Below are 288,358 nucleotides of genomic sequence, written 5' to 3'. Positions count from 1 at the left end.
GGTGGAACATGAATCTTGTGTTAAACTCTAACTGTAATGTAACATTTTAATGTAAACTAAACCGTCAGACATTAGACAGCAGGAATGTCTTTACAGATGCAGATGTTTTCAGCCATATTTATCGAGGATATCAGACCAAACTGGGCCAGAAATGTTTTTAACTTTTACATGAACAAAGCATTTTTATGACCTTTTTATTAAACTCATCTGCTGTCTGTACCATTGGTCAGAGTCACCTTTACTATTTTGTCCCTGTTTACGTTCCACCAGTGTGACAGATCAAGTCATTTGAGGTTAAGCAGACACATTTTGGTGGAGTTCACACTTCTGCAGGCTGTTGGTGTAGAACATGCGTCATTTGCCTTTCCTCCAATATTTACCATATCAACGTGTCTGCCAGGAGTGGAGTGACATTCGTTTTCAGAGCTACTGTATTGACCCGTGCATACTGACGCCTCTGCACAGAAACATGCATTCACTCAATCACACAGCAGTGTCAACATGTCTGAAGTTTCATGTTTCATGACTAAAATATGTGTAAAAAAAAATTTTCAGGCTCTGGATCAGCGATGAGAGTGTCTGACTGATTTAGATACAGAAAGAGAGGGACACATATTTAACAGAGACTCACGTCTCTGCACTCCAGCATGTTGACATCCACACATTCATTTTAAAATAAGCCTGTGTCCTAGCCCCAAACACCAAAACTTTAATGTGTTAATGTGAGTCTTAGTGGCTTTTATTTTGAAAAAAAGTGAAATTTACATGAAAAAAAGGCTAAATTATTATTATTATTTTTTTAAAACAACAGATTATTGTGAAAAAAGACACTTTCATGAAAAAAAACAAGCAAGCTTACAAGAAAAAAATCATCATGGCTTCTTTTTTTGGGAATAAATGCACAAATTTAAAATTCTGGGGTGAAAACTCATACCCCATCCTCTCATATCCACTAACACCTCTGGACTGTTTGCAGGGAGCGTCTACAAAGTGCAGCACTGAATGTTCAGCTGTCCCTGTGACTGTTTTCTTACAGCAGGCCCTGGTTTGTGTCGTTTGTATTTCAGCTTCTGCTCCTGGTTTCAGTCTGGTTTGTGGCTTTTTTCCCGCCTCCCTCATTTCTGTCTTTTCAGTCTTCACCTTTGTCTTTTTGTCTTTTTGTGTTCCGTTGTGTCTCTTCCTGTTTTATTTTGGTAAGCGTTTCTTCTTGTGTTTGTAGCTGTTTTCCCCACCTGTTCCCACGTCCCTCATTATCTTTGGGATATATGGTCTCCCGTTGTTGACTTGTCCTACTAAGCTTTAGTGGCTTCACAGTATTAAAGCTGTTTCTCAGTTGACACCCGTCTGTGTGTGCTCATAGTATGAAGGTAAATGAAACATTTAAAGCTGTATATGAAAATCAGCTGATTCTGGGGAGCTCAGGCTAATTTTTCATGGAGTGACACTTTTGCTTATTGACTATTCTTTATTTGGTTTTGCATGCTTTGCTTTTTTTCTATACATTCGACATTATTTTTAACTGCCCGTTTAAAATAGAAGATTAGGTCCACATTAAGGGAAAATGAAGGAATTCTTCTAAAAAAAATAACAAAGATGAAATGCTGGGAATGAGGGAGAGGTCCTTTTTTTCACATCTAAAGAAAACGTTTCAGAGAAAAGTCAAAGAGACTAAAATTGAAGTCGTTTCCTCCTCATGTGTTCTCCTTAATGTGGCCCCAACACCGTCGTAACGTTTAGTCCCACTGCAATTACTCAGATTCACTTTAATCTGTGAAAGATTTTCTGAGTGCAGTTTGACTCTAAACCTTTGATCCTCTGGAAACGCACTGAAAAAACACAGCTGAGCCTGTGTGTGTGTGTGTGTGTGTGTGTGTGTGTGTGTGTGTGTTCATCCACAGAATGAGCTCAGTGTCTCAGGCTTGTCTCAGTCATTTGTTGTTTAGTAGCAACAATACACACACTCGATGTAATGTGTGTGTGTGTGTGTGTGTGTGATCATACTCCATCACCATGTCCAGTGTAAGCAGTGTAAACCATACATATGTTTGGTTTACACTGTTAACCTATGAATTTATCGGAGTAGATGAGCAGATGAATGAATAAAATTGGTTTGTAAATTACTTCAGTGAATCTCGTGCTGCAGCCGTGGGTTAAACTGTCGTGTTATGAAAGACTCATCGGCGTGATCTCTGGGACAGCTCCGAGTTCATAGGTTCAGTTCCTCGCTGTTGCCTCCAGATCGGTGAGTAGTGAAAGGAAACCCGTTGCCACAAACACACTGGCCAAAACCGGCCTGCAGGTGCAGGGATGGAGCGAGGCTGCAGGGCCTCCAACTGTCCTCAGCTGACCCCACCCGAAACCTGTCAACGCATCTGTCAACAAGCTCACTCCGGCTCTCTCTCTCCTCACACAGGTGACAGGAAATCCAGGGTCGGGAGAAGGACAGGAGCTGGGAGGAGGGGTGTCAGTCTAACTTGTATATCTCTCTCACACACACCCTCACACAGTGTTTGCTCGGTCAAACACAGGGACAAGCTTCGAGGCCGCCCTGACCGGTTGACATCGAGTCCACGTTTCTCCTCTGGAGCTCTGCCGCTGGGTGCACTGATGCTTCAGTGTGTTTGAGTTCCTGAGGTATTCATCTGTGAACTCTCATGAGACACAGCGATCAGAGTGATACCAGCATTCCTGCCATCAGCCTTGTCTTTCAATCTCCTGGAGGTTTTTTTCACTGTGGAAATCAGTGTGTGGGTGTGTGTGAACTCCTTACACACACCCACACACACACACACACACAGAGGAAAAGCTTTCAGCGACCCTGACGTGTGTCTCAGGTTTCCATTGCCTCCCCCACTCTCTCATGTTGTGAAACAGTAACCCCCCCCCCCGGACCCTGCACCCCCGTTTGTTCCCACCTTGCTGGGCTGCCTGATGAGGCTCACACATGCTCACAGCATTTGTTAGAAATCTCAGTGTTAAACATGAAACTTGACTTTTAGATCAGAGTGTGTTTGCCTTTACTGGTGAGCTTAACCAGAACATCACCAGCACCATCAGCTTTTTACCAGCAGTCAGCTGTTCCGCCAGAGGAAACAGAGCAAACGCTGCTAATGCATACACCCCACCACCACCGTCCCCCTCCCCCGAGCAGATCTGATGATAATCTACTCCCACTGACACTGAAGTATTTACCTCTTGTTAAATGACAGCCTTTATCCAGATGAGGCTGAGGCCCACATGGGGAGGACATGTGGTAACAGTTCGATTGTATCACACATCAAATCCTGTGAACACAACATTGCACCAGCCGTGGGAATGTGTCCTGCTTTGAGAACAGTAAAATCGGATTGTAAGGCTACGTTCACACTGCAGGTCTTAATGCTCAATTCCGATTTTTTGATCAAATCCGATTTTTTTGTCTGCTTGTTCACACTACAAATAAAATGTGACAGCAAACGTGCTCTAGTGTGAACGCTCAAAGCGGCCCGCATGCGCCAAAGATGTCACACACAACGTGCTCTGTTTAGACCCAGACCAAACAATATTATTTGACTGATGGCCCTTAATATAAAGACTTCGGACTTTACGTTTAAGTTATTTTGTTATTTACATAATAATGTAGATAACCTAATAATTATCATTATTGCTGTTTTAGAGAGGAGTGGTGCTTCAAAGGATAGTTGCAGATTTCTGTCAGAATCTGCAGATTATACAGTACAAATAAAATGTTCACATTTCTCCAACGTTGTCTTCCCAACAGTTTCACTAACATCTACACTGGATGACCAGGAAGCGTTCGCGATGTCTTCTCAGGCACTTCTCCGGCGCTGATAATTGGCGCCTGTCTTGTATCAGTGACGTAAAAGACGGATTTAATGCGACAAAATGAAGAATGTCTTCAGGTCTGGAGATGGGAACAACCTGAGGAGCACAGCTTAAGGATGAAGGTGAAGGACTGCAAGGACTGCAAGAACTGGTACAGGAGGCAGCGGGCAGCCTGGAGAGGGTTGGAGATCAAAGGGGCTGAATGATTTCAACAGGTTTAGTTCACAGACCTCTGCTGCCTCCACACTTTCACTGGTTTTTGTCCTCCCATGTGAACTCTGTGGATCACACCCCTGCTTGGCTGTGGGCAGGCAACAGCTGGAGAAACTACACCAGAGCAGGGCAGGAGGTCCTAACGGCATCAGCCCCAGGTTCTGAGGACCTGTGCTGCGTGTCGAGGAGGTTACTGAACAAACTGTTCTCCATCATAGATCATCCTATGATCTGAAACCTTAGCTGGTTTAAGACCTCAGAAAGGTCCTTTTCTGTCACCATTGGGTACCTACGCCTCCTCCATTGCCCCTGTTACCTCTGGTGTCCTCCAGGGGTCTATGCTGGGTCCCATGCTGTTCTCTTTATACTTGTTACCCTTGGGTCGAATCTTTGATAAATACAACTTTTCTTTTCACTTTTATGCGGATGACATTCAAATCTATTTTGAACTAGCTGAGGATGTCACATCGTCATTGCAACACTTCTTTGATTGTATGGATGGAAGTTAAAAACTGGCTACTGAGCAATTCTCTCATTCTAAATGATAAGAAGACTGAAATTGTAATCTTTGATACTCCCTTCTCTCGGGCTGAACTAATTGGTATTTTTGGGCCCTTTGCTGACTCTCTTTCTGACACTGTGAGGAACCTGGGTGTTGTCTTGGACAGTTCCTTCAAGTTGGACAAACATGTGTCCTCCGTAGTTAAATCGAGTTTCAATCAACTACGTCTAATCTCTAAGGCCAAGCCCTACATACCACGTAAGGACCTGGAGAAACTTATCCATGCCTTTGTTACATCAAGGTTAGATTATTGTAATTCCCTTTATAGTGGTCTCCATTCTGCCCTTGTTCACAAACTGCAGCTCGTTCAAAATGCGGCTGCGTGTCTCTTACCTGGAACTGGCAGGTTTGAGTCTATTACTTCAGTTCTTTCCGACCTGCACTGGCTCCCTATTAAATTTCGTATTGATTTCAAAATCTTATTGCTCACTTTTAAAATCATAAATAACACCATGCCCAGCTGTCTTACGGATCTCCTCAGCTTTTATATCCCTGGGAGAGCGCTTAGATCAGCAGGCCAAATGCTCCTGGTGCGACCTAGATCTCGGCTAAAGACCAGAGGTGACCGCGCATTCGCCGCTGTCGCACCCTACCTCTGGAATAACCTCCCCCTAGCTATTTGGGCGTCTGATTCAATTCAATCTTTTAAATGTCGATTAAAAACTTATTTGTTTAGCCTTGCTTTCCCCGCCTCCCAGAGCCCACATTTTTAGTGTACTGGAACTTATCTTTATCACTTTGTTAAGGTTTATAATGTTTTAACCTTCAGCATTTTGTGTGGACTTCACTGGTGCCTACTATGCCTGGTGTATTATTGGTTAGTTATGTCACCCGCCTGTTAGTATATTTCATTTGTATTTTATATTTGTATTTATTACTGCTCTTAACTCATTCTGTGAAGCACTTTGGCATACCTGTGGTTTTTTAAATGTGCTATATAAATAAAATTGTATTGTATTGTATCCTGACCGCCCTCTGAGCCGCTCACTGCACAGACAGAGAGACTAGAGCTCCTTCTCCAACAGACTGATACATGAGGTCTGCATGTTATCCCGCTCTATAATAATAGTATAATATTTGTTTGCAAAGAAGCATCTAAAAGAATATTATTTGTGTTTCTCATTCATAATTTGATCTTTCTTTGGTCTTACCGATGTCAATTTTGTCGTATAAAAGTAGCAACATCTGCAGCCTCCAGGGCTCAAACACGAATCATTAAAACCTGCAGTTCTTCTAATATTCAGCAGAGGCAGCAGTGATGCAGTCCCTATAGACTCCCATGGTAAAACTTTACAGCAGCCTCTGTAAGTATTTTCCACCTTCATCACAACTGCAAATGTTTTTATAACTCACCTGTTTTCTTTTTTTCTTTTTTCTTTTGCCTGTCCCGTTTGGCTCTTTTGCCATCAGAATTGTTGTCTAAAGGCAAAGAAAGATGCCCAACGGATTTACTTTACCAAACTGACCATCCCAGCCTTGCCGTAATGGTCCATTTGATTCACCTTTTATTGTTTATTTTATTTTCACTTGCTGAATACGGGACAGACTTGACTGGGGGAAAGAGGGGGAGAAAGAAAGAGGGAAAGAGAAACAGCTGAGAAGAGGGACGGGGGAGAAGGGCAAAAGACAAAAACCAACAGAATGAGCAGAAAAAAAAATGCATATATCGATCACCTGGATCACCTGCTGAGAAAGAAAAAAGAAAACAAGCAGAAGAGAACAAGAGTAATAGAATAAACAACATCACAATGATATATGGGAATATGACAGTAAATACTAAATATTAAACATTATTGTGCAGCACATAAGATCAACAGAACACAGTGTGCTTTGAGGTAGGAGCCAAAAAGGGTGTAGTTTGTGGGTGTGATCACCCGTGTGTACACCTGTGAGCATGGACGCGCTTGTTTTTTTTGGTTTTTTTTTAAAAGGTTCCTTCATGTAATGATCTGCTAGAGGGTGTGGGGGGGCCACAGCCCCGTCCTCCAGGGCATGAAGCAGGTATGGAGGAGATCAAAACTCCAGACATCCAGAGGCCCCCAGAACACAAGAGACCAAGGAAGACCAACAGAGGGGCAGCCGCGCCACTGTCCCAGAAAGAGCTGAGGAGAGTCCCAGATGAGGGCTCACTCAGCAGCCGCGGAGCAGAAGCCAGGGGGGGTTGCAGTGACGCGCCCGTGAGCTCCGCCGGCAGCCAGCCGTGCCTGAGTGACCGAGCCCCAGGCCGAGAGGCCGGGGGCACCCCACCTCCGAAGTGGCCCGAGCGAGCCCCAGGCTCCAGGCCCCGATAAGCGGCCACCAAGGAGATAATAATGAAAACTCACCTGTTTTCATTATTAGGGGCGTGGCCTCTTTGACATGTGGATGGCGGCACAGGAGTACAGACATCTTTTATATTCAGTCTGATAATCTAATCAGAAGTGATAATAGCAAATTTTCAGTGATTAATGATCTCTCCAAGTGCAGCTCAGCCAGTACAGCAGACTAATCTTACTGTCAGCAGTTTGACTTTTTTGTTTCTTTTTAATAATCGTTTCTACTTTTGGTCTTTCAGATGGATCCTTGACTCATCGCGTCATCGAGTCCTTAGCTTGTAAAGCTTCATGTTTGTTAGCTCGTAACGGAGAGATAACCAAATAAGCATAAGGTCAAAGATTTCAACTGCCTGTGTCATCTCACTGCCTGCACAGATGTCAGAGGATTTTCCCACATTAGGAACATCTCTTTTTCATTCCAATAACACAGAGTTTGGAAAAAAATCCTCTTCTCCTTCAGCGAGCCCTTTCTCCTCTGCTCTCTCCATCTTTTGGTTCTTCCCTCTTTCCAAGCATAACTCGCTTGCTGAGAGACTGAGGGAATAACTCAAGGAATAAGTGGAAGCCAATGAGCAGATGGAGAGAAATAAAAACCACCCCTTGAGTATAGAGGAGAAATTTTACAGATCAAATAGGAAGCAAATCATTTATTCAGCTGTGAAATCACAGTTTTCTCCCTACTAATATTAGCATACATATGGGCATGCTGTTTATTTGTGGAGTTTGTGGACGTGTTGTTGTGAACACGGCATCTCTCTGGGTGTTTGTGTTGTGCAGGGAGGCAGCGCACTGTGTCTCTGAGGTTGTTAAACATGTCACTGTGGTGTATAATCATCGGCACCATGCTAGGATGTTATGCGAACAACAACGCCGACAGCAGCCAGAACCATAAACATCAATATTTATACCTGCCATCATCTCAAGGATTTGGCACAGGGAAATATGAGATTCATTCAAACTAAAGGTAATCTGATGGAGGAACGTACTTAATATTCATACGATTGACCCCATGCCTCCTGAGTGACACTTAACAACCATGAGTGAAATGGGAAAAGTTGAAAAACAAACCGTTAAAACGTGAAAATGCACGAGAACAAGTTCTCATCTTAAAATCATAAATAAATAACGAGAGAAGGAAATGAAAAGCAAAAGGTAGGAGACAGAGAGGACAAAGTTGAGCTAAAACCTGGCTTGCTTTGTGGAGTATTTTTAAACCTCTGCTTCTGATTGGTTGAGCACTGTTGTGTGTTTCAGAGAATAACGTTGCACGTGCCCAGCGGCTCCTCACCATGCGTTCTGTTTACGGTGTGCACGCTGCCACATACAGCAGTTGATTTTACACTCATGATAATCTCACTATTACTAATATGTCTGACACCTCATTACAGATCGAATAAGGTGAAGGTATTTATCGCTAGAATGACGCCTGCACAAGCACAGGCATCGTACTACAGGGAGTGCAGAATTATTAGGCAAATGAGTATTTTGTCCACATCATCCTCTTCATGCATGTTGTCTTACTCCAAGCTATATAGGCTCGAAAGCCTACTACCAATTAAGCATATTAGGTGATGTGCATCTCTGTAATGAGAAGGGGTGTGGTCTAATGACACACAAGCTGAAACGTCAAGACTGGGCCAAGAAATATCTCAAGACTGATTTTTCTAAGGTTTTATGGACTGATGAAATGAGAGTGAGTCTTGATGGGCCAGATGGATGGGCCCGTGGCTGGATTGGTAAAGGGCAGAGAGCTCCAGTCCGACTCAGACGCCAGCAAGGTGGAGGTGGAGTACTGGTTTGGGCTGGTATCATCAAAGATGAGCTTGTGGGGCCTTTTCGGGTTGAGGATGGAGTCAAGCTCAACTCCCAGTCCTACTGCCAGTTTCTGGAAGACACCTTCTTCAAGCAGTGGTACAGGAAGAAGTCTGCATCCTTCAAGAAAAACATGATTTTCATGCAGGACAATGCTCCATCACACGCGTCCAAGTACTCCACAGCGTGGCTGGCAAGAAAGGGTATAAAAGAAGAAAAACTAATGACATGGCCACCTTGTTCACCTGATCTGAACCCCATTGAGAACCTGTGGTCCATCATCAAATGTGAGATTTACAAGGAGGGAAAACAGTACACCTCTCTGAACAGTGTCTGGGAGGCTGTGGTTGCTGCTGCACGCAATGTTGATGGTGAACAGATCAAAACACTGACAGAATCCATGGATGGCAGGCTTTTGAGTGTCCTTGCAAAGAAAGGTGGCTATATTGGTCGCTGATTTGTTTTTGTTTTGTTTTTGAATGTCAGAAATGTGTATTTGTGAATGTGGAGATGTTATATTGGTTTCACTGGTAAAAATAAATAATTGAAATGGGTATATATTTGTTTTTTGTTAAGTTGCCTAATAATTATGCACAGTAATAGTCACCTGCACACACAGATATCCCCCTAAAATAGCTAAAACTAAAAACTACTTCCAAAAACATTCAGCTTTGATATTAATGAGTATTTTGGGTTCATTGAGAACATGGTTGTTGTTCAATAATAAACTTGTTCCTCAAAAATATAACTTGCCTAATAATTCTGCACTCCCTGTAGATGACCTCCAGGATGCTGCACACTGATGGAGAAAAAGTAGCAGTGATGATGCTGTGAGATCATCATGGGGGAGACGATTCAGGGAAATGATGTCGCCGCAGGATTTCAAGCTGTGCTCAGAAAAGTCATTGTGGATTTATCAAGTGTAAGATTTTGTACCCTCCACTAACTATCCCAGCTGCGGTGAGTGCTCTGCAGGGTATAGACACATCCTTCATGTTCTTTTCCTTTTTCCTCTTTTTTGATTGTTCTACTTCTTGAATATCGAGTCTTTAATAAAGATGCCTTGATTCTCCACAGGGCTCAACTCCAGGACTTGTTTTCTGTTTTTATAAATGCCTCATGGAGGGCGTTCCAGGGAAAATACTCTTCAACGCTGATGATGTTGTCATTATCACACACATTGTTATACACATGCTCTGTAGACCTGGCAGTGCTTCAGATTGAACACTCATTACAAACAACTCCCCTAACTTAAAAATTTAATTGTGCCTCTTCCAAAGGAGCGGATGATTGTTTTACATCAGCGCCACAACACACTTGTGTTATGAACACAAGTGTCTTCTTCTTCACAAACAAACAGACGTTTCACTGCACAGGTAACAGCAGCACTTAGTGTTGGTGTGTAGACACAGGAGATGAGACAGTGAATAAAATAAAAGTTGTTCCACTCATTACCAACGGCTGGAGGGCAGAATTCGATTGTTTTTACCTGCCCTTGGTTGAAACAAGTGACGAGCTTTGTCTTTTCTGTTTACTAGTCTTTGATATTTATATATTTTGATGTTTAAAGTAAGGAAATCCTGAGACTATATCTGCCCTCACTGCGCTCACATCACACATTTGGAAGCTGTTTTTGAGAAACAGATAACGATGCCAGCTAATTATTAGGCTCAGTTAGGCCTGCATAGTTTTTAGTTTCATCATAATTATAAAAGTATACTGTTAAAAAGTTACAGGAACACTGAAACAGATCAGATCTCAATGAGAAACAACTCCTGCTGAATATCTGTACCGAGGAACCAAAGGAGCCACATCGACTGATGGAGCGCAGAGAGAATAGTGAAGGAGGACGGTGGTGATGACGGGACACTGGTGATACTTCAGTCTCTCTTTTGATCTCAGTGGAAAAATAAAGTTAAATTAATAAATAATAATAGATAAAAGGTATAAAAGGTTCCCAATAAGCACATTCTTGTGTCTGGCTGTAACTGTGATCAGTGTTGTAAAAATGTGCATTTTAACCAAAACCATTTTCTTTGGTTCCACACAAAAACTGGCTGGTTAGAACTGAGTAAGCAGTGAGTCTACCCGAAATGCAAAAACGTTCCAGGATGAGATGTGAAATCCAGCCTTCTGGTCAAATGTCAGGGGTACTGTTGCACTCTTTCCCCTGACCTTATGCATAACGAGGAAACTTTTATGTATGTCAGACATGGATGTCTGACAGCCTCCAAACTAAGACACAAACCAATAAAAGTGAATATACAGCCTCCTTAGCAGAGCCAGCAGCACAAAATGAAAATCTTACTAAAAACACAGTTGTGTGTGTGTGTGTGTGTGTGTGTGTGTGTGTGTGTGTGTGTGTGTGTGTGTGTGTGTGTGTGCGCCTGCTCCTGACAGCTTAAAGCTTTCAAGGTTTCAGCACACAAAAGTCTTGTTTCTCTGTAGGTTCATCACTTTGATACTCCGCTCCACTATCAGACAAAGACGCTCTTTCAGGAGTTATCATGTCCTCGCCCGGGCCCCTCTGTAACATAAGAAATACTGCCGTGCTTCTGCTTATCACCTGCCCACGCTCCAGCTGCCTGGACAAACACAGTTAACTTTCAGTGAATACACAATGTTCTCCACTGGTTACAAAGCATGCAAACTGTGCAAACTGTGCAAACTTAAAGGACTGAATCTCACCATCTTAACAGCATTTTTCATATAGTTGTCGTTCACTGAAGCAGGTTTCAGGCAGTCGTCAAACAACACCAAATGGCACCAGGTTTCATCATCGTTTGCATAAATCAGATTTTGACTGATATGAAAGAAGAAGCCTGAGGCACACTGAACAAAACACTGCTGCCAGCAGGGGGTCCGACATTAATGTGAAGCATCGCACAGCCCCACAGTTTAGGCCTTTGTACTCTGTGCCGTGCCTCGGTGATGGTTTGTACTCTCGATTAGACACAAGTTTCTACATTCAGCCTGCTGGACCAAACTCTGCAGCACAGCTTCCAAAACTTAAAGTCTGACAGCATGAGATATGAAGAGAAGCATTCAGAACAACGCATCTCCTGTGGCTTGAGATAGCAGAGCGTCTCACATTTCCACCTCGTGATAAAAAGGGAACAAATTTAAACAAAGTGCATGCCATTTGATCCTCTCCTCTCTCTGCTGCTTTACTGTCACCATGCTGGCTCTGTGCTGATTAAATTAGCTGCACTCGTCGTTTGAAAAGCTCACACAACAAACATCAGACTGTTTTTCTTCCTTTTCTCCATGCATGACCACAATCAACATACTCTAGGCTGTGTGTGCACTTAGACCCAGATGTATTCACTTTATGCTGCTCACTGCTGAATAACAGCTCTAAATTTGTGCTTCTGAACTCTGCAAGTCCAGCAGGACCCAGAACGGGAACCTTAACAACAGAGCAACAGTCGGGAAATAAGGCAGGCGGGGTTTATTCTGAAACAAACCCAGGTAGCAACAAGACGACCTTCGTGTTGGATAAGCAATAAATGCTTTAAAGATCATCACTTCAAACTATCAACAAAGTTACGCAAATGTGTGCCTGCTGTGCTGAGGTCTGGAAGAAGATCCTTACTGTCATTCTGCTGTTTCACGATAACCCAGGAACCACCAAGGCTCTAACCTGACATGAGCTGGAAACTGCTGAAACACCAGGATCACTATCCACAGTGTAGCTGTCACAGTCCAGGTGAGCTGCTAGAAAATTCCAACAAGTCCACGTTCTCCTGTGCACGGACCTGAACCCTGAACAATTAACCAAATATGTAAGTGTGTATGCTTTGTGTGGACCAGAGAAAATTCAGCATAAAACCAAACTTATAAAACCAATTCTTCTTTTTTAATGTAATTAAAGATGTCTGCTGTTTCAATCATTCCACTCTGGGAAAAGAACAGTTCAAAGATGACCCTGACATTCATGACCCTGATGACTGCATCAATACTTCTTAACACAACTTTGTTTTTACTTTAAATATCCACATATTTAAGGTAACAATAGTAATATTGGCTGTAATTCTACTGCAGACACATTGATCTTTATTTCACTGCTGTTTCATCAGAGTTCAGCTCTGATTCAGCCGACAGCAGAAAGTTGATTTAATGTGATTTCACATCATTTCAGTTATTTCATGTTTTTGATCATCATTAACGCTGCGCGCACACACACACACACAGAAGACAGACGGACAGTGTGTTGTACATGTTAGAGGAGCAGATTAGCTGGGAGTGTGCTTCTTGTTTCCTGGGCCCTGCTGTGCCCAAACACACACACACATGCGTTGTGGGCAGGGTCTTGTACCTCCTGCTTCAGCACCATCTGCCTCTTTGATATATTGGCACATTTGGTGCACACACACACACACACACACACACACACACACACACACACACGCACGCACGCACGCACACACACACACACACACACACACACACAGCATGCCTCTGAGGCCTGACCAGGCATCAGCTGTTCACAGTCGGATCAAAGGATTTAGAGATGACGTAATGATGGTGAAGCGTGACCTCGTCACACACACACACCTGCAGCACAGGTAGAACACCTCCTGACAGTTTTATTGGGATCTTTGTCTCTTGGATGAGGGCATTAGCTCGTATTTTTTCCCGCCTGCTAAATCCCCAGTGGCGTGTCGGCGAGCAGAAATGGGCTCTTCCATGCAAACAAGGCTTTTATGAGACTCCTGAACCTTTTATGTCGTTTACTGAAGCTTTACATCCCTGTTTACTGCAGAACTTCACAACACTGAACCCATGAAGATCTTTCAGAACTTTCTAACACTGCACAGTTCCAGTGAGAAATAAATTCAGCTAAGAAAACCCTTTAGCTCGCAGGTTGGTACGTAGCGTGAGCTCAAACTTCCTGCTGAGAGACGTGGCAATGTCTTGGCTTCTCAATTAGCCGCGGTGTGGAGCGAGCACTATGTCCGCTGGCAGCACAATAAAGTTTATTCAAACAAGACGACTCTGTCTTCAATAACCATAGACTGCTGCTGATTTTTGGACCAAGAAGTGATGATACGTGACACTTTATGGGAGCATCACACAGACACAAATAAAAGTGCTCAGTAACATCCAATTACAAATGAAAGGATTTTAGAATAGAATAGAATAGAATTCAACTTTATTGTCATTGCACATGCACAGGTACAGGACAACGAAATGCAGTTTGCATCCATCCAGAAGTGCTTTATTGATATAGATATATTACAATATATATTAGCAATAATATAGATATGTAAGTATATTACAGAAATGGGTCTATTATGGTATGTTATAATGTACACGGTATGAAGTATGTTGTGAATATTCTATAACTATAAATATGTACAGGCTGTATTGAGTACAAGCTATGTACAGGCAATGAACAGGATATAAATATGAAATAAAAAAACTATACAGAATCTGAGATATACAGTTATACAGAAATGTGAACTATGCAAGTTAGAAACAGTTGTAGGATTAAAAATTATCGTATGTACAGAATGATTATTTACACAGAACTATACAGTAGTGCAGTTAAGAGGCTATATAAAGTGCTAGTGGTTGTGAGTGGTGGTTCAGTCCATGTTATTATTGTGTGTTTGAGGGTACAGTTTTCCATTGTCTGTGTGTGTATGTTCAGTCCATGTGTTAATGTGGGTCAGATGTCAGGTGGCAGAGTTCAGGAGTCTGACAGCTGTGGGGAAGAAGCTGTTCCGGTACCTGGTGGTCTTAGTCCAGAGGCTCCTGTAGCGCCTCCCAGAGGGCAGGAGGGTGAAGAGTCCATGTGATGGGTGACTGGGGTCTTTGATGATTTTCCCAGCCCTTTTCAGACACCGCTTCCTGTAGATGTCTTTTATGGCAGGAAGTGGTGCTCCGGCGATGCGCTGGGCAGTTTTCACAACCCTCTGTAACGCCTTCCGGTCCGAGGCAGAGCAGTTCCCGTACCAGACTGTTATACAGTTGGTCAGGATGCTCTCGATGGTGAAGCGATAGAAGTCCACCAGGATGTCTGAGGACAGGTGGTTCTTCCTCAGAGTCCTCAAGAAGAAGAGGCGCTGGTGAGCCTTCTTGACCAGCTTGGAGCAGTTGGTCATCCAGATGAGATCCTTGGAGATGTGGACTCCCAGGAACTTGAAGCTGCTCACACGCTCCACAGCCGTCCCCTTAATGTGGATGGGTGGATGTGGGTCAGCATTCCTCCTGTAGTCCACAATGAGCTCCTTGGTCTTCTTGGTGTTACAGTTTTTTCTGAATGCTTAAACCCTAACTGTGATTCCTGTAGCACAATCTCTAAAACTATTCAGACTTATAGCAAAACCACTCACTGAGTTTGCAAAACTAAAAGCACAAAAACTGCTTTGCACTCAGTTTGCAATTTTGTAACACACACTTTGCAAAACTGTAGGCACAATTCACTGCACAACACTCAATTATCAAATTTCCAACACACTCCTAGCAAAAGTATACACATGTATGGCTATCATTAACACTAATTTGCCAACTGTCTGGCACACTGTCACATGTGAAAACTTTTTTAGATAATTAGTTCACTTTGCAATCAGCCTAAGCACTATAATACAGGTAAGCTGTGTGTGCGGAGTACAATGGAGGGAGCAGAAAGAGTGAGAAGTAGAGGAGGCCGAGGAAGAGGACGTGGAGGTGAAGAAGTAGGATGAAGAGGACGACAAGGACAAGGAGGAGCAAGAGGAGGACGAGGAGGGGGGAGAGGAAGATGAGGAGGGGGGAGAGGAAGGGTAGGAAGAGTAAGAAATAGAATTGCTGATGACATCAGAGCTACAATAGTGGACCATGTAATCAACCGTGGAATGACCCTGAGGGAAGCTGGCCAACGGGTCCAGCCTAACTCGAGCCACTACACTGTAGCAAGTACCATAAGGACATCTTGAAATGAGAATCGGTTAGTACAGTCACTTCGCACAAAGATTTGTAGCACTGCCATATGCCAATGAGAAACACACCAATACCATTGATGTAAAAATACTGAAATTGTTACTTTACAGAATTGCTAGATGACCAGATGCTGGGGGCAGAGGAAGCATGTTCACTGCAGACCAAGTAACCCATATAGTCATTATGGCGATTGCAAATTATCCTATACTTGGAAATAAACACTTGTGTTTGTTTTGATGTGTGTGAATAAACACCAGTGCTTGAAGTTTGGATCCCTCTATGCTTATGGATCTATGACAGAAGTATGAGCTCAAACTGACATAGCCTACCTTGTGCAAAAAATGTGCTTAAGCAATCAGAAAAAACTGTAAGTCTTGAGCTCTTTTATTTTGATGTACTAGAATAAATTATTTAGTGCACACACACCAAACAAGGAGAGAAGTTTTCACATATCTGTGTTATAAACAAAGGCTGATTGCCTTCCGACTCTCCAGCATGCAGCTCCAGCTGTAACAAGAACTACAAAGACCAATTTGTACCAAACGTCATATGGTCGATTGTGTGTGGCGCTCAGATAATGCAGCAGAGATAAAATTTGAAACTTCTGCTTTGACGTCAACAGAAATTAGTGGAATGACCAAACACGTGTGCTGCAGATGGGACTTTCACAGAGTCGACACACTGACGTGTTTTTGTAAAAGTCCACTTCCAGGAAATTTTTCTGACCCACTCTGCTCCATCAAAGGCTGTCTTCCTATTTTCCTGCCTTTATTAAGCTCCTGCATTAAAGAAGAAATGTGGCTCTGTTGGAAGCAAAGGAGTCACTTCTTAAAAGCACTCTTAGTCGTCTGAATAACACCCACCTCAGCCACATTTGCTTTTGTGCTCAGAGTTGCTGTCATTAAGCCAGCCAAAAGAAAACTCATTTCCATCTCTCTTATTGCCTTTCATATGACTTTCATCAAATCCAGCAGTCGAGATTTCTTTGTCAACAAGGAGCTAAAACGCCCGAGCACTGACAGAAAAATTATTCAGTCATTACACGAGCCAAGCTGAGACATGCCAGGAGAAGAAAAGCCCATGAAATGGTATTATCTGCTTCAAAATGACTGTTTTATTGGTTTCACAATTAATTTTCCTGCCTGTTTATTTTTCGAGTCGTGTGTTTTTAAATTGCTTTGCTTTTCATATTTGACCTGTCTTGTCATCGTCCTGTCGCCCTTTTGTGGAGCACTCTGAAGTCTCCCAACTCTGATTGAGAAATAATAAAACAACATTAAAGTGATGAATAAAAGATTGTAATAAGGAGGCATCCCATACCAGATGAGAGACCTCACCAAGGACGTGTCCAGGGGGCTCGCTGTGATGTGAAGGAGCTGTGGCTCTGCTCTTCAGCCTCTCTGGAGCTGCGTCCGCTCTGAAAGCGACATGGTGACCAGATGGCGACATTCTGCGTCTTCACGCTAGTCACAAAAAATAGTTGGGACCAGAGACAAACTTTTCTCAACTCCCAGAGAAGAGACTGAAGCAACTACCAATGTAAAGAATAACATATTTGCCACACTAACATGCGTCTCAGATCATCAAACACATTTTAATATTAGACAAATGTAACCTGAATAATAAGTTCAGTTTTTAAAGTGAAGCAGGCTAAAAGACTTCAAAGCAGCACGATCTAAAGGAAGAGCTGCGAAACAAACAGTCTGAAAGGTTACAGAGACGTGTAAGGCTGTGAGACTGCAGTGAGAGCCACACATGGAGGAAACCTGGAACAGTGCTGAAGATTCCCGGGAGCGACTGAGCAGTCTACCAAAATTACTCCAAGAGTCCATCGACAACTCATTCATGAGGTCAAAGAAGAATGCAGAACAACACCTAAAGACCTGCAGGCCTCACTCAGCTCAGTTAAGGTCAGAGGTCATGATTCAACCATAAGAAAGAGGCGGGGCAAAAATGACCTCCATGAGAGAGTCCCAGGAGAACACAAATGCTGGTCTCACATCTGCCAACAAACATCTGGATAATACTCAGAGACAGAAGCAGAACTTTCTGGAAGGTCTTCCATCAAACATGATGGAATATCACAGCAGTCAAACATGGCGTTGGCGCGATGGTCTGGGACTCATTTCCTCATGAGCCATCGTGCAAAATCTTATGTGGGATGAAAGAACTCGGCTAGTTGATCCAAAGTCATGAAGCTGAAACTTTAAAAAGACTGGACTCACATCAGTCTGGGTGTTTCTATCAGCAGTCTACGAAGACATGGGGAACAAAAGGATCTGAGTGCAAAGTGATTATTGAGAATCATACCTGCAGGAACACCATTAAACTCCTTTATACAAGAAAGACTTTGAAGGTAAGCTCCTACCCTGTGCTTCCATTCTGCCTATTTCACTGTACAGTGGCCATTATCTCTGTGATTGCTTAATGTTAGTTGAGTAGTATGAACAGAGTACTCGGTAATTACCAGCAGAGAACGTCTCGTCTCTAATTTCCCTGCTCCATTTGATTCATTAAAGTCTTGCAGTTATGTTTTGTAAGGAGAACATGAAGAGTTTAACTCTGAGAGCGAAAAAAAGCAGGCAGGGTGAGTGTTAGACAAGAATTTCACAATAAAAGCACAGCTTTAACCCTTGAACAGCTTTTACAGCTTCTCAGAACAATTCAGCACATTTCACCTCAGCCAGCATATTTTTCCTGAATCCCTAATTACAGCCTTTCATCAAACATGAAGAATCAGCGTTTCTGACTGAAACAAGGCTCATTGTTCTTTGTTGCCGCTTTGCAGAAAAGAGTTTAGACGTCGACATGTCGGTTCTGATCCTCGCAGCTCGCAGACAATATCACCGGGCGGTATTTTGGCAGCTTTTCCTTTTCCAGGCGTGACGGGTTTTGTCCAAACCTGCAAGGCCATGGGAGCTGACTGCCTAACACAATGAAAGAAGAAAGTAATTTAACAAGTGGTCCCTTGATCTCTTCTCAGTCTGCTTCCTCGTGTTTCTATTTGTTCATATCCAAACTGATCCCTCCTGTTGCTGTTTTCTTTGGCTGCCTCATTTTAATCTTTCTGCATCTCCTCTCTCTGATCCATTGTACACTGCAGCTGTACCACAATTACCTCAACAGAAAAGGAAAAATCCACATAGAAACTCACAGCTTTATGCTTCTTAATCCATTTCTGATATTTCCGTAGAAACAATTGGACATAATTCTGTAAGCATCTGTTTTAAAGGTATTAAAAAAAGGTACAGCTAGTTGTTATATCGGGTACGCTCTTTTAAAAAACACTGCGTCCTTGATACCGTGACTGATATTGTAGACTTTACAATCAGCTCTCAGCCTGACATGAACAAACTCACTGCCAAAGGAGAAAAAAACAGATAGTTGTTTTGAACAGGATCGTCAGTTCTCCCTGCTCCTATTCAGAACACACATATTTCATTTTTAGGATCTCTGTGGTGCTGATGACCCAGTTTGATCCAAGCTTTGGCCGTGGGACAGATGGCCTCTCTGTGCTGACAGCTGGTTTATATGGAGTATGAGCGTTTGCATTGATATACCAAGTCTGATTTTCACCAAATGTGTAAAAATCATGGTGAAAATCCCCACCACCAACCTGTGGGCTGCACGGTGTGCTCATTTAGGTTTTATACTTCCTGTGTTCGTAAGGCCATCAGAGTCCCAGCCACGTAAATTTGGTCAATGGACAGTGAGCGAGAACGTCTTTTTACATTTACATTACAATGCACCGATGATCTGCCCAGGCAGTGGACTTCAAAGAGTCTCTAGCTGTTTGTGTCCATCCAAAGAATAATCCATACTTGTTAATTTATAAAAAGAGGATTCACCCCCCCCCCCCCCCCTCCCCCGGGTCGCTACTAAAAAAGAAGCCTACATGTTGGACTTGGTTTCACTTTCATCTGAAGAAGCTCCCAGTTGTTGATGATCAGTATGTTTCAAAAAAATGACACCAATAACTATCAACTATAGTTTCAGGACTTATCTGAAATCCAAGGTAGGACTTGAATCAGTTCTTCAGGCAATTCCCATAATCCGTTCTCATGGCTGGCCGCACAATTTCACCATCATTCAGGTTCTTATTTGGCCTGGGCTTGCCGTCACTGGTTCCTCCAGGATCCTTTGTAGCAGTTGAAAAAACAGTCTACACAAACAGTGCAGGACAATGAATTTCTATTCTATACTGGGTTCTTAACATGAGCCCATTAACTTCTTTTCCTCCAAAATGGATCTTAACAAATATTATACATCATGTATAACCAAATACTTAAGAGTGTACTTTGATTACCAATGTATTAATAACAAATATTTCTCTTAGCTTTTCCAAGTTGCCACAGTTACAGTAACTTGTTTTTAGCTGTAACAAATTATTTTATCACAATTATGTCAAAATAAAGAATATAAGCAACTTAAACAGTAACAATCACTGTTTACAATGAAAGTGACGTTTATCATTCTTACCTCTTAATTACTTAATTTACAGTACAAATACTTTTAAACCTGAGATGCGCTGTTTCTATTAAGACTGAAACATTTTAATATAAACACAGCAAGTACTTATATTTGAATGATATGGCTTGTGGTGTGGTTGGCTAACCGCACATAGCAGCTAGCATCACACCTAGCATCGGCAGTAACATATGTAGCTTAGAACACTCAACACTTACACCACACCGTAAGGAACAACAAGATAATGTGTGGCTCTGGCTCATGTGTGCCCAGCCCAGTTTTACTCTTTAAGTGTGTGTGTGTGGGTGTGTGGGTGTGTGTGTATGTATCCATGAACGTTTATGTTAATGAGAGTGTGGGGAGTGAGTTGGAGGGCGGGGTGGGCTGCTTTTAACCATGTAAAGCACTTTGTGCTACATCTTTATATGAAAAGTGCTTTATAAATAAAGATTGATTGATTGAAGTACAACAACACACTACATTCTCATAGCTCCCGATTGTTTTGTTTTTTTAATTGTTTCTGAGCTAAATCGGCTAGTAAAAGACATTATCTAAACTTAACAGTTAGCTAACGAAAACATGTGACTGACCGGGATTTTCCAACACAATGGCTGAATAGATGTTATTCCCTTTGTGGCCAGAGTTCATGGCCTAATAAATTAGCAGCTTATTAGCATTGCTATGTAAAAACTATTTGGTCTCATTAACTGGTTTGCAGGACTGCATGTCGAGATACTTTGTGCCGTGCTCCGACTGTGTTGCCCTTAAGGCATTTCTCTGAATAAATAGGTTCATAAGTTTGAAATAAATAATTCTAAAAAGATTTGCCATTAAAAAATTTATATGTGTTGTTAAAATGAATAATTCATGCTTTACATACATTTTAGTTAAAAGGAAAATATCACTAAAATGTATTTCCTGTTCTGGCGGGGCACTTCCGGTTCCGGTCAAGCACTTCCGGTTTTGGTCAAGCACTCGGTTTTGCTGAGAAATTGGTCGTGTCCAAATTCATGGGCTGCATCCTCCTGAGGCCGCATTTGTAGACCGATTACGTCACAGCGACGCGCCGAAGGCTGTCCAAATTCGTAGACTCCTCCGAATGTAGCCGACAAATGCGTCCTCCTTTTCCCTGAATTTGAAGGATGGGTCGGGTGTGTCCTTCGTGGCCTACCATATCCCAGAATTCATAGCGCGGCCCAGCCAAACTCCAGTTTCCAACAATGACGGCCGCTACTAAGCTTTAAAATTACTCATACTAATTTTTCTGGGTCACAAAATAAACTTTTAACATATTTTCAGGCGAGAAAGTAGCTGTGTAAACATCAAATATCTGCTCGGTTTATCAAGATATTGCATATTTGCAAAAGTGCTTCGACGTTTTCGGAGGCGTCTGCTACCCACCAGCTCGATAGCTAGCCGGGAGCTCGAGGGTTACTGATGCGGCCGAGAACGGCACAACTCCCGGCACATCATTTTCAGATCACCGCAGACTTTCGCTGCTCGGGTTAAACGTAATATATATAAGTCACTTAGACAACCTAAAAATGTTATTGTTGGGCTTTTTTCACTGTTTTGTTTGTTCATGATTAAATCGGTTTGGCTGAGATTAAAGTTATTAGATTAGATTAGATAAAATAAAACTTTATTAATTCCCCGGGTGGGTTCCTCCTTGGTTTTTACACAGCTGACTAAACGTCAAACAGAAAACTGATTAAACAGAAGTATGAGACAGTCGAGAATTTACGCCAGTGTCCCGTTATATTTTAGATAGCAAAGAGCAGACGGCTGAGTTTATTAAACTCCACCGAGACAGCGGTGACCCTAATCAGAAGGCTAGACCGTCCAATTTCATGGCCGTTTACTTCCGGCCTACCCGACCTTCTGAGGACCTGGCCCACGTAGACCGCGAAGGCCGGGTCCTCAGGAGGATGCAGCCCATGAATTTGGACACGACCACAGGCTCCTCATGCTAAAGGCAGTATGGAGATGTAATCAAATGCCATCAAATGCCATGAAAAAAAATCCTCTCCAGTGGTCACGCTGAGGTGGCCCCCCCACTGGAAAAGGGAGAAGAGTGTTGGTATCTTCCAACATTTGGAGTCTACCACCCACAAAAACCCAATCAGATCAGGGTTGTCTTCGATTCTAGCGCCCAGTACTTGGGTGTCTTACTTAACAATGTCCTCCTTACTGGCCTTATTTAAACAACACACTTGTCGGAGTTCTTCTCCGCTTCCGGACAGAAAGTGTTGCAATCATGGCAGATATACAGCAAATGTTTCACTGTTTTATGGTACGCGAAGACCACCGCAACTTCCTCCGTTTTCTGTGGCATAGGGACAACGACCTAAACAAAGAAGTTGTTGAGTACCGGATGAAAGTCCACGTGTTTGGCAACTCAACATCCCCCACTGTTGCCATTTATGGACTACGCAAGGCCATCAGAGCAGGTTCGAAAGACTATGGTGCAGATACAGTAAAGTTCGTGGAGAGGCACTTTTACGTAGATGACGGCTTGATCTCTGTCCCCTCTCCTGCTGAGGCTATAGACTTGCTTCAAAGAACACAAGCCTCACTCGCTGAATCCAACCTATGCCTGCATAAGTTCGTTTCCAACTCTCAGGAAGTTATGCAGGCCTTCTGCCCAGAAGATTGTGCTCCTGTCATTAAAAACTTAGATTTAAGTGGTGAAGAGACACAATCCCAGCGAAGCCTTGGACTCATTTGGGAAATAACAAGAGACACATTCACTTACTCAGTGGCCACCTCAAGCAAGCCATTCACTCGCCGTGGCGTATTGTCCTCTGTCAATAGCGTCTTCGATCCCCTGGGCCTATTGGCACCCGTTACAATCCAAGGAAGGGCCCTACTCAGAGAGCTTACTTCAGAATGTTCAGATTGGGACGTACCCCTTCCAGAGGACAAACAAAGCAGATGGGAAATGTGGAGAAATTCCCTTCAGGATTTAAGAGAACTACATGTTCCCAGAACCTACACATCCACCTCACTAAGTCGAGCAAAGCGAAAGGAACTGTGTTTATTCTCAGATGCATCTACTAAGGCCATAGGAGCTGTAGCCTACTTAAAGGCAGTTCACACAGATGGGAAGGTCGAGGTTGGGTTCATAATGGGCAAAGCAAAACTAGCCCCCCTGTCAGAACCTACAATACCAAGACTTGAACTATGTGCAGCCGTCTTGGCAGCAGAAATGGCTGACCTCATTCAAGATGAGTTGGACTTAGACTTTGATGCAGTGCACTTCTATATGGACAGTAAGGTAGTGCTTGGCTACATCTGTAATGAGTCAAAAAGGTTTTACACATACGTTCACAACAGAGTACAGCGCATTCGCCAGTCATCAAAGCCAGAACAGTGGCATTATGTGCGCACAGAGGAAAATCCAGCAGACCATGCGTCTAGGTCACTGTCGGCATTCCAACTAAAAAAGTCCACCTGGTTCACCGGACCACCCTTCATCCACCGTCCTGCCGCAGAGACAACACAACTGAGTGGAATGTTTGACCTGATTGAACCAGATAAGGACTCAGAAATTAGACCAGAAGTAAAAACCTACGTCATTCACCTCCAAGTACTCATCTGTAAGCGTTTTGAGCACTTTTCTACCTTTCAGTCTCTAGTCAGAGCCATAGCAAATCTTATCCACATTGCAAAGTCCTTCAATGGGACTAATCCAAACAAAAAATGCAAAGGCTGGCACAAATGTCATCTGCCTCAAACTCCAGAGGAGATTGCTCAAGCAAAAACTGTCATCTTCAAAGAGACACAGAAGGCATACTTTGAGAAGGAACTTTCTGCCCTTGATGCTGGGAAGTCAATCTCAAAACAGAGCCCCCTCAAGAAGCTCAGCCCAATGTTACAGGACAGTCTCATTTCTGTTGGAGGCCGACTCAAACATGCAGAAATTGAGAGTGTTGAAAAAAGCCCAGTAATTCTTCCAAAAAACAGTCACATCTCCCTTCTGCTCACTCGCCATTACCATGAGCTAACAAGGCATCAAGGTCGGAGCAATCAGAGCTGCTGGGCTGTGGCTTTTAGGCAGCAAAAAACTAGTCAATTCAGTAATCCACAAATGTTTAACCTGCCGCAAACTACGTGGAAAACAAGAACAACAACTCATGGCGGACCTACCACCTGAACGCCTAAAAACGTGTCCTCCTTTCACCTACGTCGGCCTTGATGTCTTCGGACCGTGGTCCATAACAACCAGGCGTACCAGGGGCGGAGTAGCTGAAAGTAAGCGGTGGGCCATCATGTTTACCTGCATGAGTTCGAGAGCTGTGCATATTGAGGTAATCGAATCTCTGGACACATCCAGCTGCATAAACGCCCTCCGCCGCTTCTTCGCTCTGAGAGGCCCCGCCAAACAGCTGCTATCTGACCGTGGCACAAATTTTATTAGCACTTCAAAGGAACTTGGAATGGATAAATCACTCCAACAGTACCTAACTATCCAAGGCTGCAGTTGGGAGTTTAATCCACCACATGCATCCCACATGGGAGGCTCTTGGGAGCGCATGATCGGAGTCGCCCGCAGAATCCTGGACTCCATGCTACTACAAAATAAGGTTCAACTGACTCACGACGTGTTATGCACACTCATGGCTGAGGTTACAGCCATAATAAATGCAAGGCCGCTCGTCCCAGTGTCCTCTGATCCAGAGAACCCTTTCGTCCTATCCCCTTCAATGCTCCTTACGCAGAAATCTTACCTCCTATCCCCACCTGGAGACTTTTCGGATAAAGACCTCTACAACAAACAATGGAGACGGGTCCAAGTCCTTTCCAACCAGTTCTGGACACGCTGGAGGCGAGAGTATCTACCCACATTGCAGCAAAGGCAGAAATGGACCGGATCGCGCAGAAACCTCCAAGTTGGCGACCTGGTTCTGCTCAAGGACAAGCAGGTTGCACGAAACAGCTGGCCCATGGCCAGGGTCACTGCCACATTCCCAAGCAAGGACGACCGAGTAAGGAAAATTGAAGTAAAGACATGCAATCAAGGGTGCATAAAGACATTTATGCGACCAGTTACAGAAGTTATCCTCCTCATGCCAAAGAACTGAATGCATAATGTTTGTTTAGCATAGTGGCCTCCCGAGGCCAGGCAGGGAGTGTGTTGCCCTTAAGGCATTTCTCTGAATAAATAGGTTCATAAGTTTGAAATAAATAATTCTAAAAAGATTTGCCATTAAAAAATTAATATGTGTTGTTAAAATTAATAATTCATGCTTTACATACGTTTAAGTTAAAAGGAAAATATCACTAAAATGTATTTCCTGTTCTGGCGGGGCACTTCCGGTTCCGGTCAAGCACTTCCGGTTTTGGTCAAGCACTCGGTTTTGCTGAGAAACAGGCTCCTCATGCTAAAGGCAGTATGGAGATGTAATCAAATGCCATCTACTCCGAATTATCAGGCTGGAACGCCGTAACTTACTTTATATGATAGTTCATACAGATAGCTTTGGATATTAATGTATATTTTGTTAACATGAATGTTTTAGTAAGAGTAATGCACTTTATTGATGTAAACATGCTTCTGCCTGTTGAGATGGAGTTTATTTTCTGTCATTTCAGTTTTCACCACATGTTCATGGAGACAATTAAACAAGCTGCAACTAAACTCCAGGGTCTTCATTTGTGGTTTAACTCGGTGTCACCAACATCCTCGTTGAAAACACTACACCGACACACACTTGACGGCCATTAGAGGGAGGATCTCACAGGTAGAGACAGACAATGCTTCCCTTGCACGAGATGCAAGGTCAGTGTAGCTACCTCAAAGCACCCCCATGTGACAATAATAGGCAATAGCCCTCGATGACAAAAGGGGATTTATTAGCCCTGTATTTCGCATGGGTTACATATTAAAGCTATAAATCATCTTTCTTTCCAGCTGCCTTCAAATATACAGAAAGTCGAGCTAATATAAATTAAGAAAACCCAGATTAGTCGGTAATAATAAACTAAATGTTATTAAAGTAATAAAAGTAGTCATCCGCCGCTATTAGTGCTTCATTTAGACCTTTGGTGACAGCCTCATATTGTATTGACAGAATTAGTAGATTGGTAGATTTGCACTTTGTGGGTTTGATTATCCTCCTGCTACCTGCTGACGTATCAGCCGTTTCCAGTAGTGGTGTGTGACATTGCATATTTTGGTATCGATCCGATACCAAGTAAATACGGGCCAGTATCGCCGACACCAATACCGATACCGATACTTTTCAATAAATAAGGTGGATGCCTCATTGAATTGCTAAATCGGAATTAATTTTCATGACCTTAAGTGTTTTTTGTGATTTTTCCTTTTGTATTATTAATTACTTAAAACCCAGGACATAATTAGGAGAAATAATTTATTTATAATTAAATAAAAAATGCTTTATTATTGTGGCGGGCCGTGGTCTGCGATGCTGCTGCAGATGAGATGGACTCACAATCATGCCTCACTGGCTTAAAACCTGTGCGCTGCTTGTGCTGTTGTTGTTTTTGGTGTTGATGTGTACATCTGGCAGCAGGAGGGCTGCAGCCGTTGAATGTAGGCTACTGTTACAGCAACCGAGTTGTCGTGCCAAACTAGGTATCCCCGACAGAATTTGTTTCCCCTGCGTCGGGAGCACACGCTGGACTGTCCAAATCACGGACAAACAGTATCCCACATTGTTGATTTTTAGTTCACAAACACTTCTTATAATGACTAACTACTCCTGACATTTTTGAGATGTTAGCTCTTTATACAACGAAGTTATAGCGGGATAATATCAGGTTGATCCTGCCACAATTTGTTCCCCCTGTGTAAATCACTGACAAACAGTATACCACATTGCTGACAGTGTTGGGAAGGTTACTTTTAAAATGTATTCCGTTACAGAATACAGAATACATGCCCCAAAATGTATTCTGTAACGTATTCCGTTACGTTACTCAATGACAGTAACGTATTCTGAATACTTTGGATTACTTAATATATTATCGTGCTTTTTACAACAACGTGAATGTACTATTGCTGTGTGATTTATTACTATTACTGAAGGTCCGCGACTCCGAACTGTAGTAAAGGGACCTCTGACTAATACGGCGGGGTCCCTGTCGGCTCATAGCCGAAAAATAGCTTTACTTTGTTGTGTGGGTCAATTTTTCTTGCGAGAGACAGAGAGAGGCGTTGAAAGACTGCTCCAACGGAACTTATTGTTTTCGGAGGAAAACACGAACACGGTGTACAGTCGAGTCTTAATAGCTTACTTACAACTGGGCTCGTCAGGCACTCTTCTTGGCTGCAGTGGTTATTATTATATTTACATGCTTCCATCTCCCGTTTTTCCTCGACGACAACTCGTACCTTTCCACTCTCCTTTTTCTCCCTCCTCGCGCTCACAGACACATAACGTGTATGGCAGTGCATTCTCCCTGCAGCACGGACTACACTGGCCATGATGCTACATTCTTTAGAGCTATGCTTGTAGCATTCTGCCTGTTAGCTTAGCACAACAACAACAACGAAAAGGCGCTCTCTCACTGTAATAGGGCAGCCCCTAGCGGCTGGAAACACAGTGAGACAGACCAAGGCAAGTGTAGTGGAACAAAGTATTTATTTGCTATATGGCTCTCCTTAAAACAATTAACTTGTCGAGCTTCTTCACAGCACAAAAATCCCCTAATGACAACTGGCAGCCTTAAATATGTTCAGCTGTCACAGACTTAACCATTATTCCACTCTCAGGTAAATTCTTAAATCCCAACCTTCCACCACAGTATACAATATATCAATAAGAATAAATAAATACATAAATACATCTTCACATTTACATATTAATAAATATTTCACACTTTAATGTTACACAAAACCCAATATTATAAAAACCCAGAAACCCAAGCACAAAAAGATTCACCACACTCTTTACCCATGGTCTCTCCCGGAACCTTTAAATGGTGTCTGGACCCCCGGGGAAACATTTGCCCAAACACCTTGAAGAGGACACAGGCAAGAAAGGTGAGTAATCATTAACTTACAAACACTTATTTGCACCACTTTTATCCCTAGATTTCACACACACATTTGCCTTAGTTTTCCTTATTGGTAAACCTTAATCACAATCTCAATCACCATTCTTCTCTCCTGACAGACAACCACCACATTCCTTGATGAGGAGCAGCTGTGCAGGATCTGAAACAAGGCCACCAACTGATTTTAAAATTCCCAATAAATAGTCAATAAATATTTAAACTTCTTGTGTGCAAATCCATGCTTAAAGTGCAATGCTACATAAAGTGCTTGATAAGGTGCTTTTAATAAAGTGAAAGGTGTGCTCTAAAGTGCTATACAGACAATACAATATAAATAAATGCAGTAAGGGAGTCCTCTTCCTTACACTCACCCAGGAAACACACAGTCGCAGAAAGAGAGAGAGAGCGTCGCCCTGTAACCATGGCAACCGTAACGCTGCCGCCTGGAACGACAGAACGTAGCTGTCAAACAAAACCCAAACAGTCCTGACCCGCGACAAAATGAAAAAGGAAAGTACCGCAGTGTAATCCATTTATTTCAACAAAGTAACTGTATTCTGAATACCACCTTTTTAAACGGTAACTGTAACGGAATACAGTTACTCATATTTTGTATTCTAAATACGTAACGGCGGTACATGTATTCCGTTACTCCCCAACACTGATTGCTGATTTTTAGTTCACAAACACTTCTTATTATGACGCATTACTGCTGAAACTTTGGAGGATTTAGCTCTTTATATAGTAAAGTTACAGGAGAATAAAAATACAGTGGGGCAAAAAAGTATTTAGTCAGCCACCGATTGTGCAAGTTCCCCCACCTAAAATGATGACAGAGGTCAGTAATTTGCACCAGAGGTACACTTCAACTGTGAGAGACAGAATGTGAAAAAAAAATCCATGAATCCACATGGTAGGATTTGTAAAGAATTTATTTGTAAATTAGGGTGGAAAATAAGTATTTGGTCAATAACAAAAATACAACTCAATACTTTGTAACATAACCTTTGTTGGCAATAACAGAGGTCAAACGTTTACTATAGGTCTTTACCAGGTTTGCGCACACAGTAGCTGGTATTTTGGCCCATTCCTCCATGCAGATCTTCTCGAGAGCAGTGATGTTTTGGGGCTGTCGCCGAGCAACATGGACTTTCAACTCCCGCCACAGATTTTCTATGGGGTTGAGGTCTGGAGACTGGCTAGGCCACTCCAGGACTTTCAAATGCTTCTTACGGAGCCACTCCTTTGTTGCCCGGGCGGTGTGTTTTGGATCATTGTCATGTTGGAAGACCCAGCCTCGTTTCATCTTCAAAGTTCTCACTGATGGAAGCAGGTTTTGGCTCAAAATCTCACGATACATGGCCCCATTCATTCTGTCCTTAACACGGATCAGTCGTCCTGTTCCCTTGGCAGAAAAACAGCCCCATAGCATGATGTTTCCACCCCCATGCTTCACAGTAGGTATGGTGTTCTTGGGATGCAACTCAGTATTCTTCTTCCTCCAAACACGACGAGTTGAGTTTATACCAAAAAGTTCTACTTTGGTTTCATCTGACCACATGACATTCTCCCAATCCTCTGCTGTATCATCCATGTGCTCTCTGGCAAACTTCAGACGGGCCTGGACATGCACTGGCTTCAGCAGCGGAACACGTCTGGCACTGCGGGATTTGATTCCCTGCCGTTGTAGTGTGTTACTGATGGTGACCTTTGTTACTTTGGTCCCAGCTCTCTGCAGGTCATTCACCAGGTCCCCCCGTGTGGTTCTGGGATCTTTGCTCACCGTTCTCATGATCATTTTGACCCCACGGGATGAAATCTTGCGTGGAGCCCCAGATCGAGGGAGATTATCAGTGGTCTTGTATGTCTTCCATTTTCTGATGATTGCTCCCACAGTTGATTTTTTCACACCAAGCTGCTTGCCTATTGTAGATTCACTCTTCCCAGTCTGGTGCAGGTCTACCATACTTTTCCTGGTGTCCTTCGAAAGCTCTTTGGTCTTGGCCATGGCGGAGTTTGGAGTCTGACTGTTTGAGGCTGTGGACAGGTGTCTTTTATACAGATGATGAGTTCAAACAGGTGCCATTCATACAGGTAACGAGTGGGGGACAGAAAAGCTTCTTACAGAAGACGTTACAGGTCTGTGAGAGCCAGAGATTTTCCTTGTTTGAGGTGACCAAATACTTATTTTCCACCCTAATTTACGAATAAATTCTTTACAAATCCTACCATGTGAATTCATGGATTTTTTTTTCACATTCTGTCTCTCACAGTTGAAGTGTACCTCTGGTGCAAATTACTGACCTCTGTCATCATTTTAAGTGGGGGAACTTGCACAATCGGTGGCTGACTAAATACTTTTTTGCCCCACTGTAGTTATCAGCTAAAATGTTAATGGTTTGTTAAAATAATCCCATCTGATACCCCGTGAGCAATGAATATATAATTTTCTGTTGTAACCCTCAAACTGAATGGTAATGTAACGATACAAATTTTTCACTTTTTCACAAAATGAAAACATCAGTACTTCCTGCGTGCTCCCAGCACAGGGGAAACAAATTCTGTCGGGGATACCTACTTTGGCACGACACCGGGCCGATTCCAGTCTGAACGTCTCCTGCGTTGGGCGACACTTTCTTCTTTTTAATGTGACATTAACTGTGTCAGGGCTTTTTCACAGCGAGTAATGCTGTGGATGTTCTCTCAGCTGAAATTCACTTTCAGTGTCTTCATTCCGGCATGCCGTTTGTCTCTGCCCATTGGCGACTGTTGGGTCTGTGTTTCCACAAGCCCCGCTAGTTCTAGAGACTTATTCATCATGAAGAAAACAAGACAGTCGATCGATCAATCACTTGCGCAAGGGAGGCTTGTGCAGTTCCCCCCTCCAGGGGCGGGGGCACCTAGACCCGGTTTGTAGAGTACGCTTAGGTAGTGTGATCGTGTGTACAACGTCTCTTTATGTCTGTCTCCACGTTGGTTGAGTGTGGAGTAAGTGCATATGAGAGCATGAGGGTGGGAATGGATGTTTGTATCTGTGTGTGCCTGTATTTCTGTGTCTATATGTCAGGTTGGGTGTCAGGCGCCACCTCTCTGGGGACATCTCAGGCCCTCCAAGGTTTGGAGGCCTATCTCCCCCTACCACCACTTCCCCTGCCAGTGGCGGACTCCCTCAGACATCGGTGCGTTGGTGGTTCTTTGTGTCCGGGGATGGGCGTCCAGGTACACACCGGCTCACTCCTTGGCGGCCGCTTATCGGGGCCTGGAGCCTGGGGCTCGCTCGGGCCACTTCGGAGGTGGGGTGCCCCCGGCCTCTCGGCCTGGGGCTCGGTCACTCAGGCGCAGCAGGCTGCCGGCGGAGCTCACGGGCGCGTCACTGCAACTCCCCCTGGCTTCTGCTCCGCGGCTGCTGAGTGAGCCCTCATCTGGGACTCTCCTCAGCTCTTTCTGGGACAGTGGCGCAGCTGCCCCTCTGTTGGTCTTCCTTGGTCTCTTGTGTTCTGGGGGCCTCTGGATGTCTGGAGTTTTGATCTCCTCCACACCTGCTTCATGCCCTGGAGGATGGGGCTGTGGCCCCCCCACACCCTCTAGCAGATTATTACATGAAGGAACCTTTTAAAAAACAAAAAACAAGCGCGTCCATGCTCACAGGTGTACACACGGGTGATCACACCCACAAACTACACCCTTTTTGGCTCCTACCTCAAAGCACACTGTGTTCTGTTGATCTTATGTGCTGCACAATAATGTTTAACATTTAGTATTTACTGTCATATTCCCATATATCATTGTGATGTTGTTTATTCTATTACTCTTGTTCTCTTCTGCTTGCTTTCTTTTTTCTTTCTCAGCAGGTGACCCAGGTGATTGATATATGCATTTTTTTTCTCTGCCCGTTCTGTTGGTTTTTGTCTTTTGCCCTTCTCCCCCGTCCCTCTTCTCAGCTGTTTCTCTTTCCCTCTTTCTTTCTCCCCTTCTTTCCCCCAGTCAAGTCTGTCCCGTATTCAGTAAGTGAAAATAAAATAAACAATAAAAGGTGAATCAAATGGACCATTACGGCAAGGCTGGGATGGTCAGTTTGGTAAAGTAAATCCGTTGGGCATCTTTCTTTGCCTTTAGACAACAATTCTGAGGGCAAAAGAGCCAAACGGGACAGGCAAAAAAGACAAAAAAAAAAAAAAAAAAAAAAAAAAAGGAAAAGCCTCCATGCTGCGGTTTGAGACCCTGCTAGTAAAGAATGTTCTGATGTCTGCGATGTTTTCAGCAGCTCCCACTATGTTCTGTCTGGAAATAAAAGGCAGCAAAAACCAATTTCAGTCCTCTGTGTCGTATGTTTACGGCAGGTTTTTGTTTGCTGAAAGTGGAAGATGTGTCTCGCCTTTTCTGTTTCACCAAATGAGCGCAACAGTCATCCTCTGGAGGAGAGCTTTAGAGATATGAGAAATGTCAAAGGGAGGAAGAGGGGTTTTTGATGGTTCCTCGTAACAATAGAGCCATTGTTAAGTCCCAAAAAGTCATATTTGTACAAAACTATGAAAGCAAACTATTACAGCTACATATTACATTCATTCTCTGTTCAACACATTCACACACTTCATCTGCCCCCTCATTTTAGACCTTTTCTTATTGTTCTCCTCCTTTAAAGGTACACACACACTCTCACTTTGGGCTGTAATTAGAGGATCACGCTCTCATTTAGCAATTCCTCCTCTCTCCTCTCTCTGTATCAAAGCTTTTTGTCTCCAACTCTGTGAAAATCAGACGAACCCGGACGGAAGAAAGCATCCACTCGCTACATGTAGGCGTTACACTGATTGGCTCAAATCAACCATTTGCATTGAAATGTATCTTTCATCTTTAATTACACTGTATTTCAGTGCTTGTTATGCATGCATTGTGGGATTGGTCTCTTTTCTGCAAACCTCGCCAGGCAGAGGTTTTTATTTTATACTATACTATCAGGCTGGTGATGCATTCAGGTGACTAAATCACAGCATGAGTCAGTACAGTACTGGAAAAGCTCAGAATGGAAATAAATTACGAGTACTTTGGTTCGAATGTCAGTATCTAGACACTTTGTGATGATCGGCCTTTTACTGTTGAGTTTTATCACAGGCCAAATATTCAAGGTGACAGAAATGAAGAGCTGACAGACTATTTCACTGACTTATTTCTTTATTTCCTGGCACAGAATAAATAAAACTGGTGGGACAATAATAACGTATTATCATCACATCCTCCACAACAACACAACTCAGAATAAACATGTACAAATTTAGAAGTATGGAGAAATATACAGCAGACAAAAGTTTTGAGGATTTATGAAATGTGGAGCTCAAGAAGCGTTTCTTGTTAAAGCACTGATTAGCGCTCGAAACAGGAAACAGTCGTAGAGCGTTTTCCAGTAAAGACCAATCAGCTCATTCACTCTGTCCAAGGAGCATGTCAGCAGTCACCGCTCTTCCACCGAATCCCTCGATCCAGCCGAGAGAGGATCTGATAAGTGATCCCAGCCAGGACGAGGCTATCTCTCTCTCACTGCCTATCCTGGATAATCGGCTTTTCGGACGCTTTACAGCATGAACATCACATTCGATCTGGTCTGACCTGAAACCAATGGCTGAGACCTTTAGACTAATCAGGAAAGTGTTTGCTGAGGTCAAAGGGAAGAGATTTTCCACATACCTTCATAAACCTGCTGAGTCAGCACACTGGTTTTTCCGTGTTGATTTCACTGTTACTGCCCATGGTTCAAGGAGAGCAGGAGACACTTAAACCCACAAATACAGTCAAAACGTCAGAACTTTATCCCAGTCTAAACTCTGTCGAACTTCTTCAGTCATTCCATAAAACAAAACGTTTTGCTGTAATTTGTTTTGTTTTGAGTAAAATTAAATTTTGAACATGTTCTAATTCTGTTTGTTGCAACTTTAAATGGTTTAACTTGTTTTAACTGGTCTTCTTGCCGTTGCTCTTTGATTAGAAATGTCTGTGATGGTCTTCATGCAGGTTCCAGATGTGCTCTGAAAGCTGATGGATCGAGACAATAAGAACTTCATCTCAGTCATTCATCTCAGTTTGAACTGAACACTTCGTTTTCCTTTCTGATTAATTTCCAATGACAACAGTCTGAATGAGCAACTACATACCTGTCTACCTCCCTTCATACAAATCCCTCCATCTTAACATTAATCTGCCACAGTATTGTATTATGTACTCAGGGAGGAGCTTTACTTAAAATGATGGCTTATCCAGTTCTGCAGTTCTTACGAAACAAGCACTCTCACACTGGCAGCTATTTAATCGCCTGTCAGAGAAACCTAACTTTTCTGTTCTTCAGAAATGGTTTTATTTACCATAAAAGTGAACTTTCACTGGTACTGGGACACTCAGAGTAAGATCTAAGCATTTCAAAGCAAACAGATCCTGGCAAAAATAAAAGCTACACTTAGTGTCAGGGCACTAAAATCTGTTAGCAAGTTAAACCTGTGTGTCTCCTGATTTAACTGGCGTTGATAAAGAAGAAGATCAATACACAAAATGTTTATGAGCTGCCTTTAATGCTTCGTTCAGGCAACAAACCCATAGAGTTCGGCCAAAACCTTCAGTTTTCCTTAAGCTTTTCCAGACACTTCCCGTATCACTGACCCAGAACATGAAATGTTTCATATTAATGGACCTGACTGTCCTAAAATAGCTCAGATTCTTGGAACTCCTCTGGCCCGACGATGACAGCACGGGAAATATCCTGCAACCTGCTGCAGTTTCTTTGGTCGATCTGCAGCATCCATCCTGAGTTTGACAAACACAGCCGCACAATTGGAAGCTTTCTAAGTCACTGACAATCACAGCAAAAGCTCAGATTATTTGTTACCAGACAATCAGCTGGGGCAATCGTGGCTCAAGAGTTGGGAGTTTGCCTTGTAATTGGAAGGTTGCTGGTTCGAGCCCCGGCTTGGACAGTCACGGTCGTTGTTCTCCTTGGACAAGACACTTCACCTGTTGCCACCTACTGGTGGTGGTCAGAGGGCCCAGTGCCGCCAGTGTCCGGCAGCCTCGCCTCTGTCAGTGCGCCCCAGGGTGGCTGTGGCTACAATGTAGCTTGCCATCACCAGTGTGTGGATGACTGGATGTGTAAAGCGCTATGCAAATACAGGCCATTTATCATTTACAGTACCACACCGATGAGGAATACTGGCTCTGCATGGGTGAAATCTCAGACAGGGTGCTGCAAAAAAAAGCTTCTTGTGATTACGCTGACTGCTACGATTATGCCATAGTTTGCGTGGCAGACCATTTGCTCCCTGAAATGTAGTGAAACCTGGTAATGAGCTGTGCTCGACTGCAACCAACAATTTTCAAAAGGAATCACGCTTCTCACTGTTTCACTACCACTCGCCAAGCAGTTTATATTTGCAGACAAGTTGGGGTTGTCAACGCAAACTGCAGGTAACCACAGCAACCTGAGACATGGCACGCTGTGGAGGTCTCCCCCCAACATGACTGCAGAGGGAGCATGCTCTGCACAGCTATACGGCAACGAGTCACGAGTACACAGACTGAAGGTTGAACTCAGAGTTGAAGCAACACTGTCGTCATTCTCTGTGCACCTTGGAAGCAGATGAAGAAGAAAGACACATACAGAAAGTGAGCACATGCTTACGTGCACGTTTACTTGATGCTTAAAGTTGGAGCTCTCGCTGGTCTCTATACACATCAGCTGACTTTGAATCATGTCAGCTAGTCCTCCCAGCTGAACTTAGTTCACTCTCATTCTGCTAAAATGACAGAAAACACTGTACAAACCATATTTTCTTGGCTACAGATCTAATAACATGGTTAAAGTTCATTATTTTTCACAATTATCAGATAATTAACATCAGATATTGCTTAATCAACAAAATTATGTGTGGTGGATTTCATGAACAAAGAAGCCTCACATGCAATCACCAGCAGCACGAACACATGAAGAAACCATCCAGCCAGCTTCCCCCTCTCCCCATAAATAACAGTGATAGTAAAAAATTTAATCTGAGAGTCTAAATGTAGATCACCCCCGGCCTTCACCCCTGGGCGGCTCCTGTCAAAGCGACTTCATGGAGAAACAGATAAACTCATTCAGCTTCAGCCGGCCAGCATGAATCACAGCAATAACGCAGCATTATCTGCTATGATTTATGCATCAGGTAACAAGCCCACACAGGAAGTGATGCAGAGCTCCCTTCCCTCCCTCCCTGGAGCTCAGCCCTTTTGTACGGTCTCTTAGCACAGTGACCTCACACCAGCCACGTTATTGGTCAGATGATGTCATTAAAAATGCTCCAACAGCACAAAGACGGTCCAGAGATCCGGTTCAGGGACTCCAATTAGCTGAAGTGCCTGCACACAACCTTGATGAAGGAAAAATGATTGGAGAGTAAAGTTCGATATTTATTGTGAGGATGGAGCAAGTTCATGAAGCTTGAGCTTTATTTAGAAATCTTCTTCATGCAGCAGTCAGGTCATCTTTGATAAAGATGTTCTTCACCTTCACTTAGCAGAAATATTCATTTCACTGTAGCATCAGTATAAAAGCAGAACTGTGCAGTATGAACCATGAATACAATATAAAACAACAGAAAATGGCTAAAGTTAGGGGAGGGCAAAATACAATATCCCACCATCTAACACAGAACATGATGAATATAAAGTTCTTTACCTTTCAAGTAGAGATGGCATGATACCACTTTTTTAATGTCCGATACCGATACCATAAATTTGGATATCTGCCGATACCGATATGAATCCGATATAGTGTGTTTTTTAATAAATAAAAATGTTTTTTTAATATCTTGCTGCTTTTTGTATAAGTTCATACTCAAGTTACAAAAAAACAAACACTAAAGCTATTCTGTTATACCTGTATGCAAAAAATATACTGCACCCAAAATATTTCATAGTTCAGCAACACTGATCAATCTAATAAACTTAAACCTACTCCATCCTCCCTATTCTGGTATTTTAAAGAGTAAGCAACCTAACTAATAGGGTTCTAAAAAAAGGGAACCACCTCATGATGCTTAATCGATGTAATCAACTTTAATTTGATGCAGTGTGGGAAATAAAATGCACAGAACTCAATTATTTTTCAAGAATAATTAAATAGATTCAACATCTTTCTTCAACAGAATTGCAGACTGCACAGATGGAAAAAGTACTATAGCTTACTAGGGTATATTAGACTTAACAGAATCAGAATCAGAATCAGAATACTTTATTGATCCCTGGGGGAAATTATTTTTTGTTACAGTGCTCCATTTTAAACCAACATTAAGACAAGACAGACAATACGCTAACTAAGAATAGTACAACATATACATATATATACATACATACATACATAAGTCACTTATAAATAGTTACTATATACAGTAACGGACTTCTATACATTTTTCATCAGATTAAAACTTTGGGTGTAAGATTCGGATAATTATTTATTAAAAGCTAGACATTTTAAATGAGAATAAGAAAGAAAAGTATGTCTTTGTGCCCCCTTTTCCCTGTTCATGCCCTATCGGCCCCCCTGGCTAAACTTTGCTAGATCCGCCCCTGCACAGTTACCAGCTGTCAGCTATGTAGAAAAGGATCCTGGTGTAAAAAGTAATATTAAATAAATTCTAACAACAGCTTATCAAGCTTAAACGTGCTGCTGTTGTTCAGCCGCTGGTTTCCTCTTTCTGGCGCGAAGTGGGCAATAAACAAACAAGAGAGACGGACTCACGACAGAAAAGCCAATCAGCTGATCATTGATCAGTTTCATGATTGAAGTAGCAGCAGGAGAGAGAGAGAGAGAGAGAGAAGAGGCACTCGCTCCATATATCGGTTCTTAAGCTTAACGTGGGAATGCTTTACAAACATTCAGAGATGGACTTACACACTTGCTTTACTTCCTTCTGAGATCACGTTGTCGGCGATGAAATGCCGGGTTGGTAGCGAAACTCCAAATGCTCAACCAGACCACTGACAGGTCTCACATGCCACAGCCGCTCTATCACGTGACGCATACTGCTCCGAGTGCTAAGGTTATGAGGCGAGTTACCGCGTGTCGCAAGCTTTGTGAGGTGCTTTTTTTGATATTGAACGGATCGGATTACATTTTTTATTTCTCTCCGATATCCGATCCAGTAATTTAGGTCAGTATCGGACCGATACCGATACGTAATATCGGTCCATCTCTACTTTCAAGCATTTCTCAAATACATTACAGGCCTCTCAGTCTCCAATGCCACTGATTCTATGAGTATACTGCACAACAAAGAAAGTTTTGTGAAAATGTGCAGAAAAATAACTTCATTGCTTCTGAAGAAGCTTTTCATGAGGACTCAAGGTTAAAGACAAGTTATTCAACTTCCTCCGTCTTCATCATGAACACTGTGACACCATCAGACTCTGGCACGAAGAGAGGAAAGAGAGCCCAGCCACGGCCCGCTGACACTCAGTCAGTGTGAAACACAGAGCTCACGTGTGGACCTGAGAATCCTGCAAATCCATATCTGAGGTGTGACATTTACACCAAGCACGGAGAAATCTGGCTGGGATTAATGAATCCCGACTCCAACAGCCAACTGTCACACGCCACCTGAAGTGGAGCAGAAGAGAAGCGATCCGATAATCTTTCCACAGAGTCACCTGCACAGACCTGTGAATCTTACTTCCTCTGCACAGAAATTCTTGGAAAAAGACTCTTTGCATCATCGAACTAAACAGCAAGATGGTTTGAGCTTTTAGGGAGGGAACACAACTCAACGGAGTCACGGTAAAAAAGAGCCAAACCTAAAAAAACTGGTTGTGCGAGTGAGTATGGCCTGAGCCACGACCAGCGTGTGTTCTGTGAACTGAGCAGCGGCTGGCTTGCTGGTATCATCCTTGCAAAGATGACAGCACAGATGCTGGCATGCTTTGTGATTCGGCCTTGTTGGAGCTCGTCATGCACATCCTGATTTTTTTAACCAGCAAGTGTCTAAACAGGTTGCTTTGCTTTTCTGTGCTTCCCACTACAGAATAATTTATGTTATACTTTGTTTTTGCTACAGAAGAATATTTATTTTATTAATATTTTACATTTACAATTTTTTTCCTGGGGACCCCATGACACCCTATGTTTGTTTTTAACATAGTTCACGGTGGAGAACAGCTGCTGACATAATGTGGATCCGAAGATCCAGAATTGTCTTACCTGGGGTTGAAAGTCTCGATAAATGCACGGTGTTTCGGCAGGTATATTGGCTTCCGCAAGTGTGACGCTTATTTTGAGTGATCAAAAAAAAAATAAAAAAAATAGAATATAATTTTATATTTCAATATCACAATAATCTTCCAATTTAGAACTACAAGTTAAAAAAGAACTAACATAAATAAAATACACTTCAGCTAATTACTTAAAAAATAATAATTTATTTTCCCAAACCAGCAGAGGACTAAAGGACTAAAGAGCCGCATGCGGCTCCGGAGCCGCAGGTTGCCGACCCCTGTCCTAAACAGTCGATTCAAATGACAGTCAGCATAATTTTTGAGTCATCAACCATTAGAGTATAATTCAAATGTTACTGAACAAAGCTCGAATGAAAACAATGTTTTTCAAAAATAAAATGCCTAAAATGCACTGTTCCAAATTATGAAGCACACAGAGTTTCAAAACATTTTATAGGTTGTAGAGAAATGAAAATGGCCATTTGTTGAATTTGCAGCATTAGTAAAAAACATCTCAACAGGACAAGTTACATATTCACATATTTGATAGCAGTTTCACAATTCTTGCATGAAACGTGAGTTCTTGGAAAGTTTCTGCTTGAATGTCTTTGCAGAAACAGAGCTGCCTTACAGAGCTGCTGTTTGGATGTGAACTGCCTCCCCACCCTCAGAAAAACCTACATACTTTACAGAGGTCATTTTCACACCTTCGGGGACCCTAAAGGGGCCGACCAGCAATGTTCCCTCTAATTTTTCATGCGTGTGAGCGAACACACAAACTCCCTGAGCGGTCCCTTGGACCACTGTGAGCAACAGTAGACGTGTGCACTGTGGTCACGCCAGCATCGAATCCATCCAAGTTACATGGTTTATTAAAATAATCAAATTACAGCATTTACATTTATGTTAGACTACTTTTAACTAACTGCTTTAGCCCACTTGCAATGAAAATGTAAAAAAAAATCTAGTCATTGACCTGTGTAGTATGTTAACACTATTGGAAGTAAAAGTAACTTGAACTCCAATTTTGAAAACACAACTTTCTTTTTTTTTTTTTTTTTTTTTTTTTTTTTTAAATGACATCAGAAACAGCAGTATGCGACATTACGTGATGGCAGAGCTTCAGTTCATCCTTTGTCATTTTTTTTTTTTTTTTTTTTTTTTTTAAATAAATAGGACAGGGGGAATGAATGAGAGAGAGAGGGGGAGAGAAAGAAAGAAAACCAAAGGGGAGAAGAGACGGTGAGAAGGGGGGGAAGAGAGACAAAAAAAAAACAAAAAACTCCTGGGTCACCTGTATGGAGAGAAAAAAAAAAACAAACAAACAAACAAACAAAAACAAACAGAGGAGACAGCAAACAACAAAGAGCAACATAATAATAGAGAAAACAAAGCACCATCACAATAAACTAGCTAGTCATAGATATCAGTATTTACTAAGTAATAAACGATATTGTGCAGCACGCAAGATAGACAGCGCACAGTGTGCTTTGAGGCAGCAGCCAAGAAAGCTTTAGTCCGCGTCTGTGAATACCCATGTGTGCATACCTGTGTGGATCAGCATGCTTGCATTCCAAAGGTTTCTCCATGTAATGATCTGCTAGGGAGTGTGGGGGGGCCACAGCCCCGTCCTCCAGGGTGTGAAGCGGGTATGGAGGAGATCAAAACTCCAGACATCCAGAGGCCCCCAGAACACAAGAGACCATGGAAGACCAACAGAGGGGCAGCCGCGCCACTGTCCCAGTAAGAGCTGAGGAGAGTCCCAGATGAGGGCTCGCCCAGCAGCCGCGGAGCAGAAGTCAGGGGGAGTTGCAGTGACGCGCCCGTGAGCTCCGCCGGCCCCCAGCTGCGCCTGAGTGACCGAGCCCTAGGCCGAGAGGCCGGGGGCACCCCACCTCCAAAGGGGCCCGAGCGAGCCCCAGGCCCCAGGCCCCGACAAGCGGCCGCCAAGGAGTGAGCCGGTGTGTACCCGGACGCCCACCCCCAGACACAAAGAACCACCAACACACCGACACCTGAGGGAGTCCGCCACCGGCAGGGGAAGTGGTGGTGGGTGGAGATAGGCCTCCAAACCTTGGAGGGCCTGAGGTGTCCCCAGAGAGGTGGCGTCTGATACCCAACCTGACATATAGACACAGACATACAGGCACACACAGACACAAACATCCATTCCCACCCTCATGCTCTCATATGCACTCACTCCACACTCAACCAACGTGGAGACAGACATAAAGAGACGCTGTACACACAATCACACTCCCCAAGCGTACTCTACAAACCGGGTCTAGGTACCCTTGCCCCTGGAGGGGGGAATTGCACCCAGACCCAGGTGGTGTTACCCTTTTCCCTGCGGTGGGGAGAGGCAGACCACCCCGACTCCGCAGCAGCAGGGAGGCCCCACACCCCAGACCGCAGTCGGACGGCCAACTCCTCCTACTAGCCCTCCCGCTCCAGCAGGCCGCAGAGAATGGGGGTGGGAGAAGACTCCAAACCTCCCTCCACCCGCTCATTGTAGTGTTGATGCATATGTGTTCTAAGGTGCAATTAAAACCCAGGAGGGCATGGAGCTACCTGCCAAGGAGCAGCAGGTAAGCGCATAGTCCCTCCTGCTAACCCTCAATGACTAAGTGTATTTAAAATTGAGAGGTGGGCAACGACGTCAGGGGTGAGGTATACACCCTGATGGTGATTTGGACTCCGTGATTGTGCCCACCCCCAAGATCCTATATGTATGTGTAATGAGAGTGTGAATAATGTGAATGTCTAAGTTGTGGGATAAAATTGAGGCAGAGGCAGCCAGAAGGGGACAGGGGGGGGGGGGGGGGGGGTAGCCTCCTCTGCACCCTGGTGACATACCCCCACTCCAAGGCCCTGCATGTGTGGGTGGTTGTGGAGGAGCGGGAAGAGGGAGGCAGCTGGAGATGGGGAGGGAAGGAAGGGAGGGGCAGGTAACCCCTCCCTGGGGCCAGCTCCCCCGCTGACCCCAGTAGGCACTCCCACCCTCCGCGACCCGCCAGGGAAGGGGGGCCCAGGCCCATCAGACCGGGGCCCAGTGCAGTAGCGCCCCCCGGCTCCACAGAGCCCTGGACAGTCCACCCAACCCCACCACAGAGAAAACTGCACCCACCCCACCAACCACACATCTTCCAGACTACATAAGACGGTAAACGCCCAGGCTGAGATCTTCCTCCACCTCTCCTGTATCTCCCCCTCCTGCAGAGAGTTCCTGAGAGAAGAAAGCTCCTGCAAGATGTGACCATCCCCCCCACCAGTTGAAGAGCCCCCCAGGCGGCTCGATGCACCGGCGGCACCCTGCTCCAGGGCCGGGCCCCCCATGCACCCACCCGCCCACAACCCCGGCAACACACCAACCTTTCTTTCTTTTTTAAATAAAGTTCTGACTTGTATTATGAGTATGAGTCTGTGGTCTGGGAGAGAGTCCTGTAACTCTCTGTCTGCAAAATATAGTATATAATTAGGGCTGGGTATCGTCACTGATTTCTAGAATCAATTCGATTCTGACTCACAAGGTCCCGAATCGATTCGATCCATGATTCGATTAAATTCGATTCGATTCGATTTGAATATGGGAAATTTTGACAGTCAGAAATATTATAATTCAGATCAGTACATTTACATATTTTTGTATCTATAAAAAGGAAGCTGACACACGCAAGACTTTATCAAAGGTGTGAGCGTCACAGCAGATGCCTTTGTGTCAAAGTAGCTAAAGATAAAACACAGAAAAACATGGTTTTCCTGGCCTGGGATTTTATACAAATATTCTGCAGTACATCAAAAACGAAAAAAAAAAACCCATTAATCAACATATGAACATTACCTCTGATAGGTTTGTAGGTTGAACCCATCCGCTGGAACGTTGAAGGCAATATAATTACACTGCAAAGCAAGACACAAGTAGGCAAAGTTCTTCATGTTACTCGTGCACGGGAGAAAACCGGACAGAGCGCCGTTCCTTCGCTTGACCCCAGTTGCTCTCGTCCGTTCTCCCGTACCACTGTTCTTTTATTGAGGTTACATGAATATGCATAAGTTCATTAACATATGACGTCTACATACACACAAAGAGTACCTTGCCTGTGTGTGTGTGTGTGTGTGTGTGTGTGTGTGTGTGTGTGTGTGTGGACTGCTGATCAAAGGGTCAAACATCCGTGGTCAGGAAGAGGGTAGCCTCCCCCTCACCCTAGATAGATAACACGGTGAGGAAGTCCAGCAGTTCATCTAAACAAAGAGCACTTAGACTAAAACAGACGCAACTACGTTAATCCTACCATAAAACAATAAGACACGGTACGACCTCTCATGCTCCCAAAGTGCTGTCTAATACACACAAAGTTTGCAGACTATCAAGGATCAAAACCTCTACCAATCTACAACTAATTACAAAACTCTAAGCATATATAAGTAAATATTTCTAAGCATAAATGACAATCAACAATACAAATCTAACAACCTCTGACGTTACAGCGGTTTTATTAGAGACACGACTGAGCGTTTTGCATTTAGCATAATTTTAAAAAGTTTAAATTTGTTCAGTATTGAATGGCAGAAATTAGGTTTTCTTTTCAGAAGTATGTAAACGGGAAAAAAACAGCGGCCGACAGCGCTGTAAACAACGGTAGACTTGTGCGTAACAAGCAAGCGAATAATGCAGAAAACAGTACAGAGAGAGAGAGAGAGAGAGAGAGCTGTGCATGAACTGTGATTTTATCATGGTGGAAGCAAAACAGTAAAAGTCAGAGGGAATTCATGACGATGTTTATGTGAAGCGTAGTTTTGATCTTCTTTTGCTGCTGGTTCAGTCAGTTTTATTTTATTTTGTTTGGAGAGAGATAAAACTAACAGCTTTAGGCTACGTCCACACGTACGCGTGTATTTTTGAAAACAGAGATTTTCCGTTTTCATTTTAAAAAATAATCCCGTCCACACGTAAAGGCAGAAATGAAGGAAAACGCTGCTAGGAACATGCCAAAGCAGCAGGTGGCGCTATATTCCTAACCATGTAGAAATGTTGGCCAATCAGAAGTGTAGAAGCCTCGGTGGGAAAAAGTAAATAAAGTTGGGGCATAGAAGCAGAACCGAGTCGTATGTGTGGAGGGACAGTAACTGTGTGTGTATATGTAAGCATTTAAACACTGCAGAGAGTAGAATTAACAGTAACAGTATTGTAGAAATTCATTTCACCGAAACAATAATGTGGCGCACACTGTGACGTCAAAAAAGGCGCACACCTTTGACGCTGTGTTTTCTCCGTTTTTCTCGTCCACACGTAAATGCAAAAACTGAGTTTTAGAAAATATCCACCCTGGCCGGAGTTTTTAAAAATCTCCGTTTTCAGTGACCAAAAACGCTGTTTCCATGTGGACGAAAGGTGCAAACACATAGAAAAATCTGCGTTTTCAAAAATACCCTGGTACGTGTGGACATAGCCTTAGAATCAGCGCAAAAAGGGCGTAAACACAAAGTGTGGACCCGCCGACAGATCAGAATCAGCGAGCTGTCGGCTTTCAGCCCCAACCGTGTCCATGCCGTCGTGTGAGAAAGGCAACATCTCACTGATTCTGATCCGCAGTCCCGCTGTGTGTTTACGTCTTTGTGCAGAATCCGTGTACCTGCTCGCATTTACTGTCTTAGCTGTTTGGTGGTTGTTGAAATTTTGTGAGATTTCACCTGAGATTATGTCATTTCGGTTTTATCGATTTTAATCGATAAATCGATTATAAAAACCCACCCCTATATATAATGACCAATGCTGGGCAATTAATTATATAGTTACTTCTTCAAAAAAGTAACTCAGTTTGGCAAACAACAAAGTTTTTTGCAGCTATTTTTTTTTTTAAATGCAGCCAAGGCAGTTTTTAAATAAACATTTCAAACTGTTTTTAGAACAATCAGCTGTTCTGCATCAAATCTGATGCCACACAAATTATTTGTGCCACTCCAAAAAATAATTTCTGTCCACTATGAGATAAAGGAGAACAACAGCCTGATACCTGCAGGCCTGACAACAGGAGATGTATCACTCCTGTAACACCTGTAACATTCAGCAGTTGCCTCATTGTTCTGACACACAACAAAAACTACACTACACACTAACTACACAAGATTTGCGCTAAACGTCTCAAATCTCTCACATCTCAAAACACCGCCGTCACTCCTAAAACTTCCCCCCGTTTCTTAACAACTAGATGCCATGTTGCCATATCATTTTTTGATTGGTCGACATGGTACTTTTTTGGACGAATAGGACAGGGAGAGGGGGGTGGAATTTTTGCTCACAGGCGGAGAGCGCTTTCGAGCCTTTTTTCTTATGAAACGCCGTCTTTACCGTTTCTTCCCGCAGTAAATGTAAACAACAACAGTATTCAGGAAGAAAACCAAACATTGCATTTTTTTTTTTTTAATCACAACTCTGGTTTTACGTGGCCTATCAACACGATTTAAAAACTGGTATAAAGTCCCCACTTTTTTTTTTTTAATTGTTCCGTCTGTCCTGCTCACATCTCCAATGGTTGTACACGTTGTCATTAATGTGGCTTCACTCCACATCAGCCACGCCGCTTTGCTAGCTAAAACACCGGTGTCGGCACATAAGAATGCTGTCATAGCCTGTCAAACACGTTGATTAGCTGCGTATATACGAATGTGAATCGCATCATTGGCTGGACTATGGGATAAGGTGGCATCGTTCTAATCCCATACAGGAGCAGCCAGTCACTTACTGACTAACACTGTAAAACAGAATTGTTAAAGTATTAACTTTAATTTCAATTCAGGTTAAATTTTTTTTGTGCGCAACACAGATTTTCTGTGCGCAGAGACCGTGCCAGCAGTGCGCAATTGCGCACGCGCGCAGCTTAGAGGGAACATTGGCCACCACCAAACAACTGAGTTATTTTTACACACCGGCCAGCATCTGGCCAATCCAACACCTTTCATTGTTTATACCAATGACTGTATAAAAGATGGATGACGCGACACCGCTTCCTCCCATTGTGCAAAAATGAAGCCAAAATATCCCGCTTGTGGAGGCTGCCATCTTGCAAATTTGGAGCCAGAGTCTGCGCAGTAGTGACTTAAGGTGGAGCGACTGTGTAACGGTCCCGCCCACACACCCGCTGGACGTGACCGCAAACACGCCCCCTACACTTTTTACGTAGCCCGGCTGCTTGAGTTTTTTTGCTGGTTTACGTGACTGATGACTCGTTTAATTAAGGTAAATACAACCAAGTCACTGTTATAAAAAAAAGGCACACAGCTTATCATCTTATAGGCTGTATCCCAATTCAGGGTCTGCAGCCTTAACGGTCCACAAGGGCCGCGTACTCAAAGATCGCTAAGGCCTGAAGTGCGAGACTTCTGAAATGGGATTGTCTAGCCTCCGTTGCACTGCCCAGGTTACCTAGCAACCATGACACTAACAGCTGGAAACATTTCATATAGCATTATTTGACAGAAATGAAGGAGAAAATATTTTGTTCATTTGTTTGTTAGTTTCTACATGAGCTTTGATTTGATAAGTATCTGAGGCTGAGACCACGGGACTGTGGAATCATGATTATTGGGCTTCACTTCTGTACTGAACAGAAGCTAGATTAGCTAGTAAATAACAATTAGCTCATGTTGTTCATGAGACTAAAGTCATCTTACTTTGGTAATGTAAATACAATATGGCCAATATTAAAGTTATCATTTCAATCATTATTAGTTATTACAGCAGTGAATGACTGTTTCAAATACTGAGCTGCAGTAAAGATTCATGCTGCATTTATTTGTATTTCCTGTCACCTTAAATCTTCAATTGTTCTTTTAATATGTTGTCATTACTAAATTTGTCTTACTTTAAATATCCATAAAATCATCAAATTTTCTGTAAGATTAAGGTTGACTATTGAACGGCAGATATTTTAAAGTAAAGGCTTTAAAACCAAGTTAGTACAAATGTCACTAATGTCACTCTGTTTGCTAGATTAGCTGCTAGCATACGCACTGTGTTGGAGGCTTGTTGCTAGCTAGTTAGCGATGCTACACACCTAATACTTTAATAGTCTGTATTATTGAAGGATTCGGCACTTCTTATGTTTGTTTGTTTTTTAATCCATTTTTAGACAGCGATGAGATCATCTGCACACTCCACAGAAGCCCAGAGTTACTGTTAATATCAAAAATATAATGCTGTCCTTTGAGATTTTAACATAAGACTGTGAGTGTAATGGATCTAAAACGGTTTAAATCTTCAGAGCCCTCTACAGCCTGGTAACATGGAAACTTTAAAAAGAGCAGCAGAAGGTTTCAGTAGTGTAGTCTAATTTATTCTTTTCATTTAATAATCCGGTTGTTCAGTGATGACGCAACGAATCCTACTTCCGGGTCTAAAGTTGTCTGCGTTTAATATGGCTTTTGTGTTGTTAACATGTTTAATATTATGTATTTTCTTCTATTTGATCTCAAAAAGCTCCTAAAACAGTCAGTGATCCCTGTTGACCTCCCTCGGCTTTTATTACCACTAATCATTTATTTAAGCTCAGTTTTTAAAACCTTAGGATGTAACTACAGCCCAGCCCATGCAGCAGTATATGAATGACTAACCTCGTATTGTGGATGGATTATCTCAGTTGTTCTCCTGGCTGAAGTTTGGTCCTTTTACAGCATCCTGCCATGCGATTACATTTATTCCTGACCACCGAGAACACTCACATTAACTTTTATTGAGTGGAAAAAAAGTTAGCTTGTTTATATTATGCTAACATAGCTGTGTCGCTAGCGGTCACGTAGCACATCATTATATACCAGCTAGCCCAACTTCAGTAACCCTACAAACGTCACTGCTGTTTAGTTTTCTGTCTTCATTTATGCTGGAAGTGATAACAGAGCTGTACGTTTGAATTTGTTTCCAAAACCCCGCAGTCAGGACATGCTATATTGTATTTAGATAGAAGCTAGCGAGCTAACTCCCTGCTAACTTCTAACTCCGTTAAATGTCATAAATTCCGTTTTCATGGATGCCTGGATGTTAAACTCAATTGTTACACCTGGTAGAGCAGAACGCTGATCATTTTATTAAAGATGAAAGACTTTAGACAGTTTTTCAACTCTCAGTAATGCCATAGTGATCGTTTGATATATGGACCTGCAGCGGAGTTTAGACCCAGACACGGCTAGTGACGTCAGACTGAACAATCGGATAGAGTCCATATTACATCAACAGCTACATTCACCCTGGAGAGAAACTAGCTTTGTGAAACACCAAACTGAGGTCCTGTTAATGCTGATATATAGTGACACAGTTACATGAGTGATTAATCCTTTTGTTTTTTTGTCTTTAACTTTATCAATAAAGCTGCAGCTTTCACTACAGCACATGTGGTACTTTAACCTTTGTACTGTTTTCATCAGTTCATTTTGCAGTTAACATGTTGGATGATCTGTGTGCTGTCATTCAATGGGGCTGAGGTCTGAATCTCAGGGCTACGGTGGCCCCTAGAGAAAAAGCACATACAAACTCCAAAACACTTGCAAACTCCAAAACACTTGCAAACTCCAAAACACTTGCAAACCCCAAAACACATGCAAATTCCAAAACACAACGGAAGTGCTCCAGGACGCTAGGGGCAGTGTTGAGCTTTTGTTACCTAGTAACTACACAAGCCAGGAAGTGGATTTGGGCTGTATCCTAATTCAGGGTCTGCAGGCTTAAAGGCCGCATTTTAAGGCCGATTACGTCACAGCGACACGACGAAGGCTGTTCCAAATCAAAGGCTGCTCAAAATGCGGCCCTCAAATGCGTCCTTAATTTCCCTGAATTTTAAGGATGGGTTGGTGTAGACTTCATAGCTAGGGTTGCCAACTCCCTGAAAAATAAATAAGGGACACCTCGTGGCCAGGGCCGGGCAACCCAGTTGTCTTCACCCTTCCCAGTGTGGTAGCTCTTTTTTTTTGTGTGTGTGAAATTATTTTTTAACCATTTGACTTGAATTTGATTTAAGCAGATGCATATTCTTTGTGATATGACCATATGGGAAACAAATGATCATTTAGCCATTTATTTTTAGGTCAAAATGACAACATTAACACAGTAAAACAGGTCTCTTTCTTACACAGAAGCCTGTAATGCTTAACTTTTGAGAATATAAGTAAATCTTTCTTTAAAAGAACTCCGTCCTGCTTAACTTAAAATTATATAAATTAATAGAAAGCAATAGAACGAAAAATATTCTTGTAACTGTGCACATATAGTGCATTTAGTACAATTGGCTTCAGTTGAGGTATTATTTCAGCTTTTCTAATGCTAATCAGCTGCTCCTGTTTGTAAACCCACTTGTTCCCATGATTACGTATCATAACTCATCATCATTATTCATCTATGTATTACTTTTATGTATTAGTGACCTATTTGTTGTAATCATCTATCCTTGCAGTTGTTTATTACACAAAATAAATTATATTATTACACTTCTGGCCACATAGCGCTGATATTCACCGCACACGCCCATATTAACCTTAACCAGAGGGTTTAAAAAAACAAACCAGTGTTTACATACCATATCTGTTTCTGCCGTGGCCTGGTGGACAAAAAATTGGTTAAGGGTTCCCCGAGCTTTCACGCCCCTCATGTTCTTCTTGTGCCCACCATTAGAAGCATGCCTATGGAAAAAGTGCGCCGGCACACAGTGCAGTGCGCTTTATAGGTGTTATGGTGCACTTTTCCAGCCAGGTGTTTTCCTTTTCCCATTCCTCTCTGTACTTTTGCAGCCTTTTTTTTTCTTTCTCTGAGGGGAACAAACATTGCTGCTCTAATGCTGGGCTTACACTGTGCGATTTTTGGCCCATTTTGAGCCGATTTTTGAGTCGTGCGGCCGATTTGGTGATCGGCCCGATTTTGGCCTTCATCGTGCATCGTGTAGTATACGTGGGGTAACGAGAAGCGATTAACTCCTCACGACCAGCTCCCGATCATCAATCGCTCGTGAGGGTGTCACCACAGCCGCTCACACTGCTCATGCGCAAACACGTAAACATCGGTGAAAAAGACGGAGCAGCACGGCAGTGCAGCGTGTGATCTGGACACAAGCGATGGAGGCACAACTTGTAGAACTTTGGAAAGCTCATCCGAGCCTTTTCGATGTGGCATCACAAAATGATCACGACCACAACAACCGTGAAAATAGTTGGATTTACATTGCTGCTCAATCACAGCTGCCTGATCAATGTTTTTCATTAGCAATTTAGCAAAGTTGATGGTGGTGGTGTGTCTGTGTGAGTGAAAGACAGAGAGGGAGAGCGAGCGACAATTTTCTGTTATAACCTTCATTTTATGGAGGCACAGTGTGAGCACTCAGGTCGCATCAGAGCATCGGGCGGTATAGTGTGAGACCCTGCATCGTGACCTACCAACGTCTAACCCCTGCGAGTCAATCGTGCAGTTTGAGCAGGAGCTGAATAACGTGACTGAAAAAATGGCACAGTGTCTGCCCAGCTTTAGGTGTACTGTCATCCGAGACTTGCACCGCAGTGTCGGCGTTTGTTTCCCTGTTGGCCATGCTTGTTGTTGTGGTCATCTGTTGTCTTCCGGTATTTTCTCTGCAAGCGACCTTTCCTCGACCAATGAGATAATCTGAATTGTCATACTTGAATTGTCATAAGTGTGCTGTCAGCTCATTGGTCACAAAGCAGGAGAAGGGCTGGGAATTATGTTTTCAAACAAAGCGTTAATTCCATTAACATTTATAGACTACTTTTGATTCTCACTGTATTACGGGACAAAGTGCGTCCCTTATTAGCTCAATACGGGACGTGTACTTTTGTTTCTAAATACGGGACGATTCCGTTTTTTAAGGGACGGTTGGCAACCCTATTCATAGCCCAACATATCCCAGATTTCATAGTGCGGCGCTGGTGTGGATAATTTTGCCGAAAAAAACGGCGGAAGCGGAGCCGCCGAAGAGTAAACTTTCAGAAGTAAGTACTGAATATTATGTCACTTATTTATGCGCAAATGTTTTTATAATGAAGAACATTAAAACATTACTGTTGGTCACATGTCGGGAAAGTTATGTGACATTAGCGATGTTTGTACTAACTTGGTTTTAAAGCCTTTACTTAAAAATATACGCCGTTCAATAGTTGACTTTAATCTTACAGAGAATGTGATGATTTTATGGATAATTAAAGTCAGTCATATATCCACAAACATAACAAGCTGAAAGTCAGTGATGCTGCTTGGTTTGCAGTCCTGAATATCACGGCATAAGCAGGATCCACTCCACTGTTAATGTTAGCTATGTTATATTACTGCCTCTGTTCGGTGGTGTCGAGCCAAACAGACTTTAACGTGTGTTTGAACGAGCTGACGGTTCACTCGTTAAGCTGAAAGAAAGATGCTTTAATCACAGCAGTCACACATGTGTCCACTGTACCATCTGGGAACTCTTCTTGTGTCATGGTCCTGGGCCGTGTTGGCCCAGTATTCTTAGTTTCCATGTATTTTTGTATTTCGTTCCTTATTTAGACCATGTTTTCTGAGTTGCCCTGTTGTGGTGTTCCTTATGTGCGTTCCCTTTGTGACTCTCACCCCCTGTGTGCCCCTCTGTGTATCTGTGAGCCTTCGTCTCTCCTTATGTTTTATTCCATGTTTCCCCTGCCCGTTATGTCTAAGTTTTCCCCGTGCTCTCTCTCCCCCCTGTGTGCCCTCTCTGTATTTATGAGCCCTCGTCTCCCTTTGTGGTTGTTCCATGTTTCCCCAGCCCGTTATGTCTGTGTTTTTCCCCGTGCTCTCTCTCCTCCTGTCTGCACCTCTGTACTTCCTGTTTGACTCTGCCCGTCTCCCGTCAGTGTCTCGTTATGGTTATCTGTGTCACCTGTGTTCCCCGTGTGTTCCCACTTTCCTCGTTAACCCTCTGTGTATTTCTGTCTGCGTCTTCCTCTGTTCGGCGTCGCGTTCTCCCTCATGTTGTGTGTAATTCTCCCCGTGGTTCGGTTCCTTGTACAGTTGTTACTTTAGCTTTTCCCAGTTTAGTGTAGTTTTGTATTGCTTTTTGTATCATCATTATTGTTTATCACTTATCAGCAATAAAGCTGCATTTTGAGTTTATCCCCGTGTCCGTGAATCTGCATCTTGGGTCCTTCCCCTGCCTGCCACACAACGTATCATGACAGAAGAACGCGACCACAACATGGACCCAGCAGTTCACAACCCCTCCGCGGACCTCCAGGACGACGCGAACATGTCGGACCCAGCGACACGGAGGAGGGGGATCGTCCGGACAGTGGAGTCTCTCTGCGACAAGTGGCTGCACTGTTCCAGTGAGGAGGAACGAGAGGAGTTCGCCCGCCAAGTAGGGGTGTGCGTATCTGTGTTCCCCTGGTTATGGGAGACGCTGCACCCCCTCGTCAGCGACTTTCTCGTCTCCACCCTCCAACTCCGCCCGCAGGAGCAGCGGCCCGGTGGGCGTGCACCTTCACCAGAGCCGTGCCGTTGCGCCGTTTCCCCGCTGTCTCATGAGCCAGTAGCGGTCAGAGTTGGAACGGTGAGGCTCGCCACAGACACACCTTCCGCCCGCACCCCGCCGGCTTCCGCGTCTTCACCGCGGTCTGGCCGCACGGCGTGGCGCACGGAGACAACGGAAGCCATAGACTTTGGCGAGGAAGAGCGGCAGCAGGTGTTACGGGCTTATCGGGAGGACGAGCTCCGGCGGAAACCCTGGCTCATCCCGGAGGAGGACCTCTCACCTGCTGCACAGCCTACCAGCCGCTCGCCGTCTCCGATCCGCTTAGGCTATTTTTCGCCTGCCTCATTTCTGGCAAGGATGGGGGCGGACGACGGGGAACTCACCACTACGTCACCCTCTGTGTTGGCGCCATCAGCGCCCATCGCGCCAGCTTCCTCTGCTCGAAGGAGGCGGCGCGCCCGCCGCCATAAACCGGACAATGCTAAGACTACAAAACATGAAGTGGACGGCGGGTTCATCTTTGATAGAGCTATTTTTTTTCGACCCTGAGCCTGCCATTTCTCGGACAGTTTTTTCTGAGCCTGCTCCTTTTCCTGCTCGTGTTTCTCCTCCCAGGTCAGTTCAGTTAGCTCCCCCGCAGCCCCTCACAACTCAGTTAGCACCCTCGCAGCCACCCTCAGTTCAGTTAGCTCCCTCGCAGCCACGCTCAGTTCAGTCAGCTACCCTCCTGGAAGCCCCTGCTGCCTGCTATTTTCAGCATCGGCATCTTTTCCCGTCTAGGTTTATCGCTAAATCATTCGATCCTCCCTTAAGAGAGAGACTGCGTCCTCGCTGCCTTCACCCCAGTACACCAGTGTCACCTGGGTCTCCAGTAGCTCAGCTCCCAGTGTCACCTACCCCGCAGCCACTTTCAGCTCAGTTTCCAGAGCCGCCTGTTTCAGTTCAGGCCCCAGTAGCTCCAGTGCCGCCTGTAGCCCAGGCCCCAGTAGCTCCAGTGCCGCCTGTAGCCCAGGCCCCAGTAGCTCCAGTGCCGCCTGTAGCCCAGGCCCCAGTAGCTCCAGTGCCGCCTGTAGCCCAGGCCCCAGTAGCTCCAGTGCCGCCTGTAGCCCAGGCCCCAGTAGCAGTACGGTCCGCTGGTCGGCTTAACATTCAGCCAGGGGTCTCAAATCTCTCTGGCTCTGCATCAGCTCCTGCTGGGAGCTCGGATGAGCTCATCCAGGACTCTGCGGCTCCCACGCCGCCATCTACCTCGTCAGCTGGAGGGTCCGAGGGGCCCGTTCAGCCTCCTGTCTCCGCTGGAGGGTCCGAGGGGCCCGTTCAGCCTCCTGTCTCCGCTGGAGGGTCCGAGGGGCCCGTTCAGCAACCTTCCTCGTCAGCTGGGGGTTCGGGAGAACCGCACCAGCCTCATGCCACGTCAGCTGGAGGGTCCGAGGGGCCCGTTCAGCCTCCTGTCTCCGCTGGAGGGTCCGAGGGGCCCGTTCAGCAACCTTCCTCGTCAGCTGGGGGTTCGGGAGAACCGCACCAGCCTCATGCCACGTCAGCTGGAGGGTCCGAGGGGCCCGTTCAGCCTCCTGTCTCCGCTGGAGGGTCCGAGGGGCCCGTTCAGCACCATGCCACATCAGCTGGAGGGCCCGAGGAGCCCATCCAGCCACCTTCTGCTACGCCTGGTCCAGCCTGTGCTTCGTCAGCTGCAGCCTCCGAGCCTTCGTCAGCTGCAGCCTCCGAGCCTTCGTCAGCTGCAGCAGCCTCCGAGCCTTCGTCAGCTGCAGCAGCCTCAGAGCCTTCGTCAGCTGCAGCAGCCTCAGAGCCTTCGTCAGCTGCAGCAGCCTCAGAGCCTTCGTCAGCTGCAGCAGCCTCAGAGCCTTCAGCCTGTGCTTCGTCTGGTCCTGTGCCCACCGGGCCATGGCCAGCACGCCTGACACTGGAGAGCCGCCGCCGCTGCCTTCCGCGCGGCCGGCCCCCTGAACTGCTCCGTCGTCTCCTTCGCCGCTGCCTTCCGCGCGGCCGGCCTCCGGACCAGCTCTGCCACCTGTGCTACCCGCCTGGTCGGCCCCCCGACCGTGTGACCCGTGAACTCTTGTGCCTGTGGGCTCTGGGTCGGCCCCCTGAACTTTATTTTGACTATGGTCATGTGCTCCTGTGTTTTCTGTTGTTTGTTTTGTTTCCCGTTCTGGTCCCTCCGTCCTGGTCCCCCGCCTCCCGCCCTGGGTGGGTTGTTTTCTGTTTTTGTTTTTGTTTCTCGGGTTTGGGCTGTCGGGAGCCAGCCCTTAAGGGGGGGGTGATGTCATGGTCCTGGGCCGTGTTGGCCCAGTATTCTTAGTTTCCATGTATTTTTGTATTTCGTTCCTTATTTAGACCATGTTTTCTGAGTTGCCCTGTTGTGGTGTTCCTTATGTGCGTTCCCTTTGTGACTCTCACCCCCTGTGTGCCCCTCTGTGTATCTGTGAGCCTTCGTCTCTCCTTATGTTTTATTCCATGTTTCCCCTGCCCGTTATGTCTAAGTTTTCCCCGTGCTCTCTCTCCCCCCTGTGTGCCCTCTCTGTATTTATGAGCCCTCGTCTCCCTTTGTGGTTGTTCCATGTTTCCCCAGCCCGTTATGTCTGTGTTTTTCCCCGTGCTCTCTCTCCTCCTGTCTGCACCTCTGTACTTCCTGTTTGACTCTGCCCGTCTCCCGTCAGTGTCTCGTTATGGTTATCTGTGTCACCTGTGTTCCCCGTGTGTTCCCACTTTCCTCGTTAACCCTCTGTGTATTTCTGTCTGCGTCTTCCTCTGTTCGGCGTCGCGTTCTCCCTCATGTTGTGTGTAATTCTCCCCGTGGTTCGGTTCCTTGTACAGTTGTTACTTTAGCTTTTCCCAGTTTAGTGTAGTTTTGTATTGCTTTTTGTATCATCATTATTGTTTATCACTTATCAGCAATAAAGCTGCATTTTGAGTTTATCCCCGTGTCCGTGAATCTGCATCTTGGGTCCTTCCCCTGCCTGCCACACAACGTATCATGACATCTTGTTTTGTAATAACACAATCTTCCTCCTTTTGTGCTGTTTTGTAGCAGTGTATACAACTGAGACTGTCACCTGTCTGTCTGTCCCGCACTCTCTCTCTTTTTCTTTCTCTCTGATTGTGTAATAAAAGTATGAACATGTGTTTATAAGTCACACTTGTGTTTGAATCCTGCAGCTTATCACACATTTGATTTCCATGTGTGACAACTGCAAGTGTCCAGAGTGAGGACAGACTGAGGGACCCATTGCTGCACATCATCTGTGAGGCTTTGCACCCCTGACGATCCACAGACAGATGGAGAGAATAGACAGACTGTTCCCTGTTTTTGAAGGACTGCTAGAAAAGTTTGGAATAACTAATTGTCTGTCCTGAATCAGTCTTATTAGGCAATGTTCAAATAATGTTATCATTCCAGTGTTTTCAGTGTGGGAGTACTCAGGGCCTTCATGTTAAACACTATGAAAGGCAGCAACAAGTGTAATATTCAGAAACCTAAAGTATGTATCAGCAGCAGAATGGACCTAAAAATAAATGTTTGTTTTAGTTCTATGAAGCTTTGAGTATTTTGGATTAGTAGCACTGCTGTGTTTGTTGCATCATATTGCTGTAATTGTTTATATGCTTTATATATTCTGAGGTAAGTTGATCTATAGTGTTATATCATATTCTATAAGGATGTTATGTGTTTGTATACTTTCTGCCCAGTTTGACCCATTTAGCAGAAGTCAGCCTGTTTAAGGCTCTGATATCTATTCTGTATAACTTAAAGCAGTTATGACATGGTCTGATTTTCTCACCCAATAAAGGAATATTCAATATATCAGTCTACTCTTCATTTGATCAGAAACAGTTATTACAGCAATGAGCCAAATTTAGTAATGCCAACATACTGAAGGAACAACATTTGTCTCTTATATATGATACACTTATATATGCACTGTCAAAGATACTTGTCTTTGAGTGAAGATTTAAGGTGATAAGACATAAATAACTGCAACTTGAATCTGTACTGAGGCTCAGTATTTGACACAGAGTTCATGTTCACTGCTGTAATAGCTAATAATGATTAATATAATAACTATAATATTGGCCATATTATATTTACATTACCAAAGTGATATGACTTTAGTCTCATGAACAACATTAACTAATTGTTATTTACTAATTAATCTTAAATGACTGTTCAGTACAGAAATGAAGCCCAAAAATCATGTTTTACTGTCCTGTGGTCTCAGCCTCAGATACTTATCAAATCACACAAAGCTCTTGTAGAAACAAACAAACAAATGAACAAAATATTTTCTCCTTCATTTCTGTCAAACAAAGTTGTATGACACGTTTCCAGCGGTTAGTATCATGGTTGCTAGGCAACCTGGGAAGCGCAACGGAGACTAGACCGTCCCATACAGCCCATGTGCTTGCAACAAACTTGCCGTTTATTTTGCAAATCCAGCTCAACACTGCCCCTAGCGTCCTGGAGCACTTCCGTTGTGTTTTGGAATTTGCATGTGTTTTGGAGTTTGTACTGCTTTGTCTCTAGGGGCCACCGTACAGGGCAGCTCCTGTAATCACAAAGAGAACAGACCATCAAACTCAAATTTTATCCCTCAAAATTGAAATAAAGCGGATTCTTCTGTCCTCACACACTCCGGATCTGAAGTTCTTCTCTTGCATTTTTTTCAGTATTACAGTACACTACAGTAGCTTAATCCATAGTTCCTGATTAATGAGGAGTTACTGAAGTACAAGCTTTAAAAAAAATGTTACTGTCTTTACAGATGTGGCAAGAGACTGAAAACATGCTGTTGTGTGCACATATTTTATATTCAGCTCTGCACGTGAGCTAAAGCAGGGTGCAGCCTATTTCTTTTACAGTATAATACTTGCAATAAAAGTACAGTAACAGTAATTAGTGACTGAGTAGCCCGGGGCATTTCCCTTGATTTCTTTAGTAAATTCATTCACCTGCACAGATTAGCTAAACGAACCCTGACAGCTCATTTTAGCTAGCTAAGGTCTCAGGACCTAGCTAAGGACGGTAGTTACGGATTAGCTTACAAACACGTTTAACTTACCGAAAAAGTGCACCGGGGCCTTGGGTCCTTCTGTCGGGTAGTCCAGTTTACTGTACTGAAGAACACCTCAGGCTGTCAGGTCAAAACACTCGGTCATGTTTTCGTAGCGTAGGCCCTCCTCTCAGAGCCTACGCTCTATCTGCTATTCCCGAACAGAGATACGCAAGTTTCTCCGTGACTGCAGCTGCCAGTCAAAGCTGTTATGATGACGTTTCACCCCAATTTAACATCAACGCGGTACGAATTAGAATCAAACTTATGGGAAAGGAGACCCCTTGGACATCAATCAGCATGATGAGAACTATTGAAAACAAAAGAAAGAATCTTTGGAAAAAAAATTATCTGAGGAGAATAAATAAATTTTAGTCTGACCCCAGTCCCAACCGCTAACATGGAGGAGGCGGGGTTTATGACCTATACTGCAGCCAGACACCAGGGGGCGATAGAGACGTTTTGGCTTCATTTATGGGGAGCTGTCGCGTCGTCCATGTTTTCTACAGTCATTGGTTTATACCGTTACAAAAAATAAAAAATAAATAAAAATCATCGGCCCACCTATGCCCGAAGGCCAGTCCAGCTATGGCTGTGCCATCAGTTGACCCTAGGGTTGCCGACCAGAGGCGGAGCCAGACATTTGAAACACCCGGGGCTTAGCCCAAAAGGGTAGTATGCATGTGGGATTTTTTTTTTTTTTTTTGGGGGGGGGGGGTTAGAAATGAGTGAAAGATTAATAGGCTCTGTTTTGAGTTTTGTTCAAAAAGAATGTCTTCTTATAGGGAAAAATATATATCACATGTGCAGGACACCTTAAACTAGTTTTTTAATTAAGCAGCAAGGCAGAACAAGGTCAGGGCTGTATCAAGACACGAGGACTAAACCCCAATTCAACCAGACCCAGAACTGATCCAGAATTAAAACAGGACTACAAGAGTTCAAAATCAGGAGTACTTGGGATTTAACCAAGACAGAACCACAATCAGAACTAGATGATAGTAGCACTAAAAATCATCATAGACCTGCACTACACTTGTTTAATTCTACCAAAGTACACTATTTAGATTGAGAAAAGTTTATATAATTATTTAGCCTTGTTGTGCAAACAAGCCTGCAAAACTTAATAAATATAGAATTTGAAAAATAACAAACCTAAAAAGAAACACTAGGTACGAGATACATGAGTACCTATGATACGGTGGTACTTTTGGCAAACGACCATTTGACTAACATGTGTGTCTCACCTGCTCTTGTTCCATCTCTGTTCTGTCCTCATTCTCCATCTCCCTCTCTGTTCCCCTCTTCCTCTCTCTCTCTCTTTGTGCTGACAATCATCAAATATACAGGTGAAACCAGATATTTACAAACTCTTCAGATCAAAACACAAACACTTTTTTAATTGCAACATCAAATCAGACTAAATGTTTATTTTTTTTGATTGATAAATATAAAAAACACATTTGTTAACTTTAAGAGTAAAGAGAGAAACTATCTGTATTTCTTAATTGTAAATGGCACCAAATTGTATTCAAAATTGAGCCACACTTATGGAGGTCCACAGTTCTTTTTCTGGTGTTTTGGTTGATATCGCTTGGTTTTCCCATTTCAAAGAAACAGGCTCTGTGTTTTGCCTTATATGCATCCACAGCTGTGCCACCACTTTACTCACATGGACTCTACTAACCTATCAGAAGCTTCTTCAGCTCAGAATGGAATCGTCTGGAGTTTTCTTATTAATTAACAATAAACTTAGTGTATATGTACTCCTAAATTTGATGAAAGTGATAAAAATAGATCTCTCTCTCTCTTTATTCTGACATTTAACTAATTCAAAATATATTTCAATATTTATCTAAAACAAAAGTTTACTCTAAATTGATGTTGCACAGTAAAAATATTTTATGTTTTCTCCCTAAAGTGTATGTAAATATCTGGTTACAAATGTGAATATCCTGCTGTGTACTGAAACCCCTCTTGTTTTGCATAGAAATATACTGAACAACATACAAAGCATAATATATAAAATAACATTTACCTGAGTTTTTTCTTTGAAAGAACCCTCTAATGTCCATTCTTATATTTCAGTACATAACTGAAACCGATTTAGTCGGGGAGGGTAAGAACTGAAAATATGAAATAAACACACGTAAGCTAAGACTCTCTTAAAAAAATAGCATTTGTTCGGCTTTTCATTTCGCCATTTGTTGATTCACTTGAAGAGCGAGTAACGTAATATTGGTCAAGTGATCAGTTTGATATCAATCTTTCATGATGCACCGTCATATTTACATTATTTGTACAGTAGGAATGATTTGCTTTGGTACCTGGTCAAACTTAAGCTCTCCTTAGTATGGCTGGCTCCGTTTCTCCAACAGCGCACTCACTGCTGGCAGCAGCTGCCCCACCCCCTCTCTCAGTCGCTTAGTGACTGAGCTCGGATCATACCAATATCAGGGGGGATTCACGCACAGTCGTAAATTCCCACAGTGTGCACTATGTGCTTCGAATATTGTGTGTACTTTTTGTTTTATACAGTTGTCAGCCAGGCATCTAACTATGAAAAAATTACACTCCAAAAGACCCCGGGCTTCTGACAAAACAACCCGGGCTTAAGCCCAGTAAGCCACCCCCACGCTCCGCCCCTGGTTGCTGCTCCGTCCACGCGCAGAATCATGTGAGGAAAAGTCGGGAGAAAGCGCCAGAGTCCAATTTGGGATTACTTTGAATATGACTGTGTTTTGGATAAAGCAAGTGTCTTGTAGTGGAAAGAGACAAATTATGAGGGACATTTCTAAAGGGGAAAAAAATCCCACAAACCTTAAAGTGCACTTGAAAAGCTCACACAAGAAGGCTAACCTAGCTTACCTTGAGAAGGTAAGGGAGCGCACTCAAACCTCATCCCCAGAAAACAGAAGCTAACCCCAGGCAAGGCAGCGTGATGCATCCCGAGACAACAGGACGGGGATATCTACATAACTGTGTGAGTCAATTGCCTTCAAAAGGTTTATCAATTCACTTGAACCAAAATTACGAACACCCGGTGCTGCAAGAGTCAATAGTCTCATTGGGGCCAAGATATAAATTTTATAGTTGCCTGGTATCAATGGTTGTTCATCTGCCTTTATTTATTTATTTAAAGAACCCATAGGTGGGAATGTGAGTTGTCTGTCTCTGCGTGTTAGCCCTGCGACAGACAGGCGACCTGTCCAGAGTGCAGGGTATGGTAGCTGGAATAGCAACATACCCAAGGATAAGCAGAAGAGCATGACTGATATGATGAAACTGGGATTTTGTTGCACTTAATTATTGCAAACACAACTAAAACTATAACTGAAACTAATCAAAACTAAACTGAAACTAAGGATTTTTTAAAAAATAAAAACTAAACTAAACTAGCAAACAATTGGTAAAAACTAATTAAAACTGATATAAAATTGAAAATCTGAAGTCAAAACTAAATAAAAATAAAAACTAATGAAAATTGCAAAACTATTAAAACCCTGGTTATCTTGTTGTATTTCTGTTTTGGTCAGTGCTATCCTCTATGTTGTTGCATGCTGGGGCAGCAGGTTGAGGGTCACAGATGCCAACAGACTAAATTAACTGATCCACAAGGCCAGCAATGTTGTGGGGATAGAGCTGGACTCCGTTGGGGTGGTGTCTGAGAGGTAGATGTTGTCCAAGATAAAGACAATGTTGGATAATACCTCCCACCCACTCCATGACATGCTGGCTAGTCACAGAAGCACATTCAGTGAGAGACTGAGATTATCAAAAAGCACCACTGACTGACACAGGAAATCATTCCTGCCTGTGGCCATCTCCCTGTACAACTCCTCCATCTAACACACGGTGAACACTGCAATAGTTTCACCCTTTTTACACACGCTCTTTTCTACTCTGGATTATTCTTGTCAATTTTCTTGATATTTATTTAAGAAAATAATATTTAAGAAAATTGGCGCCCTCCTTGCAAACGGAGGGTGCCCTTACTCCCAGCAAATGGGCGTTAGAAAACCGATCGGTGCCTATGTCATTCCCAATATGCGCTGGCATGATGTCGGGCCAGCATGAGTAAGAGTATATATTTTTTTTTGCCAATGCCTGTGATGCCACCCCCCACCAACATGTCGGGCAACCCGTATCAAAAACCGCTACTTGTCTGCTTGATAATGTGGAACATCCTTCCTTAGTAGTTTGTTCTTTAATTGGGCTCAACTGTCAAATTAATGATCATAGTAAAAACATGCAGCATGCCGTTGTCTGTTTAAGTCACACTAGCTTCTCCTTTTCACAAACACACACACACACACACACACACACACACACGATGAGGTGTACCGTACCTTAACAAGATGAAAGTGACCCACATGTGCGCACCGTTGAACTTGATGCTGAGTGTTGCAATCGCTGGAAAGCAACAGACAGCTGATAGTGTGAGTATGTCTGTGTGACTGTGTGAGTGAGTGAGTGTGTCTGTGCGATTGTGTCTGCCCCAATAGCAAGCAGATCTGGCCCAGATCTGGTATCAAGCCGGCACTGCTGTTTGACTTCTGGCATGATAAGACGTACGTCATCCAGATATGGGCCAGGCCTGGCATAGATGGCACTGTTTATGTGATGCCATGCCATATCTGGCTCGATTGTGGATTGGGTCATGTGGCCCAGGCTCGTAGAAAACAGGTCTGACCCGGATCTGGCATCAAGCTGGCACTTCTGACTGACTGGTGTCATGGCAGAGTGTATTGTCAACCAGATGTGGGCCAGGTCTGGCAATGATGCACTATTTATGCTCCTATTTAACTATTTTAGTTAGAAGACCCAAATGCCATGTTGCAATACTATACTGCTATGGTAGCCAACGTTTCAAATGCAGGTTTGACAGGTTTGTGAGTGTACACTTTATACAATACCTAGTGACGGTTTACTCATCTTTGCCAGTGGGTGGCTGTATCTCAGGCAGCAGAGCAGGTCACCTACTGATTGGAAGGTTAGTGGTTCGATCCCTGGCTCCTCCAGTCTGCAAGAGTGTGAATGTGTGTGAATGTAGTTAGGAAGCACTCAGATTAGAGAAAGTGTGTGAATGTGGCATGTTGTATAGAGCACTTTGAGCACTCTGGGAGAGTAGAAAAGCGCTATTAAAGGAATTAGTCCATTCACTGTCTGAACAGAGTTTCATCATGTTATTTTTGCACTATTATGCACATGTTGTTATTACATGGCTTGATTAAAATACACATTAGGATGACATCTGGGGCCAGAGCTGAAACTGTTCTGGAACAGCACAGAACCACCAGTGTGTCTACAACTGGCCTTGTGCTGGCCCATGTGTGGGCCACGTCTGGCAAACCAGAGCTGGGCCACCAAAGGGCCGTCATTCTTTGCGGTATGTGGGCCATGTGTAAGCACATTGTGTGGGCCAGATCCGATCCATACCAATTTTGCTTTGTGTGTGTGCGTAAATCATGCAGTGCTCAAAGAAACAAAGATGGCCTTTGTCTCTGAATAAGAGCACTCCACTGGCATGAGGTGAGCGGGAGAGCGGCTGTCACACAAACATGAGTGCTGATGGAGGACAAAATAAAACACAAACTAAAAGATAGCAACACCAGACACACATCAGGAGCACCACAGAAGAAGAGAGTGAGAAGTAAAAGACCTGCACTGTGACCTGAACTGTAAATCACATCGAGTCTGTAAATGCTTCACATTCATGGAACTGAGGCAATCTGCAGTTTTCTTTGACAGCGGGCAGATTTATCATTTGTAATGTGAACAGAACAGCTAGTAACAACATGTCCACTAACCCACCCTCCCAAAGCACTCTCATGGGACACAGGACACTCTGGTTAAACATACTTCCACTCTTCTCGCCCCACCAGTGGGCCAACTCTGATGGAAAGCTGTAGAATGAAATTGAAACAGAAATATGAGACTACTCGGAGGTTAAAAACACAGAAATGTTCCAGCTGTCACCATCGTGATGGGTTTCTCCTCAGAATACAGACATTTTCTCACAGCTCCTCAAAACACAAAACATCCTTCCATCAGGACGAAACCAGTCTTGTCTCAATTGATCACTTCTTTTGTTTTTAAAGGATTTTATGATTATGAAGGTGTTCCCCTCAGGGCGGGACGCTCTCCTACATTGACACAGCCAGCCAAAACCTTCAATAAAGTCAAACGTTTCTGGGTTCACCACAGGAGTCAATATCTGGGTGTCAGATAGTTATCGGAGGAAAAATTTACTGCTCAGAAATCTAAAGTTTATGTTTTGTTCTCCATTTCCTTTGACATCCTTCAGCGGTGTTGTTAATGTGACGGATTTATCAGTAAATGACAAGACCTGGAAGCAAATACCTACAACACTCAGCAGGAAACACTCTTCCTTTACAGTGTGGGACACTGACGTGACATGTGTCATTAGAAAGAATCATAATAATGTGAAACTTTAACACCGTGAAGACAGGGCAGACGACTGGTTTCCATCAGAGAACAGATGGATCTTTATTGGGTGCAAATGAAAAAGCCCTCAATGCAGAGCCAGGATTAACACAGAGAGGGCCACAATGAGAAACTCCCATACAGGGCGTGGAGAAGCCATGGAGAACATCATGCTGCCTGTAACAGCATTCGCCGTGACCGGTTTGGTGGTGGGAAGGCGTATTCATGGAGGTCTGACTCGCCTTCAGCTCACTGCTGCTGCAGATGGCCGCCCCTCCCTGAGCCTGGTTCTGCCCAAGGTTTCTGTTAAAAGGGAGTTTTTCCTTCCCGTTGTCGCCAAAGTGATTGCTCATAGGGGGTCATATGATTGTTGGGTTTTTGTCTGTATGTATTATTGTAGGGTCTAACTTACAATATATACTGTAGCACCTTGAGGCGACTGTTGTTGTAATTTGGCGCTGTATAAATCAATCTGAATTGAATAGGTCCTGTGAGTGTATGTTGGATATGTTGTTATGTGTTCGTTTGTTCTATGTTTCCCTGAAGATAGTATTTGCATTTCTTGCTCCTGGCCTTCTGTAGTTTTGGATTTTTTCCTTTTGTGAAGTTTTTTTGAAGTTCTGTTTTCCAGAACTCATTTGGTTCCGCATTCTGTGCTCCACACAGCTGATCTTTTACACTCGTAAAGGATTGAAAGGTGACCTGGAATGACACAGTTATCATAGTGAGTAACATCCAAGACGCTTCGGTTGGTTTCCTATGTTGTTTTTATCCATGTTGATTCTCTGAGTACATGAGCAACTATTCCCATTCCTGCAAACTGTTCTATTTGTGAAAAACACAGTTAAACATATACATTTTTAAAAATGGAGTTCTTCCTCCTCACTATAGCCAATCCTGCTCACATTGATTGGCTGACTTGGCTGATTGATTGACTGTCACATTGTTGAGGTCTTCTCTCCAGTGTTGGAGGGTCTTTACCTATTAACTGTAATCTTAGTCTGATTGTGTGAAACAAGTCTCTGTTGTAAATAAGACATTGTGTCTTAACAGGACTACCTGTATAAATAAATTCAAATCAAATAGATGCAAACATCTGCTGTAGTAAAACTCAGTCAATGTAACACTGTAAGACTTATGTGGCTGTACGCGGTTTATATATCGTGATCGATAGGTTCTGGGCATATTCTGGCACTTTTTGGGAGTTTTCACTCTGAACCTGAGCGAACATGTGACAGCTGAAAGCTGTTAGTATGTAGGAACAAAAAAACCAAAAAAAAAAAAAAACAGCCTTGCTGTTGTTTGACCTTCATCTTTCTGAATCCTGCGTACTCTGTCTGAGTTCTGAAAAGAGGTAAACTGAGCGGAGTGGGCAGAAGGCGGTGAGGAACACAAAGTCCTTCAACTGAAGATCGTCTGAAACGTGCTGTGAGAGATGTTTTTATGCTGCTCAGTTTCACAGAGACAGCGTTGCTCACCAAACCCATAAAAACTGTCAGAGAGGGGAAGAAGGAGCTCTTCTCCTCTCTTCAAGGACAAAAATCGTGAATGGTTTTGTTCCAGAGCAGAAAGCAGTCTAACCGCCTCCTCCGTGGCTGTACTGCTCTCATTTGTCAAATAATATATGTATTTATTCAGATTAACAAAAGGCTTTGGGATTAAAATATGCCAGGCAGGCAGAGGAACCTTAGCTTAGTGTGCAGGACCTGAAGGCCTAATTTGAGGATTTTCCTTTGTTAACAAAGAGAGCTGATCCTGCACTCTAACGCGCACCCTTCTGTTCTGAAAGCAGCGCCACAGGTGGGAAAGCATCATCCCCGAGGCTCTAGCTTGCTCTGTCACTCAGGTGGAAATCACAGCTTCATCTCACTCACTCACACACACACACACACACACACACACACACACACAAACAGAGAGAGAGAGAGAGCAGAAACCTGACAGGTGTGAGCAGGATTATAGAAAAATTCAAATAAATCCGGGGCAAAAAACCAGGCCACACTCTGGCCACCAAGCGTAGAGTTACAGAAAAGGAAGACGTGTTTTTGGACTTTCCTCTGACAGTCCAAAGCAGCCAAAGCAACACAGGAACCCATTTTCCCGTCAGGCTGCTCATTATCAGTGGCTTCATTGGTCAGACTGGACGTCATGTACATGAACTAAAATGATTTAAATAATCAATCCTGATTTGTGGATTAACTGGCTGTTGTTTATATTGTGACCTCTTTATATCAGACATGAGAGGCTCTCCAAGACAAACATTAACACTGTAGCGCCATCTTGTGGTTAAAAAGGTAGAAACTACCTGAACACATACAGATGATAACAGATTTATTACCCCCCTTTCATTTTTTAATATGCTCCCGACGCTAACAGTCAGTGGTGAGGCCTTTTTGCATGATAACTCGGCTGAGTCATCCACGCGTGTCTCTGCAGTTGTTCTGGGTGTTTTAGACCCTCACTAGTTTTCTTTCAGAGTCTTTAATTCTTCTGCCAGGCTTCTTCTGTGCTGTGCGGCTCTCTTTGAATTTCTCGACAATGCTTCTCACTCCAGTTCTTCACACTTGGAGCTGCTGTGATGACTTTGTATATTCACTCCTGCTCTGTGAGCATCAGTGATTCTGTTTCTCAGGTCTGACCTGATGATACTCATTGACGACTTGAACCCTGCTCAAGTTTTTATACTGAGTGCAAACTGGAAGATAACAGTCAGTTTGAACTGGACAGCTTTGAGTGTTACAGAGTTAAAGCACATCATTGCACAGCAGTACTTTGTGCTGTGACTCAATAGAGTAATATAATAATGTAGAGTATTAATAATATTCACCCTGCGCATTCTCTCTGTTATTGTGTCCAAACTGGAATCATTTATTCTTTCTGAAGAAAACTGTTTGTGCTTTAAATCCTTTTCTCAGTTAAAATATATTCTCTTCATGCTTTGAGCTGCTTCTGAAGTTACAGTGAGCTACTTTTACGTGCAAGATCAATCGTGTCACATAGCACAATCAAATCACAGCGCACTGCTATCCAAACTGGAAATACAGATTTTACACTTCCCTTTTCATGGCAGCGAAGATTTTTGAAGATAACACTACGATAGTCCCTCTTTATTTTTACTGTAGCATTGTAAATGATGATGTCATAACATCTTGAGCTGACAGGACAGAAGCAGCTTTTCAAACTAAAACCATCACTGCTGCCGTCTGTTGGAGGGACACATACAAAGATTATGATTATGAGCATTTATTGCAGCTATGTGTGAAAATTACATTTTAATTGAAATATAACATTAGTAAAAAAGCAGTTAAGTGAAGTAATTAAAGTAAAAATACTCGTGAGTATTTAAATAAGTATAAAGATACAGGCTGGGTTCACAGATTTTCTGTTAACAGCTGTCAGGTGCCAAAAACTTCTCATCTTCCTAATAAATGCCTCTAATGCAGTGTCTAAAATGCAAGCATTCTTTGTTAATAACCACCGTCTGCCTCTATAAAAGAAATCTACTTTATGTTTCTCCTAAAGTGAAGCTTCTGCTGTCACAATGAGCCAGTCACTAAAGCCTTACTGTTATCACTTGACCCTGCTTCAGCCCAACACACCAACACTGCAAACAAATGTAGAAGTTGTACACCTGATATGAGAGTCTGATTCTGGTGGTAAACTTAGCATGAGGTAAAATATTAAATTTGTTTGGCTAAATGACCTCCTCAACATGTCTTTAAGTTCTCCAGAGGCCTGGTAATGAACTAAGCATTGATTCAGGTGTGTTGACCCAGGGTGATCTCTAAAACCTGCAGGACACTGGCCCTTGAGGCCTGGAGTTAAAATATGAGTAACTGTATTCCGTTACAGTTACCGTTTAAAAAGGTGGTATTTAGAATACAGTTACTTTGTTGAAATAAATGGATTACACTGCGGTACTCTCCTGTTTCATATTGTGGTGGGTCAGGACTGTTTGGGTTTTGTTTGACAGCTATGTTCTGTTGTTCCAGGCGGCAGCGTTACGGTTGCCATGGTTACAGGGCGACGCTCGCTCTCTCTCTCTGCGACTGTGTGTTTCCTGGGTGAGAGAGCGCCTTTTTGTTGTTGTGCTAAGCTAACAGGCAGAATGCTACAAGCTCTAAAGAATGTAGCCTCATGGGCAGTGTAGTCCGTGTTGCAGGGAGAATGGACCGCCATACACGTTATGCGTCTGTGAGCAAGAGGAGGGAGAAAAAGGAGAGTGGAAAAGTATGAGCAGTCATCCAGCAAAAACGGGAGCTGGAAGCATGTAAATATAATAGTAACCACTGCAGCCAAGAAGAGAGCCTGACGAGCCCAGTTGTAAGTAAGCTATTAAGACTAGACTGTACACTGTGTTCGTGTTTTCCTCCGAAAACAATAAGTTCCGTTGGAGCAGCCTTTCAACGCCTCTCTGTCTCTTGCAAGAAAAGGTGACCCACACAACAAAGTAAACTATTTTTCGGCTACGAGCGGACATGGACCCCGCCATATTAGTTAGGTCCCTTTACTAAGGTTCGGAGCCGCGGACCCTCGGTAATAGTAATAAATCACACAGCAATAGTACATTCACATAGTTGTAAAAAGCATAATATATTAAGTAATCCAAAGTATTCAGAATACGTTACTGTCATTGAGTAACGTAACGGAATACGTTACAGAATACATTTTGGGGCATGTATTCTGTAATGGAATACATTTTAAAAGCAATCTTCCCAACACTGCAAATATCCCTGGAAACTAACCCAAGTTGCTCTGTAGGGCATCCTGCTGGGTAGAACGACATGTCTTAGAAAAGGAACCAGTCCATTTTTCAAAGTCTCTGCTGCCATCTAGTGGTAAAGACTAATTTCTGTGTAACCTGGGCTTCTTTAAATGAAAGCAGAACAGCAAGTAAAAAGCTGGAATAAGAAGAATTCTACAGCACTTGTTAGCTTTTTGTTGTTGGTTCCTTTTAATTTGTTATATAAATACAGCTAAAGGTAAATTTGTTTTTATTAAAAAGCCATAAAAACCTTTTTTTTTTTTAAATATGTTAAATGAACACAGTAAAAAATAATGATGTTGCGACTGTACACAGTCTTTGAAAAAGAAATCTTGCTCCAAGGAAAAGCTTTTTGGATGGCTGTTTTGGTACAGATTGGCAGAGCATCATATGTTATTGATATTATTTTGCACATATCCAAATGTTCTAATGATGAAAACAAATCAGTATATATTTGCATGTATCCTACATATGTGCTCACACCTGAGATTAAAGTTTAAAGCTATGAGTTAAATGAATCGTGAAATCTAAACAGAGATGTTAAATGTTGTACTCGGTCGTTTCCCTGCTTCAGAGGAAACCGAGTTGGTCAGTGCGTGCTTTGCACCGAACAATGACAGTATTGTCTGGTTCTCGCAGATAACCTGGATGGGCGGTGTGTCATTTCAAAAAGCTTTTGAATTGTTTGGGCCACCAGACGACGACAGCTGTGGTCACAAAAAGCCTTCTGGTCCTATGGAAGTGTACGGGACAACAACTCTCTGACCTCTGCTGGGTTTATGGTCTTACGGCCACTCATTTGGGGTCATACTCAATAAAATATTGAGGATTATTGTGGTATATTATGCCATGAGTTGTATGAGCCAATGAGTGTGCAGCTACACAGCCTGTCCCTCCCTACATGTTCACATGTGCCGCACTCCACAGTAATCAATCAAATAATCAGAGTTTTATGCACATAAAGCTCCAGGTGAACGACTCATCAAACGAGCGTCCAGATCCAAACGAAGCTCTGAGCTGGCGGATAAACACCGTGAGGCAGCAATCTGATCTTGCAAACGTCTGAGACATCTCAGTAAACCACAGTGAGACTCCACGCAGCAACACCCTCCTCTACCACACCAACCTTCTGCATGTCCTCCTTCACTACATCGATAAACCATCTGTTTTGCTGTCTTTGTGTCAGTACCACAGTCTCCAAACCATCCATCACAGCATCACCTCAATCTTTAAACGTTCCCTTTCATTATTGCTGTTTACTTCTGTCACAAATCACCCCTAACATTCTCCTCCACCCACTCCACCCTGCTTGCACTCTATTCTTCACCTCTTTAGATGGTTGACCGCAGGTATTTAAGCTCATCCACCTTTGCTCCTTTCATGTTCACCTTTCCACCTGCATGCACATCTGATCACTCTGTCTGTACTCACAGGTGTCCTTGCACCACTCTCACACAACGCCACACTTCCTCTGTTACGACCCATCATCTGCTTTCTATAGCCCAACAAAGACACAGTGAAGCTCCTTCTGACCTTCTCTACACTTGCGCATCATGGGGGGGGGGGGATGGATGGGCACTAAAAATATTGAGGTAGCACAAAAAACAGAACACTGAAGTGGTGCAGTGGAGAGGAGGGGGTGATGATGGGAAATCGTGAGGGAAATACAAAGGGACACAATACGAATGGCAAGAACTGGAAATGCAGGAATAAAAAAAACAAAAAACAAAAAACAAAAAAAAAAAAACAAGTCGATGTCCAGCTGTCAGCTCATTTTATGGTGTCTTCCTCTCTCTTTTGCTCATGTTTATTAAAATTATAACCGACACAGAACAGAAAATGATAAATAAAGAAACTCTGCACTTGTATCGGTGAGATGAGGTTTATGGCTGCAGAAAAAGCCCCTCACTGGATCTTGAGTTTGGATTAGTTTGTTTAACAGTCCTAAAGCAGGCTGCATCCAGCTTCTTCTGATCTGAAAGGAGTGAAGCCCACATCTCGGTCCCACGGCCTCCTTTTATCACATTAAGCCGCTTAAAATGAATTAAAATCCGCATGATTGGATGACTCATTCGCTCCCAGGTTGGACAACAAAAGCCTTTGTCGCCCCCAGGCGGGGGTAAGCAACGGTACACTGCGAGCTAACAACAAAAACGGCAGTCGCCTGTTCACGAAACCATCGTACCGTCAACTGACACTGTGACGTTATTGGCACGCTCCGTGAACCCAGGCAGCGAGGAGACGCTTCCGGATTGGCTGTACGTAAGGGGCCGTTGCAGTCACGTTCAACTATTGGTGAATGAGTCGCGGAGCGTGAATATGATTGAGTAGCCGTCGCGTAGGCGGGCAGAATAGCACGTTCGGTTGTGGAACCGAGGCCGGTACTAAGCATTTCGGCACGTTGTGAAGCCGTTAGCGTTCAGGCAGCCGCTGCTGTGACTCTTAGACACTTCCTGTTTGTAAAGCGCAGTTTTGCCCAAAATAATTCACCAGGCGGTAAGTTACTCTGCTCTGTAATCTAATCCAACATTAGTGTGCGATTAGTTTATACTTGTGTTTTTTTATTAACTGGATCGCTCTTCCAGGCCGCGTCTACAGCCTGGTGTAGAAGGGGAGTTGCTGTTAGCAACCCTAATGACATTGTAACTAGAGTATAATTATATAATCGTGTATTACCTATACATTACAATATTTGAGTATTTTGAAATGCCATCGGATGGTGTAATAACTGTTATTGCGTGAAAAAGTCGAAATGCAGCTACCGGCTTGATTGTTTGGTCTCCAGGATATAGCCATCCCCCACATGTAGCTCTCTTTTAGCCGTGGCTTGGTCGTTACTGCCTCTTTTACCGCTCCGTTTTGTCGTTTAATCCCTACATGTTAATTTAAATAGTTTAAAGATCAATTTCGTGTTTGGTTCACCCTTCGGTCCCGGTTCGGAGCTGCTAGCAGGGCTCTCTCCGGCAGCAGCGGAGGGGTGGCCGGCCGGGACACGTGCTGCGGCCGCCGCTCGCCCTGCCTCGCTTTGGGAGCCGTGTGTTCGCTCAGTTTCCACAGCTTGGCTCCGGAGAGGGCCGTCTAGCGTGCCATGTGAACCCGGTTATCGATGGGGCAGTCCACTGAGGGTCGCGTGTAAGCCGGTGAGCGGCTCCAAGCAGCGGGCACGCCGCGGCCTTTGTGTGCGTGCAAGCGCGGTCCTTCACGCGGAGCCCGGATCGATAAGCTAGAGCCAGCTGGAAGCATTGGGGCACGTTTTTAGGCTAGCTGGGCTAGTCCACCTTAAAGCCTGGTGGACCAGGGAGGGCTGGGCGGTGTGTCACAGCAACAGATGGCTCGTGCTGTGTGTACAGGTGTGCACATTTATCTGCACAGCACTTTTCGGTGGAAGGTAGCGTGAAGGCCAGTGATCCCGTGTACTCCCGGTGTTAGCAGAGGGCTAAATTCTCTCTAACAAGAAGACACCTTCAACAGCAGGCTGAGGGAAGGCGGCCATCTTCCTTGGCTAGCCCAGGGGGTAAGGAGAAGGAAGACAAACTGTAGGAGTGCAGGGGTTAATTAATTAACCCAAAATGGATTTAAAGTTTATCAAATGTCCAAAGACATGAAAATGGGCAGAGAACAGACTTGTGTTACATACATTTGACTCTTTACCTTAACTGTATGTGAATCAGCTATACCTACATCAGCTTGCAGGCCTCAGATTCCTGTTGTAGGCCAATGAAGACCCAGGTAAAGAGCACTTCAGGTTTCACATTTCCAGTAACAGCAGACATGAAACATCCAGGGATGCCTGCAGACGGTATTGTATAAAGACCAGGAAGCATGCTCGAGCAGGATATCCAAGGTATGGTTAAGCTCACCTAAGATAGGTTTAATCTTAAGCATCAAGTTTTATAGGATTAGAAATGAGTCAATCAGAGGGATGGCTCAAAATCGAGGGAGAGTGGATACACTGGGCAAAGGATGAAGATGGAGCTGCTAGGTGGGAGGACAAGAGGAAAATCTCAGAGGAGGTTCCTAGTTGTAATGCATGGGTAGGCAACTCCAGGCCTCAAGGGCCAGTGTCCTGCAGGTTTTAGATCTCACCCTGGGTCAACACACCTGAATCAAATGATTAGTTCATTACCAGGCCTCTGGAGAACTGTTGAGGAGGTCATTTAGCCATTTGAATCAGCTGTGTTGGATCAACAACACATCTAAAACCTGCAGGACACTGGCCCTTGAGGCCTGGAGTTGCCTACCACTGGTGTAGTGAAACAGATGATGATGCTGGGATAGAGATGGAGAAAGATGTTGGGGTGTGGGAGTAGGAGACCATTGTGCCTTCACTGGTTTTGGGAAACAAGCGAGAGATGCATTAAAGAAAATTTCTATCAATTTATTTAAATAAAAGAGATTAAAAGTATATGAGTCACTAGCGCTTCATTACATCTGTCGCTCTGCGATGACCAGCAGCAGTCACCGTCATGCCTGGATTACATTTTCCCTGATATCGGTCTTCGGTCACATTTATGTCTTGATGAAATCTTTCCCTGTGCTTGTTGACAGAAACATGAGTCTTGAATCATCTGATGAGCTGTTTCACACTCACGATTTGTGATTCTCTGCTTTCACTCTGCGTCCACGAGTGTTTTGTGTGCTGCGGATTCAGTATCAGTTCAGTTCAGGGGCAACAAATACACCTCCTTTTATTCTGCCTTCACTTTTCTGGAGAGCAAACTTGTTAAACACTGAAATACCTTACCGTCTTTTTATTTTTATTTATTATTTTTTTGTTTAAGTCAGCTAAAAAAAAAACTAGGCTTGTTTGAAGAAAACATTTTTTAAAATTTGAAATCTGGAATCGAAATTCATGAAAGCACAGCTGAACGAAGCCCAGCAGCAAAATACTCGTTGGCCGGTGTAATCTGCACAACCTTCCAAATGTAATACTTGTAGTACTTTGATTTTTGTTTGATTTTACTCAAGTTGGACAGTCTGCACACTGTGTACAGTTCAAAGCAACAAAGTTCAGATCAACATGAATTGTGATTTAGGATGTTTGTGCTGGCCACCTGTGTCACCACCACCTGTCAGAGGCCACGCCCCTAATAATGCAAACCCTAGTCCAGTTGGAACAGCTTTTATAAAGGTAGAACTCGTCTATAGAGACCACAAACTAGTTTGTTTCAGGCTGTAAACATGTTCATTTTAACTGAGTTGCTGCTGGAGCCCCTGCTGGATGCTATAGGAACTGCAGGTTGTAGTTCTTGGTTCGGTAAGGCTAACTGGGCTTAGAACAGCAGCTGCTCGATACACAGGATATCATAACAGATGTTCATCACCGTTGTTTCAGTTGATGTTGAAATCAGGTTTATTTAATATCATTACTCAGACTTTGTTGATTTATTAAACCTAAAAAAACATTAAATAGATATTGGACAACAGAACACGGATTAAAGCCAAAACTGTTACTGAAATAAACATTAGATGCTAACACATTGTCCGTGTTGCGCTTTCTTTGTCCTATTGTTGGAGTTTTACACTGAGAGAGGTTAGCGGGTAGAGTCGGCGAGTAGCTCATGTAGCAGCCGTGGTTTCTGTCTAAAAATATCCCGACGAGGAGGCCAAGCAGGCTGCCAGCTTCACAGGTGGATACCCTGGAAATGTTTTTAGCAGAGACTCTCAAATAAAAGCCACCAGCTCTTTCTGTCACAGTAAAGTGACCCAGCTGGTTGTTTCCTGTGGTTCATTTCCATTCAGCGTGAAAGAAGGACCTTGGGATTGATTGTTGAGGAATTCACAGCAGAAATGACTTTTTCCAGTCTTCCTTATAGACTCCATTCATGTTGCTACAGTGAGAAAATCTACCAGTAGAGGCACGAAGCAGGCAATCCATCGAGTCTGACGAGCCCTGCAGCTTTCTGTGGAAAAATCCTGAGCGGGTCTCATTTTAAAAACTGCAAATGTTCAAGAAACAGGGAAAGTATGCAGGTCTGTCTGAGCATGCCAGGCGTGTCTGTGGAGCGCAGCAAGCTTCCTGCTTCTGACGCCTGTTTGCATCATAGTTGTCATAGTACAGGAAAGGTAGAACACATCTGAACAAGCCATAGTCTGCAACCATTCCAAAACATAGTCAACGTTTGTGCAGTTTCCCGTGGACGATGTGCTATCTGCCACAGAAGAAACAGTTTTTTAATAAGACTTTCAGCATAAATTAAGGTGTGTCAGAAAGTAGGGCTGTGCGATATGACCAAAATCTCATATCCCAATGTAAGACACTTATCGTCCCGAATTTTTTCTTTTTTTTTTCTTTTTACATTTTCTGCTAATTCTGTGGGTTAGTGTCCACGCCCTGTGAAAATCGTCTCCAGGGCCGTTTTCACATCGGTGCACACAGACGAGGCAGAATGGGTCAGCTCTGCTGAATACAGGCGTCACAAACACGTAGAGGCCGAGGCTGAAACGCGATGAGTCGGTCTGCATGAGCAGCTCATCAGCACCTGAAACAAAGTTCCTCTACCCCACGGGGTCTGCTGCTCTGAATGATCAATGTTTAAGAGACTACTGAGCTCAGAATGACTTCATTGAGCAGATTTCTCAGTCTGTGCAGTCCTCATGTCTCCATGTTTGTGGCACTAAAACGTCCATGATGAATTTGTTCACAGCTGTCGGGATGAGCGGAGCTTTCTTTGTTTGTAGTGATATCATTTGGCCTGTTGCTGATCTCAGCCTGCTCTTTCTCTCTGCAGAGATTTCAAGTTGACCAAAGAAATGGTGATGGAGAAGCCAAGTGCCCAGCTGGTCGGGCGAGAGTTTGTCCGACAGTATTACACACTCCTGAACCAGGCCCCCGACTACCTGCACAGGTACAGCCGGCAGCTGTTTGTCTGTCAAATCAAATCAAATCACTTTTATTGTCACATCACATGTGCAGGTACACTGGTACAGTACATGCGAGTGAAATTCTTGTCAGCATACGAGGGAGTGACTGAAGCGTCACGCGCTCGCCCGCTGTCTTTGTAAATGTCTTCCTGCACACACTAAATCCGTCTCTGCTGTTTGCACTCAGGTTTTATGGAAAGAACTCATCCTACGTGCACGGTGGCCTGGACAGCAACGGCAAACCGGCGGAGGCCGTTTACGGACAATCTGTAAGTAAAGTGGCAGGCTGTAGCTTTAAGGTCAATTCCAAAGAGCTAGAAGGATGTAACTGTACTACAAAGTAATAGGTTATAGTTACAGCTTACATTAAAACACACACACGCAGGCTAATTTCAGACGAGGCTGGCCCATCCTGAATGATAAGCTGAACGAGGTGGCGTCCTCTGATTGACGTCTGACCACAAGCGTGAAGTTGGTTTGAGTTCATAGCTTTTAGGTTTGGGCGCGGGAAGTCTGACTCAGCCTGTCTGTTCTCTTTTCCAGGAGATCCATAAGAGGGTGATGGCTCTGAGCTTCCGAGATTGTCACACCAAGATCAGACACGTGGACGCTCACGCCACCCTGAATGAGGGCGTGGTGGTGCAGGTGATGGGCGAGCTGTCCAACAACATGCAGCCCATGAGGAAATTCATGCAGACCTTCGTGCTGGCGCCCGAGGTCAGTTCTTCCATCGGGCCTTCAGCCTGTTATCATGTGATCTGTGACATGAACCCGCAGTAGAAAGTGTTGATTGATGGGTTTTCCTTTCCTTCAGGGAACCGTTGCAAACAAATTCTACGTCCACAACGACGTGTTCCGTTACCAGGACGAAGTGTTCGGCGACTCCGACTCTGAGCCGCCTGAGGGTGAGAACACATCTAGTTCTGTTTTTGTTGTGATTCATGACTCTTTCAGAGATCAGATTAAGAAATCCTGAACATGTCTGATCGGTTAAATGGGGATGAAAATATTCGGGTAGTGAGTCGAGTGTTTTCAGAGCAGAGGTGGAGGAAGTTTAGCGTTGCTGCTGTTAGTACAGCCGCAGTCTCGCGCAGATATTTAATGTTACGTACGTGTTTTGGTTTTCAGAGTCCGAGGACGAGGTGGAGGAGCTGGAGGAGAGGGTTCCCTCCCCTGACGTGGCTCCCGAGGAGTCGGCTCCTTTCTACGACCCAGCAGCTTGGTATGTGATCGAAGCGCGCTGAAGAGTCTCGCGTTCTTGTCGAGGTTTAAACTTGAATATTTAAACGCACAGAACACAGCTGCACCCGGGTTGTGGAAGAGGAAGATGATGTCACAGTTTTATTTACTGGAGTTCTAAAGCAAACTGCCACAAGTAGCGTTTTCAGTGAAGTGAACTTCTCTCTTCTTTGCTTCCAGTTCAGAGCCAGCCGTTCCTGGTGACGAGGAGGAAGCGGTGGCGGCAAGCCCAGAGCCAGAGCAGGAAGCAGAGAAGGAGGCCGAGGCAGTGGCGGTGGAGCTGAAGCCCGAGACGAAGCCGGACACGCAGACAGACGTGCACACAGGTGACGAGCAGACAGAGAAAAGCCCTGCCACCGCCACACCATCCGCTACAGAAGCTGTCGCTGCACCTGCCGAGCCCGCCCCCGCCGCCCCGGAGGAAAACAGGGTAGGTGGTTGTGTGGCGGCGTTTATGAATTGGGTTAAGTGGCAAACACGAGGATCTGATTTCTTTCCTTTGTCTTGCAGCCGTTCTCCTGGGCGTTGGTCACCAGTAAGAACCTCCCTCCCAGCGGGGCTGTCCCTGTCTCAGGAATCCCTCCCCATGTCGTCAAAGTCACCCCCACAGCACCGGTGAGTCCCTGTTCTCCCTCAGAACCCTGCTCAGGCTTTATGTCGCAGGTGTGGGTTCAGAAGTGCCGTGATGCTCTGAATGAACATTCATGTCAAATATTAGCAAATATGATAAAGTCTCACACAAAGACTTTGATTTCTCAACATTTTTCTGGAAATGGCTGTCCTTTTACTCTTTGGCAGCAGGTGTCACTATTTTAAAAGCAGATTTAATCTCAGTTTATGATGCAATCGCTTCTCTTGGGTAACACTGAGAAGATGATGGCAGAGCTCTGAGAGCTAGCTTCTGCCAGCAGCACGTTTGTGATGATAATCAGAGCCTCGAGTCCAGAAAACAAACTTTTTGTTTTAAAATGCGTTTCGACTCTTATAGCCCAGAGCTGAAGTGAAGTCAGAGTCCCAGACACCAGCACAGAGACCACAGAGAGACCAGAGGTCAAGGGAACAGAGGCCGGGAGGTCCTCCGCCTACTCACAGAGGCCCCAGACCAGGTACGCATAGTCCCGTCAGCAGCAGGCCTTTATTGTAAACCAGAGGTAACATCACGAAGCACCTCGGCTGCAAAGATGTCCCTGGCTGATTTGTGACAGCGGGGTCTCCTCGATGTGTTTGGATTTGTTATTTTTGCTGAACACAGAGAAGCTGTATCTGAAAAGGACTCTTCTTGTTTGTCTCAGCTCGAGAAGGAGAGCAGGGTGAGTCGGAGGGGCGCCGGGTGGTCCGGTATCCCGACGCACACCAACTCTTTGTGGGGAATGTGCCTCACGACGTGGACAAGAACGAACTGAAGGAGTTCTTTGAGCGTGAGTTGGGTTGTGTGAAACTTTTGTTTTTTCTTTTGTTTGTAGGTGTAAAATCTGACTGTTTTTACCGCGTCTTTCAGAGTACGGGACGGTCCTGGAGCTCAGGATCAACAGCGGAGGGAAGCTTCCAAACTTTGGCTTTGTGGTGTTTGACGACTCTGAGCCCGTCCAGAAGATTCTCAGTAACAGGGTGAGCTTTTTGATGCTTTCAGCCGAGGAGCTTCACGCTCAGCTGTTTGTGTCTTGGCCCGTGACAACCGCCTTAATGCCTCTTTTCTCCTTCAGCCCATCAAGTTCCGAGGCGACGTACGCCTGAACGTGGAGGAGAAGAAAACCCGGTCAGCCAGAGAGGGCGACAGGCGGGACGCCAGGCCTCGGGGCCCCGGCGGCCCCGGCGGGCCCAGAGAGCGGGTTGGGGGCAGCGGGGGACCCCGGGGCCCCTCTGCCCGCGGAGGCACGTCACAGAAACCCAGCTTTGGCTCCGGACGGGGCGCCGGACCCAGCGAGGGACGCTACCCTGCCCCCCGCCAGTGAGGCTCCCGGCCTCTGAACCTGAGTTCATTACTGTCATTTACCTGAGCAGGTGTGTGCCTGCCGCAGCAGGAGCTGATTGGACACGGCCAAATTCTCTGCTCCGCTCCTGGGAAGGAAAAGCGAGGAACTCTGTGCGGTCGTGGTTCCTCGTCATTTCCCTCCTGGTGCATGAGCGTCAAAACAGGTTTCAGTAATCAACGCAGGTTTAGTCGAGAGCTCTGCCCGCTCCTTCCTGCTGATTTCAGCAGCATGTGTCTCTCCTGAAGATGGCTGCCTCTTCCTCCTCCCCGGATGCCCTCCACTCCAGCCTTCTCCTCCCCCTCACCTCCTGATTTGAGGACGTCGCACTCATTTCTCCCATCGTCTCCTCCTCCTCTTCTTCTTTGAACTCCACCAACACGTATTATTTGGACTCTTGTTGTTTTTCATGCTGAACTTGAATTTATTAAACAAATCAAAACATGCAAACACATAAAAAAGGGTAAATACTACTTGAATTGGGGATAATGAACCCAGAGGTTAGGTGTTGTTTTTCGCGTTCTCTCCCTGTTTCTTAAAGGAACGTGTACTTTACTGCTTGGGCAATCCTGTGTATTGCTGCCACCATTGTATCTAGCGATGGATCTGTCTTATTTTTTTTCTATCAGGTCAAGAGCTGAACTATAGTGGTTTTATTTGAGTAATAATAATGTTGGCTTGTAATATGTGGATTGACAGACGTGTCTGAATGGAGCATGTTTCCAAACCCGTTGTTAGGCTTCTACCGATGCACTTCATTTGTCATGTTTAAAGCGAGCTCACCGGCCAACGAGAGAACTAAATTAAAGTGAATTACTGTTTTGAACGTTGTTTCAGAGCTTGTTTTCAGTCTGTGGACGGATGCACGGGGAGTTAAATGTGTTTGAGGAAGGCAGCACGTGTCCAGGAACATGGATGCTTTAAGCAGGCGACGCTTTAATACTGATCTTTTTCTTTTTATGCCTTTAATTGATTTTTTAAAAAAAAGTGAGTTTTATCTTCACTTAATCCAGAAACTATAAATTATTCATTTAAACCATAACAAGGCCAAGGTCTATGGACATGTGTGACAATGTTCATTTGACCAGCTGGTTAACACAGCAGCAGCGGCATTCGGCTCCCTCCAATGGTGCGTCTGGAGGAAGACGAACTTCACCCTGATTACCAAAATCCGCCTGTACCACACACTTGTAATTCTTCTCTATGGATCAGAGATCTGGGTCATCCTCAAGCCCGAACTCAACAAGCTCGAGTTCTTCCAAATGTGCCGTTTGCGTCAGATTCTCCGAGCATCCCTCTGTGACCGGCGCAGCAACAGCGCGATACATAGTCAATGTCACCAGCAGCCCTCGATAGAAGAGCTTTTTTGGTTTGGCCGCGTCTGCTGCATGAGCAATCATCGCCCCCAAGAAGACTTGGATCGAGCAAATTGAAGACTATCTTAAACGACAACATCTAACCCTTAAAGCAAGCAAAGGTCAAGGTCTGGAAGTGCATTGTTGACCAAGATGGAAACCCTACGACACCCACAGAGACATATTGGCTTCGTGGATGACCTCCCCTACCGACTGCCAGCTAGGGACAAAAGAAGGAGAGCAGGTTAACGCTGGTTTATGAAAGCAAGGTTTCATCAGTCATGGCGGTAACAGCAATACATGCAGTTCACTGTGAAAGGCCGTGGTCATCGACAGGTAAAACCTCTCCATACATTTCATCACAAGTCCCTCCACAGGTGATCAGGTGATGGTCGCCATCACAACGACAGGAAGTCACAGTGGCAGTGTGAACAGCAGTATCCATTTCTGTACTGACCGGTTTGACCTGGGCTGCTTTAACGAGTCCGCTCTCCTCACACCACCTCTGAACAACACGACGTCATCGTCCAACTTGTTTGTAATAAAGATGTGAATAACAGACGTAAGAAATGTTTTTTTTTTTTCTATTCTCAAACTGCTCTCCCTTAGGAGCTCAGTCTGGGAGGAGTTCTTTTTTTCTCCTCTTTCTTGTATGTATTGTGGATTTCACTGATTTTCATACCTCTGACCTCTTCCCAATGTGATGTTTGTGTAATCTATATATGGTCAGAAGGGGTGCTCATGTTGGCACTGGCTGAAGCTAGCAGCCTTAACCTACCCAATTTCTTTCGGGATCAATGAAGTATAATCAATCAATGTTTCGAATAAATAAGCGGTGCTGGGGCTGTGCTGGTCTGCAGGGTGACCTTAGAATTCAATTCAATTTTATTTATATAGCGCCAAATCACAACAAAAGTCGCCTCAAGGCGCTTCATAGATACAGAGAAAACCCCAACAATCATATGACCCCCTATGAGCAAGCACTTTGGCGACAGTGGGAAGGAAAAACTCCCTTTTAACAGGAAGAAACCTCCGGCAGAACCAGGCTCAGGGAGGGGCGGCCATCTGCTGCGACCGGTTGGGGTGAGAGAAGGAAGACAGAATAAAGACATGCTGTGGAAGAGAGACAGAGGTTAATAACAGATATGATTCAATGCAGAGGTCTGTTAATACATAGTAGAGAGATAATCCCATACAGTTTATGACAAAATTTAATCCGAAGTGATTGATGGCCCTAATCATGACCTTTTGACCTCCCCCCTCCCCCCCGGAAGTGTGTAATGAGCGTGACGAATTGCATCCGGAGAAGGGGGGGTGAACCCCGGAAGCGCGCCATCTGTTGCTAAGCATGTCGAATTGCATCCTGAGAAGGGAGGGGGAAACCTCCGGAAGCGCGCCATCTGTTGGAGGAGAATAAAAAAGCAGAGAGGTGGAGTCCGTCACAATTTCTAAGGCACAGACGCAAGATGGATTTCCTTCTGCAGCCCAGCAGCGTTCCTGTGTCCGATGAGATCTGCTCTCCCAAAGAAGAAGGCTTTGAATATGACATATTCAAATACAGCATATTTACTATGGAAGGCCTCGATCCGGACCTTATGACCCTACCGGAAATACTCCGGAAGTGTCTAGTCATTTTCAGACCTGATGCGTCATGTTCCCTAAGCACAGCGGTGATGCAGCAGCTGATTCTGTGCTGTATAGAGAGACAGAGCGGCAGCTAGTTTTCCGCAAACTCATAGTCTGAATTCTGTTTCAATATTATGACAATTTTCTCTGTTTTTTTACAATAGCGGGTGTAATTTTACTTTCTTAAGCTGCACCGGCGTTTGTAATGGAAATAAAGACTGACTTCCTGTAGAGATTTCAATAGTATTTTATTTTCCTATAATACAGACGCTGTAAAAAACCTTTAAGATACACCATAGCTTGTGATGAAAAGAAGAACTTTCTATCCGCTTGTAACCTACAGGCTGCCTACCCTATATGTGTAAAAAATGAATAAATATCCCTTAGTGAATACTACTTTTCCTTTTGAGAGACTGAAAAACAAACCATAATTACCGTGACAGGCGATCTTGTTTCACACACACACACACACCGCGGGTCAAAGAGGAGTGAGATGACTTCCTGTAGAGAACCGTTTCTTTCAATAGTAATTTTATTTTCCTATATTACAGACGCAGTAAAAAACCTTTAAGATACACCATAGCTTATGATGAAAAGAAGAACTTTCTATCCACTTGTAACCTACAGGCTGCCTACCCCGTATGTGTAAAAAATTGAATGAATATCCCTTAGTGAATACTACTTTTCCTTTTGAGAGTCCTTTTTACAAGAGACTGAAAAAACAAACCATAATTGCTGTGACAGGCGATCTTGTTTCACGCACACACGCACACACCGCGGGTCAAGGAGGAATGAGACAGCGGAAGAGTTTTTTTCTTCATTACTTTTACAATGGGTTTTCTCAATAGACAGAAAATGATGATGCTGAGGAGTCAACAGCCGATATTATCATTGCTTGTAACCCGGTAAATAATTTCGTACATCTCCCAATAAAATAAGTCTTAGTGGAAAAAAGCTCATATTCGAATAAGTTTATTAAAGCACCCCCCTCTGTGGGAAAGAGTTTTTTTTCTCAGAGTCAAGTTTAAACCATGAGGAGAGTTTTGTCAACAGGAGACGGGTTTTGTCCATTTGGTAAAACAAATATCCGCCTCAAAGTCGTATTTTACCGTTGCAGAATGTGGAAAACAGACGGCGTTCGCAAGAAGGCAATCAAAAAAAAAAAAAAAAAAAAAAAGGAAATTGGATACCTCCAACTCTCCCGACTGCACACACACACACACACACACACACACACACACACACACACACACACACACACACACACACGCTTGCATAGATAAACTCTGAATATAGTAGTGGGACTTCAGCTGTTTATGTAACTTACTATCTTAAGACTTTTGTGTCTACAATAATTAGTTTCCTTGGAACCAGATCCCTACCTGTTAATAATTCTCCACTGTACCCATGGTTCAGAAAATTACAGTCAGCCTGCCAGGGACACGTCACTCAGAGATAGCTGTCAATGTGGGATTTTTTTCTCCCCTTTTGTTCAGTTAAAGCTGCCTTTCATTCTTCAACACAGCTTAAACTCTAATAGGTAAGCTTTCTTGTAATTTCTTAGTTCTGCAGGCTTCTTGAAAGACATCCGAGACTCTTCTTTGGATGCTGGCTGCCTTTTGTTTTGTTTTCTGTCAAGATGATCCCACACCGCTTCGATTATCTTGAGGTTCGAACCCTGGAGAGATCAATCCATGACTGATGCGTTGTTTCATCCAGGCATACTTTGACTACATTGGCAGTATGTTTGCGATCATTGTCGTACTGAAAAATGAAGTTGCTGCCAATCAGACACTACGTGGTAATACATGGTCGATCAAAATCTGGTGGAACTTTTCTACATTCATAATTTGATTAATTTGGATAAGAGCTCCAATAACACTGGCTGAAATCCAGCCTCAAAGCACGGTAGAGTATCCACGCTGTGTTAAAGACGGCTATAGACATTCACTGTTGTATCTCTCTTCGGACCTCTTCCGTGCATATTTCAAATTTGGATTCATTACTCCATAAGCCATATTACAGCTGATTTCTTTTTCCAGTCAATTTCTTGTGTAATTTGGCACACCTCAGCCTTATTTTTCTCTGTTCTCCTTCCTTAAGAATGGCTTATTAACAGTCACCCTTCCAACTCAGATAACTTTTGATGAGGTTTCATGAAATGTTTACAGCACTTGAGTTACTCGCCACGGCCATCCTAAATGCTAAGAACACTAAACTTTAATTCTAAATTACGTAATTAACGTTAACCAGAAAAAACAAGCCAAAGTCGAAATGTTGCTGAGCTGACCTGTGGTATGCTATGTCTTCTAAAGCACGTATAATGTAAACAGAACTGGTCTTTGCACAGAAGCCTGTGGAGCTTCATAATTAACCTCAGTGTGTGAAGAGGACTCTCCATTTAATAATAGCTGTAATAAAATGTTATGGCCGACGGTGTTAAACGCTGCACTTGGGTCTAGCAGGGAAGATTTCAACTTTTCAATACGAATGAAGGCTGAAAACTGATTAGATTAATGTCTGATGATCTTTTCTGTGCTTCTTCAAGTTTGTAACACCAAACATATTAAAGGATGATGTAAGGCTCACAGGAAGAGTTTAATTAGACACACATTTACTATTTTTCTTTATACTCTTTCTTTCTTGACATGTTTAATATGCTTACTATCAGAGGAGAAAATAACCCTTGTGTAGTTTAAAAACTTTTTATTTAATCAAACTGTAATGTTGTTGAACTCTGACGGACGTGTCTTTTAATCTTGTCAACAAATCCTTAATCATCTAAATCTGCCATTTATCATCTAGTAAAATGTTCCCTCTGCTTCTGTTGCACATCTCCCCGGACACTCTCTGCTTCACCTGTCCTGTGCAGCTGGTTCAACCCCTGCCTGCCTCCTTAAACTGGGGTGTTTAAATCTCTTTACCTCTGTTGTGAACTTCACACAAAGTTTGTGGTAACAAAATCAAACTGACGAGGATCTCGTTTGAAAAACACACACACACTCACGAGACAAAATAAAAACAGACTGCTCAAAGCAAAAGCAGAGCCCTCACAGCTGGTAGTACAAACACAGTGACAGCATGCGTATTAGATACCCTCAGTGCCAAAAGCATAAATATGAAAAAATGTGATCACCAAGAATATCCTAACAACGGCATTGAGGTGGGTGTTACAGTAAAAAAAAAAAAAAAAAAGCAGCCAAATTTTCATCTGAAAATGTTGAATTTTAGTAAAAACAATGCTCTGTAGTTTGATACTGTCGTTACAGACTAAGCAGATGTTTAAAGCCTTTGGACGCACATTTGAAACGCACTCATTCTCCTTATCAGCTGGAAACATTAAAGCCGTAAAATGACTTTTTCAAACGGATAAAAACTATTGAACAGCAGCAATGTTGAGCCTGTTCCAAAATTTGAATGTACATGTGTTGAAGGTGCGGGTCTTGTTGAATTATTAAACATACATTCTTTAATTTTTCGAGCCACAAAAACAACAACTTTTAATTTTCTTCTGCTTGAGTATCGGCCTCGGGTAGCTCTACTTATCATTGCTCAGTCAGTTGTCTGTTTGTGCTACTTTTTTTCAAGGAGCAGTGGATTATTGGTAAGGGTGACTTTATGTGTTTAGTTACTTAAGTGGAAGTACTGTGGATAGTTTTACCTTACATACATAGATCTACCAATACAGCTTCTGAGGTAACTGTTTACAAAATGTTATAATCTATTCAAAGGTTCTTTGCAATTTTACATTGATAAACATTATCCTTAACACATTTGGCCCACATAAAGTACTATGGCCATCACACGGTCATTTAGAATTGTTTAAATAACTCGTGTCTTAAGTCCTTCCATCAAACAGAAAATTAAAAAAAAAAAAAAAAAAAAAAAAAACATGGTTCACTTTTACATCACAAAATGTTAGAAATATAAGTCGTTCATAACAAACTGAAAGGTTGGGAGTTTAAAAATGCAAACCGATGGAAGAATCAGAATCAGAATACTTTATTGATCCCTGGGGGAAATTATTTTTTGTTACAGTGCTCCATTTTAAACCAACATTAAGACAAGACAGACAATACACTAACTGAGAATAGTACAATATATACATACGTCACTCATAAATAAATAGCTGGAAAGAAACATGTGTAGTTGTAGCAGCAAACAGTGTGTTAATAACACTAGGAAGGCCCAGAGCCCAGCCATTTGGCTTTTCTACCTTTAAAACCCGGAGAGCAGCCAAATGGCTTTTAGCTAAGCTTTAGCTTCAGGCAAGTGGAAGCTAAATTGGCTAGTCATTCATATGTAAATTGGGTTGTTACCTGGGAATTCTGGAGGGAGGGGAGTGGGGGTGTGTGGATGAGGGGGTGGGGGAGCTGCTAAAAGCGGTGAGCTTCCTTTTGTGTTTCATCTTGATGCATTCTCAATCATCCAGGGAAACAAATCTCCAAAAGTCACCAACTTGGAGTGTTTCAGTTTGCCATCTTAGGGAGAAATCAACACACATGGGTGTATGTCCTTTGTTGCTGACATTTATTGATAAAAACAGTACAAAAAATCAACCATTTGTACACATTTTTACAAATAATTATAAAAAGTGAGTGAGTACATTTCAACATTTTCAGCAATCACTCACAATCCTGGCACTGCCATGGTATCTGTAGTCTGCATTTACCACATGTGTATCTGTTGCAGTGAACACATCGCACAGTGGCATGATTGTTCTTGCAATTGTGTTTGACCTGACACATGGCTCTTTTTCCAGGGCTCGGTGTGGAGGGTTGTGTCAAAGGCAACTGTTCTTTTCTTGCCTTCTTCGCAGCTACATGAGAGTGAGCTAACTCCCTTGCAAGCTCCACCAGGAAGTCCACCCGTCTTTCCTTCGTCCCGGAGCATGCTTGATACAGCACATGTGCATTCAGTGCTGCCATGTCAATCATGTTAAAAAACACGGCAACTGGCCAGCGCCGTGTTCCTCTGCGGACAGTGTACTCCCGAACCATCTGGTCCATCACATCCACGCCACACTTTGTTTTGTTGTAAAGGGTGACAGTGTTTGGCTTCCTTTTGGTAGTGTTATCAGTCTGAACCACGCCGTGCATGCTGCTAAGAATATAGACTGTCTTCTTCCGTTTGGCCGCATACGCCGTCAGCGTGGCAGCAGAGGTTGAAAACACCTAAGAAATAAGATAAATTGTTATTTCCATAGCACTTTTACACACAATGAAACACATAAACATAGAACCACAAAAGACCTGCAACATACCTGAGTGGTGAATTCATTGCGATCTGTCTGTCTAGTGGATTGAGGAATTTCCCTGCGACTCTTGTTGACTGTGCCGAGGATGGTGGTTTTCCGTCTAAGAAGTTTTTGCGCAAGTGAAAGCGATGTGAAAAAATTGTCCGTGGTAACATTTCTGCCCTTGTCTAGGAATGGTTCCATCAGCCTCATTACTACATTTTCAGAAAGTCTCTCCCCAGTGGGACGACTGGGGTCCTTGCCAAGATATGGGAAGACATTGCAAATGTACTTGGATTTTAGGTCGCAAGCCACCCAAAACTTGATCCCAAACTTGTCCGGCTTACTTGCAATATACTGCAGGAAACTGCACCGAGTCTTTGATGGGAAAAGCTGCTCATCAACGGTGATATGTAGACCAGGGTTGTAGCACGTGATGCAGTTGGTGACAAATGATCCCCACAAACTGGAAATTGCAGCGAACTTATCAGTCTTTGCTCGATCACTGCGGGTGGACTTGTCATCAAAGCGTAGGTGTTGCATGATTTCTTGGAAGCGGTTTCGTGCCATAGTTCCAATTATCTGTGGGTTTCCCAGGTTTGCTGACCAGCAGTCATTTAGAGATGGAACCCTGGTAACCCCCCGCAAGATGACAATTGCAATAAATGCCATTAGTTCAGGGAGGTCCATGAACCAATGAACATGCTCCGTTTGCTGTGCATGTTGAACAGTCCATTCTTGAATGCTACGAAGCATGTCAAGAGTGATGAAACACAGGAAGCTCCGAAGGCGACTCGTGATATTTCTCCTGGCCTTAGCCGTTGGCTCTCCATCTGCAGCGTACGCTTCTATTGGGGTGAAAGGGAGACAGGTCCCCACCTGTTCTTCACGCCACACTGTGCCATCTTTCGCTGTCTCAGTCCCCAAACAAGCTCTCTTTTTAGGTGCAGAAGCAGTCTCCTCATCTGCAGTGTGAACAAATTCAAATTGTGAGCAATGGGAAGGTCCAGTATCTCCTCCTCTGTATCAGAATAATGTCTGAAGATGCAGACAGTGAAAGTCTGGTTTATTTCATGAACACAATGAAACATTTTACAGTCCACAGAGCAAAGTAGCATACATGATAAATAGATACACATAACACGGACAGTGAGAAGTAAAACTCGTCGTCTTACCACATGTTATATTCTGTAAACTTAAAATAAACCGCAGAAATTAGAGTTTAGTGTTTTAAGTCATCTATTAAAAAACATGAGTCAACATTACTGAAGTGACGCTTTAACGATGCGTCTTATCACCGTGTTTATGATGATAAACCAGACTTTCACTGTCTGCATCTTTTACTGTTTTTCTGCTTTTGTTCACTCCAAGTTTGACAAAACCTACAGATATCCAGAGTTAACTCGCTAACAATGTGGAGCAGTCTCAGTGTATTTAGCTGCTTTTTCCCTAAACACAACCAACTGAGAGAAACGCCTGTGGTCCTCACTTTGGTCATTTCGAACGCTGAAGGAGATTTGTTCCATAGACACCTTATACTAGTGTTTCCTGCACTTAATCCATCACTACTATGTTCTATATAAATCCAGATTCCTTTTATAGTTTGCAGTGAAATTTGTTAAACCGTTGCTTAATGGGACAGAAGTACAAGTCGCTCTTTACTAACACATTTGTAGATGAGTTTATTGCTGAACAACACAGCTAGCAGTCTCACACACTCTTTAGGTTATTCAAGTTTTGTGTGTGTGTAAGGGTTTAGTCTATCAAACCTTACCCTTTTCTCCCCAGTATCACAACAGTATGACTCCCAAAGTACGGCTCAGTAAACAACCGATGATTCTAAAGCCAGAACAGAAAGATACAGTTGGAAGATGAATGATTGAGTTTTTATGATGCGTAGTAAAACGACCCCCTCTTCTTCTTCTCTGTGTTGTTCTTGTGTGTGTGTGTGTGTGTGTGTGTGTGTGTGTGTGTGTGTGTGTGTGTGTGTGTGTGTGTGTGTGTGTGTGCGCCTTAGAAGTCAAATAATACATTAGCCATACTTAAAAAAACATCTGAATTTCATTTAGAACTGAGATTCTAAGTTGTAAGGAGGAATCTTATGCACAGTCAGAAACATGTTTCCCCACTTTCACAATGCTGAGGTGTCAAATCCACAACCCCCAACAAATGGTTTGTTACACGCGGGTGTGAAGGGCAAGCTTTACTTACACAGTAGATTTTTAAAGTTTTTGGGTACAGTGGTTTAGCCACAGATGCAACATCCACTTTTGATAAAGATCCCTCCACCTGTTTATTTCTTAAGAAATTAAGCATCTTTATTAAGCTCTTATTTATACATGTCTACACAATAATAGACACCGTGTGCTCTGAGACGTTATAGTCTTCTACTTCTGCTTCCTATTTTCTATGAGTTTTCTATGAGTCTGTTGTGGCCAGTGCGATCCTCTATGCTGTTGCATGCTGGGGGAGCAGGCTGAGGGTCGCAGATGCCAACAGACTTAATAAACTGATCCGTAAGGCCAGCAATGTTGTGGGGATGGAGCTGGACTCCCTCAAGGTGGTGTCGGAGAGGCGGATGCTGTCCAAGATAAAAACAATGTTGGATAACACCTCCCACCCACTCCATGACATGCTGGTCAGTCACAGGAGCACGTTCAGTGAGAGACTGAGATTACCGAAAAGCACCACTGAACGACGCAGGAAATCATTCCTGCCTGTGGCTCCCTGTACAACGCATCCACTTAACACACTGTTTGCTGCTACAACTACACATGTTTCTTTCCAGCTATTTATTTATGAGTGACGTATGTATATATTGTACTATTCTCAGTTAGTGTATTGTCTGTCTTGTCTTAATGTTGGTTTAAAATGGAGCACTGTAACAAAAAATAATTTCCCCCAGGGATCAATAAAGTATTCTGATTCTGATTCTTCCATCGGTTTGCATTTTTAAACTCCCAACCTTTCAGTTTGTTATGAACGACTTATATTTCTAACATTTTGTGATGTAAAAGTGAACCATGTTTTTTTTTTTTTTTTTTTTTTTTTTAATTTTCTGTTTGATGGAAGGACTTAAGACACGAGTTATTTAAACAATTCTAAATGACCGTGTGATGGCCATAGTACTTTATGTGGGCCAAATGTGTTAAGGATAATGTTTATCAATGTAAAATTGCAAAGAACCTTTGAATAGATTATAACATTTTGTAAACAGTTACCTCAGAAGCTGTATTGGTAGATCTATGTATGTAAGGTAAAACTATCCACTTCCACTTAAGTAACTAAACACATAAAGTCACCCTTACCAATAATCCACTGCTCCTTGAAAAAAAGTAGCACAAACAGACAACTGACTGAGCAATGATAAGTAGAGCTACCCGAGGCCGATACTCAAGCAGAAGAAAATTAAAAGTTGTTGTTTTTGTGGCTCGAAAAATTAAAGAATGTATGTTTAATAATTCAACAAGACCCGCACCTTCAACACATGTACATTCAAATTTTGGAACAGGCTCAACATTGCTGCTGTTCAATAGTTTTTATCCGTTTGAAAAAGTCATTTTACGGCTTTAATGTTTCCAGCTGATAAGGAGAATGAGTGCGTTTCAAATGTGCGTCCAAAGGCTTTAAACATCTGCTTAGTCTGTAACGACAGTATCAAACTACAGAGCATTGTTTTTACTAAAATTCAACATTTTCAGATGAAAATTTGGCTGCTTTTTTTTTTTTTTTTTTTTTACTGTAACACCCACCTCAATGCCGTTGTTAGGATATTCTTGGTGATCACATTTTTTCATATTTATGCTTTTGGCACTGAGGGTATCTAATACGCATGTTGTCACTGTGTTTGTACTACCAGCTGTGAGGGCTCTGCTTTTGCTTTGAGCAGTCTGTTTTTATTTTGTCTCGTGAGTGTGTGTGTGTTTTTCAAACGAGATCCTCGTCAGTTTGATTTTGTTACCACAAACTTTGTGTGAAGTTCACAACAGAGGTAAAGAGATTTAAACACCCCAGTTTAAGGAGGCAGGCAGGGGTTGAACCAGCTGCACAGGACAGGTGAAGCAGAGAGTGTCCGGGGAGATGTGCAACAGAAGCAGAGGGAACATTTTACTAGATGATAAATGGCAGATTTAGATGATTAAGGATTTGTTGACAAGATTAAAAGACACGTCCGTCAGAGTTCAACAACATTACAGTTTGATTAAATAAAAAGTTTTTAAACTACACAAGGGTTATTTTCTCCTCTGATAGTAAGCATATTAAACATGTCAAGAAAGAAAGAGTATAAAGAAAAATAGTAAATGTGTGTCTAATTAAACTCTTCCTGTGAGCCTTACATCATCCTTTAATATGTTTGGTGTTACAAACTTGAAGAAGCACAGAAAAGATCATCAGACATTAATCTAATCAGTTTTCAGCCTTCATTCGTATTGAAAAGTTGAAATCTTCCCTGCTAGACGCCTCTGTCAGTGCGCCCCAGGGTGGCTGTGGCTACAATGTAGCTTGCCATCACCAGTGTGTGAATGTGTGTGTGAATGGGTGGATGACTGGATATGTAAAGCGCTTTGGGGTCCTTAGGGACTAGTAAGGCGCTATATAAATACAGGCCATTTACCATTTACCAAGTGCAGCGTTTAACACCGTCGGCCATAACATTTTATTACAGCTATTATTAAATGGAGAGTCCTCTTCACACACTGAGGTTAATTATGAAGCTCCACAGGCTTCTGTGCAAAGACCAGTTCTGTTTACATTATACGTGCTTTAGAAGACATAGCATACCACAGGTCAGCTCAGCAACATTTCGACTTTGGCTTGTTTTTTCTGGTTAACGTTAATTACGTAATTTAGAATTAAAGTTTAGTGTTCTTAGCATTTAGGATGGCCGTGGCGAGTAACTCAAGTGCTGTAAACATTTCATGAAACCTCATCAAAAGTTATCTGAGTTGGAAGGGTGACTGTTAATAAGCCATTCTTAAGGAAGGAGAACAGAGAAAAATAAGGCTGAGGTGTGCCAAATTACACAAGAAATTGACTGGAAAAAGAAATCAGCTGTAATATGGCTTATGGAGTAATGAATCCAAATTTGAAATATGCACGGAAGAGGTCCGAAGAGAGATACAACAGTGAATGTCTATAGCCGTCTTTAACACAGCGTGGATACTCTACCGTGCTTTGAGGCTGGATTTCAGCCAGTGTTATTGGAGCTCTTATCCAAATTAATCAAATTATGAATGTAGAAAAGTTCCACCAGATTTTGATCGACCATGTATTACCACGTAGTGTCTGATTGGCAGCAACTTCATTTTTCAGTACGACAATGATCGCAAACATACTGCCAATGTAGTCAAAGTATGCCTGGATGAAACAACGCATCAGTCATGGATTGATCTCTCCAGGGTTCGAACCTCAAGATAATCGAAGCGGTGTGGGATCATCTTGACAGAAAACAAAACAAAAGGCAGCCAGCATCCAAAGAAGAGTCTCGGATGTCTTTCAAGAAGCCTGCAGAACTAAGAAATTACAAGAAAGCTTACCTATTAGAGTTTAAGCTGTGTTGAAGAATGAAAGGCAGCTTTAACTGAACAAAAGGGGAGAAAAAAATCCCACATTGACAGCTATCTCTGAGTGACGTGTCCCTGGCAGGCTGACTGTAATTTTCTGAACCATGGGTACAGTGGAGAATTATTAACAGGTAGGGATCTGGTTCCAAGGAAACTAATTATTGTAGACACAAAAGTCTTAAGATAGTAAGTTACATAAACAGTTGAAGTCCCACTACTATATTCAGAGTTTATCTATGCAAGCGTGTGTGTGTGTGTGTGTGTGTGTGTGTGTGTGTGTGTGTGTGTGTGTGTGTGTGTGTGTGTGTGTGTGCAGTCGGGAGAGTTGGAGGTATCCAATTTCCTTTTTTTTTTTTTTTTTTTTTTTGATTGCCTTCTTGCGAACGCCGTCTGTTTTCCACATTCTGCAACGGTAAAATACGACTTTGAGGCGGATATTTGTTTTACCAAATGGACAAAACCCGTCTCCTGTTGACAAAACTCTCCTCATGGTTTAAACTTGACTCTGAGAAAAAAAACTCTTTCCCACAGAGGGGGGTGCTTTAATAAACTTATTCGAATATGAGCTTTTTTCCACTAAGACTTATTTTATTGGGAGATGTACGAAATTATTTACCGGGTTACAAGCAATGATAATATCGGCTGTTGACTCCTCAGCATCATCATTTTCTGTCTATTGAGAAAACCCACTGTAAAAGTAATGAAGAAAAAAACTCTTCCGCTGTCTCATTCCTCCTTGACCCGCGGTGTGTGCGTGTGTGCGTGAAACAAGATCGCCTGTCACGGCAATTATGGTTTGTTTTTTCAGTCTCTTGTAAAAAGGACTCTCAAAAGGAAAAGTAGTATTCACTAAGGGATATTCATTCAATTTTTTACACATACGGGGTAGGCAGCCTGTAGGTTACAAGTGGATAGAAAGTTCTTCTTTTCATCATAAGCTATGGTGTATCTTAAAGGTTTTTTACTGCGTCTGTAATATAGGAAAATAAAATTACTATTGAAAGAAACGGTTCTCTACAGGAAGTCATCTCACTCCTCTTTGACCCGCGGTGTGTGTGTGTGTGTGAAACAAGATCGCCTGTCACGGTAATTATGGTTTGTTTTTCAGTCTCTCAAAAGGAAAAGTAGTATTCACTAAGGGATATTTATTCATTTTTTACACATATAGGGTAGGCAGCCTGTAGGTTACAAGCGGATAGAAAGTTCTTCTTTTCATCACAAGCTATGGTGTATCTTAAAGGTTTTTTACAGCGTCTGTATTATAGGAAAATAAAATACTATTGAAATCTCTACAGGAAGTCAGTCTTTATTTCCATTACAAACGCCGGTGCAGCTTAAGAAAGTAAAATTACACCCGCTATTGTAAAAAAACAGAGAAAATTGTCATAATATTGAAACAGAATTCAGACTATGAGTTTGCGGAAAACTAGCTGCCGCTCTGTCTCTCTATACAGCACAGAATCAGCTGCTGCATCACCGCTGTGCTTAGGGAACATGACGCATCAGGTCTGAAAATGACTAGACACTTCCGGAGTATTTCCGGTAGGGTCATAAGGTCCGGATCGAGGCCTTCCATAGTAAATATGCTGTATTTGAATATGTCATATTCAAAGCCTTCTTCTTTGGGAGAGCAGATCTCATCGGACACAGGAACGCTGCTGGGCTGCAGAAGGAAATCCATCTTGCGTCTGTGCCTTAGAAATTGTGACGGACTCCACCTCTCTGCTTTTTTATTCTCCTCCAACAGATGGCGCGCTTCCGGAGGTTTCCCCCCTCCCTTCTCAGAATGCAATTCGACACGCTTAGCAACAGATGGCGCGCTTCCGGAGGTTTCCCCCTCCCTTCTCAGGATGCAATTCGACATGCTTAGCAACAGATGGCGCGCTTCCGGGGTTCACCCCCCCTTCTCCGGATGCAATTCGTCACGCTCATTACACACTTCCGGGGGGGAGGGGGGAGGTCAAAAGGTCATGATTAGGGCCATCAATCACTTCGGATTAAATTTTGTCATAAGCTGTATGGGATTATCTCTCTCATAGTGAGTGAGAAAGGTGACTGGAAAGGAAAAACTCAATGCATCATGGGAATCCCCTGGCAGCCTACGTCTATTGCAGCACAACTAAGGCCCAACTATATGCTTTAGCAAAGAGGAAAGTTTTAAGCCTAATCTTAAAAGTAGAGATAGTGTCTGTCACCCAAATCCAAACTGGAAGCTGGTTCCACAGAAGAGGGGCCTGAAAACTGAAGGCTCTCCCTCCCATTCTACTTTTAAATACTCTAGGAACAACAAGTAGGCCTGCAGAGCGAGAGCGAAGTGCTCTAATAGGGTGATATGGTACTACAAGGTCATTAAGATAAGATGGGGCCTGATTATTTAAGACCTTGTATGTGAGGAGCAGGATTTTGAATTCAATTCTGGATTTAACAGGAAGCCAATGAAGGGAAGCCAAAACAGGAGAAATATGCTCTCTCTTTCTAGTCCCTGTCAGGACTCTTGCTGCAGCATTTTGGATTAGCTGAAGGCTTTTCAGTGAGTTTTTTGGACATCCTGATAACAATGAATTACAGTAGTCCAGCCTGGAAGTAATAAATGCATAAACTAGTTTTCCAGCGTCACTCTGAGACAGGATATTTCTAACTTTAGAGATGTTGCGCAAATGGAGGAAAGCAGTCTTACATATTTGTTTAATATGTGCGTTGAAGGACATGTCCTGGTCAAAAATGACTCCAAGGTTCCTCACCGCGTTACTGGAGGCCAAGGTAATGCCATCCAGAGTAAGAATCTGGTTAGATACCATATTTCTAAGATTTTCAGGGCCGAGTACAATAACCTCAGTTTTATCTGAATTAAGAAGCAGAAAGTTAGCGGCCATCCAGGTCTTTATGTCTTTAAGACATTCCTGCAGTTTAACTAATTTGTGTGTGTTATCTGGCTTCATAGATAGATAGAGCTGGGTGTCATCTACATAGCAGTGAAAATGTATGCTATGTCTTCTAATGATGCTGCCTGGGGGAAGCATGTATAGTGTAAACAGAATCGGTCCTAGCACTGAACCCTGTGGAACTCCATAATTAACCTTAGTGTGTGAAGAGGACTCTCCATTTACATGCACAAACTGGAGTCTATTAGATAGATATGATACAAACCACTGCAGTGCAGTACCTGTAATACCTACAGCATGTTCTAATCGCTCTAATAGGATATTATGGTCGACAGTATCGAATGCTGCACTAAGGTCTAGCAGGACAAGCACAGAGATGAGTCCACTGTCAGAGGCAATAAGAAGATCATTTGTAACCTTCACTAAAGCTGTTTCTGTGCTGTGATGAGCTCTGAAACCTGACTGAAACTCTTCAAATAAACCATTCCTCTGCATATGATCTGTTAGCTGTTTGACAACTACTCTTTCAAGGATTTTTGATATGAAAGGAAGGTTGGAGATTGGCCTATAATTAGCTAAGACTGCTGGGTCTAGAGATGGCTTTTTGAGTAAAGGTTTAACTACAGCCAACTTGAAGACCTGTGGTACATAGCCGATTATTAGAGATAGGTTGATCATATTTAAGATCGAAGAATTAATTAATGGCAGGACTTCTTTGAGCAGTTTTGTAGGAATGGGGTCTAAAAGACACGTTGATGGTTTGGAGGAAGTAATTATTGAAGTTAACTCAGAAAGATCAACTGGAGAAAAAGAGTCTAACTTAACATCAATGGTACTAAGAGTAGCTGTAGATAATATTACATCTGTGGGATGATTATTGGTAATTTTTTCTCTAATGATAAAAATTTTATTTGTGAAGAAGTTCATGAAGTCATTACTAGTTAACGTTAAAGGGATGGTTGTTTGTAATAAAGATGTGAATAACAGACGTAAGAAATGTTTGTTTTTTTTCTATTCTCAAACTGCTCTCCCCTAGGAGCTCAGTCTGGGAGGAGTTCTTTTTTTCTCCTCCTCTTTCTTGCATGTAGAGCTCTGACTTTTTGTCAGCCTGGCTACAGTGCTGAAGAGAAACCTGGGGTTGTTCTTATTTTCTTCAATCTGTGATGAATAGTAAGATGTTCTGGCTTTGCGGAGGACTTTCTTATAAAGCAACAAACTATTTCTCCAGGCTAAATCATGATCCTCTAAATTTGTGACACGCCATTTCCTCTCCAGCTTACGAGTCATCTGCTTTAAGATACGTGTTTGAGAATTATACCACGGAGTCAGGTACTTCTGATTTGAGATCTTAGTTTTCACAGGAGCTACAGTATCCAGAGTCGTACGTAGTGAGGAGGTGAAATTATTAACAAGATAATCGACCTCTGTTGGAGTAGCGTTCAGATAGCTGCTCTGCTCTGTGTTGGTACAGGGCATCGAAGATGATAAGAAGATGCTTTGGACCAGAAAATGTTTCAGATTTTAGGACCACTTGAATCCAGTGGCTGACTCCCAGCAGTATTCCTGGAAATGCAGTGGGCTAGATGAATCTTTGCCAGGCTGATTCTAGCCCCTGGACCTTATGTTTGACACCCCTGATCTACATGATGTGAGGGAGCGATGCTGACCTATTAAATAAATTTGGTGTCTTTGTCCTCAAGAAATTCCACATAAAACCTACAGAGGACAAATAGACCAGAAAAACAATAAAAAAGCACAAACAGATTCATTTATTCATCCATGTTTATGGGGGAAGCGATTATAGAGACAATCTCCAGCTCTCCTCTGCTGTCGTGTAGGATTAAACTGTGATTATTATTTTATTTTTTATTTTTTTACATGTCTGTCATTTTAGAAATTGATCGTCTACAAAACTCCACAAAGAAAACGTATTAAAAATGAAACGTTGATTTCATTCACTGGGATCTGTTCAAAGAACAAACCTAGAAGATTAAAATTTAGAGCAGGTACTTTATTACCTGCCAGCTCCTCTACCTGACACTTTAATAACCAGAGGGGTGCAGTGTTTTTAAGGTGGTACCAGAAAGCATGTCCAATGTCCAATATTCATCCAGTGACACTAATGGAGCCCAAACTCGGCTCAGTTTGAATAAATCACCTTTAAGTTGGTAAACAAAACCACCAGGAGACAGCTTCCTGTCAGTGTGCTCCTCTCTGCCTCCTGTCAGACCTCTGTCACCTTCACACCTGCTCGTTTGTTTCTGCAGCCGCCCTCCAGCTGACGTGCATTATACATCAGAGACGTGCCCTCTTGCCGCTTATCAAAACTTCCACTTCACGCCCTCCTCGCTCTGAGATCCAGAGCTGAGCAGCTGTGGAGTTGCCGTCCCGCTGCTGACACTGATCTCTGACTTCTCTGTGGAAGCCAGTCTTTAATTTGAGGCGGTCAGAGTGAAGCTGTGCTGCTTTTAGGAGTTGAGCAGATTCACCTTTTATCTAAATGATACATGACACGCATCATGTAAGAAAACAGGAAATCTGAGCGTGTCCAAAACCTGTCTGTTGAAAGAATCTTTCCAAGCACCAATCAACAAGAGCACATATTTCGATTTTACCCAGTAGAGCTGGCGGATCAGTGACTGGCCAGATAAATGAGACCATTAATGAGTGGTTATTTACAAAGGTTTGCATCCCTTGGCACAAAAATTGCAATCATCATCATCACCACCACCACTGATTCCGAGTCATTAAAACCCAGACAGCCTGATGTGCCAGAGCTGCACATTCATGAAACTCTGACAACTTTGTTTTAGTATTAATGTGACCAACACGTCTTTAATGACCCTGCATGAGCTTTAAAGGAATAATGGTGCCATTACTGATACCAGATTAAGTTCATATATTACAGTGTGGTATCATTACAGACCTTGAGTTCAGCTGGTTTGGATCGCGTTGGGTCAGTGTGTGTGTGTGTGTGCAGTCCCTCCATGATGTTTGGGACAAAGACACGTTTGTCTTTGAGGGAGCCCTCTGCTCACAGTGTGGAGGTTTCACTCAAACACACTGAGCAGACACAATTAAAACACACAGTCCTCACTTTAAAGTCAGTCACTCTCATACACAGTCCCCATCAGTCAGGCCATCCCAGTGTTTGGGATTCCTCAGGTGGGCTTTATTCATGCGCGGACTGTCATTGGCTCCCTGAATTTAAATCTGCAGCAGGACAAGAGAAACAAGAGCGTTTCTCCAAGCCAAAACAAGGGGGCTGAAATCAGTTGACTTAAATCCAACTGAGCATGAAACTTCAGTTTAATTCAATTTATTTCATTTATTTAGCATCAATTCACAGCAACAGTAACCTCAAGATGCTTTATATTTAAAGGTAAAGAACCCACAGTGATTCTGGTCACGGCAGATGGCCCCGCCCCTCCCTGAGCCTGGTTCTGCTGGAGGTTTCTTCCTGTTAAAAGGGAGTTTTTCCTTCCCACTGTCGCCAAAGTGCTTGCTCATAGGGTGTCATATGAGTGTTGGGTTTTTGTCTGTATGTATTATTGTAGGGTCTACCTTACAATATAAAGCACCTTGAGGCAACTGTTGTTGTGATTTGGTGCTGTATAAATAAAGTTGAATTGAATTAATCAGGTAGCCCCTATGAGCAGCTTTAACAGAAAACAGACTCTGAATATACAAGCATGTCTGTCAGGGAGTTTTTAATGTTTTATTTGCTTATGCTTCAAAAGTTATGTTATACATATTTCACCAGACAGTTTTCTGTAGAAACAGGAAGCTGACCCTGTGACACTGACAAGAGACCAGCACAGAAATACATATCCGCAGAAGTTGACTTGCATTATATTATTCTTAGAAATTGACCTGCAACACACATACTCTGTGACACACACACACACACACAGCTTGCATGCAGACAGACATCAGGACCTGCGTAACAGGAAATGTGATTATATTTGCATATTGACGATGTAACCTATAAAAATAAACGAATACTTCAGTTCGGTGTGATTTGCTCTGAGCTTTTCACCCGTGCAGCACGTTGACCTACACAAGTGTCTCATTGTTGTTTATTCACCTGACTGTTTGTTAACTGTAAATCTCTGACAATGTCTGTGCCCAGTTTCTGGTCCTGTTAGTAAAACAGTCGTGTTGACGCAGATCCACTCACTGTGATTTAACAGCTCGTACTGCACACACACACACACACACACACACACACACACACACACACACACACACACACACACACACACACACACACACACACACAGACAGCCTAAACCTAACCATAACCTAACTGTAACCCTGACACTAAGCCACATTCTGAGCCTCAAAGATGCCTTCAAACTTGGGCATTTGGTCCCCATAAGGGCTGTTAGTCCCCACAAGTATAGTAAACGTCCAATTTTTGGACACACACACAGAGGATCATTTCTCAGCACCGTGCTGGGCGGAGTCTCGAGACATATAAGAGGTGCTCCCATCGACATGATTAGCATAGATTTCCTGTTGAAACCAGCTCGCCTGACACTTCATGAAGCTGGAGTGTATAGACTTCATCTGTCCCTGTGACTGAGGGATCCTGAGAACAAGCCCCTCCCTCCCTCCCTCCCAGGCACAGTTTCTATAACAGTGTGAAAAGTTGACCTTCAGACGCTCGGCTGTGGGTCTGCCACACTCGGGGTCCTTCATACTCGGCCTGACCTCAAGTCTATGCAGCTCTGCATGCTGCCGGGGGAACATCCTGCTTTCACTCACACTGGAGATCAAGAAGACAGTTTACAGGAAGGTTTTTTTTTTTTTTTTAAATATAAAGATGCTTAAAATGTTCCTTGAACATTTGATTAAAACATTTTATCACAAACATTATAACGATCATTAGAAATTTCTAAACAGTTTCTCCTTTTTAAGGCCTGAACATGATTCACTGAGATACAGAATTCAGTTAAGCTGTGTGATTAGACTCTGATGAGCCATCAAAGCAGAGCCACATCCTCAGGAGTGTAGACAGTTGTTGGAGGCTTGGATGGTTCTCTAGGGACCTGGAGGAGGTGGAGATGGGGAGGAGGTGGGCTGCATGAATAAGAATGACATCAGAGGAGTGAGATTAAAGTGAAAAGGGCAGTTGGTTTGGAGCAAAGAACAGAGCACCAGGCAGATGAGTGATCACATAGCTTCATTACTGAACACATGAGCTTCCGTCTGAGGTCCAGTTTGCCATCACTGTGGGAATGTTTCCTACTGGCTGGGGTGTCGGATACAGAGAGGAAGAACCAAAAGAAACCAAACTCAGTGTCTGACCCACGGGAACGGCTGCAATAAACTTCAGAACCAGGTCAAACTGAAAGTGCAATTCCCACCTGAGTGCAGGCTGCAGGCTGACTAACAGATGAGCAACGAGCCCAACGGCCCTGTGGCTTTAAAGATTTGCATGCAGGTGATTTCTGTCAGGTAAATATCCACTCCTGGAGTCTAGTCTGGAAAGAAACAGTGAACTTGTCAAAGTGCGGGCTCTGCTGCTGTTTAACTTACCAGTCATGTTATTTCTGTGACCACCTGTTGAAAAAGCTCCAGTTTGTTTGAAAATGGGGAACATAGTGTACACCTAACTTAGAAGCTTTCTCTGGAGCTTTCTGGATCTATCCTCAGATCCTGATGGGGAAAAAAACACAACCCCCCAAATCTGAAACGTGTAGGGATTAAAAACAAAGCTCAGGTGGAGCTCCTGTGGTCGTGCTGCAGACATTTAAATTGCTTCCAGGCGTGGATTCCTATACAAATCTGTAACTTTACACTGATGATATGTGTGCACTTGTGCAGTCCAGACCATATTGGCTGCCTCCTCTTTTATATTAAATACATTATATCCACCTTTTATATTATATCCAACTTGGTCCTTCTCCAAACACCAGTGAAAAAGTACAGCAGGAGATAAGGTCTAAATGATGACGTCAACTTTCCTCTTGCTAAGTAAATGCTGTGTTTTACAGTAAGAGCCATGCAGACAGGTTAATGGGAATAAAATAATTAAAGGACCTGCCATTTAAATCTGCTCTTTTCATTCAAAGGAGCAGATTTCTTCCATACTGACTTCTCTTCATCGGCTCCCTGAATTTAAATCATGCTTCTCACATACAAGGTCTTAAATAATCAGGCCCCATCTTATTTTAATGACCTTACAGTACCATATCACCCCATTAGAGCACTTACCTCTCACAGGTTACTTGTTGTTCCTAGAGCACTTAAAAGTAGAATGGAAGGCAGAGCCTTCAGTTTTCAGGCCCCTCTTCTGTGGAACCAGCTTCCAGTTTGGATTCGGGAGACAGACACGATCTCTACTTTTAAGATTAATTTCCTTTTTTGCTAAAGCATATAGTTAGGGCTGGACCAGGTGACCCCGAATCCTCCCTTAGTTAGACTCTCTTTTCTCTCTCCTCTGTGCTCTCAGGTGGCCGCAGCCCCTCCCTGAGCCCATTGGAGGTCTCTGCTTTTTTCCAGGTGCTAACATCATTACCTGGAGTACATCATGTACCTGACATAGCCACATGCCATATTCCTGGATTCAACAGGATCAGAGGTTTTGATGGAAAGGTGCGACTGCTTTTTCAGACATATACAGGGACCCCGGCCCACCGTCCCATAATGAACCTTAGTGCGAGGTGTTCCTCTGGTGGCCACTGATGCTATGTGTGTTCTGACACCGGCCGTCTGAGCTACAGCAGCTCGTCTGTTGGGTCAGAGCACACGACCCAGCTTTTGCTGCTCCACCCACGACCCCGTCACCGGTTTACCGCCAATACTGACCCCTGCAGAAGAGGAACACTTCAGAAGAACTGCAGTTTTGTAGGAAATCCTCACACTCACGCATTTTTCCGACTTCTAACGTCAAGTTTTAGGACACATGGTTGACCTGCTCCCTTGTCTGCAGCTTAACGCGAAGCACTCTAATTGCAGGAATTTTGCGTGAGCAGTAGGTGGGGCAAAGAAATTCTGAAAGCACGATAAACACAACAAAGAAGTCTGACCTTTATTAAAATAAAAACAACCTGCAGCCGGGATTTCTTTGCAATTTTTAATACTTTTTCTCGAACGATTACACAGATCCTTGAGTCGAGTAACAGAAAGCAGAAGATCCAACTCCAACAACCTCGACAATGTTCAAAAACAGGTAAAGAGATTTTTGTTCAGAAAACCTTTAATCATTAATAGAATTAGTAGTATGACATATTTCAGTAAATATTTAGATATATACAGATACAGCAGAAACGGTACATTCTTTTTTTTTTTCTCTTCAAATTGCTTCACATTTTTTTATACAAGCCAAAATATCTGCCATTTTATTTATATTCATGCAAAATATTGATTCTCAGATTAATGAAAAATAAAAAGGATTTGCTGAACTTTTTTTTTTTTTTCATTCTGCTCTGATGTGCACGTTCAGATTATAAGCGTCATAATGAGCATAATTGTAAGTTCGGCAAACGAAACAGGTGCACTTTGTGCCAATACACGAGAGAAGCAACTAAAGCAAAATTAAGGCCATTCCAACTTGTGCAAAGAAAGTAAATAAATAAATAATAAGAAGAAGAATCGTCATAATAATGTTTCCTTTAGTTCACAGCAGTTCGAGAGTCTCTGTTTTTTTCTCCTTCTGCCTCGGGGTCATCGGGTTGTATAGTACATACAATAAAATACAAGAGAATCAAACAAACCCTGCAAAAGCCCGTGAATCATTAATCATCGGCAAATCAAACCATGCTACTTTAAAATCCATAAACGTCTAAAAATGCATCCCGCTCTCTCATCCTTCTGTCAGTTTGCATCACATCGCGATGCAAAACCAACCCACAGTATCCCCCCCTCTGCCCCCCAAACCCACAGAGAACAATGATTAATACGACGGCATGAGGCCTGACAAAAAGCTCTACAACAACTATGACACGCACGAGACCCACGCCTGAGGGGAGGGCCGTAAATGCTGGGAAATGGTGGTTGAATGGATGCACGATATGCTTCTAGGTCCTCTTTTTTTGTTGCATATTCAACCCCCATATGGCACGAGAAGATGTGCATGTGTATGTAAAACAGGCGACTGATGTCCTTGTGTTTTTGGCACAGAAGATAAAAGGAGCCGTCCTAATCAGATTGAGCCGGCTGAGGTTTCCCACCTGGGTGCAGGCCGTGACCACAGAGGAGGCTTCACTGCAAACAGAGGCCATCAGAGGCGGTTTGCATCATACGTGTCGCTCAGAGGAGCTGCCAAGTCTACAAAATACGATTTTCCTGGCGAGCGTGCACGCATCTATAAGTTCATTTGCTGGGAAGAGCTGCACCTCAAGCTCTATTATAAAAGATATTTTAAAGTTTGTTGTGTGCCTCACCACGACTGAGCCAGGTGGACTAAAAGTCGAACACTTCCATTTAAGACAGCCTGTACACAAATATAAAATATTCCTTTCAGCAGCACTAAACGGTTTACTTTTTAAGTACTGCACCTGCTTGACTAACCCGTGTAACTGAAAGAGTTTATTACCTGGAATTAGCTTTAAGGTGATTTCTGGAGAACTTTGGTCAAACCAAGAACGCTGTGTGAGAAGCATCGCAGCAGCCTTTGAAAGGCCCAGTGAGCTTGTTTTGCTTCGTTGCTCCCACATACATGAATAGCAGAGAAGTACAAGTGTGACTTTAGACCTGGGTGAGGTCTTCATTTAACATGCATATTTGTGGGTTTTCAGAAAAAACACCACCTTTTTACTTTCCCTGCTTGAACCGTCTGATCTGCTCTGAATCTGAATCCGTGCCCACATCTCTGAAGGTGTAACGATAAGGAGGGTGAGAGGGTGAAGGCGGGGATTCGACCGGAGCTCACGGAAACACAGCCGCGCATGTGGAAATAAAACGGCCTCTGTAAGTAACCGAAGCACCTCTGAGGTCCCAGCTTTGAGCAGTTTTCCTTTTCTGGGAATGATTCGGTGAATGAGATGCATAGTTTGGACTGAAGCAGATTTTATGGCACTTCCATTTTAAAGTCAGAACAGGCTGGGATCATGTGAGCAGAGGGAGAGGTGGAGCATAGCCCTTCGCATTGCTCGCAGTGTACTTTGAGACAAAGCGAATGATGTAAATTAAAATCTACATCAGATGTTCTGTAAAAGACACAAAACCCAAATTAGTTTTAAGGAATCCCTTTGCTGCGGATTCATGGATTAAACAGCAGGAGGAGAGAAATGAAGAAATCATCCAAATGAAAATATTGTTTTGTATTTCTGTCTCTGAGGATAAAAGGAATATGAAATTATAGCCTCTTAAATCATATTTTTTCTCACAATGCAGAGTTGGACAGCGAAATGTTTGTTTCAGTTAACAGTGGAGATGCACTTTGTGCCAATCTCCCCATGTCTGATATTTAGACCAAAACAAATAATCCATGTTTTATTGTCAGAGCGAGGAAGGTCTAGCTGGCTGGTTGACTTTCAGCTGGTGGCTCACTGATCAGAGGTTATCAGAGGAATAATCGGAAATATTCATCCGCTCTCTCTAAGACTCTTACAGTATGTCTGTGGACTGGGACAGAACCAGGAAACACAAACTATAATATATAATAGCTACATCGGGCTAATTTAACCAGCGCACAAGCTGGAATTTAATAAAATGTTTCTGACTGGGCAGTGCGGCTGAGCCAGGCCTCCCGGTGTCTCACAAAGAATCGTCGACGTGCTCCTTTGAGGTTTGGCTGCAAAGGCAGGTTTTTGTGTAAGAAGCAGAAAAAGATAGTGTGAGACTGATTAAATGTTTGCAAAAAAAAAGAACATTGCACATCACAGCCTGTCAGAGTTCTCACTGCACACACATCATCACTCTCCTCCTTCCACCTCCTTCCTTCAGATTTCTAGTTTAAAACATACACACATATATATTTATATATATTTTTCTCCATCTACTGATCCGTGTGCATTGGGCAGAAGTGCCTGGGCAGTTTGCAACACCTTTGTCTCCATTCTGACCAATAAGCATGAAAGACCTTTTTTCACTGTCTGCAGCGGGATGTGGATGAGGGTGCCAAGACGTGGGAAAAATCATATTTGCATATACTGATCATTGCATAGAGAAGCCTGGTGCAAAGTACAAGAAAAAAAAACGAAACAAATAAAATCATTAGTCACACTTATGAAGCCTCAAATGACGAATCCCCTCATCACAGCCTCTGCATGTGGATGGCGGCGTAGCTTTATGAGGTTTGCAGCTACAGTTGGTGCATACGAATGAGGCGGGAATACAGTTAATTAAGGTAACATATGTCCTCTCGGCTGGGGAGCGGGATGGGCGGCGTCACGTTAAGGCGGGGTCAAAGCAAGGAAGCACTACTGGAGATGTAAACGTATCTGTGTGTTGCTACGTCCTCGCTCGAGTAGTTCTCTGTCCGCTTTCACCAAAGCAAAGCGAAATCTCAAAAACCCAGGAGCCTGCGAGGCGACATCAGCTGCTGACATCAGAGCGCACCTCCTTCCTGCGTGTCAGAGCGCCGCAGGAGCCACGTGTTGAGTCGGCACAGAAATTCATTAAGAAACAACCGAAAAAACAGAAATGAAGGACAGGCAGAGGAACACGCTGAGCACGGATAAATGAGATAGTTTGTCCCATGTCGTCCAGTCGTGTGATTGACAGGTCGGTTCAGTTTCACGGTGCTTGATGGCAGCGGGAGCAAGGGGGAGCTTTGAGGAGTGCTTGCAGTACACATTTGAAGCAAATCTCGATATACAGAAAGCGCGACCTTTGCATCGCTTTGTTCAATGGAAGCACCGATCGGCCCGCCTTCTTTTCTTTTCTTTTTTTTGGGTGAAAAATCCTTTAAATCCAGACGCCCACCTGTGGAAACAAACATCCTATTTTTTCCCAGTTATGATAACATATATGAGTATATTACACTGCTCTCGCACGACCCACCCGTCACATAGCATTATATCTGTCGTCACACAAAAAGCTAAAACACAACATTTCTTTTACAAGCCTCGCTTGTTCAGTCCGACTGCTCCCACACAGTTTTTGCTGGGATGCCTGCAAAAGTTGAACTTTTCGTTTCTTGAATATATTGCCACATTCATATATCATGCATTTTACTGCATTGCTATTGCACCGGTCCGGATTATTCAGGAGCTGGAAGGAGACGGGAACGGGGCAGGTTTCAGGGTAGGAGAGGAGATTAAAGGAAAAATAAAGCAATAATAAATATTTGAAATCGTGTCTGTAGGCGTCAGGTGGTGCCATGGTGAGCGACCGCCACAAAGAAAGTGACTTTCCTCGACCAAATGAAGGCGAAGGAAGAGGAAGAGGAGAGAACGCTCGGTGGAAAAAGGGGCAACAGATCTTGTACCGAAGTCAGCGCTCTGTTTCCTTTTCTCTGTCTTCTCCTCTTCGCACCGTTCTCCTCCTCGTCCTCCTCCTCAGCTCTCCACTACTGCTTGTGGATGTCCTCGCTGCGGATGATCTTGTAAATGATCCAGTAGAAAATGTTAAAAATGAGGAAGACGAGTGGGAAGGCCACGCGGGACACCGTGTCGATGCGCTTGGCCCGACTAATGAACAGCTTCTTCATCTCCTCGATGCTCTTTTCGGGTGCGGCCGAGGTCGGGGCATTGTTGTTGTTGCCTTTGATGGCCATGCCGTCCTTAGCCTGCAGGCAAGCGGGGCCCATGCCGTAACCGGGGAAACTGAAGCGGCCCTCGCCCGTCTCATCCTCCTGCAACACAGGCCAAGACTCAGGCTGTTAGGAACCAGAGAAAGACGTTACTGTTGAGAGGTGTGTGTGAGTGAATTTCAGAGATGTGCAGTCATGCAAAACAAATAACTGATGACGTGGAGTGAAAATGAAAAGCGAGGAAGTGAAGTACTTTATCACATGACCGTGTGTCTGAATAAACCAGAAATTTAAGGTGGAATTAGCGTCTCATTCTCAGCTGGCTGTCTTAATTAAAATAAAGAGGAAAAGAAGAATATGTGTATATATATATATATGTATGTATATATATATATATATGTATATATATATAATGTATGTAGAGAGAGAGAGAATATAGAATATTTGATTCATCTCTGTCCAATTCCATCCTGTTAAGAACAGCGAAAACTACCCCTGGTTTGACCCCTGAATGTTCCCTTCATGCTAATCTTCTTGCACGCCCTTGGACAGAGATGGCAGTAACGCGTTACTGTAATCCGATTACTTTTTTCAAGTAACGAGTAAAGTAAGGAATTACTATTGCAAAAACGGTAATTAGATTACCTTTACTTTCCCGTAGGAACGCTGCGTTACTGTGTTACTAAAACCGTGATTTTTTTGCGAGAACGTCTCATGACAGTGACGTAAGCGAGTGCGACGTTCGTGACAACAGCTGTGTGCAGATCAACAATGGATCACATATCGACTGTGGGAGAGAGTATGAGCGTGCAGCGTTTAAAGTGTGGAAGTACTGACCTTACTTTGAGTTTGATTCCATAAAAAGTGACAAAAACATTAGCGTCCATCGTGCGTGGGAAGAAAACTTCTTTTTACAGCAAAAAACCCCCCTTAAACTTCCAAGCAAACACCGAGTGCGCTACGACGTAATGGGAAACTCACAGAGAAACTCGCGGATTCTTCCACTGACCGCTGCGGCACACCTGCACCAGGGTAAACCTCCGCCTACCCTACTCCTGCTTTACAGGTGAAAATAGAGCAACAGGACCGCTAGTCTTTGACTTTATTTATGTTCTGCTGTGTTTTACTTGCATCTATTTGAAAGACTGAGTGCAAACACAAAATATATATATTTTATGTGCTGGAATGTGCAGAAAATAGGTTTAAATGTTAAACTAATTTCTTCCAGTCAGAGAATGTTGCAGATAATTTAATTTTTGCTTGATTCATAAAGTTAAAAGATTAAAACTAATAAAACAAGTTTTAAAAAGAAACTTTTCCATTTGATTACATTTTGTATGATGGATTATGCAGAAAAAGTAGAATTGGGCTGAAAGATCTATCGCTTTATCACCTATTCAGGTTGTAAATCGTGTTTTTAAAAAGTAACTAAGTAACTAAGTAATTAATTACTTTTGAAAATAAGTAATCAGTAAAGTAATGGGATTACTTTTTGGGGGAAGTAATCAGTAATTAGTTACTGATTACTTTTTTCAAGTAACTTGACCAACACTGCCCTTGGACCACTGCTCTCTAGTTTTAAATCACTCCGTGCAGTTCCCATTTTGACCTCTTACATTTTGTCATGACCTCAAACGTGCAGACAGTAAATGGACCCAATACTGTGTTCATCAGAAATGAATATCTGAAAATGGCCCTTTGACTTCATCTGTGTGACCAGAATGAAAGTCAAGTTGAAGGGCCAGCATTTTGGGCAAAGAGCAAAGAGGCATTCGGGGACTTCAGGGAGAAATCTAAAATCAGCAGCAGTGCTAAAAGTGGTCCAAGCAGAAATGAGAAGATGACTTTGAGAGGGAAGTCGTAAAAAAAACCCAAACCTTGGGCAACTGATGAGAGTTTTGCTCCAGTTTGGATCATCTGACCTCAGTTAAAAAACAGTCCCATCATTCTTAAACTTTCTCGCATGGAAAAATGTTTCTTTTATATGATTTATATGATCCTTTCATCAGTCAGAAGAAAACGCTTGTAACAAACCAGTCTCAAAGGCCACCACAATCATCTCTTTCATAGATAGGCAGCCTGGATTTGCTTTTTTAACCATAATAAATCTGACTGATATTTCTTGGTCGGGCAGCAGGTTTGACTGATTGTAGGCAGGCACAACTTTAACATCATGACACGTTTGATTGGTGTGTCCATCTTTGATGGCATTAAATAGAAATGTGTTAAACTTTATTAATATGAGCAATGAATACAGAAGTATCATATATATATATATATCTAATGAACAGCAGTGTGTTTGAGAAACATGGTGTCTTCTATTCAAGTTCCCATCAGGTATTTGAGAAAAGAAGATGCAATTTTAAGAGCTGCACCACTAAATCATGATATTTCCTGTGTTGCTATTCCAGTGGTTGGTTGTGACTCATCGATTGTTATTTCGACTGAATGGCCCAGCGGCGCCGTGCAGGGGGGACGAACCCCAAAGCTCGCTGCCGATCACACTCGCTCAGCCTAGATGCAGAAGTCATCGATAGGAGCTGACGTCGGACGCCACGTACGCTCATCTCAGTCGCCAAGGGGAGCGGGAGGATGCGGCCGAATGGATTTGGATTGATTGACGTGCGCCGTGCTCAAGGTTACGGCGCGTGCACGGCACTTTCACCCGAGCGCGGCGAGATATTGAAAATCCTATCGCCCCACTCACCCTGCCTTTTCATTACAGGAGACACAATGACTTCCTTATCTGGTTCAGGGACTCGAACACAAAGGTCTACATGGGCTGAGAGACGGCGAGGGCGTGTGGGGAAACTAAACGAGGAAAATAAACAGCGCAGAATGTCCTTCAAACTTAAAACAACACCCGTGAAATTAAAAATTAGCTTCAATGATAAGGAGTCGTCTTTGTTTGGCTTCAGAGTTTTTGATAAAAGCCGAGGTTGTAAAGTTCACGCTTGAATGCCATTTGTTTGTTTGTTCCCGCAGGCCACGGTGGGAGTTTGTGTGGCAGCTTATCAGCAGGGAATCTTTCCAGTTCATTTTGGCTGAAAAGGAAAAGAAAAAGAGCATTTTATGATCGGAAAACAAGCAGGAGCAAAATCGAAAGCAGGAGGAGGAACTGTTGGCAGCAGAAGGACCAAAGTGACGCAAAACCTCTGCAGCAGCAACAAATCAAGCTGCCAACCAAACAGACGCCTCAGTTCTCTTCAGTTAGACCAGCCTCCGGTTTCTAGCAGGGGGAAGGAGCTAAAAAAGAGTCAATAATGAGCCTGTTTGTCTTGATATCATCAATAACACAGAGAAAAGGGTTAAAAATGCTCCAAAAATCCGATCAAATAAAGCAGCGCAGCCGGGTGAGGGAGATGTACTGAGAGTGTGTGTGAGTGTGTGTGCGTGAGTGTTAGACCACCAGGTAACGATCCATTTTTAGTGCCTCATGTCCCCGTTCTGTCCTTGCATGCACTTCAAGCCATCTATTACTGTTAATACATGTACACACACACACATGTGCACGCACACACACTCACACACGCCCGTGCGCGCTAGATGTCGATGCATTAGCTGTGATGCTAGCCGACCTCTGCCTGTCCTTCAGTGACGCTGCTAAACTATTACAGATGCTCTGCTTTATTCTGCCTGCCATGTGATTAATGTGGAGGGCGGAGGAACGTGAGGAGGAGACACAATGAGAGGAACGGCAGAGGGAGAAAGAAAAGGTGGAGTAATGACGAAAAGAAAGGAAGTCAGAGAAGGAGAACAATAAGGGACAAGGGGGGAAGACCTGCAGCCTGCAGACTTGGCGAAAAGAACTCACAAGGTTCCTGAAGGAACCCATCGAAGAACGCCTCCGCATGGACCAGGTGATTCATTACATTTATGCCTAATTATAAAAATGCCCTCCATTAACACACAAGCTCTGGGCCCGCGCAGTCCACGGATGGATGGATGGGCGGAGGAGAATTAAGGTTTGCCCTTTGGATTCTACAAAGGAACCTCAAAGGATCCAGCTCATCTAATGTCTCTTCTCTGATACGGCCCAAAAATCGAATCCTAACATATTTACACACATACGAAATCTGGAAAGTTATGGACCGTGAGATGTTTGGTCTCTGCACCGCCACAAGTGCAGACTCTGCTTTAATCCCAGGGGGGCAAAAACAAATATGACATTGACCGTTAAAGCCAGTTCAAGGGTGGTCTTCTCTTCATAAATGAAGCAGATAACAAGTCTGCTCCAAACTCGGTGTAGTACCTACTCCAACTGTGGCAATTACATTTGCAAGCTGTTTGTGTAAACAAGTGCAAAGGAGCTCTCGGTGCAAGTGCATCCCTAACTTAATGTCCACCACTTCAGGTCAGGGTTAATATTTTAGCCTCATGCTAAACAAGGGAACACTAGGAGTGGCCTAACCATACTCCCGAGGCCAGCGTGGTGATAAAAATATAATCCTAATCAGGATGATCACTGGATCCTTTCTACGGCAAACCAATCATTGGCCAATGAGGCCATATTAGATTTTGTAAATACATCGAAAGACGTCAGACCAGCTCTGCAACTAAAACTAACATCAGCCTTTAAACGAACCACATGAAGAACATATTACAGAGAAAGCCGAGACGGTCTCCCACGTGGAGGCAGCGTGATGTATGGCTTCCAGTGTGCCCGTGGTTTTTGTTGGATGACAGAAGCAGTGTAACAACACTCGCTGCTCAGGTTCCTGCGGGAAGTTTCGTTTTTGGGGAACTCTCCACAAAGTGTTAAGGATGAACACTTTCTGTATGATTTATGTTCCTGAAATCAGGGACTACATGGTAATTTCCTAGTGAATATTCTTTGTTCACCGCCTTGAACCGAAGCTGAGAGTCGGCACTCAGAGCTGGCTGAAGGTTCCCAGATTTGTATTGGTACTGGTGACAGAGAAGCTTGTGTGATTTTCTCAGCATCATCTTGTCCTTTTGTCACGTGAAATTTTATCATAATAACTGGACTCGTCTTTAATCTGTACCTGGTAGATGAACACTTTGCTGGATGAAACAGACGGGATAGTCGAGCAGAACAGAAACAATAGACAAGACTAGGGTCAGATAGAAAACAAGTACAGTTAAAGTTAAAGAAAATATGAAAGACGGTAAAAGGGAATGAAATAATGTTGAAAAGTAGAATGCTCAGAAAGAAGCTGGGGCAGCGCAGGCGAGGGAAGACGCTAAAAGAGGAGTGGAAAAAAGAGGAAGAGGACCTCTTAGCTCACTCATCCATCACACTTTCATCTCTGGATTGAAGCGTTTCTATCTCCGCCTCAGCTGATGTGAGTAATCGAGCAGATTAGCAGGAAGCTGAAAGCGAGCTGCATCAGGCCTGCCATCCTCCATGTCTCCTCTGCTAACATTACCCTTGGATACTTGTTTTAGAGACCTGCATTTACATAAAACAGGATTCAGAGAGGTGTCAGCCCCAACTAACGCCAGCATCAGTCTCTGCTGAAAGAGGCTGGAGGAGGAATTTCTTGGCTTGCGTTTCGCTTTATGATTTCCCCCCTAAGCAATTCCAGCCAAGCACCGGGGAAGGAAATATATTATACATTTGCCTCAGCCGATCCATTTTCCGGTGGATCCATCTTAAACCGCCCTTCACTTCCTCTCCCTGTCTCCCTTCTGCCTCTCGCCTCGATTACGGCCATTTGAGGCTTTTTAGGACATTTCAGCATCAATATGTCAGTGCTGAGTGCATTCTGGTGTGCTGACAGGAATATCCAAGTAATGTGAACTTTTCCATTCGTACCTATGGTATTTTGTGCCTTTAATTCACCCCAACTTAGTTTGTTATAAGCAGCAGGTTGAGACTGATATCCGGCTATGACAGAGTACACTTCACACCTGGAAATACATCCAGGATCCGTCTCCTGTCTGGCCACTTGTGATTGGATTCTGCATCGCAGCATAGATTTGATTTTATCTGTGAAATAACTGCGCTCGGGCACGGGAACATATTTGTCATCCCGAGAAGGTTAGCGTGGCTGTTTGTCGAAGATGCTGCTGTGCACCACTTTTATAGTTTTGTGTGGCAGAAGGAAGCACGGCAGCTGCAGGGGAGGTTTTTGATGCTTCAAATGCATTCCTGAGTTTCTTCTTCATGTCATTCAGTTTGTGGTAACGTGGGTCCGTTACGTCAGCACACACAGCTCCAAGGCTGCTTTGGCACTTTTTATATTTATATAAAAATATATATATGTGGGCTCCAAAATATTTTTCATCATTTCATTTGTGGCCTGAGTCATCCAGTCAGAAATTAGCTCTGGACGTGATCTGGCTGTTCTGGATTATCTAAACTATTTTGGTGCTTATTTGGACTTTTCCTGCTCTCTCCCACGTTTCCTTGCCTTTGTCTTGTTTCCACTTCCTGATTTATTGTTTCATGTTTTCGTCTTCCCTCCTGATCGTTTCCACCTGTGTCTGCCTGCCCTCATTAGTCTCACCTGTTTCTCCTTTGCTCTGTGTGCAGGTATAGGCTGTGTCTCAATTCGTAGGCCACATCCTCCTGAGGCCACATTTGAAGGCCGATTACATCACAGCGATGCAACAAAGGCTGTCCCAATTCAAAGGCTGCTCCAAATGCGCCCGACAAATGCGTCCTTCATTTCCCCAAATTTGAGGATAGGTCAGGTGTATCCTTCGTGGCGCAACCTATCCCCGATTTAATAGCGCGGCCCACCCAATTCCAGTTTCCAATAATGGCGGCAGCTACTTAGTTGTAATATTACTCTTATTACTCTTTGCTATACTGTATTCATTAAACTAGTATTTATAATATCTTTATAATAATATAAATACTTTTCAAATGCATCAATGGCGGAGGAGGACGACTAAAGAGCTTGAAATATTACTCTTTCTGTGTCACAAAATAAACTTTTAACATATTTTCAGGCGAGAATGCAGCTGTGTCAACTTCAAATATCTGCTCGGTTTATCAAGACATCACATAATTGCAAGAGTGCTCTGATGTCTGTTACCCACCAGCTCGATAGCTGACCGGGTAGTCAAGGCTCACTAGAGTTGGTGAGAACACTGGAGCACATCATTTTCAGACCCCGCACGGACTTTCGCTACTCAAGTTAAGCATGATATATAAGTCACTTAGATAACTTAAAAATGTTATTGTTTGGCTTTTTTCAGTGTTTTATTTGTTCCTGAGTAAATCATTTTGGCTGTGATTAAAGTTATAGTTTTCACACAGCTGAATAAACGTCAAACAGAAAACTGATTAAACAGGAGTGTGAGATGGTAGAGAATTTACTCCAGTGTCGTGTTATATTTTAGATAGCAAAGAGCAGACGGCTGAGTTTATTAAACTCCACCAAGACAGCGGTGACGCAAATCTGAAGGCTGGACTGTCCCATTTCACAGACATCAAACCTGCGAGGTGTTATCAGGTGTGGGTGTGGCAACTGCACTTTTAAAAAACTAGTTGCTGTTTTCAATTATTTTGACTCCTCACGCTGCACTGCATGATGGATCTGCAGTGTGACTAAACAGCAGCTCCTTAACTTGAATCTGAGGAATGTAAAGTCGTGGGAGCTGCCTCTGAGTAGAACACATGGCAGTTAACAGTTGCAGTTGGTTCAGGAGGTTTTTGTCAAATAATCAATAATCGAGTCTTTGCATTTCCAGTTTGATCCTGGGCTGGAATTCATCATGTACAACCCTTTGAATGTCCGAGAAAAAAAACAGGAAGCTGCTGCTTGCTGCGCTCCTGATGAACGATACTGATGACGATTTAGAAGCTGTTGCTTGGTCTCGTTCTTTACCTGTGACTCATCACAGTACAAGTACAAGGAACCAAGCTTTATATGAAACTGAATGATCGCACGTCACAGCCTACCCTTTAGCCATTTCACCTCAACTTGAAATTCCAAGTTCTTTTCTCAGTTTCAAGTCATTTTCCCATTCAGGTGGCGGAAATGAGCTTCCCAGTTTTATTATTAAAATCTGTCACAGATGGGAGAAACTGTGAGACCTTCTTGTTCAACAATCATCTGCAGCTCTGATTAGCCACATTCTCTCCCACGACGCCCACATCAGCCATCTTAAACATGTTATTTTCAGTTGCCGTAGTTACAGGTGCAAATGTGTGTATTTGTGCCAATGAGATATCGAAACAGGAGTTGTGTGAGCATGGGTGTTCAGAACATTTAAATTGCAGTTGTTCATTCATCTTCAGCAGTGCAGAGAGTACACTCGTGAGCTTCTGACACTCAGTCATTAAGTTAATTCATATTAATACCTGTGTCCTTGTGCATACTTATAAGTGAAGTTTCAGAGCAGAAAAGTAAAACTTTATGTGAATCATTAATAATTTCCAACTGCATTCTGTAAGCGAGTCATTTACCATACCAACACTTGAGACCATTTTCATTAAAAAAGAGCCACAGACGTTTTTCTACTTCAGTCTGAGACTTTAAGAGAACAGAGATTAGACTCTGGAGACACTACTAACTGTAATTCTGTTAAATGAGCTTTGTATAATGATGTTACAGATGTTACATGGGCTGGACAGATCGTGTTTGTGGTCAGCTCCCAAATTAAACACAGCTGCTAGCTGCTACCTTAATGATAGCTTCACAAGCGGCAATATCAGTAACTGCTAATAGCTAAACGGCTAACCTTAACATTTATGATAACTGTTAAATAATTTGGTCCTGTTATTTCACGAAATTCCTCATAAAGACCAGGGTGTCTGTCTGTCACTAGCAGCTGATCTGTTTAGCTGCTAGTGGGGGGAGGGTTAGGGAACAGGCTTGCTGTCTACAACCTGCCAACATGGATGAATCCTGGATTTGGGCACAGAAAATATCTCCATGAAAAACACAGGTAAAAAAACTGCAACCAAATATATCAGAGATTGTGATTCTGACCCAGGAGGAGGAGTCACAGTGTCAAAGGTAGGGAAAAACCAGTCCTTCATATGCTCGTTATGGTGACATGAGCCTGGAAGTTTACCCAGAATGCCCTTGCTGAAATTTCCTGCAGCGAATCATCAGACAGATTGCTGGTTTCTGCTCCTCTACATTACATGAAACTGCTACAGTTCTTCAGACTGACAGATCTGTCACACTGATGCTCTAATGAGGCAAATTAAAAAGTCCTAATTTGAACCCCTAGCTGGTTGTTAAGTGATGACGTATGAACCCTGCTTCCAGGTCTAAACTACTCTGCATTTATTAAGGATGATGTGTTTGTACATGATTTAATGCTTTATATCTTGTTCTATTTAATCTGAACAAGCCCCTAAAAAAAGCCGGTGATCACTGTCGGCCTGTCTCGGTTTTTATTATCACTATCATCATCTTAAAGCTCAGTTTTTAAAACCTTACAATGTAACTACAGCCCAGCCCAGCCCATGCAGCATTATATTAATGACTAACCTCGTATTGTGGATGGATTATCTCAGTTGTTCTCCTGACTGAAGTTTGGTCCGTTTACAGTATCCTGCCATGCAATTGCATTTGTCCCTAACCATCAGGAACCCTCACGTTAACTTTTATCGAGTAGAAAAAAGTTAGCAAAAAAAGTTAGCTTCACTGTGTTTATATTATGCTAACTATAGCTGTGTAGCTAGCCCCCACGTAGCACATCATTATATACCAGCTAGCCCAACTTTAGTAACGCTGCAAATGTCACTGCTGTTTAGTTTTCTGTCTTCATTTACATCTCAAGTGAAAGCAGAGCTGTACGTTTTAATTTTTTCAGAAGGCCGTACGAGGAAAGTTTATGGATGTTCCTGATGATGTTTTGTAAAACTTTGGCAGTGATGATATTGGAGTGCCCTGTGTGACCTGGAATGATGAACCACACGATCTGCTGCTCTCTTCCTGTATCTCCTCTCTTTGCATTTCAACCGTGTGTGACATAAATATCTTTCGGGGAAGTCGCGTCACCTTTTCACTCAATCTGAGGTTTGCATTTTGGTGTCAGTTAGTGTTCATGCTGGTATTAGCTTTTAATGCAGGTGAGGACAGTTTCTGAAGCTGAAGGTTGACCGTCCACAGAAATGGTAAAAATGTTTTCTGTGTTATTTTGAGCTTGAGACATCGTGGTGGTCCATGAGCTCACACATTTATTGTCATCTACATATGAGGTTCTTATCTGTGCGATTGGCTGATTTCCATTTTATTACATGTTTAATCAGGATTACATGTCCTTGTTCTGGTTTCATTCCTTTTACAGGCTGGGTTTTTTGGTAGAAACCAGTTCAGGAGGAGCTCACAGTAGATAGTACAGTGTACGGGATGGCCTCTTGGCCAAGAGGTCATCCTTTTATTCTTGAGAAAACATGGAGAGCCTCATGCAAATTCATGTCTGACTAATCCCGAGGCTTTCAGCACTACAATAAGGGCGAGAGGTCGGCACATTTCCCTGTCCGGCAGATAAATATGGATATTTAAATAAAAATTTGCATGATGTTGTAGTGTGATCAGTACAAATCTGTACTTGTACTGAGCAGCTTGATGAAAACAGGGGCTATAAGCACTTTCAATCACTACTTTGCTTGATTTTCCTGATCGGGACTCAGGAAAAATGCCGAATGCCACTCAACAGCCGGCCTGTCAATCCAGAGGTTCAGCCGCCATGTATGGCTCATCGCTCACACCGCGCTTCTTTGGGCCTCCTAATCCCCGAGCTCTCTTATCTGCCTTTGTTCTCAGAGCTGGCGAACAGCCTGTGAGATCAAGGCATTTAGAGAAACCAGCATGTCGACCCCCCCCCCCCCCCCCACCACCACCACCACCAAACGAGTAATCATGGCTAACGAGCTGATTATAGCCGATCAATCAGGATGTCAGTTTCCCTAATAAGGCGCTGTCATTATAAAACAGTGGGACGGAGGCTGCAGCGGGGAGGTCATGTCCCCCAGGCCTCTTCTCCAAATGCACATCTCTCTTCCCAGAAGGCCGACCAGGCTGCAGGGGAGGAAGCATCATCTCATTGCTCTCCTTCTTTTCTCGTGTTTTTAAGGTGAACGAGACGCAGGAGAGGACCGTCGTGTGCTTTAGTCGCTTGCTGCTTTGATGTGCTTGAGTGTTTGTGTTACTCTGACTGTGGATGTAACGCAGGGCAGTCACTTTTAATGCATCTGATGCGAGCCACTCCACTCCACAGTGGATAATTCACAAATAATTTTTTAACGAAGGCCTCTCTTCATCTTAATACTAATGAGAATTTGTAAGGGAAGGCACTGCAGACAGTCCTGATTGAAGCGGAGGCAAAGGCAGTAATGTTTGACTTCCCTTTGATTTCTAAAGAGGCTCTCATTTTCAGTCTGGAGAGCTTGACTGTGTTAAACAAGCGAGCTGCTGCCAGGCGGGCCTATCCTTCAAGGATGAGTGGCGCTATTGATCTGATCCCCATGCAGTAGCTGTGCTCGCCCAGCAGGGGGGGATGTTTCTCTGCGTGGACGTTGGCAGCAGCGTTTGCTCTCACAGGGCTGCGGTATCTGTCTATTTGATGCCCTCTCGCTCTGTCTTTCTAATTAGACGTCCTTCTGAAGCAGGTATCCTGAGTCCAATTGCTTCTGCTCTTTCTCTGACTCGTTGTCCCCGAACTATCAGTGTCACTAACAAATCAATAAAACATCAGAGTAGAAACCACAGAAATCAGCACAACTGGGACTCCTCCAACTGCTGCTGCTGTGGCTACCTGCGCCGCAAACACAGCTCCGTCCGATGCTGAAATACGAGCCGGGGCGGGGAGCAGAGCGACAGCAGGCTGCGGCTTTCACTTGGATTTGCATACCTGCTGATTTCAGCCAAAGATTTCCAGTCCCCAAGAAATCAAGGCACAAGCTGGCTGTCCTTTCACTCTCACTTTTGTATATGTGCACTTGATGCTTCAAAGCACTTTTACAGCATGCATCTCAATAGTTGCATAAGAGCCACAAAGTCCTCGAGGACATTGTTCACTCCGACTGCAGCGGCTTCCAACTGTACTCAGCTGCAGCTCATAGCGCTTCATCTCTGCTGCAGCCAGAATGGCAGGAAACAAACCGCTCTGGGGAATAATTACTCTAATCCATTACAATGTACCGCCCTACGACAATTACCACACTTAGAGGAAGGCATGTGCTCACCATTGTAATTACCTTAAAACACAGCTAATGTATATTAGGGCTAAAGTCAGCACAGATGGTTATTCTCTTTCAGGAAGGAATCACTCCACTAGATGACAGGAACCCCTCAAGAAGTGTATTTAACTCGTACCACAGATCCTCACGTGTCCCAATACGAAGGTTTATATGTGCGAGCAACATCTGAATCCTGCTTCTTCTCGCTCTGGACCGGCCCGAGTGTCACGGCACTGACTGAGCACACGTACGAGTGCACTGGTGTCACATATGTGCCTCTGTGTATGTGCCAGCTGGCCCTCCGCTGATTGTGAAGTTGTTACTGTGACCTTATAAGCTGCTGCTGTCAGTGCTTGGAAGTGATGCACTAATTTTCATGCTAATGCAGCAAGATGCTCTGAACATCTGTACGAATAAGCTCAGAGAAAACTAGTTCTAGACTAGCGAGGGCACCTGTTTGGCAGTCACACCCCAAAGTTTAATCAAACTAAGAAGCCAAAACCTCTAATGACCAGAAGGGGCAGCAGTGAGTCAGCCCTCATAGACTCCCGTGTTAAAACCTTCCAGCAGAAATAAACGTGTTTACAGCCTGATACACAAACTGGTTTGGTCCCTGTAGATAATTCCAACCAGTTTGTGGTACCTGTAGAGGAAACACGGGTGAAACCGATGCTTGTAATGTCTTTAGAAGGATTTTTAAACCAATCATTTTACATTTTATTTTGCTTAGTGATCTTGCCTTTAACTCTTGTTTTCGTTAGTGAAATTCTAGTTTTTCATTTGTATATTAATTAGCACTAACAGAGTGTTTTCCAGCAGCTCTGGATTATCATGGAAATTAATCTCTGTCCAAAATAAAAGTATATTATACCTCTGTTATATTAACAGAGGTATAATAACACAACTCAACAACAGCAATACTAAGAGCCTCTGTTTGGCGTAAGGAAGTTGTTTATCTTACCAGAGTTTTGTGTTCTCCTGTAACTGGTTGGCAAACGCCTTCCCTGGAACATGTCACACTTTCAGAATTTTAAGTGGAATAACACCTAGTGGGAGGCAACCTGTCTCCAAGCAATCTCAGTCCGACACAGAGAGACGAGGTCCCAGCTGATTAGTGGAACTCGTATTCTAGTTTTTTTAGGTCAGTTGGATGGCCGTTCTGCAGTAAGGACTCTCTTGTCACTATTGTGGAGGAACTTCTGTTTCTCTCTGTGAGGTTCTGAATGTAGTTCGTTTCTATGTAACAGAAATTCAACAGATTTGTGATTTTTGTTAATTTATCACAGTTAATCGCTGATTTATGACAGATAAACTGATAGCAGGCTGACTCTAGCTTATTTAAGTCTCCATATTGGATCGCCAAAGTTACAGACCTGGTTGCTATCCTCAAAGTGACCAGGTAAGTTCATCACACATAGTCACAATCATTTAGGCTGTGCTGCAGACTCCAACCATTGTTTTCCCTAAAGCCTTAGCATAACAGGCTTATCTGTCTAATGCAGGTAGGAAGCATTAGCTAATTACTTAACACTTCACCCTTTAATCCAGCCATAGTCACTTCCTGACAAGTAGACAGCCTGAGGTGTATATGATCATCAGTGATGACCTGAAGCTATCGTACATTTCATTTCATTCATTCAGTTTTATTTATTTCCACATCACAGTTGCCTCAAGGTGCTTCATACTGTAAAGTAAAGACTACAGTAATACAAAAGACCCTATCATCGAATCACATCACAATATCTGGGACAGCAAATGCAGTAAATATATGAGGACAGGACTTAACTGTGCTAATGACTGGGCTTCTAAAACACCAGGTTATAATCATGGTTAGATTGCGGTTATTTTTACATCTCAGCTGGAATTTAGATTTGATGTGTTAGTGAGGTTTAGGCGTGCTGGAGCGCAGCGGTGACAGTTTCCTCTGCAGCGAGCTTAAACCTGACTGATAGCCCTCTCGCAGCCGTAATGGAGGGCTGTGGATCACATTAGAGTCACATTAGAAGCACTGGCCAGAGAGGTTAATTAAGAACGAGTGACGCCCAAGGACTGAACGCCTCTCACTCGCTGTGTGCCGACGGGGCTTCGTTGTCATCAGATTTCCTTCACAGCGGTCGGGATTAATGGTGATGATCTTATTGAGGGTGCTCATACATTTATTAAGGGATCATTTTATTCCATTTTTATTGTGCCTGAAATAAAGTAAAAAGACCCAAGGAGCTGAATTTTAAGTTGTTTTATACTTTTGAAGAATTCCTCCATTTCCACCAAATTATGCAGACCTCTCAGCAAAATCCTGCTTTAAATGCAAATACCTCGAATTGATCTCTGTTTTCTTTGCGTCCTTACACGTCCTTGTAGCCTCTTGTTGTTAAGGTGTTGTGATGAGATGAGTTGTGCACAAGTGGTGGAGAGTAAGTAGATTTACATAAGTGCACTCCTGAAATATTTGACTTAGGTAAGCACCTTTTATTTCAGGCAGGGTTCTTATGTCGGGTTCAGGCCGTCGAGTTCACGCTGCTAGGTTCAGGCGGTTTGGTTACGGCTGTGGGGTTCAGGTTGCCGGATTCAGGCTGTCTGTCAGGGTTCAGACCATAAAATTCAAGCTGCCCAGTTCAGGTCGCTGGGTTCAGGCTGTCTGTCGGATTCAGGATGCCAGGTTAAGGCCACTGGTATCCCAGGTTACTGTACTCGCAAAATGAGTTGACTGATCCCGGAGTTGTTTTCTGTAAAGCTCGCCAACATTACTTTGGTAGCAGTTCGGATGTATTTAATAAGCCGTTTGTCACTAAAGCTTTGAGCTCTGAATAAAGCACTGACTGATTTATTCAGATATTCATTGTCCCTGCATACTTTTCATATACTGTAATATGTCTACAATTAATCAGGTACCTTTCTGTGTATGAAAATTCTTTCAGAAAGTTTTGTTTGAAAAATATATAAGATTTGGATTAAAGGTGAGCACAGAGAAACATTTTAACTCTGGACGTATATCTCCAAAAATGAAACTTTTAAACTTTTTAAATCTGACTTCCAGCAGAAAGTCTTTGTGATGTGTTTAAACAAATATGACATGTTTGCAAACTGAATTAAAACAGGCTGATTTACTGTAGTTTATAATATTAGTGACACCAAAATAGTTAAAAATAACAGCCTAGTTCTGTTTTTAATATAGAAATTGTTGTAATTTTGATATTTTTCAGTATCCTATTCCCACATGAATCTTCCTTTATTTAAACCTTTGGCTGTGGTGTGAAAATGCAGAAGAGACTGTTGCATGGATAACTTTATAGTCGCCCACTTTCTAAGCAGGCTGATACATGCTAACATATTTTTTCCCTCCACTTTATGATTCTTACATTTTCTTGGTGATGAATGTAATAAACACTTTTTTATATAAGAAAATACAAAACTCTGCGCTCGCTGCAGAGACATCAACTGTTAAATGACATTAGAGGATTTTTGGTGACTGAAGGGTCACCTCAGACAACCTCAACAAAAACCCGACTACACAACATGACACAAAAACTGAAAAACAAATGATGTTATATAAGAACACCAGAACATGAATTCACCTATTTTGTAATACAAGCTTAAAATAAATATTAAGGATTCCGAATGGCCAGATGTAAAGGCAGGAAGACCGACAGACGGGCTGCCGTGTACAAGGCTCAAATTGCATAACGTGGCCTACATTCACCCCGCTTCCATTGCAGGGCCACACAGAGAGTGTGAGATAAAACAAACGTATGCAAAAGGTTTGGTGTTGCAGATGTGGGTCAGTCCTGAGCCTGCGGTCCTCTTTCACTCTCTCTCTGTGGACTCGAGGGCCGAGAGAGGGGTGAGTGTCTGATTCCCTGGAAAGTGCAGCGGCAGCCGGACTGCTAATCTACCTCTTCACCTCCCATCGCTGCTCAGGGGGATTGGCGATTACCACAATGGGATTTAAGATTTATATATTTTATTTTGGATTATTTTTCTATATTCCCACAGACCGGCCTCCCATCCCTCTCTCTCTCCCTCACGGTGCCTTTGTGGACTGAGATTTCTGTGGAGGGAGGATTCAATCACACTCCGTTAGTGGGGTTCATTTGGGAATACCGCTGTTTGCTTGTGGGTCAGACATTTTTATATATGCTGAAGTTTCCTCCTGAGTTTGGAAAGCCACACTAAAATCCCTCCCCCCCTCCCCCTCGATCCTCCTCCGTGAAGGTCGAATGATATGAACTTTTGCTCCTGAGATTATGGGTTAAACATTTGTTTGCTTTTTTGTAGAAAGCGTGACATCACGGGATGACATCATACTTTCAGGTGCGCTCAAAGAAAGGTCTTACACTGATTTTACATTCTGACTTTGGGCCGACTTCTGACTACAGCCTGAGATCCTGGAGCAGAGGTGGGTCAGTCAGAGTCCTCAGAGCTCTGTTTCCATATGTTTGTTAAACATTATGGTAATTTCCTGCTTCATGTTCTTATTCTTGGAATCTGATAGAGGCAGTGAGCCCAAACCTCCACCACGGCAGCTCACTGTCTATTTTAAGAAATCTGCAGGAAAAACGAGTGCTGGTCTCGATGATGGTTTTTAATGGATTTACATGACCCCTGCAGACTTTCATCAGAATGATAAACTTTAGGGATGTAGACTCAAACAGAAGCTTTATCATTGGAAACCTGTAGAACAGTCGGTACATGATTAAAAAAAACAAGGAAATACACAACAGGCCCGGTTCAGGTCAGGTATCTTTTCAAGGTCCTGTCCTCATCCCCTCACCCCCAACCCTTCACAGCAGATGGGCGCCCCTCCCTGAACCCCAAAGTGATTCCTCATAGGGGGTCATATTATTGTTGGGTTTTTCTCTGTATGTATTGTTATAGGATCTACCTTACAATATAAATCGCCTTGACGCAACTGTTGTTGTAATTTGGCGCTATATAAATAAAACTGAATTGAATTGAATCCCCTCACCACCAACCCTTCGCAGCAGATGGCCCCGCCCCTCCATGAGCCTGGTTCTGCTGGAGGTTTCTTCCTGTTAAAAGAGAGATTTTCTTTCCCTCTTTTGCCGAGCACTTGCTCATAGGTGTTCGTCTGATTGTTGGGTTTTCTCTGTATTACTGTAGGACCTTTATTCTACAGCACAAGGCGACTGAGGGGACTATTGTTGTTATTTGGTGGTATTTAAATAAAACTGAACCGACCCACAAAAACATGCATTAAGGCTCTTTAGTATTAATAATAATGATCACTAATAACATTAACTTTTTTTAATGCAAACGTCTTAAACCCGCCTTTTTCTGCATGTCCAGCCTAAATCGTGATTACCTTCATTCTGAAACTGACAGTCTAATCTTGCTCTTATGTCTACAACGCAACGGCCTCACTGGGCAGGACCTCCGTCACCCCGCGAGGACACAAGGTCCTCATAAATACATGACCACACGCTCACACGCTAAAGCATGTCAGACTCAATCAGGCAGCTCCAGTAGCGAGCACAAACACATGCCCTACAACAGCAAAACGCACGACAGCCCCCACGGATGCATTCATGCATGCTCACCAGCTATAACGATACAATCTCTCTCTCACACACACAATGGGTGCTGTATGGATTGTTTACTGCAGGCCACGATGTTGCATTTCTTGTGGGCGTTTGCATTTCCCTGCCCTTCACCCACACAAACCACTAGTTTCACTGTCAAGCAGCACTTCAGCTCCCCGCAGGGCTGACAGCTTTACTCTTTATTCAATACAGCAGCCGGGCGCTGATAAATCCAACTGGACATATAGGATTGATTGATTAAATGCTGCAAAGATAAAAGCTAACCTAAGAAAGTAGCAGAGAGAAGGCAAAGAAGAAAAAAAGGCTCTGATACGTCTGAACTGTCCTCCGGGGGAAATTTGACTTTGTGCGTTGTCATTTTAACCAAATATCCAAAAACAGTGTTGAGGAATTAAATAAAGCGACACATTTTCAGGTCTCCACTCTATCTTCGTTTCATCAGAAGAGATGTTTTTAGGCAGTTTGACAGTTAATGAAAAATGGAGACTGTTTTGGGAGTTATTTGTTTTTGACTTCACAGTGATGTCAGAACAAAGAAAGACGAAGGCTGCTGATGTGATTATCCACCTCTTAGTGATAAAAACATCTAATCAGTGTTGTATGTTTTTCACAGGCTCTCCCAAATTGTAGCCAGCTCCTGGGGCAGATTTTATACGTGTCACTTCCTACAAGAGCTCAACATTTTATTTTTTAACAACACCAGGAAGCTGCGAATGGATGGATTAATACTCAGACGTAAAAATAAACACTAGTTTGTTTATTCTACGTGGCTTACTGTTTTAATAAATAAAAAAAATGTCTGTAATGTTTGTTAGCATACTTGTTAAAGGTTTGACTTTCTTCAGATTAACTAATGGGACATCTGTATATGAACATCTGTAAGCAGAGGATGTGGTTTTCTGATTGATTACTGACCACACGTGTTTAATCTGAGCAGAAATCAATGAAACACGCTGGGATGATTTTTCCAAGGCTACCTGGATGAAAAGCACGTGATGTCACAGACACACAAAAACCCTGCAGCACACTCGGCACTGTTTGTTCTGACTGCTGCATTTCCACAAACAAAAGTTTGAGAGCTCAGCAGAGTTTCTTTTTTAATGTGTGCTTTCTTCTCTTTTACATCGTGGATCCATTATGAGCCTCGTCTGTGTTTGCTCCGCGGCTCAGCCTTTAATCATTCTCGGCTCTCTGCCCATCAAACATTGATGCTTTGTGTTTCTGCCCGGTGATGACGAGCGTTGCCTGCGAAAAAGCTAATATCAAACACGCCGTGAATTTTTCAGAAGGCCTGAGGATGGAGGAGAGCTGGGATTTTGATGTTCTCACACACACACACACACACACACACGCACACGCACATGCACACACACACACACACACACTGTTTTCTTGCGTTGAAAGTGAGTTTCCATTTTTATCTGTAAAAACTGCACATTTGTAGATCTAAAATATTAGTTTCTCTCGTGCTTTGGTTCGTGCTGGGACTGGTGAAATAACTGACCATCAATAAAACAACTTTGGTTTCATATTTCCTCTCCAAAGATCCCTTTCTGTTAATCCAAATCAGGTCAAGAACAAAAAGCAGAAGCCCAAAATGATTCGTATTAATTTTATGATTATTCAGAGACACCTCTGTGATATGAACAAATTCTAAGTCTTGAATATAACTCATCAGAGTTCTGCATGAAGGACAGACTCGGTGCGGAGATGTAAAAATGCATGAATTTAAAGGTGAGGCCGTGCCATGGACGCTCAAGGCGGCTCACCTTCATGTGTCGTCGCCTCCGTCTGAAGCGCAGCAGCTCCTTGTGCTGGCGGGCGATGAAGTTGACGGCGGCGTACTCGAGCAGGGCCGAGAACACAAACAGCAGACAGACGGCCATCCAGATATCGATGGCTTTTACGTACGACACCTGTTAGTGGAGATGGGAAAGAAGAGGCCGTCAGAGGGTCTCTGTGCGTCGTGTCTGACTTGCTGATAAAAAAAAGAAACCCTAATAAAATCTAACGAGCATCTAAAGATCATTTCACCCTGTTTGGTTTGAGGCTGGAGGCAGTCGATTAGAGAAAGTTTGTAAAGTCGGCTTCATTTTCAGTTCATGACTTTAAACTCCAAATGTTTTCTCAAATGACCAATTTACACCAAATGATGCTCCTGCGACATGAAAATAAGCGTTCATAAAGGAACATTTATTGCTGTAACTGATGCAGATAAGTGTGATTTATGCACTCATTGTACTGACAATGAGTGCATAAATCAGATGATATATGTGGAAACAAATACATTATTTATTTCGGCCTAGGGCTCGGTCACTCAGGCGCAGCTGGGGGCCGGCGGAGCTCACGGGCGCGTCACTGCAACTCCCCCTGACTTCTGCTCCGCGGCTGCTGGGCGAGCCCTCATCTGGGACTCTCCTCAGCTCTTACTGGGACAGTGGCGCGGCTGCCCCCCTGTTGGTCTTCCATGGTCTCTTGTGTTCTGGGGGCCTCTGGATGTCTGGAGTTTTGATCTCCTCCATACCCGCTTCACACCCTGGAGGACGGGGCTGTGGCCCCCCCACACTCCCTAGCAGATCATTACATGGAGAAACCTTTGGAATGCAAGCATGCTGATCCACACAGGTATGCACACATGGGTATTCACAGACACGGACTAAAGCTTTCTTGGCTGCTGCCTCAAAGCACACTGTGCGCTGTCTATCTTGCGTGCTGCACAATATCGTTTATTATTTAGTAAATATTGATATCTATGACTAGCTAGTTTATTGTGATGGTGCTTTGTTTTCTCTATTATTATGTTGCTCTTTGTTGTTTGCTGTCTCCTCTGTTTGTTTTTTTTGTTTGTTTTTTTTTTTTTTTTTTTTTCTCCATACAGGTGACCCAGGAGTTCTTTTTTTTTTTCTCTCTCTTCCCCCCCCTTCTCACCGTCTCTTCTCCTCTTTGGTTTTCTTTCTTTCTCTCCCCCTCTCTCTCTCATTCATTCCCCCTGTCCTATTTATTAAAAAAAAAAATAAAAAAAAAATAAAAAAAATAAAAAAAAAAATAAAAAAAATGACAAAGGATGAACTGAAGCTCTGCCATCACGTAATGTCGCATACTGCTGTTTCTGATGTCATTTAAGAGAAAAAAAAAAAAAAAAAAAAAAAGGAATGAGTGATGCTCTGTATCTTTATCGCAATAAAGGCATACGTGTAAAGGTATTTCCACTGTCTTGAGCTTAGACTACGAGGTTAAGGTGCTTTCACTACATTATTAAATTTACCTGACTGCATGCACAGCCAGGTGCACGTAAAACACAACACTGGGCCCAACTAGCTCACAGAACCAGTGAAATTACAGCAAGACGGCCAGGGCGAGGACTGTCCAGATAACACGGGCTAAATGAAGTCTGGTTGGATCATTGTATGATTGCTATCTGCCCGCCAAGTACCTTTATTCGAGTGCATTCGCCCGGCCTGTCATTACAACTCTTCATCTCCAAACGCAATTACAGCGTGCAGCCTGAGAGGGAGAACCTGGTCTGTCTCGCAGAGAGGAAGCCCACAATCAGCCGTTTAAAATCCAATTAAACTATGACTTTGGATCACTTTACACAAACACAGAGTGCTTATCATCGCCGTTCGACCTCGCTGTGATTCGTGCTCGTTTGTGCCGTTCATGAAAACGTTTATCTTCGAACGCCTGAGCGACTCCCTCCCCGAGCTGCCGAGAGGCCTCAACGCTCAGTGGTGATGGTCATCCAGCCAGAGAGACGGGGATGACTCTCCCACAAAAATGATTTCACAGACACTGAAAGAAGCTTTTCCTCCTTTGTGTGAAGCAGTAGAAACAATCTTCAAATCCTGCCCAGCACACACGTTACCTTTTCATACATACTCATAAAATCAGCATGGACGATTTTAGAGGTCAGCTTTGGTTCCTGTGCTGCTTTATTTTGGACTGTATGGTTATGTTCATAAACTTGGGCAGATCCAGAAGTAAAAGAAGCTTTTGAATGACCCCTTCTCTAAAATAGTGCCTTCTCTGGTGCTGATTCTGGGAAGGCAGAGCATTAAGCGAGGTAAATGAAGCAGATGGAGAAAGAGTCTGCACCACACTGTTGGACAACACTTTATTTCCTGATGCTGTTTTTGTTTTACTGCCAACATGAAGCGTTATGAGTGACCACAGTTTTCCTTATGCTGCTGGTACAGATTTCTTAAATTAGCTCTCGCAGACTCTGCTTAGCTATGAAATCTGGCAGGACTGAAGCACACTAAACTCACGCTCTACATCCTGAGAGTGACTCGTGTGTTTTTACTGTGTCCACAGGCGACTGTTAGCTCGGTGCTGCAGTATGATCTGTGTGAGGCTGAAAGCTCCTGACAGACAAACTGAGCAGTAGTGACCTGCTGAGCAGCTTAGGCGGCGTTACTGTACTCATGCTTCACAGGGCAAGGATCAAAAAAGAAGAAGAAGAAGAAGTAGTGGCGGGCCGTGAGCTGAAAGTGCTGACAGACTGAGCAAGTGTCTGGAATACTGAGGGGGGATTTTCCCTTATTTTCTGCCATAATCATATTGCATTGAATGTTTCCACAGGTTGAAATAACGAGGTAAAAATGTGTGTAAGAATAATCCACAGGAGCCTAAAACTCAGGCATCAGACATGGTTGTTTTGGCCCAGATAGCACCCTCCATTGCTGTGACATCAGCGTGAGAGAGGAACGTGGTCAGCACAGCACAGTGACGTACTGCTGACGTAGCCCGTGTGGGTGGAGGCGACGCCTAGCTTCTACCCGTCTTTGTGTGACCCACTCACAGAGGGATTCAAGGCATGGGGTAGCTTGGAAATCGTTTGGGGCACGTGAGTAGAGTAGCTGGATAGTCTAGTGTGAACACTTGGGAACAACAGATTGGAGCTTCAATCCTTTCACGCATCTACAAAATGTCCCCAGGCTAACGTCATCCTGATAAAAGCGACAGATAACTGAAGCATACCGGTTCATATGTGGCCCGATCAGCAAGCTCCATATCAAGTCTTCAGGATGAGAGGACAAACTGAGAAGTGGGCTAGTGGAATACAACGTGCATGGAACGGGAAAATGTGGGAATGATGGATGGAAAGATCATCTTTCAGTACTGAACAGATGATGTTTTTTTCTGTGCTAATCTGTAATGTAAGATAATCTGACCATCCTTCTTTTTTAATTTCACCAAAGTTGACATTAAACTTGGATTAATAACAGATCTCCCCGCAGTCATCCTTCACCTGTTCAGATTTCCAGCACAGTTCTGCTGACTCAGCAGCACTCTGAGAACTCTGAGAGGGGCTTCCTCAGCATCGAGTCACGACTGGACTGAAGGTTTCTGACGGGGCATCAGCTGTTCATGCATGCAGCATCACGCAACTGAGCTCCCTGTCAGAAGATCAATGCATCGATCCTTTCTTCACTGAGAGACAGAAAAGAAATATCATCATAAATACTAAAGAAGGATGTAGTTTCCACACAGCCAGTTATCATCCCTGATGTGTCAGAGAAGGGGCTCAAAGTTTTCATAACCTGGTACTGAGGTCTTGGTCCTGGCTCCCCACAGAGGGATGCTTGTTCAGAAATTTAAACGCACGTGTCACAACACGCTGGGTTATTATGTACTCAAGCTGTTCCTAAACCTGATCAGACATTTTTCAGGGGCTTAAAACTAACTGAGCAGAGAAGGCAAAGGAAATAAAAGTGAAGACGTGGAGACAGAGGCGTGCAGTCGGTTTTGCTGAGAAGCTTACGCCAACCCCACCTCTCCTGGTTCCTTGTCTTTCGGTTGGGGCCGTAACGCTCATAGCCGCTGTTTGTATCCTGGCAGCAGCAGAACCGAAGGAAACGTCTGCATATTTCTGCGACGTCTGTACTTTCTCACAAAAAGGATCTGCAGCCCTGAGATGAGAGCGCCCTGATCTGAATCAGTGAAGTCAGCCCCTCTCTGAAAGTCCACTGCTACAGGTGAACTGCAGCCGCCCCAGGTCTGTGGCTGGGGCTTAGAGGGTACAACAACATGTGTCCCAATAATGGTACGATAAGTAGACGTGGAGAGAGTCATACTGTGTGTGTACTGTGCTGTATATGGACAGCATGATCAGCTGAGCAGAGATCTCGCCTCGTGTCCACTTCCATCTGCTCTGATCTGACAAGCTGCAGCAGAAACATCTGAAGAGAGCCATATGTGTGTGTGTGTGTGTGTGTCTGCTATCAATCGCACACAGAACACTGTGAGAACACTCACAGAACACTGTGTGTCTGTGTGTGTGTGTGAGAGAGGGAGCAGCATGCCCACCTAAGCTCAGCTGTGTTGTGTGATCATTATTGTGACAGCTGAACTGCAGAGGAATCATGGTTCACTTGTTCAATTTTTAGAGCGCATGAAGCACCTAATGTCAACAGAGTGTGTATATGTGTGTGTGTGTGTGTGTGTGTGTGTGTGTGTGTGTGTGTGTGTGTGTGTGTGTGTGTGTTTGTGTTGGGGATTACAGCTTTCCTGGACGTAATTATACAATCCTACTAGCTCACGCAGACCCTGACCATTTTTTCACTTTAATCTGAAAATCCCTGACAGTAAAAGATTCCTCTCGCTTTCTAAAACATATTGTCTCCATTTTTGTCTCCTTGAACCTTCTTTGTTAAAGGTCTTTTTTTAAATTCTTCCTTCTTTCATCCCTCCATCTGTCTGCCTCTCGACTTCCCTCCACTCTGTCTCTAATTTGTCAGGGAAAAGGAAATTTTTCTTTCCCTCCCATTGATTTATCTTTTCCCTTCATTCCAACTTTTCTTCAATTAATTCCTCTCTGTCTACATCGTCTTTGTCACTGCCTCTGTCATTTATGTCCCTTAATTATCAGAAAAAGCTGTAGGCCTTCCTTCCAACAGGGATGAAAAGACATCTGTCATTAAACGGCACGTCATGCATACAAATTCTTCCTGCCGTTGCTTCATATTTTACTTTGTTTTGGTGTTTTTGGGGGTGTGACGGATGAAAAACAATATCTGTAAAGGTAAAAGTCAACAGATGTGAAAATAAGCTTACGGATAAACTATCAGCTCAAACCTGAAAGTTCATCACAGGAATAAGATGATTTTGTTTCTGTCTTTATACAGAGTTAAGTACTGAAGAAGAAGCAGTAGAATATTAGCTTATTATAAACACTGGACTGGAACATAAAAGGCATAAAATAGCTAATTCTGTGATTATCCTGCGGCTTTCTTGTATGTCATCATTACAAGCTATCATATGAATAAAATTCTTGATATAGGAGTTTTATGGTTTTTTTTAAAATGTTTTTATTTATTATTATTTTTATGTATTTTTGCAGTTTTTAGGAAAAAAAAAAATTAATGACACAGAGGTCTCAAAAAATCACACAACCCTGTGAAATGTTACCGGGTTAAGGAATACAAACCTTTAAAGTGGCTCCGTTCTGCTGTTTCTTATTTCCTGTCTGCTGTTCCAGTTTCCAATAATGAGCCAAAACCTCAAGCGTTACAGTTTCTTTCTACTCGTACCTCTGTATGACGTCTATATGATATTATTGTATTCTCAGGCACCTGGCTATGAGTGTAAAAGCTGCACCCTCCTGCTGTTAATACCTTCCATATGGAAGGGGAAGACAATCAGATGGAAGGTCATTGTAAGGGGGAGGAGCTAAAACAGCTTGTTTCAGACAAGCACTGAGAAAGGATTATTTTAAACTGTGAATCATGCAAAGCTGCTCTCTAAGAGTCCAGGAATAAATGAATTAGAAATAAGGTATGTTCATGAAGTCCAAGCAGACTACAATAACGAGTGATTTGTCCTCACCTTGGGCAGAGACGCTCTTGAACCGGAGCTCTGCGTGGTCATGGTCAGCACGGTGGTGATGCCCAGGCCCACCCGGGCGGGCGCGGCGTCCATGTTGATCCAGAAGGAAACCCAGGACAATATGACTATGAGCAGAGAGGGGATGTACATCTGGATCAGGTAGTAACCCATCTGACGCTCCAGGTGGAAACGAGCCTCGATACAGGTGAATTTACCTGGGAGGTGGGGGACAAAGAAGTGTCTTTGATGAGGTCGGAGTTTGTGGGCGAAGAGATATGAGACAACAGAGAGAGCAGAAGATATGAGAAAGGACAGCAGTTTCTTTGGGCTCGTCCTGTCGAATGAGAAGAAAGAGAAGGGTGAGGGTGACAAATGTCCTGTTACTGCTGCTTTGAGTGAGCACACCAGCTTATTTACTATTAACACATTCTTGTCTCAGCTGATCACATACTAACACATCAAAACCCACTGGTGTTGTATTTTATAGAACTGTGTGGACCCTTTAGCTTGTGCTGTTGATGTGCAGGGCGCATGCAGGAAAGATGCCAGGGTGGTCAGGGAAGTCTAATCTTAAAAGTAGAAATACTGTCTGTCTCCCGAATCCAAACTGGAAGCTGGTTCCACACAAGAGGGGCCTGAAAACTGAAGGCTCTGCCTCCCATTCTACTTTTAAATACTCTAGGAACAACAAGTAAGCCTGCAGTGTGAGAGCAAAGTGATGGTAAATGGACTGGTTCTCATATAGCACTTTTCTACTCTTCTGAGCACTCAAAGCGCTTCACACAACTTGCATTATGCATTCACCCATTCACACAAGCACATTGTTCTAAGTGCTTTCTAAGTAACATTCACACACATTCATACTCTGATGGATGCATCAGAGAGCAATTTGGGGTTAATGCAGACTAGGGGAAGCCAGGAATCGAACCTCGAATCTTTCGATCAATAGATGACCTGCTCTACCGCCTGAGCTACAGCCACCCCTTGGTCAAATGGAGTGATATGGTACTATAAGGTCATTAAGATAACATGGGGCCTGATTATTAAGTACACCCTCTCGCAACACTAATCATCTTCGTTATCGTCGTGAAGAGTCCTGCAACCTTGTCTCGTGTATTCTACTTCAGTGTGTTTCAGAGGGACGAGGTGGGTTGCAAAGTAGCTTGCAGATGGGCAGTGCATGGTGCAGTTTAAACATCGGAGTCATCAGGGATTATGGAATTAAGGGATTAACTTTAAGTTCTGTGTCAATAACAGAGAGAAAACCCGAAGAATCACCAAATTAACCACAAGCCCTGAGTTCAGTTTCAGAGCAAGAGATGGTGGTCACAGATCATGGCATGTAAAAGTAACAGTGCCCATTTTTGCTGTTCTTATCTTTAGCGTTTTTTAAAGCAACTGGTTTGGTTTTTAATGAGATGGCTTACGACACGCATAAGATTTTCTCTCCACAGCTTTATATTCATGGAGCCAGTCATTTTGTGTCGGTAGGTGTTCCATTATCACACGGAAATCTCATTTGGAGAATGATTGAACTAAAGCACACAGCGCTGATTCCAGGAAAAAGAAACGACGCTGGTCAATGTTTAAACAAAAGCAAAATGTTCTTTCATCAGTTTCCCAGAGGCAGTGCGGTTCCATTATCACCGAAGAGTGTTACTGAATTCTCGATTATCTTCATTTGAAAGGGCACATTAAACATTGGCAAAGGCACATCTCCTTGAAGAACAGGTGGAAATGATGAGACGGAGGGTAAATTAAAAGAACAACAAGCACAGATTGGAGGAAGCAAGGAAACAAGAGCGAGGGGGAGAGTAAGAGAAGGAAGGAAGGAGCTCTCAGACTGAAAAAAGGATGAGCCACAGAGACGATGCTGACGTCTTTGAGACAAAATGTCATCTTCCTTCAGCGCTCATGCTAAGCCAAAGCAGAAAATCAGAGAGACGTACGGGGGCTCGCCAAATATCAAAGGAAGCCAAACATGTGGCACATCTGAAAACAAACCCAGGAGGAGGTTTGGGATTCAGCCTGCCACTCACAGAGTGTGAAGAGGAGCGAATCATTTCCATCTTCACAGCACAGCAGCGTTTTTCATCACTCTAAGAGGACAAAGTGCACAGTTTATTTTAGTCCAAGAAAGAGAAGATGAGGCATTGTGTTTAACACACGAATCCATCAGCAGCTAAACACAACCAGGAATAATCAGGTTTATCAAAACCAGCAGCTCAATAAAAATATTCAAAATATCCTGTTTACAGTCCAAGTTAAACAGGTGAGTTCTGTCCCTCTGCAGGTGTCGTGACGAAAGAAATTATCTATAAAGACAAAAACAGCATCAGGCTGTAAACATGCTTATTTCTGCTGCAAAGGTTCAACATGGGAGTCTATGGAGACTGACTCACTGCTGGAGCCTCTAGTGGACAGTAGAGGAATTGCAGCTGCTGGCTTCATTTCCAGCCCTGGAGGTCACCTCTGGAGTTTAAAGTGTAAAGAAAAGATGCTCTGAAAGTATCTGGTGACCTGAGCCAAGCTTCATATCAGCTGCACTGAAGACACATCTGTTATAACGGCTGCATCAGCGTTGTGCTCATCTTTACATGAGCTTTATGTCCTGCAGCGTCCTGCTACTTTTGGCTGTTCAGTTTTATTTTAGAAAAGGCTAAAGTGGTCAGCTGAAACCCGACAACTGTATGACAGAGGAGGGAAAGCACTAATTATTTAACTACGGGGAGTAACGGTGTGTACTCTCAGACGGTTCCACTCCAAACGAAGATGGCTCCATTGAGACGTTTGCATTTTCTTCTCTGTACATCTGTCTAAATGCTGACTGAAGCAGGCCAGTTTGCTGGATTGTTGGTTTTGGAAAAGTACATCTGTGAATAACTCCCACAATCATGACCAACTCTGTTATTCCCCAACAGGCACAAGCACTCTGCCTTTTTTCACTCATTCAGGAAGCTCGGAGTTGGACACATCTTCATAAATCAGTGATCAAACAGTCACGTCCATCTTATCCATCTGAGTGTTTCTCCGGCACGCTTGTTGTGTCTGTGTAGAAAAATGAATTTATTTGTCTTTGTCGAAACGTAGGACCGTGAACTGGATGTTTTTGTCCTACATCTCCTCACAAAGCAGCACTTTAACTTGACTTTGTTGCCTTCTTAAGTCAGCGCACTACATGCAGTGTGCTGTTAAAAGCCCGCTGATGCGTTTCCCTTGTTGTACCTGCCAGAAGCACTGCTCATCCTTTTGAGGGGAAGCTCTGGATGTTTATGCTCACAGCATGCTGCCGTGAAAAGGGAGTGCAGAGATTAGGAAGAACGGAGTCAGGACCTACTTCTCCTAATCCCTTTGCTCATGCTGTACTACACTGCACAGCAGTACAAATACACACTGTGCTTTAGTTTTAGGCACTTTAGATTTTTAGATACTTATCCGAATTCATTCAGCAGCATCACTGTGGTCTCGAACATAGAGCCCGACAGAAAGAAGCTTCTGCAGACACAAGAAAAGGTGTAAATCCTACAGCAGATGGCGAGACCCCCCACAGAGGCCTGATCTCAAAAATCACAGAGTCAGTCTGGTTTTACATGAGACAGTCATTCATCTTTTTCTGTTTACAGGATGCAGTCTGGAGTTTATTTGGAATAAATAAAAAAGTATTCATGACATTATTTCTGACATCATCCATACTTTGCACAAACCTGGAAGCAAACACCCTTAAAAGTTGAGAAATTTTGGTCTCGGTTCCTGTTTGTGTTTTTTATCCTGGTTATATTTTCACTCAGTTATCTGACGCGTATTGCTTTGTTCCAGAAAAAGATGCGGTCCACTCTCACTGTAGATCCTAGATGAACACTGCATTCGTTTCTACTGTTCGTGAGAGCAAACTACATTTTCTGGGTTTGACATTGACGGAGTCTCGGGAAGAAGAAGGTGTGTCCAGATGAAACATCATCAGAACTGATTTGACAGATGTGACATGACAAACCTCTTATTGTAAGTTCATCATAACAATTCTTAAATGAAATGTTTGAAATCAACAGCAAAACTGTGCAGCTGCTGTTTTTGTGGTTTCCTGCAGTAAAAACTGACTCCAACAAACAGGATCATTGAGACCAGTTATCTGTCCAATCCTGTCAAAACTGGCTCACAGTGAGTCTGCTGCACTTGTATCTCATTCTTTTGGTCACAGCAGCATAGCTGCACAGCTTTACTTCCACACTCGGCTCTCTCTTCACCACAGCAGACCAGTACAGCCAGTCCACATCACCACATCACCACATCACTGCACGAGATTTGGGAATATTTTATCATCTGAAAAGTGTCTTTGCTTGTAAACACATACAGAGACATCATCTAATATCAGTTTGAATGCCTCTGTGATACCTTACCGACACCTGAAGTTAGCTAATTAAACATTTTTGTTAGCACAACTTGTAAATCAAATGTAAAGGTTTATTTTCTGTGGTGATGTGGACTGGTTGTACTGGTGTGCTGTGGTGAAGCTGAGTGTGAAACTAAAGCCTTAATGGTTAATCTGCTGTCCTCACATGCTACCATGAGCTCTGGGTAGATACACCCTCCGTAGGGTATCTGCTGCTTCTCCACACTGACCAGGATGCCTTGTCTCTGCCATGAGGTGTTTCAGGATGTCCTAGTGCTGTGCTCCTCTGCTAAGTCTACTGCCCCTTTGACCCGGACCCAGATCAGCAGGAGAAGATGGATGGATAAGTAATGGTATGCTAAGCATTATGCCACGCCAGGGTCCTAACAGTGATAGCTGTAATGCTTTGGTTTTCATCTCTGGATGACAGTAAATGGTAAACAGGCTGGTTGTTATATATGGTCTGTTAAAGGTTAAACATTATTTTCAAATCTGAAATTCTAGCATTTAAAATGCAGACTGCAGTGGGTTTATTTGCATTGCAGCACTGTAGCAACAGTAACCGTGTCCCTCTGCCTCTCTGTAATGTAATGAGCACACTGGGTCTCATAATAAACCACAGAGAGCGAGATGGCCGAAGATCCATTTAATCAAAGACGATCAATGCACGGTGGCCTCATCAGTTAGAGTTAACCCTAAAAGACTGGAGAGAGGAGGAGTGAAAGGAGGGAGTGACCGAGGAGAAGAAGGATGTCAAGTGGAAAGTCGGAGAAACTTGAGGATAGAGCGAGAGGAGAGAGGGATGAGGAGGAGTGGAAGATACAAGAGGGAAGGAGAGAATGACGACAGCAGGAGGAGGAGGGGGGTGAACTTGATTTATAGCTGTGATACACTTCAGAGCTTTTAAGTGCTGTCCATATTTTCTATCTGATAAGAAGATTGAAATTATTCAGCCAGGCCCATATCTCACTGTGTGGAAGATGTGTGTGTCTCTGCTGTACTTAACACTGTACATGAACTCACACCATTCATGTGTGTGTGTTTAAATCTGTAAATTCACTCATCCCCTGCAACAGAGGTGGCATGTATGTAGGTTTACATGTTTCTGTATTACGTCACACTCCGTCTTCTCGGCCTGACTGAGAATCAGAGACACACCAACAAAGAAGAACCAGCACGCCCGCTCTTTAAATATTTCAAAACTCGTATTGATCACAAAACCAACCTGTAACCTGTTTTAAACACCTGCTCAGAACTCATTCTGATTGGCTCGCATTTCCTTAACTGCGCTCTACCTGCTTCGCTGTCTCCTGTCTGCCTCTATAAACTGCAAATGTGGAAATATCAAAAGTGAAAATGCATTGTTCCTGAACAGTGAAGGCAATTTAACGGTGAAGACAGCTATGCTAAAGGAGAAGATTCTGTCAGGTCCTCGTTCAGAGTTTTAGTTTTAGGAATGTTTGCTATGATAAACAGCCAGATTCATTCAGCCACAGCTGAAGCTGCGAGGGAAGACGCGCAGAGCGACGTGGCAGCGACGCACCTGTAAAGAGTCAAACTAACCACTCTCAACTTTGTGGCAAGTTATTAATATTATTATTATCATTACTGTTATCATTAAATCCTGTATTGAAACAGGTCATCTCACTGAGATGGAGATCTCTTTTTCAAGACAGACATGCACAAAAACCAGAGGTGGGGAGAGTAGCCAAAAATTGTACTGTAAGTAAATGTAACTGAGTAAATGTAATTATATACTACCCACCTCTCTCTAAAAGCCACACAAACACCGAGACTTCCTGTTTATAGAGGAAAGAGTGACGAGTAAAAGCAGACAGCTCAGTTGCTAAAACGTGTTACAGTAGTATAAAACAAGCAACGTAAAACGTGACTCTTCTTCAGTATCGACCCGAGCACTGCTAATAATCAACATCCAGTTACAGTTCAAGTCTTAAGCTCCATGGACAGAGCCCAGACCTCCAGCACACCTTTTACTTCACCCAGTTGTAAATGTGAAGGTTTACCGATTTTCACATTTGATGTGACCTTGATGTGTCTTACAGTCCGTCTTACAAACAATCTTTAAACTATGAGCCAGGAACACATCTTCAAACATTGATTTGAACTGTACAGATTTTGAGGCGCATAACCAGGACGTTGTTCCACACACTGAAACCTGCTCAGCTTGTGTTTTAATGACAGCCGCTGCCGGTGGGGACAAAGGTCTCACAGGTAGGAAGGGTTAAAGTAACGAGCTCGAGTCTTTCAGCTCGTCAGCCTGCTGCTTTGTTGGGCTGACTCGCTCTTGTTCTTGTTCCTTCGCTCGTTGGTTCAGGCACTATAAATACCTGGTTAGGCTTCGGTTAGTTTGGTTTAAAACACGCCCCTTAACAACAGTAACCCTGTTCTTCTACTGATGCTGTAAAGCAGGAAGGACACGGGCTGGGTCAATGAGCCAGGCCAGCACTAATTGACACCCCCGGGATGAGATGAAGCTGTGTGTCCACACATCTCAGGTTGTACTGAAAAAATAATATGAGGTGCTTGCTTGTGTGTTGCATTACTTAATTTATACAAAAACAACATTTAATGAAAAACAAGGAGCACGAACCTGGAGAGCTAATGAAACTGAGACGATTGTACAGATGTGTAAGGTTAAAACATCAGTTTTAGACACCGGATGTACCGAGTAGGGTTGCCAACCGTCCCTTAAAAAACGGAATCGTCCCGTATTTAGAAACAAAAGTACACGTCCCGTATTGAGCTAATAAGGGATGCACTTTGTCCCGTAATACAGTGAGAATCAAAAGTAGTCTATAAATGTTAATGGAATTAATGCTTTGTTTGAAAACATAATTCCCAGCCCCTCTCCTGCTTTGTGACCAATGAGCTGACAGCACACTCATGACAATTCGAGTATGACAATTCAGATTACCGCTCATCTCATTGGTCGAGGAAAGGTCGCTTACGGAGAAAATACCGGAAGACAACAGATGACCACAACAACAAGCATGGCCAACAGGGAAACAAACGCCGACACTGCGGTGCAAGTCTCGGACGACAGTACACCTAAAGCTGGGCAGACACTGTGCCATTTTTTTCAGTATTCAGTTCCTGCTCAAACTGCACGATTGACTTGCAGGGGTTAGAAGTTGGTAGGTCACGATGCAGGGTCTCACACTATACCGCCCGATGCTCTGATGCGACCTGAGTGCTCACACTGTGCCAACATAAAATTAAGGTTATAACAGAAAATCTGTCGCTCTCCCTCCCTCTCTGTCTTTCACTCACACAGACACGCACACCACCAACATCAACTTTGCTAAATTGCTAATGAAAAACATTGATCAGGCAGCTGTGATTGAGCAGCAATGTAAATCCAACTATTTTCACGGTTGTTGTGGTCGTGATCATTTTGTGAGGCCACATCGAAAAGGCTCGGATGAGCTTTCCAAAGTTCTACAAGTTGTGCCTCCATCGCTTGTGTCCAGATCACACGCTGCACAGCCGTGCTGCAACGTCTTTCTCACCGACGTCTACGTGTTTGCGCGTGAGCAGTGTGAGCACCCTCACGAGCGATTGATGATCGGGAGCTGCTCGAGGTGTTAATCGCTTCTCGTTACCCCACGTATACTACACGATGCACGATGAAGGCCAAAATCGGGCCGATCACCAAATCGGTTGCACGACTCAAAAATCGGCTCAAAATGGGCCAAAAATCGCACAGTGTGAGCCCAGCATTAGAGCAGCAATGTTTGTTCCCCTCAGAGAAAGAAAAAAAAAGGCTGCAAAAGTACAGGGAGGAATGGGAAAAGGAAAACACCTGGCTGGAAAAGGTCACCATAACACCTATAAAGCGCACTGCACTGTGTGCCGGCGCACTTTTTCCATAGGCATGCTTCTAATGGTGGGCACATAAAGAACATGAGGGGCGTGAAAGCTCGGGGAACCCTTAACCAATTTCTTGTCCACCAGGCCACGGCAGAAGCAGATATGGTATGTAAACACTGGTTTGTTTTTTTTAAACCCTCTGGTTAAGGTTAATATGGGCGTGTGCGGTGAATATCAGCGCTGTGGGAGCCAAGTTAAGATAGTTCATATGTTTTAGTATTTATATTTCGCTGTTGTTAAGCTTGTTTGTGTAATTAATAATTTTAGGAAATAGATGCATGTTTATGGTGGAACTAGGTTACGTAGTACCATGAATACATGTGCCTTAAAGACTCGTGTTTATAGTAACGGATGTATGCAAATTAGTGCATGCGGTGCGGGAGGGGGGAGAGAGAGAGAAAAGGAGTTAACACGGCATAAGCTATACGGGGCAGCAGGGTAGAACAGAGCCACACGGTTTTCCTACCGTAGTAGGTTATTTTGTTGAGGACAAGTTAAACCTGACCACTCCTGTAAGATGCAAAAACTGTGGAATAAATTTTTTGTTACATCTTTTCACATCGGAGTCCCGTGGAGTTCTTTTTCCTCTTCAAACTGACGTACGCGAGTGAATCACGGGAAAACTGGTCTCACGGCTGTTTTGTGGTTTGAACACAAATGTTAAAGAGGTGCTCCAGCAAATGCCGGAGGAGGATTTAACTAAAGACCAGGAAAATTGGTTTGAACCTAAGGCTGATTCCTTTAAGGCTTTTGCTGAGACAGCTTCGGCTTGGATTGACAAGATGGCCATGCGCGCTGTGGAGGCTGAAAAATGCAATGAAGATGTGGATCCATCTGACAGCATATCTAATGCATCTGTCTCAAAACGCAGTGATAAGGCATTGTCAGAACGCGGCTCCTGCGCTTCGTCATCGGTGTCGTCCACACGCATGAAGGCAGAGGTGGAGCGAGCTACCTTATTGATTAAGGCATCGTCTTTAAGACAGAAACGCTTGCTGGAGGAAAGGGAGGCTAAGCTCCAAGCTGAAAAGGAGGAGCTAGAAATACAAACAGCTCTTGCAGCAAATGAGGCAAAGATCAAGATCTTATCGGAATACGAAAGTCGTGCATCCAAGGCATCCAGTCGCGTATCCACTCGGGATGGAATGAACTCCTACGTGGCATCACATAAGGTTGGAGATTTATTTACTTCACAGCAGTCAAATAGCCCATCCCCCACACGAGAAAGACAAGCGCAGAAGAAGAACATTCTCCAAAACGCACAGCAAACACACACTGTTACCTCCCAGCCATCGCAGACACCAAGTGCTCTACAGGATGTGGTCGAAGCGCTAACTAAGCAACAGAAGTTAGCTACGTTGCCCCCGCAGAACATTTCTGTGTTTAAAGGGGACCCATTAGAGTATCGGCTGTTCATGCGAGCTTTTGAACATGGTGTGGAGGACAGAACAGAGAGCGACAAGGATCGATTGTACTACATGGAACAATACACAAGTGGGCAACCACGAGAATTGATACGGAGTTGTCTTCATATGGAACCTACACATGGATATCAAACGGCTAAGAGACTGTTGGAAGAGCACTTTGGAAATGCCTACAAGATATCAGTGGCATACATTCACAAGGCTCTTAACTGGCCAACCATCAAGTCAGATGATGGAGAGGCTCTGCATGCTTTCGGCCTCTATCTTACTGGATGTCGTAATGCAATGATGGATGTGGAGTACATGGAGGAGTTGGATAACACGGCCAACATGCGTGCTATCGTTTCCAAGCTTCCGTACAAGCTGAGAGAAAGGTGGAGAACATATGCTTGTGGGGTCTTAGACAAGGCAAAACGCAGAGTCACATTTGCAGATCTGGTGGAGTTTGTCAATAAGCAGGCCAAAGAAGTTTTGCATCCATTGTTCGGTGATATAAAGGACAGCACATTAAAGGTCCAAGTTAGAGGGCAAGTGGATGAGAGGTTGCAAAGGAGAAGTGGAAACAGAAAAGGATTCACTGCAGCTGCAACTATCACCACTACACAGGACGTACCCTCTAAAGAAAGGAACAAGGTCAGCGGGAAGCAGGTGTGTGCATTTTCCAAACCCTGTCTTTTCTGTCGTGGTGAAGAGCACACCATGGAACAGTGCAAGAGGATGAAGAAGTCACTTCATAAGGAAAAGATTGACTTCATGCGAACTAAAGGACTATGCTTCAGCTGTCTTAAGCAGGGACACATGAGTGGTTCGTGCCAAGAAAAGGCAAGTTGTCAGGTTTGTGCACAACCGCACCCCACAGTGTTACACATGAAGACTAAGCCCAGTGCTACAAGCAAAAGGGTAGCTTCTGAAGTGGAATCATTAGAAAGAGAAGACCAAACAGAGTCAATCGTGAATGGATTTGTTGAAATGGAAGCACCTGCTCACGCTGCAGAGAAAACAGAGCACATTTTGGCAATAGTTCCAGTACAAGTGAAACCTAAAAGAGGACAAAAGGTGACACACACTTATGCTTTTCTGGACCCTGGCAGTACTGCCTGCTTTTGTACTGAAGAGTTAATGCATGAGCTTAACTTGTCTGGCAGAAAGACAAAGATTTTGCTGAAAACAATGGGAGAGGAAAAGGTCGTCAGTAGCCACATTGTGTCTGGGTTGGAAATAAGCAGCTTAGACAGCAATGACTTCTTTGAGTTGCCAGAGATGTACAGTCACAGTGACATTCCTGCTTCTGCCGACAATGCTCCTTCTCAAGACTACGTGAACAGGTGGACCTATCTTCAGCAGGTGTCTATACCTAGGATTGAAGCAAAGATTGGACTGCTAATCGGGGCTAATGCACCTAAAGCTGTTGAACCTTGGCAAGTTATAGCCAGCGAGAATGGCGGTCCATATGCTGTGAAGACAAGGCTCGGTTGGACCATCAGCGAACCCCTCCAAGGAAGCAGTTCACAAAAGGCACCATGCGGACTGATTCAGGTTGCAGCAAACCGAATATCAGTTAGCAAACTGGATGAACTCTGGGACCAGCAGTTTAAAAGTGACTTCCCTGAGCGTGAAAGAAACGAGAAACAGGAAATGTCAAGAGAGGATTTGCAGTTTCTGGAGATAGCGACAGAGTCAGCTACTAATGTGGACGGACACTACAGCATCGCTCTGCCATTGCGGAACAAGTGCATTAAGATGCCCAACAACCGCAAAGTGGCTGAGCAACGTGCGTTACACCTAAAGCGGAAGTTGGAGAGGAATACTTCATTCCACGCAGAGTACTCGGCTTTCATGAGTAACGTCATAACCAACGGTTACGCAGTGAAAGTGCCAGAACAGGACCTTGATCGTGACGATGGAAAGGTTTGGTACCTACCGCACCACGGAGTTTACCATCCCAAGAAACACAAGCTTCGAGTGGTCTTTGACTGTGGAGCATCGTACAAAGGCACCACCTTAAATGATCAGCTGTTACAAGGACCAAATCTTACCAGTACCCTTCTTGGGGTAATTATCCGGTTCAGACAAGAGGAAGTGGTCATCATGGCAGATGTGGAAGCAATGTTCCACCAAGTAAAGGTGCCTGATGAGGATTCTGACCTTCTTCGGTTCCTGTGGTGGACATCTGGTGACATTACTCAGAATATGGTGGAGTACAAGATGGTGGTTCACATTTTTGGTGCAACTTCGTCACCAAGCTGCGCCAGCTTTGCTCTGCGCAAATGTGCTGAAGACAACCGAGATCCAGCCAACAGCCAAGCGGTTGACACAGTCCTGCACAACTTCTATGTGGACGACTGTTTGAAGGCTGTGAGCTCAGAAGAGGAAGCCATACAGTTATACCACACTCTTAGAGCTGTATGTCAGAGGGGTGGATTCAGGCTCACAAAATGGATAAGCAATAGCAGAGCAGTTCTGTCTGCTATTCCAGAAGAAGAAAGGGCATCGGAGGTTAAAGATCTCGATCTGGATCAGGACACACTCCCCATTGAGAGAGCGCTGGGAGTCCAATGGTGTATTCAATCTGACAGCTTCAGGTTCAAGATTGTAATGCCAGACAAGGCACCCACTCGGAGGAACCTTCTGTCCACTGTGAGTTCTGTCTACGACCCACTGGGTATCTTGTCACCAGTCACGCTTCAAGCAAAGAAGATTCTGCAAGAGCTTTGCAGGAGAAAGATTGGCTGGGATGTCATCATACCTGCAGACCTAGCTCACAAGTGGCACAAGTGGAAGACCCAGCTCCGCCAGCTAGGGAACATAAGCGTTCCAAGATGTTTTAAACCTGTGGGCTTTGGAGAGTCAGTATACAATCAGCTGCAACACTTTGCTGATGCCAGTGAAGAGGGCTACGGTACAGTAAGCTACTTGCTACAGAGGAACAGCCGTAACGAAGTCCACTGCGCATTCATGTTGGGAAAGGCAAGAGTGGCCCACTTAAGCCCATTACAGTTCCCCGCATGGAACTTACCGCAGCAACCATGGCAGCACGCATAGACAGGGTTCTGACGTCTGAATTGCAGCTTCCGCTCCAACCATCTGTATTTTGGTCAGATAGTACCACGGTACTCAAGTATATCAGCAATCAAACAAGTAGATTCCGTACCTTTGTTGCTAACCGTGTGGATGCAATCTTGAAATGCTCCAGTCCAGAGCAATGGAGGTATATCAACACCTCACTGAATCCTGCCGACTTTGCATCTAGGGGGCTCCGAGCAGAGAGCTTCATGCAATCCCACACATGGTTACAGGGGCCGGATTTTCTCACCAAACCCATGGAAGAGTGGCCAGAAGAGGTGCACCCAGTTGAAGGCCTGACTACAGATGACCCAGAGGTAAAGGGTAACCTGGTGTGTGCTAGTACAATCAAGGAATGTGAAGATGTAGTGCTGGAGTTCCTGCACTACTTCTCATCCTGGTTTAAACTTAAAAGGGCAGTGGCATGGATGCTTAAAGTCAAGAGCATTCTGCTGCAATTGTGTCGCAAAAGGAAGGAGTTGTGTGCTGTTAAAACACAACCTGAAGTCGAGAGGGATATGGAAGGTTTCAAGGACAGCCTGTTTCAAGGGGACACCAACAAGCTAACGGTAGAGAACCTTGCGAAGGCTGAAGAAGCAATCATTCGCTACTGTCAGAGAAAGACATTTCCTAAGGAGATCAGCGCACTTTCTAAAGGTCAGGGGGTGAAGAGGACTAGTAGTCTTTTCAAACTGAGTCCAGTACTTGAACAAGGCATCCTTAGGGTCGGAGGGCGACTCAGCAGAGCAGCACTACCCGAGGAGGCTAAGCGGCCAGCAATCCTGAGCAAGGATCTTCACGTCACGAAGCTTATCCTCAGAGAAATACATGAGAACTTGGCTCATAGTGGTCGCAATCATGTTATCTCCAAGTTGAGAACAAAGTTTTGGGTACCCGGTGCCAACTCTGCAGTACGAAAAATACTCGCTAGGTGTATTGCCTGTCGGCGTGAGCATGGAGTTGCAGGACAGCAGCAAATGGCCGACCTACCCCGAGACAGAGTTCTGCCAGATGACCCTCCATTTACTAACTGCGGAGTGGACTACTTTGGTCCGTTCGAGATCAAACGTGGTCGAAGTACGGTGAAGAGGTATGGAGTCATTTTCACCTGCCTAACCACTCGTGCAATACACTTGGAGATGGCAGCCTCGCTGGACACAGATTCCTTCATCCATGCTCTCCGTCGCTTCATAGCCAGACGAGGCCAGATAAAGACCCTTCGTTCTGACAATGGAACTAACTTCATTGGTGCAGAGCGTGAACTTAAGAGAGCCATTGCTGAATGGAATGTGTCCAAAATTGAAGACCACCTAAAACAACAAGGCATTCAGTGGATGTTCAACCCTCCCTCAGGACCCCATCATGGAGGGGTCTGGGAGAGATTGATCAAGTCAGTGAAGAAAATCCTAAACGTTACCTTGAGGCTGCAGACACTGGATGAAGAGAGCCTGCATACACTTCTGTGTGAGGCGGAGGCCATTATTAACAGTCGGCCAATAACCAAAGCGTCCAGTGATCCAAATGATCTGGAAGTACTCACTCCCAATCACCTGTTGCTGCTCAGGAACAAACCATCTCTTCCTCCCGGACTGTTCGACAGGCAAGATCTCTACGCAAGAAGAAGATGGAGGCAAGTGCAATACATGTCGGAAATATTCTGGAAACGATGGGCAAGGGAATATTTACCACAACTTCAAGAGAGGCAAAGGTGGACCCGTCCATCTCGCAACTTTTTGGTTGGAGACATTGTGCTTATTGTTGACGATACAGCCCCACGCAACTCTTGGATTACAGGGAAAGTAATCCATGCTATCTCAGACAAGGCAGGAATGGTGCGGCAGGTTAGGATCAAAACCAAGACGAGTGTACTGGACAGGCCCATTACGAAGATTTGCCTTCTGCAGGAATCGGACTGAAGTAATCAACTGCAGAGACTGAAGTTTGTGTACCTTGGCTCCACAAGTGTACTTTGGTAATTGTGTAATAGGGTCACAATTAGGGGCCGGTATGTGGGAGCCAAGTTAAGATAGTTCATATGTTTTAGTATTTATATTTCGCTGTTGTTAAGCTTGTTTGTGTAATTAATAATTTTAGGAAATAGATGCATGTTTATGGTGGAACTAGGTTACGTAGTACCATGAATACATGTGCCTTAAAGACTCGTGTTTATAGTAACGGATGTATGCAAATTAGTGCATGCGGTGCGGGAGGGGGGAGAGAGAGAGAAAAGGAGTTAACACGGCATAAGCTATACGGGGCAGCAGGGTAGAACAGAGCCACACGGTTTTCCTACCGTAGTAGGTTATTTTGTTGAGGACAAGTTAAACCTGACCACTCCTGTAAGATGCAAAAACTGTGGAATAAATTTTTTGTTACATCTTTTCACATCGGAGTCCCGTGGAGTTCTTTTTCCTCTTCAAACTGACGTACGCGAGTGAATCACGGGAAAACTGGTCTCACGGCTTACACAAGCGCTATGTGGCCAGAAGTGTGATAATATCATTTATTTTGTGTAATAAACAACTGCAAGGATAGATGATTACAACAAATAGATCACTAATACATAAAAGTAATACATAGATGAATAATGATGATGAGTTAAGATGCGTAATCATGGGAACAAGCAGGTTTACAAACAGGAGCAGCTGATTAGCATTAGAAAAGCTGAAATAATACCTCAACTGAAGCCAATTGTACTAAATGCACTATATGTGCACAGTTACAAGAATATTTTTCGTTCTATTGCTTTCTATTAATTTATATAATTTTAAGTTAAGCAGGACGGAGTTCTTTTAAAGAAAGATTTACTTATATTCTCAAAAGGTAAGCATGACAGGCTTCTGTGTAAGAAAGAGACCTGTTTTACTCTGTTAATGTTGTCATTTTGAGCTAAAAAATAAATGGCTAAATGATCATTTGTTTCCCATATGGTCATATCACAAAGAATATGCATCTGCTTAAATCAAATTCAAGTCAAATGGTTAAAAAATAATTTCACACACAAAAAAAAAAGAGCTACCACACTGGGAAGGATGAAGACAACTGGGTTGCCCGGCCCTGGCCACGAGGTGTCCCTTATTTATTTTTCAGGGAGTTGGCAACCCTAGTACCGAGCCACTTTCAGCAGGAGACGAAGTGGAATATGGACAGCCTGACGGCGGGGATTCTTCATGTCGATGTCAATTAAGAACCAGGTGAAGGCTGAGAGAAGCCACTCTGCAGGCGTTAGGCTATTAACAGCTACCTCACGAAAGAGTACCACGAACGTATTGTTAGCCAGAAACAAAGTGCCCTGCAATGCAGCAGAAAGTGTAATTAGTATTTCAAACAGGGCTTTTTATGTGTGTGCTGGAGTGGACGGAGGGAGGGGGGAGCTCCCTCGCTCCTGGAGTCACAATAGACTGCAGCTAATAAATCTGAGGAACAATGACACCTTAATTCCCTCTTAATGCTTGATTGGGAAGACGCGACGCAAACACACGCCAACACACGCTCGTGGCAGCACGCACGCGAGCGCAGGCAGAGATTGTTACAGAGGAGATAGAGAGGAGGGAGGGCGGGGCAGAATGTTGTCCTTGAGCAATTCACGTGAAAATGCAGACGCGAGCTGCACAGGTGCAGAGAGGCTCCACACAGAGCTTTTTAGCTAATTGTTTTGGTAGTGCCACGTTCAGCCTTACTACTCGCCAACCACTGGGGGTGTGGCTAAAACGCTGGCTCACCTAAAGCATCTTCATGGAGGCAGGAAATCTGTTCAGAATTTTTAAGGAAGCCCGAATAATTGTTGAAGTCTGCTGTTGGTCTCTGCTGTACTAACATGAAATGCCCCTCTGAGCCTCTCTCCAGTAAAATGGACTCAGATGAATCTGAGTATGAGAAGTGCTGTTTCTCTGTGCTCTGGGTTTAATCTTTAGTCCTTAAAGCTTTCTTTGAGTCTTTGAATTAAATATTGATACTGACGATCCATTAACTGTGCGGACGATGTATGACGCTTTTAAATGCACTCAGAATTTCAAACTGTTTGAAATACAGTTTAAAAAAAATTAAACAGTGGAGGAATTAGTTATTAATCACCTCTGACTCTCTCCCACACCGTGTCTTGGTGTGTCTTCCTCCTCTCAACCCCGAGTACGTGTGCTTATTTAAATTTGTGATTAAAGAAAGAAATAAGTTACAGCAGATTAGCGATGCTACCCTCCTTAAAAAGAAACAAGTTTTTGGGTTCTAGGTCTTTGTAGTTTTATATTTGGGGTTATGTTGGGATTAGGGTTCTATGCTGTGGGTTATATTCCCACTATTTCTTTTGTGTTATGTGTTGTGTTTACTTCCTGATAAAGATGCTTGACATAAGTGTCTTATGGTGCTTTCAGTTGTCAGCTTCAGTTATTCCATATTTAAAAAATATTTAACAGTGACAATGAGACGGAGATGGGACAAACGAAAGTCTCCCAAAAGCTAAGACAAGGAAATGTAACGGAGTGTTTGTAGCGCTCGGCTTCACTCTGACTTTGTATATTTGAGAAGGGCTGAATTTGAGTTTTGGGGATCTGTACTTGAATTTATTGATTGATTTTGTTTAATTTTATTTTTCAGAATAAAAGTTGGTTCAAGTTGGTCAAAAAAATGTTTTACAGTTTAAATAAGGATTTATTTTATTTGAGACAAATGAATGCACTTTAAAATGTAGTAGTAGTTTAGAGAGTTGCAGTACTACTGCATGTACTATGTTTTAGGTTAATCTATATTTCTTTCTTTTTTTTTCTTTAAAAAAGGACATCTTTAAAAGATGGACTTATAATAACAATTTTATAGACAAATTATATTATTTATGGTTGCGGGGCGAGTTGGGGGGCGTGAAATGTTTTCTTCTTCCTAAGGGGGGCGTAACAGGAAATATTTGAGAAGCACGGAGTTATGGAGGTCCTTGCATTCCTCTGTGTTCTCAGTCTGTTCCTCTAGCCTTGTCTCTGTATCGTGGCTCTCTTCCTGTTTTATTTCGGTGACTGCTGTTCTCTGTGTGTTGTCTTTACCTCACCTGTGCCCTCGCTGTCTGAGATCAGTGTGTTGTCCCTCCTGAGTGTGAGTTTTCCCTGATCCTCCTTGTTCTGGGTTTCCTGCTCTACAAATGCTCATTTTTAAGTTCATCACTGTTTCCTGAATCCTCCACTCTCTGCCTGCCAGCACAGCCAGTTTATAACAGCAAGTTATGTTGATTCTGGTGTAAATTTTTTCTGCTCTCTTTCATCAATAGTTCACTTTAAAAAAGACTCTAACTTCAGTTTACTGAAATATGATTCTATCAGTATTTGATGTCCACACTGCAGCTGAACCACTTTTTTTTATCTACAGTGATTCGGGAAAGATCCTGGAAACAGCTGATATGTATTCATGTACCAAAGCTGTGGATTATCATCACTTCATTGTCTTTGTGTGTGTGTGTATGAGGAAGAGTGCGTGTGTGTGTGTGGGTGTGTGTGTGGGTGTGTGCAGAGTTGTGTCAAGGCTTTTCGTCTGGAGGAGGATCATTCATCTCCTGAGTGTCGACAGCAGATGTCAACCTCTGTGTGAGTGATGCCTCTGAATGGAAACTAATCAGCCTGCTACACACACACACACACACACACCCACACAGAAATGGACCTGTCACGTTTGTGTTTTTGTTGAATTATGTGTCCCTCAGATTGTGACTCACGGTCTTTGTGTTGCTTCGGTGAGAACAGCAGTAAAGGGCAGCTGGATTCTGATATACTGTCTGACATAGAAGTAAAAGTACGTAAATGATTATTCAGTTATTATACGGAGGAATTTGTTTGTCATTCTGATCGTTCTTCTTTATCATTTAGACCCAAAATACAAATGCTGAATTGTGATTCCTCCACCCTCAGCTCCACGATGCCCCATCAATGCGCCCCCTCACACCTCACATACTCTTCAACCTCTAATGTTTCTGTTTAATCTAAGTTATCATTATTATTATTATAGCTATGTATGCTTTTCTATTTTAGGCTGCTGGCTCATGCAGATAATACAGATTTATATTTTTATATTTGGTGTTTTTTCTGGAGTGTAAGGATCGTGGGCTCGCTGTGTGGACCGGACAGATGGTTTTCAGCCACGCTTGGAGGACCTGGAGGGAGAAACGGAGCGTGGCAGCCGCCCCCGTCCTCCATCGTCTCCAGCAGCTCCTCTGTGGTTTCTCTTCTTCGGGATTTCGTTGTATTTGATTTTTTGGCTTCGTGATTTCGTGTTTCTCTCGCTGCCTGCTCAGTGCTGTCACTGTCTGTGTCTGTTTATTTTGTTTGATGCTCGATGACTGAAAAGCACTTTGGGTCACCTCCTCATGTTTTCATGTGCGCTGTAAAAACGTTACCTGACGTCTTGTCCACGTGCACGATCGGCGTTGTGTCGATTCAACGTTCTCTTCCTGTTTATCTTTTCCTATTTAGTATTTCCCTCTTTATATTTTTGCACATGATGCTTTTTAATTTCACAGTTTTCTGGTTATGAAACCAGACGAAATATTTAAATCCAACCCCCCCGTCATTTCAAACTAGCTCTGCTGCCTACAGTGTTTTCCCTTCACTGAGGGCTTCATGACACCAGGAAAACAAACTTTCAGTCCACTTATTTCCATATTTCACAGAATATAATAAAAGTGAAGACCTGTCTCTGACTCATGCAAGATTTCTGCACATTTCTCCTGTTTACATGATTTTAGAATATCTCTCTCAGTAAATTGTGAGATATCACCCCCTCCTTCCTGAACCAGAGACAAACAGAAAGAAGGAGGAGGAACCAGACAAAGAAACCGAGGAAGGCTGACGCGTAGCGAGGAGGAGTGAGAAACCATAAAATTCAACCTGAAGCTTGAGGCAGGTTTGGTCCTCAAAACTGAAAATATCCAAGTCAACTTCATCACATTTCCGATGCACACAGCATTACAGCAGTTTGATGTTAAGGTAGCTCAGAGAAGCACATTTTACCTGCAGCTGGTAACCGAAATCATTAGCGGTGCTCCCGCTGAGCTAAGCTCGGTATTTCACCGAGCAACGGAGAGAGAGTATCAGAATGCAACTGTTTGGCGTAACGTCTCAGGAAAGCTGGGATAGCGATCAGTTAACCTCCTGCTGATTAAATACAATTATTTGCTTTTCCAAAAGCTTTGAGTTGGAACCAAGAAGATCACCTGAATATGTAAAAAAAATCTATCAGTGCATGAACAGAAAATGGATTCTGAGGCAACAGGAGGAGAATAAAAAGATCTCTTTGCTTATAATATCAGCATCACAGCCCAGCTCTGAGGTTTTATCCCATTGTTCTCATGGAAACTGAAATGTTTAAGTAATCGTTGATATTGATGAATAGTTCTCTCTGTGTTAGCCCTGCCATCGACCCTGAATTAGATAAGTGGAAGAAAAAAGATTCTGTATTTGTTTGGGTTGTTCTGGCTGTGCAGAGCAAAGGATCATGGGTATGCAGCCTATGAAGATGTCCCATCGCATTAGTGGATCGCTGATTCTGTCCGGGGAACCTGAGTGGCTCAGACGAGTTCAATTCAATTTTATTTATACAGCACCAAATCACAACAACAGTCGCCTCAAAGCGCTTTGTATTGTAAGGCAGACCCTACAATAATGCATACAGAGAAAAACCCCACAATCATATGACCCCCTATGAGCAAGCACTTTGGCAACAGAGGAAAGGAAAAACTCCCTTTTAACAGGAAGAAAACTCAGAAGAATCCCCCCGCAGCCTACGCCTATGCAGCATAACTAAGGGAGGATTCAGGGTCACCTGATCCAGTCCTAACTATATGCTTTAGCAAAAAGAAAAGTCTTAAAAGTAGAGATAGTGTCTGTCTCCTTAATCCAAACTGGAAGCTGGTTCCACAGAACAGGGGCCTGAAAACTGAAGGCTCTCCCTCCTCTTCTACTTTTAAATACTCTAGGAACAACAAGTAAGCCTGCAGTGTGAGAGTGAAGAGCTCTAATGGGGTACTATAAGGTCATTAAGATAAGATGGCTTCACGCCACTACAGAGATGCTGTATGTATGCGGTCCTTTCTGGCTGCACCGTAGCTCCGCTAACGAACCAACCGCAGCACAAACGAGCATATTCCTGGCTACTCCATGTGTTTCTCACTCCACCTGTAACATGAAGAACTGTGCATAAAGCCAAGCCACATCATTTTTATGAACCCAACCAAGGAATGAATATGAGAGAAAACAGCATCTAAAAGTGAAGATGAAGACTAGGGGCAGGTCTCCAGGTTCAGACCTCTTTATACTAACCTTCCTCCTACAACAAGCAGTAAAAAAGTTTGGTGAACATCATTCTGCATCAGTTTCTCTCACCTGTGTTGTAGTGCTTGGTGCAGTAGCGCAGGTCCTTCTCTTCTTTCAGAATGAACTGAGGTAGTGTCAGCCCGTCGGCAACCTGCACGGCCCCCTTCTTGTCCCATTCGAATATTAGGTCGTTCATGGTGTAGCCGACTGGAGGAGGGAGCAATGAGCGGGAGGTTAGACTATTTCATCACTGCAGAGGTCAGTTCTCATCCTCTGAGGAGGAACTGGACCTCTCTGTATCTGGCAGGGGTGCAAAGTCACACCCTGCAGTTTTAGTGGATAAAAGGCCAGTTCAGCACAACAATCACAATCTGTATTGGCAATAAAATCCACTGAAGTAGTGAGGGAGAAAGCCTGAGCTCAGTGTTTGGGAAACTTTAAAGGCTTCTGTGTTTTCAACTAAAGAAGCAAAAGAATGGAAGGAAGAAAGAAAATAGGACGTAAGGAAGAGAAGGCGAAGAAAGGAAAGAGGACAGAGGGAACACAAAAAGGAAGAAAATCAAGCAAAAAAGACCAAAGCAGCACTCTGGGAGGCTGTGGAGTTTAAATGATGGTACTGAAAATCCCACCAGTAGCAGCCTGAACATGGACACAGGCAGGATGGATCCATGCTTTAAACTTGTCAGACCAGGAAACATTTCTCTAGTTTCTGTTGTCCGGGTTTGAGAGTCTGTGTTAGCCATAGACTCAGTTTCCTCTTCTTACTGACAGCAGTGACACTGGTGTGGTCGTCTGCTGCTGGAGCCCATCTGCTTCAAGGTTCAGAGATGGTCTTCTGCAGACTTTGGTTGTAGCGAGTGGTTATTGGAGTTATTGCTGCCTTCCTATCTAAGCAGTCTGTCCATCTTCCTCTGACCTTAGCGAGTCATTTCCTCCCACAGAGCTGCTGCTGGCTGATTATTTCCTCTGAGCTCAGAGATGGTTGGAGATCAGTGTGTGAAACACTCAGACCAACAACCATGCCACATTCTTTCTTCATCATTCTGATGCTCAGTCTGAACTTCAGCAGCTCGTCTTCACCGCTGAGCTGCTGCCGTGTGATTGGCTGATTATATTAATGAACATTAATGAACAGGTGTGCCTAATAAAGTGTCTGGGGAGTGTAAATATCAGTAATATATACAGGGAATTACTTTATGCCTTAAAACTAACTGGTGGCTTAACTAGTAAATGTGTTATTTATAAACAGCGGTAAAAAGCGACTTTATGATGTTTTGGTGTCCGTTTCACAAACTCAGAGACGACTGCATTGTTCTGTCTTTGATTTACGATCACTGACCCTCTGCAGATGTACTTCACACTCGCTACTGGGATTCCTCTCACGTCTGCTCAACAATAAGACCACAAGAAAAATCTATACCATATCTCTCACTCTGCCAGCTGTTGTTACTGATCGAATGATGTGTGTGTCTGTGTGCGTGTGTGTGTGTGTGTGTGTGTGTGTGTGTGTGTGTGTGTGCGTGTAATTGCTCACAGCTCTCCAGCTGCATGATGCAGGTCTGGACGTCCATTGGAAAGTTCTTCAGATCCATGGGGCAGGCCAGGACCAGCGTTATTCTGCAAACACACACACACACACACACACACACACACACACACGCACACACACACACTTTTACAGTAAGAGGATTACCTCGGGTTTTATCAGATCGCCACATCGACACCTCAGAAGGTTTGAAATTTCAGACTGAAATAATCATCAGTGGAAAAACTGATTAAATGAATCATTATTAGTTTACAAAAGATAAACAACTTTGTTTATGCTAAGATAAAAGCAGCAGAAATAATAAATGAGCTCTGCAGAGACGATAGAAAATTCACTTCATTTGAGCCAAACCAATTAAAGCATCAAACACATGAAAGTGTGAATGAACTGAAAGCCAGAGCAATTAGTTCTTTAATTGATTACCAACTGCAACAAGTTTGATACGTGATCCAATCAATAAATTCATTTAGTAAGCATAAATGAGAAACGCAAGTTTTCCCTCCTGTGTGGGAACGTCATTCATTTCGACTGGAGATGAAAGTAGCTGAGCTCGTCTGAAGCTCCTTCCTCTGGATTTAACGGAGCAGCACAGCATTAAAAACAGCGTCTGATGACGGGTGCCATTTTCAGGTTTTTCATATGAAACTATTTAAACACAAACGTGTTTTTATGTCACTGACAATGAATTTTGATGACAATTGCAAATCGGTCTGCAGAAAGGGTCACTGGCGCCTTTACTGCCAAAGGAAACTTTCCACACTCCCTGAACAATTTGAACTTTGTTTTATCCTTCTTTTATTGAGTCTACTTTATCTTTTTGTTTGGTGGCATGGTTCACTGAATAACTCACTGAATAGGCGTCTATTTAATGACTGCACCACGTTCCTCTCGTCTCCCTGAGCACACACTCGGCAGTTTACTATGACACCTTCCTGCTGCCTCAAACTGAGCTGGAGTACCGACTGTGGATTAATCCAGACTGGAAATAATCCCCAACAAACAGTCTCTCACCTTCAGTTTGAAGAATATTTAAATAAATGCGACTTGTTATGACTGAATAGGAGAGAAGAAGTTCTGGGCTCACAAAATAAAGTACACATGTACCTTTGTGGTTTGCATGTTTTGGAGACTAGTCTCAAACTTCTCCTGACAGTATGGAACTTTAATGTAAAGGTTAAATGAATGTTAATTAAAAAACTATGCTATTAGGTCCAATAATTAGCAGTAGGAGGCTGATTTGTGTAGATTGGTCATGCAGACAATACTGACAGTATTTTCAAGCCTTTCAAGTTAAATCTTTACTCAAAAAGCCATCTCTAGACCCAGCAGTCTTAGCTAATTATAAAACAGCTAACAGATCATCTGCAGAGGAATGGCTTATTTGAAGAGTTTCAGTCAGGTTTCAGAGCTCATCACAGCACAGAAACAGCTTTAGTGAAGGTTACAAATGATCTTCTTATGGCCTCTGACAGTGGACTCATCTCTGTGCTTGTCCTGCTAGACCTTAGTGCAGCATTCGATACTGTCGATACTGACCATAATATCCTATTAGAGCGATTAGAACATGCTGTAGGTATTACAGGTACTGTGCTGCAGTGGTTTGTATCATATCTATCTAATAGACTCCAGTTTGTTCATGTAAATGGAGAGTCCTCTTCACACACTGAGGTTAATTATGGAGTTCCACAGGGTTCAGTGCTAGGACCAATTCTGTTTACATCATACATGCTTCCCTTAGGCAGCATCATTAGAAGACATAGCATACATTTTCACTGCTATGTAGATGACACCCAGCTCTATCTGTCCATGAAGCCAGATAACACACACCAATTAGTTAAACTGCAGGAATGTCTTAAAGACATAAAGAGCTGGATGGCCGCTAACTTTCTGCTTCTTAATTCAGATAAAACTGAGGTTATTGTATTCGGCCCTGAAAATCTTAGAAATATGGTATCTAACCAGATTCTTACTCTGGATGGCATTACCTTGGCCTCCAGTAACACTGTGAGGAACCTTGGAGTCATTTTTGACCAAGACATGTCCTTCAACGCACATATTAAACAAATATGTAAGACTGCTTTCTTCCATTTGTGCAACATCTCTAAAGTTAGAAATATCCTGTCTCAGAGTGACGCTGAAAAACTAGTTCATGCATTTATTACTTCCAGGCTGGACTACTGTAATTCATTGTTATCAGGATGTCCAAAAAACTCACTGAAAAGCCTTCAGCTAATCCAAAATGCTGCAGCAAGAGTCCTGACAGGGACTAGAAAGAGAGAGCATATTTCTCCTGTTTTGGCTTCCCTTCATTGGCTTCCTGTTAAATCCAGAATTGAATTCAAAATCCTGCTCCTCACATACAAGGTCTTAAATAATCAGGCCCCATCTTATCTTAATGACCTGGTAGTACCATATCACCCTATTAGAGCACTTCACTCTCGCACTGCAGGCTTACTTGTTTAGAGTATTTAAAAGTAGAATGGGAGGCAGAGCATCTCTGGAAATAGTCTGTTTTTCCCAGAAATGAATGTAAAAAGCAATTTTATAAGTAAAAAGAACCATTAGTGAAATTAAACATGCAATTCCATCCATCAGCTAAAATAAAACTTGTTTGAGGATTTTTTTAATGAGAGAAGCTGTTGAAAAATCTACTCCTTGGAATTATAGACTGAACTCAATACAGTCTATCACTATTACAATCCACTGTTTCAGTCTTTCAAGTAATTGATAAATTGGCAGACTGTCAAAAATGACAAATAACAGTTTTGCTAATTTCACTTAATCTTAACCTCAAAACTCGGAGCACGTACATCCAGGTGACATGCTTCCTGCCAGATAACGATAAATATCAAAGTGTTCTCTGCATCAAATGTTACACTGCAGTTTAAATTTCAGGGAGAAAACCTGGAAAAAGCACCAAGTTCAGTTTGGTGTGTGCAGAGTGTGAGCTGAGCAAGCTGTTGTGAAGTGCAGGAGGTGATTTCACTGCACACGCTCAGTCCTTCTGCAACGACACACGTCCAGTCCGCCCAATGCTCCAGATAAACTTTGCCTCGTCTGCACATTGTTACAAGTGCCTCACTGGATGCTGAGTTCGTGCTACATACGTGATGCAGCTTTCACCGATGTCCCACTTTCTCAGGGACGGACTCAGCTCGGTGGTTTCTGCTGCTCTGTGACACCTAAATGCTGACAGAGGAAGTGCTTTACATTGTTCTCCGAGACTGTAAAACGAAGCTGGACTTCAAATTAATTACAAGATGGATGACATGGAAAAATCTTTTTTCTGCACTGCTGATGGTAAATGTGAAGATTGTGTATCTGTATTTTGGGGGGTGCACCTCCATGTTGCTGGGAAAATGGGAAACAGCTGCAGCAATTTATTGAAACATACATGGAAATACAGCACATGAGGCAGAAACAGAGTTTGTGCAACTCTAACAAGCTTGACAGTGAGTGATTGGTATAACCATTTTTATAAAAAGTTCTGCAGGCTTCTTGAAGGACATTCAAAGCTTAATGGATGTTTCTGCCTTTTGTTCTGCTCTCTGTCAGGATGATCCCACACTGCTTTGATAAAGTTGAGGTCCGGGCTCTGGGGAGACCCATCCATACTGTTCCACAGTGTGCTTCTATCCAGGTGTTTGGGATCATTGTCCTGCTGAAAAATGCTTCTCTTCATTAAGAATGTCTTCCTGACAGCCGCCCTTCCACTGATCCATTTCTGGTGAGGCTTCAGTGAACAGTTGATGGATCAGCTCTCATGTTCAGGATCTACACCCTCTCAAACATGGCTAAAAAACATACGCGTGAAAGGAGCAAGATGTATGGATGGAGGATGTTTGGTATGACCGGGGGTGAGATGCCTTAAAAGAGCATGGATGGGAAAAATTCTAGGCGATAACTCAAGAGTTGATAACTGGGGACATCCTGATCAGGAAAGTGGTGACACATCTTCAGTGGGAGGAGATTCACTGACTTGACCTCTAACGTCTGTTACCTTCTTAGTAAAGAAGCAAGCAAAGTCATGAGGTAGAGAGATGTCACCAGTGAAGGAGGACAGGGTGGAAAATCATTTCCTAGTGCATGGAGCAGGTGGATTTTGTAATGGAAAAATTCCATTTTTGCTGAAGTTAAGCTGGAGGCAAATGCCTAATAGGAGATTCAATGAGGTCCATAAAATTTCCAGGTTTAAGTTATTTTCTCTCAGAGTCTCTGAGATCTGTCTGCAGCTTGCCTAGATAGCAACGGCTGGGATGGAACAGCCTGAGCAGATATAATGGAAAGAGGAGTGAGATTGCCAGGCCCCAGTTAGAGTGGAATAGAGGGTATCTGAAGCATCATTTATTCTTGGAGGGAAGAATGAGCCTCGGCGCCGGTGGTGTGGAAATGAGCAGGCACGAGGTTACAGAGATTGTGTCAAAAAGAAACCATCAAATTTCTTCTTCAGTGAGGGAAGAAATGATCAAACCCACACCTGACAGTTCTGACACTCTTAACTTCACTGTCTGTGAAAGTGAGTGCTCTCTGCAGCTGCTGGGTCTCAGGTTTGCCATTTGTGCTCTCCCCCACCCAGATCCTGGTGCTGGCGGTCTCCTCCAGTTGAAACAGAGTTTGTCTCTACTGTGGCCGAGTGCTGCGAATGGGGTCTGATCTTTGGGGGTCTCCCTCTTGTTTTGTAGGGTGTTGCTGACTGCAGTTGCAAACTGGTGCCGGTGCATAAATTCTCCCTTTGATAAAGTACGAATGGGACTCTATATTACTTCAGTGCTAGCATGTGCTTGTGTCTGAAGTGCAGCGGGAGATTGCACTACATGCGAATCTGGCCATCCAGTCTCAGAAACTTTGCTTTCATGCCGGAGGAGAAGCAAGCATCAGTCATGACTTCCCCTTGTGCTGCTCTGCCGATGAGTGATGACGATAGAAAAAAGAAAACAGCATTTACAGCACCCACTTTTCCCCCTTCCCCCGGGATGGTTTAATATCCCGAGTCGTGTTGTCGCCTCTGAGATCAAGCTGATCAACCGAGGGTTCATTCTGATGTTGTCAAGTTTAAAAAAATGAAAGCAGCAGAGGAGGCAGAGTGCAGAAGGGCCAATCTCACTCCTCCTCCTGCTGCTGGACATGAAGGTGAAAACTGAGGTTGATAATGGATCAGGCACACTGCTGGAATACTAACAGGCAGAGTAGATTACCATGGCTCCTGCGTTTTTTCATTTGCCCCCGAGCAAACGCAATAAAAGCAAGGAGGAGGCTCCGGCAGGCTAAAAGGTTTGTCAGCTGAAGGAGGCTATAACTCTGAAAGCCTTGAAAAGAATGTCTTGGAGATAAAAAGAGAAAAAAAGTGAGCAAGTAGAGGAAATAAAAACCTCCAACTCTGACGCAATAATAGAATTCTGAAGCAGAGGAGGGAGGTATGTGAAATGCAATAAACAGGAAGTCAGAGCAGGACAGTCACTTTTTATTTCCTATCACAGTTTTATAACTGATTGTTTCAGTACGACATCCCATCCTATAAACACTCTTCTTCATCCCGGTGTGAAACTTTTCTTTATCGCTCTTCTCTAAATTATAAAGTTCCTGATGTGCTCTTCTACCCGTCTTGTCCAGCAGTAGTAGCAAGCAGAAAGATAGTCTGAATGCTTTGTTGTGCCAAACAAATTTGTTCACGTACAGGTGTGATCTATCTGTAGGAGCACTGAGCTCACTATCAGTCCATCCGAGTCCAGGCCACAGTCTAAGCCGAGAGGCTTAGACTTCCTCCTGCTCCACTAGCTGATACTTGGGTGTTCCTAAAGAGCCAAGACATAGTCTGCCCCAAGATCTCCTACTAGTAGGACGGGCCTGAAACAGCCCAGGAAGCATCCTGGAGGCATCCCAGACAGATGTCCAAACCACATTAATGTGCTCCTTTTCTACTCTGAGCCCCTCACAACTGGCTGAGCTCTTTACCCCAACATTTCCTTCACCTGTGAGGTCACTGCTCTCAGTTTCTGTCAGCAGGTGACAGTCAGAAATCTTAACAAAGATGGTGCTGTGAGCCGTTTAATAACCACTCTCTCTCACAGTTGGAATATAAAACAATCCTCCACTCACCGTATGCTGTAGAGCACGTTGCCATTTTTAGAGATGCGTAGCAGCTTGTTGTCGGTGGTGACCTCATGAAAGTTGGCCCCCTTCTCGTTGGCAAAGAACAAGTCAGGTTTCCAGATGGAGTCCAACATGGAGGGGTCGAGGTCCAGCGAGTCGTCTGGATATTCGCTGTAGGCCAGCCGAGGGTCGTTCCACTGCTGTCTCAAGAAAATGTTCACTCTGTAGTCCTGCAAGGAGACACAGAGGATATGGAAGTGTTAGAGGTATGGGCAAGAAGGCAGAAGGAACATCTACTGAACATCTTCAAACATCTGGCATGGTCTGAAGCTCATTTATTATTGCATGGCACTATAGTTAGTCCTGGTGGAATACACAACGGTCGACATTACTATCACATTCACAGCCTGGCAGTCCTATCTTTTCTCTCATGTTATCCTCATGTTCACTGCTGCATTCTTTGGAGGTCCAAATTCTCCCTGAAGTAGACTAGGCAGGTGGGAAGGAAACTGCTTTGGCAGAGAAAAGGCTTCAGTGGGTGGTAATTTTGGGGAATGATTGGGCAAAACGTTTCAAAAACAATTCTGTGTCTTATAGATGAAGTGGTTTGAGAGGAAACTAGACTGCACCTGGTTTGCATACAAAATCTAGGCAATGAGCGACACTTTGGCCAAGTGTTTTTACACAGCTGAAGTTTCCATTGGACATTTTACAAATGCAGATCTGTGTGCATGTGGCTGCTGGTAGTAGAAAGTGTAATAAATACCAGAAAATACTGCAAGAAAAGGTGTTTTTCCAGCTTTGTAGAGCAACCCAGAAAAGCAAGAAAACTCATTAAAAGGAGAGTCTGATAATGAATATTAAAAAAGCGTCTTCATATGGATGAAGCATATTCATAAAACCGTAGTTACGCAGTTGGTAACAGCTGGAGTTCACACTCGCTGTTCTTGTTCTGTGTGGATAATCTGCTAACTTAATTTTCCCTGAACATGTGAGTGTGTTGTAGTGGTTTGTTACGATGTGTTGGTGTCGTATGTTGACACACGTGCTGAGGGCAGACAGTGGAGAGCAGTAGGAAAGACGCTGTAATGTTATTCTGTTTTTTGGTTTTTTTTGCCTACTTCAGCCTTAAATTAACATGTAACAGCAAAAGCTGTAAAGCACAACTGACACACCTTGAACAGAAGGATGTAAAATATATCCACGGATCCATGGGGAAATGTTGTCTTTATAAAATAAGAAAGAAAATGTGGAAAAGGGAGAAAAAAGGCTCGTCAAGGGTCACCGCACCGCTGACTCACGAAGCTGTAACTCCATATGGAGGACCGGATCGACAGATACAGGCAGACGCAGCAACGGAGTGAAGGACAGAGCTGAGCAGGTGGCTATGGGTCTTTATCCATATGTCATTTCCTCCTTTATGTGAATGTAGGAGATTTTACTGATGGTGGTGACTTGTAGCCTTGAGCTACAGCACAGATCTGTTTCCTGTCTGTGAACCTGTGTGATCTCTCAGATCCTGCTCAGCCTCAGGGTATTCAAACTACTCGGCTTTGTGCTTTTGTTTTCACAATCTCTATTTGTATTTCTGCACTTGTTCTTGGGGTTGTGTGTTGCCAGAAATCATAGCTAGATGGATGTGGAGCGAGACGATGAAGAACACAGATGGAAATGTTGTGCTTAATGGCCAATAGAAACAAGAGAATATTTTTTTTATTACATTTGATTAAAAGACAAAAAAGTGTTATTCATGACACATGAGTACACATCCTGGCCACAAAGGACAATCAGGAGGAAGTTAAGTTTTGTTAGTGTATATAGCCTCCTACAATTCTCATCTTAAATGTTCTTCCTCACCAAATATGGGCAATATTTTAAACAAGGAGCTCTGCATTCAGGCGGCTCTGAATGTACACTTTCAGTTTTTCTTCTGATTGGCTCTGTCAGCACACAGTGCTCATAAGTGCTGCTGATTATGGCTCATCTGGATCACATATTGGAATGTTCATTTTTGGTTTCAATAGGTTTTATCCAGCTGCAGTCTGAATCGATGGATGTCAGATCAAAAACAGAGCACAGAAATTAACCTCCACCGTCTCTCGCACAGTCAGACCTGACTGAACATGACAGTCCGTCTGCCCTAGACTCAAAAGGCTTTTTACTTCATTTCACCTCAAAATTAAAACGCGGTGTGGGAAACGTGGTTGCAGTATGACAACACGGACAACTGATTTAGGTTTAGGTATAAAAATAATTTGACTGAGATCACATAAAGACCATGGTTTGGTTGAAGGTTAGGGATGGGTGGAGAGTCTCCAGTAGATGCTGTCTGAATCTCTGTAATTAGTGGCTGTACTAAAGTAAATCATTGAGCATTTAAAGGATCATCTGATTTTTTCTGTCCCTCAGATCGTTCCCTTCTTCTATGCGTTAGAGTAGAACTAGCCTTTACACTGGTTTCCCTGTATTTTATCACCTGTATCGACACATTTCTGCCTCTGTCCCGTGTCTCCCCCCTTCTCACACTGCTCTGTAAATTCTCTGCATGTGCAGTGCAATCGATCCAGGTAGAAGATATGAACCGCTGCTCCCGCAGAGCTTTGTTGTATAACCCCTCCACCACCCATTCTCCATTTTCTGCTTCACAATCAGAGATGGAGTCTCTGTATTGAGTGTGGGATGGCATTTAGCTTGCCCCTCCATCTCCCTAATTGTCAATTATTCTCAGAACATGGAGCCTGGCCACTCCGGCCAAGCTGGAGCCATCATTAAGCGGCGTGGCGTAGCAGAAAAGCATTGCAGGGACGAGGTACGGCGTGCCAGCAGCCCCGGCAGGTGGCATTTAAAGGAGCAATGAGCCACAGTGCCGTACATGTGTGTATGTGTGTGAAATGCAGTCACATGGCAATCAGCCCCAGTGAGCCCCAGTCGCCGTTTATCACTGTTTATTACACTGAATATCTCACATGAAACAAATGAGCCTGACCTTTCAAACGAGTCGCCTTTTCTTCTGCTTGAGAATATGATGAATATCCTGAAATGAAGCCGAGATGAGGAGCGTCTGTTGATGCAGAGAGCCAACGAGGAAATACAGAGGAGCAGAGCGAGTGTATGCCAGGACCATCAGTCATTGACGGGCCTATGGTTTGATATCAGCTTGGAAAGGGCAAAAGCTGGGCAGACAGGAACCTGATGAAGTTTCTCAAAACAAAGATAACTAGAAGGGCACTCAGAGATCACAGGACTCCACTAGAACCAGTGCCCCATTGTGCAGTTCTACACCACAATCAAATGGGTAAAAACACCCAAACCTGGCAGACATAATCAACATTCAGTCATCATGCACATGTCAGGTCAGTCGGCTTCTCTGCAGTCAAAAGAAGATTACTGTATCCATCTGCAGTAATGTATATCCAGTGGTATGGCGTTCTATGAGCAGAGTAGAAGTCAACACATTAATGAAATGTTGGAGTAAAGGGGGGTTGCAAAGCTGCTTGACGATTTGCAGCAACTGTAGCTGCAGTAGGTCGGAAAATGCTACATGGTCAAATTCAATGGAAACAAATGCCCTCTCAATGTTTTGGTTTACCACTGTGAATTAGTCTTACACTGTTTATTTATATTCATTTGCCTTTGTTGCTAACTTTATTATGTATGTGTTGAGTGAATTGCAGCTCAGGGTCATCTCAGTGAATCCACAGTCTTTGTAGCATTGGCCACACTCCTCTCCCTGCTATGTCCCGCCACTGGTGGTCCTGATTTCTCCTCAGTTCTGTGTCCCGCTAACACGCCACACTCAAACGGTGTTAATATTGTATGCTACATGAGGTTATTGAACTGTGCTAACACTCACCTTTTTTAAAAAAAAATAAACTCGAAATAAAAAAGTCTCACACTCAGGGTCATTGTACTGATCGTCTGTGTTCAACTGTTTATGAGCTTTGTGAATCTTTGTGAATTATTTTGTGAATAATTGAATTGAATTGAATTGAATCTGTACCCAGTCTGTACCCAGGGGGTGATATACCCTCTATTTACAGACTTCTGAAGATCCACAAAGAAGGAGTCCCATTAGCAGCATAAACTCAGCCACCTACAACATTTCCAAGTCCCTCGCCACCATCCTCGCGCCCCCTGCGGGGAACACACCCCATCACATTAAAAACTCCTCTGACTTCACCAACAATTTCCAGAAACTTACTCTGGATCCAGGTGAAACCATAGTGTCCATTGATGTGGTTTCTCTCTTCACTGGCATACAACTTAGGCAGTGTAGACTGCAGAACCAGCTTCAGTCCGATCAGACCTGCACACTGTTAAACCTCGGCCTCACCACCACATATTTTAAACACAACGAGGGTTTCTACAGACAAAAACGTGGATGTGCTATGGGCTCCCGGTGTCACCTATTATAGCCAACCTTTACATGGAGGAAGTGGAAAGAAAGGCTCTGGGCTCGTTTAAAGAGACACCACCTAACCACTGGTACAGATACGTGGATGACACCTGGGTCAAAATCCAAGAAGTAGAAGCCTTCACTGCTCACATCAACTCAGTGGATTGAAACATCCAAGTTAATCAGGGAAGACACAAAGAATAACAGTTTGCTGTTTCTGGACTGTGCTGTGTGCATGGAGGAGGATGGAAACCTCAACACTAAAGTTTACCTGAAGCCCACACACACAGACCAATTTCTTCTCTTTGACTCCCACCACCCTGTGGAACACATACTTGGAGTAATCAGGACTCTACAACACCAGGCAGAAAATGTTCCCTCTAAGCCTGAAGGGAAAAAGAGGGAACACACACTAGTAAAGGAAGCTCTTAAAACATATGGTTATCATCAAATCAGCAAAGGCACACAGGAAAAAGGTCAGAAACCAACTATGGAGAAACAGAATCACAAACAGAACAACACTGTCATCCCTGTCATCAGAGAAACTGAGGGTGGGGCTCACAACACCAACTGTCTGAGAACCTCCCCAGGCACCCACTCACATCTTGATCTCAGTAAGTCACATGATGGGATGAGGTAAGGTCTCACAATGGTTTTACCTGAAACCTCTGCTGATAATGACCCACACCTTTTTCACACCTTGGCTCATGTGATGGTGCAGATGATCAATAGTGGGCCATTGACCCTCTTAAGGGACACTCCCACTAGGGTTAAATACCTGAGCTTAAAACGCTTCTCGGATGAAACGTCTTCAAGAAACTTAAAGAAGTCCAGACACTTTTATTTCCAAGCTCCTTAGATGGGGGTGGTTATGGTTATGTCACTGTCCAGTCATGTTTGTGCTCCTGATGTTTGTATTTGCTCTAATTTTGTTTTTTTGTTTGCTGTTGAATGTTTATAAACATCTCTAACCTGCAGCCAGTTTGTGTGAGTAAATCTAAAACATGTACTCACTGGATCTACGTGATCACATTGAATAACGCACATGTCCATTTCCTTTTAACAAATATGAGACATAAACAAACTCGTACCAGTCTGTTCGTCCAACTGCTCTCAGAAGCACTGGTAACAACATGCTTCCAATGGTAGGGTACGTTTATGATCATTTATCAGACTGAATACTATTACTAATATTACTCTAACCTTAACTCTTTGAGCCTACTCCTCACAGTCTACAAAGGATTAATCCATGCTTATATGCATTTGCAAAGAAAAACATTAAAAGTGCCCAAAAATGAAAATGCATGTCTTAGTTTGCAGTATATAGTAAAGGTTAAACCTGATTTATTGTGTGTAAATGAGCTTCAGAGTCCTAACAGAATCCAATCTGTGATTTTAATTCTGAAAGTGAGCAGAGCGAGCAGCTTTTCCTTTCAATTCATGAACTGAAAATATATATTTTTTCAAAATGGATAAATGAGGTTTACTTGCATTTTTGATTATGAGCTTTCTCAGCCTGAGAGACAGACACCCTGCAGTTAATGTTCTATCTGCAAAGATATTTTATTTTGAAATGCCCTGAAAGTATTTAATTGTTTCACTGGAAAAAGTGGTCACACTGCACATTCATTTGGTCTATAAAACCTCATCATTATGGGTCAGAGGCTCCTCGTGGCTGCAGATGGACAAACATTAAAATGCAGAAATCAGCAAGCGGATATCAAATCTGTCTCAGACCGAAATGAGGGCAAAGTAATTTGAATGCACAAACGATTCATTTCAGGGAATAGTTCAGCGTTAGGAGAGCAAATGACTCATTTATTAAAAACGTTTATACTGAGGCAGCTTCATATTAAATCCTATCTGAGAACGAGACATGAGGCCGTCGGACTGTTAAGTGCTACCCTGACATTACCATCTACCGTCGATGTGCTGTTATGAAACCATCAGCAGAGGAACTGCTGTACTTACACAATACCTTGCTCATTTCAGCATGTATTAAACTCAGGCAGTAAACCACGCATGAAAGGATGCAATACTCTTCCTCCTCTTCTTCTTGCAGCAACAACAACTACAGCGGCAGCCACATTCTACTTCCATGCCTGTCATAACATCCTGCCGTCTCCTTGGACGGCGCTCAGGAGGAGGTAGGAGGTCACGGAGGCTCGCACATTATGGTGGCACATCTGCGCGTGGAGAGGGAAACATGCTGTCTTCAGCATGCGGCCTGGGAAAAAGCCAACGCTGCGCCTGCAGCACTGTGAGATGTCGGAACAGTTTATGAGAAATCCAGGAAGCAAGCCTCTGCCCGGATCTCGAAAGAGGCGAGGAGGGTGCCGACGCGTTAGACCTGGACCGTTCGAGCTTGGCGTGTCCAATTTAAACTTCTAATTAAATCACCCACCTGAAACCTGTTTGATGATGAGAAACTTTTGCCTTGAGATGGTTACAGTTTCCCATGAATGTGAAGTCACAAATCAAAAACTGGAAAATGATGATTTTGTAGACATGTGAGAAAGAAAAGTGGGAGGGCACAGAGCTGCAGCACATCAGTGGAAGACAGCGGTTATATATCTGAAATGAATCTGGTTTTCTGTCCCGGGGTAACATTTAGATCAGCGCTGTATGAAATATGAGCACAAAATGAATCTTTTGATGCATTTTCACTGACAAAACTTCACAAAGTTCATTCCTTTATTCTGACTCCACAGACAAAAACACGGCAGATTACTTTACTGTAAGATTTCTTCCTTCGATGACTCACAAACACACGTAGTGCACATTTATGCACACGAGTCCAAATTAATGAGATAAAACTCATTAGTGCACATGAGGATAACATTTTAGATAACCTGACATATATACGAAAGAAAAGCTTGAAGCTCACTCTCATACTATGATCACATGGTTTATATTTTCTGTCATATGCTTTGGTATTAGAAACGTGTACTCTGGGTATTAACAGGCTGAGTTCACTGTGCAAGAATATCGCAATTAAAATATAAACCCAGCTGTTTGTCATGCTGCATGGCTAAAAAGTTGTTTTATCACCTTCGGAATTATATCAAAATGTATGACCTGTGTTAAGAAGAAAAGAAACAGCAGCTCAACACTTTTTAATATAATACATGTCTTAGTTATGATTTAATATTCCAATAATCAGTAATCAGATGTTTAAGGTTTCAGTGTGTGTGTTTTACACGCTGTAAGTGCACGTGTGCTACAAAGGAAGTGTGAAAGAATGAAGAGAGATTTTGTGTGTGTGTGCGTGTGTGTGTGTGTGTGCACGTGTGTATGTGTGTGTGTGTGAGAGAGAGAGTGAGTGGGAAGAGCGCTGAAACAGGAATAAAGCCGTGTACTGGTGGGACTTTAGCGAGCACTGCGCCATTCTACTCACTCCATCTATCAGCGACCCGCCCCAGCAACTTGGTGGATACATGCACGTGTGCACTTATGTCTTTGTGAGGACCCGTCGAGGACATTTTAGAGGTTTAGACATTTTTTGGTTTTGGTTTTGTGATGTTTCTGGGTAAGGAACACAAAATATACTTCTCACAAACATAGCTAGACGTGTGTGTGTGTGTGTATGTGCGTGCGTGTGTGTGTGTGTGTGCTGAGCATGGAGTGTGGTTACACTCTGCAGTGAACAGCGTCCTTGCTGCTGCTCGCTCTGTGTTTCGCCTCCTGAGGTTTAAAATGGATTTTCTGCTTTGATAAAAGCTGATAAATCCATTTATATCAGTACTTTGCTTTTTCCTATAATCCACCATTTGAGAGATTAGAGCACCAGCTCTGACTGTGGTCTGCAGTGCGTGGACTGACTCTATGGTCTGTTATATTTGGTTTCTATATCATCATCAAAACACTCATTCAGGTCTCTGTTTCTCATTGGATCTTCAACATGTTTTCATTTTCTCACAGAACTTTATCCGAGCACTGGAAACCACCGTAAATTGGTCTCGTTGGTCTATAGATGGTGTGTCCAGAGCGTGAAGCATTTCCTGTGTGGTCTACTTCTATGACATAACTCTGACTTTATATGTAAATATTAATTGTGCTTTTTAGCCCCTGTTATGACAGGGCAAGTGAGAGTGGATAAGAAAGGTGGGAGAGAGAGGAGGAGGGTGGATTCAAGCTCAGGCCTGTGCAGTAGGTCACCTGTTTAACCCAGTGAGCTTTACTGAAGCAGGTGAGGTGCGGGACATCAGCTGAACAGGTATTAAAAGTTTCTCTGTGTTCTTCTGCTCATCATTTTAATGAATAATACTGCCACAAAGTGTTCTTTTCTTCAGTTTTTCCATTGATTTTGCTTCTGTGAGAGAGAAAATCTGGATTTTTTTCCTGCATGTTGAGGATCTGTAGAAGCCACCAGTGTGTGTGCGTGTGTGTGTGTGTGTGTGTGTGTGTGTGTGTGTGTACTGTGGGATGTCTATCTTTGCTGCTCGGCTCTGCCTCAGTCCTTCTTTCCTCCTTCCTCCTTCCTTTCTACCATTTTTCTGCTCTTCTCTCCTTCCTCCATCCTTTCTTCTTCCAAACACATTATTCTTTTATCATTTCTATTCTCCCACGTGTTTCCCTCTTTTTTCCTGGTCTTATGTTTATTTTTAAAGTAATAATGTAATATGAGGCACTGGCCACCTTCACATTACACCTACAGGAGCCCCTCAGCCACGAAGCTCCTGCCCCCCCCCCCCCCCCCCCCCCTTTTGTCTGTGCTGATGGTAATGCCACAGGAGGTTTGGAGCTCTGCAGCGTCTTTGCACTACTAGCCTCAGCTGCGAGCCCGCTCTGAGCTGCTGTGGTTACTAAATGCTTCCACATACAGCTGATAGTGGAATATCTAACAGGACACACATTTCTTGTCTTGTCTTGTGCTCAGTGAACTCCTCTCACTGTGTCACAGATGTTGGTAGAGGCAGACTGCATGGCCAGGCACTTGATTTGAATTCATAGATGAAGTGGTGTAGCCCAGTACTTTTGTCCATATGGTGTATACTCATTGGTAACGATCCGTGTGTGGTTTGCTGTGAAGTAGAAACCGCAAGACCAGATCTGAGGCCTCCAAATCTGAGATCAAGGAAAATCCTGGGTTACTTCCTGTGGTTTGGGAGTGAGGTGATGTCATGAATGGTCAACGGATGCATCTCACTGGGATTCCTTGGTGCTGTCTCTTTGAGTTTTGCTGACACTGCGGCCTCACTTTGAATTAAAGCTAAATGCCAGAAACAATACAGTTTTTGTCTTTCACAACTTTCTGGACTCTCTCTATTACCCGAGCTCTTTCACTCGGATGAGATAAATGTCATATATTTTTTCAAAATGGGCTACGCAATTTCCCCTAGCAGCAGGACACTGTGTTTCTGTTTGGAACAGTAGTTAAACAGTGGGAAACGGCACGCTGTTGAACACTACTGTCAGTATTTCCTGCAGCAGCAGGAACGTGTACACCGTGTCAGACTGAGTCAACTTAATGGGCTCGCTGGCACACAGGTAAACTGAAAGACTTTGGATCTGACTCGCAGGAAAAATGCACTTTTGTTTTGGTGTTTTTACAATGTTTTCTTTGCTAACAGGATGGCAGAACATAAAACCTTCCTTTGACCTTCAACTTTTAGGGCCTTGAAAACCAGTTTTTCAAACAGTACTACCTGCCAGAGACAGGGAGCTGTGGGCTGTTTCACAGGAGTGTTTGTGTGTTTGTTAAATTCTAAAGCTGCTCGGGCAAAAGCAAACAGGGAGGAAAATAAGGACTTTTCTGGGGTGCTTGGTCACGCTGATCAAAACAGCCTTTTACTACTAGATGCAAAATTCCTCAAAGTAAAAAAACACAACACCACATTACACGTGTGCACGCTGAACGATGTTTAATCTGCGAATGTGCCCGAGGCCCTGCAGAAGGTTCACACAGCTGACAAGTTCAGAGCTCTCATTGGATGAAGAAGTGATTCATGTATGTTTTGAAGGTTAGCGGCACGAGCGTGCCTCGTTTTTACAAACACTTACAGAGGCAGCGGATGCTGAAATAGCCTCTGTTGTCACACACATACGAAGACACACAGAGGTTGGTTGGTGTCATATCGGCTCTGAGCCTTGTTGCTCTGTGAAGGTTGCTGGTTCAGTTATATTAGCACTAATGGGTTTTCTGTGTAATGATTGAGCGTAAATTTCCACTCCACTGCGTACAAACAGGCACGGGGCCGCTACGTTGTTATGCAAATGGTCGCGGCAGTGATGCGCTCTAACAAATGAAGTGTAGCAAATGGGAGACGGGGTCAATGAGGCAGAGAAATTTCGAAATGCTCACAGGGCAGAATGCTTTTAATTTTTAAAGGGAAATAAAAGTGAAACTTTTGGATGTGCTGAATATCGGTGAAGCTTTCGTTTAAATTAATTGAATTTTTCAGGGCGGAGTTACCCGAGCGGAAACACAGCCGCGACGAGACGTGACAGTTTCTATTAGTTGTCCGACCGTCCGAATCCACACAGACAAAAGTGACAAATAAATGATGTGAAAGTCTTTACACCGAGGTGTGATATGGAGAATAAATCAGCTCACCATTGTTGTTTCGGCGATGGACCCGAAGCTGTTGATGAAAATGTTGCAGGTTACGTTGACAGGCGGACCTGGAGAGAGGGAGCAGAGAGACACGAGAAGTTAGAGTTCATAATATTTATGCAGACAGAAGACGTGGAGACGTGTTTGTCATCACAGAACGTGGAAAACCTGCTCGTGAGAGTTGACTGCAGAGCTCAACATGGATTCAACACTGCATCAACACTGCAAGCAGCTTGAATTTGAGTCGGTATAGAAGCTGTAAAGAGTGAATGTGTGCATTGTGGGTAATAATTTCTGATGAGCCTTTAGATGTTGTTCCACTTCTAAAAGAGCTTTCATTGATTTTCACTGAGGACATGTTGAATTTCTGAGGAAATTAATTAAACTTAGGCATGAAAACATGATAAAAACCGAGCGAGGCTGACAGTGATCACTGACTTTTTTTATGGGGTTTGTTGAAATTAAACAGCACAAGATACAAATCATTAAAACATGTTAAAAACACCACAACCTTAAAAACCCAGAGTAGTGTGGACCCGGAAGCAGTATTCATATGTCATCACTTAATAACCGCATTGCTATCAGAGTCAGGGGTCAGCATGGACACCCTGATTGATCTGCAGCTCCATGCACAACAAACTGTGATGCTCTGTGTATCCTGACTCCTTTCTATCAGAACCAGCATGAACATTTCCTGCAGAGTGAACTACAGCAACCACTCTGTTGGATCGGACCACACGGACCAGCCTTCGTTTCCCAAGTGCATCATCAGTGAGCCCTGAGCCAAATACTCACGCTCACACATATTTCCAGCTTCCAACATCAACTCTGATGACCACTTGATATCTCCCGCCCACTAACAGGTGCCATGATGGAGAGGTAATCAGTGTTACTCAGGCCTGGTTGGTGTCTGCAGCCTCCTGCTTTACATTCTCCTCGCTGTTGATATTTGCTGCACTTTGTCGGGGTTAGTTTACAGCGTAAGATTCTTCTTGTGTTCTGAATCGATGTAAGCTGAGTGGATGTGTTTGCGTGTATCAGTCTGCGTGTTGCCGGATATTAAAGCAGCAGAGAAGATTAAAGCTGAAGCGAGTTGATGGCAGACTGCAGGAAGTAAACAAAGTGAAAGAAACCTTCTGCTGGGGGAAAGTTGGCTTCAAACACTGGCTGAATAAACAACTTGCTTTTCCAGAATTAAATGTTCTGACAGCATCCTACTGCCTGACAACAGCAGGAAGTTTGTCCGAGAGCCGCTGAGACGAGGAAATGCGCAAACGTCTCATTACAACTCGAGAAAACTACAAACAAGAAAACCAATTACACATCCCCCCGAGCCTTGAAAAGCCCACTCGAGTGGTGTCAATAAACCCATAGTGTCCTTTCAAAGGGAATCATAACAACCAAGACAGTCTGCCCTCTCTCCTCTCAGAGACGAGACGCTGCGTTCAAGGTTGATGAGTTAGTCGAGGTGAGAGTCAGCAGCCCCGTGCACGGCTCCACGATTCTTTGTCTCACTGGATTCTACAAACACAAATGCAGTAAGAAGCACGGACACCGACCCAGCAGTTCAGCTCTCCTCTGTTCCAATCACACTGAACCAACCCCAGCTTCCTCTAAAGCACAGGTGTCGAACTCCAGACCTCGAGGGCAGGTGTCCTGCAGGTTTCAGATGTGTCCTTGATCCAACACAGCTGATTTAAATGGCTAAATGGCTTCAGAGTTCGTGTTTTTTCTCTTTTCTCTTTCCTTTCACTCATTATAATCTGGCTGAACTCTGAAAACCAAGTCAAGCTGCATCAATGAATGTAGAATAAAAAGTCAGTTTTCAAATTCTGAAACTAACGTTTAATATGCTAAAGGTTGACACTATAATAAAGCCTTAGTCAGTCAGTCAGATTATTGCATGAGCGATGAAAGAGCAGGTGGCGTGATAATGGCTGGTGCAAGGAATAAAACTAAATACTGAAACACAGATTCAACAAAACACCACAGAAATACCTAAATAAGACATTTATTAAAAACATGAGGATTAATAAGACGAAAGGTTTTGTGTCCAGTTTCAGCTTGAACCTGCAGGTCTGTGATTCTTCAGGCCGCCTCTAATAATTTGGCCTCATTGAAACAGTTTTGGGGAACCTTCTCTGTTAAACGGTGATTGAACTAAAGTCTTCACATACACATCTCCACTGCAGACACCTGGTTTTAAAAAAATCACTCCTTTGAGCGTTCTCCCCTCTGACCTTCCTTATAAACATTTTTAGCACATCACGCTCGCTGGTGTACTACACCAATAAAAATCCTCCCAGTAGAACCAATCACAGAGGCCTCGTCAGCTCTGATATCATGCTTTATCACAGTATCAGCTCAGTCTGCATGTTTCCATTCATCAGGCTCAAAGAACTTCACAGCTCCAGTAGGAGCAGGATGATCCTCAAATGAAGCATTTTCCTTGTATTGGATTTAAGTCTGGAGACACAGTATGATCAGTTCTTTGTCTGTGAGATAATTACACTAATAACTGCCTACATATTTCAAACACATTTTTGTAAACAGATTACTGTAATCCGATTATTTTTAATCCATTTCCCATTAGAGATCTTAGAAAAAAATGTATTTGATTTTTAATGAGTCAAAGGTCTCTCTCACACACACACGGTCTGCCTTTAATGTCCCTGGTTAAACTCGATGTCTAATTCTAACTGCTGGCGGCTAGCTGGAAATGAAGGAAGGGGTCTGGATTATTTTGAAGGCCAATTACGCTCTCTGTCACAGTGTGAGGAGTGCCGGAGGCATACGCACAGACAGATGCGGTTAAGGCACCGGGTTGACGACGTATGGTTAAAAGGTAAAAGATCATCAGAGCCTGGCACAGGCGATGGATGGTCATGTGACGTGTACAGCATCATATTTACGCAAACGACAGATTAGTGACGCGGCCGTGTGAGGAAACGAGGGCGAAGCAGAAAGAGCGACTGAGAAACTGAGATATTAAATGAACCTAGTTGGTTTCCACTGTGGCAAAAGAAAGTGGCTGCACGAGAAATGAGTTTGTTCCACTGTAGCTAAAGAGAAATCACCGCATTCTGCAGGTGGAGGAGGAGAGGAAGACATTTAACCTGCCAGCATTTGGGGTTCATTTACTTCAGATGTGATAGATAAGGGATGCTCGAAGTAGACCCGTGGGAACTGTGGAAGATTAATGCTGGTTACAGTCACGTCTAACACTCACCGACTCTGCTGTGTTTCTGTTTGTTCTGCATCTGTCATCTGTCTTCTGCACGGTACCCAGAGCTCTCCAACCATGTAAATATACAGCTTGTGTGTTTGGTATGCTTCAGATTTACACCCTCGATGTTAAATGCAAACTTTAAAATGCGAGAAGAAGAAGATCAGAGCCGTCGGCTTTCAGGCTTCTCTCATTTCCACAAGTTTAAAATATTGTTTTGCTGCAGTCTGTCTTCTGAAAGGGAGCGTTTCTATTTTTCTAATGTTAATAGTTTCATGCTTTACTTCATCAAACCAAAGATAAATTAACGTGCCTGAATGATCGAAATATGTTTTCCAGCCTGTATCTGTGTAGAGAAGAGGATTTTGGAGGAATATATGATGAAATATCACACACACACACACACACACACACACACACACACACACACACACACACACACACACATGATTCAGAGAAAGCTACTGGGTAATATTTTATGTAATGTGTGTACACTTTAATATAAAACCTACTGAGTCTGTAATTAAATACACTGAATGAAAATGTCTGTAACAATGTCTGTGCATTTTGTCACGTGTAAGATTAATTCAAGCACTGATATAAATTATGCAGCGCGTTCATTTTTTCTGTATCCATATTTCAATATTGTGCATTTTGTTAAAATCTGCATATTTTAGTGTAGCAAAACTTGCTTGTAAGACAAGTGGGCTCCTGCACCCGCGTGATACGAGGTGAGCGCAGGCTCTGAGTGCATCACAGGGTTTATCCATAAAGCGGCTGGTATTACATTATCACCGTGATTTCTCTCAGAATGGCTTTTCAGGCCTAACTCGAGTCCTCTGACACGTTTCCTCAGCATCCCGGCTTTGTTCACAATCCCTCCTTCAAAGTCCTCTCGTTCCGTGGTGGGAGGGTGGTGAGGGGAGGATATCGCAATTTGTCTTTTCTTCTTGACGTCCCTCAGAGCACGTGACACAAAAATCTGAGAAGGAGAAGCTAATACCCACTGAAAACCTCCTCCTTCTCCTTCTTTTCCACCACAGCGGTTCATTTAATAACCATGCAGTGAAGGAGAGGAGAGGAGAGAGAGACGGTTTTCCATTATTGCTTCCCGCTGAAGACAGAGACAAGAGGAAGAAGCAGCAGCTCGTTAAGTGTCACAGAGGACGAGCTGGCACCGAGTCACAGGATCCTGTAGCTTATATCGGCCTCAGCGTGCGAGCCAAGCGCTGAGAGCAGACGTGAGTGCGCTTCTACAGGCACGAGAACGGTTACGTAACGCGCTCTATGCATCGTGAATGAAAGGGAGATTTCTCAATTAAACCGTCTGCTTTCAGCTGCAGACAGAATCAGTTTCAGAATCTCATCACGTGCTGGCATATTTCTGAGTGCAGACTCTTTTAATTAGTGCTCGTTAAAATGCATGTGAGCAATTTCAATTAACGGAACTATGTGTTCTTATGCAGATTTTATGTAAACACTGTTCAGAAACCTAAACCTGAACGACCTTTTTTAACTTTGGTTATACAGGATGTTAAAAAAATGGTCGTTGATGTTTCTAAGCGGTGTCGGCGGTGGTGTAAGGCTTCCATCCTCACACACATGCTGATGTTGATGGTCACGCTGGTGTTAACACTTAGACCCCCGGAGAGCAGTCATTTTGGTTTTCTACCTTAGACCCCTGCGGAGTCATCATTTTGCGTTTCTACCTTTAATGGTCTGTCCAGCTGTGGCTGAAATACAATGTGAGTCTCAGCTCTTTGGACGTCTGTGTTCAGTTGTGTAAAGACAGCACCACACACACGTTTTTATTAGTTTTAAATTTTTTTCATTTCACACAATTGTTTCAGTTAGTTTGAAGTCTAATTTTTATTTTAGGTAATTAAAATGTTTTTCACATCTGGTTTTAGTTTTTACTACAATAACCTCGAATGTCACTTATCAAGCACAAAACACACAATTACACACGTATGCTAAAATAAACACTTAGCATATGCTACAGTGCACAGACATGAAGGTGCACTGAGGCGTGCATGAACACACAAACACACAACAACCATTAATATAGATTTAGCAGCACCTACATACACGACTGTTGCAGCTGATATAGTTTGATCACATGGCTCTTCATCCCTGCTGGCTACAGAACATCACACAGAGCTCAGTGAAATGGAAGCCAATTTGAAATGTCAGATTAATGCAAGGAGATGTGGAACTTTTCTTTTTAACTAATGAAACTCTCTTGCTAATGAATGTGTAACTAATTAGGCTACATTTTGTAAAAGTGCCTGAGGTTTGAACAAAATTTGAATTTTTTTATTTCTGTGAATGCTTTTACAATTATTCATGTCCACTGGCCCTCAGTAAAGTTAACACACACACGCACACACACACGCACACACACACACACGAACAGGCTAATCGAGGCTAGCGACTATGCTAGTCTGCTGAGGTGGAGCGGCTCGAATAATCCCGCTCTCTTTCAGCTGAACTCCATGTCCATGAAAAACAAGTGACAGCATTAATAAAGCAGGATGAAACAACTGGCCCAGCTCGGCCTCTCAGCACTTCTGCTAACTGCAGCTGCCGCAGCCATTTCCTGCAGAGATGCTGTAAACACAGCTCTCTCTCTGTGTGTGTGTGATTCCCCATCATGCCACACACACGAGCTTAAAGAGGACTCATTAGGATTTTCCTGTCGTTTTCATTGAGGTTCATAGGTTTTTGAACATGACCGCGGATTTTAAATCAAACTGTTAAAACACAGTCATTGTTTTATCAGATGCTCAAAAATGATTGGACAAATTTAATGTTTTAATAAATTCATCCAGTTATTTTATTTTTTTAAATAATTTAAATATGAGGATTATAATTGCTGTGCTTCCTTGATTGAGACGCTCTGCTGATCTGAGCCAAGTTATGGTAAACAGGCTGGTACTCATACAGTACTTTCTACTACAAGTCTCATTCATCCTCTATATCAAAGTACTTTTATGTGCATATTTATCTAAGGAATGATTCGGGGGAAATCAGAGTTGAGTATCTTACCCAATGGTGCTTCATGGACTGAAGGGGGCGGGGACTGCTCCACCAAGCTTGGGATCAGTAGATGACCTGCTCGCCAACCCGAGGCCCAACTGCCCCGGTCATGGTCAGATTTGGTTATGGGTCAGTGACAGTGACTTTAGGCAAGCTGATGTAAACTTGCTTCAGTGGTTTGGCTGATTATTGATGTTTATTGGGGTGTTTAAGAGGAATAAAGTTATCTGTGGTCAGTTAGGTAGAAAAAAAACTCCTGTGGCACACCAGCATACTCCATACCAACAAAATACGTTAAATACAAATGAAACACTGATAATCTCAGAATACCTCAGTCTGCAACAACCACAACATGCTCCAGAGGTCACCATGAATTCTTGCAGAAAAATGAATGAATGAACACGTGTACCTACATTTAAAAAAGTCAGTTTCCTCATTCAACAGATGAGAAATACTCCACTTAGCTTGGTGCCAGATGTGAACTGTATTGGTTCTTTCAAGCGTCTTTCATTTCTTAGTGTTGTACTTGCCGGTCATCATCGTCGGCTCATTTTTCACTGTGAATCAGAACTGACAGGGGAAGAAGAGCTTGGTGGTGATCCAGGAAGTAGATGGGTCTAAATAGAGATAACATGAAGATGGCAGCCTGATAAACCTGCCGGGGAAGCGCGTGTAATTGCTTTTTTAATGATTAATAGTTCAGCACCATTCCCTCGGCAGACTGGAGCCAACTTAACATTTCACCCTCACTGTGATTTTTAAACTGATGCTAGAAACAAACACTTTGCTGCCAACTGACGCTAGGAGCTGTGGATAGTGGAATGAGCCCGTGGGAGCATTTCTGCGTCAGCACGTCCTGAGGGGAAGTTTAAAGATGGCCGAAAACACGACCGCTTGGCCTGATTTTTCTCATCGCCACCCCAGGACAAGGCTTCCCACTTCCATCGTGGCAAAGCATCCGCTGCACAGCATGGTATGTCAAGTCCTCCATGTGCCATATGTGAAAGACTGCAGGACACAAGCAGTGAAGCTCCAGTCCAGTAACACACAGCCCAGCTCTGTTTACACATTACACATTCAAAGAACTATTGCCTTTGCTGATTTTCCATCTATTTCAAAAACTAAGAAGCAGAAATCCAAATCAGGTGTCATTCTTCCACTGAAGTTCTGTCCTCTGTTGCTGTTCACAGACCAAGAAAACCAGTTTATTCAGACATTAAGGAACTGGATTTGGCATCATTGAACTCTCCATCACAGCCTTCTGTCAGCCTCATTCTGCGGTTCTTCTGCCAAATCGCTTTTTCTGTAGCTGAATGTACAGCAACAAAAAAGATGCATATTTCATACGGGTTATCAAGTGAATCCAAGCAGCTTGGCGCAGGCTTCAGAGATTATGTTGGCCGACAAACATGACATCCCTGCCCTCTTAATCAACCTCCAGTGACACTCTGAGGTCTTGCATCAGTCCTCACAGTGTAGTCAAGCCTCTCGAGGGGTCTCAATCCCCATCTGCTGACAATGACTGAGACGACAACAGCCGGTCCTCCACCTTGTTCAAAAGACGGTGGCGCCGTAAAGCAGGCACGGCTCAGTCTCAGGAGCAGATTTACGTTTTGATTTGAAGTGGAAGAGTGGAGGTTAAATCCAGTGATCCCTACTGTGGATTCATTTGCAAAGAGTGATGTGAAGCTAAATCCAAATCATACATTATCTATCAGGTTAACGCTGCATGGTAATCTCCTGGGAGGGGATCAGTTTAGTCACAGTGTAGCTAAACCCTACTAACAAACATCGCACTGATGTTTTTTTGGTGATTGACTGTAACTAGTTGCAGTGACCACTTTCAATCACAAAGAAATTGCAAAGGTAGGAGGCAACCTCCAAACAACTGCAGTGCGACTGTTGCAACTCATCTCTTTGCAGTAGACGGGTTGACTCAGCTGGTTACATTTTGGTTGTTTTCCTTTATAAACGCAAGCTTGCTCAGCACCTGTGCCATTTTGCTGTTGAGCTGCGGGCGTGCATGGTCACTCTCTGTGGAGGATTTCTGTTTCAGATCTATGAGCTTCTGGCAGGAATGAGTGTAGGTAGCAAACTTGTGCATTTCTGTGTATGTAGACAGCATCAGATTTGCACATGCGTTGATACGCATAAGTTGCTTTGAAAACAGGGACCGATTGCATCTGCGACGCAACCGCTTCAGAGGCAGCAAGATCTCTCCTGCTCGTAGTAATAGCAACACGTTAACAGTTGCAACAACCAAACAGCAGTGCACATTTTCTGCTGTCATTTTTTTATCATCTGTACTCTACCCACAGTCCTCCGTCACGGAAAAAAAGACATCCCGGAGTGTTTCAGGAGAAGCTGTCACAGCCATGAAGCTGTCACAGTCTTAATGACGGGTTCCTCAGCAGCTGACAGCTGTAATATGAGCTTCAGCTACAGCCTGTATTTCTTTTCCAGTGCTGAAAATCACTGACACTCACTGTGCAATCACAGCCTGTATGAAGTCACGAGTCCTTCTATTCAATTATTCACCCAGCTCCAACAACACACCACCGTTCTCCACCTCCTGTGCCTTCGTAACACCCTCACTTCAGTTACCATCGTCACAACTATCACGCAATCAAAAGTAAATGATCACTATGGAAAACTGGAGCTGGGATGAAGGATGACACCGAGGAAGAAGCTGAGCTCTCTGCAGACACATCTTCCAGAGCTTTCTCTCTGCTGCACTTCTTTCCTTGTTTCATACTGCCGTCGTGCTCTCCAGCGGCACGCCGCCCGTCCTGTTCCTGCCTCGTCCGAGAGACAAAATTCTCTTTACACTGCAGCATCCTTTATTTTCAACGTATTTATCGAGCCACCGGTGCTGACAGATCGGTCTCTGGGGACTCATCCTAACCCTTGTCCTGCGAACCTCTAATCATCAGCTCGGTGTTTACAGGGACCAATTAACCAGTCAATCTATCAGCTTTCCTCGCTGACATCTTCATTTTACAGCACCTCCCTACTGCGGCATACCTGGACCGCCAAGTGGAACTAATGAAGCGGCATAAATCAAGCACATGCCGTGCTTTTACAAGAGGGAAGAGTATAGGTGGTATAGTGGGCTACGCTCCATTATCAGGCCTTCGGAGAGTTGTAAAACACAGGTAACTGGAGGATTGCCTTGGCCCTGCTCTCCTATGCTTTATTTAACTCTCTCTTCTCCTGATGCCCAATTTGCAGTCCTCTAAGTGACACCTCAACACCACAGCGGTCTGCCTGAATTTATTTCCAGCAACAAATGGCATCGAGCTAAACAAAGCAAAGGCGGCGGGGGGAGAAGAAAAGTCACAGGCTACAAATTAAATGAATAATCCTCTGAATTACGCAGTATCGCCTCTTTTGCAATTGAGCTGCCTTCAGCAAAAAAATCCCACAATGGTTGCGAGACGTTAAATATTTATAAGGCGTCGTCTCAAGGCTATATGGTCCGGGGAAAGCAGTTTCACTCTTTTATTGAACTAATATATATTCCCTACACATGCCCGTGCAAGCTGAAGAGCAGGACTGAGGGAAAAGTGAGAAAACGGAGAGAGCCAGAAGGTTGTTTTTCTTTTCCGATCGCTGATTTTCTTCCATTACGTCCGAACGCAACAGCTGAGGAAGTGATCATCTCGTTCTCATCCACCGTGCATAAACACCAGAGCCGAAATGCCAGCTAGAGGGAAAAAAAGAGTTTCCCAGGGAACTTGAAAGCATCATAAATCCCCTGACTCGATAGTGAAACAGAGAAATAATGAACATTTCATCAAACCCCGAGAGCTTTATATTCCTGAAAGTTGCTCAGCACAACTTCGAAGAAAGTTCGCTAAAAGTCACGAAAAGATTTCGCACTTCTGAAAAAACGATCTTCAAACACAGTGTCGGTGCTGCAGCGGGACCGACGTACCTGCACAACTTCAACAGCCGCGCTGTCCGTCCGACCATGTTTCGCCTTTGTTGTTTACTACAAAGTCACCATGTTCCCTGACCAGAACTCAGGAATGATTATCAGAAATAACTCATGTCATACAATGATGACGTTTTAAATCCAAACAAAGGTCAGAAATACATCAGTTGAACCTTGACTAGCTGCCAGAGGAATCCAACGAGGAGGAGGAAACTCCAGGGTGAATAATGTGAACATTAAAGGCCCAGTTCACAATTTTCCTCTGGGAGTCTTTTTTCTCTTTTTATTCATTTATTTATGAAAAACAAATACAAAATATATAGAGATATATATAAAAAATATTTTTCACTGCCGTTCCAAACCTTTTAGGTGGATCTTTGCCTCCACTTTTATAGTTTCAAATTTTCCACGAGATTTGGGGAGAAAGCTGTCGTTCCCTTTCAGCAACCAGACCATTAGAGAGGTCTGACTCTAATCTTAAGAACCAGTTAGGAGTCCTAAAATACTCGAGGACCCTGGTAAGTAAGTATCTGCTGATCAAATCATCCTGATTTGACAGTATTGGGAAGGTTACTTTTAAAACGTATTCCACTACAGATTACAGCCCCAAAATGTATTTTGTAACGCAGCGGTCCCCAACCCCCGGGCCTCGGACCGGTACCGGTCCGTGAGTCGTTTGGTACCGGGCCGCGAAAGTTGAGGCTCAGGTGTGAAATGTATGGTTTTCAGGGTTTTTATCGGTTTTCAACGTTATGTTGTTATCGTTTTTATCGTTTTTATCATTAACTCGGTTTTCCTGGGTCTTTTCACGTGTGTTATGAATAAATCTTTTTTTCGGTACCGGTACTAGTTTTATTTTGTTGTATTTATCCGCAACACCTTAAAGGCCGGTCCGTGAAAATATTGTCGGGCATAAACCGGTCCGTGGCACAAAAAAGGTTGGAGACCGCTGTTGTAACATTTTCCGTTACGTTACTCAATGAGAGTAACGTATTCTGAATACTTTGGATTACCTATTATATTATCATGCTTTTTACAACTACATAAATGTACTATTGCTATGTTGCTATGTAAATTATTACTATTACTGAAGGTTACTCGCCATATCAATACCAACTAGATTTTTAAATCTTAATATAAAATGAGGAACAGTAGGGTGGGCATTAGTAAGGCTGCACTTTTTTGCAGCGATCTCGTATAGAAAACTATTTGGCGCGTATATAAAACAGGTCCGCGGCTCCAAACCGTAGTAAAGGGACCTCTAGCTAATACGTCGGGTTCCGTGTCAGGCTCGTAGCCGAAAACTTTGTTGTCTGGGTCAACTTTGCTAGCGAGAGACAGAGAGAGGTGTTGAAAGGCTGCTCCAACAAAACTTATTGTTTCGGAGAAAAACACGAACTCGGTGTACAGTCAAGTCTTAATAGCTTACTTACAACTGGGCTCGTCAGGCACTCTTTTTGGCTGCAGTGGTTATTATTATATTTACATACTTCCAGCTCCCGTTTCTGCTCGATGACAACTCGTACTTTTCCACTCTCCCTTTTCTCCCTCCTGGCGCTCACAGACACATAACGGGTATGGCAGTGCATTCTCCCTGCAGCACGGACTACACTGCCCATGAGGCTACATTCTTTAGAGCTATGCCTGTAGCATTCTGCCTATTGCCTTCATATTAAATCATTTTTGTGAATAATTTTTAAAAATATTTCTTCACGTCATTACGCAAGTAGAGGTGACATGGGCCGCGAGATTGAGACACAGGCATTAGAGCTTTTTAATGCGTGTTTTGTTTGGGGCGTGGAAACCAAATTTAGAGAGGGCGTAACCGAACATATGAAACAGGAAAATACCGCCGTGTAATCCCTTTATTTCAGCAAAGTAACTGTATTCTAAATACCACCTTTTTAAACGGTAACTGTAACGGAATACAGTTAGTCATATTTTGTATTTTAAATACGTAACGGCGGTAGATGTATTCCGTTACTCCCCAACACTGTGATTTCATGGCATTCCTAATATGGCTAAATATATATATATATATGTACCCAGGCAGTATTTTCCCTCAAATCAGCAGACTTTGGAGGGTTATCCCGACTTTCTGTAAGTAAAATAGGTAACTTTCAGCTCCCTACTTCTGCTTCTTTAACCATTTTTCCCTCCATTACATCCAGACATGACAATGAGGAGGAGACAAACATCAAGGCTGCGAACCGCCGTGGGGAAGGGACAAAAAACGCTGGAAGGCTTTCAGACCAGGGGCGGAGCGTGGGGGTGGCTTACTGGGCTTAAGCCCGGGTTGTTTTGTCAGAAGCCCGGGGTCTTTTGGAGTGTAATTTTTTCATAGTTAGATGCCTGGCTGACAACTGTATAAAACAAAAAGTACACACAATATTCGAAGCACATAGTGCACACTGTGGGAATTTACGACTGTGCGTGAATCCCCCCTGATATTGGTATGATCCGAGCTCAGTCACTAAGCGACTGAGAGAGGGGGTGGGGCAGCTGCTGCCAGCAGTGAGTGCGCTGTTGGAGAAACGGAGCCAGCCATACTAAGGAGAGCTTAAGTTTGACCAGGTACCAAAGCAAATCATTCCTACTGTACAAATAATGTAAATATGACGGTGCATCATGAAAGATTGATATCAAACTGATCACTTGACCAATATTACGTTACTCGCTCTTCAAGTGAATCAACAAATGGCGAAATGAAAAGCCGAACAAATGCTATTTTTTTAAGAGAGTCTTAGCTTACGTGTGTTTATTTCATATTTTCAGTTCTTACCCTCCCCGACTAAATCGGTTTCAGTTATGTACTGAAATATAAGAATGGACATTAGAGGGTTCTTTCAAAGAAAAAACTCAGGTAAATGTTATTTTATATATTATGCTTTGTATGTTGTTCAGTATATTTCTATGCAAAACAAGAGGGGTTTCAGTACACAGCAGGATATTCACATTTGTAACCAGATATTTACATACACTTTAGGGAGAAAACATAAAATATTTTTACTGTACAACATCAATTTAGAGTAAACTTTTGTTTTAGATAAATATTGAAATATATTTTGAATTAGTTAAATGTCAGAATAAAGAGAGAGAGAGATCTATTTTTATCACTTTCATCAAATTTAGGAGTACATATACACTAAGTTTATTGTTAATTAATAAGAAACTCCAGACGATTCCATTCTGAGCTGAAGAAGCTTCTGATAGGTTAGTAGAGTCCATGTGAGTAAAGTGGTGGCACAGCTGTGGATGCATATAAGGCAAAACACAGAGCCTGTTTCTTTGAAATGGGAAAACCAAGCGATATCAACCAAAACACCAGAAAAAGAACTGTGGACCTCCATAAGTGTGGCTCAATTTTGAATACAATTTGGTGCCATTTACAATTAAGAAATACAGATAGTTTCTCTCTTTACTCTTAAAGTTAACAAATGTGTTTTTTATATTTATCAATCAAAAAAAATAAACATTTAGTCTGATTTGATGTTGCAATTAAAAAAGTGTTTGTGTTTTGATCTGAAGAGTTTGTAAATATCTGGTTTCACCTGTATATTTGATGATTGTCAGCACACAGAGGGAGAGAGAGGAACAGAGAGGGAGATGGAGAATGAGGACAGAACAGAGATGGAACAAGAGCAGGTGAGACACACATGTTAGTCAAATGGTCGTTTGCCAAAAGTACCACCGTATCATAGGTACTCATGTATCTCGTACCTAGTGTTTCTTTTTAGGTTTGTTATTTTTCAAATTCTATATTTATTAAGTTTTGCAGGCTTGTTTGCACAACAAGGCTAAATAATTATATAAACTTTTCTCAATCTAAATAGTGGACTTTGGTAGAATTAAACAAGTGTAGTGCAGGTCTATGATGATTTTTAGTGCTACTATCATCTAGTTCTGATTGTGGTTCTGTCTTGGTTAAATCCCAAGTACTCCTGATTTTGAACTCTTGTAGTCCTGTTTTAATTCTGGATCAGTTCTGGGTCTGGTTGAATTGGGGTTTAGTCCTCATGTCTTGATACAGCCCTGACCTTGTTCTGCCTTGCTGCTTAATTAAAAAACTAGTTTAAGGTGTCCTGCACATGTGATATATATTTTTCCCTATAAGAAGACATTCTTTTTTGAACAAAACTCAAAACAGAGCCTATTAATCTTTCACTCATTTCTAACCCCCCCCCCCCCAAAAAAAAAAAAAAAAATCCCACATGCATACTACCCGCTTGGGCTAAGCCCCGGGTGTTTCAAATGTCTGGCTCCGCCTCTGTTTCAGACATAAAGCACCGTCCGTCTTGGCTCTCAACAATAAAATGCTTTTTTCTCTTCATTATGTCTTTATTTGCTTTAAAGCTGTTTCGAACACCAAAGCACCTGTCTGCTCCTCTGTCTGGTTTATTCTGCCTTTACTCCCATGCAGATGCTGTGTGCTCGTACGCCCTGCACAGACAGCTCTCATTATTGTCCTACATACAAGCCGGAGCCCTGGCTCTTTTATAGAGCGTAGTTTCCTTTAGGTGAGCGAGTAAATAGATCAGCAACAGGGAAAAAAAAACACTTCCTGTCACATTTTAATTGCAGTGGTGAGATGAGGAATGGCGTTTTCTACTGACGTCATATTCAGTCATCCATCATTGCCTCTTCCATGGAGTGAACTTTAGGGAAAACTTCATTTTCCTCCCCAGTGAGGGCGGAGAAATGCCATTATAATGTGTTTTACTCTTCCTCCACCTCCATTTTCTCCTTCTGCCCCTCGTCTTTTTTTCACAATTCCATTTCTTCTTTTCTCCGGATACTTTCTCCTGTCTCTTGTCACTTTGCTTCTTCCTCTCATTCATATTCTCTCTTTCAGCCACGGGGCGTTCAAGTTTCATTACGAGATAAAATGTATTCAAAGTGGGAGGCAGGCGGAGGGGAGAGGATGGAGAGATGGATGGATGCATAGCAGCCTGGTCAGAAAACACCTGAGGCTCTGTGTGTGCGTGTGTGTATGTGTGTGTGCATGTGTGTGTGAAGTAGTGAGATAACAACTGTGTTTGTCTATGCATATTTACTAAAAATTGGCATTTGTGCCTGTGAGCATTTCCCGTTTCTCTGTGTGACAAGATGTGTGTGTGTGTGTCCTGTATGTTTACAGTGAGAATGTGTGTGAATGTGTTTGTTTGCCAGCAGCATGTGTTTGCATGTGAACACTCCCCTCTGCAATATTCCAGCTGTTTATGCATACTATCTGAACACACACACACACACACACACACACACACACACACACACACACACACACACACACACACACACACACACACACAAAGTCATTTCAGTTTCAGCACAAAATAAAAACAAGCTTTTTGAAGATTAGAGGACATTTAGCGTCATGATTCTTCTGTAACATGTACTCATGAAAACCATCAGTAGTTTGAATGTTTCCAGCACCTGGAGACAACCTTACTGCTGCTGGCATTAAAAAAGCTGCTGTTGGAAATGAGTAAAGTGGCACGGCATCAGTTTTGTGACTGAACAGGTGACCTGATTGCAAATATTATGCATTTGTAATCAGGCCACCTGATTACAAATGCATAATATGATGAATGTGTGTTTTATAACACACGCCCATAAAAAGGAAAATATATATAGATATCATTCTATATTTATCCAGTCATTTATTAGACTGGATAAACTAAGGTTTATCCAGTCTAATAATTGAGAAATTGTGAAATTGCACAAAACGTTTGTGCAGGACAACGCGTGTGTGTTATTGCTGCTGGAAGCACTTATTTATTCGGAATAACGGGGGAGATGTTCTCAGGACAGGTGCGTAGTCGGTGCAGGTGGATGCTCAGACCCTGCAGTGACCCTTCAGTCAGTCACCCTGATGTTTTTGGCTGTTGTGCTTAATTTGCGCCAATTCATGAATCTGGTTTTCAGTCAGGTGTCACATTTTGATCTTCTTGACACCTCTGTGTCATTTTCATGTTTGAGGAGCTTCTTGTGGGATGAGGTCATAAGAAAAAAGGACCGGATGCTGTGGTCAGAGACGAGTCGACGGCTTTCATTTCTTCAAAGCTGCTGTGTGTGGACGTTTCACTTGTTCTTTTTATTTTTTGTGTGGTTGTGTTAAATCTGTGATCTAAATAATTACACTTAACGAGTTCAAATCTGATATTGAACAAGCACATTAAAGTTTTTTCTGTCTGCTAGAAATTGACCAGCTAGCGGCGTCAGAGTCTCAGAGGTGGGATATATTTTGGGGATGATAGCTGGTAGAGGCTGGAAGAACTTCTTGACCATTGCTGTGTTTCACTGTAAATGATTAAATAAGCACAGTGGCCTCAGGGAAATATATTGTGCTAACCCCTCCATCCTCCTCACTTGAACATAATCTCTGCTATTTTGGGTCATTTGTTGAAATGCAGCATAAAATACCAATATGTGATTTTAATAAAGTGACTGCACAAAGGGCAGACACTGACGCAGTTTGGGATGAAATCAGTAAGACTCATACTTGACCTCAATGCTATGTAAAGGAGAAATTAATGAAACATTATTGAATCTTATTGGGTTTAAATTAATCTGTTTTCATGGGTAAAGTTTGCTGAAATACTTTTTTCTTCATTATGAGTGAATGTAGGTGCTTCCTGAGTAATGACGTCACGTTTTGAAATGCCAGTTGTTGTAAATTATGTAGGAGGCTGGCCTTTCCAAAGATGAAAAGCAGCCACTGAGTTTGATAGTTTGCGTTTGCTGGAAGAGCACCGGATGCTTCATCTTCAGTAGCCGCTATTGTTCAGAGCCTGACCATGATTTCAGTCACACTCCTGGAGTCTGTCCTCTGAACATTTGAGTCACCGGTGACGTCCTGCAGTCAGCACAGGGGGGAGCACCAGTGTGTTGGAAAGTAGAGTTTGTAGAGCAATAAGAACTATGTACACAGAAATATGCCGATGCTTTTGTAATCACTGCAGAAAGCCTTCTTTTTTTTTGATCAAACACCCAGAAATCATTAGAGGATATATTATAAAACCAAAACGATGTCCTGTTAGCCTGTCATCCTCGTTCACTGGATTTCTCTGCAACATCCGCGCTGCATTGATTTAACGACCTCATTCAAATGAAAGAGGCTGCTGCACACTTTGACACACAGCTGAAGACGACCTCAAAGACGCCTGAAGAAGAAAGTTCATGCAGGAGCCGTCTTAAAAGGAGGAGGAGAAACACCTCCACACCTAACAGCGCTCTGATTTCAGGGGGACCCACTCCAAATGTGACATTAATTGCTTTACCAAAAAATGTATCACCTTGTCTAATTATAGGCAGACAGTGAATTAAGTCTGCAATAAATGAGTCGCTGGACCTTTCAGGGCCTTCTTTGCCAGCTTTTGACTGACAGGAGAACATGACAGGCTGGCAGCCAGCTGCCCGCAGGGAGACAGAAATCAATAGCAGGTCTGCAATGGCGACGGAGACGAGGTGACTCGGGCTTTATATCAATGGATTAGTGAGAGGTAGCAATGGAAATGTGAAAGAGATTAAAAAAGGGAGGAAAATAAAAATGTGAGCAGCGATGTGTGTGTTTTAGTTCCTGTGTGTGTTCTGTGTGTGATCTTTCCTGTTTGCTGCCCTCATGCAGATGGAGTGTTTGCAGAGTGTGTGTGTGTGTGTGTGTGTGCGTGCGTGCGTGTAAGACAGAGATGGTCATCTCCTCAATAAATTGGCGTGTGATTTAATGGCGTGTCGTGATGTGCTGCCGTTAGCTCGACACTTTTAATCATCTTGAGGGAAATGTAGATAGTCATTTGAGATTAGTGGACACACACAAGCGCACGCGCGCGCACACAAACACACACACACTCTGTTAAAACAGGTCGATTCAGTTTTATTAAAAAACACTTTTCCATCGCTGTGAACACGGCTTCACCTTTAAAACGTTTTTTCTTCATATTCAGAACGTTTTACTAAGATTGTGGTTTTTTTTATTTCTGTGTGGATTAAAGACAGAGGCCGTTGTGTTAACATTAAAATCAAAGAAATGTTTTGACTCTTTTTTATTGTTTTAACTGCAGTAAAAAAAACCAAAAAAGCATATTTTCACTACTTAATGTTAATACTTGGATAGAAAATTATGAAATATATGTGAAAATATATACAAAGAGTTAGGGTTAATTTTACGTGATTTATGTGTGTAATTAACTATAATATGAGCTCTCACATGAGTGCCTGTGACAGAGAAAATGCTTTAGTCCTTCATGTTCATCATCTGAGGCTTTCTTCTCTGGTGCTTTTGTTGTGAAATACTTTGATACTTTTATTTGGGCAGCGTGAATAAGTTACTCTAAATTCCTGCAAAGTCTGAAATTACTTTCATTCAAATGACCCCAGAACACCAAACACAGGAGCTGGTAATATATTAAATAGAGATTAAACGAGCTGCTTTGGCCACAGAAGGAGACGCCAAAGTTCTTCTTTGTTTCCTCACATGGGGATAATAAATCATACAACACTTCAATAGTCTGCTTTATAAGACTTTCAGTGCTTCACACAAATATACATGTCTGTATGTTGTTCTTCGGAAAGTTAACATGGATTTAAAGCATTAAAAGAATTTCTGACTCGTAAAGAAAACTTTTGTAACCGTGAAACGAATCTTTAGTCATTTTGATCAAAGCACTCGTGATTCGTGTGGTTTTGGAAAGCCCTGCAGTTAAAATGTTCTTTGTAAACCACAGTGCAGTGATGCCATACTATTTAAAATAGGCCACATGAATGGGAACGACTGTGTGTAGGGGGATATTCAGCTTTACGTTCAGTAAAACGATGTGCTGTGCTCCAGCCTGCAGTAATCATTCTGCAGCGTTGGCTTTCTGCAGCACTGTGCAATCACATTAGAAAGGTGTTCTTCATAAGACAGGCCACTCGGATAAGCATAAATCTACATAGCAGCAATTTTTTGCCCTCAATAAAAAAGTTAAATAACCGCAATATGCTCCGACCTGCAGTCGTCACATTAAAGTGTCACCTCTCTGAAGCACTGTGCAATCATATTACGAGCCGTCCTCGCATGGACGTAAATCTGCGGAGACGGACTGAATCTGTGGGAGGACGGAGAGCCCAGAACCTGGCCTAACAGTAATCTGCATAAAGTATCTGCAAGGAGGTGGCTCCTGTGAAATATGTGCTCAACATCCCACAACAGAAGGAGCAGAGCAGAGCCTCCAATCTGATGGTGGCCATGGAGAGGCACGAGCCCCGACCTGCTGACTGGATTCTGCTGAACACGCTGGAAGTAAAACCTCACCACCCGCCATCTTCCTCCTCTTTCTCCATCCTATCTGGTCTCTAGTCTTCCCCTCCGCCTCCATCTCCTCCGTGTGCTCGGCTTTGTTAGACTCCTTCTTTCCTCTGCCGTCATCACCTTGTACACAGACTTCCTTCTTTGCTGTCTCTTCTATAGCATTCTTGTCTCTTCCTCTAATCATCCTTTCCTTCCCTCCTCTTTGCTCTCCTTTCATTTAGTCTGTCCACTCCTACTATCATATTATTTTACTACTTATTATTTTGTGTCTCTTTCTAAATAATTTAATTTTTTCTCTGACATATTCTTCCAATCCTATCCCTTTCTTCTTCTAATATTCCCCTCTCGCTTTGACATTAATCATTTTTCTTCTAAAACTGACATTTCCACCAATTCTGTCTGCAGCCAAAAATATCACCGCTACATACGCCTTTGTAGCAAAAATGCACGACATGTCTTCACAGCACTGCTGTAGGTCTGCTACATGACCGTGCTTTATGTTGATTAGCGATTAAAATGAAGGATAACCTACAGGTGGAGGAGGGTCTGTGGGTCCAAAAAGGGGGAAATCCCATCATCTAGAGACTGAAGTGGGCAAGCAGCTCATGGCTGACTCACAAAAATTACAAATGAAGCATCTGCAGCATGAATAAGACATTAATATATGACTGCAGCTCGGACCCACGTTAACGTCCAACCTACATTCTTTGATTTCCTGTCCAGCACGTCTGTGAACTGGAATTTTTCTCCTGCTATTTGAACAATAAAAAGAGAAATGATTTCTTATCAGCTCTGCACTTTTATATATTCATTTTATTTATTTTTAGCACCAAGCCAGAGTGTAAGTTATGCATCTCAGCAGCCCGGAGGCAGACAGGCTGCTGCCTGCTAATATAAACGCTGACGCCTGTGACGCTGACAGTACTGGGAGGAGGTAATTGGGGTCTTTAGTCTGCAAACGGCGTCTCTCTCAATGGCGTTATTCACCCAGAGAAATCAGACGCAAGAGGATCGCATCTACTGTCCACTGCCGAGGTCGTTTTTTGCCGCGCTCATCGTTAGATGGCCGGTTAACTTTTTGGAGGAATAGTACCTCGGCCTTATTTCCTCGGTCTTGTTGCTATAGCGATCAGGAATATCCAACTGAAAATAATGACGTTTCTTTAACCTGCGCTGCACTCTGCAGACTCCGTCTGGCAGCATCGAGAAATAAGATTACCCAGTGCGTAACCTCTGCTGTTTGCTCCATCACCAACTGTAATTGTCTGGAAAGTCCTGCAGCAGTAATTTGTAGGACGGACCCTGTGAGCGGATTGTGTATGGGGCTCTCTATCACCGCTTAGAGTCTGTGCATGCAAATTAGGGCCACGCAGATATTAGTTACAACTGACAGGAGCCACTGTGTTAAAGGGCCTGCTGTGCTACCAGAATTAGCATCTTCAGCTAGGAGGACAAATGAGATGAGAGCGATCCTTTAACGCAGGGCAAACGGGGAGAAAGGTTACAAAGCTGTTGTAGTCCGTGCTCTACTCTAGACTTCATTTTACTTTTTATTTCCTGCACACTAAAGGTACACAATAAAAAATCTGTAAAATGAAGGAACTGTTTTTCTGATAATGAATTTTACAATTTACATAAACCTCTGTAAAAACAACATAATGGCAGAAAATTACCAGGACACAGGCTGCTGTGCAGTACTGCACATTCCTGCATTACATAAGGATGGCGGGTAGAATACAACAGTGCTACACACCACTACATGTGCCATTAAATGAGTCACAAGGATGACAAAAATAAATCATTCTTATAGCTGAGTTTGGAAAAACACTTTAAAAATGTTCTGTGTGAAATTTTAATGCTGGTTTTGTATCTCTGAATGAACCAGAACATCAAGTTCACTGATATGAAAACACAAGGTTGAAAGCTCACATAATATTAAAAACTGGCAGTTTTCCTGTCTCAGACAAAGTCCATTTTTTGAGTGGCTCCATGTCTTTGTCATTTAGTACAAACTGTTCTTATAGTGCTGTGATGAATGCAGTTTACTTAAAGCCAAACACTAGGAGAAGGACAGGTTTGCTGGTGTGATCACCAAAGTGTCTACATTTGTCTGTGTCAGGGAGGAAAAAAAGGTTTTCTATTGCCAGACACAACCGTCTGCAAACAATCATGGCTGACACTAAAGGAAAAACATCTGTCAGGTCAAAAGTGCACGCCTAAAATATTTTAAATATACTGAAATGCAGTTTTCTTAGTTATTTCTAGACATTTTCTGATAAAACCTCCAGCAAAACATCTCCACAGTTTAACCAAAAAGCATTTCCCTCATGTTCCTAATGGTGTCAACATCTGGAAAATGCCTCGTCGTTGCATTAAAGACAAATGATCACAAACGTTGGTGAGGGAAGAGCAGAAGTAGAAAGTAGAAAAAAGGGAAAAAGAAACAGGAAAAGGGAAAGTACCTTTCTTGTGAGTAGCTTCATTTTTGGAGCCTTTGGGGTCTAATAAAAAAAAGATGAGAATTAAACACAGCATATACTAACAACACGTTACCAACTACACGTTGTTTGTCCTCGTTAAGGAAAACAACCGCGTTGTCTATCAAGGAGCGAACAAGACAGCAAGGCTCGATTATCTATGGTGTCGCAACACTCTGCCAACACTCGGCCGGGGTGAGTGTGTGGCAGCGGGGGAGACTTGGGGAGGGGCGGGAGGAGGGGGGCAACATACTGTGAAGGCAATAGCAGGAAGGAGGGATGCATGAGACTGTAGAGAAACAATCTACTGCCATACTGCAGCGGGCAGGACAGGAGAGGCGATGCGCTGAGATGAAGAGGAGGAGAGTTGCAATGCAGTTCTGTCAAGAGGAGCTGAAGTAAAACTAGCAAAATGCACTACAGGAGATGCAAGAGGCCAGAGAGAAAGAGGAGGAAGAGGAGGAGGGCAGGGAGGTGCAAAGACTACATGTCAAACTGGCTTCATTTAGATTTTTCCCTTATCTTGACGGTTTTGACCTCGGTAATTTTGGGCAACAGGTAGACGGTGACTTACACATTTCACAACAACTCGAATGAAACAAAGCAGCCGATTCTCCGTCCCCATCGATATTTCGACTGGCAACAGAAATGGCACTAACCCTAAAGGAATGGATAAATGATCACCAATCTTAGATGTAATTCCAATTCTTCCTATTAATATGAAGTCATTTGGCTGAAATGGAGCCCATCTGGATGACAAAAGGTCCTACTTCAACCCCCCAAGAAAGTAACAGCCTCTCACAAACGGGCCACAATATATCGTAGCTGAGAAAGAGAACTTTTAGTCTGCACAAGGCTGATTGATAGTGGAAAAATGCCAACCCGCTAATGTCAAGGAATCAGAAGTTAAAGCCGAACGATTCATTGCTCCGAGATCTTTCCCCCATTCGCCCTTGGAAAGATAAAGACTTAGCCCGATGTGCCACTGAACGTCAGTGGCTCATCGGATTGGTCTAAAAAAGTTTAAGAAAGGAAACAAAGTAGAGATTTTCTTCATCAGCACATGCTCACAGCTGCCGGCTAAACTGTGATTTAACACCAAGCCGTCTAATTTTCTGCAAATCAAAGACTTCCAAATCAGACATAACGTCAGAGTCGACCTTCAGGTATTAAACGGTTCTCATGCACTCAACAGCAAACACATTTCATTTCAAGCTATTAAAATTTTCTCTTCCAGTTACTCAGAATTATGAACAGAGGCCAACAATGCGTCCTATCGATACACGCCGAGGAGACTGTCTTCCTTTCGTAACTCATGTTTGTTGATCGATGTCCTATTTTGTCTTCGAACTGCACTGAACTGAGAAAACCGGGCACATCCTGCTTTGCTGTACTTGACAACTGCCAATGTGAAGGATGGGAACTACACCCAGTAGAAGTCTGCAAGCGATATTGTAATCTGTCACTGTCAGCCTGAAAAAAAAGGGAAACGGCTTCTAAGATAGATGGAAAGTATTCGTCGTGACCATGAACTGTTGTAGACAGGTGACTTAAACTCTATAATCTGCCCGAATCCACCAAAGGCAATTTTTCCTCCCTCCTCTGTGCACGACAGTCTCTCCGTGTCAGGACTAAGCCTGGGCTTAGCCTCGCGGCCAGGCGGCCCGTCGAACATCACCTGATCCTGGCATTAATACCACAGCAGCTTTGGTTTTTTGGACTTTTGCTTTGCCAGCAGAGGGGATCTCGTAACGCAAGCTAATTACTAGCACTGTGCACAATCAATTCTCCTGGCTTTGCAGCAAAGGTACAGAAATGAAACCAGAGGAAAAGAAAAAAGCTCGCCTCTGCGTTCGAAGCAAAGATGCTTTGCCAGACAAATACAGGGTTTTCCCCGAATGCTTTTCTCTCTACTTATACCCCAGGGTCCCTCCATCAGCCGAATGTTGGACGCATCTGCCACGTAAAGCCCGAGAACAGCAGCCCGTGGCCTGATTGTGTGGGGGAAGTGAACAATTACACGCCAACCTCTCCATCAGGCTATTTAAATGGATTTGGTGGGCTTAAACCTTTTTTCCTCTGGCTAGTAATTAGAGGTGCGACGGCGCAGGAGGACCGAATGGCCCTTTATAAGGCAGTATTCCCCTCCTTATAAACTTATTAGCCACGGACCGGTGGACTGCAGAGGGAGGAAGACAGAGTAATGTACCCATCGACTCCTTTTACACATCTCAGAGTGGCTGTGTGCAGCCTAAAGCTAAAGAAGGTTTTTGCTATCTGAGGATCAAAAGGAAACAATAATAATGTGAGCTATTTAAAGCAAACAGAAGAGGAGAGGAATTCATTCATTTCGACAACATGGCTCATTTGACAGTGCTCTAATTGCCAGCTTGATCATTTCCTGTTCGGCTCACGATAATGAACAGATTTAAACTTTTGACTGCAGAAATTAATCCGACCACTCTCATTCGCCTCTTTCCTCCACCTCTTAGACTCCTCTCGTCCGTTTTGGTGCCCTCACCATCCTATTCAATATTCCTCTCTTTGCTGCCCTTGCCGTTCTGCCTCCTCCTGCTAGACGCTCAACTGTGATCAATATTTTTGTCATAACTCTGGGGAGAGTCACCTCTGTGACGACATTAAAGTTCCTCTCTCCTTGCAATATATCCCTCATCCAAATTTCCTGGCTTGGAAAGGAGAGGGCCGTTACCTTGAATACTAAGAGAGCCACAAGACCTTCCTCTGGGCGAGAATGCCCACTCACCCGAGCAGATTTCAGCGCTTGCATCCTTGTATAGTTGAGAAAAAAAGAGGAGGGTGTAGATATTGTAGTTTGCATCCCAGAGCTGCTTATTCAAGACTGCTGCAAGTGTAATACATAACTGAGGAACACTGGGTCCACTGGGAACTGTGTTAGCATCAGAGTTCCAGCTCTAAGCGAGCACAAATCTGTTCTGTGTGCAGTGCGACACCCTGCATTTCACTTCTGCCACCTGCACTTCTTCCTAATCTCCCATCGTGGGCAAATCCCTCCAACTTGTGTCTTTCACTTTGTCTTTCTCTCCCCCCACTTGCTCTCCCATCCATTCCCCCCCCCACCCCCCACCCGCAGCCATTCCTCCATCCTACGCTCATTACCTTATGCCCATTAATCCCATTAAGTAGCCATTAAACAAGTGCTGATAACACCAAATGAACGTCAAGCTCCGACAGCTAATAACTAAAGTCCCGCCTCGGCACGTTCAACTCCAGCAAGGAGAGAAGGAGGAGGAGGGAGTCGCACAACACAAGAGAAGCAAAGAGTTGTGTAGCTTTGTGCAGCAACAGCTCCTCCAGCTGTGCAAGGACAAAGTGAGGAGGAGAAGGAAAAGAATCTCTCGTCCCCTGTGCATATTTACTCAGGTCCACCGAAGCAAAGTGACGCAGTGATGATTTTTCAGTGAGAGGTCTTTGATATCAGGAGGAGGGAGCTTTGCCAAACAAAATAAAAGGACTGTTTCAAGGAGCAAACACGAGCTATGAAGCAACAACGGGGCCGCTCAAGAGTGCAGAAGATGAAAACCTGCTGAAGCACAGATTTTAAAGCTGGTGACACACTCAGTGTCTTCTCAGGCAAAAAGCCCTGCCTTGCAAACACGGGGGAGTCGGAGGGTGGGGAGTTTGGTTCGCCAGTGGCCTGTTCAGGTCGAGCCTGAAACCAGGAGCTTGGTCCGAGTCATTGGCCTTGCTGCTGCTCGGCTTGAGTGATGAGGAAGGACAAGGTTATGGCGGAGAGGGAGAGGAGAGTCACAGTTGTAGTCGGCACCATTCATCAAGCGTGCACGAAGACACACACTTGGACACAAGAAGAATTACACAAACCCTCCTCTCCCTCATTGGTTCCCTCGCTAACCCCCCATCTCTCCCTCTCATACACACTCCTTTATCTCCACAGCGCTGTGTGGCCATTCATTACCGGAGTAGTGCATCAGAAGGACTCGGTGCTGCTGTCTGAGGAAGTAAAAAAACCTCCTGCATGACCTCACCTGCTACCTGCTCACCTGACCAAATGTTTCAAGAGACAGATGCTAAAATAAAGGAGGGCTAAACAGATAAATAGGGGACAATTTCTTTAATAATGAACTTGTCTTTCAACCACTGATAAGGAAAATGGATATGCAGGAAGAGATGAGGAAAATAAAAGGAAGAGGGAAGAAAAATGAAGATTAAAATATAAGAGAATAAAATAAAAGATCTGATCACTATGCAGAAATAAATAAGACCAAATGATGTGTGATGAGCAAGGAAACTAATAAGGAAGCAAAAATTAAGAACGCAGCTATAAGCAGCAGACAGAAATAACGAAAAGGCAAAGACAGATGTGAGGTTTGGATGAAACACTGTAAAAACTGAGAAAGCAGGAAAAGAGAAATGAACGTAGGATGAAGTCATGGATTATAAACAGCTCGTCCTGAATGTGTCACGAGTGCTTGCTCTCCTCTCTCCAGCAGACGAACTAAACTAAATCATACACTGGACCCCTGCACCGGATCACTGGGATTTCTTCTCGTGCTGCCATAGTCATAGCCTGGGGCAGATCTCATCACTTCCCCATCCTGTCCTCTCCCGCCCTCCATCTACTGTGGCAAAATTAGCAGGGCTGGTGCTAATTGGATGAGCATGTATGATGTGTAGGAGGGAAAAAGAGGAGCACGGGGAGCTCACAAACAAAAAAACAAGAAAGAAACTATTTATGACATGCAGCAGTGGTGAATGAAGAAGAAACACCCAGTGCATCATGGGAATTCCCCAGCAGCCTACGCCTTTTGCAGCATAACTAAGGGAGGATTGAGGGTCACCTGATCCAGCCCTAACTATGTGCATTAGCAAAAAAGAAGGTTTGAAGCCTAATCTTTAAAGTAGAGATAGTGTCTGTCTCCTGAATCCAAACTGGAAGCTGGTTCCTGGGGCCTGAAAACTGAAGGCTCTCCCTCCCGTTCTACTTTTAAATACTCTAGGAACAACAAGTAAGCCTGAAGTGTGAGAGTGAAGTGCACTAATGGGGTGATAGTGTACTAGGAGGGGATATGATGCTTTCAGGACTTTGCACGTGAGAAGGAATTTAAATGTATTTCTGGAAACAACCAAGATCAGCAAGGTCAACGAAGGGAAGATAAATCTCTCTTTTTTAATCCCTGTAAATACTAAGAAATTACAGTAGTCCAGCCTGAAAGTAATAAATGCATGAACTAGTTTTTCAGCGTCACTCTGAGACAGGATGTTTCTCATTTTAGAGATATTGCACAAATGGAAGAAACCAGTCCTACATATTTGTTTAATATGTGCACTGAAGGACATATCCTGGGGTTCCTCACAGTGTTACTGGAGACTAAGGTAACGCCATCCAGAGTACAATACACTCAGTTTGTTGTGAATTTAGATTTACATTTGCTATGTTCCCCATCATAAAATAGATATCAGTTTTACTGTAGACAGAATATCTCAAACAGCACGTGGGAGGCGTTCCATCCAGTAAAATAACGGTGGTACACAACAAGAAACAAAAAGATATTTGAAAAGCAGGTTAATATTAAAAAAAGACACCAAAATGGATTCATATAAATAATACAACAGTGAAGCTAAATCTAGTGTGTTTCCACTCCAAGTGCTTCACACTACAAGGCTCATCCATCCATCCTGCACCACACAAATCCTTCTCACTCTCGCTCTGATGGATGCTTCAGGGCCAGTTTGGGGTTCACTGTGTTGACCGCCTGATGTCACCTGGATGGTCCCGGGGTTTGAACCACTGACCTTTCAAATGGTGGCCACCCCACTCAGTGCCTGAGCCATAGTTGCCCCAGGCACTGACCCGACTTCCTCGGGCAGCTTGTTTCGTAGCTGTGCGGCTCTGCATGTGTTCACTTCTGCTGGTTTTAGTTAAAAAAAACAACAACTTTGTTCTAGTCTAAATTGGAAATTGTGCAAAAGACAAAATGAAACTGTGTGACGCGCCCAGTGTGTTCTCAGGGTAATACACAGTTATCAGGGTGTCTTCACCGTGTTGGAGAATGTGCACAGGTGACGGTGACGTTTCCACTACAGCAGCTGACAAGCATGCTAGTTGAAGGATCCCTTCCTTAAAAAGCTTCTAAGGAAACACGTTCGAGCGATCCGTGTGCTGAATGCCACATCATTACAGACACGTCACTTATTAAAGTGTTCCCACTTAGCATGTTATGGTGATGATTATTTTTATTATAATACCCCCATGCTATTCTAGTTCTTCCTTTTTTTGCTCCCTGCCTGACTCCCCTACTGTGCAAGTACATTTTTTTTGTTGTTGTTTCTTTCCCCCCGAGTTTACGAGGCCGCCGAGCTGTCAAGCTGTTTATTTCATGGGTGTGATTAATGCAGGGGTGTAGTCGGCTGGTAGGGGACGCACACAAACACACACACTTACACACAAAAGACTGCATGAATGAGCAAGTCAGAGAGATCACGCTGTGTTACTCTGTCGACCTGACAACCATGACAGAATCTGGAAGTTCATGTCGGGCTGTCTGCTAACGATGGCCCCTGACACAATTAGCTGAGCACATTATATAAAAGATGGGCTCCTCCTCCTCGTCCATACGTATCTTCATTACAGATCTGCGTTCGTTACAAATTTACCCCAAAACAGAAAGTATCTGACATCTGAGCTCATTTAAATAAATGTGTCTGTGTTACAGGGGACATTGGGACTCTTATTATTCTGTGCGTGTGCGTGTGCGGCACAGCGCCGGAGAGTAATTTCATCTGCATTAAAAAATTTTATTACATCGCATTAGAAGAAGGAAAAAAAGATTAAAGCTATAAATTCAAATAACTGCCACACATGCCTGTTTAAATCCTGATTTGTAAAGGTCAGTGCAGTGCTAGCTTCAGTAAATCGCGCGGGAGTGTTGCTGAGCAGAGCTGAGGAGAAATCAAATTAAAAAAACAGAAATGATCTCCAAAATCGGCTCGCGACAAACACCTGAGCAAACCCTCGGCAGGTCGGCCATTCTGTAGCCAAGGCAGGTTTAATAATGCGCACTTAGTCACAGCGAAAACCCTCCGCTCCTCTCAACCCTGTCCTGCGTGAACCGAGATATCCTGCTCACCATATAATGGGTTGTACCATTATGGGCTCAGCAAAGAAAAAACAGAAGAAGAGAGAAGCTCCATGGCAGCATTCAGAAACAAAGCTGTGATTCACTTGTGCACATTCTGTGTACCTGTGTGCTCAGTGTACAAAATATTAGCAACACCTTTAAATTTCACCTGTTTTTGATTTAGAGACGACGGGCAGATGCAGAGCAGCAGACAAATAGCATCGCATGCTGACCTGACGCAGGCAGCGTTAGGTAATGTACGTCATCCCTCCAGGTTTGATCACCGCCAGAGATCCCAGAAAACATCTGGGTGAGAAGTGAACGGCAGAAATCTTTTCAGGTTATTGAAAAGACGAAGGCGAACCTTCTTTCTACCCCAGCAGGTAACATGCCACTTACTATATTACACACACACACACAAGCAGAGTGCTTAACAAATATATTAGACCACCAACAAATTAGTGGTTTATGCCACGGCTGACCTGAATGGACCAGGCAGGTTCTGTGTGTCGCAGCGTTTTTGTGTTTCTGTCTAGAATGAATTCGGATAAAGTCTCATGTTAAAAAACACATTTTCAAGGTCAGCTTCATGATTTATTGGTGGGAAACTAACAAAAAGTCCAATAACTTAAAATATTCTCATCTTAACATCTAAAGGTTTAAGACGTCACGTCACATTTGACCTCTGACCTCTCCTTCAAGGTCAACAAACTGATGTGAAGGTCAAAGTTATAATAATGATTTATGGAGATATTTAAAACTATGTTTCTTACTCCCATCTTTTCAATGTCGATCTTGTTTGTGTTGGAAACGTTTGTTTTATTAGGTATTTTTTATGTATATTTTTCATCTAACAGGTCATAACCACAATTCCTATACTAGGACGATGCTTTATCTTATTAATATATTTTTATTATAAACCAAAATACACTTGGTGTTTATTACAAAACATTTAAAATATGAATAAATCATGAAATAAATACTACACATGTACTATATTCATATAAATAAAAAAATATACAAATATTTTAGTAGGGTACATTAAAATGTGTTTCAGTGGGTTTATTAAAGTATGTTTAAAAAGAAGAAAGAAAAAAATGAGAGCCGCCTCAGAGGGGAAGCTCTCTGAGAGCTTCCTGTTTTTTAATGTTTCTCGTTAATCCAGCAGAATGCTCTTTAATTAAAAATATAATCATGTAATATCTTATCCATGAATTTTAAAGTTTACAGTTTTATGAAAAAGCAGTGAAGCACATTATTATTTTGCATCGATGAACAGTAAAAATGAGTTTTAGTTATTTTTATTTTACATTTCTAAAATATTTGACAGATGGTCTCATACATTTGTGAAGCTCTGTATACACACACACACACACACACACACACACACACACACACACACACACACACACACACGCTGATCTGATCACAACCATTTTACATGAAACAGATCAGATCAAATTGAGCCAAGTGTAACGGCCATTTAGATATTTATAATTATTAATTAATGGTTTGGCAAATCTTGATAATAACCTGAAAAGGTTCACTTTTCACTAAAACTTGGACAGCGCCTAAAACGTGCGGTGATTGGGTGATGGGTTCCCGTGTGCTTTTGAGGTTCATGTTAAACCTCCTGCAGACCAAACTGCTGCCAGGTAAGACTCAAACTCCTTACACATCCCACTGATCTGCTTCTGATCAGACTTGGAGGGGAACTGAGCGTACCTCTCACTAACATTTGAACCAATCTTCATCCTTTAAGTGACGACAGTAGGACAAGATTTACTGTCTGGACTGCAAGGTGCCAAGGATAGCAATGCTTTGGCAGCCGTATATAAAAAAAACAAGTAAGGCACATGTTGTAACAGGTGATTAAAGGTTAATACTTAAGGAAGACGTGTTGATAAAAGCTGGAATATCACCGGGGTACCAATATTTTGTACACATGACCCAACAAACCTAACGGAAGACATTAGAAATTTCTCACATCCACTTTATAAAATCTCAGTTCTGGCAGTTTTAAACATGCAGCAAGGCTTAAATGTCAGAAAAGCACGAGGGGAAATCAGTTTGTCTGTCTGTTCAGATGCTTAAAGATGCTGTAAATGTATTTTTAACCCATTGCATTAGTCATAGACTTTGGTGGATACGGAGGGCTGCCCCAGTTCTCTCATGTCCAGTCTGTGTTCCTAATGCAAGAAGTTTAAAGCAGAAACCTCTGACATGTGTCTTTATGGGGGCTTCCATTCAGGGAGGTCACTTAAAACTATATCGTCATCATCATCATCATGAAATCATGGTCAGCAGCACACTCATGGGAGAGAGGCACATTACCTTGACCACCAAAACAAGCACTCAGGATACTGTGTGGATACCAAGGAATGTAGCCAACTAGCTTAGTCCTTACTGGGGATTTTGTCATCTTACCATATGATTGTGGGTAAAAGTGCAAGGCTGGACTTGTGTTAGGGGAAAAAAAGGTGGGGGGAGGGAGTTTGGGGTCTGACACCTAAACTGAGCCGTGGGAAGAATTACCTTTGTTCCACACTGCAAAGGGCAAATACAGAGATCGACAAATTGAGAACAGACAAAAACATTGAAGTGATTAAATATACAGCAACAAAGTTTCAGCAACATCGATGTCTAAACATGTTATTTTCCTTTTTTCAGTTAAGCTAATAAATACAAACCTTATCTTTGGTGACATTCTTGGCTAAACAGGCATTTAGAGAAGGTAATAAAATGCAGACACAGCGCAGGTCTTTTCAGGGTACGTTTGGCTACATTCCTGTTTTATCCGACTGAGTCTTGGTGGCAACGCCTACCTTTAAAATTTGGTCGGATTCTGGCATCGTACCCCGAAACCTTGCCCATGAGCTTGTCCAGAAATTCGGACGGTGGCATCGGGGAGGCAGCTTTCCTCGCTGCAGCTTCTTTGGATGCTGCCAAGCTAGAAGAGAGAAAGGTAGACATGGTCAGCAAGAGAGGAATGGTGGATCCCAACAGATTTATGCAGCCTGGCAGTGTTACAAACAAACAATTACGTTTCATGTAAATGATCCAAAAAAGACCTGATTAACCCCAAAGATTACATAAACCCCGCCATTCAAACCTTTTACTGGCAGACATGTCTGTGAAGGTTCTTAGTCATCCAGGTCATCGTAGTCTAAGGAGCTTGGAAAGTAAGGCATCTGGACTTCTTTAAGTTGCTTGAAGACATTTCATCTGAGAAGCTCCTTCAGTTCCAAGAGCAAATGGTGGAGAGTCCCAGATTTTAAGCCCTATGGGAATGTCCCCCCCAAGAGGGTCATGGATTGATCCTCTACCTCTACATGAGCCAAGGTGTGAAAACGGGTGTAGGTCACAATCAACCAAGTTACGGGTGAATCCATAGTGAAGCCTAGTCCCACCCTATCATGTAATTTACAGAGGTCAAATGCCCCAGGGTGTGAGTGGGCATTAAGGCATCTGGGAAGAGATCTCAAAACTGGATTATAAATGGCAGAGAGTCAGTGTCATAAGCCCTCTGTTCAATGATGGTCATTCACAGTGGAGATAAATGGCTTCTTTCACTCCTCTTTCAAACCATCTGTCTTCTCCGTCCAAAATGCTTAAAATCTGGGATTCTCCACCAGTTGCTCTAACAACTGAAGAAGCTTCTCAGATGAAATGTCTTCAAGAAATTTACAGTAGTCCGGACGCTTTTCTTTCCAAGCTCAATAGACTTTAAGTGAACCTCATTTCCTCATTTCAATGACCACATCACCATAAAAGAATTACAGAGCTAAAATCACAGGTTGGTGCACTTTCACCCAAACATGATGTTTCTCAAACACAGATGAAAAGCAGCCATCACGGGTCATGAACACAGGCTGTCATGTGTTACAAGGAAATCTGACGAAAGAACCAGAGCATGGCTGAAGTGTACGAAAAGCCACAGCGTACGTACTCACATGTAAGTCTGAGCTGTTGATGGCCTGAGAGCACATCTTTTACTCTAGTTTAAACAAATTTGGTAACAAAACACGTTCATTTGTGATTCTAATCTATAAAAACAATGTACCCGTGTGAGAAAAAGCTGACAGGCAGATTCTTTGTTGTTGTTGTTCATTTTAACAAAGAGGTAGTTCACACTAATAAATGATTAAATCAAATATCTTAAAAATCACCTTTGGTCCTCTGGAGGTTTTCCCTGCTGGCATAAAGCAGCTCCCGTCCACACCACAGATTCAAATCAAATTAAATTTATCCTCATTTGATTTCATTTCGTTTTATCTATTTTAATTAAAAACTGACTAATTAAAACTTTACAGTCTGTGACTTTAACGCCTGGCTACAAGAAACATGCTTATTCTTTTCATGAAGTTGTTACTCAAATGCTGTGATTCACTTAACCAGCTCCCATTGATTTTGCAGTTCAGTTCTTTACCTTATTAAGCTCATCATGCTCATTAGATGCTCTCTGCATAATGCCAAATCCCCAGCACAGCCTTGAGCCCACAGACATACAACGAGTCCAGAGCAAACAGTCAATAACGCTGAACACACAGACGATGATGGACTGCGCTAAAAACCAAAGCGAACAGCTACGGCACATCAAAGAAAGACAAACAGGCACCAAGCGGCTCTCCTGTTGCCATGAGGATCACTGTGGTGACCCAGCTGAAAATATTGGTCTTGACAGATATAGTAAATGTCAGTGCAGCTTGGGACATAAACGCTCCTGCATTTATTGAAATGAAGATGAGCTGTGTTCGTTACCTACAAATGTGGCAAAAAGTCCAAGTCATTAAACTTCCCACTGCGAGGCCTGAAAATATACTCAGCATTTTACTGCAGGGGAGCATTCCTAACTCAGAGCTTAAAGCTAAACAACAAGGGGCCTATTACGCTTTCTGTTATTTTCTGTCATATTAGTTCTCTCATAATGGTAGTGAGGAAATTTCTAATGATGAGGTCAGCGTCTGTACAAGTTCAGTTCAATTCAATTTTATCTATATAGCATCAAATAAAAAAATAAAAAAAACAGTTGCCTCAGGCACTGGTACAAAAAGCTGCAGGCTGCAGTAAAATCTCTTCATATGATTATCAGACACAAAGTTCTGTGAACACACTGCTGTTCAAACCTCTGTTTGCAAGAGGAGGCCAATCAGAGGAAAGCTGGATTTAAAGGGAGGCAGAGGATGAACTGAGAGGCACAGACCATCGTGAGTCAGTCTGCAAAATCTCACTTCAATTTATATGGCATCAAACCAACAGAACAGTTGTCTCAGGGTAATTTATAGTGTAAGGTAATGAGCTTCTCACCTGGAAAAAAAAATCTGTATTTAGAATAGGACTATCTGAAACTCGTACATGTAAAAAAATCACAATTACATCCTAATAGATTCCAAAAATCTATTAGGATGAGGAAAAATCTGTTTCCCACTGTTGAAGCCTTCCCAAACATCCTTACTTTATAAAACAACATATCTCCAAAACTTTGGATATTTCAGATCTGAGCACCAAATGCAAGCTTCTGCAGCTGTTCCAGCTGTCGTGACTCCGAGCTGATTATTAGTTATTGATGTGGCTTTTAGTTCCTGTGCCACAGCCTGTTTGAACCCTGTGGTAATGCACGCCTCTGAATTTGGAATTAAATGCTTGGCTGCTTCAGTTGGATAGAAAGCGAACTGACAGTGACTCTGAACTGACCCGTGGCCCGACAGTGGAGGTGCATTAGTGGCCACTTGTAGTACAGTTTGTATTTCATTGCATCATTTCCTGCTGGGTCCAGAGACAGCACGGACAGCAGTGCGATCCGAGCTATAAATACGCTGCTGAGCTGACCCACTTCATCTGACCGCAGCTCCACGATGAGCTTTGTTATCCAGGAAGACATGAGAAGAACTCTGAAAACCTTTCACCGTGCCAGCTTTGTCCTAATGAGTCGATGAATTAATCAGCAATGAGGACTGAATGAGGACTGGGTAACTATTAGTTTCTGTTCTTCATTCTCATTCATATTTTTTGGATTTTTTTAAGTGTAATTAGTTTAATTAAATTCTACAAATACACTTTCTTCCATGTCAGTGTCCCTAAGAAAGTAGATAAAAGCATGTAAGCATTTTTCTAGCACCTGTCATGACAGTAAAGGGGTTAACTACTGAACGTCATAATCAGAATACTTTATTAATCCCAGAGGAAATTATGTGGTCACTGTTGCTCCATGACAAAAAAAGCAAACAAGTTAAAGTACTACAGTTAAAGTAAATAGCTTGAATATAAAAATATCCCTGATATAATACACAAAAGAAATATAAACTATGAAGTTGAAATTAAGGTGACAACAGTAAAGGATGTGCAGAATGTCATGGTCCTGGGTCTTTTGACCCAGCGTTTTAAGTTTGAGTTTATTTTGTTCATTAGGTTATCTAAGTTCATTTGGTTATTAGACTCCTTGTGTTTTCTTCCCCTGTATTTAAGCTTCCCCTCACCCTTCGTGTTTCATGCTGCATGTCTTATGTTATCAAGTTTGTATTATCATGCCTAAGTGTTTCTAGTTCTTATTATTTCCCCCTCGTGTTTCCAACCATGTTAAATCTCCCCTGCTCTTCATGCGTTTCATGTCTGTGTCTTACGTTGTCAAGTTCTGGTTGTCGTGTCTAAGTCTGCATGTTTCCTGTTTTATTTTGAAAAGGGGTCTTGTGTTCTGTGCTCATGCGGTTAGTTTTACTCTTGCCTGTGCATCATTATGTCTATCCTAGTCAGCTGTTTCCTCATGTGTCTCCACTTCCCCTAATCACCTGCTGTGTATTTAAGTCCTCTATTTTCAGTGTGTGATTGTCAGGTCGTCTGTTGTCCATGCCATGCCATGCTTCCAAGTTTCTTGTCTAGGTTTTTCTTATTGTTTGTTTAGATTCCCCAGTTTAGGTTTGTGTTAATTTTGCTTCAGTTTGCCTTGCCCTTTGTTTGTACCCTTTCTACCAGCCATATTAAACGGCTCACCTTTTGTTAACATTCAAGTTTTGTTCCCTGTTCCTTGGAGTCTGCATTTTGGGTCCTTTTTTCAATTCATACAGTCTGCCCTCGCCAGACTGTGACAGAACGACCTGACAATCACACACTGAAAATAGAGGACTTAAATACACAGCAGGTGATTAGGGGAAGTGGAGACACATGAGGAAACAGCTGACTAGGATAGACATAATGATGCACAGGCAAGAGTAAAACTAACCGCATGAGCACAGAACACAAGACCCCTTTTCAAAATAAAACAGGAAACATGCAGACTTAGACACGACAACCAGAACTTGACAACGTAAGACACAGACATGAAACGCATGAAGAGCAGGGGAGATTTAACATGGTTGGAAACACGAGGGGGAAATAATAAGAACTAGAAACACTTAGGCATGATAATACAAACTTGATAACATAAGACATGCAGCATGAAACACGAAGGGTGAGGGGAAGCTTAAATACAGGGGAAGAAAACACAAGGAGTCTAATAACCAAATGAACTTAGATAACCTAATGAACAAAATAAACTCAAACTTAAAACGCTGGGTCAAAAGACCCAGGACCATGACACAGAACCGCGGGGCTTTGTGCTTTCAAACTAAAATCTACGCCATAACTGCAAGCCCCTCTGAAACCATACCCCGCAACCTGATGTGCATCTCACTGGAAATGTGACTGCACGTCTGTTCAGCACCGTTGATTCGTCCTGTGCATTTCTACCTTTTCCCTGCAGTTTTTAAGTTTATCAGTAAGAGAATAGCCATCATCATTTCAACAGAAGGAACAATAATCATAGCATCAATGTAAGGACTGAAACATGTCAGAAAGTTCCTGTAGGGAGATTGCTGAAACTATCAGAGTGTACAAAGAAGTGGAAAAACGTGAGGGACAAAGATGTCCGACCCCCGGAAAGAATGCCCAGAACAAAGAGCAAGTGCCCAGGAGGGAAAAGGTCCCCGCATCTAAGGCGCTTCTATCTAGACTAAACAACGATGTCGTAGTTACATCATAGCTCTACAAAGACTCACTGCAGAGCACTGAGTCACGCCTTAGTTAGGTTTTATTAAATAGTTCCTCTTATAATCTTTACTTGTTAATTTATGTATTCTCTCTCTTTCTATCAGTACATCAACTCATTCTTTGTTTTTATTTTTATAGACTAACTGGATTGTTTTGCTTCTCTTTGGTCCTGTGTGTATCTCTGTCATTTTAATCTTATTATTTTCTTCATTTGGTCTTTTTGCTTAAAATGTTCTTAATTTTCACTCAAAGTGTAGAAAAGTGTCCTTCAGCTTCATTTAATCCATCATATCAGAGCAACGTGTGCACATAAACCTGGTTTTAAGGCCAGGTTCAGCAGCAGTCCATGACTCGCTCTAATGATCATATTATTGCTACAAAAAAAAAAAAAAAAGATTCCTGATTTTTAATGAATAAATAAATAAACACTCAGACAGTTTAACTGTTACTTATAAATAGTTAAAAACGGTGAATACGGTTCATGCTGTTGCACGGGGAGCATATTTATACGTCACTGTGGTTCCTGAGCTTGCGTCAGACTACAATCATCTCACTTCTCTCTAAACACAAATAAAATAAATAATAATAATAAAATACATTTTTTACCTGCTCAGGGACTGTGGATGAACATTAGCTAGTAGCTAAATCTGGTGCAATGTTTCATCTTTGTTTTTGTACCCGGTCCCTGAAAAATAAATGTTAATGACTTTTAAATTTTATTTTTATTTCAAGTATCCGATCAAGCTGACCGAACTCCTCTTTGAACGTCTGAACCTAAACACAGGTCATAAATAAAATCAGGGCCTAATGGGAATTTTAATGACATGCATGTTTTATGACGGATCGACTCGGACCAAACCTTCTCAGAGTGAGTAGATGTTATGGATTTTGCTTCTGAGGAATAATTCATTTTGGTGCTGGAACATTCCCACTTTACAGCACTCAAACATTCAGCGGTCGTTTTCAGCCACCATGACTTTATCCCAGCTCAGGATATCAATGATTGAATATAGACAAAATTATTTCCTAAGATACTCGAGTCCAGACGACAAAGTGGGGCAGCAGCAACAGGACTTTTTGGGCTGTTTTCTTATCATTTCAGAGTTAGCTGAGTTCAAAGGGTCATTAAATTAGCTGGTCTGTTGTGACTTTCCTGTTTTCAAACGTACAGTTTGAACAGTAAATGTGAGAATGATGATTATTTAACTTCCTGATGAGTGTGTGGGAGGAGTGCGCTGCCACTGCATTAATCTCTCATAAATTAAAATGACAGATGATACAGTCGATCACGCTCACCTTCTAAATGTAAAACTGCAAACCATGACTTCCAATATGGTAAATTGTGCCGCGCAGCTTGATAAATAGTGGCATTAGCAATTCATAAACACGTAATGCGGCCGGCGCTGTCGCTTTATCAGGAAACTGCTGATCAGAATCGCAGTCCGCCTGGAGAAGACGGGAATTATGATGGAGCCGTGATTGGAAAACAAAACAGAAAGGGACAAATCTCTCACTAGTTCTTGTCTCATGTGTACACAAGCATGATGATGAAGTAAATATACACACACACACACAAACCAGCATGCCCTCTTCAGTGAAAACACTGGAAAACAAATCATGCGGGCGGGGGGGGGGGGTTAGGGTTAGGAGAGCAGTGTGTGTGAGTGTGTGGTTGTGTTGTAAATGTTTGTGTGTTTAGGACAAGGACCAGTAAGGAAAGTTTGGACACTGTCTCCATCTACACTGCTACCAGCCACTAAGGTCATCCCGTCCTGTTGGGTAACCGGCCAAGATCACATGACACACACACACACACACACAGTCTCCATCAGTCTTTGGTGTTAATTGCTGACAGTAGTTCACGGTGTTGTTGATAATCATAAATCTTCACAGTGATAATGACATTATAATGATCATAACTGAGTATTAATGACAGGGATGGAAATAAGTTGGCCTGATGAATGATAATCACCGTGATGAAGAAACCTAACCACATAAACACGGGAAACCCCCCAACCGAAGACTAATGATGCCTTTGCTAACAGTTATTCAGCGTGTCCACGCGGTCAGCTGAGCCGACGTGATTACAGATTTAGCACTGTCACTGTTCTTTCTCTGGATCAGGTTTACTGCACAAACATGTTTTTGCACACGTTCAACTGCCAGACCACCACATCCCAGCAGGTGGACCTGAGCACTGGACACTAATGTCCACAACCAAACTGCACACAGAGTTAGCCGAGGAAAAAGTTAAACACCTACAACGAAGGATCAAAAGAGACCATCTCTGTTTCTGCTGATGTGAAACTCAAGAGCTGATTGCTAATCGAATGGCTAAAAGGAAGATCAGGGGGAGGCAGAGTTTTCTGCTACTATCTGTTAGAAGCTCCTACCCTCTGTGTGTCAGGTGACTGGGAGCTGTAAGCAGGGCGGAACAGGTGTACTTACAAAGACTGAAGAGCTAGCACCTGCAGAGTGACTGAGCTAAAGAGAATCACAGTGGTCACATGACTGTGATCAGGTGATTTTATGCAAACAGGAAGTTAACAAATAAATTAATGAATGAAAAGAAATATTATAGGAACATGAATATAAAAATGTATTAATTGAGTGTTTATGAATCAAACACAATTGTAAAAAATAAAAATTGCGATGTGAAACGTTGGCACTGTATGAAAGTCCCCTCACTGATGTTTTCTTTGCCCTAATGATTTTCCACACTGCCATACATGAAGGATGAGGCCGTGTTTCTTTTCTGACGGGCTTTGCTGTTAAATGACGGCGAGGCTGACGACATTATAATGATCGTAAATCACAACACAGATAATTATATTAGAAGAATCATGACTGATGATGATCAGAGTGAAAGGTTTAAGTAAGCGTCACATTATGAGTCTTGTCCAGGCTTCTGATTAACCTGACATGTTGCTGTGTTAGCCTGCTAGCCTGTTAGCTTTAGGTTTATCTGTCTTTCTTGGTATTTTGTTGACTTGTAAGGTGTGAAATCTCTCCCTGTAAGATGTTGAATGTTTATTTAAATATTAAAAAGGATGATCTGGGGAAGGGAAATATCACCGTGACATACAAAATAACTTATTTTTGGCCTTTCCTCACATAACCTGCATCAGTTTATGTAAGCTGTGTGTCCACCCTGGTTTAGCTGGACACACGTCAGTCACACAGAGGCAGCGGTTACAGTTGGAGGGACTGAATGACATCTCCTGCAGGCTGAGTGCGGGGATTTTGACTCGGTCTGCTGCCTCGTGATTCAGACTGCACAGTTTTACACTGGGAGCAAACCTTGATGGAGGCTTACTTTGGGCCAGTTAGGAACAGGATACATGAAGATTTTGTGCCATCTGTGGCCTTTCAAAGTCTGGAATTTTGACCTTTAGTTGAACACCCTGGAATTTGGCCAGCCTGCAATTTTTAAATGCCAGTGCACAGAGTCGACATGTGTCACACCTTACAGTCTGATCAGAAGAAAGTCTCAGATGGCCGAAATGTCACGTTTGAGAAAAAATGCCGACAGAAGCTCCGGTTTATAAAGAAATTCAAAAGAGAAAGGATGTGATGCACAGAAATATATGAGAAACACATCAGATCAGATCAAAGAGACAATAATGATCATTTTTTAAGGGCAATTATAGCGAGCAGAGGGATGGCTGTCTTTCTGAATTGGCACATGATTCACGAGTCACCTGCAGCATACGTCGGACTTTGGAAAAGTGCTGCAGGCCTGTTAGTCATCAATAACCAATAACATGAAGACATTTTCACTCATTTAAAAGTCAGTTTTAAAGGTTATGCCTCATACAGCAGAAATGACACATCTGAAACACTCGGACACGCATGTTGAAGAACTTCACACAGACACCAAGCTTATAAAATAAATATTTGTCCAAACATGCCGCATGACAGAATCTGATGTTTGAGACATGGAAAGCAAAGAAAAGTACAAATCTGCAGAGAATCTGAAAAAGTTCTTGAAAGGTGAAGTGGTCTGTGCTTTCTCTACAGAGTATTCCAATTAAATATGATAATATTTATAATATTTTATATGCAATAGAGCACATTTAAACCATGTGAAATAAGTGTAATCAAAACCGATATAGAAAATAAAAGTATGGTTCATGGTTCAACAGCCTCTTCTCTAACATTTATTGGTTATTCATTGCCTGCATAGTAAACGTTTCCAATAAATAACAGTTTAAAGTTTTATTGCTTTTGTTTCAGCCAAATTAAAGATTTTCAGGGGCAACAAGTACAATTTTTTGGCAAACCTCAGTAATATGAAAAATCATACAGCAGCAGTTTTTTGCACTGAATGGCAAATACGCTGATTATATATATTTTTTAATGAAGGTTATTTTAAATCCAGTGTACAAACTTTTAATCTACAAATATCTCTCCTAGCTGACTTTAATGATCTGTCAGTGATATTTGTGTCTAATTGTGGCTGAGCACACAGTGTAGGCAAAACTGAGATTTAAGGCTGTGATTCTTACACTTGTGTAAATGTGATCGTCTCTGTGGAATTGTATGACAGTAGAAGAAAACTCCATGGGAACAACACTGTCCTCAGTCAAACTCTTATCCGACGCATTTTTGTCACCTTTCACTTCATCAACGATAAGATGCCACTGCGCTCAAAGTGATGATGTGGAATCTAATTTCCATACTGACATTTGATGCTGCGCACCACCTCAGTGGACTAATTTAAATTAGTGCTTTATCTTAATCGATACCATTTTAAGTTTTCTTACTTCTACCAATCCATCTGTATTTTTGGCTACTGCTGAGTAACTCTGTGCATGCTTGTGTTATTTAACAGATTTTATTCAGAGACTCACAGGATCGTTAATGCAAAAGCTTGGCCAGTAAAGAGACAGCACGGCTGAGTGTCTTGTCATCATTAATGGCTCGGGTCAGTGTTGACGTTCAGGTTTGTGGATCTGATGCCAGAAAACAGCGTTGCTGTAAACTGTGGTGTATGTAGCACAAAACCTGAGACGGCTCTCGACACATAAGAGTACGCAAAGTAAACTTTTAGGTTTAGGTTAAGGTTTAGAACCTTTTTTATGGTAAAATGTGCCAAACTACAGGTTACATATAGTAGACATATAGTAACTAATTATCCATATATTCCAACATCTTTGCACTCTGAACCATAAATAAGCTGTACATGTTGTTATTTACACCGAGAGCAAAGAACTAGTGGGAGCTCAGTTCATTGTATGTGTACACACACTTGGTCAGTAAATCTGAATCTGTCAGGGGCTGGGTTTGTGACCCAGCACTTTGACTTTGTTGTTGTATTTGTGATTTCTTAGGCATATTGAAAGGATGTTAAGTTCTAGCACTATTATCAGGTCGCCTTAAGTTTTAATTCTAGTTTAGGTTTTTCTGTGTATTCTTAGTTATGAGTGTGCTCCTGTTCTCTGTATTATAGGGTCTATCTTGTCCTCAGTGTTTTACTTTCAGTACCCCTGTGTTTAGGTCTCTCTTGTTGGTTCGTGCTTCTAAACCATGTTTCATGTTGTCAAGCTCATGTCATGTCGACGTTCCGTTATGTCCCGGTAGGAAGTCTTGTTTCTATGTTCATTGTGCTTAGTGTTACTTTTCATCATCGTCATGATATTAATTTGTGTCAGCTCTTTCCCCATGTGTTTCTACTTCCCCTGATCACCTCCTGTGTGTATTTAGTCTGTGTGTTTTCATTCTGTCCTTGTTGGATAGTCTGTGTATTTACCCACCACGTCACATCATGATTAAACCTTTCACGATTCTGCTCAGGTTATGTTCATGTTTCTTGTCCCTGTTGACTATTTATGACTAATTTTTTCCAAGTTATGCTCCACATCCATTATTCAGGCAACACACAGTCAGCTCCCGCCGGCCATGACAGAATCTATATAAAGTACATTTAATATGACTCATCCTCCTCACGTACTCTTAAACAAGTCAACATAACCGACCCCACAAGTTGGTGCGATTTAGCTTATTTAGGCAGTGCCACAGTATATTTCCTTTTTGTTTACACATTGATCACATTTTAAAGTGATGACATTTTTAAGCTCATGAACATTGTAGGGTCTTTACCTTACAGTATAAAGTGACTTGTGATTTGGTGCTGTATAAATATAATGGTCCCTGAACTTAGCACTTGGTACAAGAATGTGATCTCACACTCGCTGGTGAAACTCTGTGAAATCCCCCTTTAATTAAATACGTCTTGTTAAAATGAATACGTATGATTGTATGATTATGATAACTGATATCATGATCTGAGATTACTGTGACTGCTGAGCTCAAATCACACTAATTCTCCACCCTGTTGTACTTATTGTCTTTTTTAAAAGTTGCTTTCCTGTTGAAATAGTCACATGACTGAATGACAAAGCATGTGCGGTCAGCTGATGATCGTCTGTAAGTGTCGACAGTTCAGAGAACTCGTCAGAACGCCTGTGGACAACGACGATAATGGCATCTCCCAAAAACTGTAATGAAGCAGTGCCAATCAATGAGAAGACGACCGTGGTTAAGGGGCTTGGGAAGCACATCTGTAACCGGAAGGTCGCCGGTTCGATTCCTGGGCTCTCTGTCCTGGTCGTTGTGTCCTTGGGCAAGACACTTCACCCTACTGGTGTTGGCCAGTAGGGTGAAGCGAGGCTGCCATATCAAGGCGCGATATGGCAGCCTCGCTTCTGTCAGGGCAGCTGTGGCTACAACTGTAGCTGCCTCCACCAGTGTGTGAATGTGAGAGTGAATGAACAGTTCTGTAAAGTGCCTTGAAAAGCACTATATAAATCCAATCCATTACTATTATTAAGACATCAGGACTCTGAGACCCGTCACACATCCAGTTCTGTTCTCAGTGACAACAAATTAGGTGGATCAAAGATTATCTCTGTGCCGATAATTCCTGCAGCAATGTGACGAATCGGCGCTTAATCCTCTTTACAACAACGGCCGGTGGGAGTGAGATCGGATCAAGCTCTTAGAGAAAAACAAATTTCTGTTGTTGGGCATGGCCCTCGTCGCACAGATGATACAATAAAAGCATAAGACCCGTGTGAAATGCTTCCAAATTAGCGGTGAACGCGCACAGAGCTCGGCTGATGACAACCAGATTAGTCACAGATTACACCAGCGTGCCATTGACACAAAGATCATTTTTCCCGGACGTGTAGCGTGAGGTGACACTGAATTACACTGAAACTGTGAACTCTTCGAGGGGGAGTCTGGTTTTGTTGACCTTAAACTAGAGAATAATCAAGTTCCAGATTGTGTAATTGTTACGGCACAAAGTGTGGGCTGTGGGGGATTTCTGACAGAGTAAAAATAATATCAACAGATTCTGTATAAACATTTAAAAACTGATCGACTGACTGGTTTGCTGTATACAGAGAGTGAATGTGATATTTCTATGTGATTTTTCATTTCTTGTTGTTTACTTGCAGTTGAATCTACGTCTCCTATAACTGTTCAATGCTTTAACATAAGTGTCATTTCTGACCCTGAAGACATATGTATGTGTATTAAATTATAGACTTTGATTTCAGTGATCATTCTGCTGTTAATTATTCCATAATCAGACTCTTGTTTTCAGATTTTTCAGTAATATTTCAAGCATTTCTGCACAAATATAGCATATTTTCAAATGTTTGTTAAATTGTAACAAAGTATGAAAAAAACACAATGATTTTGTTGGTGATCACAGAGCAGTTAAAATTCACATTATGTGCTGTATATATGTGAACTTTTACATTTTTTAGTTTTTAAATCATAGAAAAAGTGATAAATGTAACTTGGTTTGTACAGTTTGTGTTTTTAAAGTCATTTTTGCATACAAATATTTGAAAACCAATACCACTGACAATATAACATTTTAGAAAATTAGAAATATTTGTTATAGATAAAGGAAACACACATATGAGACACTCAAAACATGATCCCTGTAGAAAACTTGAGGAGCTGAAATGACAGAGTCTGTGATTTTAGTGGGATGTCAGCTCAGTGCTGTGACGGTTAATGTGCTGATGCTGTGCTCTGAATTTCCCCCTGAGGGATAAAGAGTTTGATTGATTTACATTATCTCGTCTACACATTTTATGCTCATTTTACAGGCAGGATTAGTGTTTCCTGCATGACATGAAATTAAATGGGAAAAGCAGGTCAACAATAAAGTTTCTAACTAATGAACTTTTGGTTTTGTGGAATAATTTTGGAAGTCTGTGGACCGTCCCCTTTTGATTCATCTTTGTTTGCTTCTCCTTACTTAAAGAGATGGACTCTTACGCATACAGCACTTTTCTAATTGAGCCCTAAAAGTGCTTTTAGTACCAGCCTCATTCACTCAGTCACACACACACACACAAACCCATATCTATGCCTAAGTGCCTTCCCGAACATTCACACACACTGTGATGGATGCATCGGGGGCAACTCGAGGCTCAGTATCTTGCCTGAGGACACTCTGACATGCAGACTGGAGGAGCCAGGGATCAAACCAGCCCGCCCCATAGATAAAGACACTAGCTGCCTCCTTAAATGGCCGCCTAAGCTCGGTTTTCTGAGACTGCTGAGCCCTCAGCTTTTGAAATATGTGAATAAACAAAGGTTTCATTAAATCCCTGGACGATCCGCAGGCGAGAAAAGAATAATCAGCAGTTATCACACAGCTGGAACCTGATGTTTAAAGGTCCAGACTCATAGCAGCTATGGTTGTAATCCAAGCTCAGCGGGACACTTGCTCCCTGATTTGAGCCTCACAGAGTTGTCCCCCTTTATGTAAACCTGTCCTCTTTGTCCCCATTTTCCCCTTACCCCTGTCTGATCCCAGTGCAGCTGTGCAATATACCTCTCTGTGGTGCACTCTGTGTAAGACAATTAGCACTTCTCCCATGCATGCCATTTTTATTGCAAAACTGAAATTAAAACCTGATGATGGGAGTAAAACGCCTGAGATCAACAACTGGACCCTTCATCTCAGTATTCTTGTGTTCTCAGCAGACACTATGCTCACCATTTGTTTGAGTCTGCTCATCTTATAATTATTATTCAGCTCAAACCCCAAAATTTTAATATTAAAAGTTACGCAAGTTACGTGTGTCACTGAAAAACAGAGTCAAACTGACCCGTTTCCCAAACACACTGAGAGAAAAGGTGCGTTTTGAATATGTCTTTTTCTGTTGCTCCACAAAATACATATTCATCGAGTCCAAACATCTGCCAGGTGTCTGCCCCATTTGCATAAACGCTTGGGCGAACAGATCAGATGAGTCCTTTTAAAAACCCACCTGCTTTAATGTCATTACAGGCTCTCCACACTGAAGGCAGAATCAGGAAAAATGCATTAAGGCTCGAGGAGCCGGCGTCGATGTCTGTGGACACTTGACATCTCACCAGGCACAGCCACTACAGCCTGGCACGAGGATAATACAGCACACACACAATTAGAAGCAAGCTCTGCTGTGGACGCTTGACTATTTTGGCCTTAATTTCTCATGTTGGAGACAGAGACTCCAGCTGTGAGCTACCACGGAGCGCCTTTTCTAATAATATCTACATAATGCTGTCTGCCTGGCTTGTAAAAGTCCTTCTGCTGGACTGCGTGACAGCTTCAGCACCACAGAAGAAGGAAGACATGCACAGGTGCTGCTCGTGTTTTTTATAGCTCCACAACACTGACAGCCCTGCACTGAGACAACGTGCACAGCAACAGGGTGACACTCTAGATACATTCATACGTTTGTTTTAATAGTTTTAGGTATTTGTTGTATAAACTGAGAGCTCTACTCAAATAAATAATGGCTTTGAGTATTTTACAGTATTTATTTATCATTTATTTGAGTATTCAGTATTTACATGTTTACATGTATATTTTCTATGTAATTTTGTTATAAAAGTATAAAAGATATATATATATATATATATATATATATATATATATATATATATATATATATATATATATATATATATAATTCACAGTTCGGTTCGTTTTCAATACTTTGGTGTCACGGTTCGATATTTTTTTGATACAAAAAAATGTTCATGCCTATTTTAAGTTATTAAAATTATAAATATTTCTTTTAACTCGAAAGTACAGTTTTTAAATTAAATGTTGCTGAAACATCAAAATAATAAAAAAAATAAATGTATCCGATGGAGAAATCACTTATCTGTGGAAAAGAGAGTTTATTACAGAGAAATGGCTCTTTCCAAAATAAAAGCTATTTTGTCAACAGCAATAAAAGTGTTATTTTATATATAACATTTGATTTGATATATTTCAGCTGCATTTAACTCAAAATGATCATTTCACCCCTCAGACTAATATATATATATATATATATATATATATATATATATATATATATATATATATATGTATATGTATATATATATATATATATATATATATATATATATATATATATATATATATATATATATATATATATATATGTATATGTATATAGATATCACTTTTTTATCCAGGTAAAAGGCTCACCTTTCAAGAGAGTCCTGGCAAAGACACCAGAAATTACAATAAATGATATTCAGCACAGTTATCACAAGCATTTGAAACTTGCAGCAACAGATGAACAACATGCATCCTGCATTTCCCATAACGTAAGCATCACCAGAAAGTGTCCTCTACAAAGTTCTAAAGGAAACAAAAAATCATGTCCAAGGCATTTACTCTGATATTAACAGTACCACAGTAAACAATGGTCTAATACTGCAGACTGTATCTTTACTGTAAGTATTATTATTTCAGCCTCAGAGGTTCTTTCTGTCACGGCTGTTTGATATGTAAACACATACCCGTCTATAGTTGGAACAGGGCCACGAGGACCGAAGAGGCTCACAGTCAGCTGATATAAGTGACACACAACCCGCGCCTAATCTTCTCCGGCTCTCCGTGATCAAAGTCGGGATTTGCTTTAATTATTTCAGATCAGCGCTGGCCCGTGCTGCTGTGGAGAGCTGCGGCCAATGCTGAGGCAGCAGAGGAGAAGGAAAAACAGCTGAGTTGCCCAGCGTCGGTGTCTCATATGCACACAGCGAGCAGAGAGAAACGCCAGAGCAAAGGAGAGGTGTGGGCTAATGCAAGACTCCAATCATTAGCCCTAAGTGTTCCTCATTATGTTCTTACAGCCTCTGAAGACCCGAATCCCTAATTGATCTCATCCTGGCGTTTAGTAACACTCAGGAAAGCAAAGGGCTGCTCGCTTCCCTGGCACTAACAGATAGGCTGCCTCGCCCAGCAAACACGTCGTACCCTAGATGTTTAAGCATTCAGCATTTTAATGTTCATATCAAACAACATCAGACTGACGTGTGGTTTTCACACTTGCATGGAGTTCATTTTTTAGTCTAGGACAGGGGTGGGGAACTCCAGGCCTCAGGGGCCAGTGTCCTGCAGGTTTTAGATCTCACCCTGGGTCAGTACACCTGAATCAAACGATTAGTTCATTACCAGGCCTCTGGAGATCTACGAGACATGTTGAGGAGGTCATTTAGCCATTTAAATCAGCTCACACGTCTAAAACCTGCAGGACACGGGCCCTCGAGGCCTGGAGTTGGACACCCTTGGTCTAGGATGAAGGATGTGAAGACAGCACGAGGCTGTTGGTACTGACGTGTTCTGGTTTCAGGCCATGTGCTTGTGAACAGTCAGGTTTGAGGATGCTGTGGCTGCATGCAGCAGTCTGTGTTTGATATTCACAAATGTACGAGAATGTGTTAAAGTTCAGCAAAGGCAAAGCAAGGTTGTGCGTTTGATTCCCATCAGGAGCTGCTGTGTTTAAAATGCACGTAGTCATGATACTTTGGACATAACTTGCACATAACTACCACAGAAGGAAGCCTTATCAGTGCTTTTTCTAATATTTTCTTTTTTTTTCTTTACATTATCTCTTACTATCTTACTGTCACATTCAAGTCATTTTTATGTTTTAAACATGATGTAGAACTTTAATGCTCCATTCAGCAGGACTGTAAAATGCTCATCTTCCCTTTTTTATTTAAAATTTAAAATAAATATAGGATTTCATTTTCAGATCTGAAGGTTGTGAAAACACATCCTGGTTGTCATATATTCTCCGTCTACTAAACCCATCGCAAAAGGAACGAGCAGCGTTTGCCAAAGTGGTCGTTAAACCGAGTTCTAAGTCAGAAAAAACTCTTCAGAAACGCTCCTCTCTCATCAACAGCTTCTGCCATCGTCCAGCAGCACTTTAATTTCAGAAGTGCACAGCAGCTCCCGACATTTCCAGGAATTCACCTTTGCTTTAACTCAGTTACAGCTCTGAGAGGCCATTGATAATGTACTCTGTTAGTTATGGTGAAAATCTGTCACTGTCTGCTGATCAATAATGTATTATCATATATCAAGTTTTGGAAATGAACCTGCCCAGAAGTTCATTATTGCAGATGAAGGTGAACTCCACCAGAGAAGTCGATTGTTTTTTGTTAGACGACTCAGGGAAATTGATCACAGGAGAAAAATATATATGTTATGATTTGTTATGAAAGGAGATGCAAGTAATAAATATCGGCTACGAACAAAGAAACACCCTGAGGGCAGACGCATAAATGAAACAGTTGCTTTAATTCGGCTGAGCAGTGAGTATGCTAACTGACAAGGGATGATTTCTAGGACTGCTTTTGGCAGTGCTCTAGTGCAAATCTCACCCCGCCTGCTCTGCTCCAGGTCTGACCCCATCCCTGAATTGTGAACCCTAATGACCAAGTTCACAGCAGGAAGGCATAAAAGACATCTTTGTCCCTCTGGGGATCAAAAGAGGATTATTGAATCCTGAATTATGTGCAGCAGTTTGCAGCAGCTAAAGCTGATAATCTCCTTTGTTCACTCCCATCCTTCACTATCAATTGCTGATGTTTAATACACCCAATAGATTTTATGGGAGCATTCCCAACTCGGAAAAGAAAGCCCAACGGTGTGCCATCAAATAGTTTGATCCCTTCATTTTGTGTTACTGTTAGCTTGTAGAACAAAGGTGAAAATAATCAGGATGGAGGAGATTTTATTGTGTGAGTGACAGCAAGGTTCAGTTTTTGATGTCCAATTTTGCAGTTTGCAACATTCAGAGGCAATTTGAGGCTTTTGTGCTTTTGATATGTCAGCAGACTAATTTGCTTCATCTTTGGATCTGCTGTGGAAGTCAAATCAGAACGAACCCCTGGGAGATCCTGGACAACAATTCTGGGTAAAAAGTGGAAACACGCTTTATTTTATGCTCGAAATGACCCCAAGTGTCACACATCTGCTTTCTCTGGTAGTTTATTATTTATCTTTCACAGAATTCTCTCTTAAGTACAAAAGGAAACATGAGGGGGACATTCTGGGTTGCAGTGCAGTCTACAATATTTTGATAAAATCCTGTAATGATACAAAAAATCTGTTTGATAAATATGAAGCTTTGTCTTTACTTCAGAGTGCTCCAACACCATTCAATGACTTCTTTAAACCAAAAAATTAGGAATTAGGAAAGAATTAGGAATAAGCTTTAAAAAATCAAGTCTTCTTAACCAGTCAATGACGTATTTCTTTAAATAATATAAATCAAAATGACATGGTAAGGTTGGATTTTTGTTTTGCATACTCTTTGGCTGATAACGTTGCACTGCACCATCTCATCCATGTTAGTAGTTCAATTAATGTGAATAATCACTGTATTTCATTACCCTGTATTTATACATGTGTAATGACAATATAGTTGAATCCTAATGCTAATCCGAAGCTGCTCTGGATGAAGTATAGACTAAAGGTATTATTTACTATTTTAAATATATCTTTTGCATTTTTGGTTTTACTTAACGACCAACGGTCTAAAGTTGCATGAATTTGCTCTGCATGTAGGAAAATTGGAGTTAGACATTAAATGTTCATTTAAACAGACTGTTAGGACCTCCAATTAATATATTTCACTTACCGGTAAATAGTTTCTGTAATTTTATTTAAAATGTTTTTATTGATTGCCTCTTTAATCCTTTTAATTTTTCAGAGTGTTCCAACACCGTTCACTGATTTATTTAAACCAAATCTGTAATCCTTAGGAATAAGCAAGAAAAAAAAATTAAGTCTTCTTAACCAGTCAATGTTGTGTTCTTTGGAATAATATTGATCAACATGACATGGTAGGGTTGGATTTTTGCTTTGCACTTTTTTTCTGCAGCAGAACAGCCTATATGTAATGTTTCTCCTTCTTTTGTTAAACACAAGTGTTTAACATAATAGCATCAGTGGTGGGCATGGATACATGAAGATCATGAATTTTAAATAATTAATTAACTGCAGCAAAGCAGTTTGAAATGAGTGAAATGCAGTCTGAAGTTCTTGTGCTGTCTGCACAAGAACTTGGAGGGAGCATGTGTTTATATGACAGTATCATCAGCACAAAGACGTACTTTTGCTGGAATATTAGAAAATAAAATAGGTCCCAATGGTCTAAATGTATTTGCATCAGAATTTTAGTGAGAGTCAAAACTGCATCTAATTCACATTTATCAGGTTAAGTATCCACTTAAATGTACATTATATTCATGAACGGTGCATCTCGTCTTTTTCACTTCAAGTTCGACCTTGAACTTGAACCCAGGCAGACGTTCATTTTCTCTTCATGCTTTAAGTTCTTAGACAGAATCAGAATTTGTTATAGGAACTCGCAGGGAGGTCTGTAATGTGACTGTAAATACAGATGACAGCCGGCACTGAGTCACAACACTTACACAGCTAATGAAAGCCAGAACTAGACTGAAGTGAAATATCACTCCAGGTAACATGACATTCGTGCAAGTCATTCTGTCACGGATTTGTTTTTCTGGCCATCTACGTGAAAGCTGACCTTTCATTTAATGAACAAACCACCGAGGTCAGTTTGTCCTCTTTAAAATGTCCCTCCTCTCCTAGTTTCCACTCCACCCCTTTAAAATACTTCAATTTAATATCAGTCTGACATCCGCTGCCTGAAATCACTTAAGAAAGCCATCGAATGACCTTCTCTAAATTGCCAGATTTCAACATCAATTTATTTCATGAACTGACAGAGTCGGATTTAATTTACTCTGAGACATGAAGGAGGTGAGCAGGTCGGAGTACGTCCCGCTCCCAAAGAGAAGAGATCCCGACATACAGCCGCCTCGTCAAGGCCAGCTCAAGGTTACCTTCAAGCAGCAGGTGACTGTTTCCACTCATGTTTCCATTTAAAAAAAGATTTTTATTGAAAATAGAAATGTACAGAGGAAAAGGTCACTCTGCACATTTCATTCAGGATAGAGACTGAAGGCTGGCGCTTTTGTACATAATAACGACACGTGCAAGCACCCGCAAACAACGGAGGTGATCAGTCTGTGTTATCATAGGGAGGCAGATGTGCAGCTGATCAAAAAAATAAAGGGATGCAGTTTGTTTCTCTAAGAAGCTGAAAACCTGAAGGTGCTTTATTTGTTGCAGCAGCGATTCAGCAAATGAAGCCATAAAAAAACTGAGTGACCCTTCCTGCAAATTACCCCCGATGCTTGATTGGCTTTAAATAACTAAACTGTCAACAGAGAGGCATCTAATTCTCTTTTTCCTGCTCCAGCACACCTTTAAGATCACAAATAACTGTATAACTGCATCTGAAACCAAATATAAATAAATTTCCCTCGAGAAGACTTCATGACAAACGTATGTTTGTTCCAGTTTGTTCCATGTTCCAGTTTTAGGATGATTAGCTTCTCCTTTTGTAAAAATAAACACATCGATATGTGTGGACAGAGGACAGCCGTCCCCAAAGCTTCCTATAAGATTCTGCTGTTCCAACGACCTCCCACCTGGTAGAAAACCAATACGGCAGACATGTCGGCGGCTGTTTCGATGCCTGTCAATCACTGTGAGTGACTGATTGGTATTCCCTGCTGGTTTGTGCGTTGGCATTCTCTAAATGCAGCACTGACCCGTTTGATTAATCGTTCCTGCTCGAGCGGTCAATAGAAGCAGACGATGTGCCGCAGGACTGAGGAGCACGTGATGTTCAGCTCGTGCACTTTAAGTCTGTTCCAGCGATTCAGGCTCAGATACGGTGTGATCGTTCATGGGTAACGCACAGCAACATTGCTGGAGGTTCTGAGCTCCTTTCCATACAGAAATCAAGAAATTAAAGGGAAATATATTTTTGTTATTGGGGTTAAATGATGGAGTGATGCTGATAGAAGAATAAAAATACAAGTATTTTTTGAGGGTTATATGTGAGAATATTGTTTATCAGTTTGTTGGCATTTTCTTTTCTGCTATTTAATATTAAGAACATACCCCGGGCATAAATCTCTTTGCTTGAATCCAAAATTTACAGCTCACTTCATGCAGTTTGTCCTAAAATGTGCTGCAAGAAATTATGAATGAGCTTTCAGCAGTAGCTCAGCATCTCTATGAGATTACTGTGATGACAGAATACGAACCCTAAATGATTTTGATAAACCTGTAACTCAAGAGACAGAATAACAGATTGAAATGTTAGCCTTACTGTGGACATTTACAGTATGTTGTACTTTTACTACATGAGCTATTTAAACTGCTACCTTTAAACTGCAGTTTCTCAAACGTCCAGCTGGGGCTCCAGCAGTGACTCAGTTCCATACATCTCTAATTCCTTCATAACAACTATGCAGACACCATACATATACAAACAATAACTTATTAGTTTACATTATTTTTAAGGTTTGATTGACAGCTGTAGCCAATGAATAGGCTCTTTGACTCTGCTCTAGTATAAGTGAAGCATGACTTTATTACTAATGATAATGTTAATTAATAGGTATTTGTTCATGCGCTGCACCTGCACAGTTTATTGAAGCAATGAGATAATAAGCGTTGGCTGATAATGTAGCACTGCACTTTCTCATCCACAGTAGCAGTTCAATTAATGTGAATAATCTGAAGCTGCTCTGGATGAAGTATAGACTAATAGTATCATTTATTATTTTAAATATATCTTTTGTTGCATGAATTTGCTTTTTATGTAGGAAACTTGGACAGCAAATGTTCCTGTGCGCTTTAAACAGACTGTTTATACTTTCATTTAAAATGTGTTTATTGATTGAGTCTTTAATCCTTTTTAAAAAAAAATATTTTCTATCATAGATTTTGTGCCGACTGTCCACATTAATATCCGAGCTACGCTGTGTTGGTACTGACTGTCATTTCTAGAACCTTCCTAATATAAACAACGAATTGTTCATGAGATGAGGAATGACTGAATCTTAGATTGGACAAACCTTCACGGGTTTACAGTTGTAGCTGCTGTTGCCACTGATAAAGTAAAATAGTTTCTTCCAAAACATTTTAGTCCCAATTTTCTTAAAAACGGCAACTGATTAGATTTAAAAAAGGAGACTTTTTCAGGGAAAAAGGACATTATCTCGGATTTGAGCCTAATGCAAGATGAAACAGGTCGTTAGATGAATGTTTCCTGCAGGTCCAATCTAAATTCCTAGCTCTCCTCTGCTGCCTGTTTGATGAATACTACGAGTGTGGACAGAGCCAGTGAGTGAGCGAGATATGTGCAGGCATTAAATGTGTATTCATCAGGTCTGGCCCCAGCCATTGACGGGCTAATCAATGTTTAGTAATGAGGCTGAATGTGGAATGAGGTGTGGGGGGGTGTGTGGGTCAGGATGGAGGAAAGAGATATCAATTAAGCAGGGAACTGCAGAGTCCAGGCGTGAGGAGCTGAGACGGCAATATCCCAACTCTGCTTCATTAACTAAACAGTGTGCACTGAATGCAAAACTCCTGCAGCCCCCTCCTACAAAAGCACCATGTCCCTCACGGTAAATGGCCGCCTTATTCACTGGAAAGTAGTCACTGCAGCAGGTAGAAAAACACTAGTGATACTCGACATAATGAAATCCAGGCGACGTGCAGGGAAATGAGATCCACGTGTGATGCAATAAAACGAAACGTGCAGGAACCTGCAGGCTGGGAACGCGCACAGGACCCGAACACGTTAGCAAATAATAGTGAGAGATAATATTATAATATGCATTCAGCGTAAATTGGAAGAAACAGCTGGTAACTATAAATAGGCTCCTTTTCAGTTTCCAACATGCTGCACAGAATCAGAAAGCCGGCTCGTTTAACTGTGACATTGGAAAGTAGAGTGCAGTTTGAAGCACTTCTTGTGTTTTCCACCAGTTAAGGCGCTTCATACTTCTGCTCTGCACAACTGTCTGCAGAAACTACTGTATCATCTACGGGATTTGGAGAATGAATATGTAGTTGCATTGAATAAGACTTGAAACCAGCCGCTGAGACCATTTTTACTGAGCTCACAGAGCAGTAGACTCTCATAGACTTCTATACAATTGGACTCATCTTGGCAACCTAAAAAAAAATCTGTGTTGGTCATCTGGTCAAGAATACTTCCAAAGCAGTAATTCAAATAATAATGATTATATAATGGAGGGTGAAGACTGATTTGAAGTTTTTCAGCCCCAGTAAAACTGTTCAATCTAAAAAAAAAACCCATCTGAGCATCGTCACCTCCATGTCATCAGCTGACAGAGTTTCATCATCTGCATCACCAAAACAATGGCTGCCACTTCCTGTTCTGGTCAGGTACATTTAGCAGGTTTGTGAAAGGGGGACAATGACAAACAGGGAGCCGGCCTGGAGATGACCTGGAGATCTACATGAAAAATATGTTTGCATTGAATGGCTGACAAAGTACTGTCTCTGAATATGTTTTATCCCATCAACAGAAACAGTGTCCTTACATTTTTCCTCTTTGGTTGTATTATGTACAAGGAGCTCGATTACTGGATGTCTGTTAATGAAAGAAGAAAACTCACAATAAGCGATTGTCTTATTGAACCAGTGAGACAAATGGGAATGTGGATTTCCAGGATACAAGGCTGCTCCGAGCCGTTTGAGGTATTCACAAACCTCACCATGTCCCCTCCACATACTGTCTGCTATGAGCAACACCTGCTTTAACATGACTGTCAGAGAGCACGTGACTCCGACAGGCTCCTTTCCCCCAAACATGACCGCTGACACCATAAACACACATCGCCCGCTAGTGGTCGCTGTTTCCTCTTTTACCGTCCTGTCTGGATTCACTGCAACTTAATTCAACTTCCTTTACATGCTCAAGAGCAATGAGACACGCAACCCGAACACAACTTTCATAAGTTTGCACATGAACGCCCCCCTCCCCCCGCCCAACAGTAGGGCTGCAAAGCAATAAAAATGCAAATTCATATTTTCCATTTTCTGAAAAGCAATGACACACACGTCGTTATTTTGTACTCATGAAGTCCATTTCATGCTTCTGCTTACCTGAAAAACACAACCGTTTGCCACAAATAGATCCCCAGCACGTTTAGTCGGCACATTTTTGCCAGTCTCATTTTGTTTAGAGGGGAGGGGGAGTGTGTGGAGGTGGTGGGAAGGGGAGGAGGGGGGTCACGCTCTGGAGAGGATGAAGTCCCCTCCAAAAAAAAAAAAAAAGACCAAAAAAAGCCTTTAGTGGAAGAAGAGAAGGAGGAAGATGAGGGTGAGAGGGGAGGGGGGGTCGCGGTTCTGGTTTATGACCTCCAAGGTGAACCGAAAATGTTCCACCTTTTGTGTGTGTGTGTGTGTGTGTCTCTGTGTGTGTGGGTTTCAGATCCCGGAGTCGCCGGTGCCGAGCCGCGGGATGCTCATGACCTCAGTCTCCATGAAATCATGCTGATGTCCGCTCTCAAGCCTCCACGCAGGAGGGTTTTTTGGGGGGAACAATCCACTAAATCCGCCAGGAGACTGTGTTCAGGACCACGGACAGAGGCGGGCAGTGGGTACGGAGCTCATCCGGGTTCTGGTTCGGGAGGGGAGGGAAAAGGGGGAAGAATAGGGGGGAGAGAAGGGGGTGGGTGGGGGTCTCGAGACGAGATCACGGGATCCTGTCAACTGAGCCACAGTTACATCCAATCACTCTAAAGTCCAGCGCGTGCGGTCCGCGGCGCCGACAGCGGGAACGAAACACATCCCCTCCGGTTCCTTCAGCAGTGGGTCTGCGGGAGGCTCACGCTCTCAGGAGGGCTCGAGAAGAGTGCACGTGCGCTTTATATTCCCCAAATCCAGCGCGAGGACAGAGCCGCAGCTTTCCTCACCCACATCCTACACACGTCCCGGACCCGCACGGGGCTGCTGCTCGGAGAGGAGGGTCTGCAGGTGGAGCAGGTGTGCCTCCTTTTCTCCCTCTCCTCCTCCTCCTGCTGCTCGGCGGCGGCTCCCCGGGGTGAGCAGTAGTAGTAGCGGTCTCTGCAGCAGCCCGGCTCGGCTGCTCCCATTGTCCGCTGCCGCTCAACTTGGAGACTCACCGGCGGCCGCCGCTGCGCTCCCGCCCCAGTACCAGCACCGGAACACCAGCTCCGCTAAACCGAGAGAAAGAACAAAAAGCAATCCCGTCGGAGTGTCGTTAACGTGCTCGCCGACTCGTGTGGACCCGTTCCATGGCGGAAGAGAGCGCGCACACACGTGCACGGAGGTGAAACACGGAGGCGGACACAGCCTCGTGCGCTCTGGTCTGCTTTCTTGCTGCAGTCATTTACCAAACTCCGAAAAAGCCCCTCACCGCGAAAGGACACGCCCACAGCGTGCCCCATTGGGCTGCGCGGGGCTGAAGGACGCCGATGACTGGCTGGGGGAGGTGTCACTAGCTGGGTATGAGCTTCTGCCCCTCATACGTGGATCCCCTGAGGAAATATCAGCGAACTTACTAAAGACTGAGCGTGCAGACCTTTAATATTTGTAAAAGTGATAAATCACGTGTCTGTGATCTGAGTTACGGGAAGGGAGAGGAGCCCTCACTAAAACACACCGAGCTGCTCCTGCTGAACTGAGGGAGGAGGCAAAAGCTCACACTGTCTGATTTCACAAATCAATGAAACAAATCCGTGAGCAGAAGAGATCAAAGTTTTAATCTGATTCATTTTTATGTTCTTATCATGATCGAAGGGCCTTCACAGTGCATCCGTTTCACTGTTTAAAAGGATTAACTTTCCTCTCCCCAACCAGCCGCGACAGATGGCCGCCCCTCCCCAAGCCTGGTTCCGCCAGAGGTTTTTTTTCTGTTAAAAGGGAGTTTTTCCTTCCCACTGTCGCCAAAGTGCTTGCTCATTGGAGGTCATATGATTGTTGGGTTTTTCTCTGTATGTATTATTGTAGGGTCTACCTTACAATATAAACCTTGAGGTGACTATTGTTGTGATTTGGTGCTGTATAAATAAAATTGAATTGAATGGAGTCATGTCTGAATATGACTTATTAACACTTTGGTACCAAATACATGTCTTTGTTTAGTGTTTCTTTATTTGCCATAAGGTGCTGCAGCTTTGGTGAACTCGTGGCTTTGATGCAACTCGAGATGAAATTGGAGGGATTTGAAGTTTGGAGGTGCATGAGGAGGCAACTGTGAAGGGGCATCGCGGGATCATCTTTTTTATGGGCTGACTGTAATATGTGTTACTTTTTTCTTTTTCTAAGGTGGTTATTCACTTATGTCTGTTTTCATTCAGATACCAGGAGGACCAAACAAAGATTTTGAGGCTTTGTAGACGATCCCCTTTATATGAAGCCTTGAGTAAGATGCCACCAAATCAGAATTTAATACCTATAAATGAGCTGCAGGGACTCTGCATCTTCAGATGCTAATGGAAAGCTTCCAAACGTAGCTTTCTTCCTGCCTCAGAGAAAACCGCAGTCAGAATGCACAACAAGTTTATTTTTAGAGGACTGCACGCAAGCCTGTCTGCCTGTATACACCAAATTCCTACTCAAATGGGATGCAATGAATTCCACTTAGGGTTAGTAAATTACCAATTATTATTATTATTATTATTATTATTATTATCATTATTATTATTGTTGTTGTTGTTGTTATTATCATTATTATTATTAGTAGTAGTAGTAGGATTATTATTATTCAACCACTCAAATACTGCTTGTAGCGAGTCTTCATTAGCAGCAGGTTGTTTACCACCTGTGATTTTTATGACATGGTGCATCTCATGGTATTGGCACTTTGTTTTACATAAGAATTATTATAAATTAGAGGCTTTTTCAGAATGATCTTATAATTTATCAGCAGAGAGAGTGCAGGCCTGCCTGGGTGGTCATACAGTCAGTAAGATACTCTGAAGTGTCTTTAATCTTGTGCAGTGTAATACTGTAATGTTGTCACTCCAAAAATGTATTCTGTGATTTTAGAGTAACACACACACACACACACACACACACACACACACACACACACACACAGTCTCTCTCCTCAGGACCATTTTGTCCGAAGTGTCCGCTGGAACGTGACTGTGATTCTAATGTCTGCAGGCACTGAAGGAATCACAAGGCTTAGCGATACTGTGACTGAAGAGCAGACACACACACACACACACACACACACACACAGAGAGAGAGAGAGAGAGACAAGAATATGATGTCTTCATTAGTGTAAAGGGAAAATTGCTCAGTGTGCAGGGCTCCTACCTCAGGCTAATTTCTGACTAAATAAAGGAAACAGACAGATAGACAGATGTGTCGCACAGGTTGGAACACAGGACTTTGTACTAAATATGAGTATGAATGATGTATACAGCAAACAAAGCTCAGACTCACACTGAGTGTGCTGAGATGTGAAACATGAGTCTGACAGAATTATGCAGAGATTATAGCAAAGATCAGCTGGTCTTCATTTACTGCCAATTGTCTCATTATCAATGCAATGATTGTGGCAATATTTACTACTTGTTTTTGATGTTTTATTCTCGCCTTCAGTTGGTGTCACCTCATTTAGTCTGCACAGGGTCTCTTATTTTGAATTTTCTGTGTCTGACTTCCTGTTGATCTCATCTGTTCTGTGTCATGTGCCTTCTATAAAAACTGAAGCTATAGCAGTAATAATACTGCTGCTTTATATTAAGCAGAGAGGAGAGCTACTTGCGTGCACTCCTAAAATGTGCTGCGGCACATCAGGCGGAATCAAGTGTGGTCTTGACTGGAGGAGACCACAAATAGAATTTCTTTATGTAGGTTTGTTTGTTTTTATTGTCCATACTGTAGATTTTCTGCAGAACATCTTTGGGTTTCACTTCAGTACAGTTTTCCTTTTATAATTCAGCAGTATGTGGAATGCAAAGGAAGCATGATGAATATTTAAACCATTACACAGCCATTATAGCTCTTTATGTAAATGTGGAGTAAAGTGCTGTGGTGGTTATTTATAGTCACAGCAGGCTGTAATTGGCTCCTGTTCTTATTTGGAGTGTGTGGACCAACCCAGCTGACCCGTCCCTGCAGAAGATGGCTCACAGCTGTGCTGCTGGAAGGTTGCAGGTTTAAATCCCTCACTGATGAAATCTTAATAAAGAGTTAATCAACTCTTCAAACATTAAACCTCAGGAGCCAAAGTCTCCCAGCACAGATCTCTGAGCAGTGTTTGCTCAGTCACAGCCAAAATTTACAACTATTTCTGACTGGCTCAAGGAAATTTGATTTCACTTGCATTTGTGTTAAACTGAATATAAATGATTGTTCTTCTGTGCACAGCTGCTCCTGCAGTAGATCATGTTTTCCTCTCCTCTGACTCCCTCTGTCATGCCAGTCGCCTGATGGTTGTGTTTCACTACATCTTAAGTATTTACATACTTAGCGTGTTGTCATTCGTGGGTGTCAAGTACTGCTATTTCACCTGCTGCCTGCCTTTCACAGATAAGGCCAAGTTGTCCTTTGGTTGTGGCAGTAGCGAGATGGTTCTCACTTTGTAACCAGCGACATAAAGAACCCTCTGGTGCCATGATTAAACACACAGTTGGCATAATTGTCCAGCATGCAGGGCTGATGTGCAGTAGACTGCAAAACCAACCACAAACAGGAGAGTAAAAAGTGAATCAAAAAAAGCAAAAAAGGTCCTAAAATTGACAGAAGACTAAAAAAAACTTGTGATATATATTCCAACACTGAAGCCCATCTTGTGTGTATCTCTGCAACAGCACTTCTGACAAAACAGCAGGATTTGATCCCCTGAGATAAGAACTCACCGCTAGAACCGAGACATCCTTTAGTGCAACAGAAAACCTCCCAATTTAAAGAGACTGGATATAATTTGGCCTGTCAAACTTCAGCACCTGGTTAGAAGGAGCCGGTGTTCAGTGTTGGCAGGTGAAGTTACTGCAGGAAAAACAAGAAGTCTCCCGATTCAAAGGCGATAGTGGCAAAGGTTAACGGTTGAGTCGTATTTTTGAAGTCCAGGAGTTGTTCTGATTCACTGAGAAATGTGAAGAGTCTGACAGCAGCAGCCCAAGAACAGCTGTACTCTACAAGGTACAATATGCTATACTTTAATATTTGCTGATATTTGATATTTGCTGTGAGTTCACTATGCTCTTTTACCATCCACAAAGACCTTCATTTAGCACATTAACTGTTTCTGCTGCAAGCTGAACAGGTGCGCTGAGTGAGGCTGATGTTCAGCAGCAGGACGGATCAGTAGCTCCAGTTTCCCTCTAAAAGTTTTTAACAAAAGATAATCCAAGTAGAGCCCTTAGGTCTGCAGATAAGTTGCTTATGACTATCCCCAGAAAAACAGGGGTGACCGAGCTTTTGCGATCGCTGCACCCAAACTCTGGAACAGTCTGCCCCTTCACATTAGGTCATTGCCAACACTCGACATTTTTAAAACCCAATTGAAAACACATTTGTACTCTTTAGCTTTCAATTATGACTAGTCTTTTATATAATTACTATGTATGTTTACTATTTTATCTCTACTATGTGCAGCACTTTGGCTCAACCCGTGTTGTTTTTAAATGTGCTTATAAATAAATTTTGATTTTGATTGTTTTTTTTTATTTGAAAGCATCGTAACATTTATCCTTTACTAAAGGTCATTATGCCATTCAGGCAGCCTTCGCAGGGAGACTTGTAGAAAGGTTGAAACTCGAGGATTCTTGATATCAGAGCAGATATTCAATGACAACAGCTGGTGTCACAGGACGAGTGGAGGATACAGTGAAGATACACAAAATGACCCAATGGGAAACAGATTTCTCTACACTTATAGTAAAAATGTTCCAAAAACTCGAGTTAGGATTTAACATCACAGTATTAGACCTCCATGAGAGCATGTGTCCAAACCTGTGCCTACATCTGTCAGATTCTAATGCACAAAAACGAACAAAAAAAAAACCATGTTGTGCAGCGTTTCTCTCCATTATTTCATCATTTTCAACACCAACTTTCTATCTTTGTATCGCCATAAACTGTTTTAGCTTCAGAACTAAACTTTGCCCAGAAAGTCTTATATTTCATTTTTCAATCATCTCTTAAGAAGTTGGACTAAAATCCAGTGCACAAACAGCAGCTCAGCAAATCATGTATCAGTGCAATGGGAAAAGGTAGAAAAGGAGTTCTTAAAAATATCACTTTGCAAATGTTTTATTGCATGTATCTCATTTTTTCAGAACTCAGAAGCTGCACACTCCATCACCATGAATGAGGTTGCATGTGTTACCAGTGACCATTTTTATTGAAGTTAAATATTAGGTTAAGTATTAAAATTACTGATACCTGTGTCCTGTTGTGCAGCTTTAGGTTCCTTGTGTCATTCATGCTTTTTTGCCTTCCTCTTGGCTGAATTTACTTGTGTCTGATTGTCCCCATCACTATGCGTTGCTGTACGTCAGCATTAGTCTCAGTCTCAGAGTCAGAGTGGAAGACGCTCAGGTGTTGGAGAGAGGACTCTGTAACTCTTTCCTCCATAAAGATGACATTTTCTGATGTTAATGATGACCTTTGATATCTTAGCATATATCAGTAAAGTTTTGGTTTTAGTTTCTGGGCTTTTCCAAAGGTATCTGCACAGGTGTAGACCACCTTTGCTAACCTCTGATGCAAACCCAGGCATTTTGTCCTACAAACAGGCCTAAAATATGACAGAAACCATTCAGTTCAGAAAAGTGCTTCAATAGTTTCTCCCAGTAGGCGTTCAGGGGTAAAAAATTAATTAACTTCTGGTTTGGATTCAGAAGTTGTTCTTTTTGCCTGTCAGTGATTAAGAACTAGTCCAATATCTGCCACACTGCTTCAGATTTATTTCAGTGGCCCTAAATATGAAACATGCCACAACCACCATAAAATAATGCGGCTTTGACAAAGCTATTTATGACCCAGCGGAGCCACAGGTCATTTTTACTTGGCATGATTTTAAAATGAGGCTCTGAGGCAAAGATGTTTCATTCTGTGTAGTGTCTGCTGCCTAGACTCCTCACGTCTAAGCTCCTCCCTCCAGAGGACGTGATGAGGAGACACAAAGAGAGGAGAGGACATGAGGTTGAGCAGTTTGAATCAAATCAAATCAAAATCAAATCACTTTTATTGTCACATCACATGTGCAGGCACACTGGCACAGCACATGCGAGTGAAATTCTTGTGTGCGAGCCCCACAAGCAACAGAGATGTGCAAACACAACAACACAAACGAGCAAAATACAAGAATGGCCAACCTGAAACTAATAAATATATGTACAATATATAATAGTGTGTGTGTGTGTGTGTGTGTGTGTGTGTATACACATTTTTACAAATTAAATAGTAAAAAAAAAAAAAAAAAATAATAATAATAATAAAATATATAAAATATACAGAGTTGAATATGTGCAAAACAAGTGGCATTTATATACAGTGTGGAGTGCATAATGTTGAAGTTCCAGTAGTGAAGCTGAGGTGTCTATGAAGTGTTCAGCAGTCTGATGGCCTGATGGAAAAAGCTGTCTCTCAGTCTGCTGGTACGGGACCGGATGCTGCAGAACCTCCTTCCTGATGGAAGCAGTCTGAACAGTTTATGGCTGGGGTGACTGGAGTCCTTGATGATCCTCCCCGCTTTCCTCAGGCAGCGCTTCCTGTAGATGTCTTGGAGGGAGGGAAGCTCACCTCCAATTATCCGTTCAGAGCACCGCACTACTCGCTGGAGAGCTTTGCAGTTGTAGGCGGTGCTGTTGCCATACCAGGTGGTGATGCATCCAGTGAGGATGCTCTCAATGGCACAGTGATAGAAGGTCCTGAGGATGCGGGGGCTCATGCCGAATCTTTTCAGTCTTCTGAGAAAGAAGAGGCGCTGCTGCGCCTTCTTCACTGTTTTGTTTGTGTGTACTGACCACGTAAGATCCTCAGCCAGATGTACACCAAGGAACCGGAAGCTGCTCACTCTCTCCACAGCAGCGCCATTGATGGTGATGGGGGTGTGTACTTCTCTGCACCTCCGGAAGTCCACTATCAACTCCTTTGTCTTTGCGACGTTGAGGGTGAGATGGTTGTCTTGACACCAGTGGGTCAGGGCGCTGACCTCCTCCCTGTAAGCTGTCTCATCACTGTTGGTGATAAGACCCACCACTGTAGTGTCGTCCGCAAACTTCACAATGATGTTGGAGCTGTTAGTGGCTGTGCAGTCGTAGGTGTAGAGTGAGTACAGGAGAGGGCTCAGTACACACCCCTGTGGAGCACCAGTGTTCAGTGTGATGGGGGATGAGGTGATGCTGCCCAGTCTGACCACCTGGCGTCTGTCAGACAGGAAGCTAAGGATCCAGCTGCAGAGGGAGCTGCTCAGTCCTAGATCCTGCAGTTTCCTGTCCAGCTTCGAGGGAACGATGGTATTGAATGCTGAGCTGTAATCTACAAACAGCATCCTCACATACGTGTCTCTCTTCTCCAGGTGTGACAGGGCAGTGTGTAGTGTCAGGGCTATGGCATCATCAGTGGACCTGTTGTGGCGGTATGCAAACTGTAGAGGGTCCAGTGAGTCGGGTAGTGCAGAGCAGATGAAGTCCCTGACCAGCTTCTCGAAGCATTTGCTTACGATGGGGGTCAGGGCTACAGGTCGCCAGTCGTTCAATGAGGAGATGGTGGAGGATTTGGGTACAGGGACGATGGTGGCCATTTTGAAGCAGGCTGGGACTACAGACAGAGAAAGGGAAAGGTTGAAGATGTGCGTGAACACTCCAGCCAGCTGAGCCGCGCATGACCTGAGGACGCGGCCGGGAATCCCGTCCGGACCAGTAGCTTTGCGTGCGTTCACCTTCCTGAAGTGTGAAGTGTGAAGTGTGAAGGGAAGCAGTGAACTAACCTCACTGCATAGGTACTTTATTTTGACGGCACTTCTTCTACCATGTAACCCACAAATGCTTGGTAGTTTCCCACAGTGTGACAGGTTTATCCACTCACCATCAGCTCACCGTTGCAACATCATTCTTGTGTTTAGCTCTCCAGTTCTTCTTTATATTTAAAGTAGAGATTACACAGAAGCCATCCTGCTAGGTGAGAAGAGGCAGTTTGGGAAATGGGAATGTTTGAATCATCTCTTTGAATTGACCTTGTGCCATAAAGATCCTTTCAGAGATGAGGTACAGCTGGATGGTTAGCATACAAACTAAGTCAACATTGATTTATTTTATCCATGACAATGATCTTTCTTTAACTTGGTTAACTGCTGCTCTTTTGTGCAACTGATCTTGTCCTCAGATCTTAGGGCATGTTTCCATTTACATTTTTATCCTTAAAATACATTACAAAATAAAAGACTGCAGTGAAAGTAATCACCTACATTGCATCATTTCCATATAAAATGAGAATATTTGATTTGTATTTATGAGATGCATATCTTGGGCCAGTCAACAAAGTCACATTGGACAAGGCAGAAACTTTAAGAGGGGACATACAGCATATTAGATCAAAAACCGAATAAATAAGAAAAGGGGGGAAAAAACAGTTGTTGACGCTGACTGTCAATCCTTTAGAGAACGCCGTTGGCCTCAAACTCAGGATAGTGCGTTCATCAAACATGGGCTGGTCACAACCTGCACATATGATTGGATTTAACTCTAACCCTTGAAACTTTGTCATTTGTTATTTTACTCTAGAGCATGTGCAACAGGTGTGACTACTGCAGTGTGTACAGTGTATCAGATGGAGAGATGCAGAGAGAGTTCTAACCTGCTGAACCTTCATCATTTTCCAACCAAAATGATCTTAACCAGCAAAAGAAGACTAAAACCATTATTTTCGTCTGAAACACGTTGTCATGAATTCTTCCTTCTTTTGCTGTCTTGCCTCCAAAACTTAAATCCACAAGGATAACAACTCCAACTCCATGTCCCTGCTTGCTTTGAGAGCAGTTTCCCATCAAAAAATAAATTTAAAAAAATCACAGTTTCCTGTCTCATTTGCTTGTTTCGTCTGCCGTGGTGTACAGTGCTGTTCTCCGCTTTATTTAATAAGAACTTTCAACCTGCACAGATGGTGCCAAAAAGTGGCAAACTGCAGAACACATATGTCTTTACTGGAAACTCTGTAACTTTGTTCTGTTTCTGGTGCAGCCGATCTTCGCACCAGTAATGTCCAAATGTTGATTCATGGTTTTCTGGAGTTTCTGGTCTACTGCAGAACTGCAGAAGGGTTCAAAGGCAATAAAATAGAAATAAAATATGTTCCATCGCCAGTTACTTGGATACGATGACATCTGCTGTGATGCTCAGAGAGGCTCACAAGTATTAGCTTTGTGATATCAAGATGGTTTACACAGAATTTAATTTACAAAGAAATATTAAATTCATTTGATTTAGTTTTAGTTTTGATGGAATATTCATTGTATTCATTGTGTTTACATTGTATGTAAAAGCAAAATGTGACAAACTATAATGGAAACCACTTTTTTTTTAAATCAGTGATGATGTACATGAATCATGTGACTTTAACATCCAGAGTGGGAGGACATGGGGGAAAAAAACTGCACGAGATGAAGTCATTATCCTCTGATGGTCCAGTATATGGTCTAGCCTCATCCACTACATCTCATGAGTGCTTGATCAGTCTGGGATGTGGGGAGGCTGGAGGTCTGGGTCTAAATGTTGGTGTCTTTTCTTGAGCTGCTCTTTACATCATGGGAGGGGGGGGGTTACTGCCCCAATGCCTGGATCAAAAAGCAGTGTATTATAATTACAATTTAATTATCTTTATTCACTTTTTCTGTCAGTGGTTTTAATGTTGTGGCTGATTGGTGTACATAATTTCAATCATGTTTTCTCATTTTATATAATTTTTCACAGTTTGGGGTTTGACTGGTTTGCTCCTAATGAAGTCATCTTCCTGTGCTTTTTTATTATAAAATGATTTAATGGCACCCAGCTGGAAAATTGTAGTGTCAACAACTGCTAACTTCAACAAGCCGGCTGCTAATATTTCCATAACAGTAGTTGATGGAAATGTGCATTCAATTTATTTTGCCAATTTTCTCAATTCATTACATTTGGATGGGAACTTAAATATGGATGAAATAAAACAACAAGGATAAACAACAACATTGCCAGAAGAAATTTTGTCCTCTGTAAAGAAAACTACAGCAACAACCCTGCTAAATGCTAGAAGGATAGCAGGAAGACAGATGTGAGCTCTCACAACCTCAAACTGTGGAGGAAGCAAGTTCAATTGAACTGTATATATAGAGCACCAAGTCACAAAAACAGTCTAAGGAGCTTGTCAAGCATCTGGACATTTTTAGGTTGCTTGAAGATGTTTCACCTCTCATCTGAGAAGCTTCTTCAGTTCTAGGGTCAAATGGTGGAGACTCCCAGACTTAAGTCCTGTGGGAGTGTCCCCCCAAGAGAGACAATAGACCCTCTAATGATCCTCTACCTAATCACATGAGCCAAGGTGTGAAAATGGATGTAAGTCACAATCAGCCAAGGTTTCGGGTGAACCCACTGTGAAACCTAGCCCCACCCTAATCATGTGATTTCCAGAGGTCAGATGGCCCAGGATGTGAGTGGGCGTTAAGGCATCTGGGAAGGGATCTCAGAATTGGATTATAGATGGCAGACAGTTGGTGTTGTAAGCCACCACCTCTGTTCAAAGATGGTCGCTCACAGTGGACATAGATGGCTTCTTTCACTCCTCTTTCAAGCCATCTGTCTTCTCTGTCCAAAATGTAAACATTGGCATCCTCGAAAGAGTGACCTTTGTCCTTTAAATGCAGATGGACTGCCGAGTCTTGTCCTGTCGAGGTGGCTCTTCTATGTTGTGCCATGCGTTTATGAAGTGGCTGTTTCCCCAAACCTCTCCAATGTAGAGGTTTGGGCATTCCTCGCTACACTGTACAGCATAAACTACATTGTTAAGTTTATGTTAACAACTTTTTTAACCCTTGGATGCACAACCTATCAATACCTACACTCTTCCACGAGTGGGGTGAAAAATGACCCCAAATAGAAACAATGCATTTTGCAACAAACTTGGTTGTTATTCTTCAAAATCTTTAAAACAAAGAGTTGTAACATTCTCATATTTGAGGTATTCCTCATAAAACTTGTTTGTGACATGAGGCACTTTGCATTTTTATTTATTTTTTCATTAATTTAAAGAAATTGCAGTTTTTCTATCGCTTGTATCACTTTTGTATGCTTGCTCTGCATATACTGCAGAAGCTGGGTCTTCCCTCTGAAAGGCACAAGTTGTTCATCCACTGTAACACAATCACCAGGGATGAATTTCTGCCTGCAGTTGACCAGGAACAGGCCCCATACGTAGCTGAAAGCTGCCATATGGTTTGTTTTCAGTCGGTAGGCTCTGGTCCTCTTGTCATCAAAGTGCAAGAAACGGTCAATATCTTTAAATCTTTGAATTGACATAGTGGCCTTGTACAATGGGTTATGCAGAGGACTCCCAAAAAACTTGTACATCCCAGTTCTTCTCACTTCCTGCAAAAATGGTCAATCAAATGAAGGCCAGGAGCTTTTGTTTGATTACATTTTCCCACTCTTTTCCCCTGTCTGTGGCTACTCTTAGTGCCTCCATGTTTGTGCATGTCAGCACCTCTTCTATTATATTATCAGACATGAACATCTTCCATGCATTTACTGGGGAGAAAGTACTAAACCCAGGTGCAAGCCCTGGCTGACTAATTCAGAATATTGTGGCCAGAGCAGTAAGAGGGGCTCATTCTGTTAGACTCAATATCCATTTCCTCTTCAGAGGACTCCTCTGTATCTGACTAGTCTTGTTCGGGGGGATGGGGGTGACAATAGTCTGGGTCCTCTATATCTGAGATGTCAAATTCTGAGTCAATGCCTCCGATGGGCTCTTCATCCCATCCGTCCTGGATCATTTGTAGGGCAAGGTCCACAGCTGGCCTCATAGCAGCCATGTTACTTTAAATATTAAAAAAAAAACATCAGAAAGTACAATGTTTGAAATGCACAGAAAACTATAAACAGGGCTGCACATAAATAGTCCGCAGGTGCGCATTTGCTGTCAAAATAAAAGATGCGCACCAGATAAGAAGTTGGAACGTTCGTTTGCGTACATGTTCTGGAGGAGGACAGACATTTGTTCAGAACTCTTAAAGATGTCGAAGAAGCAAGCTCCGTAAGCAATTACTTTGGTATCCCTCCACCGCAAAAGAACCGCGTATTCTCTGAATTTCTGGGAATACTTTTATTTTGACAGCGAATACACACCTGAAGACCACTTATGTGCAGCCCTGACTTTAAATCGTGTATGTTACTGTGTAAAAATTAATTCTTGATCCATCAGAAGTGTAAGTGGGACAGTCAGAGTTGCTAAGAATGAAAGTTTCATAGAAAATTGCATAGGAACTGCTTGGGGTAATTTTTGACCCCACTTGTGGAAGGGTGGGGTAGTGATACAAAAACTGCATTTTTTTTAAAAATTAATGAAAAAATAAATAAAAATGCAAATGGCCTCATGTTACAAACATATTTTATGAGGAATACCTGGAATATGAATATATTACAACTTTGCATTTTAAAGATTTTGAAGAAAAACAACCTGTGGGGTCATTAGAAACTGTAACCACATCAGTTTTTAACCCAGAAAGAAAATTATTTAGAAACAAATGGAAGATCAGCCTGGTATCAAAATGTAAAAAGCAAAAAGGAGACATTTTATAAGCTCTAACTAGTTTTGAGCAGTCACCTCTGCCACTTCTGCTACAGGGTGATCAAAGAAAATGCAGTTTTTAAGTTTTCTCCAGCAAATGATCAGAAAATCAACTTGTTTATGTTCGTCCACATCATACACATTAATTAAATACAACAGGTCAAGTTCAAACTTTCAATGCAAATGGTAATAAAGTTAGTAATTAAGATTAACAGGAAGTTACAAAACAAAAGTGATTGGACTGCACCGAGTAGAACAACAATAGCATGTTTATTAATGGTAGAAGATGTTATAGATGATGTGGAATTGATCTGGGGAAAATGTGTCATTAATTAAAAAATGTTCAATACCTCCATTAAACAGAAAAAGGTATTGTACAAAAACAAATCATAAATTAAAAAAAAATCAGCCAGGATAAAATTATTTCAGGCTTATGTTTGACTGTTTCATCATGAAACAAAGTTTTATTTATTTACAGCTTGCAAACAGGTTTTAAAGCCATGGAGTTCTTCTTCCTTTTATATCTGAGATATCTTTTTGTTGCATATTTTTATGGAGAGCTTCTGAGGGGTAACGTACTTCTCTTTAATGAGAGATAATGAAAAAATAGTTTTGCAGAGACATTTTATCTGGCAGGGTGCAGTGTTTGCTTTGCAGCTCTCTCTCTCTCTCTCTCTCTCTCTCTCTCACACACACACACACACACACACACACACACACACACACACACACACACACACACACACACGCACACACACACACACCAGTTCTGAACAGCCTGTGGTGAATACACTGAAAAGCCTGCAGCTGTGGATGCAACAGAAGACATCACAGGACTCAGCAGACTTACATCATGACCAGCGTGCCTGCATTACCTCCACAACTCAGCACGTCCTTCCCCAACTTTGTTTTCATGTTTGAGGTTCACCTTAAAGTTTCTCCAGCTGTTGGTGATGTGGGTGGGTGTGCACCACGAGCACACCCACAGACAGAAAGGAAATTATTGATAAAGGAGAAGAGCAAGAAGATCATCACACCATAGATCCCTATGTTATTTTTAGTGTTGACTCACTATACGATGTCAAGCTTTTCAGGGGAAGACAGTCTTATCAGGGTGTAAGAACTCGTGAAAATCTCTGCTGTTCATTTTTCCTTTCTGATAACAGAGGCTAACCCAGAGCGTTCTCACTCCCGAGGCGTAACATGTCGACGTTTTGTCACGTCCCGCGGCGTTCCTGAGGAACGCGAAAGGAGACCTTCGGCGTTCTTATGGTACGCGGCGGGTTATGGCTGGAATCCAGTGCAATGACGCTCCCGCGGGAGTAGACGTTCCAGCCCTGTATTCCAGCCCTAAACCTAACCTTATCCCTAGCCCTGACCATAACCTTATTCCTGACCTTAACCAGGACTTTAATGATGTTAAATAGCGTGTTTCTAAGCGATTTGAAGAATAAGAGCGAACATGTGTAGGTTCAGTCCAGACGGTTCTCATATTTCCTCTTTTTCCGAGGTCGTCATTTAGGAACGTGGTGGGTAGCCGAAAACGTAATATGGTGACGATTTGTCACCTAGCGTAAAATGTTACGCTTTGGGAGTGAGAATGGGTTGGCTAACCATGACCGAAAGGTGAGGTGGAGTCAACAACAACAAAACACTGTTAGTGCTTTAAATGGTAAATGGTAAATGGCCTGTATTTATATAGCGCTTTACTAGTCCCTAAGGACTCCAAAGCGCTTTACATATCCAGTCATCCACCCATTCACACATGCATTCACACACTGGTGATGGCAAGCTACATTGTAGCCACAGCCACCCTGGGGCGCACTGACAGAGGCGAGGCTGCCGGACACTGGCGCCACCGGGCGCTCTTAATTACTCATCGTAAACCAGGCAACGAGGTGGCAGAGATGTCTGGATCATCAGTTCAGGTAAGTTTGGTGGCTCAAAGCATTGCTTCCGTTGATCAGAAGATGACAGAACAGTGGATGAAGCCGACTGAATGAGGGCTAAATATTTTCAAAGCTCAAACAGTTTTTCTTTTGATTGGAAAAGAAGTCCACAGCTTTGTGACTTATTAAAAAGTCTCTAATCGAGTTCTGGATAATTATCAGACAAATTTTGATAAATGTAGGCCGTATGAAAGTGTGTGGATGTAGTTCCTGTGCTCTCCTCCTGTGTCTCGCCCCCTCGTTATTCCTCTATGTATTTAAGCCCTCTCCTTCTCTGTTTGTTGTGTTTCGTCCATGTTCCTCGTCTCAGGCGTCCATGTCCCATGTTCCACGTCTCCTCTCAGGTTCCTTTGTATTACTTTCTGCAGACGTGACACCTTTGTTTACTACAGCAGTATTTTTTTATCATATAGTAAAACTAAAGTGTACTGCTCAAGTGCCACTTTTCTTAGATTAAAACATTTAGATATGGCCCACACTCTAAAACAAGTTTAAATTGCTTGCCCCAAACCTTTTCTAAATTAAGATTACACTACATTTCTAATGAAAAACAAACATTCAAAATATGTTTTAATCTATTTTATATAACAACTTTGGTGCAACACAGCAGGCCTAAGTGTGAAAAAAACATTTCGGCTGGCCTGAAGTTTAAGTTAATTTCAATCAGTTTTATTCATGTAGCACCAAACGCTCACCTCAAGGTGCTTCGTAGGCAAGGCAAGGCAAATTTATTTGTATAGCACAATTCAACAACAAGGTGATTCAAAGTGCTTTGAATACAGTCTATCATTCGTACTCTAATGATAGACTTTGGATTTGCCAAATTTGTTTAATAATGTTTTCTCATTATGTTAATAAAAAAATGTTGCAATTTTATTTGATGAGAATTCTATAAATTTCATCTTTTTTATAGATGTTGCCGTCTTAAAGCATTTTACACAGTAAAGTGATGACCGTATGGTATCACGGAAAGAACCCCAGCGATTCCCTCGTGCAAGCATTTAGCAACAGCAGGGAGAAAAATTCCTTTTTAACAAGAAGAAACATCCAACAGAACTGCCTCAGGGCAGGTGGGTCATCTGTCTTGATCCCCGAGATCACAAAAGAGAGCAGAGAGAAAAGATGCGAGCGGGAACAAACAGACACAAGTCAGCACAGCAGCAACCACAGATCAGAAACAGGCAGCTCACAGAACCTGCAGAAATGTGAAGGGAAACAACACTGAGACAGTTACTGGCATGCAAGAGCTGCACATGAATGCATGAAGAGTGTAAGAGAGGGGATTAGAGGAGAGGTGCTTAGAGCATGGCGATGGGTCCATCAGCAGCCCGAGGCCTACAAAAGCACAACTAAAAGATGATTAAAGGTCATCAGAGCCAACCCTGAGCTTTATCAGAAAACCAGAGTTCTCAGCTTAAGCTTAACAGTAGAGAGACACTTGGAAGTTACAGACCTGACGTAGTTCAACCTTAAATGACTTTTAGTGCATTTACAGCTAGAAAAGCTCACATCACACAGAATGAATTAACATAAAACCAGTGTTGGGTAAGTTACTTTAAAAAAGTAGTTAATTACTAATTACTAATTACTTAGTTAATATTGTATTTAAAATACTTATCTAATTACTGTGTCAGAAAAGTAACTTAATTACTAAATTAATTAAACTAAATACTTCTTAAAATCCCTATAAATCTTGAGTGGACAAACAATAGAAATTAAACTCTTTAAATAATACTTTTTTTTTTTTTAAAGACGGAGACTCTACAGTACACAGCGGTAGCATCTCTTCCACAATGTAGCCTGCAATCATTTTTTAACTCACCTTTTTAAGCACCTTCTGTGCTGCTGGAGTAAAATCAAGTTTTGCTGCTTAGCAGGAGTTGCCACAGTGTTATCCATGGATGATGAACAAGGATCACTCAGAAGTGTTCGTCTATGCTCTCGTGTCAGGTGCTTCAGTAGATTACTCGTGCTATTAACAGCAGCCGATAGTTTTTTTCTCCCCAGGAGATAGCTTATATATTACTGTAATGTTTTTGTCTGCTTGTTTCAGAAAAGTGAAGAGACGGGAATATGTCCATTTCATAAAACAGCCACACGACATCTTCTGCTTTAGAATAAGACTATGCAGCAAACTGGCGCGAAATGACGTACAGCTGCACTACAGCGATGTTAAAGCGGCAGAGTTTACTTCTACATTTAGAAGATAAATTATTGAAATTAAATAATGATATTCAGCGAGTTTAATTATTTTACAATGTAACGCAAGTACATTGTAAGTACCTGTAATTAAAATACCTAAAAATGAACAGTAATTAGTTACTCTACTTTTTCAGTGGAAAAGTAATTTAACTGGACAAACATCTTGAGAAAGTTGAGGGTAAACAGGAACGTTTCCTCTGGATGAGTCCGACTCTACCAGAGGAAACGGTGTAATGCGTTACTTAGTAACGCATTACACCCAACACTGCATATAACCTTTAATTCTAATATTGGCTTCAAAGTTAAGGGGGGGCCACAGACCAAGGCTGACCAGAAACAGCACGCTCGGTGCTGCAGTGAGAACACGGATGGAAATATAACTTTAACCGAGTGGCCCTATAAACTGAATGTTTTCTGCAGGCAGATCCCAGAAGCTGCTCCTGCTATTAGCCGTTAGATCGTCCAACTCCTCTGCCTTCAGGTGAAGCTGCTGACCAGCTGAGCTTCGCCTCTCAATGTCTTCCTGGAATCATCACGTTGTAAATGTCCTCGTATAATCCTCCATAACCCCCTTCTCATCATCCAAACTCAACCTTGAGTTACAACACGGCCGCCACTGGCAATCACATTGGGAGGTGTGTTCCTTCATATCCACACAGGGGACCACACTCAGTAATCTCCTTAATTTAGCCAGGCTGATGAATTGACCTGCTCTGCTGTCTCTTCAGCACCTTCAGCTCACCTCTCTCTCTCCTCTCTCTTTTTCTCCCTGACCCCTTCAGATTTGTGTCTTCTTTTCTTTTTTGTTTTTGTCTCTGAATGTTCTGCAGATACCCTTTGCCTGACCACAGTTACATTGTCTCTTTTCCAGGACATCTTCACAAAGTCCAGGAAACAAGGGAAGAATCAATGTTCCAAAGACACAACATCACATCGTAGATATTTCAGCCCATGTGCTTTACCAGGTTTCATGCAGGCGACATGATTGTGGACAAACTTCAGTATGAGTTTATATTTCTACAGTGACACACTGAGAATAATCATTCACTCATCCATCCTCTTATACTCATCAGCACAAATCCTATTTGATATGACCGTAAAATATTATAAATAGATTAGTCTTGGTAGCCTGGGATTGGTCCGCAAGGGCCTCTGCTCCTGGCCGAGCGGATTGGTGTTGCGGCTGCAGTGTGTGGACAAGAGATGAGGACGCTGTACCAGTACGTCGTGGTGAAGAGAAAGCTGAGTGTAAAAGCGAAGCTCTCAATTTACCGGTTGATCTATGTCCCTACCCTCACCTATTGTCACGAGCTGTAGGCAGTGACCGAAAGAACAAGATCGTGGATACAAGCGACAGAAATGGGCTTCTTCCAAAGGGTGGTTGGCCTCTCTCTTAGAGATAGGGTGAGAAGTTCAGCCATCCAGGAGGGGCTCAGAGTAGAGCTGCTGCTCCTCCACATCGAAAGGAGCCAGCTGAGGTGGATCGGGCATCTGATAAGGATGCCTCCTGGGTGAGGTGTTCCAGGCATGTCCCACTGGAAGGAGGCCCCGGGACAGACCCAGGAAACGCTGGAGAGATTATATCTCTCAGCTGGCCTGGGAACGCCTCGGTGGAGTTAGCCTGGGAGAGGGAGGTCTGGGTAGTAGGCTATATCAGACAGCTACATTTCTTCACAGGCTGACTGAAAATCTTTCCTTGTTTCTGTTGTTCTGGGAGAAGGTTTAGACATATTAAAGTAATAAAAGTGACAATACCTGTCCAGTTTTGTTCCCTTTTTTGAGTAAAACTGGTCACTGAGAACATTTCTCTGGCAGGGTTGGCTCCTCCAGCTGCGCTGAGTGAAGCTGCTAATTACTGACAAGCAGCAGCTGCTCACTGCCGCCACAGATCAACTCTGTACCTCTTTGATGATACTACCTGCTTTGCATTTGTGTTAGTATCCTCTCATCAGAAGTCACTTCAATAAACTCGGAAATCGTTTGATTATTATTTAATAATCAAATGTACATCTTGGTTAAAAAAAGCTGCTCGACTTCAAGTTCAGTTCGTGATACTCAAACCTGCATTTGAGCACATTATTCTGGAGGCTGACAAGTTTCACTGGCTATTTTAAGTTTGACAGCATTTTAGTAGGTAAAGGTGAATGGCTTGGACATGAATTGAGCTGCGGTTTGGGGAAAGCCTCGAAGGGGACTGGCGGCGGCTCCCGGGCCTGTCAGATCCCCGTGTACTAAATAGAAGTGAAGGGGACATAAACGAGAACGAACAGCTTGTAGAACTGGGGGAACCTACAGTGGGGCAAAAAAGTATTTAGTCAGCCACCGATTGTGCAAGTTCCCCCACCTAAAATGATGACAGAGGTCAGTAATTTGCACCAGAGGTACACTTCAACTGTGAGAGACAGAATGTGAAAAATAAATCCATGAATCCACATGGTAGGATTTGTAAAGAATTTATTCGTAAATCAGGGTGGAAAATAAGTATTTGGTCAATAACAAAAATACAACTCAATACTTTGTAACATAACCTTTGTTGGCAATAACAGAGGTCAAACGTTTACTATAGGTCTTTACCAGGTTTGCACACACAGTAGCTGGTATTTTGGCCCATTCCTCCATGCAGATCTTCTCGAGAGCAGTGATGTTTTGGGGCTGTCGCCGAGCAACACGGACTTTCAACTCCCGCCACAGATTTTCTATGGGGTTGAGGTCTGGAGACTGGCTAGGCCACTCCAGGACTTTCAAATGCTTCTTACGGAGCCACTCCTTTGTTGGTGTGTTTTGGATCATTGTCATGTTGGAAGACCCAGCCTCGTTTCAGCTTCAAAGTTCTCACTGATGGAAGGAGGTTTTGGCTCAAAATCTCACAATACATGGCCCCATTCATTCTGTCCTTAACACAGATCAGTCGTCCTGTCCCCTTGGCAGAAAAACAGCCCCATAGCATGATGTTTCCACCCCCATGCTTCACAGTAGGTATGGTGTTCTTGGGATGCAACTCAGTATTCTTCTTCCTCCAAACACGACGAGTTGAGTTTATACCAAAAAGTTCTACTTTGGTTTCATCTGACCACATGACATTCTCCCAATCCTCTGCTGTATCATCCATGTGCTCTCTGGCAAACTTCAGACGGGCCTGGACATGCACTGGCTTCAGCAGCGGAACACGTCTGGCACTGCGGGATTTGATTCCCTGCCGTTGTAGTGTGTTACTGATGGTGACCTTTGTTACTTTGGTCCCAGCTCTCTGCAGGTCATTCACCAGGTCCCCCCGTGTGGTTCTGGGATCTTTGCTCACCGTTCTCATGATCATTTTGACCCCACGGGATGAGATCTTGCGTGGAGCCCCAGATCGAGGGAGATTATCAGTGGTCTTGTATGTCTTCCATTTTCTGATGATTGCTCCCACAGTTGATTTTTTCACACCAAGCTGCTTGCCTATTGTAGATTCACTCTTCCCAGTCTGGTGCAGGTCTACAATACTTTTCCTGGTGTCCTTTGAAAGCTCTTTGGTCTTGGCCATGGCTGTTTGGAGTCTGACTGTTTGAGGCTGTGGACAGGTGTCTTTTATACAGATGATGAGTTCAAACAGGTGCCATTCATACAGGTAACGAGTGGGGGACAGAAAAGCTTCTTACAGAAGACGTTACAGGTCTGTGAGAGCCAGAGATTTTCCTTGTTTGAGCTGACCAAATACTTATTTTCCACCCTGATTTACGAATAAATTCTTTACAAATCCTACCATGTGAATTCATGGATTTTTTTTTCACATTCTGTCTCTCACAGTTGAAGTGTACCTCTGGTGCAAATTACTGACCTCTGTCATCATTTTAAGTGGGGGAACTTGCACAATCGGTGGCTGACTAAATACTTTTTTGCCCCACTGTATATCGATGAGAACCGGAAGGAGCATGTTTGGAGGCGTGGTCCTGAAATCCCGATACTTAATCTCCACTTAAACGTTAAACAGAAGAATCTGTGTTAAATCTGCACATTGACTGCAATTACACAACACAGTTTTAATGTAACACACTTTTTGGTTGGTGTAGGTGTTGTTTCCTGGTGGCTTTTGGCTCAAAGGGTTAGAAAATACACATTAATATATTCCACTTTCCAAACTTTGATTTATCTAAACAAAGCAAAATCAAATCAAGGCTGAGAACAGTGCAAATGAATTTGTAACTAACATCAAACATGCACAGACAGTGTGAAATCATAGTTTGTTTTTACATAGTGTGCAGTTTGTAAAACTAGAAGACTAAACACCGCCTCTGGGCTCACATCATTGAGATGCTGAAAATGTTCTCTTTAAAGTACAACAAGTACAATGGCTACAGCCTGAGCAGCATGTGAACAGCATCAAAAGCCAAATGTCCTCTGGAGGGGATGGAGAACAATGGCCGAGAAGAAGTTTAGATTAGAAATCAGAAAGACATCGCTTCTGTTCATCCTTGTTTGGACTGCAAACACAAACTGTTTGTAGTTAAGAGAGCAGGACACTCAGAGGATCCTAACCAAGACTCCATTGTTCTTTCGGGAACTTCAGTGTGGCTGTGCACTCTGTGGAGAGGAGGCTGTTGATCATGTTACAGTTTTTCTTTGTTTTATTTTCAACCTTTTTGTTTCTTTCCCACATTTCCTGGACTTTTTCAGGGAACATAACAGGGAACTTTTTCACCAACACTGAGTTTATGCCAGTTTAGAGCATTTTGGTTCTGTTTTAGTCATCTTCAGAAATACCTGAGGTAGTTTCTGTAGGATGTAGAATTTGTGTAAGCCTAATCTAGCACCACCAGGGCAACAACCTTTGTCAGTGATTTGGAAGCAATAGGAAGGTATAGAGATTGAAAATGTGACTTCATTCAGGGGCAAAATCGCAAAGAATTCTGGGAACTCGTGGCAAGAGATACTAGCGCACGCAGGCTTTCACATGAAATCAGTTACACAGCGATAAAAAGAAACACGAAAAATGGCAAGAAGCTGCTGTATTATTAACTGCAATAGCCAGTTGTATGACAGCCACGGGAAGCCGACGGGTAAAGAGATCGGTTGTTATCGGATTACGTCATTGAAGAGAAATTGTTCGAGCCATGTTTCCGAAGTAACAAAGAGCCGACGGGTGGCCTGGATTGCAGCCATTCAAAGACCAAATACAACGTCCCAGAACACTCCAGCTCACATGTTAGTCTGCTCCAAGCATTCCCACAAAGATCAGTGTTTTGTAGTAGTTAATACGTCACTTTTCATAACATAATTGGTGATATAGGTTACAAGCAAGTCTGGCGCTGAACAGAAATTGTCGCGCTATGCTCCTTTGTTTATTGTGCATAAATAGTGAATTGTCCTGACTCAATATTGCGTTTCGCTTCTGTTATTATGGTACATTGACAAAAACATATACTTTTATTCACAGGGTAAAACAGTTGTTTTGTATCACTAATTGCCCAGTACGATTACAGCATACAATATTATTGTCACTGCTACATTTCTGTAACACGTACCAGAAATTATTTCCACTACTAATTAATTACCATTGAGCTCAAAGGTCCTATTAATAAACGGTTAACGAATGTGTATTTATGAAGACGATTTGTGAAACTGGTAAACTTTCAATTCAATTCAATTCAATTCAATTTTATTTATATAGCGCCAAATCACAACAAAAGTCGCCTCAAGGCGCTTCATAGATACAGAGAAAAACCCAACAATCATATGACCCCCTATGAGCAAGCACTTTGGCGACAGTGGGAAAGAAAAACTCCCTTTTAACAGGAAGAAACCTCCGGCAGAACCAGGCTCAGGGAGGGGCGGCCATCTGCTGCGACCGGTTGGGGTGAGAGAAGGAAGACAGGATAAAAGACATGCTGTGGAAGAGAGACAGAGGTTAATAACAGATATGATTCAATGCAGAGAGGTCTATTAATACATAGTGAGTGAGAAAGGTGACTGGAAAGGAAAAACTCAATGCATCATGGGAATCCCCCGGCAGCCTACGTCTATTGCAGCATAACTAAGGGAGGATTCAGGGTCACCTGGTCCAGCCCCAACTATATGCTTTAGCAAAAAGGAAAGTTTTAAGCCTAATCTTAAAAGTAGAGATAATGTCTGTCTCCCGAATCCAAACTGGAAGCTGGTTCCACAGAAGAGGGGCCTGAAAACTGAAGGCTCTCCCTCCCATTCTACTTTTAAATACTCTAGGAACAACAAGTAAGCCTGCAGAGCGAGAGCGAAGTGCTCTAATTGGGTGATATGGTACTACAAGGTCATTAAGATAAGATGGGGCCTGATTATTTAAGACCTTGTATGTGAGGAGCAGGATTTTGAATTGAATTCTGGATTTAACAGGAAGCCAATGAAGGGAAGCCAAAACAGGAGAAATATGCTCTCTCTTTCTAGTCCCTGTCAGTACTCTTGCTGCAGCATTTTGGATTAGCTGAAGGCTTTTCAGTGAGTTTTTTGGACATCCTGATAATAATGAATTACAGTAGTCCAGCCTGGAAGTAATAAATGCATGAACTAGTTTTTCAGCGTCACTCTGACACAGGATATTTCTAACTTTAGAGATGTTGCGCAAATGGAGGAAAGCAGTCTTACATATTTGTTTAATATGTGCTTTGAAGGACATGTCCTGGTCAAAAATGACTCCAAGGTTCCTCACAGCATTACTGGAGGCCAAGGTAATGCCATCCAGAGTAAGAATCTGGTTAGATACCATATTTCTAAGATTTTCAGGGCCGAGTACAATAACCTCAGTTTTATCTGAATTAAGAAGCAGAAAGTTAGCGGCCATCCAGCTCTTTATGTCTTTAAGACATTCCTGCAGTTTAACTAATTGGTGTGTGTTATCTGGCTTCATGGACAGATAGAGCTGGGTGTCATCTGCATAGCAGTGAAAATGTATGCTATGTCTTCTAATGATACTGCCTAAGGGAAGCATGTATAATGTAAACAGAATTGGTCCTATCACTGAACCCTGTGGAACTCCATAATTAACCTCAGTGTGTGAAGAGGACTCTCCATTTACATGAACAAATTGGAGTCTATTAGATAGATATGATACAAACCACTGCAGTGCAGTACCTGTAATACCTACAGCATGTTCTAATCGCTCTAATAGGATATTATGGTCAACAGTATCGAATGCTGCACTAAGGTCTAGCAGGACAGAGGCCATAAGAAGATCATTTGTAATCTTCACTAAAGCTGTTTCTGTGCTGTGATGAGCTCTGAAACCTGACTGAAACTCTTCAAATAAACCATTCCTCTGCAGATGATCTGTTAGCTGTTTGACAACTACTCTTTCAAGGATTTTTGATATGAAAGGAAGGTTGGAGATTGGTCTATAATTAGCTAAGACTGCTGGGTCTAGAGATGACTTTTTGAGTAAAGGTTTAACTACTGCCAGCTTGAAGGCCTGTGGTACATAGCCGATTATTAGAGATAGGTTGATTATATTTAAGATCGAAGAATTAATTAATGGCAGGACTTCTTTGAGCAGTTTTGTAGGAATGGGGTCTAAAAGACACGTTGATGGTTTGGAGGAAGTAATTATTGAAGTTAACTCAGAAAGATCAATTGGAGAAAAAGAGTCTAACTTAACATCAATGGTACTAAGAGTAGCTGTAGATAATATTACATCTGTGGGATGATTATTGGTAATTTTTTCTCTAATGATAAAAATTTTATTTGTGAAGAAGTTCATGAAGTCATTACTAGTTAACGTTAAAGGGATGGTTGGCTCAAAAGAGCTCTGACATTTTGTCAGCCTGGCTACAGAGCTGAAGAGAAACCTGGGGTTGTTCTTATTTTCTTCAATCAGTGATGAATAGTAAGATGTTCTGGCTTTGCGGAGGGCTTTCTTATAAAGCAGCAAACTATTTCTCCGGGCTAAATGATGATCCTCTAAATTTGTGACACGCCATTTCCTCTCCAGATTACAAGTCATCTGCTTTAGGGTACGTGTTTGAGAATTATACCACAGAGTCAGGTACTTCTGATTAGAGACCTTAGTTTTCACTGGAGCTACAGTATCCAGAGTCGTACGTAGTGAGGAGGTGAAATTATTAACAAGATAATCAACCTCTGTTGGGGTAGCGTTCAGATAGCTGCTCTGCTCTGTGTTGGTACAGGGCATTGAAGATGATAACAGTGGGTGGATTATATTCTTAAACTTAGTTACAGCGCTTTCAGAAAGACATCTACTTTGATAAAGTCTACTCTCCATTAAAAAAAAATAATAATAAAATTAAATTAAAAAAAGTCTATTCTCCACCGCTGTGTAATCAATTATTGTAAATGTAAATGTTATCAGGAAATGATCAGACAGGAGAGGGTTTTCGGGAAACACTGTTAAATGTTCAGTTTCTATGCTATATGTTAAAACAAGATCTAGAGTGTGATTAAAGTGGTGGGTGGGTTTTTTTTACATTTTGAGAGAAACCAATTGAGTCTAATAACAGATTAAATGCCATGTTGAGGCTGTCATTTTTAGCATCTACATGGATGTTAAAATCACCCACAATAATTATTTTATCTGAGCTCAGAACTAAATTAGATATAAAGTCTGAGAAATCAGACAGAAACTCTGTGTAAGGCCCAGGTGGACGATAGATGATAACAAGTAAGACTGGTTTCTGAGTTTTACAGCTGGGGTGGACAATGTTAAGCATCAGGCTTTCAAATGAATTAAAAGTCTGTCTTGGTCTTTCATTAATTAATAAGCTGGTGTGAAAAATTGCTGCCACACTGCCCCCTCGGCCTGTGCTTCGAGATTTCTGGTAGTTGGAATGACTCGGGGGTGTTGATTCATTTAAACTAACATAATAACATAATTTACGATATGTACGATGGTCTTTCGTTCTACACGGTGCATTTCAAGGTCCTGTACCCATCTGTCGGTAAACTGTACCTGGGCTTGTTGCAGTGACCTGAAATTACTAAACTTCATGAGTGTATGCACTCACTCCAAGAAGCGTATAATTATAAATATGAGCGTGGTGAAAGTTGGGCAGCACGCTAACGTCTTTTGTCCACATGTGTGCTCGTAAGGGTCTAACCCTTTCACTCCTTTGATTTTGTCCTCGTATCTTTTCTTTGAGTTTTCATCAAGTCTGTCTTTGTACGGACTGGCATTGTTTTGTACATTCCTTTTTTGGGGGGGCAAAGAAAAACCAAGAAGGTATTGGAACCGGAGAATGAACGTTTTGCGGTGCTGCAAATTCTTGCATTTGATGCAGTACTTGGATTGTTTTTCCACGAGTTCCCTGCATGCAATGCGCGAAAGTCACGTGGTCTGTCAATCTCTATTGTCAAACCCAACTGAGTACGCCTTATTGTTGCTATGGTGTATGTTGTTAATGGTGAAATGGCATGGCAGGTGCACCTGTGACCTGTCACAATCACAGCGCGGTATGGGAAAAAAAGAAAAAAAAGAATGCTTGATGCTTGGACACTACTACCATAATGGACAGGGTTTTTTTTGATGGGGTTCCCACACAAAAATAAAGCAGAGGTTGAAGCATTGCCAAATATGCTTCCAAACCAACTTTCTTCCAAGCCAAAGACCAGAACATATGATGATATCTTGCCTTTGGCTTCACCTGCACAACACTGATCCTGCCACAATTTGGGACACAACAGTATCCCACTGCTGTGTTATGTTTTTAAATCCATTTTGCACAGAGAAACATTTTTTTTGAAAAAAAAAACCTAAGTAAAATAATTACACCATAAAGATGGGTTGTTTTTCTGTTACTTAAAAGAGGTAGTGGTTTATTATATTGCAACCTGTAATTTACTGCAGTTTACTTTTATTTGTTTAATTGTTTACAAAAGGTTTGGGGTGGGTGGCGGGTCTTGTAAAACAAATGGGGGGGGCTAGCAAAAAAAGTTTGGGAACCACTGCACTAAGACATGGGACAGATAAACAGACATGGAGATAAGACAGACTTCCACAGGGGACACATGAAGACAAGGGGGCCACAAAATTAAGACGGGAAGTAACAGAACATTTGACAGACTGCCATGGAACCAGAAACTTGAACTGAAGACAGAAAGGTTAAAAAACATGGAGACCAGACCCAGGAAAGACAAACTGAAACTAGGACCTGATGAGAGCCAATGATATGTTGCACACACCTCTGCAACATATCATGGACCTCAAGGATGGGAGTGGATTTTTAAGAAGGGGGTATTGCCAGTTATTTAATTTGTAAGGCCCGGTGACCAATGCCCAAGTGGCTGAAAACAATATTATCAATACTATTGAGCCTTGATGCAGGAGGAACAGCACAAGCTCAGTCCAGGCTCTAGGATAGTGAGTTTTACGCTCTTAGGTTCTGACCAAAGGGGGCTCTGAGACTGGTACCCTAGGGATACTGTGGAAGGTGCTTTGGGAGTATCGGGTCCCAGGGCTGCTTCTGTGTGCCGTTAGTTCCCTGTACACTTAGTGCTGAGCATGCAAACATAGCTCTGACTCCAACCAGCTCAGGGTGGGTGCTGGGTTTTGCTAAAGCTGGACCTCCTGTTTGGGATTTTCATGGACGAGAGTGCTGAGTGTGAGGCAGCCAGAATGAGAGTCATCACTATTAAAGCTGAGGGCATAGTTCTATCCCAGAAAATGATGGCATGCCCTTTTCAGCTGAAGGACGGCCGGTCCCGGGTGGAGCTCAACTGTCTAATGATCCTGGCAAAGAAAATGGACAGTGAGACTGATGGTCAGCTGGGTGGAGCTTCTGCAGGATACCTGATAAAGATGCCCGCTGAACACCTTCTCCCTGCTGTTGGAGACAGGGGGCCCGGTTAGCTCTGCTTTCCCTAGTTGCCATCACAACCCTGAAATGAACTTCTGAAAATAGAAAACAGAAGTAGAACATGCCTCGTGGCTGTAACTGTGAGCACACTAACATATACAGAAAAAAGACATATAGTTTAGCTAAGATATATACCGGTTATAGCATTAGGCCTGGAAACAAGCATTGTGAAAACTGCAGAATCAGCATTTTAATGCACATATAGTTGAAAGGGAACATGGTGAAAGGTTCGCTTTTCCACAGCAGCACCTTCACTACGGTCTCATTTTTCATCGTCTGCCTTCATGTCATGGACATTTTTAAAAAAGAAGGTGTGACCTTTACTTCACTGTGGAGCTAGCCTTAAGTACAGCTGACCCAGTTTTAACATTTTTCTTTCTTAAAAAATAAATAAAGCAACCTCTTAAGATCCTCTCCCCCCTTTAGGTTAAAGAGAAGCAGGTGCCTGTACAGCAGCACCAGCTCAGCAGGAAACCATCCTTTCATTACATCAGTCAAAATCTTCATTGAGATTAATGCCAATGGGTCGAGGCACTTTATTCCTGAGGAGAAAAATGCAGTTGTCAGTCGACCTAATTGCACTCTCATGGTGCATGAGGGCCCGCTGAGTTATTGAGAGCTCTACCAGGAAAATCATGATCGACGAGCAGCAGGAGGGCCTGACATCATGGTTCGCACAGTGGCTGCTCCATGGGGAAGAAGGGAGAGGGACGAGAGAGGAAAACAGGGATGGAGGAGGAGTGCAGCATTAAAGAGATGGAATCCAGACGTCTGTGGAAAACAGATTAACTGATTTAAAATTTAAGTTTAGTTTTTTCTATCTGTGACGTGTGTTTTTAGCTGTTCAGCTGCAGGTGACCAGTCAGACGCTTTCATTTAGGTGAGTAAGTGACAAGGTAAGCGACTCATGTTGTAACTGACGTCAGACGCCGGAGATTTTGGCGGAAAATTAAAGCAAATGGTAGTTTAGATTTGAACAAATTCATTTAAGCTTCAGCATTACCAAATACACTTATCAATTGTCTTATAACTAACACTATTTGTCTAAATAATCTCCAACACCCTGGAGAACAACGAGGAGAGTTTAGAGACTCTCCAAGATTACATCGATCAGTGCTTTCAGGATCTCGTGATGAAGAAGACCCCGTGTGCAGCTTCCCCGGCCAAAGCTGAGAAGCCGTCGTCGAAAAGACAACGCCCGGCAGATTCCCCCGGCTCAACGTCGCCAGCCGGCAAAGATATTGCCGACATATTGGAGTCAATGGACAAGCGATTGTCCAGTTTCGACGCAAGGCTGTCCTTGGTGGAGATTCTTCACCGAGAATTTAAATGCTTGCGAGAATCCCTGGAGTACAGCCAGCAGCAGGTGGAAACGCTTGCTGCTGAAAATGCCACGCTAAGGGAGTCGGTGAAATGTCTCACAGATAATGTTACCCAGCTCAATAGAGAAAATAAAAAAATAAAAGAAACAGTTATCGATCTACAAGCTCGTAGCATGCGTGATAATCTGGTATTTTCTGGTATTCCAGAAGCCGCTGGAGAGGACGCGGAGACCACGGTAAAAAGCTTCATCAAAACCCACCTGAAGCTGCCGGAGGACACTGTGAAGAACATCGTCTTCGATCGGGTACATCGCCTCGGCCCCATTCGGGCTACGGCCGGGAGACCACGTCCTATCGTGGCCAAATTCGGCCACTTCAAACAAAAGCAACATGTGAAAAGCCGCAGCAGGGAATTAAAAGGAACGGACTTCAGCGTGAACGACCAGTTCCCCAAAGAGATCTTGGAACGACGCAGGGTCCTCTTCCCAATCCGACGCGGCTTCATCCAGAAGGGCTCCCGCACTGTCATCGCTGTGGACCGGCTGTACGTGGACGGACAGCTCCACCGCGACCCCAACATCACTCCGTGGCTGTATTAACCTCACACCAGATAAGAATCAGCTACACCATTTCCCTATCCACTCACACTAACTTGCATTAACATCTGTTTAACTTACCAGCATCAAATCGCATCTTAAAGTGTGATTTCATAGCAGAATTAACACCGTCACTCTCCGTCAGTGATTTAATTGGAATGTTTACATTTTGTTTTGTGTTTTTTTTCTTCTCGTTTTTTTTTCCCCTCTCTTTCCCCCCCTCTTGGTTTTATGCTGCTCACCCCTGTCCTTGGTTTCTTTCTTTATTCCTTTCACTGCCTCGATCACCTGCTTCGACACTCATCCACAAACATCCTTTATTTCGACACATACGCACCATGCGCTCAACGGCAGCACATTTACATCAGTCAGACAGCGCACACAGTCATATAAGATACACACACACTTAAGCCAAGCCCACTCATATTAGTAACTATGCATACACAAAGTCAGACTCAGGGAGCATCTCGCCACACATTTTTTCTCTCTCTCCTTCTCTTTATTTATGAACAAGTGACGTATTCTCTCCACCTGTCTAAGCGACGCACACAGCATACATCCCTAGTTATACACAAACATCTATGGGTACACTGAGGTTCATTACATGGAATATAAATGGAGCTGGCTCCAGAGAAAAGAGGTTAAAAATATTTAACCAACTCAAAAAACTACAGGCAGATGTTGTCCTATTACAAGAGACCCACAGACCTCTTAGAGGTTCGAATGAACTTAAAACACCTGAGTTTCCTAATGTGTTCTCAGCTTGTTATAATTCTAGACAAAGGGGAGCAGCAATTTTAATACATAAAAATATTAATTTCACAGTACTCGATACAGTTATAGATCCAGAGGGCAGATTCTTAATCATTAAACTATCTATACGTGATAAAAAGCTATGTATTGCAAGTGTATATGGTCCAAATGTTGATGATCCCTCATTCTTTCACGGTTTTTTCAGTGCACTCTCTGAACACTTAGATGGCACACTTGTTCTTGGAGGTGACCTCAACCTTGGACTAAATGAAGACATGGATAGGCTCAATACAGCGGGAACTCAGCGTAATTGGCAGTCCACAAATATAATCAAACAATATATGAGCGACTTTGGTCTTTGCGATGCATGGCGCTCCCTTCACCCCACCAGTAAGGAATATACTTTTTTCTCACATGTCCATCACTCCTACTCTCGTCTGGATTATTTTTTGGTCAGGAGCTCACTGCTGAATGACATTTCAGACACTGAGATTCACCCTATAGCTGTCAGCGATCATGGTCCTGTATCTTTAACACTAATGCACAAGAATAATACTACGCCAAGAAAAAACTGGAGATTTAATATATCACTACTTAAAGATGAAGACTTTATTAAATATTTTAAAAAAGAGTGGACTTCATATTTGAACTATAATGACACTCCCGAAACATCAGCTTCTGTTCTATGGGAAGCAGGGAAAGCTGTGATGAGAAGTAAAATAATTTCTTTCTCATCACATAAAAAGAAAAAAGAAAACAAAAATATTCAGGAATTAGAAAAAAACATCAAATCACTAGAAGAAGCCTACGCGTCCCACCAAGATCAGGAAACACTGAACAAAATACGCAAAACAAAACTAGAATTAAATGAGATAATTGATAAAAAAACAAAATTCTTAGTACAAAGACTACGCCTACAAAATTATGAACATGGTAATAAATCCGGTCAATTTCTAGCAAACCAGCTAAAAATAAATAAAGAAAAAACAACTATATGTGCTGTTCAAGATTCATCTGGGAACACAATATATGATCCGATACAAATAAACAACATTTTCAGGGATTTCTATAAAACGTTGTATTCACCACAAATAAACCCATCTAAAAAAGAAATTGATCAGTTTTTGGACAACATAACTCTTCCAAAATTATTGGACACTCAAGCAATGGCACTGGATTCACCACTGACACCAGGTGAACTCCAGGAAGCCCTGATAAGTATGCACAATAATAAGGCTCCAGGTCCAGATGGCTTTCCTGCAGAATTCTACAAAGAATTCTGGTCGATTCTAGCACCAGTTTTCTACAGAACGTTGTTGGAAATTAAAGAAAAGGGCAGACTTCCATCAAATATGAATTCTGCAAACATTAATCTCCTGCTAAAACCAGGCAAAGACCCTGTATATCCCTCAAGCTATCGTCCAATATCCCTTATAAATGCAGACCTTAAAATAATCTGCAAAGCTCTCTCAAAGAGACTGGAGAAAATAACCCCCCTCTTAATTCATCCTGACCAAACTGGTTTCATAAAAGGTAGGCACTCATCAACAAATACACGTAGATTACTTAATTTGATAGACTACTCATACAGTAAAAACCTAGAAACTACAATATTCTCTTTAGACGCAGAAAAAGCATTTGACAGAGTTAACTGGAAATTTCTATTTGCAACTTTACACAAATTTGGTTTTGGATCCTCTTTCATAAACTGGTTAAAAATATTATATAATTCCCCAACAGCTTGTGTCAGAACAAATGACCAGACATCCTCCAGCTTCTGTCTCTTGAGGGGCACCAGGCAGGGATGCCCACTCTCCCCTTCACTATTTGCAATTTTTATTGAACCACTAGCAGCAGCAATTAGACAGAATTCAGTAATTAAGGGCATAAAATGCAAGAACGTGGAACATAAAATCAGCCTTTATGCGGATGATGTGTTACTCTTTCTCCAAAATTCACAAACCAATATCTCTGGGGTGATTGAATTGATAAACTCTTTTGCAAGAATATCAGATTACTCAATTAACTGGTCAAAATCTACAGTCCTACCGATTAATTGCTCCTTCCATAATTCCTCTTCTACACCACTGCAATCGGGAAATATAAAATATTTAGGTATTAATGTTTCTCCCAAGCTTGCAGATCTAACTAAATTAAACCATATCCCACATTTAAAGAAGGTAGAAGATGATCTGGCTAGATGGAAATGTCTACCCATATCACTCATGGGAAGGGTTGCCGCTATAAAAATGATGGTCTTACCAAAAATAAATTATTTATTCTCAATGATCCCAACTAAACCGCCACAAGATTGGTTCAGATCTCTAGATTCATGTATGTCCAAATTCCTTTGGAAAAATAAACCCCCACGTATAAGCTTAAAAACACTACAAAAGACCAAGGATAAAGGAGGACTAGAACTGCCTAACTTTCAGCACTACTTGTTAGCCAACAGGCTTCAGTTTATCTCAGGATGGCTAAAACACACCCTCTTAGATGAACCTTGGCTAGATGTAGAACAAGCACTCTGCAATAATCTAGAGATCTCAGACCTACCATTTATCAGCTCAAACATCCAACGACATGAATGCTTTAAAAGCATCAACATCAGCTCTTCTCTGACAGCATGGTGGGAGTTTCTAAAATTGACGGCGTCTTCATTAATCCCATGCAAACGTACACCTATCTGGAACAACCCTGACATATTACAAAACAATAATATGATAAACTTTTCAGATTGGAGTGGTAAAGGAATCAAATATTTAGAACATATACTAGAAGGAACAGAATTTATTTCATTTGACGGACTAGTTACACAATATGGGATCAACAAGAAAAGATTTTTAGAATATCAACAAATTAAATCCATAGTAAAAAGGAAATTTAAACCGGGTCAAGTTGAACTACAAACACCACCAAGTGTGGTTCAATTTCTTACTCTTAAACCCTCCAAATTACTATCCAAAATATACAGAATGCTTTCTAAAACAGATGAATCAATATCACTTCCTATTGCAAAATGGGAAGCGGATTTATCAGTTAACTTAGACCTAAACTTCTGGTCTCAGATTTGCTTAAAAACCTTTCATCTAATTAGAAATCCCAGTCTTCAATTAATTCAATACAAAATATTACATAGAGTACACTATACAGGTCATCGGATGTTCAAGATGGGCTTTACGTCTACCAACAACTGCTCACACTGCCAAACCAATTCACCGGACAATTATATCCACGCTCTTTGGTTCTGTCCACCAGTTCAGAAGTTTTGGCGCGAGATATGTGAAGACTTATCGAAGTGTCTGAAATGTAACATTCCAACTTCCCCCTTAGTGTGTTTGTTGGGCAGCTTAGATAATGTCACTTCAGAAAAGAATATCGCCCATATGGTTTTCACTGCCCTATGCATAGCCAAGAAAACAGTCCTCATGAACTGGAAAAATAAAAATAATCTTAATTCTAACCAATATAGAAATTATCTATTAGATTACATTAGTCTTGATACAGCCTCTGCCACCACATCAGATCAATTGCTCTGGGCTCCTTTGATCAGCTCCATCACCTAGTGGGGGTGGGGGGTCATAGTTTGGTCCCGCCTTCACTGTTGTGATTGGTGTGGGGGTAGGGACAGGCTTAGGGCGTCGGGGGGTTCCCCGGAGGCATCTTCCTTGGGGGGCTCAACCCGGGGTAGCGGTCATGTCCGGTTAGGGGCTCTGTTGGCTCTCCGGTGACTGTTTCCTCGCGGCTGCGTGCAGCGGGGCTAGGGGAGGGTCTGTGCTGACGGACGTGGGTTACTGACCTGGTAGCCTGGCTGGCCCTGGGTGGGTCCGGGATGGGCGTGAGGTTCTGGGGGCGCTCCGTCTCTGGGCTGGGACCCGGACTGGGCCTCGGGGGCTTGGGTCCTGGTTGGTGTGTTGCCGGGGTTGTGGGCGGGTGGGTGCATGGGGGCCCAGCCCTGGAGCAGGGTGCCGCCGGTGCGTCGAGCCACCTGGGGGGCTCTTCAACTGGTGGGGGAGATTGTCACATCTTGCAGGAGCTTTCCTCTCCTCAGGAGCTCCCTCTGCAGGAGGGGGAGATACAGGAGAGGTGGAGGAAGATCTCAGCCTGGGTGTTTATTGTCTTATGTAGTCTGGAAGATGAGTGGATGGTGGGGTGGGTGCAGTTTTCTCTGTGGTGGGGTTGGGTGGACTGTCCCGGGCTCTGTGGGGCCGGGCGGCGCTGCTGCACTGGGCCCGGTCTGGATGGGCCTGGGCCCCCTTTCCCTGGCGGGTCGCAGAGTATGGGGGTGCCTACTGGGGTCAGCGGGGGAGCTGGCCCCAGGGAGGGGTCACTTGCCCCTCCCTTCCTTCCCTCCCCATCTCCAGCTGCCTCCCTCTTCCCGCTCCACCACAACCACCCACACATGCAGGGCCTTGGAGTAGGGGTATGTCACCAGGGTGTAGAGGAGGCTACCCCCCCCCCCTCTGTCCCCTTCTGGCTGCCTCTGCCTCAATTTTATCCCACAACTTAGACATTCACATTCCTCACACTCTCATTACACATACATATAGGATCTTGGGGGTGGGCACGATACACGGAGTCCAAAGTACCATCAGGGTGTACACCCCACCCCTGGCATCGTTGCCCACCTCTCAATTTTAAATACACGTAGACATTGAGGGCTAGCAGGAGGGACCATGCGCTTACCTGCTGCTCTCTGGCAGGTAGCTCCATGCCCTCCTGGGTTTTAAATGCACCTTAGAACACACATGCATCAACATTACAATGAGCGGGTGGAGGGAGGTTTGGAGTCTTCTCTCACCCCCGTTCTCTGCGACCTGCTGGAGCAGGGGGGCTAGGAGGAGGAGTTAGCCGTCCGACTGCGGTCTGGAGTGTGGAGCCTTCCTGCTGCTGCGGAGTCGGGGCGGTCTGCCTCCCCCCACCGCAGGGAAAAGGGAAACACCACCTGGGTCTGGGTGCAGTTCCCCCCTCCAGGGGTGAGGGCACCTAGACCCGGTTTGTAGAGTACGCTTGGGGAGTGTGATCGTGTGTACAACGTCTCTTTATGTCTGTCTCCACGTTGGTTGAGTGTGGAGTAAGTGCATATGAGAGCATGAGGGTGGGAATGGATGTTTGTATCTGTGTGTGCCTGTATGTCTGTGTCTATATGTCAGGTGTCAGGCGCCACCTCTCTGGGGACATCTCAGGCCCTCCAAGGTTTGGAGGCCTATCTCCCCCTACCACCACTTCCCCTGCCAGTGGCGGACCCCCTCAGACATCGGTGCGTTGGTGGTTCTTTGTGTCCGGGGATGGGCGTCCAGGTACACACCGGCTCACTCCTTGGCGGCCGCTTATCGGGGCCTGGAGCCTGGGGCTCGCTCGGGCCACTTCGGAGGTGGGGTGCCCCCGGCCTCTCGGCCTGGGGCTCGGTCACTCAGGCGCAGCTGGCTGCCGGCGGAGCTCACGGGCACGTCACTGCAACTCCCCCTGGCTTCTGCTCCGCGGCTGCTGAGTGAGCCCTCATCTGGGACTCTCCTCAGCTCTTTCCGGGACAGTGGCGCAGCTGCCCCTCTGTTGGTCTTCCTTGGTCTCTTGTGTTCTGGGGGCCTCTGGATGTCTGGAGTTTTGATCTCCTCCACACCTGCTTCACGCCCTGGAGGACGGGGCTGTGGCCCCCCCCACACCCTCTAGCAGATTATTACATGAAGGAACCTTTTAAAAAACAAAAAACAAGCGCGTCCATGCTCACAGGTGTACACACGGGTGATCACACCCACAAACTACACCCTTTTTGGCTCCTACCTCAAAGCACACTGTGTTCTGTTGATCTTATGTGCTGCACAATAATGTTTAACATTTAGTATTTACTGTCATATTCCCATATATCATTGTGATGTTGTTTATTCTATTACTCTTGTTCTCTTCTGCTTGCTTTCTTTTTTCTCTCTCAGCAGGTGATCCAGGTGATTGATATATGCATTTTTTTTCTCTGCCCGTTCTGTTGGTTTTTGTCTTTTGCCCTTCTCCCCCGTCCCTCTTCTCAGCTGTTTCTCTTTCCCTCTTTCTTTCTCCCCTTCTTTCCCCCAGTCAAGTCTGTCCCGTATTCAGTAAGTGAAAATAAAATAAACAATAAAAGGTGAATCAAATGGACCATTACGGCAAGGCTGGGATGGTCAGTTTGGTAAAGTAAATCCGTTGGGCATCTTTCTTTGCCTTTAGACAACAATTCTGATGGCAAAAGAGCCAAACGGGACAGGCCAAAAAAAAAAAAAAAAAAAAAAAAAAAAAGACGCTTTCATTTATTCTGCAACTTTAACTGTAACAGAAGAAGCCAACAACAAAAAAACAAAACAAAACAAGAAAGGTTTGAAATGAAACCTTTTTTTTCTTATTTGGCGTGCACTGCAGGGCTACCAGTATACCACAGTTAGTGCTCATCACAATATGTGTGCTACATTTTAATTGGTTTATTCCTGGTAACTCAATTATGACCACTGACATGTGGCTATTTGTTTCATAGGCAAATTGTACACATGAGAGAGTAATGATGCTGCGTTTCTAAGCAGGGAAAACTTACTGGATATGACAGCCTGCAGGGACTCGGCTGATTGTAAAGTGAGCATGACTAGTTTCTGGAACTTCACTGAGCAGATGAACATCGTTCTTCTAAAAGATATTCCTATATTTTGGGATGTGATGCTGGTGGTAGAGAGACATGTTGGGTTAAAAATACATTCACATAATTTTCATGCACAAATCTTTCAGTGTGATTGAGGACTTCCCTGTCCTGAGACTGTCCATCGCCATAGCAGCAAAAATGCCCCATCAGATCCAGCAGACTCCTTACTGCAGGAGATCAAAACCTTTATTTTCATTTGTCGTGTGTGTATGTGCTCACTTACTGGGTTCTTAATGCTAAGTTGAAAGTTTAAATAAATTATTAGAGCAGGACTCAATTTGTAGGCCTGGCATGAAAACCTGCTGTCTCGCCAGGTGAGCTGAGGCACAGGATAAGCTGTGGGTGAGCGTAAAGGTATCTCTACTCCCTGCGGTGCTACATGCTCACTGTTGTGGTTTCACTTTTCAGGATGGACAGTGAGATCCAGGGTTGAGGTACTCACTGAACAGTGCCTGTGCTGATATCTGTGTGAATTCATGTCGAGCAGGGATAAAGGCTGATGTACATTCATGCTACGTTTTGTGTGTTTGCTGGCTTCACAATGTTCAGTTTAGTTTTAAACAGTGACACTGACTGACAGGGACACACAGACTCCTTCAGACCGCATCTAAGATTGGGAAGAACTGCAATGCTCCATTAAAATATAGATTTTACACTGAATGTTTGGAATACAATATATATTTGTCACGGTTCTGGGTCCGTTGGACCCAGTATTTTGAGTTTATTATATTTCGGTTTAATTCTGCTTCATGGATTGTTTTCTTATTCTCGTAGTGATGATGGTTATTATTTCTTGTTTCTGTTTATCCGTGCTTAAGGATTTGTTCTCATTTATATCTCACGTTTAGTTTAGTTCAGGTTCCATGTGTCATTCTCTGTCTCTCAGCGTAAAGTCTGCATGCTTGTTTAGTAATTCATGTTTCCTGTTTTATTGTGAAAGTCTTTGTCTTATGTTAGTGTGTGCAGCTTGGTTCCCCCCGTCTCGTTAACCCTGATCTCTCCCAGCTGTGTCTCCCTACTGTTGCCCATTCGCTGATTACCACCCTGTGTATATTAGCCCTGTGTTTTCCTGTGCTCAGTGTCGCGTCGTACCCTCAGATTATGCCTGTGTGTTCCTGGTCTCCGGTTTCAGTGGTCACTTCACGTTTGGTTTTCATGTCAGCAATAAAGCTAAGGTTCTGATTCACAATTCTGTGTTCGAGTCCTGCGCTTGGATCCTCCTCTCCGCCTGCCCGCACACAGAGCCCTGACAATATTTTTCTGTATGGTTGAATTTCCTGCAAAAAGCCCATGTATGTCAGGATCCTCGGTCTGAGCGACCCAGGGACCCTAAGCAGTTATGGACTAGTATTATAATATATGTATTTTGGTATTGCTGTCCCTCGTTCTCCCTGCTTGTAGATATGTGTGTAGGTGTGTGGGTGTGGCCCTGGCAGGTGATTGGCAACACCTGAAGCCCGTGACACAGCTGCAGCTGATCAGGCCTTGTCGGAGGAGCTACTTGAGAGTGTGGTGGAGCTCTCTCTGACGTGGGATCATTGCGTGACTTCACGAGAAGCGGGGAGACGAGAGTCTCCTTTCCCTCACATCCCCACAGTCTGCCAGCCAGACCGTGAAAATGTATGCTCACACCTGAGTTCTGCTTTTCTAGCAGCAGCACATCAACAAACACCCAGGTCCACATTATTTAAAGGAAAGCCACACAAACACAAATTATGCACAAATATTAGAAGTTGTCCATCCATCCATCCATCCATCTTCATCCGCTTTATCCGAGGCCGGGTCGCGGGGGCAGCAGCCTAAGCAAAGAGGCCCAGACCTCCCTCTCCCCAGCCACCTCCTCCAGCTTATCCGGGGGAACACCAAGGCGTTCCCAGGCCAGCTGAGAGATATAATCTCTCCAGCGTGTCCTGGGTCTGCCCCGGGGCCTCCTCCCGGTGGGACATGCCTGGAACACCTCACCCAGGAGGCGCCCAGGGGGCATCCTTGTCAGATGCCCGAACCACCTCAGCTGGCTCCTTTCGATGTGGAGCAGCAGCTGCTCTACTCTGAGCCCCTCCCGGATGGCCGAACTTCTCACCCTATCTCTAAGGGAGAGGCCAGCCACCCTTCGGAGGAAGCTCATTTCTGCCGCTTGTATCCGCGATCTCGTTCTTTCGGTCACTACCCACAGTTCGTGGCCATAGGTGAGGTTAGGGACGTAGATCGACCGGTAAATTGAGAGCTTCGCTTTTACACTCAGCTCCCTCTTCACCACGACGGACCAGTGCAGCGTCTGCGTTACTGCAGCTGCACCCCCAATCCATCTGTCGATCTCCGGCTTCCTTCTCCCATCACTCGCGAACAAGACCCCGAGATACTTGAACTCCTCCACTTGGGGCAGGAACTCATCCCCGACCCGGAGTGGGCACTCCACCCTTTTCCGGCTGAGAACCATGGCCTCAGATTTGGAGGTGCTGATCCTCATTCCCGCTGCTTCACACTCGGCTGCGAACCGTTCCAGTGCGAGCTGGAGGCCCTCACCCGATGAAGCCAACAGAACCACATCATCCGCAAAAATCAGAGATGAGATTCTGAGGCCACCAAAGCGAAAGCCCTCCGCCACTTGGCTGCGCCTAGAAATCCTGTCCATAAAAATTATGAACAGAACCGGAGACAAAGGGCAGCCCTGGCGGAGCCCATCACCCACCGGGAACGAGTCCGACTTATTGCCGGCAATGTGAACCAAGCTCTTACAATGGTTGTATAGGGATCGAATGGCCCGTAGCAATGGGCCAGACACCCCATACTCCCGCAACACCTCCCACAGGACACCCCGAGGGACACGGTCGAATGCCTTCTCCAAGTCCACAAAACACATGTAGACTGGTTGGGCAAACTCCCATGCACCCTCAAGTATCCTCGAGAGGATAAAGAGCTGGTCCAGTGTTCTGCGACCAGGACGAAAACTGCATTGTTCCTCCTGTATCCGAGGTTCGACTAGTGGACGAACTCTCCTTTCCAGCACCCTGGCATAGACTTTCCCAGGGAGGCTGAGGAGTGTGATCCCTCTGTAGTTGGAACACACCCTCCGGTCCCCCTTCTTAAAGATGGGGACCACCACCCCGGTCTGCCAGTCCACAGGTACTGCCCCTGATCTCCACGCAACATTGCAGAGGCGTGTCAACCAGGACAGCCCTACAACGTCCAGAGCCTTCAGGAACTCGGGGCGGACCTCATCAACACCAGGGGCTCTGCCACCAAGGAGTTGTTTAACTGCCTCAGTGACCTCGCCCCCGGAAATTGGCGGGTCATTCCCCTCATCCCTAGACTCTGCTTCCTCCTCGGAAGACGTGTCAGTGGGATTAAGGAGGTCCTCGAAGTATTCCTTCCACTGCCTGACAATTTTCTCAGTCGACGTCAGCAGCGCTCCGCCAGCACTATACACAGTGCAGGTAGAGCACCGCTTTCCCCTTCTGAGACGCCTGACGGTTTGCCAGAATCTCTTCGAGGCAGTCCAAAAGTCTTTTTCCATGGCCTCTCCGAACTCCTCCCACACCCGAGTTTTTGCTTCAGCCACTGCCCGAGCCGCATTCCGCTTGGCCTGTCGATAATGTCGGCTGCCTCCGGAGTCCCACAGGCTAACCAAGCCCGATAGGACTCCTTCTTCAGCCTGGTGGCTCCCTTCACCTCTGATGTCCACCATTTGGTTCGGGGATTACCACCACGGCAGGCACCAAACACCTTGCGGACGCAGCTCAATGCAGCAGCTTCGGCAATGGAGACGCTGAACATGGTCCATTCGGACTCAATGTCCCCAGTCTCCCTCGGAATGCTGTTGAAGCTCTGCTGGAGGTGTGCGTTGAAGATCTCGCGGACTGGGGCCTCTGCTAGACGTTCCCAGCACACCCTCACTACGCGTTTAGGTGCACCAGGTCTGTCCAGTGTCCTCCCCCGCCACCTGATCCAACTCACCACCAGGTGGTGATCAGTTGACAGCTCAGCCCCTCTCTTTACCCGAGTGTCCAGAACATATGGTCGCAGGTCTGGTGATACGATTACAAAATCGATCATCGACCTACGGCCTAGAGCATCCTGGTGCCACATGCACTTATGGACACTCTTATGTTCGAACAGGGTGTTCGTTATGGCCAAACTGTGATTAGCACAGAAGTCCAATAACAAAGCACCTCTCGGGTTCAGATCAGGGAGGCCGTTCCTCCCAATCACGCCCCTCCAGGTCTCGCTGTCGTCACCCAGTGAGCATTGAAGTCTCCCAGCAGGACAACAGAGTCTCCAGGTGGAGCACCTTCCACCCACCCCCCCCCCCCCCCCCCACCCCCCACCAGGGACTCTAAGAAGGCTGGGTACTCCGAACTGCCACTCAGCGCATAAGCGCAGATGACAGTCAGGACCCGTTCCCCGACCCTCAGGCGCAGGGAACAAACCCTCTCATCCACCGGGAAAACCCCAACGTACCGGCAGCAAGCCGAGGGGATATTAGAATACCCACCCCAGCCCGCCGCCTCTCACCAGGGGCAACTCCAGACTGAGACAGAGTCCAGCCCCTCTCCAGGAGACTGGTTCCAGAGCCCAAGCCATGCATAGAGGTGAGCCCGACTATATCTAGCCAGTACCTCTCAACCTCACGCACTAACTCAGGCTCCTTCCCCACCAGAGAGGTAACATTCCATGTCCCTATTGCCAGTCTTGGCAGCCGGGGGTCAGTCCGCCAGGGCCTCCGCTCCTGACCACCACCCGGCACACAATGCACCCGACCCCTATGGTGCCTCCTGTGGGTGGTGGGCCTGTGGGAGGATGGGCCCATGTCTCCTCTTCGGGCTGTGCCTGGCCGGGCCCCATGGACTAAGGCCCGGCCACCAGACGCTCGCCCTCGGGCACCCTCCCCGGGCCTTGCTCCAGGGCGGGGCCCCGGTAACCCTATCCCGGGCAGGGTAAACTGTTCCCTCGATATTCTTTTCATAAGGGTCGTCTGAATCGCTCTTTGTCTGGTCCCTCACCCCGGACCAATTTGCCATGGGAGACCCTACCAGAGGGCAAAAGCCCCCAGACAACATAGCCCCTGGGATCCCTGGGACACATAAACCCCTCCACCACGATAAGGTAGCGATTGAAGGAGGAGATTAGAAGTTGTATTATTTTTATTTGCAGTTCTGTTATATTTCTGTAAAATAATGCACCAGATGCTGTTAGTTGGATCCTTTTACCATGAATCCATTGTGTTGTTGTAATATGTGAAGCGTCTGACAGTGTCTTGCTTGTGAAGGTTGGTGTGCCTCAGGAGAACAACAGCACGGGGTTAGATGGAAAACATGCATCTCCATCTCAAACCAACCTGGGCCTTCTGCTCACCCATCAATGATTTGTATAAAAACTTTATTGTCCAAAGATTGGACACAGAGAATAAATGCTATCCATCAACCAACTTTCAGACCATTTTTTTAGCACACTGAAACCTGCGGCAATGTTTGAACATGAATATGTAAAAAACTTTAAAAATAAAAGGCGGAAGCTTTCAGGTTTTTCTTACCATCAAAGTGAATCAAGAGCTGTAATTTGTAGGTTCCAAACATGTCTGAGTAAGGTCTGGTGGAAATGTTAAAACATTGAAAGCTGTCCTTAAAGTCCCATATCTGAGCACACACTATTAAAAAAGTTCATATGACAACAGTTAATGACGGTTTCTAAATGTTATTTAACTCTATTTAAAAGTACTTAAAAAGAAAACATGGAGAGTATTTTTAACGTGAAATTCTTTGTCACAAAAATGAAGTAAATCCTTTTTATTCCGTGTTGATGCTGCAGTGAGCAAATACAAAAAGCTGTAAAAGAAAGAACAAAAATATCAGTTCAGTCTTATCCACCTTCAACTTGCATAAAACACCTGAATGATTGCTGTGAGCTTTTCTCTTTTAAACTGGACCTGAATTATCAGTGTCCTCCACAGCAGTAGATCGTGAAATGCAGTCTTAATAGTACGCAGTTAAGTTATTTTAAATTAAAAGTGTATTAAAGAAGATGATCTATATTTAGATATATCTAGATATTCTATTTAAATCTTGGTCTGGCCAGACTGCTCAGATTAGCAGAACATGACCCAACATCGAACTCTGGCAGAAGTCGGGTCACAGAACCATCTGCTGCAAGGTGCAGTCTCAGGGAACCTTTAATCCCACTGGGTAGATAACAAACAGCACGCACACAAAAATATAAATACTCACACACTATAGTTTGGACACATCAACACATATAAATACACTGATATGTCGTGCATATGCGCACACACATACTTACACACATGCATGTGTGGAGCAGGTTATTCCCACAGAGTCAAAACACGCGATGACCTCTAATTTAAAAATCCAACGAGCCATGTTAGACAGCATGAATTATGCATAAACCTGGTCTGCTTGTATTATTGCCAAGAGGAGGGTGCAATTACATTTCCCTCAGGTGCTCGAGAGCTGAAAGGTAAAGCAAAGGAAGGAAGAAGAAAAAAGCCTACACGATTAAAAAAAATAAATATATGAAGCCGGATGAATGTGCAGTTTGTTGACTGTCTGGGGAACAAATCTTATCTCTGCTCGGTAATTGTGTGGCTGTTTTCTTGCTTACACACTCCAACACTGCAGGGTGAAGTTATTGCACAGCTTGATAAGGACTTAATTAAAACAGATTGTAAGTTTTTATTGTGACCTTTATAGCTGCAAATGTTTTGTGCTTTTGTGGAACATGGTGATAATAGTGTGTTTGTACCTTCAGCTATGCCTCTGTGCAACACATGAGCTTTGGAATTTAAAAGGCCTGGTATCATTTAGTAGGAAGCCAATGTTCACATACATAATCATTAATTATAATGGTTTTCTATGTCAGACTGCATCGCTGCACGTCACTGACCTCGTCACATGTCAGAAAACTGAAACAATCATCAGTTATTAAAGGGTTAACATTTAAAGCATTTTGTTTGTGTTGCTTTTGTTCTTAATGTTTCATATTTAAACATTAAGTCAAGTTTCACAAAAATGAGTTTCTGGATGTGTGTCCATCACTTTTTAAACTGTTTCCATGTTAGTATCATATCAGCTTTCTTTAGCACACTGGAGCCTATCCCAGGTGTTGTAGAGTGAGAGCTGAGGTACACCTGGACAGGTCACACACAGACTGGAACTGCAGGAGGAGGAGGCAGACACCAGCGACTCTTCTTGCTACGAAGCAACAGTGCTAACTGTTGCAGCAGTGTGTCACCTTCTGCTTACCACGTAACAGACCATCACTCCTGGGATTCAGCTGAACTTCACACACAGTCAGCGTCACAAACAGCACAGGTCCGTGGTTCAGCAAACAGCAGCTCAGCAGGAGGTCCTCACTGAGCGTGCACCCGGGGGCAGTGGCACACTGCCCTCACCATAGCTGTTGTGGTTATGACCAGCTTTTATGTGTTTCTCACTACAGCTGAGCTCCTGGGTGAATGTGAAGAGTTATAGATCAGAAAGTTTGAAGATGCCTTAATCTTAAAACCATTCCCGAAATGCACTGACAGCTTGTGCAAAGATGCCTAAAGAGAAAAATAAGATAATATTTAATGTAATAAATAAATAAATAAATATGAACCTGTTGTGTTATGTGACCTTATACTAAGCGGTACTGTTATAGAGAACAGCAGCATGCATGAGCTGAAATACATTTTTAATTTTATTGATTTCTAATTAGCCGGTTTTGTTTCTGCACATCACTTTACACTTCCGACATTTCACAGAACACCTATTAACCTTCAGCTGAAAGACTAAAAATCAGAGCAGGAGTGAGATTTTTTTTCTTTTTGATGGAGACAAACAACAGAACAGTGAGAAGTGAACTTTGACCTCATCACTGTCAGAGCACGCCAACTTTGTGCTGCAGGGCTGCATGCAAACCTGCTGCTGATTGCAAACACAGAAGGGGTCAATGCTACTCACAGAATGAAATAGGAGGCCGACAAACAACATATACCCCATGAGTCATATGGTAGAAAAACATCATGCTACCCTCTTTAGAATATCTGCTTTGGCTTAAACACAGTGAGATGATAATAAGACATGACACAAAGGCTCAACACACTGTCTTTATTATCCAATGACATCAAGCTGAATAAATGCAAATTACAGCAGAAGTTATAAAAATGCTATATACGCTCACATCCCCGCTCATCTACTTTTCCCTCCACATGCGGGCCAGGTTTTCTTCCTTGAGGCTCATCCGAAATATCACAGCGAGGAGTTACATCACATCCTGTGGACTGAAATCTCAGTCCAGCCCAGATGAGCTGCTCTCCGAGTCACTGTGACTCTCACAGACAAAAGTCGTTCTAGTAGAAAGGACGTGGGCGACATTCACACTAACTGTGAGTATCTGAATCTCACCTGTTGATCAGCTGTCAGCATATGACAAATGAAAAATGTCATTCAACCTATTTATCAATGAACTTGACATAACCATGATTTCTATTTTTTAAAAACTGTAAAACTAAAGTCACAATATTAACATAATTTCACAAATTAAAAAAATAACAACTTTTAATTGGCAGTCATGTAAAACCCAAACATTTTCTGTATTTTAATTAAAAAAAACTAGAGATCGTTGTTTTTCCATCTTTTTATTGGTTTTATTATCAAGTTATAATGAGGATCTTTGAAAACTGCTGCTGTTTGATGACTGAAAGGCCATGTCTTATTTACAATATTTGCATGCTGTGTTGTGTTTTGATGTCATTTGCGCTCACGTTCCAAAGGCTGCTCAGCGTCGGCCTCATCACCTCCCCCTGTGATCATGATTTCTGATGCAGTGGTGTAAGTGTGCAGTAGCTTAGAGAAAAAATCAGCGGTCATGATGATGGTGAAAGTCATCAGCACCATCACTTCGTATGGATTTAAGAGGAGGTCAGCACCAGCAGAAGAGCTGTGAGCAGCTATATATGAATTAAAAGCCATTATAAAAATTTCTTGAAGCCATATCTATAACCGTAAGATTGTTTGTCTAGTGTGGTTCTCCTTCCTGTGCACATTTGGCAGATTAAGTCAAAACTTTGAGGACCTTGTGCATGAACTGTAGCGACCAGCAGTTCCTCTTGTTGTAAGCATTTTCGGCTCAATTTGCTCTCTGAGCCAAAGAAGAAGTGAAGCATCCTTGTACCTGCGGTGCCACGAGGATAAAAGTTTATGCTTTGAAAACCGAGGAGCTGGAATCAAACATCCTCTGCAGGCGATACAAGTGCTCCGTGACAACATGACAACACTTTGAAGTTTGTGCATCCAGCATCACCGAATGTTACCCATGAAGGAGCACGAAGGTAGCTCTGCATATGATGACTAAAGTGTTTTTAAGACTTTTATTCATTAGGATATTTGTTTTTCTTTAATTGAGTGACAGCTGCTCATCATGGGTTTGTAATTGTTCCACTTTTCCATTTAAAGCCAGTTTCTCCAACTCCTGGTTAAAATAATCACACTGAGCTCAGTTTATCTGAGCAAACATCCATCCAGCTCTGTGGTGTGTTTATCTAAGTTACCACAGCATTAGCGCACTGACTTCTGGGACTTTGTACAGGATAGATGAAGTTTATGAAAGCAGAAATTATTCTCTTTCCTCTTCATGCACTTCAGCTCCTCATCCTCCCGCTGCCTCCCTCTGTCTTGTCATTCGGTGCCTCCCTCTCTCCGTATTGTCCTTTGGAGGCTGAAGCCCAGCTGTATTCCCGTGGGGCAAAGCGAACAGATGTAGGCAGTGCAGAGGAAAAGGCTCACATGAACAAGCAAAGCCCGGCTGCCTCCTGCAAATTTGACTCTCAAATTACAAAAAAAAGTAGGAAAATGAGGAAATATATAAAACATAGAAACAAATACTCATTGTGCATGTTATGATGTTATGAGTCACTTCCCTCCACCTCTTTATTTGCTTTATGCTCCACAAGACATTTTGTATGTTTCAGTATTGAGCTTCGTATGCTAATACTTCCCCTGGAGAGATGGAGCATCATCGTGTTGAACTGATTCAAGAGTAAAAAGAGTTCATCGTGTTTTTAAACTCTCAGCTGACTGTCAACTGTGTTAATATTCATTTGACTGCTGGTATTTTTTAAAAATGGGACCTCCTTTGTGATGTAAGGAACTGTTAATTCAGTTTAATTATATCGACTCAAATCACAACAACAGCTGCCTCAAAGCACTTTTAGACCCTACAATAATACAAAGACCACCCCAACAATCATATGAATTAAATTAAACACATGCAGACGCACACACTGTGTTTCCATCACCTCAGATGATATTAGAGTACAGTCATTTCCTGTAGACTTATCTTGGCATCAAAATTGCAAAAAGAATAATGTCCCCCGCAGTGAGAGTAATGTGAGTACACGCACAGAAACAAACTTTAAAACTGTGGAAAACATTTAGAACAGTCGTGGATGCCTGTAAGTGTGTAGTGTGTGAATGTGCTCTGACCTGCAGACAGAGAATAACAATATGTCAGAAAAGAGGAAGAGCCTCTCGGCCTGGGGCTCGGTCACTCAGGCACAGCTGACTGCCGGCGGAGCTCACGGGCGCGTCACTGCAACTCCCCCTGGCTTCTGCTCCGCGGCTGCTGAGTGAGCCCTCATCTGGGACTCTCCTCAGCTCTTTCTGGGACAGTGGCGCGGCTGCCCCTCTGTCGGTCTTCCTTGGTCTCTTGTGTTCTGGGGGCCTCTGGATGTCTGGAGTTTTGATCTCCTCCATACCTGCTTCATGCCCTGGAGGACGGGGCTGTGGCCCCCCCACACCCTCTAGCAGATCATTACATGAAGGAACCTTTTAAAAAACAAAAAACAAGCGCGTCCATGCTCACAGGTGTACACACGGGTGATCACACCCACAAACTACACCCTTTTTGGCTCCTACCTCAAAGCACACTGTGTTCTGTTGATCTTATGTGCTGCACAATAATGTTTAATATTTAGTATTTACTGTCATATTCCCATATATCATTGTGATGTTGTTTATTCTATTACTCTTGTTCTCTTCTGCTTGCTTTCTTTTTTCTTTCTCAGCAGGTGACCCAGGTGATTGATATATGCATTTTTTTTCTCTGCCCGTTCTGTTGGTTTTTGTTTTTTGCCCTTCTCCCCCGTCCCTCTTCTCAGCTGTTTCTCTTTCCCTCTTTCTTTCTCCCCTTCTTTCCCTCAGTCAAGTCTGTCCCGTATTCAGCAAGTGAAAATAAAATAAACAATAAAAGGTGAATCAAATGGACCATTACGGCAAGGCTGGGATGGTCAGTTTGGTAAAGTAAATCCGTTGGGCATCTTTCTTTGCCTTTAGACAACAATTCTGATGGCAAAAGAGCCAAACGGGACAGGCGAAAAAAAGAAAAGGAAAAAAAAAAAAGAAAAAAAGAAATGAGGAAGAGCCACTGAACGGACGTGTCTGGAGCACGCTGAACAGTGGAACAGTTAGCAGTTAAAACTGTCCTCATGAACAAAGCACAAAGTCTTTTACTGAGCATGAGCATTCATAATAATCAATCAAGATCGGGAGAGGGGGTCTTTAAAAGTCGCTTCCTTGCAGTTTTCTGTCTGTGTGTAAAGAGAAATGACACAACAACAGTCGCATGTTTGGAAACAAATGATTTTCCCTTTTGTTGAACGTTTTCTTCAACAGGAAGAGAAAATACAAGCATCTTCTAGCCACTTTAGTGTTCAAATAGTACAAACAAGAAAACACCTACAAATGTTTCTGAAAATGTAGCGTGTTGTTTGTTTTTTTAATTTCAAATATTGTATAACAAGACAAAACTGCAAACATGAACACAGATTTTAACTGACTGAAGCCTTTCATTGAACTACCAAATAAACACGTTGGTCCTCTCTGTCTGTCCAAACACGTGGCAGCACTTCTGCTGTCATTCGGTTCATATTTAACAAAATCAAACTGCAGACATGAGTGTACACATTCGTTTTTGACTCTCTCACTGAACTAACCGTGTGCATGTTTGTACTCTCTGCTCATATGAATAAACTGGGATCTGACTGACACTAACTAAACACTGGCCAGAGCACTTGAGGTGACTCATGTGAGAGTTAAGTATTTTACAGTATTTTACATTTTTAACCCTAACTTTTTTTTTTAATTCCTTGAAAATGAAATGACACACTTAGTCAAATAATTCATGGAGTCACAGGCCTCTGTGACTCACAGCCCTGCAGATATAACTCCCTCAGGATGTTACAGTCGAGCTCCAGATCACAGTCTGAATGGAAACGTGTGTAACACAGGTCCAGATGTTGATCATGCTCAGATGTGTAATCCTGGCTCAAAGGTTAACACTGGCACATGTGACTGTATACAAAAGAGGGATGTAGCTTTTTTGCCAATGTGGAAGTTTCTGAAACGTGTATTTGTCTCTATTGGCCAGAAGACTGACCAATGATGCCTGTGTCTGCTTGTGTAAAAATCAGTGGAAAAATGACACTTTGTCTCCGCGGTAACACTTTCCTGGTGAGTTCATCATCAGTCGCTCATTTCAGATCTCACTGGATTCATCGTGAGCTTCATTTTGTAAACTACGGTCTCCATCAGCTTCCAGAAGGTTGATAAAGCAGGGTACGACTTACTGCATGACTGCCAAGCTGCTACAATACGAGCATCCCTCAATTTGTCAGTAAGAGCAAGGTCTTCCATCTTTCGTGTACAGTCTGTAGCATGATCCTGCTTTGCTCCTTTTGTGCTCAACAGACACACCCTCCAAACCTTTTGATCAGACCTGTTTGATGATATCAGAGACGACCTACAGGTTATGAATATATCACAAAACATTTTTTAAAACAAAAAAGGAGAGCTGGAAGGTGAACAGAATGCTTCTAAATAACAAGCAGAGAGTGACTTTGGATGCAGCTCTGAGTTTATTTTAGTTAAAATGACGAACTACTCTGACTCACTCTGACATGAATGATGTCACTGCTGTGTACCCAGGACCTGCTTATGTGTGTGTATTTGAACAATTTTGTACATGCGCACATTGTTCAAAATTCTGGATACAGTTCACGTTTGTGTATATGTGTGTGTGTGTGTGTGTGTGTGTGTGTGTGTGTGTGTGTGTGTGTGTGTGTGTGTGTGTGTGTGTGTGTGTGCCTAATTACAGTGAGTGCTTTGTGGAACGTCTCAGTGTGATTGGTCCTCACCGAGTCCGACATTCACATCAATAGAAGCCTGACGATGATGGATTTCCCTATGCTGCGATGCCAACACACACACACAAACAACAACAAACACACACACACACACACACACACACACACACACACACACACACAGAGTTTTGAAAAGGCAATCTGCACATGAGTGTTCACTTTCCCTCCTTCCATATCTCTAAGCTATCAACTCATACACAAAAGCACACATTTTCTGCACACAATTATGCAGCAATTTCTCTTTTCCACCCTCTCCTACCTCCCTCTAACACACACACAGACACACACACACACACACACACACACACACAAACACCCCCACAGGTATCACCTTAATTATAATTCGAGGCTCGGTTGTTGCACAGAGGAGGGCTGTGACTGCTGAATGGTCGGGAACAAAAAAAGAAAGAAAGAAATGAGGCATTCATGGAAACACACACATGTGCACACACACACACACACACACACACACACACACACACACACACACACACACACACACACACACTCAACATGTTTACAGTAGCAAAACTGTACAGTAAGCCTCTCGCAGGCTAAAGATAGTTCTGCTGAATTGCCTCTCTGCGTTACTGGCAGAATCATTTGGAATTTGTTTTCTGCTTCTTTGTGCTGCAGCTCAGGCGGTGCTCACCCCCGCACGGCTGAATCATTTGGTCTGTTCCGTCTCTCCATTACAATTTATTAGCTGCTCTTTCACGTCACAACTTTGCAATCTTTCCCCAACTAGTAGCCAACAGCGCAGACGCCAAGCAAATAACAAACCAAATCCTGGTGATGGTCTAAGACATGTGAGAAATCATCCTTTCGCATAAATCAGAGCTGAAATCCTGCTTTCAAGTTTCACATGAGCCATAGATGCTGCCAGTAATGTTCAAATTATGAGTTATTGATTGTGTTTCCTCTTCATGTAGTCGACCATATGACTTAAATGCCAGCAGACTTCACCCACTATTTTATATTTCTACTAGTGCTGTCAATAGATTAAAAAAATTAACTAATTGATCTCACAATTTTCTTTAATTAATCACGATTAATCGCAATTACTTGATCAATAGCCTGGTTGCAATTACATTTTTTCAACTTTATATTTAAGCTAGTAACAGACATTTATGCAATATAATGAAGTAAATGCAGAATAAACAGAAAGAATGTTAAATACTTAAATTCAAAGAGAATTTGAATAGTTTTCTTCAGTCTTTTAACACAGATTCTCTCCTGTGAGATACAACTTTTAAAAAAACCTATATACTATTGGGTTAGTATACACCAATACATAATATTTATTAGTGCTGTCAAACAATTAAAATGTTTAATTAGATGCATCACTTTACTGTTACTGTGGATTAATTTTGATTAATCACGATTAAATATCATTCATTTTTATTATTTTTTTTAGCTTTAGATCCTCCTGCGCCGATCGGTGTATCGGGCAACAAGAGAACACCATTGAACTCGGGTCAATCGCGGAGTAATCTAACTCGTTACTGAAAATTACTAATTATTAATTACTATTTGTAACCCTGGAGAGTTACTAAGGGTTTTGGTGTGTTATGAGTGATGTTAGTATTTTGAGTTCACTGTTAGGTTTTATTAAGTTAAATTATTTTGTTGAGAATTAATAAAATAGAAGATGTCTATAATGTCCTGATGGTCCTTGAAGTATACAGGGGGAAGTACCGCCTCCTGCCGTTCACTGCGTATCAGCTACGGATATCAGGAGAGAGGGAGAGGAAGAAAAGTCAGTTTTTTCCAAGTGGAAAGCGTGGTTGCTTTTATTCAGTCAGATTGTACGGTGGAAATAAACTATCTGGAAATTGTCGTTAACCAGAAAGGAGTTTGTAACTGCTTGGATTCTTCTGGGTGAGTTAATTTGTTGTGAACAAGAATATTGTGAGTTTAAGCCACTAACGACGACATGCTAGCGGCTATAGCGGCTATTGCTAATAGCCATGTGGCTGTACATGTATGATTGTAAGGATTAAACTGTATGTTAGAGTTTGTTAGCTTCCTATGACGATGCATGTAGAGATTGTAAGCTATATGTATGCTGTAGATGTTGATATGTTCCTATATCAATCCTTAATTGTGTTCATTGTGAGGTGAATACAGTTTAAAGAAAATGGGGTTATGTTTCTTTGTAGTTGTGCTACAACGCTTCACCATCGCCATTTTGAAGCTCTAGGAGAGCCCATTTTATTGGTTACTTTGGTAAGAAGTTGTCATTGTCTGTGTTTTGGAATATTCTGTTGTTCTTTCTGTATACTGGAAAGGTAAAATGCAAATTTGTTAGTATGTATGAACGAAACATAAGAAATAATATATGTATAAATGACTAAATATAGATTTTTGAATGTTATTCTGACTGTGTTATACAGGTCAGGTTTTTTTACTTGGGAATAAAGTTCAGTTATGATCCAGTCCAAAGATGGCGAGCCACCCCTCCAGGATCCTTGAGATGATTGTTTTAAGAAGAGAACTAAATTCTTTGGACGAACCGTGAACTGTACAAACTCTACTTAAGTGGTAGGACAGATTTGCACTTCATTCCTCCTTTGCACATCCTGCAAGGAGAATCCTCATTGCTGGACTCACACTTAAGGGTGTCGGCTGACACGAGAGAGAGACTGAGTCAAATCCCCCGGGGTTGTGTGTGTTTTGTTTATTATTTTCCGTGACTTGGGCCCAATTTTTCCTTTCATGTACTGTTATTGTCTTCAATGTATGTATGCGAGATTCTTTAATTGCGAATACAAATTGATCAAACCAAGTTCTCAGAGCGTTTCATTAGTCATCCACTCTGCTCCAGTAGTCGAACCTCAGCTATTGGCCCAACACACAGGTAACCATTTAAATCTGTATCCCAAGTGTTGAAAGGGGTGTTACAGAAAATTGGCGAGCCAGCCAGGAGCAGGTGGCAGACTATTGATGCTTTGTTTTCATTTTTTTTCTCCTTTTTGGGCAAAAATTCTTATCTTCAGTCATTTTAACAGTAATTTGCCAAATTGGTGACATGGAAATAGTGACACGTGAGCTGGTAAAAATCCCTAACTCTGTCATGGTTGAAGGGTTAACCTGGACTGAGGTGGACAATGAAGTACAGAGCTATCTAGAGACTCATGGTTCTATTAACCGTGTCCTGCGTATAGATGAACCGAAGTCAGAGTTCCATAACAATGCAATTGTTGAATTCACTTTTGGTACCGCGCTGCAAACGCTTGCTCCTTTGTTGCCATTTAAATACAAAAGCCCCACACGGCCTGATGTGACTTTCCACGTGTGTGCACTTGCTAGTGTCTATACACCTGTGGTTAGCCATAGTGCTACTGAGAGTTACATGTCTGAGTTGCAAAACATTACTAAGTTAACAGGGAAGTCATTTCAGTTTCTTTTGCAAGATGAACTAACTAAGTTGAGCTCTACAGTTGCAGCCACAGTAGAAAATGCCCCTGTGGACAGGAGTCATCATGAGGGAAGTCAGGCACCTAATTTCAGCTCGGCATCATTACCGCAAGGTGCAATGCAATCTAGAACTGCTCCTGATACCACTATTCAGGGTGCTGCACTACGCTCAGCTCCAGAGATACAAAACTTGACCAAAGAGCAACATCCGAGAATACCACCAGTGACGGTGAGTTCATGCACAAATCTAAGCCCCAGTGATCTCAACCCACCTGAGATACAAAAGGTCGCTGTGGAGCATATTGTGCGAAATGAGGAGGCACCGCCACACCATTATGCTGCCTCACGCCTTCGAGTCTTTTCAGGCCGATTGCCGCGGCCAAATAATGAAACGGATTATGAGACCTGGTGCTCTAGTGTGGAACTTCTTTTAACAGACCCAGCATTGTCTGATTTAAGTCGCTCCAGGAAGATTGTTGACAGCTTGTTGCCCCCTGCTTCAGATTTCATTAGGCATCTTGATTCACAAGCTTTACCTTCTGCATATTTGCAGCTTCTTGACTCAGCTTATGGTGCTGTGGAGGATGGAGATGAGCTGTTTGCTAAGTTTATGGGTACTCTGCAGAATGCTGGTGAGAAACCATCAAACTACCTTCACAGACTCCAAGTTGTGCTTAACACCGCTACAAGGAGAGGAGGGGCCTCTGCTGATGAGTTTGATAAGCAGTTGTTGAAGCAGTTTTGTAGAGGCTGCTGGGATGACTCCTTAATAGCAGAGGTCCAGCTTGAACAAAAAATTAAAAACCCTCCTTATTTTGCTGAATTATTGCTCCTGTTGCGTACTGAGGAAGACAAGCATGCTAACAAGGCAGTACGTATGAAAAAGCACCTTGGTACTTCCAGACAACAGCCAGCCCCACCCAAACAGCATGTTTGGTCCCAACTGCAAACTGCCTGTGTTTGCTCTGAGTCTAAGGCTGTAGCAGAAACCAATCTCCTGAAGAAACAAGTTATTGAGTTACAGGCTCAAATGGCTCAGTTAACCCCCCACAGGAAAAGCAGGGGTAAGAAAGCAAACTCAAATGCAAAGGCAACTGTGCAGACCAATCCTGCTCCTGACCAGCCCTTGGCAGTGCCTGTTCCAGAGCACCAGCCACCTCCCAGGCCACGCCCGTGGTACTGCTTTCGGTGTGGAGAGGATGGCCATGTAGCCTTGAGATGCAGTAATGAGGCCAACCCCGTGCTAGTAGCAGCAAAAAGGAAGCAATTTCAAAGAAAACGGGAGGAGTGGGAGACACAGAATGGCTCTGTGGACCCACACCATTTAAACTGACAGCAACTCCTGTTATGGGACAGACAGGAGTTCAGTCTAACACTAGTCCCTCTACCTCCAAGCAAAAAGGCAAAAGACAGCCAAAAGGTCAGCCATGTGGGCTGCCACAGAGGTTAGTTGGAAGAAAATGCACTGCTGAAGTGTGTGTTGCAGAGCAAAGAGTAAACTGTCTTTTAGACTCTGGATCTCAAGTTACAACGATCCCATTGTCCTTCTATGAAAGCAACCTGAAGGACCAAGAAATTAAATCATTAGATGATTTGTTGGAGGTTGAAGGAGCTAATGGACAGCAAGTTCCATATTTTGGCTATGTGGAAATAGATATCACTTTTCCCAAAGAGTTTGTAGGAGAGGAGATTGAGATTCCTACTTTGGCCCTTGTGGTTCCAAACATGAGAGAAAATGTCCAAGAGCAAATTCTCATTGGCACCAATACACTAGATGTGTTGTACTCAAGTGTTGCTACTCACATGTATGAATGTGGCCTACCTGTCCAGTATGGCTATCGAGCAGTCCTCAAAGCCTTGGAGCTTAGGCACAGACAGCAACCAAATGGCAAGCTGGGCCAAGTAAAACTGTCTGGGGGGAAATCTGAGCCGATTCCTGCTGGACGGACTGTTGCTTTAGAAGGGGTAGCCCTTGTTGGGAGCTCACACTGCCTGTTGTGGCCATTTTTGTTGAATGTTTATAAAATGCAATTTGAATTCATTTTGTTTTTTCTTTAAAGGTGTAAGAATATTCTGACCTGGTTTTGTTATGTAAATTTGTAATTAATTTTATTGGAGAAGCTTTTGGAAAGTGATTGGTTTATTAGGTTATGGACCCTCCCATTAATCAAGAGATTAAGAGCACCCTGGATGGGTGTGGTAAAGAGCTTTTGTTTTTTGTTTGCCAAATGTCAGATGGGAAGACGGGAGGGTTAGAAAATGATTTTTTGACCACTTTTGAAGTTGTTAAAGCAAATTAAGTTAACTTTCGTTTAATTTTAAGTTTTAAGAAGTTATTTGGTTGATTTTTGTTTATAATTTTGCACGAAATAAACCACATATGATTTTTAAACAATGGAGTCAGAAGTACGTTCTAAAACAAACCTCCCGTTGCCACCCACGGCCTTTTCTTGGACTTTTTTGGTGTTTGGAAAGTAAAAGGCCGCGACATTTAAGTCAAAAAATCATTTTGACTCGCTTGGATGTCAACTTGGAAGATGGAAAAGCTTGCAAGATTGGACTTGGAAGACTGGATCTTCGCAGAATGGACTGAAAAAATGACGCAAAGTTCGTGAGTAAATGCGAAACTTTGTTTGGATCAACCGAGATGCTGAGCTGCAACTTGAAATATTTGTATTAAACAATTATCTTTTGGACCTTGTGAAACGAATTTTCTGGTTAAAATGGAGGAACAAGAAAGAGAGCTTTTTAATTTAATTAAAAAACGCAGAGCGAAGCTTGGCGTTCTGACAAGAAAACGAAATGACATTAATGCTCTCATTGATGCTGGAGAATCAAAAGCCTCCATAGATGAACACATGAGAACATTTAATGATTATTTGGGAGAGTTTATGGACTTACAGACTTCAGTTCAAAAATTGCTGAACGATGATGAAAAAGAAACTGATCACAGCGATTGGTATGAACCTAAGCTGATCAGTTTTAAAGACTTTCTGCATGAAATCGACACTTGGATAAATGCAGACCCTGATCCACAAAAGGGTGAAGTTGCAGCCTCTAATGTTGAATCAAAGGTAGCATCTCATGACAGTGACATTGCGCCGCATGATAATGTCTCACAAGTAGCGCAAGAAGCGAGCAACATGATTTCTGAACGAGTTGCTAAACCTGGCAGCAAGGGCTCTAGTAAAACGCCCAGTAATGTTACTGCAGCCTTAAGTTTAAGGAGTAAAAGCTCGCGTGCGGCTTCAATTGCGCTGATGGAAGCGGAAGTGGAAAGAGCCGCTTTAAAAGCGGAGGTGGACGCACTGCAAGAAAAACATGCGCTCGAACTGGAAGAAGTTCAATTAAAAGCAAGAAAAGAAGCATTGGCTCTAAGAACTAAGTTGGTTAAGGCTGATGCAAAAAGGCAAATTCTCACCTCTGCTCAGGATCGGCAGAGCCTTGCATCCAGGGCTGAGGTTGAATCAGAAGGCGGGATTACAGCGCCTTCTGGAACATCTACTGAGTTCATACCTGCTGCTACAGCTCGAAAGGCTCCAAGAACAAAGAAAGCCCCTTTAGTTCATTCTCCTTTGCCAATGCCCCTAGAGACACATGCACCTGCTAAGGTCAAACCAGAAGGGGAAAGCCCAAGGCCAATCTCTTCACAGGTTGATGTTCACAGCAGTGCCCTAATAGAGATTATGACAAAGCAAAATGAAATTACTCAGATGCTTGTAAACCAACAGAGGTTGTCACTGCTTCCAGCTATAGACATTCCTGTTTTTGGTGGTGATCCTTTGCGTTTTAGATCCTTTCTTAAGGCTTTTGAACAAGGAATCGAGACTAAAACTGATAATATGCAGGATAGGCTTTATTATTTAGAACAGTTTACTACAGGACAGCCCAGAATTTTAGTGAGAAGTTGTATGCACATGAGTCCACAGACAGCTTATGTTGAGGCAAAAAGGCAGCTTGAGTGGAACTTTGGCAACAGAGCAAAGATAACGTCTGCATTTATAGACAAGGCTCTTAACTGGTCAGTTTTAAAGTCTGATGATGCTTCAGCATTACGTGCTTACACATTCTTTCTAAGAAGCTGCTTCAACACAATGGATGAAGCTGGGTTTCTTGATGAGCTGGAAAATTCAACCAATATGAGGATTCTTGTTTCAAAGTTGCCTTTTAGACTTCGTGATAAATGGTGACTAATAATCGTTGATATAACAGAAAAGTGCGACCGCAGAGCAGGATTTAAAGATCTTCTTGATTTTCTTGAAAAGCAAACAAGAGCTGCATTAGATCCTGTTTTTGGAGAGAGTCAAAACACAAAAGAAAAGATGGCTTCAAAACCATCAAAGACACCGCTTAAAACTAAAAGCAGTAGCTTTGCTACTTCTGTTGCTGTAGTTTCAGAACAGAACAATGACAAACCGGAATGGATTCAGATAAACCATGAAGATAAAGGGTTAGATCAAACTCGGTGCTTGTTTTGTGACCAAACTCATTTTTTGGACGTATGTGACTCATTCAAACTAAAAGCCAACAAAGAAAAGGTGACATTCCTTAAGAGTAAAGGTTTATGCTTTGGTTGCTTAAAGAGAGGCCACATGAGTAAAGCTTGTCCACATCGTTTGACGTGCCACACCTGTAACAAAAATCACCCTACTGTTCTCCACATAGACTCAAAAGAACGGCAGTGGCAAGCAGCTAAAGCT

General features: G+C 43.0%; 3 protein-coding genes and 1 long non-coding RNA gene across 8 annotated transcripts; 2 read left to right on the top strand and 2 right to left on the bottom strand.

Annotated features, from left to right (window-relative positions):
• Nucleotides 1–13,942: 13,942 nt before the first annotated feature.
• Nucleotides 13,943–19,472, bottom strand: LOC146717087 (uncharacterized). Its single transcript, XM_085471740.1, has 2 exons — nucleotides 16,992–19,472; nucleotides 13,943–16,905 (listed from the first exon to the last, which is right to left on the bottom strand). The coding sequence occupies exon 2, from the start codon at nucleotides 14,835–14,837 to the stop codon at nucleotides 14,409–14,411; it is 429 nt and encodes a 142-aa protein (XP_085327866.1). The 5' UTR covers nucleotides 14,838–16,905; nucleotides 16,992–19,472; the 3' UTR covers nucleotides 13,943–14,408.
• A 51,948-nt stretch (nucleotides 19,473–71,420) lies between these two features.
• Nucleotides 71,421–80,021, top strand: g3bp1 (GTPase activating protein (SH3 domain) binding protein 1). Of its 2 annotated transcripts, XM_085471725.1 has the most exons (13): nucleotides 71,421–71,618; nucleotides 72,809–72,966; nucleotides 75,854–75,970; nucleotides 76,174–76,255; nucleotides 76,530–76,703; nucleotides 76,801–76,891; nucleotides 77,115–77,208; nucleotides 77,406–77,655; nucleotides 77,736–77,840; nucleotides 78,214–78,331; nucleotides 78,518–78,643; nucleotides 78,724–78,833; nucleotides 78,929–80,021. In XM_085471725.1, exons 3-13 carry the CDS (start codon nucleotides 75,876–75,878, stop codon nucleotides 79,175–79,177), a joined length of 1,494 nt encoding a protein of 497 aa, XP_085327851.1. In that variant the 5' UTR covers nucleotides 71,421–71,618; nucleotides 72,809–72,966; nucleotides 75,854–75,875; the 3' UTR covers nucleotides 79,178–80,021. The 2 variants fall into 2 exon arrangements, with proteins under 2 accessions (XP_085327851.1, XP_085327843.1); XM_085471717.1 differs by lacking the exon at nucleotides 72,809–72,966.
• A 22,918-nt stretch (nucleotides 80,022–102,939) lies between these two features.
• On the bottom strand, nucleotides 102,940–229,276 carry glra1 (glycine receptor, alpha 1). Of its 4 annotated transcripts, none has more exons than XM_085471687.1 (11): nucleotides 229,112–229,276; nucleotides 204,558–204,682; nucleotides 204,268–204,279; nucleotides 194,600–194,638; nucleotides 172,647–172,714; nucleotides 161,701–161,924; nucleotides 155,593–155,675; nucleotides 154,128–154,265; nucleotides 133,009–133,223; nucleotides 126,951–127,097; nucleotides 102,940–107,631 (listed from the first exon to the last, which is right to left on the bottom strand). In XM_085471687.1, the coding sequence occupies exons 1-11, from the start codon at nucleotides 229,180–229,182 to the stop codon at nucleotides 107,323–107,325; spliced, it is 1,431 nt and encodes a 476-aa protein (XP_085327813.1). In that variant the 5' UTR covers nucleotides 229,183–229,276; the 3' UTR covers nucleotides 102,940–107,322. The 4 variants fall into 4 exon arrangements, with proteins under 4 accessions (XP_085327813.1, XP_085327821.1, XP_085327798.1 ...); XM_085471695.1 differs by having other exon boundaries at nucleotides 102,940–107,607; XM_085471672.1 differs by lacking the exons at nucleotides 194,600–194,638; nucleotides 204,268–204,279.
• Nucleotides 185,107–186,687, top strand: LOC146717085 (uncharacterized). The gene is made up of 3 exons (XR_014922728.1): nucleotides 185,107–185,422; nucleotides 185,624–185,711; nucleotides 186,422–186,687. It is a non-coding gene; the product is annotated as an uncharacterized LOC146717085 (long non-coding RNA).
• Nucleotides 229,277–288,358: the final 59,082 nt, after the last annotated feature.

Source organism: Copadichromis virginalis, linkage group LG2 (genome assembly GCF_057382275.1).
Source record: "Copadichromis virginalis isolate Kocher_CV1m ecotype Utaka linkage group LG2, C_Virginalis_male_GT1.1, whole genome shotgun sequence".
Lineage (NCBI taxonomy): Eukaryota > Metazoa > Chordata > Actinopteri > Cichliformes > Cichlidae > Copadichromis > Copadichromis virginalis.
This window is presented reverse-complemented; position numbering and strand designations above follow the sequence as displayed.

Excerpts from the sequence above, each read along its gene's own strand:
- LOC146717087 (XM_085471740.1), bottom strand. The coding sequence starts at position 14,837 with ATGACCAACTGCTCCAAGCTGGTCAAGAAGGCTCACCAGCGCCTCTTC.
- glra1 (XM_085471687.1), bottom strand. The coding sequence starts at position 229,182 with ATGAGACTGGCAAAAATGTGCCGACTAAACGTGCTGGGGATCTATTTG. Across the intron at positions 161,925-172,646 it reads CCATCGCCGAAACAACAATG|GACTACAGAGTGAACATTTT; the intron begins GTGAGCTGATTT and ends GTCTCCTTGCAG. Across the intron at positions 154,266-155,592 it reads CATCATGCAGCTGGAGAGCT|TCGGCTACACCATGAACGAC; the intron begins GTGAGCAATTAC and ends TCCCTCCTCCAG.
- g3bp1 (XM_085471717.1), top strand. The coding sequence starts at position 75,876 with ATGGTGATGGAGAAGCCAAGTGCCCAGCTGGTCGGGCGAGAGTTTGTC. Across the intron at positions 76,704-76,800 it reads CCTTCGTGCTGGCGCCCGAG|GGAACCGTTGCAAACAAATT; the intron begins GTCAGTTCTTCC and ends CCTTTCCTTCAG. Across the intron at positions 78,332-78,517 it reads TCACAGAGGCCCCAGACCAG|CTCGAGAAGGAGAGCAGGGT; the intron begins GTACGCATAGTC and ends TGTTTGTCTCAG.